The sequence below is a fragment of the Erinaceus europaeus genome, chromosome 3, assembly GCF_950295315.1.
Source record: "Erinaceus europaeus chromosome 3, mEriEur2.1, whole genome shotgun sequence".
Classification (NCBI taxonomy): domain Eukaryota; kingdom Metazoa; phylum Chordata; class Mammalia; order Eulipotyphla; family Erinaceidae; genus Erinaceus; species Erinaceus europaeus.
Window position 1 is genome coordinate 83517618 of NC_080164.1, and position 288358 is coordinate 83805975.

Consider the following 288358-nt stretch of genomic DNA (forward strand, 5'->3'; position numbering starts at 1 on the left):
GAAGCAAATCTATTGGTGGGGGGTGGGGTGGGCAGGCGGTGGTGCACCTGGCTAAGCGCACACATTGCAGTGTTCAAGGACACAAATTCAAGCCCCTGGTTCCCACCTGTAGGGGGAAAGCTTCACAAGTGGTAGAGTAAGGCTGCAGGTCTCTCTGTCTCTATCTTCCCCCTCTCAATTTCTCTCTGTCTCTATACACAAATAAATAAACAAATAAATAATATTTTAAAAGAAGCAACTCTTTTAAAAAGTTATTATTTTTAATTTTTAATAATCTTAATTTTTTACTTAATTAATTTATTTATTTAAGAAAGGAGACATTAACAAAACCATAGAATGAGAGGGGTACAATTCCACACAATTCCCATAACCCGATCTCCACATCCCACCCCCTCCCCTGATAGCCTTCCCATTCTCTATCCCTCTGGGAGTATGGATTCAGGGTCGTTGTGGGTTGCAGAAGGTGGAAGGTCTGGCTTCTGTAATTGCTTCCCCGCTGAACATGGGTGTTGACTGGTTGATCCATACTCCCAGTCTGCCTCTCTCTTTCCCTAGTAGGGTGGGGCTCTGAGGAAGTGGCACTCCAGTACTATACACAAATAAACACTATTTTAAAAGAAGCAACTCTTTTTAAAAAGTTATTATTTTTATTTTTTAATAATCTTTATTTTTTAATTTTTTATATTTATTTCCCCTTTTGTTACCCTTGTTGTTTTTGTTATTATTGTTGTTATTGATGTTGTCATTGTTAGATAGGACAGACAGAAATGCAGAGAGGAGGGGAAGACAGAGAGAGGGAGAGAAAGATAGACACCTGCAGACCTGCTTCACTGCCTATGACTCCCCTGCAGGTGGGGAGCCGGGGGCTCAAGCCGGGATCCTTATACCAGTCCTTGTGCTTCATGCCCCAGTGTGCTTAACCCGCTGTGCTACCACCTCCCTTTAATAATCTTTATTATCTGCCACAGGAGGCCACATGGAAGCCCTAACTGCACTTGGTCTAAAGACTGGATTCCCCTTCTTTGCAGCCTGTGCTGCCTAGAGAAGTTTCTCTAAGTTGCTTTCAAGCCAGTGAGCCCTTTCTTTTCTTTCTATTTTGTTTGTAGATTTTCTTTTTTAATTTTTCTCTTTATTTACTTATTGTATAGAGACAGCCATAAGTTGAGAGGAAGGGGGAGATAAGAGGGAGACAGAGAGACACCTGCAGCACCGTTTCACCACTCTTGAAGCTTTCTCCCTACATGTAGGGACGAGGGGCTTGAACCTGGGTCCTTGTGCATTTTAAGAGGTACACTCAACCAGGTGCACAACCACCTGGCCCCAAGCCCCCTCTTTTCTATTCTGCTGTTTCTGTGATTATATATATATATACATATATATATATTTTTTCCCTTTTGTTGCCATTGATTTTTTTATTGTTGTTGTTATTGGTGTTATTGTTGTTAGATAGAACAGAGAGAAATGCAGAGAGGAGGGGAAGAGGGAGAGGGGAGAGAAAGATAAGACACCAGCAGACCTGCTTTACCACTTGTGAAGTGACCCCCCTGCTCGAACTGGGATTGTTATGCCAGTTCTTGCACTTTACGCCATGTGTGCTTAACCTGCTGCTCTACCGCCCAACTCTTCCCCCATGTCCCTTTTTTAGGACTAAGGACAATGCCATGCAGACACAGTGCTTGGCAACAATGGCACCTTCAGCTCCCCTGAGGGCCTTTTAGAAGCTGACCCATTTTCATTCTCCAGTGAGAAAGAGAAAACTTTATTATTTTTGTTTTATATACACAAGCCATCTTGTATAGCTGAACATGTCCAGAAATTACTGAGAGCAGGGAGTACACTGGAGAACTTGTTGGTCTAATATCTCCCACCCCCACCCCCCCACCCCAGCTAAAATGATGGTTCCCCTGTCACACTATGACCTGTGACAAGGACTGTCTGATCCCAGCCATTAACTCACATGTTGTTCTGGCCAAGGATTTCACTAAGCTAACTCACCTTTCCCCTGGGGAAAAAACAAACAAACAAACAAAAAAAAAAAAAACCCACTTTCTCAGTTGGAAGCTCAGTGGCTAAAGTTTCTTTATATAGAAGGACTGAATGCCCCACTGTAGCCAAAAATGACCCAGCCAAGAGGGTTGGAGATGTTGGAAATGGTTTCCCCCTCTCGAGTTTACAGGCTCATTATCTCTGAGTGCCGGCAGCATCACTGAGACTAGCATTCTCTGGGAGCCTGTGCTTCTGACATTATGACACCCCATTGCCTGTAGGGCCTGAGGAACCTCTAATCTACTGACCACTAGCTTGTAGGCCTATTTTGAATCTGATCCAATGGAAACTGTGTAGATCAGCCTGCTTTATCTGATTCCCAGATGCTGCTTAGGGTGGTGGCACTTCTACTGAAACTGACAGCAGGGAGAGCACTCAGACCTTTTGTCTAGGAGCAGTTCTGGCAATGGTCCAAGAGAATTTCTGTTGGAAGAAGAGGCTGTTTGAGGAAAAGACAAGGAAATAATGATGATAGGAAAGGCTGGACTAGAAGCAAGATTTGAGATTTGAAGACAAGTTTCGAAAGAGCTGAGTTTCTCTAAGGACTGTCATCCATGTTGTGAAGACCGGCTGCCTCGCTGACCTGAGATTGTGTTTTTGTTGATGAAACTGAGAATGTTAGAACCAAGACAGAAGGGTAACAAGCTTTCATGCCTGAAGATCTGAGGTCCCAGGTTCAATAGCCAGTATCAGTATAAGCCTGAGCTGAGCAGGCTGGGAGGGAGAGGGAGAGGGAGAGGGAGAGGGAGAGGGAGAGGGAGAGGGAGAGGGAGAGGGAGAGGGAGAGGGAGAGGGAGAGGGAGAGGGAGAGGGAGAGGGAGAGGGAGAGGGAGAGGGAGAGGGGGAGGGGGAGGGGGAGGGGGAGGGGGAGGGGGAGGGGGAGGGGGAGGGGGAGGGGGAGGGGGAGGGGGAGGGGGAGGGGAAGGGGAAGGGGAAGGGAGGAGAGGGGAGGGGGAGGGGAGGGGAGGGGAGGGGAGGGGAGGGGGAGGGAGGGGGAGAGAGATATGGAGAAAGAGAGAGAAAATAAAATAGGAAAGGAAGAATAAGGAAGGCAGGAGGAAGGGAGGGAGTGACAGTATTAGGATGTATTACAATGGCAGGCAGGGGTATGCAGTCATTTTCATATGAACTTAATTTCATTCCCACAATTTAACTATTTTTTTACTGTTTCTTTTTTAAATTTTTATTTATATAAAGGAAATACTCCAGTTAGAACCCCCGGCTCCCCACCTGCAGGGGAGTCGCTTCACAGGCGGTGAAGCACGTCTGCAGGTGTCTATCTTTCTCTCCCCCTCTCTGTCTTCCCCTCCTCTCTCCTATCTGTCCTATCCAACAATGATGACATCAACAACAATAATAATAACTACAACAACAATAAAAACAAGGGCAGCAAAAAGGAAAATAAATAAATTATTATTTTTTTTAAAAAAATGAAATACTGACAAAACCATAGGATAAGAGGGGTACGACTCCACACAGTTCCTACCACTAGAACTTCATATCCCATCCCCTCCCCTGATAGCTTCCCTATTCTTCTTTTTTCTTTTTTTAAAATTTTATTTATTTATTTGGAGAGAGAAAGAACCAGATATCATTCTGGTACATGTACTGCCGGGATTGAAATCAGGAACTCATGCTTGAGAGTCCAATGCTTTATCCACTGTGTCACCTCCCAGACCACACTTCCCTATTCTTTATCCCTCTGGGAGTATGGACCCAAGGTCCTCATGGGGTGCAGAAGGTGGGAGGTCTGGCTTCTGTAATTGCTTCCTCACTGAACATGGGCATTGGCAGGTTGATCCATACTCCCAGCCTGTCTCTCTCTTTCCCTAGTGGGGCGGTGCTCTGGGGAAGCAGGGCTCCAGGACACATTGGTGGGGTCATCTACCCAGGGGAGTCCAGTTGGCTTCATGGTAGCATCTGGAATGTGATGGCTGAAAGAAAATTTAATATATAAAGCCAAACAAATTGTTGACTAATCATGAACTTAAAGGCTGGAATAGTGCAGATGAAGACTTGGGGGGTCTCTGTTTTGTAGATAGCTAATAGGCCTGTTTTAGTTATATTTCAAAGAGCCCATGACTATACTAGTTTTTTTTTCTGAGCCTGACATCTGATATGCAGATGGATCCAATTTATTGTCTGAGCAGATGATGCCATAGTTGGAAAAATGGCTAGAAAGCTGGATCTGGGAAGAGAGTAGCTTCCAAATATGGGAAAGGTATATTGTTGACTATAAACCCCCCGATCTGATGTGATCTGGGGCCCATATTCAGCTTAGGAGCCTATGTACAAATGAACTATTTTTTAGTAACTTTAGTTTTTAAGCCAGATCACTGCTCAACTCTCAGTCATCCTATTGGGGACTTCAGAGAAAACCTTTTGTGTAACCATTGTGCTGTCTCCCAGATCCTCTTCCTTTCTCTCTTCTCCTTCCCTTCCACCCTTCGCTCACTGCAGGTGGCATTTACAAAGGCAGGGAGCCCAGATGGCCCTGTGAAAGTACCATCTGATGACTATGCAGGGGTGGCAGTCTGGCTGGCCACCTCCTCCACCCTGCTCAGCTCTCTTGCTGGAATCAGATGAAGACTGGACATCTTGGCCAATACCGTATTCCCTTTTTGCAATTGTTCCCCTGCAGTTCTGTATCCATGCTGTCCGTCCTACAGGTGCAGATCTGTGTGCAGTTTATAGTATGTCCCCTACTCTTCGCCTCAAGACCTCAAGCTCTGAGGTTGTCTGTCTCCTGTGCTTGGGTACCAACTTTACACTACCTATCACTTGTAAAAGACATTTGATTTATTATTGTCACTGTGACATGCCCACCACACACACACACACACACACACACACACACACACACACACACTAAAACTTCTCTAGAAATGTTGGCACCCCTCAGTAGATCCCAAGATCCTCTCTCTGATACCTCACTCCAAAACAAAAGTGAATCGTGCAGTTTCTCTTCAGGAGAAGCACTGAGCTCTGTTATCATGAACTTGTCCTCAGATTGGCCCTTTGAAAATCCAAAGTTTGGCCTTTTCCTTGAAAGTCTTCCTTGAATCCTTTGAAGTGCCCCCCTGAAGTGCCAGGTCCTTGTGTCATCTCAGGACTTCTCACAAAACACCTCAAGCAGGTTGTAGAAGCAACCTGTGGAGTGGCCAGCGGTCAGCTGCCCATCTGGAATTCTAGGTTTGCCCTCTACCTGGCCAGGTTGCCTTTCCACATGGCATTGATCACCCTACCTCAGCACCCAGGTTACTGTTCCCATGCTCAGAGCATAGAAAAGGCCTTTGCAATCTCTTACTCAGTGTCAAACATTCATATCCTTTTGGTCTCCTGCCTCCAGACAGAAAAGAAAGCCCAGGTAGATGTTAAGACATGACAAACACCCTTGGCACCAAATCTTACAGATATTTTCTTTATTCCCATCCCCACACCCAGGAAAACAATTACTCAAAGAGCTATTGTCACCATGAAGCAAGTAATCATCAGCACAGCTTTAGTGTTGATCTTCCTTTTCTGAGAAATGCATCAGCTATGGATAGAGCAGCAAACACCAAACAGGTTAATTAGGAAGTGGCTGGAGCACAAAAGGAAATGGATCTTGATGCTGTTGGTCTACAAAGTGGCTTCATGTTGCAGGGAGGCTGGCCTGGAGGCATCAGCATATGTTTGAACTTGGTAGAGAAGCTTCACTTTGAAAGTATTGGCAAAAGGGGCTGGGTGGTGGTGCACCTGGACCCCAGCCCCCATCTGTGGGTTGGGAGGGTGGGAAGAGGCAAGAAGAAGCTTCACAAGTGGTGGAGCAGTGCTGCAGGTCTCTCTCTCTCTCTCTCTCTCTCTCTCTCTCTCTCTCTCCTCTCCCCCACCCTTGTCTCTATCAGAAAAAAGGAAAATAAATGAATAAATAGAGGTATCAATTTAATGCACTGGTCTGTTTTTAGCAGTTTTATCATAGATACATTTAGCTTTTTATGTTTTATTAATGACTTAGTATTGATTTATAAGATTGTGAGATAATAGGGGTGTAGTTCAACACAATTCCCACCACCAGAGTTCTGTGTCCCATTCCCGCCACTGGAAACTTCCTTATTGTTTATCCATCTGGGGATGTGGACAACAATTTTTGGGTGCATAAGGTGAGAGTTCTGACTTCTGTAACTGCTTCTCCACTAGACACAGGTTTTTGGCAGGTTGATCCATAGCCCCAGCCTGTTTCTGTCTTTCCCTAGTGGAGTAGGGCTCTGGAAAGGTGAGGTTCCCAGAAGCATTGGTAAAGTCATCTGCACACGGAAGTCAGGAAGGAATCATAATAGTATCTGGAACTTGGTGGCTAAAATACAGTAAGATGGAAAGCAGGACAAAACATTTAATAAACAGGAACCATAAAGTAGGAATAGAGCACATGAAAGTATGGATCTTAGGGTAGAAAGAGGATGGAAAATTTATTTTAGGAATGTTCATAGGAGCTTATGTCTTAATAATCGTTACTTGAGCTAACATGGGGATGAACCAGAAATATTTTCTAGGAAGATGGTGTCAGAGTTGAGAGTAGAACTACGAAGCAGGATTAGGGCAGAGAGATACTCACAAACTTGAACAAGATATATAAAAGCAATTAACTGTTTACCACAGTGATCTAACCCAGGGCCCATATTTAGCACAGGAGACTGAGTCCCTGTCAGTCTGAGCTCACAGTCGATGGTCACAACTGGGAACAATCTAGGCTGCACTCATTTCAGGACCAGTCTTCCTTAACTGGAAGAGTAGGTTGACCTCCTGTCGGAGAGTGGGAGTAGTCCCTAGCATTGCTAGTTCATAGTGAGAATATGGTCCTGAGGAAGCCCACAAAAAGGCTTATAATGACGTTACCAGTGGGTGTGACCAATGATGGCAGAAAGAACTTGAATACATTTGTATTCAATTATAGAGAGTGTTTCCTGTCATAGCCACTACTGTTGGATGGGATCCACAGGAAGTCCTTCCAGAGATGTGTGTTTGTGACTCAATATGTAAGGGCACTCCCTGAAGACAGAAGTGGTTTCCTTTAACTGGTCTTTGGTGTGCTAGGGAGTCTGTTTTACACCCATAGCTTTGATCCTTTGCTGTCCTACTGGTTGTTAGAAATTGCAAGGTTGGGCTTCTTAGTTACATTGCAGGTCTTCAGCACTCCAAAAGACCTGTGTATAAATGATGGTGTTTCGGGGTGTCTCTCTCCTGCTCCGGCAGGGTGGCCTCCAGGGGAAAGGTAACGGGCTGGTTCTTTCTCACTCACGACAGGGGTGACACGAAGTAAAAGACACCAGGGGACTCTTAGCATGAATCTAGAATCTGAGTCGTTAGAGTCCCAGAATCCTAGAGTCCGTTTATTAGCAAAATTGACATGAGTTAAATAGAAAAGCAATGGAGGTAATTATTGTTGAAATATGACAGAAATTACAGGTTTCTTAACAGTCAGCATGCCCCCAAGGTAGGGGGCTGGTATGACAGGAATTGATGAGATACAAAACAGTTATTTTCCATGACACAAGCAACTTAATTATCCACCAAAGGTATTTGAGAGAAGCATAGGGGTTAAACTCGTAGGGTGAGACAGAGAGAAGATGAATACCAAAAGGCCATATAGTTTGGAATTTCTCTTGTCTGGGGTCTGAGGTGTGTGATGAAGTATGTGATAAGGTGTGTTCTTCTGTGATCAGAAGGTGACTTTGAATAAGTGAATCTGCAGCCATGTGGCCTGTGGTTAATGGAGGGAAGTACTGGGGTATCTGTGGGCCTGAGAGTCAAGAAGGAAAGAACCAAGTCTGAGTTTCCCCCCTTATGCTCACCTCGGTTGAGAGAGACTTACCAAGAGGTTATCTTCTCAGACCTCCATCCAAAGATGGGGGTGGTTCTCCCTAAGCTCTATCAGGCTTACACGATTTCACTAATCTGTTCTAGGATTGACTTGGACAGTCTCCTTCAAGTTCTGGATCTAACTGGGCATGAACTCTTTCTGGGCGTGATTCACATCTACTTGTGTGTTCATTCTGGAGGGGAAGGCAGTGTGCAAGGACCTGGGTCCAAGCCCCCACTCTTCACCTACAGTGGGGATGCTTTGCGAGTAGTGAAGCAGGTCTGCAGGAGTCTATCTTTCTCTCTCACTCTCAGTCTCCCCCTCCCCTCTCAATTTATCTCTGTCCTATCAAGTAAAATGAAAGAGAGAGAGAGAGAGAGAGAGAGAGAGAGAGAGAAATGGCTGTTAGGAACAGTGGATTTGTGGTGCCAGCACTGAGCCCCAGCAATAATCTTGGAGTGAGCAAAAGAAAAAGGAGGGGGGAAGGGGGAGGCGGAAGAAGAGGAGGAGGAGGGGAAAAGGAAGAGGAAGGATAAGGGTAAGGAGAAGGATGAGCAGAGGTAGGAGAAGGAGAAGGAGACAGGTAGGGACAGTGGGCCTCTAATACCTGGATTAGGAATTGGCCCATGGGAGTCAGGCTGTAGCGCAGAGGATTAAGGGCAGGTGGCACAAAGCTCAAGGACTAGCATAAGGAATTGGCCCATGATCTCTCTTTTTTCCATTAATTAAACCAAGACACAAGAGCAAAGTTAAAAGAAGGCTTAATGTGTTCTGTCTTTAGGGGAAAAACTATAAAGCACACAGAAAAGATCTGGATACCAGGAAATAGCTGAAGAATGGAGGCCAATAATGCCACCTTTCAGCTTCAACCATGAGTAACAATCAAGTGCAACTCAAGATTCTCCAAAAGAAGCCATGGCAGGCTGGCCACTCATTCTGCAGTGTTCAAAGGTACGTATAAAGCATGTGGGAGGATGACTTATGTCTATTCACTTGCTGGAATCCAAATGGTAGACTATAAAAGTCAATACTAGAATACCTGATCCTTTAGGTATGTTGAGTTACTAGTGCCAAGTCTCATAGCAGCAGCTGAAGAGAGAGAGAGAGAGAGAGAGAGAGAGAGACTTCTAATTTTCCTAATCAAGTAGAAATCAGTTAATTTGCCCAAGATTCTTTACATATAATCTAATCAGAACTCTCATTAAACTTCAAAACAAACACACACACAAAATCTAGCTTTTGCTAAAGTGAACTATGTTCTTGCCTACAAGAGGAAAATAAAAACATCCCATTACCTAAGCATGTGAACCTTTCCTCCACATGAGGATCATTCAAGTCAGGTGCTATTTTGATTCCATGGCTTACACAGAAGCTGGGTGTGAGTACATTAGCTCCAAAGCAAACAGCAAGGTCCCTTCCAGCTATTTGCCTTGGAAGCAAGGTATGGTGCCGGGTCATGAGAGAAACACTACTTAGGCCTCATCTGACTGTGGCCAGGCAGTTTCCATTCAGACTACACAATGAAACGAAGTCTCTGCCAACCTGGTTCCTTCCACATGCCCCAAGTTCTCATGAAGGTTTCTGACCACACTGCTCTACAGATGGCAGGCCTACCAACAGAGGCCTGGGTCAACCTGTTCTACCCCTCGTTCTGGCAACAACAGGAAATGTTAGAGACAGGAGAGGCAGAGAAGCCCAGGTGTCACACATGACTCAGATTTGGGTACTTTTCCCTGAGAGTCTTTCCTAGGGTTACTTCTCCTTGGTAATGATATATGTAGGCTCTTTGAGGTATGATTTAGGGAAGCTGGGCTGTGAGAAGAAGTGTTTATGTGAACTTGGCAGTGACAGGATAGAAATGGGCATCAGAATAAGATAGGGCAACCCAGAAATGGTGAGAGATACATTAAGCCCACTGTTGATCCAATGTGCTGGAAATAATGAACTTTCCCCATGTATTCTTATACATAGGTTATTATCAATAAATGCTTGAAAATCTGTTCACAAAAACTTTTTTCCTGTCTGTAATTTTTTTTTTTTTTTTGCAAGTAGAGAACCTTTATTTTAAGTTTAAAAGTCTGGATTTTTCTGTTCATAATAGGGAGTCCTTTGGGCTAATATTTTTCTACTAATTTTATTATTTATTTATTTTTTTTAATTTAAGAAAGGAAACATTAACAAAACCATAGGATAGGAGGGGTACAACTCCACACAGTTCCTGCCACTCGATCTCCATATCCCATCTCCTCCCCTGATAGCTTTCCCATTCTCTATCCCTCTGGGAGTATGGACCCAGGGTCATTGTGGCCTATCTGTAAATTTTATTTTAATGATAAAAACAGTGAGAAATTGAGAGGGAAGGAAGAGAGAGAGAGAGAGAACTGTTTCAACACTCATGAAGCTTCCCCCCATGCAGGTAGGGGCAGGAAGGATAGGGCTTGAACCCTGGTCTTTGTGCATGCCAATGTGTTTGCTCTACCAACTATGCCACCCTTGATCCCAAAACTTTTTGTGTTACGTTTTTTTTTATTTTGCAGAATTGGGACCTCATTCATGCTCACTACTTTTTCATTCAGCTAGAGAGACAGAGAGAGACTGAGACCACAGCATTAGAACTTCCATTGGTGCCAAAGCAATTCCCACGTGGTACCAGGGTTCCAACCTGGTCCATACACATGGCAAGACAGGTCCCCATCCCCGGTAAGCTAGCTCTCTAACTTCATAAAACTTTTTCAATGTAATTCCTGCCTGCAGGTGGGGCCTGGGAGCTTGAGCTGAGTTGTTGCACAGGGTAAGGTGCACGCTCCACAGGGTGAGCCATCACATAGCCCCATTCAATATTGTCTTGTGCTTTTGACTTGCCTGTGGCTGCTGTGGAGTGACAGGTGGGAGACTGCCTCTATAAGTTTCACCCAGTGCTGTTAACTGCCTGTCTCCAAGCAGCCTCATCCAGACTCCAGAGCTGCTTGCTTTTGAATTCCCAGGCTGGAGGAGCAGACATGATGCCTGATCCTCCCATGCTGGAATGTGAGCTGCAAAGGGGGTCTGGGGTTTCTAACACTATTTCTGAAGTACTGAGTGCTTTGTCTGGCATATGAATGTCATGTACTAACTATTCTAGCATAACAGAGGAGTCTTGTAGGCACGGAGTACCAGTGGCAAACCCAGTGGCAAAAATAAAGGAAGAGAGAGGGAGAAGGACGAAAATAGAGGGAAAAGAAAAGAGAAGAAAGAAAGAAGGAAAGAAGGAAGGAAGGAAGGAAGGAAGGAAGGAAGGAAGGAAGGAAGGAAGGAAAAGAAAGGAAGGGAGAGAGAGAGAAGAGGTGGGGAGGAATAATCAGATTATGGTATAGTCAGGTATGTACTGACTGAGATTAGGAGTCTTGTTTGGGAAAAATACCCATATATATGTATATCTATATTATTCAACCAATATCTGTGACCTTGGGAGAACTTCTGTAGCTTCTAATGGAGGGAATGGGGACACAGAACTCTGGTGGTGAGAACAGTGTGGAACTATACCCCTGTTATCTTATAACTTTGTAAATCAGTAGTAAGTCATTAATAAAAATAGAGTAAAATAAAATAAAATAGAAGCTATGCTTAAGGGATGACCCAGAGGCTGTTCCTAGCTCTGTTCTAACAGAGTTAAAGCACAGCAGGGTTTTAAAGGATCAGAAACTGAGACAATCTGAGGTCACTTGTGGTGACACTTTTGGGCTGGTCCACAAGTCTGTTTGTCCATGGTTGGTGGCCAAAATCTACAGACAGAGGCTTGCAATGTGGAGTTCCACTGTCTTGATCAGCAGATGATCTCGCTCTCTCTCCCTCCCTCCTTCTCCACCTCCCACCCCACAGTTACTGAATAGTAGAGTCAGACTGTTTTACTCCCACACAGAATTTGTGACATGGCAGCTGAGAAACATGGTAGTGTCTGTTGGACTCAGAACACTTCCCACACCAACAAATCCCTCCAGAACCAAGAGCAGCTGTTATTCTCTGCGGTGATGTCACAGAGTGGGCTTCTGGAAAACTCACTTCACATCTAAAGTTTTGAGTTCTGCTCAAATCCACCTGCCCCTGCCTTCATTTACAGGGTGCATCTCCCCAAGTAGAAGTAGAAAGGGATCAGCAGACATTTAGTCACCATCTTTTTTAAAGAAATCAAAGGAATACAGATTGGAAGAGAAGAAGTCAAACTCTCACTATTTGCAGACTATATGATAGTATACATAGAAAAACCTAAAGAATCCAGTAGAAAACTACTGTAAGTTATTAGGCAATATAGTAAGGTGTCAGGCTACAAAATCAATGTAGAAAAACCAGTGGCATTTCTCTATGCAAACACTAAAACTGAAGAAGAAGACATCCAGAAATCACTCCCATTCACTACTGCAACAAAATCAATAAAATACCTAGGAGTAAAGCTGACCAAAGAAGTGAAAGACTTGTATACTGAAAACTATGAGTCACTACTCAAGGAAATAGAAACTGATACTAAGAAATGGAAAGACATCCCATGCTCATGGATCAGAAGAAAAAATATCATCAAAATGAATATTCTCCCCAGAGCCAATACAAATTTAATGCAATACCCATCAAAGTTCCACCAAGCTTCTTTAAGAAAATAGAACAAAAATTACAATCATTTATCTGGAACCAGAAAACACCTAGAATTACCAAAACCATCTTGAGAAAAGAAACAGAAATGGAGGCATCACACTCTCAGATCTCAAACTATATTATAAAGCCATCATCATCAAAACAGCCTAGTACTGGAACAAAAATAGGCACACAGACCAGTGGAACAGAATTAAAAGCCCAGATCTAAAGCCCCACACCTATGGACATCTAATCTTTGATAAGGAGGCCCAAAATATTAAATGGAAGAAGGAGGCTCTCTGCAATAAATGGTGCTGGGAAAACTGGGTTGTAACATGCAAATGAATGAAATTGAACCACCTTATCTCACCAGAAACAAAAATCAACTCCAAATGGATCAAAGACCTAGATGTCAGACCGGTAACTATCAAATACTTAGAGGAAAACATTGGTGAAACACTTTCCCACCTAAACCTCAAGGACATCTTTGATGAAATAAACCCAATTGCAAGGAAGACTAAAGCAGAAACAAACCTATGGGACTACATCAAATTGAAAAGCTTCTGCACAGCCAAAGAAACTATCACACAAACAAAGAGACCCCTCACAGAATGGGAGAAGATCTTCACATGCCAAACATCAGGCAAGAGACTAATGACCAAAATATACAAAGAATTCAGCAAACTAGCACCAAAAAAGCAAATGACCCCATCCAAAAATGGGCAGAGGCTATGAACAAGACATTCACTTCAGAGGAAATCCAAAAGGCTAACAAACATATGAAAAACTATTCCAGATCACTGATTGTCAGAGAAATGCAAATAAAGACAACATTGAGATACCACCTCACTCCTGTGAGAATGGCATATATCAAAAAGGACAGCAACAACAAATGTTGAAGAGGCTGTGGGGACAGAGGAACCCTTCTGCGCTGCTGGTGGGAATGTAAATTGGTCCAGCCTCTCTGGAGAGCAGTCTGGAGAACTCTTACAAAGCTAGAATAGACCTTCCATATGACCCAGTAATTCCTCTCCTGGGGATATACCCCAAGGATTCCATAATGCCCAACCAAAAAGATATGTGTGCATCTATGTTCGTAGCAGCACAATTCATAATAGCTAAAACCTGGAAGGAACTCAGGTGCCCAACAGCAGATGAGTGGCTGAGAAAGCTGTGGTACATATACACAATGGAATACTATGCAGCTATTAAGAACAATGAGCCCACCTTATCTGACCCATCTTGGACAGAGCTAGAAGGAATTATGTTAAGTCAGCTAAGTCAGAAAGATAAAGATGAGTATGAGATGTCCCCACTCATCAACAGAAGCTGAGAAAGAAGAACAGAAAGGGAAACTAAAAGCAGGATCTGATTAAATCGAGAGCAGGGCACCAATGTAAAAACCCTGTGGTGAAGGGAGGGTGGCCATTGGGCTTCCTGGAGTGGTGGGGGGGTGGGCTGGGGGACAGGGGTGGGGGTGGGGATGGGACACAGTCTTTTGGTGGAATGGTGTTTATGTGCATTCCTATTAAAGTGTAAACATATTAACCACTATTTAATTAATATGAGAGGGGAAAAATTGATCGTATGTCTAGAACTTCTTAAAACACAGACTGAGTCTTTTTAATACATAGGCTGTCTTTGATATGTTGACTCTCTCAAAAGCCTAGACCAGGGAGAACAGAAGCAACTGGTAGCATAGCTATATACAAGATGCTGGGTATTATACCCCAAACCCTAACAAAGGGACTTTCCAAAGTTAACCCAATCACCAAATAATGTGATGATAACAATAACCATCCATTGTCTTCCTGAACCCTAAGACAACAGGAACCTCACATTTCCACTATAGAGCCTATATTTCCCCCATTCCTGGAACCTTAGGGTAGGGCACACTTTCCTGCATGCTGCTCTTAATTCAAATCAAATAATATTGCATCCATGGATCGCAACCTAATCAACACAATGAGTGCCACACCAACATGCTTCACTTCAGACTGTGACCAGAGACTTCAGGTGTGGAATGACAACCCTTCAGCTTCATCACTCCAGTGAGACCTTTCCTTTCATAGTATTCTCTTATTCCATACCAGGTGGTCCACTCCCCAATAAAATCCCCAAAGCTAGATATAGTCCAGGTCCCCTGAGATATAGCATAGGTTCACACGTGCCCATAAACTAGGGAAAGATATATACCTGAAAGCAAAAGTACACAAGAGCATGCAGGGAATACCCCCCAACACTTCATTGGCACTATTCCAGTCTTTAGGTCCATGATTGTTCAACAATTTGTTTGGCTTTGTATGTTAACTCTCTCTTCAGCCACCAGGTTCCAGATGCCAGCAAGATGCTGACCAGACTTTACTGGACAGACGACTCCATCAATGTGTCCTGGAGCTCCGCTTCCCCAGAACCCCACCCTATTAGGGAAAAAGAGAGGCAGACTGGGAGTATGGATCAACCAGCCAAAGCCCATGTTAATCGGGGAAGCAATTACAGAAGCCAGACCTTCCACCCTCTGCAACCCACAACGACCCTGGATCTATACTCCCAGAGAGATAGAGAATAGGAAGGCTATCAGGGGAGAGGATGGGGTATGGAGATCGGGTTATGGGAATTGTGTGGAAATGTACCCCTCTTATTCTATGGGTTTGTTAATGTCTCCTTTCTTAAAAAATAAAGATAAATAAATAAAAATACAAAAAAATTATTCTCTTTTGTTGCCCTTATTGTTTTATTGTTGTAGTTGTTATTGTTGTTCTTGTTGTTGGATAGGACAGAGAGAAATGGAGGAGGGAAGACAGAGGGGGAGAGAAAGATAGAAACCTGCAGACCTGCTTCACCGCCTGTGAATCGACTCTAGTGCAGGTGGGGAGCCAGGGGCTCGAACCAGGATCCTTCCACTGGTCCTTGCGCTTTGTGCCATGTGTGCTTAACCCGCTGCACTACCACCCGACTCTCCCTTCAGTCACCATCTTGGACCCACTTGGTTCCTTCCTCTTCTTTGCTACTTGCACCTTAGGGAAGTTGTCAGTTTTGTCCCCAACATGTTCTCCTGGTCTTGCATTGAAATGACGGTGGGGATGGACACTCTCTCCTGGCTGGTTGAGCCTTCCTCTCTCAGGTGGGCTCTATAATGTCTGCGTTTCTACCAAAGGTTCTCTCCCCCACAAGCCTCCTCTCCCCAGGTCCTCTTCCACCCTCCCCTATACACATGTCACCCCTGGGTCCTCCTTGTCCCTGGCACAAATGGTCAAAGTTGAAAGGAACATGGAGACCAGAACTGAGAGAAAGCTGGAGCCGTTCCCAGTTTGTAGACTATTTCGTTCACTAGCATCTGGCAAGAAGGCATTTGACTTAATAACTAGAGAGATTTGCTGATATTTAGCGGAGAGGGGACCATTTCTCTCTGCCTGATTTTGACCTCAGAAGAACTTAGTTGTCCCCTGATTTATAGGATCACAGGAGACCTCAGATATATATATTCTGGGAGTAAGAAAGAGAGGATTAGATTAATGCCTAATTCATTTAATTCTGGGCAAACAATATTATTGATTTCCAACAGACAGTATTAAGACTGGCAAAGTGTAGGATTAAGGCCCTATTTTTTCACACACAACATTTTTTTTTTTTTTTTTTTTTTTGCTAGAGCACTGTCAGCTCTGATTTATGGTGGTGCAGGGGATTGAATCTGGGACTTTGAAGCCTTAGACATGACAGTCTCTTTGCATAACCATATGCTATCTACCCCCCATCCTCAGGCCCTATTTTTTAAATTTAATGATCAACTATATGACTTCACATCTGGGCTCCAGAGTCCCTAAGTGTGGGACTGAAGAGGAGGACTGAGTGGGCCTGGCTGAGGTCTGGCTGGAGCTCACAGACATTATAAACATCTTGCTCACATTGGCTGCTATTCTTCTCTTTCTCTCTTTTTAAAATATTTTTATTTATTATTGGATAGAGACAGAGAGAAATTGAGAAGGGAAGGGAAGATAGAGAGGGAGAGAGACACAGAAACACCTGTAGCCCTGCTTCAACACACATGAAGCTTTCTCCCTGCAGGTGGGGAGCAGTGGCTTGAACCCAGGCCCTTGTGCACTGTGATATGTGTGCTTAACCAGGTTCACCACCGCCTAGCCCCAGTGCTATTCTTCTCAAACCCAGTACTCTGTCCCTCCTCACCTTCTGTAACTCCCAGAGCCCTCCCAAGTCCTCCATTCAGGGTACAGCCGAGCCTACAACTCCCACCATGACAGTGTCCACCATTACTGTTCACACCTGGCTCTACTTTTGTTTTGCCACCAGGGGGGTTCATGCCCACAGAATTCCATCACTTCCAGTGGACACTTTTTTTTTTTTAATTGCCACCAAGTTTGTCACTGGGTCTTGGTACCTGCATAGTGAATCCACCTTTTCCAACAGCCTTATTATTTTTTTTCTTTTTGATAGAGACAGAGAGAAATTGACAGGGATTGGGGGAAATAAAGAGGGAGAGATATAGAGATAGAGACAGAGAGAGAGAGACTTGCAGTACTACCTCACTGCTCCTTGAAGTTCTTCTTTGCTGGGAGGTAGGGGGCTTGAACTTGACTGACTGAGCATGGTAATATGTGCCCTCTACTACTGACCATCCCATTCCCCACAATGACCTTTTTTCCCCTTCATTTTCCCAGATAGCAGGTGAGAGACACACAGAGGGAAAAGCAGTGAATCAGGTCTGCAGCTAGACCTCTTCCTCTCTCCCTCTCTGTCTCCCTCTCCCCTCTCAATTTTTCTCTGTCCTGTCCAATAAAATGAAAAGGAAAAAGTCATCCTGAGCCCTAAAATCTCAGAGATGACCAAAAAATTTTTTAAAAAAGACAAATACTGACTGAAATTAGGGTGTTTGTTTGTTTATATCATTTAGGAAAAGTTCTCCCTATATGTGTTTCTCACTATGGCACATTTTGTCAACAGATCTAAAATTTGCAATAAATAAATAAATTCAAGTTTCTATAATGTATGTGAGCTAGAAGACGTCTGTGCTTCCCACATTTTCTTGTGAAGTGAAAAAAACAAAACAAAAACAAAACCCCAGAGCACTAGTCAACTCTGGTTTATAATAGTGCCGGGGAACTTGGGACCTCAATCTCAGGCATCAAAGTTCTTGCAAACAAAACAAAACAAAACAAGACAAAAAGCACAAGTAAATAAACTGTCTTTGTGACTTTGTGAGAACGATGATGACAGGAGGATGAGGACACAGGACTATGATGATTAAAGTAGTATGGAACTAGAGCCTGTAATACTATAATCTTGTAAACCACTATTAACCTCAAATTTTAAAAATGGCATGAAAAGAGAGAGAGAGGGAGAGAAAGAGAAAGAGGAATTCTTTTGTCATGACCAATATACTGTCTTCCCTGCTCTGGAATCAAACATATTATTTTATTTTTATTATTTTATTTTTTAGCTTTCCAATTAGTCTTGCTTTCATAATCATTTAACAACATGAGACATGAAGCAGAATGGCAGCACCATGGCACTGGGTACAAATGTCTCAGTTGGTCTGGTTAACTTCACTGTTCTTTTTTAAAAAAAATATTTATTTATTCCCTTTTGTTGCCCTTGTTCTTTTTTTGTTATTGTTGTAGTTATTATTTTTGTCGTAGTTGTTGGATAGGACAGAGAGAAATGGAGAGGAGGGGAAGACAGAGAGGGGGAGAGAAAGATAGACACCTGCAGACCTGCTTCACTGCCTGCGAAGCAACTTCTCTGCAGGTGGGTAGCCGGGACCTCGAACCGGAATCCTTCTGGCCGGTCCTTGCGCTTCGGGCCACCTGCGCTTAACCCACTGCACTACCACCCGATTCCCTCTGTACTTTTTTTTTTTATCTTCATGATGCCCCCATAGAATTTGATCCTGGGGGTGAGGTGGTGATGCACCTGGTAGAACATACACATTATCATGCGCCAAGATCCACATTCAAATCCTTGTTCCTCATCTGCAGCGGGGAGAGAACATCACAAGCAGTGAAACAGTGCTGCAGGTGTCTCTCTCTCTCTCTCTCTCTTTCTCTCTTTCTTTCTATTTCTATGAGAAAATAAAGAAAAAGGGAAAAAAGCCTTTGGGAACTGTGAAGTTTGTTGTGCAGGTACTGAGTGACAGCAATAACCCTGGTGGAAAAAGGAAATAAAGAGAGGGGGAGAGAGAGGAGAGAGAGAAAGAGAGAGAGAGAGAGAGAGAGAGAGAGAGAGAGAGGAAGAAGGAGGAGGAGGAGGAGAAAAAGAAAGAAAGGAAGGAAGGAAGGAAAAAAGAAAAAAGAATGGAAGGAGGGAAGAAGGAAGGTAGGAAGGAAAGAAGGAAGACTTTTGATCTTGCATTGTAGTGGACCCCATTAGCCATCAGTGTCCAGAATTCCAGTCCTTTCTATGAGAAGCTTCCTTCCACTGGCAGTGCTATCCCCTCAGAGTTTCCGTGGTCCCTCGGTTCCCCTCTGGACTCTCTGGAGTGTGATCTAAGGACAGAGCCATCTCGGGACCTGCAGCCTCTCCAGCTGTGAGTGGGGCTGTCAGCTGCTGCAAAAAACTAGTTTCCACTGACAGTCTTCTATTGCAGTTTGGGAAACAAAAGAGCAATTCAGTTCTTGGGAAAACACATCAGACTTTTCCTGCAATAGTCCCCCTGCTTGCAGTCATTGCTTTGTGTTTCCCTCACAGAGAGGAATGCAGAGGGAAATGAATAATTGCTGGCACCCTCCGAATCGTTAGCCTCACAAAAAGTTAAGTGTGTTTCTGCATGAATCAATTAATTCCATCCCTTGCATTTTCAGAAGTAAAACAAATGTTGGCTGTAGCAATGCACTGCTCCACTGGTACAATTAAACAGCCTCTCTGGCTGCCTCACTTGGCAAAGCACTTCATCAATCACTGTAAATGTGGTCTGTAGGAGACCAAGTCATTTATACTTCTAGTACTTGTGTTTGACACTTGGGAAAATGGCCACACACTTTTTTTTAATGTTTATTTATTCCCTTTTGTTGCTCTTGTTGTTTTATTGTTGTAGTTATTATTGTTGTCATCGTTGTTGGATAGGACAGAGAGAAATGGAGAGAGGAGGGGAAGATAGAGAAGGGGAGAGAAAGATAGACACCTGCAGACCTGCTTCACCACCTGTGAAGCGACTCCCCTGCAGGTGGGTAGCCGGGGGCTCAAACCGGGATCCTTACGCCGGTCATTGTGCTTTGTGCCACCTGTGCTTAACTCACTGCACTACAGCCTGACTCCCCCCTTTTTTTTTTTTTGTAAAATGTTTAACTCCTGCTTTGCCTGGGTTACAAATAACAATAACTACAATTTCTTGGTGACCCCACTCTCCAGTGATGGCATGACTCACATGTGCTTGGCAGGGAATCTCCAATAGTGAATGGAATAGACCATATTCACATATTCTCATGGGAGAAGGCCCAAATTCAGCGCCTCTGGTCTCCATCTCTAGGGCAGGGTGGTAGAGCTTCACGAACCATGGAACAGTGCTGCCTATCCTCTCACTCTCTATCTCACCTTCTATCAAAGAGGGGTGGGGGAGAAAGAAATGGCTGCCAAGAACAATGGTGAAGTGGTGCAGGCACTGACAACCCCGAATGACAACCATGGTAGGAAAATAAGTAAAGAAATAGATGGTCTTCAAGAACTATTTTCTGATTCCTCATGTGGTCACGATTACCCAGCAGCACAAGAGTTAATGAGACAGTTTCAGGTGTGGGTTACCCCATAGTTCTAAATGCTTAGGGGTAAATGTGGCAAAAGAGGGAGAGAGAGAGAGAGAGCTATTAACTTGCCTGACTTGCCTCTGCCATTGTCCTTAGGTAATATTTGTGTATTTTCAATAGCCAATAAGTCTTCAAATTATCAGTGTAAGGGAAAATAGCTTCAGTTTAGTCCAAGACTTTCCACTTTGCAGTTAGCCCTAGCCTGCTGGGGCTGTGCCATATAGCAGGCCTGACTTTGTTCCCCCTAGAGCTATACACTAGAAACTCCAAAACCTCATGGAGAGATATTTCAAAAGATTTAATGAGTGGATACATATCTAATTTGCAGGCTGGAAGAATGAATTTACCTCCACCCCTTCTCATTGACCAAGACCTATTCAAAATAATCAAAATCCAAGCAGAGCTGCTTTGGCAGGAATGAGAAAACTAATTCTAAAATCTATCTGAAAATGCAGAGGACCTAGAATAAGCAAAACTACTTTGAGTGAAGCAGGAAGATTAGCATTATTTGTTCTCAATAATTATTACAGAATGACACCAATCACAAGTGTGCATCACTAGCATAAGCAATGATAAAAGGGATAGGGCCTAGAATAGACATCTGCACCTGCAGACAAAGGTGCAGAGATAATTTGTGAAGAAAGCACAGTCATAGTCATTTAGATGCTGATGGCCACAGAACCATATGCAAAAAATATATTTTTTTATTATTAACCTTGTAGCATATAAAAGACTACTCAGAATAAATCATTGCCAGAAGCACATGACAAAAAGACAACAAAGATTCCTTGACTATTCCTTGACAAAGTTTATTAGAGCACAGAACTTTAATTATTTTTATTATTATTATTCTTTGACAAAGACTATTAGAGCACAGAACTTTAATTATTTTTTTAAATTTATTTATAAAATAAAAAATGTCTACAAGACCATAGGCTAAGAGGGGTGCATTCCACACAATTCCCACAACCAGAGTTCTGTATCCCCTACCATCCCTTGAAAGCTTTTGTATTTTTTTTTATCCCTCTGGGAGCATGGACCAAAGATCTTTAGGTCTGGCTTCTGCAACTGCTTCTCTGTTGGACGTGGGTATTGGCAGGTTAATCCATACCCCCAGCCTGTTTCTACCTTTCCTTAGTGGGGTAGGGCTCTGGGGAGGTGGGGTTCCAGGACACAGTGGTGAGGTCATCTGCCCAGGAAGTCAGGTTGGCATCATAGAACTTTAATTCTTTATTTTTATTTTTATTTATAAAAAGGAAACACTGACAAAAACCGTAGGATAAGAGGGGTACAACTCCACACAGTTCCCACCACCAGAACTCTGTATCCCATCCCCTCCCCGGATAGCTTTCCTATTCTTTATCTCTCTGGGAGTACGGACCCAGGGTCATTATGGTGTGCAGAAGGTGGAAGGTCTGACTTCCATAACTGCTTCCCTGCTGAACATGGGTGTTGACAAGTCGATCCATACTCCCAGCCTGTCTCTCTCTTTCCCTAGTGGGGAAGGGCTCTGGGGAAGCAGATCAAATCGATGGGGTTTACAGTCAACAATATGTATACATCTTTACCATATTTGGGGGCTACTCTCTTCCCTGATCCAGCTTTCTGGTTATTTTTCTAGCTATGACATCATCTCCCCAGACAATAAATTGGATCCACATCAGATGTCAGGTTTAAAGGAAAAAAAAAAAAACTAGTATAATCATGGGCCCTTTGGAATATAACTAAAATAGGCTTACTAACTATCTACAAAACAGAGACGCCCAAATCTTCATCTGCAATACTCTAGCCTTTAGGTTCATGATTAGTCAACAATTTGTTTGGCTTTATATGTAAACTCTTCTTTCAGAACTATAATTCTTAATGATCCAGAGATTGTAGCTTCTGTCCCTGGAACCACCCTCCCACCCCCGCCGCCCTCTCCCCTGACTCTCTTTTTCATCTTCTCCCATAACAAATAAATAAATCTTTAAAGAAATGAAGTGACTTCTTATTACAACATTATAAATCACGATCCATAATGAAAACAAGTAATGATATTTGCTCTTTTAATGATAATGTTATAGAATAAAAAGCTAAACCACAAGATGGAAGAAAATGTTTGGCAATCAGAAAAAAGAACAGTGGGAGTCAGGCAGTGGCGCACCAGGTTAAGCACACATAGTATGAAGTACAAGGACCCATGCAACTATCCTGGTTCGAGCCCCTGAGTCCCCCCACCTGCAGGGGGTCACTTCAAAAGTGGTGAATAAGGTCTGCAGATGTCTCTCTATCTCTTTCCCATTCTACCTCCTCTCTCAATTTCTCTGTCCTAACCAATAAAAATATGAAAAATGGCCTTCGGGAGTAGTGGATTCCTACTGTTGGCACTGACCCCCAGCAATAATCCTGGGGGCAAATAAATAAATAAATGGAGAAAGAAAGAAAGAGAAGAAAAGGAGAAAAAGAAAAAAAAGAAGTATAGTAAAGGAGGGGCACTCAGTTAAGTGCACAAGTTTGAGCTCCCATTCCCCACCTGCTGGGGGTTGCTTCACAAGTAGGTCTGCAGGTATCTATCTTTCTCTCACCCTCCCTATCTTCCCCTCCTCTCTCAATTTCTCTCTGTTCTATCAAATAAAAACAAAGTAGAAGTAAAAATGAAAAAAAAAAAAAGATGGAAAAAGTGACCGCCTGGAGTGGTGGATTCATAGTACCAGCATCGAGGCTCAGCGATAACCATGGTGGCAATAAATAAATAAATAAATAAGTAAATAAATAAAGCAACTGATAAGTCAACAATAATAAAACAAATGACCCAGTTTTTTTTTTAATGATCAAAAGATTTGAACAAACATTTTTCCAAAGGAGAATCTTGGATGACGAACAAGCACATGAAAAGATGCTCACATTACTAGTTATTCAGAAAATGCAAATTAAAGCCACTGCACACTATTAGAATGTCTAAAATTTTAAAAGAGACTGGACAGACTGTTTTTGAGGACATGGAACCACTGGAACTCTTATGCCCTGATGGTGGAACACTGCCTTGGAACACGTTGGCCAGATTCTTTTTTTAAAAATATTTTTTATTGTCTTTATTTATTTATTGGATAGGGACAGCCAGAAGTCGAGAGGAAGGGGGAGATAAGGAGGAAGAGAGACAGAGACACCTGCAGCCCTGCTTCACCACTTGCAAACCTTTCCCCCTGCAGGTGGGGACGGGGGGCTCAAACCTGGGTCCTTGTGCATTGTAATATGTTCAGGCTTTGTATGTTAACTCTTTTGTCAACCACCAGGTTCCAGATGCTAGCATAATGCCAAAAAGACTTCCCTGAACAGACAACCCCACCAATGTGTCCTGGAGCTTCGCTTCCCCAGAGCCCTTCCCCACTAGGGAAAGAGAGAGACAGGCTGGGAGTATGGATCGACCTGTCAACACCCATGTTCAGCGGAGAAGCAATTACAGAAGCCAGATTTTCAACCTTCTGCATCCCACAATGACCTTGGGTCCATACTCCCAGAGAGATAAAGAATAGGAAAGCTATCAGTGGAGGAGATGAGATACGGAGTTCTGGTGGTGGGAATTGTGCGAAGCTGTACTCCTCTTATCCTGTGGTTTTGTCAATATTTTCTTTTTATAAGTAAAAAACTTTGAAAAAAGTTAAACACACCCTTCACATATGATCTAGTCTTCTGACTATAAGTGTTTGCTGAAAAGTTGACACATAGTCATAAAATGACTTATACATGTGTGTAGCAACTTTTTTTTCTTTTTAAAAAATTTTTTATTTATAAAAAGGAAACATTGACTAAACCATAGGATAAGAGGGGTACAACTCCTCACAATTCCCACCACCAGAACTCTGTATCCTATCCCCTCCCCTGATAGCTTTGCTATTATTTAACCCTCTGGGAGTATGGACCCAAGGTCATTGTGGGATGCAGAAGGTAGAAGGTCTGGCTTCTATAATTTCTTCCTTGCTGAACATGGGCATTGACAGGTTGATCCATACTCCCAGCCTGTCTCTCTCTTTCCCTAGTGGGGAAGGGCTCTGGGGAAGCGGAGCTCCAGGACACATTGGTGGGGTTGTCTGCACAGGGAAATCTGGTGGCATCATGCTAGCATCTGGAACCTACCCAGAGAATCCCAGGTCACAAGCTGCTGCTTGTTGGAGCTCACGCCAGTTGCTGCTTCCAGTTTGCCATCTTGGCTCCACATCAGCAACTTTTTTTCTAATAGGAAAAAAAAGGGGGGAGCAATTCAAATGTCTGCCAGCAGGATAAATTCTGAGATGGCCCATGTAATGGAGCATTGTTCTGTATTGAAAAAGAATTAACTATACATCCTTGCTACAATATGGATACCTCACTGAATAAATTAGACTAAAACAGGGAGTCTGGCGGTGGTGCACACAGTTAAGCACACATACTACTATGTATAAGGACCTGCACAAGGACCCAGGCTTGAGCCCCTGCTCTTCGCCTATAACAGGGACGTTTCATGAGCAATGAAGCAGGTCTGCAGGTGTCTGTCTTTCACTCCTTTCCTCTCCTCTCTTGATTTCTGTCAGTCTTAATCAATAAATTGGAAAAAATGTCTTCCAGGAGCAGTGGATTTGTAGTGTCAGCACTGAGCCCCAGCAATAACCCTGGAGGCCAAAAAAAAATTATACTAAGAAAAAACAAACTGTATGAACTTAGAAAAACACAAATTCAGTTTTAGTAAGAGGAAGCTGATCAAAGGATATGATGAGTCTGTTCATTATCTTGATTTGGCAATGACTTCTCAAGTGTAAATATATAAATATGTATCAGATTTACATTAAAATGTGTGTAATTTATAGCATACCCAATTAATTACGCCTTTACAAAGTTGTTAGAAAAGCAACACCCAACCTCTGTACCTTAACTTCTTGACCAGAGCCACCCATTTCTCAGAACAAAGTCAAGATCTTCACATGGTGATCCTCTGACTTGCTCCATCTTTGTCTGTGGAACCCTATATGCATCCTATACTCTGTGCAGCAGACAGCCAAACACTGTCAGTATGACTTGCACAAGAAGGAAGAGGTTTTATCACAGTCTGAAGAACAAGGAAGGCAGGAACAAAATCAGTCCTTTCTCCCTGTCCATTTATTCAAGGGAATATTTATACAGGTAGAAGGAGGGTCTAGAAATATCTTGCTTGTCTATTTATTCAAAAAGAAAAGGTGGTATTTGGAATAAGAGGTTGAGGGTTTCAGAAAAACAAAGGAGCTAGGTGTCAGGACAAGAAGGGCAGGTATCTCAAGGACATCAGGTCATACATAGGGCTTCATGCATGGCAGTGTGTTTTTAGTGTATTTCCTCCCAAAGCATAACTTGTAACAGGTCTTAGACTGCTGTCTATTTTGAAGGTTAAAGAGAAGCAGGAAAAGGGTGGTATCTAAGTTTCTTCTTGTTCTCTCCCACAACAACAGTTTTAACATTTTCTTTCTTGCAAGGAACAATTATTGCACAACAGAGTGCAAGAACATTAATACTGCCTGGAACAATTTATCAGTGTCAGGTAGCCTGTCCCTTTAGGACCCTAGTTCATCTACTATCCTATCCCCTGATTACTCAGTTCCTGACACAGTCAGTTCCAGAAACACTTGTATGTTGTTCACACAGGGGCCCAAAGTTCCAAGCATGATTCCACATTAACGACTTATTAGTCAGCTCTTCAATTTGTGGAGAACATTTTTTACCCAAGCACCTTGTGACAAAGTGTTTCCTCTAAGCCTTTGCTGAAATTACATCTTCTCACTAAGACCCATCTGACCTCATTATTTGAAATTACATATCCAGCATAACTGCCATTCCCCACAATTTTCAACCTCTTTTCCTTCTTCAATTTGTACAGTTCTTACCACTCTCTGATAAAATAATTGTTTATTATGTTTATGAACTATTGTCTGTCACACAAAATAGTGTAGAAGCTCCCTGAAAACAGTCATGTTTCATTGTTTGTACCCTCTTAAATATCCTAACACAGCATCTGGCAAATAGTGGGCACTCAGTAAATATTTTTTGAGTGAAGGAATGAATGAGTAAGTGAATGAGTGAGTGAGTGAGTGAATGAATGCATAAGTGAGTGAGTGAGTGAATGAATGAATGAATGAGTCAGTGAGTGAATGAATGAATGAATGAATCAGAAAGTGAATGAATTAAGGACTACTACGGTGATAGCACTGTTCATATAGGTTATTTAGATAACCTATGTAAACATGTTTACAAAGTCTGGCTCAGAAAATATTGACAAGCTACTTCTGTGTCCAGAAAATTCGTAGTTTTGTGTGATTGTGTTTTAAGCCATAGTATTTTCAGTCAGGGGTAATGCCCAAAACGTTCAAATGTTCATTTAATATGGACAATTGCAAACACCTCTTACTATAATCTTGCAAGTCAACTTGAGAACCAAAGACTCTCTTCTAATGACTTTTCCTAGAAGACACCGAGTTTTAAAGAAAACAGCAAGTAATCACACCTAAAGAACGAGTAAACTCATTTCTGCATTTATTGCTCCTTGGGACAATATAGCCAGCCTGAGAAATTGAGTGCAAAAGGTCATCTAGTTGCTTGAATCAAATCTGGTTTGTTGCCACTGAAACATCATTTTCACTCCGACAGGGAAAAGGGCCAATTTCACCAAGCGTCTAAGTAAGAACTCTTTACAGTAATTTGTGGCGCAAGAATGTGCACGCTGCATTTTGCATTTTGCATTTGATGGTCTCAGGTCCAGAATGCCTCCTCATTTCTGCACAAGAATTGTCTACAGCAATTCAATCCCTGTTAGAAATTCAATTTCTCAGGCCCTATCCAAATCTATTGAATCAGAGACTTGAGGGGGTGGGGACACAGAATTTATTATTTAACTCTACACAGTCATGGGATCCCAAAAGCAAATCCACTAACAGCATCACTTGGATAGTCTGAACTGAAATCAATGTCTGAATTAAGAGTGGGAAAATGTTCCTTGTTTTTATAGTTTCATTCATTCTTTCCTTTTTACTAGTCTATTGTTTTTAACCAAGTAACATTTTTTCCAAGATTCATTAGAATGAAGATAATAAAATGCACTCTTCATTGCGAGTAATCAACAAAGTTTCGTCAGACTTGCAATGAATAAATAAATGCATTTTACATGTTAGCATAATGGATTTGCCATCCAGTAATAAAAGGGAAACAGATGAGTTCAGATGCAAAGACAACACGGTGTGGTTTTATTTACATAATGCTGATACACCAATTAACCCAAGCTATGATGTTCACAAAGACATACACAATGGGAGAGCCATAGAGGGTTGAGGGTGGGCTTAGGCTAATGTCAGAATAGCTGTTATCTCTGGGGTGAAGGAGAATGTTTGGATGAGTGGTATGGGACCTTTGGGAACATAAAACTCTCTAGCTTGTTCTGGGTGGCAGTTTTTGGGGTGTTTGCACATATCAGAAAATTCCTCTATTCTACAGAAGACAGTATGTTTAGGGGATCTTATAAATTATGGAAATCTGTGTGTGTATAGCCCTATATATTTCTACATATGTATATGTGTCCCTGCAGATAGGGAATATGTATATATCTATGTCTAAGATATGCAAGTAATTCCAATTTCCTGGCGTATGTCTAGCAGCAGAATTCCTCTACCATCCACACTTACACTCAACTCGATTAGGCACTACAGATCTGTTCCCCACAGAAATTTACATTCGTTTATTACACATTTCCACTAGCAGAGCATGCCCCTCCCCCAGCACTGTCATTCTCTGACTCTCTTATGGATATGAAGCAGAATCAAATTCTGTCTCTAATTTGCATGTTTCTCATTCCCAACTGGAGGACTCTAATCATCCTCTTTTCATAAGACCATATGCATTCATTCCCCTTTTTGTTCATTGCCTATATATATATATATGCAATTTCCATTTTTTTAAAAATTTATTTTTTAATTTATTATATATGGGGAAGAGAGAGAGAGAAGCCAGAGCACCATTCCCATGCATATGGTGCCAGGGATTAAACCAGGAACCTTGGGCATGAAAGTCTGATGCCCTACTAGATAAGAAAATTCCCCAGGTGTTATTCCATCCATATCCTATATATCTTTTATTCTCTTCTCTCAGTTTTTTTTATAAATAAAAAAAATTTAAAAAAAGAGAGAGAAGGTTTCCTGCCCACTGCCTCTTTCCCTCGGTCGCATTCTCACCTGCGTCATCACCATCTCCTATAACGTTTCCTCCTCCATCTGTGTCTCACGGTTTTTTTTTAAATTTTTAATTATATTTATTTATTTATTGGATAGAGACAGTCAGAAATTGAGAGGAGGAGGGGAGATAGACAAGGAGAGAAACAGAGAGACACCTTCAGCCCTCTTTTACCACTCGTGAAGATTTTCCCCCTGCAAGTGGGGACCAGGGGCTTGAACCCAGGTTCTTGCACTGTAATATGTGTGCTCAACCAGGTGCGCCACCACCCGGCCCCCTTCTCTGAGTTTTTAGAAGATTTTTCTGAAAATATTTCCTGGCCTTTAAGTAAAATTCTTAATAAGGACATCTTAGTTTTAATGTCAAAAGCTTTATCTTTCCCTTTTCTCAATGTTCATGTTTTATAGTTTCCTTTTCTTATTACGGATACACTGTGTTCTGGGGACAGTGTCATGTGGCATTGAGACCTGGGTGGGAAAGAGCTAAAGGGACATGAGAATCCAGGTGAATAAGCAGCCTTGAGCAGTGCTGTCCCTTAGAATAGAATGTGACCCAATTGTGTCACCTTAGATTTTCAAATGGACACATTTTAAGGAAGTTGAAATGAGTTTTTAGAATGAGCTTTTGTTTAACCCACTATATTCATTATGCAGGCACCATAAAGTCTTGTTAGTGAGCTACTCCACTTGTTGTGGCAAGTGTTTACAAAGATGCATGTATGTTTCACTCAGGTGTATCTTCCTGCAGACTCACTACCTTTCAGATACTTTATGCTGGTGGTTAGTGCCTATGGAGGCACTGGGTCAAGTCTGCAGGCAGATTTCAAGGCTGCCCTGACTCCTTCAAGAACCACCTCACCCAGTCTGTCCCCCATCTTTCTCTTGTGAAGGTGACTAAGAATTCATGGAGTGGCATCAGATGGTGGTGCATCTGCTTAAGCGCACATATTAGCAAACACAAGGACTGGGGTTTGAGCCCCTGCTTCCTACCTATGGAGGGGGGGGTGCTCTTCATGAGCGATGAAGCAGGTCTGCAGGTGTCTTTCTTTCCCTGTCTCTACCTTCCCTCCCCTCTTAATTTCTCTCTGTCCTATCCTATAAAAATAGAAAGAAAAAAAAATGCAAAAAAGGGCCCAAAATGCCGGTGGATTCATAGTGCCTGCACCAAGCCCCAGTGGTAACCCTGGTGGCAAAAAGAAAGAAAGATAAAAAAGAAAGAAAGAAAGAAAGAAAGAAAGAAAGAAAGAAAGAAAGAAAGAAAGAAAGAAAGAAATCATGGAAATAAAATTATCTAGGGCTGGTACTTGGCTCACCTGGTAAAGTACACACACTGTTATGTACAAAAACTTGGGTTTGAGCCCCAGGCTACCACTTGGGAGCCCCCGCAGAGGAGAAGTAGTGAAGTGAGTGGTGCTGCAGTGTCTCTCCTTCTCTCCTAGTCTCTCACTCTCTGTCTAGTGCAAGAATGGGAGATATGCATCAACAAAAATCACTAGCCTGCGTATATAAATACAGGAGGTTTTTTTTTTTTTTTGTAGCAACACTAAATGCTAATTGTTAAGCTGATGATTGTGTGTAGCCTGAGAATGATGTAACAAATACCCCAGTGATCCTTCGCAGAAAAAAAGATTCCCCCACTCATGATGTAAAGGGGGGGGAACCTCCAAGAATGGTGGAGTCAATGCAGGCACTGAACCTCTTGGCTAAAATCATAATAAGGATGATACCCTCATGGCTAAAATTGTAATAAGGATGATAAAACCAAAGCAACCACCCAAAATAAAGCTGGTTGGAACTGAAGGGCTGGGGCACTACTACCCCACCAAACCACCTGGTAACCTAAACTTATAACCACATGTACTACCCACCTACCCTTGCCCCAGCATCCTGACACATGGAATATGGGGAGTTTGGAGAAATGACTCCAGTCAGTCAAGGGATCCACTAATGCTTTGCGTCTTGCCTTTAAGTGCTGTACAAAGAGTCAGCCACCCATTCTTCCTCCATATTTTTTCTCTCTTTTTGAAATGATTTTCTAGCTGACTTTTAGGAGAGAGCCTTGCCTATCTGAGTTCTGCATTCCCCCCCCCATATGCTGGAGAATTCACATGAATTTGTTAGACAGTGACTCTCATATGCAATCCCCTAAAGATCCCAAGTGAGTGATGGACTAAGGAGTTAGTGCAATGGTTATGCAAAAAAGCGTTTGTGCCTGAGACTTCAGCTCCTAGGTTCCTCAGCACCACCATAAGCCAGGGTGCTTAAGCAGTGCTCTGGTAAAAAAAAAAAATAATAATAATCAATAAAACAAATTTAAAAGCCACCAAGAGAGAGGTTTGCTTTTGCCTGCTAACAGACTGATGTAGCCTTTCATCACCTTGGTGCTCTGTGTGAATGGAAAGTAGCACATGGCTTCACTCTGAATCCCTAGCTTAGCTGGTCCTGCTGGCCTCTGAGTGTTCTCACTCTTGGGTATCAGCTGTGCTATTGCATCTCATGGGGTTCAGCTGTTTGAGAGTGCTGGTGGCCCCAGGGCATACTTTCAGGACTTTCACTGGAGCCTGGTCTGTGGCAGCATGCTTGGGTGCCATTACTGGCCACCATGATCCCAACAGCTGCTGCCAGCTGACTGGCCTCTGAATCCAACTAGAAAGGCTATAGCCCAAAGCTTTTAGGAAAGACTGGGTGAACTCAGTACTCAAGTACTGAGTTCTGTATCCAGTAAACTAACAGATTAACCCCAACCTCAGTTAATTCTGAATGGGGTTCCTTAGTCCATAGATATAGGACCACCTGTGGTCAGATGGCCTCAAGAACTAGAGGGGCAGGCAGGGGTGTGATGTACCTGTATCGAACCCCTTTATAGAGTATTGGTAGATATTGATGGGGAAGGCTATGAAGAAAGATATAGGCAAATGATAGAGAGTTTATACTCTTCAAAGGGAGAAGAGGGTCAAAGACAAAAGTCAAAGCCTCAACCTTCAGGTTAGGGCACATTAAGTTTTGTGGGTTGATATGGGAGGGAAGAAAGGCAGGTAGTGGCTGCAGGTGTCTGTCCATTGCTTGGTTCTTCTTTCAGCACATCCTTAAGTGGTTGTCACATCCCCCATGTCTGGTTCCTTTAGGATGGAGGTAGCAGAGAGGGATTCATGCATACAGCCTTGAAATCTTTGCTGAATGTGACCATCTGTTGTTTGTCTTTTCTCTTTAGGAGAAAACTCCATTTCCCTGGAAGGACTATGCCAGCCCCCCACCCCCATCTTTTACCTCTATCCAAAAAAGGAGTGCTGTCAAGATTGGTAGAGCCAGGCAGGCAGCAAGCCCCAGCAGTAACCTTGGTGATAAAAGGAAGAAAGAGATGAAGAAGAAGAGGGGAAAGAGGAAAGGGAAGAGGAGGAGGAGGAGGAGGAGGAGGAGGAGGAGGAGGAGGAGGAGGAGGAGGAGGAGGAGGAGGAGAGACCCTGAGATTGTGGTGGTAATGGCCTGGGCTCTAGACCTTTGCAAGTTAGTGAAGAAAATATGAGAAACAGTAGAGACCAGGAGGGGGCATAAGAGAGGCATCCAGTGCCTGGCTGGGGTGGAGGGCAGGGAAGGAGGCCCAGGCAGGAAGCTCAGTCTCCATGACCCCGGCAGGTATACCTGGTGAGTCACTCACCCGCTGCCCTTCCAATGACTTAGAGCTCACACAATAGCCCCATTGTGTCACTGCATTTAGTTGCAATCCAGGGTCTAAGCCCAGGGCTCTCTGGGGACAGAGAGAAAGACTATGAGAGCCAGCTTTGTGCAGAGCTGCCCTGCAGGAAGGGAGCTGGGGTCATGGAGAGTGTGGCTGTGGACATTGAGCCAGAGGAGGCTCTCAGCAACTTGCGTGAACCCGTGGCCTGTGGCTAGCTGCGAATGGTTGAGAGGGAAGTTAATCAAGCGCACACGCCAGGCTGTGCATTTTAAATGGGCTTCAGAGGACATTGAACGTCAGAAGGCCCAGAGAGGGCAGTGAGGTCACAAGATACTGCGGCAGCTTCTAACCAAGTGAATAATGAACGTCTTCACCATTTTCCTGTGATCTTCATGTGCAAGGACTTCACTGGGGAGTGTCAACAAAAATGAAGGTTTAGGGGCCAGTCAACTCAAACCCCATCCCCCACCAGCAAGGGGGGACCTTCACAAGTGGAGAAGCAATGCAGCAAGTGTCTTTCCTTCTTTCGATCCTCTCTTTCTATCTCCCTCTCTGTTTCTCTGTCTCTATCATAAACAAAAACAAAAAAAAAAAAAAAAGGAAAGTGAGAGAGAAAGAGGAGAGTTGATGGTGGGGCACCCTGTTAAGTATACACATTACCATAAGCAAGGACTTATGGGATTCAAGCCCTAGCTCCCCACCTGCAGGTGGGGGCACTTCACAAGTAGTGAAGCAGGTCTGCAAGTGTTTATCTTTCTCTCCAGCACCCTTTCTAACCCTTCTCTCTCTCTTAATTTGTCTCTGTTCTATCAAGTATAATAGAAAAAAAAAAAAAGGAAAGATTGGCCACTGGGAGCAGTGGACTTGTGGTGCACAGAGCCCCAGTGATAACTCTGGTGACAATAAAAAAAAAGAGAGAAAGAGAAGAAAGAAAGAGAGAAAGAAAGAAAAAGAAGGGAGAAAGAAGTGCTGCAGTTCTCTCTCTTTCTCTATTCCCCCTCCCCTCTCAATTTCTCTCTGTCTCTATCCAATAATAAATAAATAAATGAAATATTTTTTTAAAAGAAGAAAGAAAAAGATGGGCCCTGGGCACAGTGGATTCATTGTATAATTGCTGAGTCCCAGCAATAACCCTGGTGGCAAAAAATAAGTTTGCTCAGGGCAGCCCCAGATCTTTCGGGTCTAGTAGCTCGGTCTCGCCTCAGTCTCTCCTCGAGAACAGTTTAGATAGAATTGTGAGAAGGTGACGTCTCTCAATAGTTCTTGCTTATGTTACACAACTAGAGGCATGCACTCACTCTAACATACCTGGAAACTGCTAGAAGGAGGCACCAGCTTATCCCTGTGAGACAGGAAGCTAGTGAGACACAGGGGTGGAAGAGGTGGGTGGACAGAGATGGGGGGCTCAAGAGAAAGGAATTAATTCTCCCCTCAGAAGTACCAAGTTACCATGTCTCTTCACCAGTGCCAGAATTCAGTATCAGTAGGTAAAGGAAGGATTTTTTTTAACCCAACACTGTGGGTGGGGGTAGATAGCATAATGGTTATGCAAAGAGACTCTCATGCCTGAGACTCCAAAGTCCCAGGTTCAATCCACCATACCACCATAAGCCAGAGCTGAGCAATGCTCTGGTAAAAAATTTAAAAAATAAGTTAAAAAAAAATTTTAAAAACCCCACTGTGTTAAAGTATTAAAAGTGGAACTTCTGTTTTCAGTTTTTCTTATTAATTGTTATTATTATTGTTATTATTTTACCAGAGCACTTTTCAGCTCTGGCTTTTGGTGGTACAGGGCATTGAACCTGGAACTTTGGAACCTCAGGCATGCATGTGTTCTTTGCATGACCATTATACTATCTACCCCCGTCTGAATTTTTTTGAAAGTATTTTATCATCTTTGATTTTTTTTACTATCTGTATTTATTGCATAGAGACAGCCAGAAATTGAGAAGGTAAGGGGAGATAGAGATGGAGAGAGACAGAGAGACACCTGCAGCCCAGTTTCACCACTCATGAAGCTTTCCCCCTGCATATGGGGACCAGGAACTTGAACCTGGGTCCTTGCACACTGCAGTGTGTGCACTGAACTCACCACCTGCCACCCCCACCTCCACCATCTGAATTTTCTTATTTATTTATTTATTTATTTTGCCACCAGTCTATTTTTTTCTTGCTGGGGCTCAGTGCCTGCATGATTTTTCCACTTGTGGTTGACACTTTTTTTTTTTTTAAAAACTTTTGGACAGAGTGTGAGAAACAGATATAGAAAGACAGAAAAAGGAGAGACACTGATGCCATGTGGTGGCATTGGGGCTCGAACCCAGATCTTTAAGCATGGAAATGTATACAGTGTGCCACCTGCCAGGCCTCTATTGTTATGAGAGCAAGGTCAGCACTCCATTCAGTTCTGGCTTCTAGTGGCTCAGAGGCAGAACCTGGGGCCTCTGGAGACTAGGACATGCCAATCCTTTGCTCTCACAGGTTGAACTACATCCCTGGCTCAAAAGTAGAGTTGGAATTGTACTTCTTAAAAAATATTTTTATTTATTTATTCATGAAGAAGATAGGCTGGAAGAGAGAGAGAGAGAGAGAGAGAGAGAGAGAGAGAGAAAGTACCAGACATCACTCTGGGACAAGTGCTGCTGGGGATTGAACTTGGGACCTCATGCTTGAGTGTCCTGGGCTTTATCCACTGTGCCACCTCATAGACCACTCAACTGTACTTCTTACTAGCCTGGAGGCTTCATAATATGTGAGCAGCAGAGAGCACTGATTTCTCTCAAAATCAGGACCTCGCCCACTTCTTTCTGGAGACATGGGCTGTGTCTCACCCAGCTCCTGATCAGATGTCTCAGCTCTAGGTTGAGACCTTGGAGCCTCATGTGTGTCCACTCTGCTGGTCTTACCACCCCACTAGGACAGTTTTCTCTCTGCTTGAGTATTCTTCTGTGGATCTCATGGAAACTTGCTGTGTGAGGATATGGGCCATGCTTAGACACCTTAGTGTGCTTTTTTCTTGCCCCCATCCTGCATCCTGCATCCTGCATGCTGGTGCCTGCATTCTGCCAAGAGCACAAACTCGCCTCTGCTTCACCTCTTGTTCACAGATAAACCCAATCTGAATCAGTGCCTTAAGGGACCTTCCCTAGGAGTGAGAACTGAAAGCCACGAACCTCTCTCTCTCTCCCTTTCTTCCTCCTTTTTCTTTCTTTTTTTTTTAATGTTGTATGTATGTATGTATTTGATAGAGACAGCCAGAAACTGAGAGGGAAGGGGGTGGCAGAGAAGGAGAGAGACACCTGCAGACCTGCTTTACCACTCTCAAAAAGCTTTGCCCCTGCAGATGGGGACTGAGAGCTTGAACCCAGGTCCTTGTGCATTGTAAGATGCATGCTCTACCAGGTGCGCCACCACCTGGCCCTAGGAGGATTCTATATTAAGGTGTCTTAGACAGCAAAGAGTCACCTGAGGTTATTTCAAAGGTGCAGTTGCCTTTATTAGATAATGCCTAGGTCAGGCAGCTTCTCCCCCAGCAAATGGAAAGGTGTCCTAGAAAGTTTTACAATGACCAGGGATTGATGAGCACTGAGCATTGCAGGTAGAGGGAAGATCATGGAGCATGGACAAAGGCAGCAGGGCACCAAGGACACATCGAGAGCAGGTGTCTGAGAGTGGTAAATTAGGAGTGGAGGCTTGGATCATGGGGCTATCAAGAGGGGGAGAGCTGAGCACGAAGGCACTCAACAAGGGGGAACTGAGGCTGCTGAGTTCTGTGTGCCTAGGGCTCTTATTCTCCATGACTGCATTCCAAACCATCAGAGACAACGGCTCACAGCACCTACAGTCAATCAGTTCTTTTTTTTTTTTTTTTTTTTTGGCTACAAAGGTTAATGCTGGTGCTTGGTGCCTGCACAGCTCCATCATTCTTGGAAACCAACTTTTGTGTTTTGTTTTGTTTTGTTTGATATAAGGTGACTGAGAGGGTGATCAGGAGTAGATAGCGTAATGTTTATGTAAAGAGACTTTCCTGCCTGAGGCTCTGAAGTCCCAGGTTCAATCCTCTGCACCGCCATAAGCCAGACCTGAATAGTGCGCTAGTAAAAATAAATAAATAATCCTTTTTTATTTTTTCATATTTATTTATTTTTCTTTTGTTGCCCTTGTTGGTTTTTATTGTTGTTTTAGTTATTATTGTTGTTGTTATTGATGTTGTTGTTGTTGGATAGGACAAAGAGAAATGGAGAGAGGAGGGGAAGACAGAGAGGGGGCGAGAAAGACATCTGCAGACCTGCTTCACTGCCTGTGAATCAACTCCCCTGCAGGTGGGAAAAATAATCCTTTTTTTAAAGTTTTTTTTTTTTGCCTCCAGGCTTATCGCTGGGGTTCAGTGCCTGCACTACACATTCACTGCTCCTGGAGACCAGTTTTTTTTTATTTCTTTATTGGGGAATTAATGTTTTACATTCAACAGTAAATACAATAGTTTGTACATGCATAACATTCCCCAGTTTCCCATATAACAATACAACCCCCACTAGGTCCTCTATCATCCTTCATGGACCTGTATTCTCCCCACCCACCCACCCCAGGGTCTTTTACTTTGGTGCGATATGCCAATTCCATTTCAGGTTCTACTTGTATTTTCTTTTCTGATCTTGTTTTTCAACTTCTGCCTTTTTTATTTTTTATTTTTTTATTTATTCCCTTTTTAAAAATTTATTTCTTTATTGGGGAATTAATGTTTTACATTCAACAGTAAATACACTAGTTTGTACATGCATAACATTCCCCAGATTCCCATTTAACAATACAACCACCACTATGTCATTTATCATCCTTCATGGACCTGTATTCTCCCCACCCACTCACCCCAGAGTCTTTTACTTGGGTGCAATATGCCAATTCCATTTCAGGTTCTACTTGTGTTTTCTTTTCTGATCTTGTTTTTCAACTTCTGCCTGAGAGTGAGATCATCCCATATTCATCCTTCTGTTTCTGACTTATTTCACTCAACAAGATTTTTTCAAGGTCCATCCAAGATCGGCTGAAAATGATGAAGTCACCATTTTTTACAGCTGAGTAGTATTCCATTGTGTATATATACCACAACTTGCTCAGCCACTCATCTGTTGTTGGGACACCTGGGTTGCTTCCAGGTTTTGGCTATTACAAATTGTGCTGCCAAGAACATAGATCTTTTTGGATGGATGTGTTGAGTTCCTTAGGATATATCCCCAGGAGAGGAATTGCAGGGTCATAGGGTAGGTCCATTTCTAGCCTTCTGAGAGTTCTCCAGACTGTTCTCCACAGAGGTTGGACCAATTTACATTCCCACCAGCAGTGCAGGAGTTTGACTTCTTCTATTCCAATCTGTATCTCTTTAATTCCTTGCTCCTGCCTGATTGCTATGGCAAGAACTTCCAACACTATGTTGAATAGTAATGGTGATAGTGGGCAGCCCTGTCTAGTACCTGATCTGAGTGGAAATGCTTCCAGTTTTTCACCATTGAGTATGATGTTGGCTGTAGGTTTGCTATATATAGACTCCACTATCTTCGGGAATTTTCCATCTATTCCCATTTTTTGTGGTGTTTTGATCATAAAGGGATGTTGTATTTTGTCAAAGGCTTTCTCTGCATCTATTGATATGACCATGTGGTTTTTGGTCTTGCTTGAAAAACCTAAGGAATCCAGCAAGAAGCTTTGGAAATCATCAGGCAATACAGTAAGGTGTCAGGCTACAAAATTAACATTCGAAAGTCAGTGGCATTCCTCTATGCAAACACTAAGTTAGAAGAAATTGAAATCCAGAAATCAATTCCTTTTACTATAGCAACAAAAACAATAAAATTTCTAGGAGTAAACCTAACCAAAGAAGTGAAAGACTTGTAAACTGAAAATTATGAGTCACTACTCAAAGAAATTGAAAAAGACACAAAGAAGTGGAAAGATATTCCATGTTCATGGGTTGGAAGAATTAACATCATCAAAATGAATATAGTACCCAGAGCCATCTACAAATTTAATGCTCTCCCCATCAAGATCCCAAGCACATTTTTTAGGAGAATAGAAAAAATGCTACAAATGTTTATCTGGAACCAGAAAAGACCTAGAATTGCCAAAACAATCTTGAGAAAAAAGAACAGAACTGGAGGCATCACACTCCCAGATCTCAGACTGTATTATAGGGCCATTGTCATCAAAACTGTTTGGTACTGGAACATGAATAGACACACTGACCAGTGGAATAGAATTGAGAGCCCAGAAATGAGGCCCCACACCTATGGGCATCTAATCTTTGGCAAAGGGGCCCAGACTATTACATGGGGAAAGCAGAGTCTCTTCAACAAATGGTGTTGGAAACAATGGGTTGAAACATGTAGAAGAAAGAAACTGAATCACTGTATTTCACCGAATACAAAAGTAAATTCCAAGTGGATCAAGGACTTGGATGTTAGACCACAAACTATCAAATACTTAGAGGAAAATATTGGCAGAACTCTTTTCTGCATAAATTTTAAAGACATTTTCAATGAAACGAATCCAATTACAAAGAAGACTAAGGCAAGTATAAACCTATGGGACTACATCAAATTAAAAAGCTTCTTCACAGCAGAAGAAACCACTACCCAAACCAAGAGATCCCTCACAGAATGGGAGAAGATCTTTACATGTCATACATCAGATAAGAGTTTAATAACCAACATATATAAAGAGCTTGCCAGACTCAACAACAAGACAACAAATAACCCCATCCAAAAATGGGGGGAGGACTTGGACAGAATATTCACCACAGAAGAGATCCAAAAGACTGAGAAACACATGAAAAAATGCTCCAAGTCTCTGATTGTCAGAGAAATGCAAATAAAGACAACAGTGAGATATCACTTCACTCCTGTGAGAATGTCATATATCAGAAAAGGTAACAACAGCAAATGCTGGAGAGGGTGTGGGGTCAAAGGAACCCTCCTGGAGGCCGTTTTTTCCTCTTTTGTTGCCCTTGTTGTTTATCATTGTTGTTGTTATTGCTGTCATTGTTGTTGGATAGGATGAAGAGAAATTGAGAGAGGAGGGGAAGACAGAGGGGGAGAGAAAGACAGACACCTGAAGACCTGCTTTACTGCTTGTGAAACCACCCCCCTGCAGGTGGGGACTGGGGGCTCAAACTGGGATCCTTGTGCAGGTCCTTGTGATTCTCACTATGTGCGCTTAACCTGCTGCGCTACCACCCAGCCTCAATAAATAATCCTTTTAAATAAATACAATACCCAGTTATATATTATACATGAAAGAGAGATATAGCTCACTGGGTAGGTCTCAAGCCTTGCCTTGTGTGTGGTCCAGTTTTGAGCCCCGGCAACACATGGAAGGTGCCATGACACTGTGGTAACCTCTGATGCTGTGGTTAGCCAGTGTCTCTCTCTCTCTCTCTCTCTCTCTCTCTCTCTCTCTCTCTCTCTCTCCATGTCTCTCTCCCTTTCCACATATATCTGAAAAAAAGTGGCCTGGAGCAGTGAAATTATGCATGTATGAGGTCCTAGCTCTAAACTAACTAAATGAGTAAAAGACTGGGGAACTGGTGTAATAGTTACGCAAAAAAAAAACCCAACCAACCAACCAACAAACACTTTCACACCAGAAGAACAAACAAAAAACCCTTTCTTGCCAGAAGAACCAAAGGTCCAATGTTCAATCCCCAGCACCACGAAAATAAAATAAATGAATGATAAAAAATAATAAAGTGAATTTTAAAAAATGAGTTCAGGGGCCTGTGTGGTGGCACACCCAGTTGAGCACACATGTTACAGTAGGCAAGGATCTGGGTTCAAACCCCAGTCCCACCTGCAGGGGGAAAGCTTCACAGGCAGTGAAGCAGTATGACAGGTGTCTTTATTTTTATATGTTTTATTCTTATTAGTGAATTAATATTAATTTACAAGACTGTAAGTGGTAGAATTATAATAGCAGTGTAATTCCACACAGTTCCCACCACCAGAGTTCTGTGTCCCATCCCCTCCACTGGAAATTTCCCTATTGTTTATCCCTCTGGGAGTATGAACGAATCTTTTGATCTTAGCCCAAGTCTGTCTTTCCTTCAAAAATGTGTCTGTTGATTAGAATTTTGCTTTTTTTTTTTCCTTGCATAAATCACTATAAACCCTGTATGACAACTTCTGGTTTGACTTTCTTTAAAATGTCGTGAACACCTATGATGCCTGAGGGGTGATCAGGGTGTCATGATGTTTGTTCATCAGCATGTATGCCTGGAATAAAGAGGTGCTAGGGCGCCTGTGGGCAAGAACAAGCAACTTGCGTCTTGTTGAGTTGATGAGAACAGCTGAAAGCCAGCACTTGCCATGGCCACTTGCTTGCCACTCATGCCCACCATCTGCTGGGCCTCCAAGTCCATAGAGTCAAATAAAACCCCCTTCCTCCTTCACTTCACAGTGAAGCCAAATGAGAACCCACAGTCTGGTGCTAGAGAGAGCCAAGTGTGGTTGCACCAGTTTTGCAAGAAAGGAAATGCTTTATTACAGTCCAGTTCAACAATGACAGACACAGTGCTCAAATCTACCTCTTTGTCTTTTTGTTTCAGAGAATGTTTAAACATTAGAAGGAGAGATTTGAAGCTTAGCTCTTCTGCATTTTTTGAAAAACAAACGAAAAACAAAAACAAACAAACAACGGAGGTGGGTTGGAGACAAATAAGATGAAAAACATGAGATTCTCTGCTTGAACTGAGGTTCATCTGGCTGCCTTTATAGTTCTATCTTTCTTTCCATGTCATCTTAAAACATAACCCAGGGGAGTCAGGTGGTAGTGCAGCGAGTTAAGCACAGGTGGTGCAAAGCACAAGGACCGGAGTAAGGATCCTGGTTCAAGTCCCCGGCTCCCCACCTGCATGGGAGTCGCTTCACAGGCGGTGAAGCAGGTCTGCAGGTGTCTCTCTTTCTCTCCCCCTCTGTCTCCTCCTTCTCTCTCTATTTCTCTCTGTCCTATCCAACAACAATGACATCAATAACAACAATAATAATTACTACAACAATCAAACAACAAGGGCAACAAATGGGAATAAGTAAATAAATATTTAAAAAATGACCCAGGGCAGATGGAAGGTACAGGGAAAGAATGAACTGTGTGTGTGTTGGGGTGGTGGTGGTGGTGTCTTAGTAAGCTTTTGATTATTGTTTCTTCCCACAAAAACCTCTGTAAAATATTTACTGCTTCTTTAGAGCAGTTCCTGTAAAACAGAGTATGAGTTATTGTTTTGTTTTAAAATTTTTTCCTCATTTTGAATAAAAATGAATAAATTGAATAAATAGGACAGAGAGAAATTGAGAGGGGTGGGGGAGATAGGTAGAGAGAAAAGTAGACACCTGCAAACCTGCTTCACTGCTTATGAAGCATCCTCCCTGCAGGTGGGGAGCCCGGTTCGAACTCAGGTGAGCCATTTCCTAGCCCCATGGGTTGTTTATAAATAAGCCAATTTATCCCTGTTATGTACCCCTGTCCTTTCAGGGTCATGGTGTCAATGATGCCCCCCCATTTTTTTACACCTGCAGACCTGCTTCACCACTTGTGAAGCTAAACCCCCCCCCCCCCCCCCGCAGGTGGAGAGCCGTGGGCTCGAACCGGGAGCCTTGCGACCGTCCATGCGCTTTCTGCCACTTGCGCTTAACCCACTGCGCCACCGCCCAGCGCCCATCAATGACATCACTTTCTGTCTCAAAGTCTCCCCTCCTCCGCCTTCTCAGCTTATCTCTGTTACAGGAGTGACTAGAGAACCAGACCATGATGCCAGAGATTCAGGTGGAGGCTGGACACCAAGGTAAGAGTTATGAGCCAAGTAGCAGAGTAGATGTGATGAGAATTGATCAGCTTTCCAAGCATTACTTAAAGTGCCTGGAAAGGTCTGCTTGTTAATTAGATGCCTTAAGCACTTAAAAAAAAAAAAAGAAGAAATAGAATTAATAGCCATAGAAATGCAGCTTAAAATACTTAAAGGAGTTAATTTGATCCCATTTGAAAATGAAACTAGGCTTTAATCAAAGTAATTAAAAGGAATTGCTAAATGCTAGGTCTATAAATAGTCAATGGTTGGTAAGCTGGCTTAAAAAAAAAAAAAAGAACCATGGTTTGATAACTATATTTAGGAGGGAGGGGGGGAAGAACTCAAGTAACTGTCTTTTGGATAATCTTTTCTATATCCAAAAATCATCCCTGAGAAGACAAAAGAACTCCCACTGATAGTCTCACACTCCTTGGGGAGACAGAAGCCATCTGACAGACGCCCTGTCACCATCTGGCTACCCAATCTTGACGCCAACTGCATCTATCATGTCTTCTTCCTTCCTGACTGCAGTGGGGTTGGGTCCCATCAGTCACTGTTGAGATAGAACCAATTGAAGTCAACCCTCCCAGTTGGGTTGGGTTGAATTGCCTGTCTCCACCCTGAAGGATTGGAGCCATTAAAGCCACAGAAAGAAGGGAAGTAAGTAGTGACTATTGAAATCTTCCAGTTGGGACCCAGTCACCTGGAACAGTGTGCGCTTTCCCAGTTAGTTTTCTGGCTAGTTGTGATATACTAAGTGCGAATGGAAGTTAAGACAACTCAGACTTATTAAAAAGAAAAATTTTTTTTAATTAGGAGGTTGGCATATAGGTACAATTTCCTTTTTTTTTTTTTTTTTTTTTTTACCAGAGCACTACTCAGCTCTGGTTTATGGTGGTGCGGGAGATTGAACCTGAGACTTTGGAGCCTCAGGAATGAGAGTCTCTGCATAACCATGATGCTATCTACCCCTTCCCAAGTGCAAGTTCTTATCTCACCATGATAGGTGTCTGCAAAACACTCTCACCCCCAACTTGGGTCCCTTTCCACCTTCATGTAGCAGGACCTCAAAGCCCCAGTCTTTCGTCCACCCACCTCTCCTTACTTTATTTCCCCCAAGACCAAAAGTGGAGAGATGGACAGAATACTTATGCATCATTTCACCAGATTTTTTTTTTTAATTGCCACCAGGGTTATCTCTGGGACTCTGGAGCCCTGCCTCCCTGGTGGTTTTTGATAGTGACAGAGAAACTGAGAGGGAAGGAGAAGGTAGAGAGGGAGATGCCACTTGTGAAACTTCCTCCACTTCAGGTGGAAACCAAGGCCTTGAACTAGTGTCCTTGTGCATGGTAATGTGTGTGTGTGTTCTATCCCCCCTGCTTCCTAAGAACTAATTTTTTTTTTTTTTTTTTACCATTGCTTATTTGTGGTTAATAGTAGTTTACAAGATTGTAAGATTACTCTGTATAGTTCCATACCACACCCGCCACCAAATTCTGTGTCCCCATCTTCCTACCTCCCAAAGATAACCACGAGGTCTTAGAAACGATTTGTTTCTAGTTTTTTTTTCTTTTTTTTTTTTGGCAAGTTCATGCTAATCAAGTCTCTAGATTCCACATATGAGTGAAACCATCAGTAATTGTCTTTCATCTTTCTACTTATTTCAAAGTTTAATCCATTCCTATGATCTGATTTTTAAAAGGAGAGTATCTTAGTGTTCTGGGACATGGCACTGTGGACAAAGCATTTGTCTTTATTTGTCTTCCCCCCCCTCTTTGAGGGTTATTACTGGGGCTCAGTGCTGGCACTAAGAATCTACTGCTCCTGGAGGAATTTTTTTTTTCTTATTTATTTATTTATTTTTTTACTGACTAGGACAGAGAGAAATTGAGAGAAGGAAGAGACAGGGAGAGAGAAAGACAGACACCTGTAGACCCGCTACACTGCTTGATGAAGCATCCCCCTCGCAGGTGGGGAGCCAGGGGCTGGAACTGGGATCCTTGTGTGGGTCCTATGCTTAGTGCTATGTGCACTTAATCAGGTGTGCCACAACACTGAATTCTTAAACATGAGATCCCAAGTATGATCCTGGCAGAGCATATACCAGACTGATATCTGGTTTCCTTACTCTCTCCTTTCTCATGAATAAGTAATTTTAAAATAAATTTTAAGGGGTGGGGGTATAGCATAATGGTTATGCAAAGAGACTTTCATGCCTGAGGCTCTCAAGTCCCAGGTTCAATCCCCCACACCGCCATAAGCCAGAGCTGAGCAGTGCTCTGGTAAAAAATAAATAAATTAATTAATTAATTAAAAAAAAATCCTAGGCAGGAGCCAACAGAACACATGTCACCATGCATAAGGACCTGGGTTCAAGCTCCCAGTCCCCACCTGCAGGTGGGGAAGCTTCACAAGCTACTGAAGCAGTACTCTCTCTCTCTCTCCCTTCTCTTTCAATTTCTATTTCTATCGACAATTTTAAGAAAATTGCTGCCAGAAATGGTGGGTTCGTGCAGGTACTGAGCTCCAGCAATAACTCTGATGACAACAAAAAATAAATTAGGGAGTTGGGTGATAGCACAGTGGGTTAAGTGCAGGTGGCACAAAGCACAAGGACCAGAGTAAGGATCCTGGTTTGAGCCCCCGGCTCCCCATCTGCAGAGGAGTCGATTCACAGGTGGTGAAGCAGGTCTGCAGGTGTCTCTCTTTCTCCCTCCCTCTCTGTCTTCCTCCCTCTCTCCATTTCTGTCTGTCCTAACAATGATGACATCGATAACAATAATAACTACAACAATAAAACAAGGGCAACAAAAGGGAATAAATAAATATAAAATAATTAAAATAAATAAATAAATTTAAAAAGAACCTCGAAGGCATTGAAGACTAGACATTTTTCTAGATATGCTCCAAAGAAAGAACATGCCCCAGCACTACCATAAGCTAGAGCTGAGCAGTGACCTGACCTGGAAAAAGGAAAAAAAAAAAAAAGATAGAAAGAGGAAAAAGAAAGAACATGCTGCATGCAGGTGGGTTTGGTCAGACACCTGGAGAGTGTGGGTGGCAGTAGGTGCTCCTCCCCTCAAAAGTGACAAGTCCAAGAGCAGACTCCAAGCCACTTAGGTAAGAATCTCCAAAGAGGATGCTAAAAGGAAGGATGTGTGCCCCTGCATAGCCCGGCTACAGTCTGTGTAGGTGGAAGCCACTTGGAGGAGCATCTGCTCCTGGCTGTGTAGAGAAGGCTGTTTCCTCAGAGCAGTCTGTGAACACTATCTGCCATCTGCTGAGACGTGATTATCTGGACTGGCTATTGGAGCCCTTCATTCCCATGTTGGTATCTGAAACTGGTTTTTGCAAGAGGGGTGACTGCTGGGGCTTGGTGCCTGCAGGCTACCTTTCCTGGTGGACATTTATTGATTTATTTTTTCTTTGTGATGAGGGCGAATAAGAGATACAGATAGAGATAGGGAGATAAAGCAGAGAAACACCTGCAGCACTGACTCACCACTTGTGAAGCTTCCTCCTACCCCATGCAGGTGGGGACTGGGAACTTGAACCCAGGTCCTCCCGCATGGTAAACAATGCATTCTACTGGGTGAGCTATCTCTTGGCCCTTTCACACATCAAAATCTAATCTCAATGTGATGGTCTCGGGAAGTGAGACTTTGTTTTTTTTTTTTTGGGGGGGGGGAGTGACTAGATTCTGAAGGTGGACTAGCACTAAGAAGAGGAAGAGAGCTAGTTAGTGGGCTATGTTTGTGACATTTAAAGATACAACTATACCTGAACCCAGATATAGATCATCACCAGAACCCCAAGAAACAGCTCCCCCATCTGACTTCCAGCTGGGGAAAATCAATCTCTGGTATTCTTTTTTATTATTATTATCTTTATTTATTTATTAGATAGAGACAGCCAGAAATTGAGAGAGAAGGGGGTGATAGAGACAGAGAGACACCTGCAGCCCTGCTTTACCACTCGTGAAGCTTTCCCCCTGCAAGTGGGGACCAGGGGCTTGAACCTGAGTCCTTGCACACTGTGATGTGAGTGCTTAGCCAGGTGTGCCACCACCTGGCCCCACTCTCTGGTATTCTTAAGCCACCCCATTTGTGTCATTTTGCTCTAGTGAGCTGTGCTAAAACACAAGCTAAAAGTGTTCTAGAGGTTCCTTGCACAACTTCTGTACAAAGCTTGTACAACTTTTGCTTGATACTCAATAGTGACCAAGAAACATTAGGGCTTCAAGGAGAAACAAATCTATTTTCCCTCATCCAGAGGGCATTCTTTTATTTCCTGGCCCACCCCTCCCTCCCTCCCTCTCTTCCTACCAGAGTGCTACTCAGCTCTGATTTATGATGGTGCAGGAGATTGAATTTTTTTTTGCCTCTAGGGAGGCCTGCTGCTCCTAGTGGCTATTTTTTTCATCTTCATTTTTCATTTCATAGGACAGAAATTGAGAGGGGAGGGGAAGATAGAGAGGGAAAGGAAATGATAAGACACTTGCAGACCTGCTTCACCACTTGTAAAGTGATCCCCCTGCAGGTGGCTCGAACCTAGATCCTTGGGCAGGTCCTTGTGCTTTGTATTACATGTGCTTAACCAGGTGCCCCCCACTGCCTGGCCCCCAGAAATGTCTTTCTGAGCTCCAAAGATGGCTTCTAATAAAAGATAGGTCACATATTTAGAATGAAGTGTTTGTTGAAGTCACACTTCTTTTAAGTACTTTAAAACTTAAAAATTCTAAAATATGGGGGGAGGGGGGGTTCTAGAATGCAAGATGGCTTGAGGCCATCTGAGACCTTCAGGAACGGATTACCCTGCCAGTCTCCTGGACCAGGGAACCCAGGCTACTGAAGCCCCTGGCCATGGAGGAACCAATGAGGAAAACAAACATCAAGTAGATTGCTTGACTCACAGTAGGCTAGATGGGCACTGATTTACTGTATACCACGCCATACAAAGTTCACACAGCCTTGTGAGCTATACAAGTCGAGTATGGACAGATGCATCCAGGAAAGCTCTTATGGCTCTTCCACTCCCACGTGGCCGAAGCAATTCCTCTGGCATTTTGGCAGTAGGAAAAGGTGTATAGAAGCAGCTGATAAACCTAGGAGCATATAGAAGCTGGAGACAGAATTGCACTGGCACCAGAAATGCTTTGCTTTGGAAATGTCAAGCTTCTGGGCGAATAGAGTCCTCAAATTATTATTCAAATTTTGGGTGAGAAGGTAAAAAATACTGTTAGCTCCTTGAAAATGTATGGTATTAAGCTTAAGACAGAAGTGGAGGTCTTGGTGGTTGTTATTCAACAGAGCTGTTTATGACCTAGGAGTGGCTTTAATGAATAAGGTGTTAGAGCTGAGAACATGAAGTTCAGAGCTAGATCCCTAACATCTTATGTGCCAGAGTGGTGCTGTGGTTCTCTCTCCTGGATAAATCTGAAAAGAAAGGGAGGAAGGAAAAGAGAAAGGGAGGGAGGGAGGGAAGGAGGGAAGGAAGGTCATGGGGGGAGAGAGAGAGAAGGGAAAAGGAGAGCAGGAAGGAATGGAGGGAGGGAGGAAGAAAAGGCATGTTTAGTATGTGAGTACATTATCATATAACTAGAAAGTGAGTGACACTGAGTGGCCTTGACTTTATATATGCATGGAGGGCATGTAACACGGATAGTCTGGGAAGCACTGGACATGCAGACAGTCATTACATTAGTGCCCTCATGACACAGAATGGGTGGCTCACATTGTAGATCCCTAAGGGAGCTTGCCTTCACCTGTCACTTGGTCAGCCTCCCACCCTCCACTAGTCTACCTGGTGCCTGCTCCTTCATACATAGCCAGCCAGCCTGGTCTACCCCAGGCAGCAGGATTGTCCCATGACACTCAGGGATAAGACTGAAAGGAACTGTTGGATGACAGCCTTGAGCCTCATCACCTAAGACCCCGAAGCCAAAATTTGTTACTTTTTTTTTTGCTTCCTGGGTTATTACTAGGGCTCAGATCCACTGCTCTTGGCAGCTATATATCTTTTTCTATTTTATTGAATAGAACAGAGAAAAACAGAGAAAGATACTTACAGACCTGCTTTGCAGCTTGTGAAGCATCCTCCCTGCAGGTGAGGAGCCAGGGGACTCAAACCTGGACTCATGTGCTTAGTATTATGTGTGCTTAACTGGGTGCACCACTGCCCAGCCTCCTGAAGCCAAAATTTGTATCCACCATGTATCCTTTGCTGCTTCGTGAATTGTGAATGTGTAAATGAATTGCCCTGGCAATCACAACACAGATGGCTCTAGAAGGTCGAAATAAAATGGAGAGCAGTGAAGTCCAACAGAATCAGGATTTGTTATCTCCATTGATAAGGTATAGGACAAGTGCATTTTTGTCCACTGTAACCACAATCTACCTCAAACCTCAGATGTCAAACACTTAAGTTTTTTTTTTTTATTTTTAACCAGAGCACTGCTCAGCTCTGGCTTATACTGAAGTTGGTGACTGAACATGGGACCTCAGAGTCTCCAGCACAAAAGTCTTTTGCAGAACCATTACGCTGTCTCCCTAGTCCCCAACACCAAACTTCTAACTCATGATTATCAAAGGAAGCAGGATGATACAATTAGGTGCCAAAGACAGAGCTCAGTGACCAAACTTATGCTTTGAATGTAGGAGGCCCTGGGTTCAACGCCCAGTTCATTGCTCCACCCCCTGCAATTAACTCGCAGCAAACAGGAATGTTGAACTCATTTTAGTAAATCCTCACCAAATACCGTATTTCCCCTGAAAGAACCTTAGGGTTTGACCCAGAAGCTAGATCAATGGGTTTTCTAGCCCTGCCCTACAATATATGGCAGCCATGTGTCCTTTTGCTTCACCTTCTCCATCTGTAAGATGGGGGACTGTGACTAGGCATGGATGAGAGTACCACATCTTCAGAGGGAGTGTCCATCAGACACTAGCTGTGATTAGCTCACGGGGCAACAAACACTTCCAGCCTCATCTTTAGCTGCTCTGCATACAGTGACTGCTGACTGTTCACCCACTAAGCAAGTCAGAGCTGGGCCTGAGCCTAGTGAGGAAAGCGGGAGGTGACCATGAGAGTGAGGTAGGTGAACACTTTCTTTCTCAAACAAACCATTTCCAAAAAGTAAAGGTGACATTCCGGTTTCTCTCGGAGTTTCACTAAAATTAAGGTTTATTGTTTCAATATACAAAAGTGTGGTGGCAGAGGAAGAAAACACTCAAGTGATAAATCTGGTTAATCCCTCTCTAAAAAAAAAAATGCCCCTCCCCTCACTGCCCTCATGCTCTGGGTGTTCAACAAATGCTGCTAGAATGGCTCACCCCTGATAAAGTCCCCAAAGATAAATGCACTCATAGTCTTGCCATAATATTTTTTTATTACAATATCCAAAAAGTTGAGTATGCAAGTTTAGGAGGTTTCAAGACTCCATCTTCAATTATAGGAATGTGCCATCTCGAGTCTGTAGAGTGAAAACTATGAAGAGGTTCAACTGGGAAGAAGAAAAAAAGAAAAAAGAAAGGAAATGCAATTCTTCATTGACATTCTGTGTGTCTTACTACCGATCATATATTCTTTTTGCAAACCCTGAAACATTTCCCTGTAAAGCAATACTATATTTAGTATTGACAGCTCCCCTTCCCCCAAAAAGATCAACTGTCTTCTTTAATCGTGTTTTTTTTTTTTGTTGTTGTTGTTGGTTTTTAGTGTCAACAAATGGCTACAGATACATAACTTGAAGAATTAAATACACCATTGTGAAATTGAAACAAGCCAAAGGGCAAGAGGAAAAGTACTAGGTGGATGGCACATCTGGGAAGGGGGGCAGGCGGGTAAATTACCCCCCTACCCCCAAAAAAAAACTGTCTTTCCAAGTCACCTCTTTCATGGACTGACTTTCAAGGACATCCTTTCTTTATTGCAAGCACAGCCCCAAAGGCACTGGACAAGTCCTCACTGCTGCCTCAACTGGTGTTGTTCCAGTATTGTTACCAACACAACACACGTGGCTGCTTCCCAAGCAGGTCTGGGGGCCGTGCTAGGGACAAGGACTGCTAGAACTGGATGCCTTTGCAGATGGTGCCAAGACACTTGTAAAGCACACTCTAGTCGGCTTAATGAGAGGCAGCTCCACCCCATACCCAGGTCTCGTTCAACGTGTGATCTGAGCAGACCAAGGCTGTTTCCAACAGAGAACCACCACGTGCACAAACTAGCCCCCTTCCACCTCCCAGTCTCTAAAGTTAGGAAGGAGGAGAGGTGTGAGTGTGCTTGGACGTGGGTGTTGGGGATGCCGGGGATGCCAAAGGGAAGGCGAGTGAAAAACAAACCAAACCAGCTGCAGTGACAGGCCAGACAAAGGAAGCCAAGAAAAGATGGACTGCAGAGCAGAGGCAGCCCCCACAGCAGGCGAGGCTAGTGCTGGCTGACTTGTGTGGCGGCAGGTCCGCTGGGCTATGGGGATGTTGAGTGTGGCACTGAAGGCCCCAGAGGGACTGTCTGTCACTGCAGTGCTCTGACGAGGTAGAGCTTCTCCCCGTGCTCACTGGTGAAGATGGGGGCCTTTTTGTAGTGTTCCACCAGTTCGTCCATGGTGTGAAACCGCCGCTGCCCAATGCAGTAGACATTGTCCACGAGCTGCACCTTGAAGTGCTTGTTCTTCCCTGATGCTTTGAGAGACACGGAGAAGTCACTGGGCTGCGGAGGAGACAAAAGGCAGGTTATGAATGGGCCACCTACACAGGAGAAGGCAGAGACCCTGACACGCACAGGGCAAGAACTGGAAATGTTACCCTCTTGGCACGGTCACTGCAACACTTCTGGCTGTCTGGGGAATTACTGCCTGCTATATTCCGTGTCCAAACCAAAACCACCTCAAGCTTCAAAAGGCAAGATCTCTGGTGTTCACAGTGACCCAGAGGCACCCCTGACTCCCTGAACAGAGAAACAGCCAACTAACTTTTCCTTCCTGCAGCTCTGGTGCTTGATGCATTTCAGTTACTTGTACACTGGAGAGTCATTGTGGAATGTGAGGCACTAGCGTTCACCTGGAGGCTCAAGAGACCTGCATTCTAAGCTACTTTTGATCATCTGGGTGTCAGCTGACCTGTGGAGTAGATAGGAAGCAGCTGCTGGATATTTGATTATCCTCAGATTTCTACCACAATCTCAAGTGAAATCAACAGAGGTTTTCTCAGTCTAAGCTATGTGGAAACATAAAATGGACACTGGAAGCTGGTTCACCCACTTTACCATGCACAAGGACATGGGAATATCATGCAAACAGGGGAAGCTTCTCAGGTGATGAAACAGTGCCCCGTTATGTCTTTCCCTGTCCCTCTCTCTTTCATCCTCTACCTGAAAAAAAGAAAAGAAAATCAGCCAGAAGCAGCAGAATCATACAGGCATGAAGCTTCAGCAGGAAATCATAAATAGCATAAAAATGTTCAGAGCAGTGGAATAACTTTGGTTACATTCCAAAAGTGGTCCAAAATCATCTAGAAGGGGGAATGTGACATAGTAACACATGTACAGCTCTTATTGAGAAATGCTTACTTTCTGTGATGTCATTAGTACTTTTTTATACAAATATATTTTATTTTATTTATTTTTTGCATCCAGGGTTATTGCTGGAGCTTAGTGCCTCCACTGCTCCTAGAGGCCATTATTTTCCATTTTGTTGCCATTGCTGCTGTTTTTGGATAGGACAGAGAGAAATCGAGAGAGGAGGGGAGACAAGAGAGGGAGAGAGGAAGACAGACACCTGCAGACCTGCTTCACCACTTGTGAAGTGACCCCCATACAGGTGGGGAGCCGGGGGCTCAAACTGGAATCCCTAATGGGGGTCCCTGCACTTTGTGCCATGTGCACTTAACCTGCTGCACTACCACCTGACTCCCCCCCAAATATATTTTAATTCTCTCTTTTTTTGTGTCTCCAGGGTTATCACTGGGGCTCAGTGACGGCACTATAAATCCACTACTCCTGGTGGCCATTTTTTTTCCATTTTACTGATTAGGACAGAAAGAAATCAAGATGGGGATAGACACAAGACTTGTTTCACTGCTTGTGAAGTGTCCCCCCTCCAGGTGGGGAGTGGGGGCTCAAACCCGGATCCTAGTGCAGGTACTTGCGCTTCATACTCTGTGTGCTTAACTGGATGTGTCACCACCAAGTCCCTTAACTCTCTTGATTTTTATTAGAATTGGTCTCTTAGTTCACTGACACTGAATAAGGAGTGTTCCCAGGGAAAACAGATTTGACCACTGCAATTGGCAATGATTTACTGAACATGAGTGACATAGCAGGCAGGTGGTAGCATGGACCTGTGCAGGTGTGGGAGTACACAGGCCTGTATGTGGTTCCTGCCCTCAGCAGGTACACAAGGCGATAGGTGTGTTGGTGCAAACCAGGGTGTGGCCTCTGAGAACAATGAGGCTGGCTAGGCTTACTTGACCGTGAGTGTGTAAGGGGAATGAGCAATACTCAAAGGCAGCTTGCAAAGACTCTCTGCTGGGATAGCAAGCTAGCTGGCTCGGCTGCTAAACTTGCTTTGTCATGGACATGACTCAGGCTTGAGTCCGTCTCCCACCACACTGAGGGAAGCTTTGGTGCCGGGTTGTCTTTTTATCTGAAAAAGTCAGTCTGGACTGGTAACGTACAGGTGATGACCCACCCAACCACCTCCAAGAAAAGAAAAAGAAGTAAAAGAAAAGACAAAAGGGAAGTAAAGGAAAGGGAAGGAGGAATCTGCTAGGCAGGTGTTTTCCCTCCACACATCTTGAGCATAGACTGCAAACCCTTCTTGGGGAATTACTTCTACATGCTGCACATGACTGTCAAAGGTCAGGTCACACACACACACATACACTCTCTCTCTCTCTTTCCACCAAGGTCCTCTAAGGAGAAGATACTTGAGCTCATCTTCCAGCCACTAGCTTGTACACAAGCAAGATGTGCCTGCCCAGTGTCAAGCGGAGTCAAACTGAGGATGCCTCCATCTGTCCAGGGCTCCAGTTATCTCTCACTTCATGGTCTTGAAGGCTAGATGGCAACACTGTACCCCTGACTAGCAGAGAATTCAGCCGTAGCCTGGCCCCACCCCTAGTTTCCTCATACCTCTTGCCGTGTGTGTGTGTGTGTGTGTGTGTGTGTGTGTGTGTGTGTGTGTGTGTAGTAACAAGCACATTTCAAAGTATCCCTGGCTAGCAGAGAATCCAGCTATAGCCTGGCCCCACCCCTAGTTTCCTCATACCTCTTGCTGTGTGTGTGTGTGTGTGTGTGTGTGTGTGTGTGTGTGTGTGTGTGAGTGAGAGAGAGAGAGTGTGTGTGTGTGTGTGTGTGTGAGAGAGAGAGAGAGAGAGAGAGAGACAGAGAGAGAGATAAAGTAATAAGCACATTTCAAAGAAATGCCAAGAAGGTCTGTGAGTTTGTTCCAATGCTACTTTAAATGGAGTGACTGTCAGATCACTGACAGTTAAACCTAATTCATGGACCACCTCCTCAGCCCCCTCACTTTTTATTTTTAAGACATATATACTGTTTATATGAGAGAGGGATATTAACAGGGATGCTAAGAGTGGGGATGGGGGGAGAGAAACAGAATGCCACTCTGGCATACATGACCCCAGAATTCAACCTGGGACCTCATGCTTGAGAGTCTAATCCTTGTGGTCCAGGAGGTGGAGCAGTGGCTAAAGCATTAAGACCCTCAAGCATGAGGTCCTGAGTTCTCTCTCCAGTAGTACATGTACCAGAGGGATGTCTGTTTCTTTCTCTCTCCTCCTATCTTTCTCATCAGTCAGTAAATAAAAATCTCGGGCTGGGTGATGGCACACCTGGTTGAGCGCACATTACAAGTGTGCAAGGACCCAGGTTCAAGTCCCTGGTCCCCACCCGTAGGGGGACAGCTTCATGAGTGGTGAAGCAGTGCTGCAGGTGTCTCTCTTCCTCTCTATCCAACCCTTTCCCTTCTATTTCTGGCTGTCTCTATCCAATAAGTAAAGATAATAAAAAAAACTATTAAAAACATCAATAAATAAAATCTTTAAAAAAAGAGAGAATTCCATGCTTTATCCACTGTGCCACTGCCCCCACCCCCTAGCCCTAGGACATACCTATAGTTATGGCTACTGTTGAAGGTACAGAGATACCAAGCCAAGTGAAACAGTGGAAGAGAGAAACTGGTGCCACCATGCATGCGCCATACGGGTCTTTCAAAGACTTTAGTGCTAAAATACTATTTACTTGACCCAGTTTTTAAACATCTCCAATATGACTTTGAATATCTGAGGAGATCAAAACCTTCTCTATCTAGCAGATGCCAGTAATCCCACATGAACTCAATGTACATGTTTACATAAAGGGTAGCTTCTGGTCTAATGAAACTTTTCTGAAAACATCTCTGCATATTATTATGGAGAAGTGATCTATTTTTGACAGAATTTCTTTCTTCAGTTAGAAAGAATTACCCTTCAGTAGTGGGTGGTTACCTTAACTCCCCCTGTAATGCCTGCAGGGCTGAACAAAGGGTGTTTGGAACCCCAATGGCAGCTGTGACAAGCCTGAGGTCATCAAAGGTACAACCCCAGGAGGACAGGGGCAAGCAGGCCCCCCCCAGCTCTGCTCTCCACTGCTTTGGTTGGCAGCTAATTTCTAGGCACACTGAAAATCTACATGTAAAGTCTGGATAACCAAACAGCAAGTTAATGTGATGACCAGTTCTTGAAGTTCCAGTGGGGTGCTAGGGATTAACAAGATGACAATGACCATCCACATGCACCCCTCATGCGCCGACTTGGTCTTTAGGAGGGGGTAAGGGGAGCAAGCACAAAGCACAGGGCCCCTGTGTGATCTATTAATCATGAGGTCAGGTCTGAAGGCTTCCCAGCAGCAGATGGGGCCAGCATGAGGCTTCATGGGAGGGTGTGAGTCCATGAGATGGGTAGGGGGGAGAGAGAATAAGGGGAGGGAAGCTACATGGCATGGTATTATTATTATTATTATTATTATTATTATTATTATTATTATTATTATAATACTTCACAGTTACTGCATTTTTACAAATATACCAAAAGTCTGTGCAAACCCTATGTGGAGCAGCAAATTGTGGCATGGCATGGGCAAGCACCTTTTTTTTTTCCCTCTCCCAACAGCATTCATTTCCTGTCTCGGAGTCACATTTAATCAAAGTTATTTACAGGCATAGGGAGACAGCATTATGGTTCTGCAAAAGACTTTCATGCCTGAGGCTCTGAGGTCCCAAGTTCAATCCTCAGCACCACCATCAGCCAGAGGTGAGCAGTGTTCTGATGAAGTAAATAAAATAAAAATAAGTAAATAAAAGGGTGATCCAGGAGGTGGCACAATGGATAAAGCACTGAACTCTCAAGCATGAAGTCCCGAGTTCAACCCCCAGCAGCACATGTAACAGTGTGATGTCTGGTTCTTTATCTCCTCCTATCATTCTCATAAATAAATAAATAAAATATTAAAAATAAATGAATGAATGAATAAATAAATAAATACAAGGAACACACAAGGGTGACCTGCATCTCATCACAAGGAATATGCTAGAAACACAAATTCCTTGTCTGCCTCATACTCTACCTAGGGTTGAGCCCATTCCCTATCACTTGAAGGAAGCTTTGTTGCTGTGGTCTGTCTCTCCCTTGCCTCTCCTTCTATTTAGTAAAGAAATCTTAATGAGCAAACAAACATAAATGCCAATTTTTATGCCTCAGACCTCATGAATCAGGAACTCTGCAGGAAGAATCCACTAATAGGCTACAATTGGATTCTTGTAAACCTAGAAAGTTGATGGTGGGGCCGGGTGGTGGCACACCTGGTTGAGTGCATGTCACAATGTGCAAGGACCCAGGTTCAAGTCCCCGGTCCCTACCTGCAGGGGGGGTGGGGTGGGGGAAGCTTTGTGAGTGATAAAGCAGTGCTGTCAGTGTCTCTATCTCCCCTTTCCCTTTCCATTTCTGGCTGTTTTTATCCAATAAATAAAGATTAAAAAGAAGTTTAATGGTGAAAATTGGAGAAAAAAAACACACAAACACTCAGGAAGAAATTATAGCTCGTGTATTCTGTTCTTTCCTGGTTAAATACTTTTATTGGGGGGGGCAGGGAGAGGGGTAGGGAGATACTTAGTGAAGTGTATGTCCTGCTGTGCACGGGGCCCAGGTTTGAGCCCTGGCACAAGGGCAGTGCTACAGCACCGGGGAGCTCTGAATTTGAATTATTTAGTAAATAAACAAGGACTGAAACACCATTTTCAGTGGGCCAGTATATACAATAAATCAGACCTCTTAAGATAGTCTTTCCCCTGGGGCACACTTGGTGGAGAGCACAGATGATCATGTGCCCTGGTGTCCCCCACATGTAGGAGTGGAGGGTCTGGGGCGAGAAGCCTCAAGAAGTGAAGCCGTGCTGATGCGGTTCTCCTCTTTCCCTCTCTATCTCAATGTCTCTATCAAAAAGAAAAGAAATGAAAGGAGGGAGGGCCCTCTGGGGGTGGTAGATTTGTTGTGCAGGCACCAACCCCCAGCAATAACCCTGGTGGCAATAAAGACAAACAAACAAAAAACTATTTTCTCTACTGGAAGCAAATGTGTGATGTGACTAAATTCTAGTGCATATGTGTGATGTGACTAAACTTCTATGAACATATAAATACAAGAGAGTAAGTACACTCTTTGAAATCATTAAAGTCTTATACAGCAAAATGGGTTTTCTGCTCCAGACACTAGTGTGAGTGATGACCTGTCACTTTCTGAACCTTCCTTTCAAGGGTGGGAGATGAAATAACTGGGAAAACAAAATGCCAACAACATTGGGGTCAGGTGGTGGTGCACGTGGTCCCCCCCTGCAGGGGGAAAGCTTTGAGAGTGGTGCAGTGGCGTTGCAGGTCTCTGTCTGTCTGTCTCTCTATCCTCTCAATTTCTGGCTGTCATTAGCCAATAAATAAAGACAAAAAAAAATTAAGTCTTCAAAAAAAAAAAGATGTTACAAAATACCAACAACATTTAGGAACTATAGTTGCTGGTTATTCTTAATCTCAAGTGCAACTTTTAAATCATAAGCACAGGAGAAGCTCGGACAACTAAGAAAAAATTTATGTTGAGTACATGGAATGTTGAATCTTCTAAGTGGAATGGGCTATGGATGAGCAGGTGGAGGCATTAAGGTGGAATTGAAATTATACTGTTTTGGGGGCCACATGGTTGCTCAGTCAGTACAGTACACACGTGTACTGTGTGCAAGGACCCAGGTCCAAGGCCATGTTTTCCACCTGCAGGGGGGAAAGCTTCAGGTGAAACAGTGTTGCAGGTGTCTCTCCTTTTTTTTTTTTTTTAAAAAAAGTATTTATTTTTTCTTTTGTTGCCCTTGATTTTTAATTGTTGTTATACTTATTATTGTTGATATTGATGTCGTCTTTGTTAGATAGGACAGAGAAAAATGGGGGGGGAGACAGAGAGGGACAGAGAAAGATAGACACCTGCAGACTTCTTTCACAGCCTGTGAAACGACCTCCCTGCAGGTGCGGAGCCGGGGGGCTTGAGGCAGGATCCTTCCGCCAGTCCTTGCTTTCTGCACCATGTGCGCTTAACCTGCTGCGCTACTGCCCAACTCCCTCTCCTTCTCTCCTTATCACTCTTTCCCTCTCTCTCAAAGGGGAAAAATGATATTATTTAATCTTTAGTTGGTATGGACAAATGACAACTTTAGGTAGGTAAGGACAGCAAGGAAGGAAGACACAGAAGCTAAAAGAACAAACAAGTGAGGTATTCAGAACAAGAAAGAAAGCCAAAAGAAGTGACCTGTTTGTACACTTTTAGGGCCAGTAAAAGAGCTCACTTGGGTACTGCTATGTCATACTTGATTCCAGCCTCCACTACACTGAAGGAAACTTCAGTGCTATGGTCTCTTTCTTTCACTGCTTTCTCTGTCTCTATGTTTAAAAAAAAGTCTTACAGAGACCTCTAAAGTACCCAGTACTTCACCAAAACTGGCTATCACAGAATAATGTGGGTAATGTTTTTCTTGGTTTTTCCTGAAACAGGTATCTCTCTATAAGAGTGGTTTCCTAGGGACAGAGTTGGGTGCTTTTTTTTTTTTTTTTACTTTTCAAAACAGACAAATCCTAAATATTCCCCAACAGTGTCATCGTCAAGCAGAAGTCTAACCTAGTTATACTGAAATCACTTGAGATATTAAGAAAAAAAAATGATGCATTTCCTGAAAATACACACTCACTGAGTCACCGGGCTAATTTCCAGGGCAGGTGTCCTATGATAACCTCAATCAAAAAAAGGACCCAGGTCCAGAGGCTGTGAGAAAGAAGAAGGAAATAAAATGAAGATTCCCTGAGACCTGCAGGAGTGCTGACCCCGTCTAGAAGCACTCCATCCCTTGTACATCATGATGTGTTAGATAATGAACCTAAGACCTCACACTGACCTTGTGGAGGGTTTTGAAAGCCTGACTCTCATCTAAAAATACCCAAAGGAGGGAGGCTTGAGGGGTTGGGGGGAGTGGCGACAATGGAGGAAAAGAGACAGAGAGATATGGGCAAGAGGCAGAGGTGGCAGATTGCAGAGAAGAAATAAGCAATGGCTTTGTTTGGTTCATCCATCTAGACAAATCCTCAGAAACTATACAGATGACAGCAAAGGACAGACAGACTTGGCTGTGGCAAGAGAAACAGCAGCCTTGGCCTGGTCCTGCTCTCAGGAGAGAAGCCACAGCCATCGTGCCTTTGGGTCCTTGCAGCATCCATGTGACATGGGACAAGCACAGTAGCAGCAGAAAGCACCACATGCCGTAGCCTAGGACAAGCACTCTACCTCTCTGTGTCTCTCTATAAAAAGAAAGGGGGGGGAGAATAATTAGATGTGATATTTTGCCAGGAAATGATGAACTCTAGTGGCTGCGTCAGAAAATCTCAAGAGATCAGATTTCAACAGAGGCCAGTGCATTTGGCCAAGTACATCTGAGCCCACCATCGGGTTCAGGAGCTGCTGACACCACAACAGGGTCCAGTTTCCACCACCCCAATGCTCCTTTGCCTTAGAGAGGAACAAGTCACCGCTGCCTCTCTACAGCAGGAAGGCACTACTTTGGCCCTGAGTAAGCATTTACTGTGACCACAAACTTTTTAGAGGATGATACAGTCTGTAGTACCTATTTACCAGCCCTTGTGTTTGGAAAGTTAGACTGAAGTTAGCTAGAATCAACAAAGTACATTCCTTATGGACTGACTGTATTAATGAAACTCAAACTTGGGGCATGGTGTGTGGTGGGGGTGCCTGACTGTGTAGAAGGAGTATTGGCAAAGAGGTCTATAATATTGGTTGGATATTGCCTTTGTTCTTCTTTTTTGCCACTAGGGTTGTTGATGGGGCTTGGTGTTTGCATGGCTTCACCATGTCCAATTTTTTTTTTCTTGTTTCTTTCTCCTTCTTTTTAATAGAGGGTGAGAGGCAGAGGGAGAGGGAGGAGAGATACCTGCAGCACTGCTCTACAGCAGTGAAGCTGCATGAAGCTTCCCCTCTGCAGGTGTGGATCAGGGGTTGAACTCAAGTCTTCATGCATGGTGATGTGTTCGCTTTGAGTGAACCACTGGCCTGCTGGTTGAGTAATTCCCAAAGCACACGTGACAAGGTTCTTGTGAATCTGGCTCAGTTCTTTCAGTGAGGCCACACACACTGAACACAAGCCCCCAGCTGTCTAGAGCTGGACTCAGACCCACTGCCAGTCAGGCTGACTCCTACACAGACCTATTTTTGTAGAGATCTATCTCTTTTTTCTCTTGATCCTGTTCTTAAGGGATTGACTAACCTCTCAGGGATGAAAGTGGTGCTGTGTGCAGCAGAAATGACCTTGGGAGTATGAGATTTGAAAAGGAAAAACCATCCAACCCACAAGAGCCCAGAACCCAGATGTCCAGTTGCCTGAGGCCCTCAGACCTAGAGAGGAAAGAAAGACAGGTCCTAGAGGGGTCACTAGGAAGGTGGGAGCTATGGAGAGAGGAAGGAAAAAAATAATTACTTGGATAGTGCACTACTTTGCTATGTGTGTAAGACCCAGGTCTGAGCTCAGTCCCAAAGCACTGAAGCAAGCTTTAGAGCTATGGTTTCTCTCTCTCTCTCTCTCTCTCTCTCTGAAAAATATTAGCCCAGAGAGATGAAGCTCCAGAGATGACCAAGAGGAAATAAATACATACATTAAAAAAAAAAAAAAAGTAGACAAGCAGCCTGGGAAGTGGCCCAGTGGAAAAGGGTTCAATCCTGACCACTGCATGTGCCAGAATGGTGGTCTGGTTTCTCTCTAATGAAAACAAATCCATATTAAAAAAGTGAAGCAGATGGGGGTCCAGGCAGTGGTATACCTGGTTGAGTGCACATGTTACAATGTGGAAGGTGGATTAGAGGTTCGAGCCCCTGGTCCCCACCTGCAACTGGAAAGCTTTGCAAGTGGTGAAGCAGTGTTGCAGGTGTCTCTCTTTCTCTCTCCCTATCTCCCTCTTCCACCACAATTTCTGGCTGTCTCTATCCAGTAAATAAAGATAATAATAATTAAAAAAAAGTGAAGCAGATGGGTGGTGCACCCAGTTAAGTGCACAAATTACAGTGCACAAGGACCCAGCTCCAAACCCCCAATCCCCACCTGTAGGGGGAAAGCTTCAGTGCAGTGAAGGAGGGCTGCAGGTGTCTGCCTCTCTCCCTATCTCCCCCATCCCTCTTGATTTCTGGCTGTCTATCTAGTAAATAAAGAACATTAAAAAAAAAAGTGAAGCAGATTGGTGGTGCACCTGGTTACATACATTCAGTGCACAAGGACCCAAGGTTCAAAGCCCTGATACTATACCTGAAGGAGGGAAGCTTCAGGAGTAGTGAAGCAAGGCTGCAGGTGTCTGTCTCTCTATCTTCTTCTCCCCTCTCAATTTCTCTGTCTCTATCCAATAAATAAATAAATGGGAAGCAGAGAATCCTGCGGTAGCAGCAGGTTACCTCCAGGTGGCACGAAAAGCAAACACGGGATCCCCGGTTCTGTTCGAGATCCCCGGTTCTATTCGAGCCCCGGCTCCTCACCTGCAGGGGAGTCACTTTACAGGCAGTGAAGCAGGTCTGCAGGTGCTATCTTTCTCTCCCCTCTCTGTCTTCCCCTTCTCTCTCCATTTCTCTCTGTCCTATCTAACAATGATGGCATCAATAACAACAATAATAATAACTACAACAATAAAAAACAGGGGCAACAAGAGGGAAAATAAATAAATAGAAAAATAAATGGGAAGCAGACCTAAGCCCATGCCAGAGTAGCATCCTGGCAGGCCTAGCAGGTGAGTTCCAAGTACCCTGGCTATTCTCAGGGCACCCAGGCCCCGGCTGGCATGCACAAAGCATGCTCGGTCCCCCGGGCACTCACCGAGGACTCGCTGTCCCTGACGAGGAAGTCGCCCTCCACGCCGCGCTGGTTGAGCGCGCACTCGGCCTGGTGGCGCGTCACGCCGCCGTAGTACCACTCTCTGCCCGCGAAGCGGCCGCTGCGCGCCGGGCCTGTGGGGCCGAGCTGCGGGGAGGGCGCGGGCTGTAGCCCCGGCCCGTCGCTCAGCACCACCACGTAGTTCTTGGGCACCAGGCCCACCTGACCCCGGGCATTCTTGCATTTCCACCACTCGGGGTCGTTCTCGGGCTTCTCGATCACCTCCATGGTCTCGCCCTTGTCGAAGTTGAGCTCCTCGTCGGTGACCGAACTGAAGGGGTACAGGGTCTGCACCAGGTGCAGTGCGCGCCCATTGCTCAGGGGGGCGCCCCTGCGGAGGCCCGGGAGGCCGGGGGGCTCGGCAGCCGCCTCGTCCGCCTCCTCCAGCACATAGTTGGACGGGAACCAGCCCACCTGGCCGCCACAGCTGCCGCGCCACCAGCCGTCGCTGCACTTCTCCATGACTGTGACGCGCGCGCCCTTGACCAGCGACAGCTCGTCCTCGCGCTCCGCAGCGTAGGCGAACTTGACCAGCGCGGGGATGCTCAGGTCGTAGATGCGGTCGGCGCCCCCGTTGGCGGGGTACTCGGCGTCTGTGCTGGGCGTAGGGGAGGCGTCCCGGGCGCTGGCCTTCCGCTTGGCCTTGCCGAGACCTGTGGGGACACAGCAGTGGCTCAGCTGCAGCAGGTTCAGCGAGGCGCCACCCTGCCCCCGTCCATGCAGCATGGGGGGGGGGAGACAGCAGGTGTAGCGGGATGCCATCCTGCCTATCCAAGCAACAGGGGGGGAGGGGAGGGTAGTGGGTACCAGCTGCAGCAGGTGCACCAGGGCGCCACCCAGGCCCCATCCATACAGCACAAAAGAGGGCACAGTGGGTACCAGTTGCAGCAGGTGCAGTGGGATGCAACCCTGCCCCCCCATCCACGCAACAGAGGAGGGGACACAGCAGGTGCAGCGGGACACCACCCTGCTCCCTGTCCATGCAAGGTGGGGGTTTGGTATGCAGCAGGGGGCACAGCAGGCACCAGCTACAGCAGACATATCAGGATGCCACCCTGCCTCCATCCAGGCAATACAGGAGGAGGCACAACAGGGGCTCAGTGGGCATTGGCTGCAGCAGGTCACCCACAGGGTTCACCCAGGAGCACAGCACCACCTGCAAAGTGGCTACAAACGAAGCCACTAAGTCTGATCTCTTTCTCTGCAAAAGAATTCTAGAGACAGGAAATTCAGTTTCTCCTCTGACAGCAATGCACTCCATCTCTCTCTCTCTAAGTTAATTGTTCTTATTGCCTCCAGGGTTACTGCTGGGGCTTGGTGCCAGCACTAGAATCTACCACTCGTAGTGGCTATCCATGCCTCTTTCTTTCTTTCTTTCTTTTTCTCTTTCTATTATACTAGACAGGATAGAAAGAAATTGAGGGGGAAGAGGAGATAGAGAGGGAGAGAGAAAGAGAGACACCTGCAGACCTACTTCACTGCTTGGGAAGCCTCCCCCCTGCAGGTGGAGAGCTAAGGACTCACCCCTGGGTCCTCATATATGATAATATATGCACTTAACCAGCTGTACCACTGCCTACCCCACCCTGTGCATTCTTGTAAATGCACACAGATTCAACAAATGAACTAAGTATGACCTTTTGGCATATTTCTCCTATGAAACAGAAACAAAGACAAAGCATCACTCTGGAACATGTGATGTCAGAACTCAGGACCTCATGCCTGAATGCTCTTTATCCACTGCTCCAGCTCCGGGACCCCAGCACACTCCATGTGAGATCTTGGGGTACACACATTCCACCTCCTGCCCTATCCCACACAGCCTCCTTCAGCCAGCTTGCCTCCTCAACCACTCCTGGGACACTCAGTGCCCTCCCAGAGCTGACCACAGCCTGGCATTCTCACTGGACAGAAACTAACTCCTTTCACTTCCTTGTGTTTGCAATTCTTCTTTTGGATTGGAAGTCATTTCCCACAGCAACTTGTGACAAGTGAGCAGGTGCATATCAGCTAGAGCCCGGCTGGCCCCAACTACAGTGAAGGAAGTGTGCATGCTATGGTGTCTTTGTCTGCCTTTCTATCTGAAAAAGACAGCGTGGAATGGTGAAGGCCCAGCGATGATAACCATGAAGTCATTTTAATGGCTCATGATTGAGAACTAGCCTCTCTCAGGGAGGGGTGCTACACCTTGTGTGGGCATCCCAGCCCTGGCTGGCTCTTTGAGTCCATGTTCTGGGATTTCCCTAAACACTTCCCCCTTTAGGCCCATTTCAGAATTCACTGGCCAGTGTGAGCTTTGCAGAGGAGGCATTTCCAACAGCCAAACAGCACAGCAACAAAATATCCTTGTTCCCTCCACTTGCACTCTGTCCCCCAGGTCTAAGGACTGGCACCACATAGGAAACCCAGGCATGGGGCCAGGTGATGCCTCACCTGGTAGAGAGCACATGCTACCACCATGCCAGGGACCAAATCTCTGGGCCCCACCTGTGGCAGGTTCACAAGCCGTGGAGCAGTGCTGCAGATGTCTTTTCCTCTCTCTCTCTCCCTCCCACACACCCACCTCTCTAATCCTCTATCAGAAAGAGAGAGAGAGAGAGAGAAAGGGAGGGAGGGAGGAAGGGAGAAAGGGAGACAGACAGAGGGTGGGGGAATAGCCATTGGAAGTGGCAAAGCAAGAGAGAGAAGTAGCCATTGGAAGTGGCAAAGCATGGTTCAGCCACTGAGCCCTAGCCATAACCCAGGTGGCAGGTCCCATCTCCACCTTTCTGGAGTTCCCAGTGGTCTGCCTCAGTGGGCATAAGCTGAAATGATGTGCTTTTCTCCCACCCAACAGCACAGAGTTGATTTGGTGTTTCTCTTTTCTTTTTTTTTTCTTTTTTTTTTTTTTTTTGCTGTTTCATAAAGCTTGGTTGGAAGACTGTCCTAGGGGAAACTGTCTAGAAGGCAATCACCAGAAACAGCTGCCATAGGTGAGGCTAAGTAACACATTTGTGCAAAGTAGTGGCTTCCCCTACAGTCTGCTCAATCCTGTGTACACTGCAACACCTTTGCACACAGGGAACATAAAGAAGGGGTGGGGGTAGGGAGGTGAACAAGGTGCCTGAAATGTTCAAGTGACCACACTTTAACTTATACACTTATGACCCAATTCTGAGAAGATCTCAGTTCTCTTATCCTTGCAAACAGAAGACTGTGGTGTTTCAGAGCTAGATGCTCTCACGTAAGAGATGGGCGTGGCTGTCCCTTTAAAGGTTAGTCACCATCTGTGTGAGGAGCTTTACCTGCATTTAACAGCAGTGGGAAAATAATACGAGCACCCTCAGGAACTGCATTGCTTCCTCTGTGAGGAGACAAGAGTCATCTGAAGAGGTCAACAGCTGAGCTGGGCTTAAAGGCAAACTAACCCTGTCAGCTCTTGTGCTGATTTCCTGGCGTCAAGCTATTTATTGGCTCGCTCCTCCTGAGTAACAGGTTCACTGATGGTAATCAGCACATTTTTAACTTTCTGGAATAAAATCACATACATTAAAGACTGCATTCTAATAAAAGTTCCAGTGTGTCATACATTATTAATGTGAGTGATTTTAAAGTCAAAATCTTTTATATCCTCCTTTGGAGATAAAGAGGTATTGTAACAGATGACTTTAAAATGTGCTCTGTCCCGGGGGAGATAACATAATGGTTGTATGAAGGGCTTTCACACCTGAGGCTGATGTTCCAGGTTCAATCCCCAGCACCACCAGACACCAGAGCTGAGTAGTGCTCTGGTAAAAATAAAAGTAATTGGCAGTTGGGCGGTAGCGCAGTGGGTTAAGCGCACGTGGTGCGAAGCGCAAGGACCAGCATCAGGATCGTGGTTCCAGTCCCCGGCTCCCCACCTGCAGGGAAATCGCTTCACAGGCAGTAAAGCAGGTCTGCAGGTGTCTATCTTTCTCTCCCCCTCTCTGTCTTCCCCTCCTCTCTCCATTTCTCTCTGTCCTAACAATGATGACATCAATAACAGTAATAATAACTACAACAATAAAACAACAAGGGCAACAAAACGGAAAATAAAATATAAAAAATTAAAATAAAAGTAATTATTAATTAATTTTTTAAATGTACTCTGTCAACTTCCATGTGGAGTCCAAGAGTGCTCAGATAAAACAGCACACAAACATGACCACTGAGAGATAGTTGGAGGCAAAGTGCACCCCAGTTTTAGGATCTCTATGGAAAGGGAAGTTTACTTCTGTTACTGTTAAGATTTGTAACACAGGGAGTCGGGCAGTAGTGCAGCGGGTTAAGCGTTGGTGGCGCAAAGCACAAGGACTGGTGTAAGGATCCTGGTCCGAGTCCCGGCTCCCCACCTGCAGGAGAGTCGCTTCACAGGTGGTGAAGCAGGTCTGCAGGTGTCTGTCTTTCTTTCCCCCTCTGTCTTCCCCTCCTCTCTCCATTTCTCTCTGTCCTATCGAACAACAACGACATCAATAACTACAACAATAAAACAACAAGGACAACAAAAGGGAATAAATAAATATAAAAAAAAGATTTGTAACACAAACCAGACTTAACCATAAGATGCCTCTGTAACTACAATGCCACTCAGACTAAGAACAAAGGCTATTAACCCGTGGCTCTCTTTCCATTCGGGTGAGAGCTTTTTTGGTGAGTATGCGTGTTATAAAGTTGATTAAAAATCGCAAAAGGTTTTAATTATTACTGCATGCTATTGAGGTCTGAATAGATCTCATTCAGGAACATGGGGAATAAAATAACTTCTTTATTAGAAGTCAGTATTAATCAATCTTCCCTCCCTTCCTCTTTCTGCAAGCTGGAAAGATTTATTGCCAAATTGATAAGTATACCCCACAGAACATGGAGAGGCTTATTCCCAAGATGGAAGCAGCCTAGAAATTAGGAGATAGTTTATATACATCTTTTACCATCAGGATTACTGTTAGGCTCAGTGCATACATGACTCTACCACTCTTAGGTGAGAGAGAAAGAGAGAGAGAGAAGGGAGGAATGAGAGATAAAGAGGAAGAGAACCACCTGCAGCATTGCTCTACAGCTTGTGAAGCTTTCCCCCTGCAGTGAGACCCAGAGGTCTGAATCCAAGTCCTCCTGCAAGGTTAGTGTGTGTGCTCTACTGGGTGTACTACTGCCTAGTATTTAGTTTTTAGTATTTTTATTTTCCTTATTTTTTGATGGGGGGGGTGAGAGATATGAAAGCACAGCTCCTTCACTTTATGTGGAGCAGCGGATCAGATCTAGAGCCTCCAAAGTGCAAGGCAGGTGCTCTACCACTGAGCCACCTCCCAACCCTCGAATAAAAGTAATTACTGGCTGTTGACAAGCTTTGTGTCTTATTTTCTATTCAACCAATTTGCATCTAGGTTTCCAGATCAGCTCTGCGCTATGCAGAGAATATTCAAGACCGAGATAAAAAAGACACCTGAGTATTAACAGAGGAGAAAACTCTACTGTACTCAAGAATGTTTGGAAAGCTGACCTGTTCACATGGACTGAGTGGTTCACTCTTGGCGTCTGAGTCTACGTGGCACTGAAAGTGCCTTTCTGTCTGTGGTATCAGCAGAGACCATTCACCCCACCCCTCATGGTCATGGCCAGGACTTGGGCTTTCAACCTGTGACTAAGTGTGAGTCTCTACCCAGAATTGCTACTGTCCTCATGGGGGAACACCACCTTTGTAAGAGAGTCTCTGAAAAAGACAGGTGAGGAGGAATGAGGAAGTGTTGGTATGCTTCTAATTCTGCTTCTAAAAACCCCTTCTGTTTCATTTGGTTTAATCCCCCCTGCTTAACACTATTCTATTTACATAACTAAGCACCAGCATGCCTGCATGACATTGGTTTAATCCCCACTGGTTCATGATGTCTTTTTGCTCCACCTCCTCTCACAGTACACCCTGATTTGCACCAGTCACTTTTCACTCCACCCTCTCTGCGTCACATCCTGTTTCCGCCCTACTTGGCGAGTATATATAGGAATGTGTTTTTAGTTTAGTTTAGTTTTTAGTCTAGTTTTAGCATAGCTTGGTGTAGATTGTGCTGCGTCCTGCATGAATAAAGAGATACTGCGTACAGCTCAGCCATGGGTCCCTGGTCGTCTGTCTCCCATCAGTGAAGCTCAGCCCAGCAAGGAAGGAGGAGGAAGAGGAAGAGGAGGTGGTGGTGGTAGTGGTGCTACCCGGTGTCCTTCCAGGCTGGCCTCCTGGATGGTAGCACTTAGATGGCCAATCAGAAGTGGGGCTAGCACATGAAATTCTCCAGACTCCTGGGCACAGGCCACACCCACCCCTACCTCTCCTTCTTCCTCCCACCCTTCCTGCAACCACAGGGCAGCCAGGTGGAAAGGCTCTTTTAGCATCACTGTGTGTGCAGGATATCAGGAGCACCAGCTCCTCCCCTCCTTTCTCTCTCCCCAGACTGAATCACCTCCAGGATTTATTCTTCCCTGGCATGCTGGCATTTCCTTCCCCTATCACCAAACACCCTGCTGGGTGCTGTGCAAGATTCCCAAGTTCAGGTTAAGTGAGAGAGGCAGGCAGTGGAGGGGAGGACAAAGGAATGTGTCACCATTCCAGTGCCCTCAGGGCTCCTTCTCCAAGTGGGTGGATGTGTCAGGAGATGACACAGAGGAACCAGGGTCATGGGCACAGGGTCTGCTACCACCCCATCCATGTGCCCAGGGCCCAGACCCAGCATTCCACACCCTGCTGTAAGAAAGCCCACTCACGTTAACTCTCTTTTCAGCCACCAGGTTCCAGATGCTAGCATGATGCCCACCAGACTTCCCTGGACAGATGACCCCACCAATGTGTCCTGGAGCCCCCCGATTCCCCAGAGCTCCACCCCACTAGGGAAAGAGAGAGGCAGGTTGGGAGTATGGATCAACCTGCCCAACGCCCATGTACAGCGGGGAAGCAATTACAGAAGCCAGACTTTCCACCTTCTGCATCCCACAATGACCTTGGGTCCATACTCCCAGAGGGATAAATAGGAAAGCTATCAGGGGAGGGGATGGGATACAGAGATCTGGTGGTGGGAATTGTGTGGAGTTGTACCCTTCTTATCCTATGGTTTTGTTAATGTCTCCTTTTTTAAATAAATAAAAAAAGAAAGAAAGAAAAAGAAAGCCCACTCATAGGGCCAGGTGGTAGCTCAGCGGGTTAAGCACACATGGCGCAAAGCACAAGGACCAGCATAAGGATCCCGGTTTGAGCCCCAAGCTCCCCACCTGCAGGAGGTTCGCTTCACAAGCGGTGAAGCAGGTCTGCAGGTGTCTGTCTTTCTCTCCCCCTCTCCATTTCTCTGTCCTATCCAACAACGACAGCAATAGGAACAATAATAATAGTAACAACAATGATAAACAACAAGGGCAACAAAAAGGGAAAAAATAGGCTCCAGGGGCAATGGATTTGTGGCACCGAGCCCCAGTGATAACCCTGGGGCAAAAGAAAAAAAAGAAAGAAAGAAAGCTCACTCACAGGCCTCTACAGGATCTCGCCCTCAATGGCCCCACTCTCTGAAGGGAGTTTGGGTCATCATACTCTGCCACACGAGGAAGACAGATACTGTAATGAGTGCATCCTAGAATGTTCCCAGCTCTGACTACAGAATGCGAACTCAGACCTACAAGGATGCAGAGCTGACACAGGCTCCTGTGCTGAATATGGGCCCCAGATCAAATTGATGGTGTTTACAGTTAACAGTGTTTATATACTTTACCCATATTTGGGAGCTACTCTCTTCCCAGACCCAGCTTTCTAGTTCTATTTCCAACTCTGACACCATCTCCCCAGGCAATACATTTTATCCACCTGTATATTTGCTGTTGGGCTCAGGCAAAAACTGGTAAGTCATGGGCGCCTTTGAATATGCCTAAAATAGACCTATTAGCTTTTTCCAAAATGGAGATCACAAATTTCATCTGCTGTATTCTTACCTTTAGGCTCCTGATTATTAAACAATTTGTTCTGCTTTATATCTTAAGTCTTTTTCAGCCACCAAGTTGCAGATGCTGCTACCATGATGCCAACCTGAATTCCCTGGACAGAGGACCTCACCAGGAACCTCTGTCCTGGAACCTCACCTCTCCAGATCCCTGCCCCTCTAGGGAAAGAGAGAGACAGGCTGGGTGTATGGATCCATCTGCCAATGCCCATGTCCAGCGGAGAAGCAGTTACAGAAGCCAGACCTTTCACCTTCTGCACCCCATAGAGATCTTTGGTCCATGCTTCCAGAGGGATAAAGAATAGGTAAGCTTCCAATGGAGAGGATGGGATATGGAACTCTGGTGGTGGGAAATTGTGTGAAATTGTAATCCTCTTAATCCTACAGTCTTGTCGATCATTATTAAATCAATTAAAAAAAAAAGAAATTCTACTTCTAAGATAGTTTGTTATGATACTTTCTTGTTTAATGTAATATTGTAATAAATGTATTTGAAGAAAGAAAGAAAGAAAGGAAGAGAAAAAGAAAGAAAGAAAGAAAGAAAGGAATAGAGAAAGAAAGAAAAGAAGGCAAAAGAAAGTCCACGCACTTGCCACTAGGCTGGTGGATACACATGACCAGAGATCTAGGGCTGCCCAAAATAGCTTGCACATGGCAAAGCACCATCCAAGTGAGCTATTTTGCTGACCCCTGAAACGATGGCAAAGGAAAGGTTTCTCCAGCAAATGTGAGAGTCAAGTGGTGGCACAGATGCCGATGGAAAGACGTTTAGAAAAATTTCAAATTGTCATTCTGAATTGAACACACAGATTTAGTCCTTCTCGACATACAACGCACCCACTCCATCAGCCAGCAGATGAGGTTTTGAATATGTAAAGGACGCAGGAGGTGGCGAGTATTCGACTTGACAAGCTGAAGCGGCACTGACAGTGACAGCCCACTGGCAAGAGTTCTGCAGGCAGGCACCTGTTTAAGTGAGATGAGAGGGCAGGTGCAAATAGAGGAGAGGTGTATTTTCAAACAGAGAAGCATCTGCTTCGCCCCCATAATGCTGGGGGCAAGTGTCACCGCAGCCCTGATACCTGGTCAAGAGCAGTTATGGCACACAGGCTGCTCCAAGGAGGCAGAGAAATGGTGCAGGCAAGACGAGGGACTATTGAGGAGGGAGACTGAGGAGGCTTAGTTCCTCATAATGAATGGCAGGACATTCACAGGAGAGCAGCTGATCACTAAGGCGTCAGGTGCTAGGGAGGTGCACTCGGTCTGCAGAAGGGATTGCAGTGGACCCAGCATATACCTCCTGTTCTCATGATTGGGGACCCAGACTTCAGCCCCCGGCCTACATGGGGAGAACTCTTTGATGCTTGATGTCTATCCTTCTGTCGCTATCTAAAAGAAGAAAAGAAAAGAAAAGAAAAGAGAAAAGAAGGGAGGAGAGAGGAAGGGAGGGGAGGGGAGGGAGGGAGGAAAGGAGGAAGGGAGGAAAAGAATCTGTCAGGAGTAGTGGAGCTACATAGTTATGAAGCCTGCCACAAGGAGAAAAAAAATAGAATCACTACTAATCCATGCTCCACTTATAAGTACCTACTTGCCAATTTTCCAAGGCAGATGATCAACTGCTGTGCTCTCTGAAAAAGTCATCCAACAAAGTTAAGCTTAAAAAGTTTTAAGCTAGCATAAACCTATGGGACTATATCAAATTAAAAAGCTTCTGCACAGCTAAAGAAACCACTACCCAAACCAAGAGACCCCTCACAGAATGGGAGAAGATCTTTACATGCCATACATCAGACAACAGGCTAATAACCAAAATATATAAAGAGCTTGCAAATCTCAGCAAGACAACAAATAACCCCATCCAAAAATGGGGGGAGGACATGGACAGAATATTCACCACAGAAGAGATCCAAAAGGCTGAGAAACACATGAGAAAATGCTCCAAGTCTTTGATTGTCAGAGAAATGCAAATAAAGACAACAATGAGATACCACTTCACTCCTGTGAGAATGTCATACATCAGAAAAGGTAACAGCAGCAAATGCTGGAGAGGGTGTGGGGTCAAAGGAACCCTCCTGCACTGCTGGTGGGAATGTCAATTGGTCCAACCTCTGTGGAGAACAGTCTGGAGAACTCTCAGAAGGCTAGAAATGGACCTACCCTATGATCCTGCAATTCCTCTCCTGGGGATATATCCTAAGGAACCCAACACATCCATCCAAAAAGATCTGTGTACACATATGTTCTTGGCAGCACAATTTGTAATAGCCAAAGCCTGGAAGCAACCCAGGTGTCCAACAACAGATGAGTGGCTGAGCAAGTTATATATTATATATATTATATATATATAATATATATTATATATATTACTCAGCTATAAAAAATGGTGACTTCACTGTTTTCAGCCGGATCTTGGATGGACCTTGAAAAATGCATGTTAAGTGAAATAAGTCAGAAACAGAAGGATGAGTATGGGATGATCTCACTCTCAGGCAGAAGTTGAAAAGCAAGATCAGAAAAGAAAACACAAGTAGAACCTGAACTGGAATTGGCGTACTGCACCAAAGTAAAAGACTCTGGGGTAGGTGGGTGGGGAGAATACAGATCCAAGGATGACAGAGGACCTAGTGGGGGGGGGGGGTTGTATTGTTATATGGAAAACTGGGAAATGTTATGCATGTACAAACTCTTATATTTACTGTTGAATGTAAAACATTAATTCCCCATAAAGAAATTTTTTAAAAAAGTTTTAAGCTTAAAAGTTAAGTTAGACACTGTAGGCCAGCAGTGTCCAGGAGCCACCAGGGGCAGCCTGAACTTGAGGAGTTTTCAGAGCTGTCCTGCAGGTGGCTTCCTACCTGTGAGGCTCACTGGGCCATCCCAAGCTGTTGAGACTGTGTGAGTCCAGAAGCGCAGGGGGTGTGTGTTTGGGGGGTGGTGGGACCTAAGCCATGAAGCCCCTGCTGTTTGAAGGGGCCAGTCATGGAGTAACTTCTAGGCACATGTTTGACACAAAGAGGCAGATGTATGAAGACAATGCTCACCTGTTAATTACACGGTAGCCTGTGTGGGTCAAGCAGGTGTCCACGCTGCCCTGATAGAGGCCCAGGGAGAGGGGGCACCCCAAGCCTGCCCAGAGGAAAAGTAAAGGGAGCAAAGTAAAGGGAGCAAAGGAACACTCTTGCTTTCTGGAGCCGGTCTGAAGAAGGAAGAGAGCACCAGATGGGGAAGTGCAGTTTGAGACAGAACATGAGAAAGATTTCTTTCAGTTCCAAAGCATTTTGACTTCCTAGTTCTCAGTTCTCAAACTGAAGGATCTTGCTTGATTTGTGTGTGAAGAATGGGTGCTTTCTGGAAAAACAGGAGCAAAGCAGGACAGTGCTTTGTTTTGCTGTCGTTGCTTCATTCCTCAAGGCTTTATTATTACTGTTAATTAATTTATCGGATAGAGACAGCCAGAAACTAAGAGGTAAGGAGGTGATAGAGAGGAAGAGAGAGACAGAGCCCTTGAAGCTTTCCCCCCTGCAGGTGGAGACTGGGGGCTTGAGCCCAGATCCTTGTGCAGTATAACATGTGCTCTCAACCAGGTGTGCCACCACCCAGCCTGCTCCAGGCTGTTTTTTTTTTTTTTTGGGGGGGGGGGGTGAAAGAGAGAGAGAGAGAGAGACCCCCCACAGGCTAGAGCTTCCTCCAATGCACTTGGAGGTCAAACTTGAACCTAACTAGGCAGTGATACTATTCAAGTGAGCTATTTTGTTGATTCAAAAGCAATAATTTAAATATGTTTAAATAAGAAACAATGGAAGAAGATTAACAGTTGTGAGTATGTATGTGTTCACCAAGACTTCATCATTCTGGATGGACTTTGTTGGAGGGGGCTTTGGGGAACACTAAGACGTGGAAGCTTCCTGTAGTACACCGGGGGCCAAGCTTGTATCTGGGTCACAGAAGATAGCTTGCTGGCCCCTACCTGTGTCCTTCTCCTCCCACTGGCTGGATATGAGAGCTAGCACTACCAGCTGCCCCCAAGGATAGAGCACACTGGGACATATATTCCCAAGTGTGCACACCTGCTTCTCTTGAGTTCCTTCCCGGAACCCCCTCATTCTCATGGTCTCCCCGCTCGCTCACCTATCAGCCGTGCTTCTTAGCAATCTGTCTCTTTCTGTCCTCTGGTGCTGCTCTCACTAATCTGTTTTAAACTGGGTCTCCCACCCCGCCCCGCCCCCCCCCACCTCCGGCATATTTCTGGTTCAAAATGAAATGCTTAGAAGTTTCTGATCTCCAGTAAACATGTCCAAATTTATTTTGAGTGGTTGGCATCACAGTTACAGTAGATGTTGCCATGTTATGTGGGCAATACATTTGGCTGGTCTGTCTGATTATAAGGCAACTCACAAGACAGGGTTCTACATTATAACTGGTTATATTTAACTCATGAGATGGGAGAGGTAAACAGAGAGTGTTACATATAGAGGAGTGAGAGACAGGACAGATACCTGTAACACTGCTCTACCACTTATGAAGCTCCCCCCCCCCCCCCCCCGTATGGGTGGTGACTGGGGCCTTGAACCCAGGTCTCTGGACATGGCAACACATGCGTCTACCAAGTGAACCTTCAGGCTGACTCACTTCATGGTCACCAGCCCGTCTCCCACATCTGATTCTCCTTGGTGTCTTCCTCCCCTTCCTCAGCTGACCCAGCCCTAAAAGCTCTTCACACAAAGTACTTCACTGAGTTCTCAAACAGGAGACATGTAATCACTCTTCTGAGTATCTAGAAAATGCTGCAGTGGCTTCAGGAATTCAAAGTCACTGTCAGCATGGGGCAGGGCTGGGCTCAAATGCAGCAAATGGTTTGAGACTCTAGGAAGCCCATCCACACTATGGTGTGAATGCCTTCCCTGGGGGACATGATAGCAGCCCCAGCTATACAATCCAGCTTCAGAATGGGGGGGGGGGGGCACACGCACAGGCAGGGACAGTTCAGATGAGACTACTTTTGTGCCAGTCCCCCCCCCCCCCCAATGGCGTATCTACTACAAGCCTCAGAGTGTCCAGGACACACGTCTACCCACCTCTAAGCTGAACATGGCCTGCTACAGCATGCTGAGCCCCACATAAGCCTCTTGTCATAGTTTACAAAGGTCACATCACAGGGAATGAGGTGGCTGGGGGGGGGGGATTTTCCAAGGGGGGAGGTCAACTTGAACTCAGACAGGGGCTCCACAATCACAGATCAACATCTATTCTCTGTGTCACATCAGTAACAGGCCACCTGCTCTGGCTCAGACCTGCTGAGGACATTTATAATCTTGGCAAAGGGCTGTGCTCCCACGGTGATGAAATGACAATCCCCCCCACCCCCACCACACACACACACTTTCAGAGGCTCTCACCCTCTTTTCAGAGGAAGCAAACTACCCCTGGGAACAGTGCAGCCATGCAGGCACTGAGCCTCAGTGGTAACCCAGATGCCGGGGGTGGTGGGGGGGGGTCAGCTGCTAGGCAGAGGTAGGACTTCAGCTTGAAGTCGCAAGCTGAAGTGACTGTGCAGGAAAATGTCCTTGTTTGTGGAAAGACAGGGTGTCAGCAGCTGGCTTACTTTCAGGTGACTCAGCAAGACACCTTCCTTATTTTTGTGCTGTTCTCATCACTTTTCAGTGCAATGAAACAGATGGACAATCACACTGTGGTTTAGTGACCATCCCAAGCTATAATGCTGCCTGGTAGTGGAGAAGTGTCACATTTGGGACCTTCTGCTCTGCCTGGGGCATCACTGGTGTTATAGAACCTTCAGTCTGGTACCAGACTCTCTTCAGAGAGCAGAGAATATTATCACTGGTCACCTGCTCAGACTAAACCTCAAACATTCTGACTCCTTATCAGAATAACTTCCCCAGTTACTTTCAGAACAGTTTTTTCTCTTCAGAATTTTCTATACTATTTCTAGATTTCCCCCCACAATTTTTCTTTTGTTTTTTAATCTTTATTTATTTTGGGTAGCTACAGAGAGAAATTGAGAAGGGAGGGGGAGATTAAGAGGAAGAGAGACACCTGCAGCATTGTTTCACCACTTGTAAAGCTTTCCCCCCAAAGGTGGGGACTGGGGGGGGGGGGTCTTGAACCTGGATCCTTTTGTACACTGTAATGTGTGTCCTCAAACAGGTGCGTCACCACCCGGCCCCTCCAGAGTTTTCTAGAATTATCCAGAAGGGAAGGGTCTCCACATCACTAGCTTACAAGCAGGGGAACCCTCTGCTCCCTGCTGTCAGCTCAGAATGTCATTAACCAGTTTAACATCTGTTGCTGTTGGTAGCAGACAGGGAGAGTCACACAAAGGTCACCTTTCAGTGAGAAATGGAATAACCACAGCACTAGGTCCATAACTTGGGAAGCTTCTCCCTTGAGGGTAGCTCCCCTGTGGCAACCCAGGGCTCAAATATGGTAATGTGTGTGCGTTTCACCAGCTGAGCCACCCACCAGCCCCATAGAGAGGTCTCTTAATGACCCCAGAATGGAGACACCTGCAGGAGCCCTGTGGGTGTCATTAACAGGAACCACCCCTGACTCGATGGGAAGCAGCAGGAGAAATCCGCACAGGGGCTGCCTCATGGCTTCCAGCTGCCTCTCTGTGCCATCATGAGGTGCTGCTCCTGGGTTATTAATCACTGGGTCTGAGGGCTGGTCGAATCAGGACAAAAAGGAAAGAAGCAACCCTGGGGGCAGGCCAGGCTGCCTCTAGATGCCCAGGGAGGTGGTGAGCACCTGGACCTACATTAACCACTGAAGGGAGTGTCAATCTTTGGGGCTTGGCTAAGAGGTGGAGGACAACTACCCACGGTTTCGATCAGATGTGGAATATAAAGGACTCAAGCAAATTAACTGGGGGAGGAGGGAGACACACACACCAGTAATCAAACTGTTTCTTGAACTTTCCAAGAACCCAGATGGCTATGGTGGGAGAAGAGGTAGGGGAGGGGGGCAAAGCACTTTGATGGGGGAGGTATGGTAACTTACATGCATCATTACATGTGGATATGAAAATACTCCTGAAATCTGATGTTGAGAAAACAATATTAAACCACCAAATCTTTTTTAAAAAAATATTTTTATCTATTTATTATTGGATAAAGACAGAGAGAAATGGAGAGGGGAGTGGAGAGATAGAGAGGGAGAGAAACAGAGACACCTGCAACCTTACTTCACCATTCATGAAACTTTCCCCCTGTAGGTGGGAACCACCTGGATCTACTAATAATTTTTTTTCAAAAAAAAATATATATAGGAGCTTGCATATATTAAGGAGGAGAGGGGGAAGACAAAGGAGAGAAAAAAAAAAGCTACTAGGCACAGTGGAACCATGCAGGCACTAAGCCCCACCAGTAATACTGGTAGCAAAAATGAACAAACAAACAAAACTTCATCTGTAAGCTTTGTAAGTCAAGCTGCAAGGTCCAGGCTAGGCTGCAGCTCAGGAGAACTCACTACCAAGCCGGGAGCTATGCTGGTAGAGCCCCTCAAAACACCAAGAAAGTCCTGCCAGCAGAAACAGCTCTTTTTTTAAAAATTTTTTTAAAAAATTTATTTAGTTTATTTATTCCCTTTTGTTGCCCTTGTTGTTTTATTGTTGTAGTTATTATTGTTGTTGTCATTGTTGGATAGGACAGAGAGAAATGGAGAGAGGAAGGGAAGACAGAGAGGAGGAGAGAAAGATAGACACCTGCAGACCTGCTTCACCGCCTGTGAAGCGGCTCCCCTGCAGGTGGGGAGCCGGGGTTCAAACCGGGATCCTTATGCTGGTCCTTGTGCTTTGCACCACCTGTGCTTAACCTGCTGCGCTACAGCCCGACTCCCCAGAAACAGCTCTTAACAATTGCTCCTTGTCATCTATGGAAAAGTTCCCTTTGACTTATTCATGATCTGAAGTAGAATATGAGCATTGATCCAGTATGTCAACATTTTGCCCATGTGCGTGTAAAAGCACATATTGTTTCCTTCCAGCCTAAATTAGTAAAAGAAAGGCCAATCCTTTCCTCACAGGCCTTTTTTGTCAAAAGCACTGTGTTCTTCAAGTTATTCTAAAATACGTGTCACTGACTGCCAACCTCAGCAAAATAACCAGCGAGTCTCAGGAAGCAGAAGCAACCTCAGCGGAGTTAGCTATCTGTATTGAGAAATCTGGTCACCCAATCCTAGCTAGCATGAAGTGGGCTGGTGAGTCCAGTATTGTTTTATACCAAGAGAAAGGACTAACAGGGAAAACTTTCTATTTACCCATTTATTTATTTACACACACACACACACACACACACACACACACACACACACACACACACACACCACGTACCAAAGCTTTCCTCATTTTCCCAGTGCCCAAGCACTCCCAAGTAGTGCTAGAGCTCCAAACTGGGTCACGTGCACAGAAAGACAGGCCTCTACCCACTCAGCTACCTCTTTGGCCCTGGTCATCAAGGAGGCCCTGTCATGCATTCAGGAATTGGGTGACTTTCCCCACAGCAGTAACTGGTACAAATATAGATGATCCCAATAGGAAGTGCTAGGTCTTTCATTCCTTCTGATATGCTGAAGCAATCAGTCATTTTGGAGACAAGCAGTAGAATACACATGCTGCCATGTGCACAGAATGGAGGTTCAAGCCCTTGATCCCCACTTGTGAGGGGTGGAGGGAGCTTCAGGAGTGGTGAAACAGTGCTGCAGGTTGTCTCTCTTTCTCTCTGTCTCCCCTTTCCTCTCAATTTCTTTCTGTCTCTATAAAAAGAAAAGAAAAAAAAAGCAGCAGCAGTCATTTGGGCTATTTCTAACACCCACAAAAACTCATCTGCTCACACCAGTAACACATCAAGGATAATCACTTATGCGGGAAGCTTGAGCACTTTGTCTTCAATCTGTTTTGGTGATAGAGATGAATAGGAGGCAGTAGAGAGCACAGAGAAAGTGCTCTCCTCTCCTTCTTCCCAAGGATGTTATGTCAAGTCTGGCTGCAGAGAAAGATGATTTCTTGTCACTTCTATATGATCCTACAGGGCTTCCAGTGAGCCTCACAACTGAAAGACAAACAAATAGGTGGGGGAGGCATTTCCACCACCACCCCAAACCTGATGGGAAGACAGATCTCCAAGAGCCTTTAATTTTTCAGAACTATGGTGGTTATCTTTGGGAGACGGGAGGGTGGGGACACAGAAATTTGGTGGTGAGTGTGGTGTGGAAGTAGACATTGTAAGTTTCCAATCTTAAAACCTACTATTAATCAGAAAGAAACAAAAAAGGGGGGGTGGGGGAGGAAGACCCCAAAGCCTTTTAGACTATGATCACTATTATCAACTGCTTCTCATAGATACGAATGTTGAAAGCATGATGATCTCAGGGCCCAGGAGATAGCACAGTGGTTATGCAAGAAAAAGATTATCATGCCTGTGGCTTGGAGGTTCAATCCTTGGCACCACCATAAACCAGAGTTGAGCAGTGCTGTAGTTTAAAAGCAAGCAAACTTTCAGCCACCAAGTTGCAGACACTACCGTGAAGCCAACCTGATGTCCCCAGGCAGACGACCTCACCAATGTGTCCTGTTACCCCACCTCCCCAGAGCCCTACTCCACTAGGAAAAGATAGAGACAGGCTGGGGGGTATGGATCCATCTGCCAAAGCCCATGTCTAGCAGAGAAGCAATTACAGAAGCCAGACCTTCTGTACCCCATAATGATTCTGGGTTCATATTCCCAGAAGGGTAAAAAACAGGGAAACTTCCAATGGAGGGGAGAATATATGAAACTCTGGTGGTGGGAATTATACAACTCTTATACCACAATCTTGTCAATCACTATTAAATCACTAATACAAAAAATCTCAAGTAAAAAAAATTTAAAAAGCAAGCAAGAGAGAAAGAGAGAGAGAGAGAGAGAGATTGTCTCTTGGACCTAGGTCCTGACAGAGGGCTGTCAGTCTGAAGCAGAGAAGCCTACTTCCCCCAGGTCAGTCCTCCAGGGCAGAACAATAGCCATGGGGTGGGGAGTCAGAGAAAAGCCAACCATGCTTCTATTTCTGAAAGAGCTTTCTAGCAATCTGTGCCCTCCCAAAATGGAACTGGCTGACGGGAAAAGTAGACATGTTCCTGCAGAACACGGGGTGGCCATCTGTCGGGTGGGTAGCAGCCCAGTATCTGGCACTCAGCACCCAGCACCCAGCTTGGCTGGGTGGGCTAAGTGAGGTTTCTCTTGCTTTCTGAGAGCTCAGTACAGAAGCATGTGGATTCATCATGGCTGTGAAGCACGAAACTGCTGGTGGGTGGTGTGGATAATGGTTTCAGCTTTGCTTGTGCTCCAAAACACAAAGGGACAAAATGTCAAGTGTGTGTGTATGGGGGGGTGGGGGAGGCTCAGCAGCACCTGCTTTCAAGCATGAGGTCTTGGGTTCGACTGCCAGCCCCACCTCTATGAGCAGGCCTCCACAAAGGGTAGGCCTGTGTTTTGCAATCTCTAACTTGAAGAGAGAAAAATAAAGGATTGGGCTGCAGAGGTGCCTCAGCAAGTGGACAGCAGGAGTGAGACCCTGAGTCCAGTCTCCTGCACCAACATCCCCAAAATGACAAGCTTGGACAGTGTGCTGCTTTTGCCATGTGCACAGCCCATGTTTGAGTCCAGCCTCTGCTGCTCTGAAGGAAGCTCTGGTGCTGTCGTGTTTTCCTTGCTCTCTCAATCTGAAAAAGTCAGCCCAGAGTGGTAAAGCCCTGGAAACAAACCAAAAGAAAAAAGAGAAAAAAAAAAAATGGGAAGAGAGGAAGAGCAGGCAGACGCACATCTGGTTGAGCACACACATTACAGTGTACAAGAAGCTGGGTTCAAGCCCCTGGTCCCCACCTGAAGGGGGGGGAACTTCACAAGAAGTGAAGCAGGGCTACAAGTATCTGTCTCCCTCGCTACCTCCCTCACTCAATTTCTCTGTCTCTATTCTTTATTCATTTATTTTTATTGTCTTTATTTATTGGCTAATAAAGAGACAGTCAGAAATTAAGAGGGAAGGGGGAGACAAAGAGGGAGAGAGACACCTGCACCCCTGCTTCACCACTTGCAAAGCTTTCCCCCTGCAGGTGGGGATGGGGGCTGGAACCTGGGTCCTTGCACAGTGTAACATGTGTGCTCAACCAAATGAGCCACCACCCGGCTCCTGTTTCTGTTCGATAAATAAGTAAAAATTTTATAAAAGAGAGGAAAAGGGGGAAAAGAAAAAAGAAAAAGAGGATTAATTCAAAGGGATTTCTAGAAAGTTCAGAATACTTACTTTGCTTTATTTCAAACTTGGGGGGGCTCGGTGAGTGGGGGGTTTCCTGCCTTTGCTACAATCTTTTATTTTATTGTGCTATCTCCCCCTCGCCTCTCAACTTTTCTGTCTCTATCCAATAATAAATAAATAAACAAACAAATAAATAAACAAATAATCCCAATATCGGTGACTTGGGGAGAACTACTACAGTTTTCAATGGGGACACAGAACTTTGGTGGTGAAAAAGGTATGGAATTATACCCCTGTTACCTATAATTTTGTAAATCAATATTAAACCACTAACAATAAATAAATAAATAAATGTCACAAGACAGAAAAAAAAAAAACAGAAAGAAACATTATTCAAAAGAAAAAACCTGCTTCCTACGAACCAGGACCAACATGCCTCTGTGTTTACAGGTCACCGGATGAGCAGGACACGGCAAGAAAGATGGGAAGGAAGGAGGGACATGAGCAGAGGGGTCTGCATTTTGGCAAGTGGGTAGTCTATTCCAGAGTCCTATAAGAGACACTAACATGGAGAGGGGCCCCAAATACAAATGAGTGCCAACCTCCTTAAGACTCCATACTCTCTTGGAGGTAGGTGGGTGACTCTCCCAGTAGAGTGTACACATTGCCATGCATCTGGATCTGGATTCAAGGATCTGGATTCAAGCCCTGGGACCACCATATGGAAGCACCAGAGGGGTCAAGCTTCATGAGCAGTAAAGAGGTGTGGTGGTGTCTCTCCTATTGCTCTTTCTGCCTGCTCCCTACCTCTGCCTGTCTCTTGCCCTATCTAGAGGAAAGAAAAAAAAGGGGAGGGGGGTTGCTGTGTTGGGAGAGGTGAAGTTATGCAGCCATTGAGCCCCAGCAACAATGATAATGGGACAGGAAGGAAGGAAGGAAGGAAGGGAGGGAGGGAGGGAGGGAGGGAGGAAGGAAGGGAGGGAGGGAGGGAGGGACCAAGTCTCTAGAAAATGACAAACATGATTATTTCTCCATCATCTCAAGCTCTTCACTTACAGAGATCTGAAAATAAGGCAACTAGAGAACTTCAACATGGAAGACAGATGTTTACAAAAAGCAAACCCCACAGATAACAGAGAGGGAATCCTCCCCCCTCACCCCCCCTACCCCCGACATAGAAGGCTTGCTCCCGCCCGGTGGGGCTGCGTGGGATCCCGCTCACCTAGCGTGTCCTTGAGGTTTCGCACCAGGGAGCCCTTCTTGAGGCTGTTCTTTCTCTCCACGTAGTTGGAGGGCACGTAGCCGGTCCTGTTGGCCGCATTCCTCACCCGCCACCAGGTCTTGGAGTCGTCCAGCAGCCAGAGACGCTCGTTCTTCTTGATGTCCAGCTCCTGGTCCTGCTGGGCAGTGTAGTCCCACTTGGCGATCACAATGACTTCCTCTGTCATCTTTCATGGAGTCCTCCTATCGACAGAAACAGTTGGAGATACCCATTAGAGGAGGGGACACTCGGTCCTTTGTGTCAACTCCAGACATGAATGGCACATTGACAGTTTTGCTTACAAGTCCCCGATGGGGTTTCTCCTGGGTCTGGAAAGTCTCAATCTGAAAATGGCCTCTTTTCAACAGGCCTTCATATCCATTTACAAGCTGTAAGACCTCCTAACACAAATCTTAAATTTTGTACAGAATTTTGCCTGCTGTCGATTCAAAAGAGAAAAAAAAAGCTAAACTATAGTCTTCTGGTTAAATGTATTCATTTGATTAAGGAGCACCAGCTCCTCGCAGCTGATATGTTCATATTTGTTTTCTGAGGATATACTGGATATTAAGAACATGTTTTAATGCACAAAACACATTCAGACTGTTGCTACACAGTAAAACTGGAAATAGTCGGGAGTCAAGCAGCAGCGCACGTGGTGTAAAGCGCAAGGACCCGTAAGGATCTCGGTTTGAGCCCCACCTGCAGGGAGAGTTGTTTCACAGGCAATGAAGCAGGTCTGCAGGTGTCTATCTTTCTCTCTCTGTCTTCCCCTCCTCTCTCCACTTCTCTCTTTCCTATCCAACAACAATGACATCAGTAACAATAACAACTACAAAAATAAAACAAGGGCAACAAAAAGGAATAAATTTTTTTAAAAAAAAGGTCTTTAAAAAATGAAAATAGTCTATATCTGTGCATATACTTTCAAAAAATTATTTTTATAGAAACAGAGAAGATGAGGCTGGGTGGTGGCGCACCTGGTTGAGCGCACATGTTACCATGCTCAAGGACCCAGGTTCAAGCCCTCGATCCCCTTTTCCCTACAGGGGGAAAGCTTCACAAGTGGTGAAACGGGTCTGCAGGTATCTTCCTGTTTCTCTTCCTTTCTGTTTTCCTCTTCCCTCTTGATATCTGGCTAGCTCTATGAAATAAATAAAGGTAATAAAAAATTCAACCAAAACGAAAAAGAAAGAAACAGAGATAGCAGAGAGGCAAAAAGAGAGTAAAAGAGATCACAGCATTGACTTCGAGAGGGCTGGGGCCCGAGTGTGGGTCATGCACTTTGGGAAGGAGCGCTCTACCGTGGTGAGCTATTTTTCTGGCCCTGGTCATTGTCTAAATGCAATGTGCTTTCTGACGGGGGGGGGGGGGGGGGTTCCTGAGATGGAAAGGGGGAATCAGCTAAAACACAGGTGAAATCCAAAGACGTTCTAATTACACCAAGAGTAATGCACCAGGGCTTGACCTTGATTTTCACTCAGGTGCCTTGTTAACACAGAGATGCTTGCTGTGGTGTTAGTGTTAAGAGAGATGGAATGAAGGGAAGGCAGGCAGGCTGGCTACTCACTCTACAGCTTTTCTGTATATACACAATTATTTTTGAAACCCACACAGAAATCTGAAGATTGTTACAGCTAAAACTTGGAAGTAGTGAAACTGTGCTTCCATGACAAACAAGTTGGTACATCTGGGCAAAAGAATATTATTACTCAGTGGTAGGGAGCTGGGTGGTGGTGTGCCTGGTTCGGCATATATACATTACCTTGAGCAGGGATCTGGGTTCAAACCCTTGGTTTCCACCTATAAGGAAGAAGCTTCACAGGAAGTGAAGCAGTGTTGCAGGCGTCTCTATTACTCTCCCTCTATATCTCCTCCTTCCCTTTCAATCTGTCTCTACTGAAAGTGAGTATTTTTAAAAAATATTACTTGGCAATAATAGGAAATGAGTTATCAAACACAGAGAGAAAAGTTAAATGCCTTTTTGCAGGTGAAACAATCTAGAAAGATAACACTAATTCCCACAAAGTGTCCTGCTTAAGCAAACTTTAGCCAGGCTTCTTTGAACCCTCTTCCCAACTAGGCCTCAGCTTTTGTACCTCCCTTTACAGGTTTCTGTAAAGGGCACGATTCAGTTTAGCAAGTTATGTTGCTTTACTGTTAATCCTTTACCCTGGGCCAGATGATAGCTGAACACCTCTACCTTCAGAAAGGAAAGGAAAAAAAAAATCATTAAGCTGGTTTAGCCAGAATCCCCTCTTGTGTTCTCTGATGAGCTTCTTCTCTATAAACTTTCTAGTTTCCCTTTTGGTGTTTAGAGTTGAGTCCAATCTTACCCTGACTACAAAACTCCCTTATAGTAAGTAATTCCCCCCTGAAAAAGTCTGTCTTTCAGTGTGTGTCACAGACATTTTTTTTTTTAACAATTCCAACTATATGTCACCCTAGAAGACACAAATAATAGAGAGAGCAAAAATCTTTGTGTGATACTACAATAGCAGATATATTCTTAGATATTTGTCAAGAACTACAAGATATGCAAGGCTAATATTAAGCCTTAACACACAGCTATTTCAAAGTTAAATTTATTAAAACAATCAAGGCTGGTGAAATATCTCACCTGAATAGTGTGCTGCTTTGCCATGGGAACGACCCAGGTTCAAGTCAAGCCCCCACTGCACTGAAGAATGCTTCAGTGCTGCCATCTCTTTCCCCACCCCACCCCCATCTCTGTATCTATCAAAACAGTAATTTACATACTAAACATGTAGAAATAGTATGTCTACTTTGATCATCTATGGAGGCCAAAATAGGCAAAACTGAGTGACCAAATGGAAAAAATGGAAGACGGCTAAAAACTACTTCAGCAACTCTATAGTTCTCAGGTAGACAATGGGGAAGCAACATTTCAGTAGGGAGGGGAAAAAAAAAGTCAATACCTGATATTTCAACTGATGAGGAGTTTCCTCAAAACTAGAAAAGGAGTTTAATGGAAAGACACTGGACTCAGACCCTCTTCCTTCTCTTTGTCTTACAGGAATGAACTCAGGACACAGAGGGGACCTGTGCTCTCTGACTGCATGTAGGCATGAATGCTATTTGAAATAACGTGACAGTAGCTGCGATTAAACACTGGAGAGATTTATAAATAATACATGTTCTCCTCTTCCACATATTAACTTCCAGACTTAGAGACAATAAACCTTCTGAGAGGGAGAAAACGTTTAATAAACCTTATGCATTATGTATACCACGTTCAAGAGGACAGAGTTTATACAACTGCTCACTTCTGCACAGTAGACAATTCTGCTCTCCACTTCCAGAAAATGTCAAGTCCATACCCTGTATCTTCTCTCTGTCCTGACCTTTCTCTCAGGGCAGACTGGAAAATCATAAAGGCAACTTTTTAAAGTTTCTTTCTTTCTTTCTTTCTTTCTTTCTTCTTTTTGATTGAACAGTAATCAACGAGATAAAAGGGGAGGTCAATTCCACACAATTCTCACGACCAGAGTTCCGTGTCCCATCAATAACAAGGGGCCCCTGGTCCCTACCTGCAGGGGTGATGCTTCATGAGTGGTGAAGCAGAGCTTCAGGTGTCTCTCTGTCTCTCTCCCTCTCTATTTCTCTCTGTCTGTATCCAACAATAAATAAATAGTAATAGTAATAACGACAACAAGAGTAAAGATAACGATGGTGGGAATGAGGCTTGGAGACAATATTCCAATAGCAGGTTTGCCTTTGAACTACATAAAATTTTCAAAGCCTTTTTTTGTTTTTTTTTGTAATAAGAGCAGTCCATCACTTAAGACCAATCGAAGCAATGTGCTGATAAAAATATTCTGCCTGACTGGGAGTATGGACCGACCAGTCAACGCCCATGTTCAGCAGGGAAGCAATTACAGAAGCCAGACCTTCTACCTTCTGCAACCCTCAATGACCCTGGGTCCATGCTCCCAGAGGGATAGAGAATGGGAAAGCTATCAGGGGAGGGGGTGGGTTATGGAGATTTGGTGGTGGGAGTTGTGTGGAGTTGTACCCCTCCTACCTTATGGTTTTGTTAATTAATCCTTTCTTAAATGAAAAAAAAAAATTCTGCCTATTTTAACTGCATGGACAACAAGTAGATGAAGAACTAGCTGGGTTAAGGCCATGTTTCAGTTTGACCCCTAGTACTGCATGTGCCAAGGTGATGCTCTGGTTCTTTCATATGTACTACATACATGCAGCCAGTTAAAGAAAGGGGGGCAAGAGAGTGAGAGACCTGGAGATGCTATTCCGTTGCATCTGAGGATGGAGGGAAGCACCACCAGTCAAGAGATGAGGGTAGCCTGTAGGAGTCAGAAATGACAAGACATAGATGCTCCCCTAGAGCTTCTAAAAGCAACAGAGCCCTGATGGCAAATACTTATTTAATTACGTTGCCTCATGAAAGAGACCTGTGCTAGGCTACTGACCTCCAGAAAAATAAGAGGAGAAAGTGAGCTGTTTGAAGACACCAGAATTTTTGACAAGGTGCTGTAGCAACAGCAGCAAAAAAGAAATGGGAGTGTGTGGGGGGGGAGATAGTGTAATGGTTATGCAAAGAGACACTCATGCCTGAGGCTCCAAAAATCTCAGGTTCACTCCTTCAACACTACCATCAGCCAGAGAGGAGCAGTGCTCTAGTAAGAAAGAAAAGACAAAAAGGGAGGGGAGGGGAGGGGAGGGGAGAGGGGAGGGGAGGGGAGGGGAGGGGAGGGGAGGGGAGAGGAGAGGAGAGGAGAGGAGAGGAGAGGAGAGGAGAGGAGAGGAGAGGAGAGGAGAGGAGAGGAGAGGAGAGGAGAGGAGAGGAGAGGAGAGGAGAGGAGAGGAGAGGAGAGGAGAGGAGAAGAGAGACAGGGGGTTGGGTGGTGGCAACCCAGTTAAGTGTTCATGGTACAAATCGCAAGGACCTGAGTTCAAGCCCTGCTCCCCACCTACAGGTCTGCAGGTGTCTCTCTGTCTCTCTCCCTCTCTATTTCCCCCTCCCCTCTTAGTTTCTCTGTCCTATACAATAAAATGAAAAAAAAATCTACCAATAGTGCCAGCACTGAGCCCCTGTGATGACCTCGGAGGCAAAGAAGGGGGGGAGGGAGAAGGGACGAAAGACAGTAAAGGCTGGGGAGACTGAATAATGGTTCTGAAGAAAGACTTTCATGCCTGAGATACCAAGGTCCCAGATTCAACCCCCCAGCACCACTATAAGCCAGAGCTCTGGTTAAGAGAGAGAGAGAGAGGTGGGGAAGGAAGAGGAGAAATAAAGAAAAGAAAGAAGGAATGGAAGGGAAAGAAATATAATGACTAGCTATGCTAAAGTCAGTCCATAGGAGGAATGCCTTCTGGTTTATTCTAATGGTTTCCTCACATGGTGAGAGCATATTTGCACATATTTTCAAGGTAAGCATTTGCACCAAGGAACCAGTCTAAAACAACCTCAACAGCAACTAAAATACCCTGTCAATTCTTGATTAAAGTGTCAAGTTGTGCTGGAGATAAAAAAAAAAATTTAAAAAAAGACTTGCCAGATGCCAACTAATGTGACAGGAGTTGGCAGGAGCCTGTGGTACCCTGTGGGGGGAACAGAAAGGCCAGTTGGTGGCTTTCTGCAAATGGTGGCTCTAATTACAGCTAATACGCTTCAGCTTTAAGTAGGACACAATATGGAACCCAGTAGCTGTTCCAGCTCTCATAAGTTAATTAAGTTGTGAGAAGTGGTATGGTTTTACTACTTACCTGAGACATAAAAAAATAAAAATAAAAATAAAAGTGAAAACAAACAATAGAGCCAAACTCAAAAATCTTTTTATAGAGAGGGAGAGGACTCAGGACCACATGTCATCTGGGTGTCGCTGAGGGAGCCTGGTGACAATATGAGCGGTTCACATTCATGTGAGGGCTAGCAAAATAGCTCCCTTGGACAGTGTGTTGCCTTGGCCTGTGGTCAGTCCAGGTCTCAGCCTGGTCCTCACCCACCACAGTGAAACAAGCTGCAGTCTTAGAAGTCTTTCCCACGCTCTATCTGAGAAAGTCATCCCAGAGATAAGCCTAAAAGAGGACGGATATCAAATGGTCTCGCTTATTAGCGGAACGCAATGCGTTGTGACCCCAATAGGAGTTTGGGACTGTTAGCATACGAATGACATCACCCTGAGGCTGGACAGACAGAGAAAGGAAGGTATAAAGCACGGAACTTTGAGCACGTCGCTCTCTTTGGCTACTGCTGCTTCTCCTGGTCAGATGCATCTCGGCAGAGGTGCGCCAGGTATCTGCCATGGCTACTTCTCCTGGGAACTGAACACGAGTGACTTTGCTAGCTGGTAAACTTTTAGACCCCTCTATAGCCATGAGCAACCTTTACCAGAGCTGATAATTGTTTATCTTATGAGACTAAACTTTTGATGACTATACTCAGATTTTATGGAACTAGCATACTCTTAACCCTTGATGATAGTTGCTTATTTTGCCTTTTACCTGTTTTACCTTAATACACCTTGTGTTGTTTAAACCAGTTCCCAGCTCCTTGCTGTGAGTCTTTTTATGCACAGCAGCCCCCAACCAACCCCTATGTAAGTTAAATTACAACAGCAATGAGACAGGAAAGGGGGAGGGAAAACATGAACGTGACACATAGAGTGGACATGGCGTACTGCTTCAGGCAAAGGACTCTGGGGAGGGTGCAAGGAGGAGAAGAAGAAAACTGTGGGGGCCTGGTACATAAAGAAATTGTCTGCATATGTCAATGACTGCACTGTAAAGCACTAACCTCCTCAAAAGAAAATTTTTAAAAAAGAAGGTACTTAAAAAACATTTATGAGGACTCACATGAATGTTTTCTTCCTACTTTCTTTTTTCGTTTTTTTTTGGGAGGTGTTAAGATTTATTTACTTATGAAAAAGACAGAGGGAGAGAGAGCCACAGCACCCCTCATCCCTCTGGAACATTCACTGCTGGGGATCACCATCAGGACGTCAAGCCTATGATTCCGGTGCTCTACGTACTGTGCTACCTCCCTGGCCATGCTGCCATTTTCTATGTGCCAGCTTGTCAACTGTTAGCAGCAAGCCTATGAAATATAGGTCAACAACAGACTTTTTAATGAATGAACTGGGACTGACGAGACATTCACTAATTTGTTTAAATCCACCAAACTAGGGGGAAAAAAATCTGAGCTGGGATTCAATAACCCTCTAGAACTATTGTTTAACAAACCCCAGACTTTATCAACAATCCTGTTAGAAGGCAGATAGTCTGCTAAATGACAAAAAAAAAAAAAAAAGGGGGGTGTGTACAGCAAGTTAAATGGGGATGACCCCAAACTGGACTTCAATTTAATTTTTTAAAAATATTTTTTATTTAATTATTATGAGGTAGACACAGAGAAGTTGAGAGGGGAGGGATATAGAGAGGATTGAGGGAGAGGGACAGAGAGACACCTGAAGCCCTGCTTCAAAGCTTGTGAAGCTTTCCCTAGCAAGTAGGGCAATTTCATTTTTTAAATATTTTTAAATTTTTTTATCATCTTTATTTTGTGTGATAGAAACAGCCAGAAATCAAGAGAGAATGGGGAGACAGAGAAGGAGAGAGGCAGAGGGACACCTGCAACACTACTTCACCACTTGCAAAGTTTTCCCCCTGCAGGTGGGGACCGGGGACTTTTGAACCCGGGTCCTTGCACACTGTAATGTGTGCACTCAACCAGGTGTGCCACCAACTGGTTCCTATTTTTTTTTAAATATTTTAATATTTATTGGATAGAAACAGGCAGAAATCATGAGGAAAGGGGAGAGAGTAGAGAAACGCATACAGCCCTGCTTCACACTTGCAAAGCTTTCCCCCTGCAAGTGGGGACCCGGGGATCGAACCCGGATGCGCCACCACCTGGCCCCTTCCCTGTTCAGGCGCCAGATGTTGGACTGCATCTGGGGGTAGGGGGGAAGAGACCGGAGCCGAGCGGAAACACAAATCTTTATTCACTCGGGCACCTCAGAGTCGGGTGTGGGCACAGCGGTTCGGGCTACTGGAGCTAGCAAAATGGCCGCCTCCCGCTATGTGCAGCAACCCTTCCCTGAGTCAGGTCGCCAAAGGTAGGAAAAAGGCAAGAGAAAGAGAAAGGCAGAAGCAGGAGGGCTTTTATGGGATAAATTCCGAAAGTGGAAAGTCGGGAAGGGATTGGCTAGAAAAAGGGGGTGGAGAAACCAGGCACTCTGGGAAGCTAGGGTTTCAGCTCTCCGGGAATGGGAATGGGCGATACCCTGAGGGTATCTGCACAATTACCCAACACCTTTTGATAACTGGTCTGTGACAAGTACTGAAGGAGGGAAGGATGTCCAGTGGCCCACCAGGGAGAATGCAGGTGCAGGTGTCACCATGTACAGGAACTCCAGGTTGAGCCCTGGAAACCACATGGGAGTGCCAGGGTGGCATAGCTTCTGCAGTGTCCTTCCAAGTCTGTCACTCTTTCCTTCTTTAACTGACTCAGCTTTAAGAAAAAATTTTTCCCTTTTTCTCCTTCCTTCTGTCTTTCAAACGGAGAGAGAACTTGAAAGAGAAAGGAGAAAGGAGAGAAAAAAGAGAGACAACTGCAACACTGCTTCACTACTTGTTAATGCCTCCCTCCTGCAGGTAGGGACTGAGGGCTTGAACACTGGCCCTCCTGCATGGTAATGTGTGCACTCTACCATGTGTACCACCACCTAGCCCCTGTCTTTCACCCTCTATCTAGAGGAAAGAAAGGAAAAAAAGGGAGTCGGGTTGTAGCGCAGCGGGTTAAGTGCAGGTGGCGCAAAGCACAAGGACCGGCATAAGGATCCCGGTTTGAACCCCGGCTCCCCACCTGCAGGGGAGTCGCTTCACAGGCGGTAAAGCAGGTCTGCAGGTGTCTATCTTTCTCTCCTCCTCTCTGTCTTCCCCTCCTCTCTCCATTTCTCTCTGTCCTATCCAACAACGACAACAACAATAACTACAACAATAAAACAACAAGGGCAACAAAAGGGAATAAAAAAATAAATATTAAAAAAAAAAGGAAAAAAAAAAGGCCACCAGGAATGGTAGAATTGGGCTGTGTGTAGTGAGGGGAAAGACCCCAGAGAGGATGAAGGGGGCACTGTGCAGAGAGGACAGCACAGCTGGTCCAGTCCTGGCTTTTCCTCTGTGCATGCAGCTCTATTTGACGCAGCAGTGTTTGACAAGCATTCAGAAATGAAGAGTGATAGATCATGAGCATGTCATTTGGTCTTACAGTTTTCTTGTTTGTTTTGTCATTAGGCTTCCATCCTAGCCCATCTTTCTTAGAAAGAAACACAAAGACAAAAGGGGGTGGTGGTAGGGGAGAAACCACAGCACCGAAGCTTCTGTCAAGGCTTTAACCTGGGTACTCTGGCTTTGAGACATACAAGTGTTTATAACCAGCACTGAGACTTAAACAACATATTCCCCAGAGGTTGAGGGGGTAGTGCAACAGATAGACTGCATGCATCCGCACCTGCAGGGACCCAGGTTCAAGCCTCTGGTCCCCCCATGCGAGGGGAGGAGGGTTTATGAGCAGTGTTATAGGTGTCTCTGTGTGTCTCTCATTCTCTATTAAAGAGGAAAACAAAGGGGGGGGTGGCCACTAGGAATGATGGAGTCATGTGGACACTGAGCCCCAGCAATACCCCTGGTGGGAAGAAGGAAGGAAGGAAGGAAGGAAGGAAGGAAGGAAGGAAGGAAGGAAGGAAGGAAGGGAGGGAGGGAGGAAGGAAGGGAGGGAGGAAGGAAGGAAGGATGGGAGGAAACTCCCCATTATGCAGTCTCACAGGGTCCAATATAACCCAGCTGTCAAGATCACCTTAGTTCTTCAGAATCCTATGCCGTATAAATCTACAGTAGACAGAATGCTCAGACCCACCTTCTTAAGCCTTCTATTCTGGCTTCTATTTCTCTACTTAATGAGAAAAGAAGTGGGTGGGGGCCCTGTCTGTTGATGCTCCTGCTCCCGAAGCTAGTGTCTGGATAACATCCTTACCTGTGTGCTGGACTAAACACATCCTCCTGCAGAACTCCTGCAGAACTTCCTCCTGCAGAACTCTGCCCCGGAAGCTGTTCTACCACTCCCCCAAGTCAGGAGTACCACTCTCTTTCCTGGGTCATCTTAGTGCTAGCAGGTGCTACTGACACTCAATTTGGCCCCTGGCCACGGCTCAGACCCCTGCTTGTGCTGCCTTCTCCTGCTCAGTCTCCTTTCTGACGGTGGCATGTGCTCCTGACCTACAGACACACAGGCAGTCAAGTCTCTATTCCTGCTCATTTCCGGGATGATTCCATCCACCCTCCCAGCTTTGGAACCATTTCTCTGCCTGTTGATTCCACATGCACAGGTCTCCACTCTGTAGTTCATTATTGTGGTTTTGGGTGGAAAATCTGACCCACCCCACACTCAATCTCTATCTCCACGACCATCCTCTTTCTCTCCCTCAGTCACTTGTAATAATTGGATTTAACTGTATTAAATCAGGATTCTCTAGGGTCTGGGTGGTGGTGTACCTGGTTGAGCGCACACATTACAATGTGCAAGGACCTGGGTTTGAGCCCCTAGGGTTCCCACCTGCAGGGGAAAGCTTTGCGAGTGGTGAAGCAGTGTTGTAGGTCTTTCTTTCTTTCTTTCTTTCTTTCTTTCTTTCTCTCTTTCTATCCCTCTCAATTGCTGTCTCTATCCAAAAATAAAAGATAATTAAAAAAAAAATCAGGATTCCACATATCCATAAACAAGAGGCAATTGTATAACTCAAAGTCAAAGTGTTTAATAATGGTTGAAGTGCCTAAAGAAGGCATCATAAATTCTGTAATTTATTTGATTTAGACCAAATTAGCAGGACAGCCTAGCAGAAAGGCCCAAAGAAGACAGGTCCCTAAAACCTAACACTGGTTGGGCTCAACAAATGACACACAACACCTAAGCAACTGAGAGAAAAATCTAAAGTAATCAGACAGAGAAAGGACTACAAAAGCTGGATAAGGGCAAGAGACTGGCACTTAATAATGGCCTGTTTGGTCAATATCACACCATCTGATTACCTGGGGTCCTAGTTAGGGAATCCTTAGATTTCCATACACATTATGATGGGCCCTAAAGCATCCCTCTCTCCACTACCACTGGTTGCTTCCATAAGGAACAGCATCTTGAGGGCCCTCTCAGGACCTTGGCTCTACCATAAAGCAATGATGGTGGGGATAACCCCACTCGCTGAAGGGAGGCTGGGCATATCCCACCCTGCCACTTGAAAAAAACTGGTCCTGAAGTGAGTGAAGCCTGCAATGTTCCTCAGATGTGACCATGAGCTATAAGCTCAAACCAATAGGGATTTAAGAGGTTACACAGGCTCTGGCACTAAATAAAAATATGCATTTACATATGGGCCCTGGAGCAGGTGGATGGAGGTAAATAGCTAATGTTTGCCACAAAATTCTTTTTTATGAGAATGGGAGCTACTCCCTTCCCTAATCCAACTTTCTAACCCCTTTCTCCACTCTGACACCATTCTCTCAGACTATTGTCTCAGACTATTGTCTCATCTAACCTCATGCTAGCTACCAAACTCAAGCAAAACTACTATTGTTGTATGCCCCTAGGAACATGTCTAAAATGGTTCTCCTAGCTTTCTTCTACCCTAAAATCCCTAAGATCATCTGCTCTGATCCTACTTTCTGGTTCCTGTTCATTAACCTTCTTGTCTTAACTTAGGTCATGCCATCTTCCAAACACTAGGCTGCAGATGCTACCATGACTCCACCCCAACTTCTCTGGGCAGAAAACATCATCAGTGTGTCCTGGACCCTCGCATTTCCATAGCTCTGGTCCACTGGGGAAAAATAGAAACAGGCTGGGGGTATGGATCAACATGTCAACACTCAAGCTCAGCAGAGAAGCTGCTACAGAAGCCAAAACTCCTACCTTTTGCTCCCCATAAACAACCTTGATCCATATCCCCAGTGGGGGAGAAGTGATAGGATGAAGATAAGAGGACTCTGCACTCCAGCTCCATCAGCACCCAGAGAGAGAGAAGGAAAAATAAAGAAGAAGAAAGAGAAAAAAATATTTATCTATTTAATTAAGGAGCAGAAGGGAAGGGAGAGAGAGAGAGAACACCAGAGCATCACACACAATGTCAGGGATCGAACTCAGGAACTCATGCTTGAGAGTCCAATATTTTATCCACTGCAACATCTCTTGGACTGCTGAGATCTGAGTTTTTAATGGTATTGCCACGGTTCTAGGTCCTGATGAAAACACTCAAACCACTCTTTCTAACCTGCTTCACAGCAGTCCTGAGTGCTCAGTTCACGGTCTGATCTTTCAGAGGCCTGGGTTTTGCTTTCAGAAGCAAGGGGAAGGCAGAGGTGTACAACAATCACCTGCACCCTTGCCCCCACTGCAGGTCCCATCTACCTCTCTGCTGGGCCCCCAAGAGAGCAGAAGCCAGCAGCATAGACAGTGAGGAGGTGAGCTGGTACCCATCCTCTGCTGCAGTGGCTGAGGGGGCTCCTGAGTTTGCTGCAGGTGTTGGGGAAGAGGTACCAAAAGGGCTTTATACCATAGCATTGTCTTCCCTGAGTTCCGTGGGTTATTAGCCAGGTTTGTGGTGCCACATTGTCCCTGGACTTCTATTGCTGTAGACCCACCTGTGCCCCTGACGTCACTGTCTTGGGAATGATGGCCCACAACTGTCAGCCTCGTAGTCCCTCCACAACACACACTCACGTGACACTTTCTCTGGTGTCCTCTTTTCCAAACACAAGAAGGCAAGTCTTGGGATCTAACCACTGGGACTGTATCACCAGTATTTATGTTTAACATAAAGTTTCCAGGTTATAAGACGTGGCCATCAAGACCTGTTAGTGACTAGCACACCTGGCTGAGTGCAGAGATTACCAGGAGGACCTGGGTTCTAGCCCCATCCTCACCTGCAGGGGGGAAAGAAACTTCATGAGTCGTATAGCAGGTCTCTCCTTCCTTCCTTCCTTCCTTCCTTCCTTCCTTCCTTCCTTCCTTCCTTCCTTCCTCCTTCCTTCCTCCTTCCTTCCTTCCTTTCTTTCTTTCTTTCTTTCTTTCTTTCTTTCTTTCTTTCTTTCTTCCTCTCTCTCTCCCTCTCCCTCTCCCTCTCCCTCTCTCCATAAGGTTAAAAATAAAAAAAAGAAGCTGCAGGTAACAGTGGAGCCACACAGGTATACAACCCAGAAATAACCCTAGCATAGCACTAATAATGACAAAAAACATATATGATGTGATCATCTTCTCTTCCAAAAGAGGTCTATGCTAGACCCAGGCTGTGTGAAGGAAGCAGGATAGGTTGCTACCCTTCTAATCTTAGTGTGAAAAGTCCCCCATAGCCTTTGTTTTTGTTTTTTAAATATTTTATTTATTTATTAATGAGAAACATAGGAGGAGAGAGAAAGAGCCAGACATCGCTGTGGTACATGTGCTGCCAGGGATTGAACTCAGGATCTCATGATAGAGAGTCCGATGTTTTATCCACTGCACCACCTCCCGGACCACAGCCCCCTTAGCCTTCGTAAGCAACAACAAAACTGACAAAACCTCCAGGTAAACTCCTGAGCCGAAGTCCTTGAACCTCCTAGACCTCTGTAGGAAGTGGGTTTCAAGCATTCCCCTGCAGAAGGCTAGGGTGTTCTGGAACTGAATTTCAGCAGATGTGTGCTTCTCCCCACAATTGCCAGCCTCCAGGACACCAATTCATGAAGTTTACTGTGCCGCCACCCCGCCACCCCGGCCCCCAATCTGCTTGGTGCTGGTCTGGAGTGGGTCTGGCTAGGTTGTGCCTACCCTTGGGTGCCCAAATAGATGTTATTATCAAAGGCTGGAACAAGAAAAAGTGATTGTCAGGAGTCAGGTGGTAATGCAGCGGGTTAAGCGCAGGTGGCGCCAAGCGCAAGGACCAATGTAAAAATCCCGGTTTTTCTGTGGAGAACAGTCTGGAGAACTCTCAGAAGGCTAGAAATGGACCTACCCTCTCCTGGGGATATATCCTAAGGAACCCAACATATCCTACCAAAAAGATCTGTGTATACTTATGTTCTTGGCAGCACAATTTGTAATAGCCAAAACCTGGAAGTAACCCAGGTGTCCAACAACAGATGAGTGGCTGAGCAAGTTGTGGTATATATACACAATGGAATACTACTCAGCTATTAAAAATGGTGACTTGACCGTTTTCAGCCGATCTTGGATGGACCTTGAAAAAATCATGTTGAGTGAAATAAGTCAGAAACAGAAGGATGAGTATGGGATGATCTCACTCTCAGGCAGAAGTTGAAAAACAAGATCAGAAAAGAAAACACAAGTAGAACCTGAACTGGAATTGGCGTATCGCACCAAAGTAAAAGACTCTGGGGTGGGTGGGTGGGTGGGGAGAATACAGGTCCAAGAAGGATTCAGAGGACCTAGTGGGGGTTGTATTGTTATATGGGAAACTGGGGAATGTTATGCATGTACAAACTATTGTACTTACTGTTGAATGTAAAACATTAATTCCCCAATAGAAAGAAAGAAAGAAAGAGAGAAAGAAAGAAATATAGAAAGAAAGAATCCCGGTTTGAGCCCCTGGCTCTCCACCTGCAGGGGAGCTGCTTCACAGGCAGTGAAACAGGTCTGCAGGTGTCTATCTTTCTCTCCCCTCTCTGTCTTCTCCTCCTCTCTCCATTTCTCTCTGTCCTATCCAACAACGATGACATCAACAACAATAATAATAACTACAACAACATAAAGCAACAAGGGCAAGTAAAGGGAAAAGAAAGAAAGGAAGGAAGAAAGGAAGAAAATACAGCCTTAAAAAAAAGTGATTGTCTAATACAAATATTACGAATATTAACCCAGTAAGAGACTAGAGCATCTGTGAATATTTATGTCCAGTATAGGACCACCTAAATACACAATGCAGATCCACAGTGTTTCGAAACAGAACAAAATAAGTAACAATGTGATGCAAACTAGTAATAGTAGGGGGCTTCAATATCCTACTTTCAATTCTGGCTAAATAATCCAGACAGTAAGTCAGAAAGGTAATTTGGATTTAAAACTACACACTAGACCAGGTGGAACTAACCAACAATCACAAAGTATTCCACCCAGCAGTAAGAGAATATACATTTCCTCAAGCCCACGTGGGGCATCCTCCATATGTTAAGCCATGAACAACTCTTTAAAAGGCTGAAATCAAGGACCAGGAGATGGCACAGTGGATGAAGTGTTATAGAGTCTCAGGCATGAGGTCATGAGTTCAATCCCTGCCATTGCATGTACCAGTGTTGTTTTGATTCTCTCTCTCTCATTACTGAATAAACAAACCTTAAATAAACACACACACGCACGCACCCTACCATGCCAATTGAACATCTGGGACAGAAAGAACCCCTACTCCTGCCTCTTTCAGCAGAGGAGTGCAGAGGCTTACCTTTGACACCCAACTATGAGAGATGACTGGCAAACATGCAGAGCTCCTCCCAAGATGAATGTTCCTGCTGATAGCCTTCTGATCACAAAGCAGCAAGAAATCGCCAGATCCTCAAGTCCAACCTGAACCTCAGCGGAGAGCTGTGATCTTGTGAAGCCACTCAGAGGAAAGGGACGCCAGAGATCTGAAAAGAACCAGAATGAACCACGTGAGGGCTGCATGCTTATCTGAGCTAAAGTCACCGTTATAGTGACAACAGAACATCGGCCTGACATCACTGTTCTAAATATGCTCCAAGAACATAGCTTCATAGCAACTGACTTCTCCCCCAATACACTGGTATCCTCAACACCTTATTCCCAAGTCCCTGGTCAGGGGGACTACTCATATACTTTGTGGGGGGAAGGAACCACAGAGGGGATGAGGACAGCCAAATATACTTAAGGAACTGAAGTCCCCAAGTGTCCCACCAGCCAAACTCAGGAGGCTGGCAGTGGAGAAGGGAGCAAGTCTGGGAGTTTCTGTCAGAAGAAGAGATGCAGAAAGCCATAGGCTCTCTCGAAGGACCCTGCTTCTTTTAGAGATCTCCTGCTTTGACTGGGCAGGTCTCTTGGCAATTTATGGAGCTCACTTAATAGCCTAATACAGCCTCCAACAAGACATCTGGAATGACATCCCCAAACTACCAGGAGTTCAGAGAAACATTCCACAGGGGTAAGACACTGACGTCTCCCTCTGGTGTTCTTTTTTTTCCCCCTGTGATCTTATGTCTATGACCCTCTCTTGGGTAACAATTCTGGGTCCTTTCTCAACATTCTCAAGGGAACCCAGCAGTGAAGGACCACCCCAGTAAGTTCACTGTCATGCCCATTTCCAACACACGCACAGAGGGGTTCCATCCTTACAGCTCACATTCAGTAGATATCTATTTGTCTACCCCTGGCATTAGTGCAAGCCAACTGTTAAACACGTCATAGAAAAACTGTCAAGCAGACAGAGAGAGAAGGATAGATATGGGATGATCCCACTCATAGATAGAAGTTAAAAAATAAGAACAGAAGGGAACAGAATAAGCAGAACTTGGACTGGAGCTGGTGTACTGCACCAAAGTAAAAGACTCTGGGTTGGCATGGGAGGAGTGTTCAGGTCCTGGAACACGGTAGCAGAGGCGGACCTAGGTGGGGAGTTAGAGTGTTAAGTGTAAAACTGAGAAATGTTACACATGTACCAACTACTGTATCTTACTGTTGACTGTAAACCATTAATCCCCCCCCAAATAAAACCTGTCAAGCAGAAAAAGATAATACAAGGAGAACTAGAATAATAAAATGTCCAAAGGCAAGTTACATAAATTTTGATCAAAAAACTAATTGCTCTGAACGTATTCTCTATTTACAAGATGTGCATATTTTTTAGACATATCCATGATTTAACAAATTGAAGAGTCGATGACCAATTAGATTTGCGTAAGATGTTCATAGGACAACTGCAATTCTCCCTGCTAAGTATTTATGATAAAAATCAACAGGTTCTCAACAAAACGGAGATGTTTTCTTTCAAAGATTTATAGATTTTAACTTCAAGCACACAAGCCTGGTGCTCTACCATCTCCCTGCTATCAATAAGGAAGATTGGGCAATTGGATTCAAGATTTATGTTTTTTCTTTTTTCCCCCCCTTCCTGTGCAGGACTCTCACGTATGCAGGACTTCACTACCCCAGGTTGGCTTTGTCATTCTTTTTTCATGTCAGATAAAGATAGAAAAAGGGGGAGAGACATCACAGCACCATCTGTGGAGCTCCTATGGGTACAGCACAAAGACTTGACAAGAACACAGGAGACAGGGCTGTCCTGGGGAACCTCTAGCACAAACCTCTGGGCTTCATGCCCAGAAACATCGGTGGGAAAACTTCACTCAAGGGGAATCATACCAGTTCCAGGCCAATCAGCTTAAACAGCCCCATTGGAGGTCAGCCTAGACTTTCTCCTCCCCTAGGGGCTGAGGCTGGGCAGCCCTGACTATGTTATCAATCCACACAAGGGTTCCAAGAGGATGATCTGAACCCCTGTATGTCCCTGCAATAACTGTCTCGAGTCAGGACTCAGGTAGCTCTGAAAGCCCCACGGGTGAGGCGGCTAATCCAAGATGGTGTCTGTCTTGTCAACAAACCTATTTTTTTTCTGCCCACCACCGACTGCTAGCTAAGCTCCTTGTCATGAGACCTAACCACTACCAGATAGTTGTATTTCTCAACTGCACCCTGCTACCCTCCCTCTGACTAAATTTAAGTTTACACTCCTCAACCTCCACTTGGACTGCTTGCATTCAGCTGTTCCTGAGATAAAAACAGCCCAGCACTGTGCAGACCAGGGTTTTCTGCTAATGTCTCCTCCTCATCAAACACCTGCTAGTGTCTCCTCTCAGTGCCTTCTTCCCATCATATATTCTCTGTAGCCTTTAAAAGCCAGGTGAGAATCACAACTTGCAGCCTCTGTTCTTCTAATTATTGGCCCTCTCTACTGGAAGAGTAAAGATGTTACAACTTTTATAATTATTAAAAAAAAATCTTAGATGTTATTAATTTTCTAGATAGAGAAAGTGAAATCAAGAGAGATGGGGCAGATACAGAGGGAGAAAGACACTCGCAGCACTGCTTCACTGATTGTGAAGCTTCCCCTGTGCAGATGGAAACCAGGGACTTGAACCTAGATCCTTGCACATTGTAACATGCTGAGTATGTCACCCACTCTCTTGTTTCAGCTCTTTGTTTCTGTCACCCTATCACCAGGCTAGTTTTCAAAATTTCTACAATTCCCACTCAGAGTTGGACTCTTATTCAAGATAAAGCTCTCCTGAATAGGATCATCAGGTCTGGAAAGCTTTCTCCTTTCTTCCCTACTTCCTCTTTGGAGTCTACCCTCCTTCTCAGTCTAACCTCAGTGATCCTACACTCTTTCAAGAGGTTTCCCAAGGCTCCTTCTCTGGGGACAGTTCCCAGAGGCCTCCAGCATAAATGAACCACCTACATACACATTCAGCAACTCATAGCACCTATTACATCACACTGGTGTGCGTCCCACCTGTCACAATGTAAACTGTTCTTCCTGTCTCAATTCACATGGTGTTGCAAGCCCTACCACTTGAGAATGTGACAGTATTTGGAGACAGAAATCTTCAAAAAAGGTAAGCTAGAGGATAGCAAAATAGCTTACTTGAAAATAGTGTGCTGTTTTGCTGTGTGCATAACAAAGGTTCAAGGCCCGATCCTGCCCTATTGGAGGATGGTTTGGTGCTGTGGTGTCTTGTCTATCTGAAAAAGTTGGCCTAGAGTATGAAGTCCCAGTGATAAAAATAAAATAAATTAAAATGAGGTTGTTGCTAAAGGATTATGACGGGTGTCCTCATAAGAAGAGCGAGAGAATTTTAAAAGAAGAAGGCGGGGAGAGAGGGAAGGGAAGGGAAGGGAAGGGAAGGGAAGGGAAGGGAAGGGAAGGGAAGGGAAGGGAAGGGAAGGGAAGGGAAGGGAAGGGAAGGGGAAGGAGGAGGGGGGAGGAGGGGGAGGAAGACAAGAGGTAGGGAACTAGGCAGTAGTGTGCCAGGTTAAATGGACATAGTACAAAGCACAGTACAGGGACCTGCCAAAGGATCCTGGTTTGAGCCCCCCGGCTTCCCACCTGTAGAGGAGTTGCTTCACAGGCGGTGAAGCAGGTCTGCAGGTGTGTCTGTCTCTCTCCCTCTCTATCCCCCCTCCTCTCTCTTTCTCTCTGTCCTATCCAATAAAAATAGGAAAAAAGATTCATAGTGCAGGCACCAAGCCCCAGAGATAACCCTCGTGGCAAAAAAATAAATCTAAATAAAAAGAAGAAGAGGGAGAGCACAGGAGAACTGACGTGCGAAGAGGAGCAGAGAGGGCTCTCCCTCAAGCCTGGGAGACACACAGGAGAACCACACAAGCTGACAGGACAGCTTGTGACCTTGGGAGTTCCTGCATCCAAAAGTGAGAGACTGAATGCCCATTGTTTGAGCCAGCCTATTAGTGATATTTGAATGTGGCAGCCCTGGTGGATGAATACACCTTTTCCTTTACTGGGGTGGCAACCTGTGAATTGCTTTTGTTGTTGTTGGTGGTGGTGGTTTATTTTTAACTTTAGAACTTTACTGAGTAATGGTTTACAGTATAGCCTTTTATTGTCCCCACCAACCCAAAGGTCTGTGTGCCCATCCCCACCCCCATAAATAACCACTATAGTTCTCCCTCAGTCTTAGATACAGGTTGACATTCTTTTGTTGCCTATGAATGGAATTGCTGGATCATAAGGTATTTCCATTTGTATTTGCTTAAGGCTTCTCCATGTTGTTCTCCACTATGGTTATGCCAATTTGCACTCCCACCAGCAGTATAATAGAGTTCCTCTCTCTGTTACACGTCCTCTCTCGACATCTATCCTTTCCTGTTTTATTGATGGAGCCTATTTTCACAGGTATTGTGATGTGGTATCTCAGTATGGTTTTTATTTGTATTTCTTTCACGATGAGTGAATTGGTGCATTTCTACATCTGTCTGTGGGCCACGTCAATCTCTGAAGAACCATCTATTCATAACTTCTGCCCATTTTTTTATTGGGTTGTTCTTTTTGCTGAGCTGTATGAGTTCTTTATAGATGGTTGGTATTAACGGCCTGTCTGCAGTAGAGGGTGCAAATATCTTTTCCTGTTTGCTAGGTTTCCTTTTTATCCTTATGGAATTTTCTTCTGATGCGTAGAAGCTTTTTTAATTTGATATAGTCCCATCTGTTCATTGTTTATGCTGTTTCCCTTGCCCATAAAGTGGACTCTCCAAACACATCTTTCATGTAAAGGTCCTGAAATGTTTCATCTATGCATTTTTCTATTTTATAGTTTCAGGTCTAATATCCAGATTTTTGATCCACTTTAAGTTTCATTTTTCTGCATATAGCTGTTCAGTTCAGCCATCACCATGCAACCTGGGAATTCCCATCCCACAGTGTTTTTCCATCAATAACAAGAGTGAATGAATGGCAAACTGGGAGGTGGTTCAGTGGATGGTGCAGGACTGTCAAAGTATTTGGCCCTAACTTTGATCCCTAACATCGCCCGTAGCAGAGTGATACTGTTTCTCCCTCAAGCTCCACTTCTCCTCTCTCTTATTAATAAATTCAAGGGCAGAGGAGATAGCACCATGGTTATACAAAAGGTCTATCATGTCTGAGGTTCTGTGTTCCCAGGTTCAATTCCCAGTATCATATAAATAAGAGCTGAGCAGTGAGTGCTATAGTGGTTTATAATAATAATAAAATAATAACAATGATAATAATAATAAAGATTGATATATAAAATAGAATACATACATATATATGGATGAACAGGTTGAAAGGGCCAATAACCAAACCACTGGACAACCCTCAGAGCATCTTCAGTGTGCCTTCTTCCAGGGCACAAAACAACATAGTCTCTATTTTCTCACACAGATTCCTTCTCCAAAACCCAGTGTACATCATGGCCCCCTGCCTGCAAGAACACAGGAAGTCTTGCCCATCCTCCTATGTGCAGGGCCCTGTAGTGGCACTCATGGCATTATAACATCACAATCCTGATTTTTACTTTAACAGAAATGTCCAACATGCACAAACAGAATGGTGACTTCTTCCACGGTACCTAACCTTGAAGCAGAGCAATTATGAATTATAGCTAAGGGGTCCTAGCAGTAGCTCAGCTCAGTAGAGCACACCTGTTACCACAAGTGAGAATTTAGGTTTAAGTCCCTCGTCCCAATGTGTGGGGTGGAAGGGACTTCACAAGAGGTGGAACAGGAGTGCTGCAGGTACCTCTCCTTTCTGTCTCTTTCTTGCCCTCTCTATTTTATTTTTATTTATTTTTTACTATCTTTACTTATGGGATAGAGACAGAAATCAAGAGGGAAGGGGGACATAGGAAGAGAGATAGAAAGACAGCTGCAGCTCTGTTTCACCACTCACAGAGCTTTTGCCCTGCAGGTGGGGACCAGGGACTTGAACCTGGGTCCTTGTGCATGTATTATAACATGTGTGCTCACCAGGTGTGCCACCACCAAGTGTCTGTCTGTCTGCCTGTCTCTCTCTCTCTCTTTTACCAGAGCACTACTCAGCTCTGGCTTATGGTGGTGTGGGGGATTGAATTTAGGACTACAGAACCTCAGGCATGAGAGTCTGTTTACATAACCATTATGCTATCTACCCACTCACTACTCTCTTTCCCTCTTTACCAAAGTGGAGAAAGAAGAGGAGAAGGAACAATGAAGAAAAGGGAGGGAGGAAGGAAGAAAGGAAGGAAATCAATGCCCCATTTTTGTTACATGATTTCAAAGCCAATCCCATATAAAAACTGTGTTTCCTGTCAACATTTTATTGTGTACCACCAATATCAGCCCAACTCCATTATTACACTTAATTATGAATTCTTTAGCATGAACCCACATCTAGTGAGCCATCCAATTGCCCCGACTGTCTCATAAATATCTTTCTTTTTTTAAAAAAAATTTATTTATAAAAAGGAAACACTGACAAAAAACATAGGATAAGAGAGGTACAACTCCACACAATTCCCACCACCAGAATTCTCCCCTGATAGCTTTCCTATTCTTTATCCCTCTGAGAGTATGGATCCAGGGTCATTATGGGGTGCAGAAGGTGGAAGGTCTGGCTTCTATAGCAGATTTACTTGAATGAGGATCTGGAGAGTCTAATATCTAATACTGAGGATCCTGAAAGAATGTCTGCTAAAGATGATTCTGCTGATGCCTCTTAAACTACTTCAGAACCTATCTGGAGAAACTGGGTGAAGTCCACATCCAGGCAGAAGCCTCAGCATTCTTCCTCACCTCACTAACAATGTTTCTGTGGCCTATCCCAGAAAATTCCAGAAACCTGGCAGTTGACATGAGATGAAAGGCTTCCCACAGAACCCAGACTGGAAGAGGCAAGAACCCAATTCGTTAATGGTGTGGTGAAGAGACACAAAGGGGTGCACTGGTAACAGACCGAGAAGAACAATCTCTCCTCGGCCCTTTGTACTGATTCCACATTTAGGTGCGATCCTCTCAGGGACCTGGGGGTCCAGAGCAAGGCATATGCCCTCCCCTTACAACCACCACTTCAGGACCCTCCTGAGAACAACAAAACCCCACTCTGCTTTTCCAACTGTGGGGAAAAGTCTATAAAACTTAAGTCCAAAAGTTTATCACTTAAACATGTTCTGCTTAAACATGTTTAAACTTAAAGCAGAACATGTCATGTTCTGCTTTTGGGGTTTTTAAAATTTTTTCATATTTATTTTCACTTTTGTTGCCCTTGTTTTTTATTGTTGTTGTTATTGATGTCGTCGTTGTTAGGACAGAGAAAAATGGAGAGAAGAGGGGAAGGCAGGAGGAAAGAAAGATAGGCACCTGCAGACCTTCTTCACTGCCTGTGAAGTGACTCCCCTGAAGGTGGGGAGCCAGGGGTTCGAACCAGGATCCTTACACCCAGGTCTTTGCACTTCGCGCCACATGCACTTAACCCACTGCACTACTGCCCGACTGACTCCCTGCTTTTTAATTTTTATGGTTGTCTCAGAGGTCAAGACCCGAATGAAAACACAATGGACAGGGGGCAAGGCAGTGGTGCACCTGGTTCAGCACTCACATTCCAGTGTGCAAGGACCACGGTTCAAGCCCCCTGGTACCCACTTGCAGGGGGAAAGCTTCATGTGTACTCACTGAAGTAAAGCTAAAGGTGTCCTTTCCTCTCTGTCTCCCCCTCCCTTCTCAAATTCTTTCTCTATCCAATAATAAATAATAAATTACAAATAAAAAACAAAAAACACTATGGACAGTATTGAGGGAGTTCCATAGGTAGTAGAGTAGTGTCATGCCCCCCCCCCCACCAAATAAATAACAAATCAAGCCAAGTGGTCACTTGAGCAAGTGACACATGAGCAAGGCCCTCAGCTCAAACCTTGTGTTGCATAAAAATTAAGAAACCCTGGGAGGTAGCATAATGGCAAAGCATCAGATCCTCAGGTGTAAGGTTCAGAGTTCACTCTCTGGTACTACATGTGCCAGAGTGATAGATATCCTGGTCCTCTCAGAAATAAATCATTAAAAAATTAATTAATAAAACAACCAGATCATGGGGTGGGTGAGCACAAGCAGAACTCATTCATAGGGTTGTGACTTCATTCATTCATTCATTCACTAATTCATTCATTCACTCATTCTATGGAAGACAGTTTTTAGGCTTCCAAGCTACCCTACTGAGAATAGCATTTGACATTAAAGTTAGATTATATATAAGTACTAATCCCATGGTAATCAATAATTTCCCACTTTTATTTATCTGCAGATTTTCATACTCCAAAATTAATCAAATTAGAATCCCAAAGTCTTTATTTCCCCAAATACAGCAACTCAGTGCTACTGAAGAGACTCAGCTTAATTTGAGAAAGGAGAGCGCCAAGTCTACTAACCTGCAGCGGACACCCAATGGTTAAGGACAGAAGCATAGAGAAGGATGGTCCCTTTCAGACCTGGGCTCATTAGTTCAGGATAAAGCCACTGCATCCCCACGGTGGGTTTTTGATAAAATGACATTTAACTTGAAATGTGTTTTCCCTTCCTTAAGTATTCCTACAGGATCTAATATAATTGCCAGTGACCCGGAAGTATTTGTTACCCTGGAACTCAGAGTCACAGCTGCCCAAGATTCAATCTCTTGAATCCTTGCACAGCTGTGCTAGGGAAGCTTCCTACATGCTTTTACAAGGAGCCTCAATGGGAGAGTGATGTATCTAGCTGTGGTGTGTCACCCTGCTAGTGACATGGGCTGGCTCAGTGGGTCTGGCTGGCTGAGTGGAGTCCTTTCCCACCCTAGCCACTCCGCACACATTCCTGCCAAGGTTGCATACTTGGTGGCAAAAGATGACCTTGGCCAAACAGAGAGAGGGGCCTTCTTCAGTCTAGAGGACACAAGTCACTGTGCTGCCTACTAGAACATCCCCTACCAGTAGACTCAAGTACAGGTGACAATGCAACCAAGGCCAAATGACACCTCCACTCAGGCCCACGCATCGTGATTTCCCTGCCCAGCTCTATTTATCAGGAGTAGTTCACATACTGAGTAAGTGAGCTATGAGCCAATGAGAGGAACCGAATCAAAAAAGCACTTCTTGATTCTAGTGCTCGGGAGCCCATACACGACTTCCCATGGCAGCTGCCTGGCTAATGCCATCATAAAGCCATTTGGGGACTGTGTCTGGGCGACAATCCAATTAAGTCATTTCTGCCTGAATATCCCCCAAGAGCCTCCTGCTGAGCTTGGAGGGGAAATCATCAGAGAGGCCAGATTAGCTGGGTAAGCACTTTCAAAGCCGAAAGCAGACAAAAGCACGGAGATGTACAAGCCCAGCCTTTGAGCTGGGCACAAAGAAAGGAGACAAACATTTCAATGACCATCTGGCAGAAAGGCAAAAAGGCCAACCCACTTCCTTACCTGGCCAGGCCTTCTCAGATAATCCTTACCCAGGAACGCTCTGATTCCCTTCCTTTACACACATTAGGAGATGAGAAACTGGTTCCTAAATGCAGGTTTGTCCACAAAGGAAACAGAGATAAGAAACTGTTTCTACAGTCACCAATTGATTCAACCCTTAGGCTGTAGCGTTCTGAGGCCAGATGGTGACACACTCTGATGAGCACACATCTTACAATGCATAAGGACCCAAGTTCAAGCTCCCAGTCCCCACATGCAGGGGGAATGCTTTATGAGTGGTGAAGCAGTGCTGCAGGTGTCTCTCTTTCTCTCTTCCTCTCTGTCCCCCCTCCTCTCAATTTCTAGCTGTCTCTATCCAATAAATAAATAAAGATAATAAAAAGTTTTTACTAAGGAACTAAACACAACCATCCAAAAACCTATATTCATATACCTATATATACCTATGTTCATAGCAGCACAATTTGTAATAGCCAAAACCTGGAAGCAACCCAGGTGTCCACCAACAGATGAGTGGCTGAGCAAGTTGTGGTATATATACACAATGGAATACTTACTCAGCTATTAAAAATGGTGATTTCACCATTTTCAGCCCATTGTGGATGGAGCTTGAAGAAATCAAGTGAAATTAAGTGAAATAAGTCAGAAACAGAAAGATGAATATGGGATGATCTCACTCTCAAGCAGAAGTGGGAAAACAAGATCAGAAGAGAAAACACAGGAGTAGGGTAGTAGAGCAGAGGATTAAGCACACGTGGCCCAAAGTGCAAGGATGGCCTAAGGATCCCAGTTCAAGCCCAAGGCTCCCCACCTGCAGGGGAGTTGCTTTCACAAGTAGTGAAGCAGGAGTCTATCTTTCTCTCCCCCTCTGTCTTATGTAACAATGACTACAACAATAATAACTACAACAACAATGAAAAAAAAAAAAGGGCAACAAAAAAGAAAGTAAATAAATTTTTTAAAAAGTCTTAAAGTCTTCTTTTAAAAAAAGGAGAAAACACAAAGTAGAACCTGAACTGGAGTTGGTGTATTGCACCAGAGTAAAAGACTCTGGGGTGTGTGGGTGGAGAGAATCACAGGTCCTGGAAAAGGATGTCAGAGGACCTAGTGGGGATTGTATTGTTATGTGGAAAGCTGAGAAATGTTATGCATGTACAAACTACTGTATTTACTGTCGACTGTAAAACATTAATCCCTTAATAAAGAAAAAAAAGTTTTAAAAAAACTCACAGCAGATACTTAAGCACAATCAAACTGATGAGGCTATTGGGGGGGGGGGAGCAAAAGCTGGTGATGAAAATACAAAATTGTAAACTGGAGATCAATCTGGCAGAACACATCAGAATCGAAACATTCATCCTGGATGAAAACTACGTTCATTTAACAAACTAAAGCTACATAAATTGCACGTATAACCTGAAGTGCTTTTAACCTGCGAAATAAAAGGAATGTTTCTAAGTTGTACGCAGGAAAGATTTGACAAATACATTGAATGGTATGGGGGGGGGGGAATAGAGATTTTTCAGGTAATTTCCCCAAAGTTTGTATTTATATACAAAGAAACTTTTTAAATATTTATTTCCTTTTGTTGCCCTTGTTTTATTGTTGTAGTTATTATTGTTGTTGTTACTGATGTCATCCTTGTTGAATAGGACAGAGAGAAATCGAGAGAGATGGGGAAGACAGAGAGGGGGAAAGAAAGATACCTGCAGACCTGCTACACCATTTGTGAAGTGACTCCCCTACAAGTGGGGAGCCGGGGGCTCGAATTGGGCTCCTTAGGCCAGTCCTTGCGCTATGCGCCACCTGTGCTTAACCTGCTGCGCCACCGCCCAACTCCCAAGAAATTTAACTACTACTTTGATGCCTGCAAGAATATACTCACAGTTTATCCTCATTATGCATATATATTATCAACTTAATTATCAGTGCCTTGGAAAGTTCACAGCTAAGTCATTTATAAAATTATTTTTAACCCAAGCCACATAGATCTTTGGGGGAATGTCATTATCAATATCTGACAACATAAAAATGAAAGCATCTTTTAACCCTTCATGTTATCTCTTCTAAAGCACTTTCCAAACGCTTGGATTACTTATTCTAATTTTTTTTTTTTGCCTCCAGGGTTATTGCTGGGCTCAGAGCCTATACCACAAATCCAATGCTCCTGGAGGCTATTTTTTTCCCTTTTGTTGCTCTGGTTTATCATTGTTGTGGTTATTATTATTATTGTTATTGATGTCATTGTTGTTGCATAGGACAGAAAGAAATGAAGAGAGGAGGGGAAGACAGAGGGGGAGAGAAAGATAGACACCTGCAGACCTGCTTCATCACTTGTGAAGCAACCCCCCTGCAGGTGGGGAGCCAGGGGCTCTAACCAGGATCCTTACGTAGTCCTTGTGCTTTGTGCCACGTGTACTTAATCCACTAAGATGCCGCCTGATCCCCTCCTTTTTTTTTTTTTTTTTAACCACAGCACTGCTCAGCTCTGGCTTATAGTATAGTAATACCAGGGATAAACCCTGGGACCTCTGCTGCAAGCATGAAACTCTGGTAATTGTGCTACTTTCCCACCGTGTTGTTGTTGTTGTTATTTATTTATTTTTTAAGTTCCTTTCCTGGGAAGGGGGGGTAACTTTATTGTAGAAGCTTGTTTGAAATCCAAGTGATGACTACTTAGGGTTCATGTATCAATTTTGTGGCTTTGCTGTTGTTGAAGTATAAAGGAAAAGAGACCTGTCTCTTTAGCCATCTTGACCCTATGGTTATTATTATTATTTTAATTAAATTCAGATATAATTTACATAAAGACCACATAAAGTGGCAATTCAATGGGTTCACTTATTTTTTCAAAAAAAAAAAAAAAAAAAAACCAAAGACACACCCCACAGAGATTTTTGGTCCATGCTCCCAGAGGAATGAAGAATAGGGAAGCTTCTAATGGAGGGGACGGGATATGGCACTGTATGGAATGGTACCCCTCTTATCCCACAATCTTGCTGATTATTATTAAATCACTAATAATAATAAAAAAGAAGTTGAAAAATGAGAAAACACAAAGCAGAACATAGACTGGAGTTGGTTTATTGCACTAAAGCAAAAGAATTGGGGGGGGGTTCAGGTCCTTTAACATTGTGGCAGAGAAGGGCCTAGAGAGGGTTGAATTGTTATGTGGGAAACTGAGAAATGTTATGCATGTACAAACTATTGTATTTAACTGTTGACCATTAATCCCATGATATAGAAAAATAAATAAAAAATAAGTAAAGACAATGTCTCATTGTTTTATAAGAAAAAGTGAGAAAAAGGGAGTTGGGCGGTAGCACAGTGGGTTTAGTGCATGGACCATGGGCGTGAAGCACAAGGACCAGCGTAAGGATCCTGGTTCAACCACCTGGCTCCCCACCTGCAGGGGAGTCGCTTCACAGGTGGTGAAGCAGGTCTGCAGGTGTCTATCTTCCTCTCCCCTCTCTGTCCTATCCAACGATGATGACATCAATAACAACAACAATTAAAAAAGAAAAGAAAAGAAAAAGTGGGGGGGGGACTATAAAATGCCAATGAGGAACACAACATTTAGATGTTTCCAAAACATTCTGGGTAGACATACAAGAAATCATGGACCTAGCCTTCAGTGCAACAAATCTGGGAGTTGGGGACAGGAAAAAGACACCCCCTGATGTATGCTTTCAGTTGCATATGAAAACAAAACACAAATATATGTGTTGCTTTCAAATAAAAAATATATGTATATATAAGAAATATATAAATAATGTAATAAGTAATATATAAGAAAATGAACAAATCTTACAAATTAACCTTAACTCCACTCCCATCCATAGAATATTAAATCTTACAAAGGCTTGCATCCAAAATAGGAGTTAATTTAAACTGATGCTGAAAAAGAGATCCACAAGTGGGGTCCAACCATAAATCAAGGAAAACATAGTTTTAATTTTGTCCTCCTAGAAACTGAGTCGGATACACATGGCCAGTCCAACCATATGGAAGATGATTTAAAACTCTGCACAGTGCTACCAGCTTGCAACAGTTGTGGAACTAAGTCAACAGCCAAATCCAATTGCCCGGAGCTCTTCGGTCCCCACATTTTCACTGATATTCCTCATGGGAAGAACTGTGCCCACCGGCAGGCAAAAGCTGGTAACTGACAACACTCGATAGCACATGTAACTTCTTTCTTTGAAAGTTGCATCCACTTCCTAAGTCTACCAGTGGTGAACTCAGATTAAGTCCCATTTGGACTAGAAAGTGCTGCAAATCCAATGACAAAAACAACAACAACAACAAAGATTTATTTATTTATGAGATAGGGGCAGGAGACAGAACCAGATCATCACTCTGGCACATGCACTCAAACTCAGAACCTCCTGCTGAGAGTCCAATGCACCATCCACTGCACCAAGTCCTGAGTCACAACAAACTGCCTCTCTCTGTGTCTATCTTTCTCTCTCTCTAATCACCGTGGCTTGACAATTCTATATAGAAAGACAGAGACTGAGAGAAAAGAAACCACGATACCAAAGCTTCTCCCCCTCCACCCTTTTTTGGAAGTAAAAGTGGTATGTTAAATCCAATCAACATTTGTGTACTGTGATAGCAGTGTCAAGGAATGGGTAACACCTTATGTGTGCTTTCCCATGTCCCAGTGGGCACAGACTGAGCAGGAAGTTATGTCGAGTTTTTTGTTTTGTTTTGTTTTAATTTTTATTTATTTATTTATTCATTCTCTTTTGTTGCCCTAGTTGTTGTACTTACTATTGTTGCTGTTATTGATGTGGTCATTGTTAGATAGGACAGAGAGAAATGGAGAGAGAAGGGGAAGACAGAGGGAGGGAGAGAAAGACACCTGAGACCTGCTTCACCGCTTGTGAAGCGACTCCCCTGCAGGTAGGGAGCCGGGGGCTTGAACTGGGATCCTTACACCAGTCCTTGTACTTTGCATCACCTGCGCTTAACCTGCTGTGCTACCACCCGACTCCCCCACCCTTTTTTAAACCTAGTTATATAAGCAATGTGGCCCTACAAGTGGCCAGAAATGGTGGTGCTATACAGGCAGTAAGCCCCATCAATAACTCTGATGACAATGAAAAAAAAAATGGGAGTTAGGCGGGTTAAGCGCACATGGCGGAAAGTACACAGACCAGCATCAGGATCACGGTTCTAGCCCTGGCTCCCCACCAGGGGGTTTGCTTCACAGTCTGCAGGTATTTGTCTTTCTCTCCCCCTTTCTGTCTTCCCCTCCTCTCTCTATTTTTCCCTATCATATCCAACGACAATAATAACTACAACGATAATAACAAGGGCAACAAAAGGGAAAAAAATTTTTTTAATTTAAGAAAGGAGGATACTAAGCAGTGGTGCTCAATACTTCTGGCCTACTGTGAACTATTAGACACTCTTTTTCTTTACCAAAGACCAAAGGAGAAGACCTGATGTCATCAAGCTCCTAACATAAGGCCATACAGTGTATCCCTTAAGCACCTTCTATGCCTGGGGCTCAGTTTCCCTCTCCTCAAGTGATCAGTGCACTCAGCACACAGTAGACAGCCCACCCAGTAACCTGAAACTGAGGAGCATGTCACCACAATCACCCATCACATGTGACATGGGCCACCCCTTAGAGCCATACATGGTTGAATGCTCCACTCCTCGTGAGATGAAGCGGAGTTTTTGGAGCACGTGACAAGGAGGTAGAGGAAAGCAGGGAAGTGAGAAATCTCTGTGCGGATACCCAGAATCATTTGGCTGTCACCAGTGACAAAGCTGTAGGAACACCAACACTGTCAAGCTGCCCGCTGGCTACTCTGACTGGTCATCCTTCATAAATGAGGCAAAAGATGTCACCCAGAGCTCTGCCAAAAAATTAAAATCCCAGCTTCGATGGCACAAAGCTATCCAGCTGGTGTTCTGTGGACATTCAGCCGAGAACCATGGTAAAGCAGAATTGGCTTCCCCCGAAGTACCTGGTTAGATCTATGTTCTACACACCAGAGTCAACTGAACAAGGTCTTTCAAGTACTGACTCCTTTCTCTCTCTCAATAATAAGATATCCATGTTCTTATGTGAAGAAGGAAGAGGAGGAGGAAGGAGGGTAGCTAAGGTCTCAAATGCCTAGTTAGAAGTGGTCTGAACTCAAGGGTCGGGCGGTTAAGTGCACATCGCGCAAAGCGCAAGGACGGGTCTAAGAATCCCAGTTCGAGCCCCCAGCTCCCCACCTGCAGGGAAGTCGCTTAACAGGCGGTGAAGCAGGTCTGCAGGTGTCTGTCTTTCTCTCCCCCTCTCTGTCTTCCCCTCCTCTCTCCATTTCTCTCTGTCCTATCCAACAATGAACGACATAAACAATAACAATAATAACCACAACAAGGCTACAACAACAAGGGTGACAAAAGGGGGGGGGGAATGGCCTCCAGGAGTAGTGGATTCATGGTGCAGGCACTGAACTCCAGCAATAACCCTGGAGGCAAAAAAAAAAAAAAAGTGGTCAGAACTCCTCAACTACAGTGTATTGGCATTTGGGGCAAGGTCAACCTTGGTGGAAGGTAGGGGGGACACCCCCATGCAGCCTAGGCTGTTCAACAGCACCCCCTTACTCAAGTTGTGGTGATCAAAAATGTCTCCAGACATCTGCAAGCATTCTGAAATGCCCCCTGGGGGTTGAGGGTGGGGTGAAAACCACTGAACTAGAAAGTCATGCAAATTAAATAGACCAAGTATTTTTTTGTTTAAGAAGGCAAAAAATAAGACAAGAATATGCGTATAGTTTCTACCTATTTTAGAATACTATTAAAACACTTAGATCCCAGTTTGCTATAATTAACCCCCCCCCCTTTGAAAATAAGTGAACAAATAGGCACATTCAATTTAACTCAATGTCATCTTGGGCTAAGTTGCAATATACTTTTATAATGACCAGGTAGCCTCTACACTCTCATTTAGCAGAAGGATATGAATTATCCTATTCTTGTTACAGAATATGAGAAATACTCAAAATGTATAACTGTATATACACAGCTGAAATGGACAGCAAGAGGAGGGAGGTAAATGCAGAATAGTGCTTCTCTGAATATACTCAGTGTAGCCCCGGAGTCATGTAAATTAAACAGTTTTAAGCTAATATTAATCTTTAAGTCGCAAACAGAATGGAAACAAATTAGCCCACTTACATATAAAGCTGTTCATAGATGCAGATAAGAATTACTCCAAAAGACAATGACCATGAAACTCTGACTGGATTTCCTTAGTGAGATGAAGCATGACGATAAAAAAAAATGTGTTCAGCTATTTATGGTTCTCACACCACTGGATAATAACACTGGTAGAATCACTCTGGATACTTATGTGTACGGAATCTATGTAAAACAATACAAGAGAAACCAATGAGTAACTGTGATAATATATGGGGAGGGGAACCCTCTGTATAAGAGGAAACAATGATAGAAATATCCAATTGAGGGGAGTCGGGCTGTAGCGCAGAGGGTTAAGCGCAGGTGGTGCAAAGCACAAGGACCGGCATAAGGATCCCGGTTCGAACCCCGGCTCCCCATCTGCAGGGGAGTCGCTTCACAGGCAGTGAAGCAGGTCTGCAGGTGTCTATCTTTCTCTCCCCCTCTCTGTCTTCCCCTCCTCTCTCCATTTCTCTCTGTCCTATCCAACAACGACGACAACAACAATAATAACTACAACAATAAAACAACAAGGGCAACAAAAGGGAATAAATAAATAAAATAAAATATTTTTTAAAAAAAGAAATATCCAATTGAGAGGAGACGGGCGGTGATGCAGTGGGTTAAGCGGTTAAGTGCAGGTGGCTGAAAGCGCAAGGACCAGCATCAGGATCCTGGTTTGAGCTCCCGGCTCCCCACCTGCAGGGGGTTTGCTTCACAGGCGGTGAAGCAGGTCTGCAGGTATCTATGTTTCACTCCCTCCCTCTCTCTATTTCTCTCTGTCCTATTCAACAACAACAACAGCAATAACAACAACAATGATAAACAACAAGGCCAACAAAAGGGAAAAAATTTTTAAATTAAAAAAAAGAAATATACAATTGAGTAAGTACAATATCTTGTGGTCTAATTTTGAATGAGGAATATCAGTGCAAATTTACAATAGATGCTTAAAACAAAATAAAAACATTGATTTTTGTCTGTTACAAATGCAATCAAAACACAAAGAACAGCTCTGGGGGGAGGGGGGGAGAATGAATACCACTAACCCCCAAAGTACAGTGTCCAATTTCCATTTCCTACTTAGACTTTGGTCTGTAAAGCAATGCAGATCCCAGGCCTGGGGAGCTGCAGGGCCTAAAACAGTGCAGCCCCTGACGCACCAAGAGGATATTTCAGAGCCAGGCATTTATAAGAGGGCTCAGGGGAATCTCAAGCAGCTTGTACGGGCTGCCGCTAGGGCTAAAGATGCCAGCAGTAATGAATGCAAATGCTTCCAAATGAACATAGCCATGAGCCTGTAATTTCTCTAAAAGCAAAGAGACTAGCAAAAGGCCGCCAGTCAATCACTCTTAAGGGATGCTAGAGAACTAAATCATTCGTTCTAACAATGACCCAAAGGGCACGGCTTCATACATCAACACACCTAGGGTTAATTAACAGGTTCATGTTCTTATATAACTAGTACCTATGGAAGAAATGGAAAAATAAGACTGGTACCATGCTGCTAGCCTAATGCATCGAGGATATTGGACAATTACCATCAAGACCATTGGCTCACACCCAAGCATGGACAAAAGCCACATGGTGGCATCGCCAGAAAAGCAAACCAGAAATCATCCCTAAACCTGACCAGTGGTTTACAGGCAACATGGGGGCAGAGAAGCACATTAATTAGGATGTAGTTACAGCCTTGGGAACCAAATGACAACAACAACACACACACACACACACACACACACACACACACACTGTTTCCTCCAAAAAATTAATTCACAATCAAAAAAAATTAATGATAGACTAAGGAAGTCAACAGAATATACAACTGCAATGTATGGGCTGCTTGGATCTGGGGTTATACAGCCAAAGCTTAAGTTAAATTTATGAGACAGATGGGTTGAAATCAGAACCCTGCCTAGTTTCATAATTATTACAAAAATAGTTACTATAACATTTGTGGATGAATTGAATTGAAATTGGGGATTTGCTTCAAAAAAGAAGCCATTATACTATGTGGAGGCAGAGACCAAAGAGAACTGGCCACTGCCCTCTACTGAAGCAAGGCCATGGGTGCCGGTGAGGCTTCATTGTGTGACTGTGCCTCCACGTGAACACAGTCAACGCAGTTACCCTATTCACCAAGAAATCTCATAAAATGAGTCAAGAGCACCAAGAAATGTGACAGTGTGACAGATCTTTAGAAATCACTAGGAACTAAGTGCTGGCATACCCAATAGGGCACACACATTATAGTGGGCCAGGAAAGGCCCAGGTTCAAGCCCCTGGTTTCCACCTGCAGGGGGGAAGCTTCACAAGCAATAAAGCAGTGCTGCAGATACCTCTCCTCTCTTCCTATCTCCCCTTCACGTCAATTTCTTTGCCTCTATGAAAAAGGAGATGAATGTACTTGATTCTAGAGTTTACCATATGCAAAAATTGAATACATCAATGGCTACCCTGGAGGAAGGAAAAGCCAGCCAGCCCACCGATAGAAAGCAAAGATGAAGAAGATGCTGGGAGTGGCGCTCTGATAAGAGGAAACACTGAGATGGGGTCTCCTCACATACACAAACCATCCACTGCTCCTGTTTGAGCCAAATCACATGGTACTGAGACACATGGAGGCAACATTCACGCCAGTTCACTGTTGCCAGCATGGAGAGAAAGAAGTGAAACCTCCTGAGAGGTTAAGTGGGCACAGTGGAAACTAACCACATTCTGATCAGCACAGCAGCTATAGCTGACAGCCCTCCTCCAGGGGACTTCCCCCAGCAAATCACTGGGATTTACATCCCAGAGGAAAGGAGTGGCGCTCTTCTGCTCCAAGCCCTTCATTTAACAAGTAAGAAAATGGGTATTGGAATGGTTCTTCCACATGGTGGTATTATACATTTAACCCGTGTGCTACCACCCGGCCCCCTTTTTCACCCTCTATTTCTCTCTGTTTTGTCAAGTATAATAGAACAAGAAAGAAGGGAAGAAAAGAAAGAAAGAAAGAAAGAAAGAAAGAAAGAAAGAAAGAAAGAAAGAAAGAAAGAGAGAGAGAGAGAAAGAGAAGGAGAGAGAAAAGGAAGGGAAGGGGAAGGGGAAGGAAAGAAAAGAAGGGGGGAGAGATATGGGGCCAGGCTGTGGTGTACCTAGTTAAGTGCACACATTACAGTGCACAAGGGCCAGGGTTCAAGCCCCTGATCCCCACCTGCAGGGGAAAGCTTCATGAGTGGTGAAGCAGGGCTGCGGGTGTCTGTCTCTTTCCCTCTCTACCTCCCCTTCTCCTCTCAACTTCTCTCTGTCTCTATCCAATAATAAAAATATTTTCAAAATTTTTTAAAATATATATATTTAAAAAAACAAAAAGGGGTGAGCAGTAGCGCAGCAGGTTAAGTACACATAGCGTGAAGCACAGGAACCGGCATAAGGATCCCGGTTCGAGCCCCCAGCTCCCCACCTACAGGGGGGTCGCTTCACAGGTGGTGAAGCAGGTGTCTTTCTCTCCTCCTCTCTATCTTCCCCTCTCAATTTCTCTCTGTCCTATCCCCAACAATAGCAATGGCAACAATAACAACAACATGGACAACAAAATGGCCTCCAGGAGCAGTAGATTCACATAGTACAGGCACTGAGTCCAGCAATAACCCTGGAAGCAAAAATAATAATAATAATTTTTTTTTTAAAAAAGAGGAGGGGGAGAAATGGCCACTGGGAGCAGTGGATTCATAGTACCAGCACCAAGCCCCAATTATAACCCTAGCGCCAATAATAACAGCAAAATAAAATATAATATAAAAAGTTCAGGGATGGTTGTGAGATAATACAGTGGCAAAGCACCAGACTTTCACAACTGAGGTCCCAGAGGTTGCAGGTTCATTCCCTGGAGTCATCACGTGCTGGAGCTGAGCAATGTTTTTTTAAAAAAAGTTTTATTTTTTATTTTATTTACTTACTTATTCCCTTTTGTTGCCCTTGTTGTTTTATTGTTATGGTTGTTGTTTATTGATGTCATTGTTGTTGGATAGGACAGAGAGAAATGGAGAGAGGAGGGGAAGACACAGAGGGGGAGAGAGAAAGATAGACACCTGCAGACCTGCTTCACCGCCTGTGAAGCGACAACCCTGCAGGTGGGGATCCTTACGCTGCCGGTCCTTGTTCTTAACACCACCTGCATTTAACCCACTGCGCTACCACCCGGCTTCCACAATGTTTTCTTTTAAGTGCAGGGTAAAGGATGGTGTGGGTTCAGTAATTCATGCCTCCCTGGAGTGTACTTCTGGAGTAGCTCTACCATTTGTCTCCTTTAGCACGCCAGCTAGGAACAAATAAACAAACAGACAGAGTACTTGCCAAGAATTAAGCAGCCTGTGTTCAACCTCCTGCCATCTTTGGAAGACACATTTCGAATGTGGTCAAGCCCTCCTAGATTTATGAAGGCAGGCTCGCTGGATGGGCACACCTCAGGGAAAACGGAAAATGCTTGAGATGACCCTGGGCTTTACCACTGGAGCTCAGCAATGTCGGCTGGGCAGTGCTTGACCTCTCACCCCTCTCTCATGGGTTGTGGCTGGAAAGTCTGCCTGTGCACCCATTCGGCCTTAGAAGTGACCCAGGGAACAATAAGGTTTCCCACCTCCACCACCCCCTTCTTTGCCACACCTTCACCCCCCCCACCACCCCCCCCACCACCCCCGCCTCCAGGCTGACTTTCCCAGATAGAAAGTGGCAGCTAGTCTTGCAGCAAAGATCTCCGGACTAGAGGAAGGCTAGGACTGAGAGGAGGAGGAGGAGGGACTTGGGTTGGTGGTAAGAGTGGGGTGTGACATCTATCACGGAAAGAGAAAAAAATAAATGGTGCCCCTGTGTCAACAATTGTCCAGTAAAACCATTATTTCCACAATAAGATAATAAAAATGAAAAAGTTATTTAAAACAACCAGATAAATAGGGGAAAAGATGATACTGTCTCCTTTGGGACAACATGGATGAAGTAGAGGTGATTATGCTTTGCAAAATAAAAAAGCAGTGAAAGGTTTGAGGAATCTAGAGAACTGAAGCACATGTACTTGCAAAAAAGAAAAAAAAAACAACAAAATGATTAAACAATCTCTAAGACTTTGTGAGAACTATAGTGGTTATTGTCAGGAGGAAAGATGGGAGTTTTCAGAACTTTTGGTGACAGTTGCAGTGTGGAACCTGGAATCTAGTAATCTCGTAAACCACTATTAATCACAAATTTTAAAAAAATGGTTAAAAAGATAGGCAAAGGCGGAAGGAATGACATCACAGTACCAAAACTTCCGCCAGTACAGGAGGTCAGGCTCAAACCTGGATCGCATGCACGGCAAAGCAGGCACATTGCACAAATGAGCAGTCTCGTCAGCTCAAAGTACAGTTTTCTGTCAGCAGTCTTTTTCAGTGGAGTCTCTTCTGACTCTGTTTTTACCTTGGTGAATACTAAAGGAGACTCTCTCAACTACCATCTCATGTGGTCATGAGATGGTCTCCTTTCAGGAGAAGGAAGAGTCTGGCTAGACTCCCTGGCTGGGAGAAAAATGCCTCCTACTGTGTGGTAAACTATTGGATCTAGTCGTAGGTCTCCACCTCTCATGGGCACAAACCTATGGTGACCAACTCTGACTCTTGGAATCGCTACCAAGAAGCCAATGAAAGAAACCAGGACGCATGCTGAACCGTGAGTGAGGTTGCCAGCATCCTGGCCCCAAGAATCTGGCAGCCCGTGTCTCAGGATGACACCCCTTGTGTATATCGGAACAGCTGTGCCAATCCATCAAGCCCAGAGAGCAGGGAGCCAGGCATTCCCCTCTGGAGGGCCAAGCTTTTCTCAACCTTTGTCTGCAATTCTGTTGCCACAGTTTTTACTAGGTTAAATGAGAAGCATGTACAGCTAACTGCCAGACTTACAGACATGCTTGATTTAATGGTAATAGTATTATTATTATCAGCATAAATACAGCACATTTGCATACATGTAAGATTTGTTTATGAAAGAAGATAGAAAAAAACAGAGCATTACTCTGGCACATGTGATGACAGGGATAGAACTCAGGAACTCATGCCTGAAGATTGCAACACTTCATCCACTGTGCCACTTGCAGGGCCACATCACTCATAGAACATAGGTTAAAAGAATAAAAAAGGGGCCGAGGGTAGATAGCCTAATGGTTATGCAAAGAGACTCTCATGCCTGAGGCTCCAAAGTCCCAGGTTCAATCCCCCACATCACCATAAGCCGGAGCTGGGCAGTGCTCTGGTGTTTCTTTCTTTCTCTCCCTCTCTCTCTCTCTCTCTCTCTCTCTCTCTCTCTCTCCATCTCTCTCAAAAATAAAATAGGGAGTTGGGCAGTAGCACAGCAGGTTAAGCGTACATGGCGCAAAGCGTAAAGACTGGCATAAGAATCCCGGTTTGAGCCCCCTGGCTCCCCACCTACAGGGGAGTCGTTGCTTCACGGGCAGTGAAGCAGGTCTGCAGGTGTCTATCTTTCTCTCCCCCTCTCTGTCTTCCCCTTCTCTCTCCATTTCTCTCTGTCCTATCTAACAATGACATCAATAACAACAACAATAATAACTACAACAACAATAAAACGAGGGCAACAAAAGGGAAAATAAATAAAATATACATATAAAAAAGAATTAAAAAAAAAAACCCTCGATGTGACCTATCCCTCGCTCTATGCCCACTGGGACAAGGGAAAGCATGTATAAAGTGTCACCCATCCCTCTGAACTGCCAACACATTCTACAAATGTTGACTAGATCTCACATGCCCCTTTTACTTCTAAAACAGCAGTACCTGAAGACACAGAGTGGTGTGTGTGGTACAGAACCATAGCTTGTAACCTTACAATCTTTTTTCTTCTTTTTTTTTAAAGTTTTTTTTTTGAATATTTTATTTATTAATGAGGAAGATAGGAGAGAGAAAGAGAACCAGACATCACTCTGGTACATGTGCTGCCAGGGATTGAACTCCGAAGGGACCTCATGCTTGAGACTCCAGTGCTTTATCTACTGTGCCACTTTCCAGTCCACCTTTTTTTTTTCCTCTACTGAGGTTTTTTTTTTAAAAAAAAGAATTTATTTATTTACTCATGAGAAAGATAGGAGGAGAGAGACAGAGAAAGAACCAGACATCACTCTGGTACGTGTGCTGCCGGGGTCTGAACTTGGGACTTCATGGTTGAGAATCCAATGCTTTATCCACTGCGCCATCTCCCAGACCATTCTACTGAGGAGATTAATGTTTCCAGTCAGCAGCAAAATACAATAGTTGGTACATGTGTAACATTTCTCAGTTTTCCACATAACACTCTAAACCTCCCACCTAGGTCCTCCTCTGTCATCATGTTCTAGGACCTGTACATTCTCCCCACCCCCACCCCAGAGTCCTTTACTTTAGTGAAACACACCAGCAGTCTTATAACTCACAATAATCACAAATTTTAAAAAAAGTTAAAATAAGAAAAAATACAGGGCCAGGCGGTAGCGCTGCGGGTTAAGCACACATGATGCAAAGCGCAAGGATGGGTGTAAGGATCCCGGTTTAAGCCCACAGCTCCCCACCTGCAGGGGAGTTGATTCACAGGCCGTGAAGCAGGTCTCTTCCCCTCTCCCCCTCTCTGTCTTTCCCATCTCTCTCAATTTCTCTGTCCTATCCAACAACAACAGCAATAATAGTAATCACAACACCAATAAACAACAAGGGCAACAAAAGGGAAAAAATGGCCTCCAGGAGCAGTGGATTCGTAGTGCAGGCACCGAGCCCCAGCAATAACCCTGGGGGCCAAAAAGATGAAATAAATCAATACAAACGCAGTACTACAACTAGTCTGAAAACCTCTTTTGAATAGCTCGCTATGCAAGCAAATCACCCCATCTCCCCTCCTTCCCCAAAGCTTCACTAGAGGATAGAAGTGCCTTTCACTGTATATATTACTGGACTAGGAGTAAGGATGGGCAGGTTGCTACTAAAAATCAAATAGCAAATCTTTCTGCAACAAAACAGACTACATCACTGCCAAACAGCATGCAAAATTGTAGCATGCTAGCAACATACTACAGAAGCCCCACCCTGGCCTGCAGGAGCCAAGCAACTCCAAGGTGACTCTGAAGTGCAATGGTGCTCAGTCTTACACAGGGAAAGAGGGGTTTTGTTCTGTCCTGCAAATTCCAGACATACTCCAACTTCTGACAATTATAAGGCTATCAAAAAGAGGCGGGTTGGAGGAAAACTAACCTTTTTTTGCTGGACAGGAAGGCCCTCAAGACCAGCTCCAAGTGCCCAGAACAGAAAACCCCACCACCTGTCTTACACAAGTGGGGCACCATGTGCTCCACTCCAGAGTCGATTTTAAGGACTCAATTGAGCACACGTTACCATACACAAGGATCAGGGTTCAAGCCTTCAATTTCTACCTGTGGAGCGTTCAGGGTGCGGGTGAAGGGTCTCACAGGTGGTGAAATCATGCTGTCGGTATCTTTTTTAAATACATATTTATTTTCCCTTTTGTTGCCCTTGTTGTTTTATTGTTGTAGTTATTGTTGTTGTTGATGTCACTTGGATAGGACAGAGAGAAATGGAGAGAGATGGGGAAGACAGAGAGGGGGAGAGAATGACACCTATAGAACTGTTTCACCGCCTATGAAGCGATGCCGCTGCAGGTGGGGTGCCTGGGGTTTGAACCAGGATCCTTATGCTAATCCCTGTGCTTTGCATCACCTGCGCTTAACCCACCACGCTACCGTCCGACTCCCCGGTATCTCTTTTTCTTTCTCCCTCTTGATCTTCCCCTTCCATCTCAGTTTCTGTTTCTATCCAGTAAATTAATAAAATAAAATAAATAAAAAGGATAACTATGACTTAAAAAGTCACAATCTTTCACTAAAGAACAAACAAAATCTGTACATGTTTAGGTAGGGCTGTTCCTTGGAATACTGATTGGGTTTCCTCATACCAACGTATTCAGACAATCCTCCAAGGAGCAAGGCAGAAAAAAAATGCCCTATTCTTCATCTGGGATGGCTGCCTCTGTAGTGATTCTGCCCACTGTGGGCAGCACACACTGCTTCAGTAAGCAAACTTTACAGGCAGGGAGCTATGTTCCCGACACATGTGCCTGCTAGATGCTGCTTAGGTTCTGCCCAAACCAGACTGTGGGGGATAGTAGCATCCAGGAAGGAGGGTCCCTCAGCCCCAATCATGGCCATGGAGTAGGCTCCCTGCTGTGTAGAAGGGGGGGTGGTTAGCGGTAGCAGCAGGACTGGGGTACACCTCCTCCCAACCTCTGGGAACTTCCTGGGCCCTTGATTTATTCGTTTTTCTGTTCTCTATGGAACAAAGCAGGATAAAACAGAAAGGCTTGGCTGTGCCTCATTTGTCACCTGTCACCTGTGAACTAATGGTAAGGGGTGCCGGGAGCTGGTGCAGTGGGGGTGACTGGGCATGAAGCAGCCAGGTAGGCTACGGAGGGAAGCAGCCGGTTACTCAGCTTGGTCAAGCTCCAGGTAAACCCAGAAGGCAGGGAATAAGTTTCTCCCTACCCCCATCCCCCTCGTGTTTAAAATAGCATACAAGCCCCTTGTTGGGCCAAGGGACAGACAGTTCAGGACATTCACAAAGCAGCAGCCCTCTGCAAGTGACAAGACAGCCACACCCCACCCGCCACAGGCACACTGACAAAAGAGTCCTGATGGCTCCCCTCAACCTTGTGGGACTGCTTGCAGGTGAGCGGAGACAGCAAGGTATTCAGAATATTTGTGGGAAGACATGGTGTGGCCATGGAGGTGTCACAGAGGCTAGAGAATTTCAACTTTTTTTTTTTAAAGGGTTATGGTCCTGAATTTGATTCCTGGCATTGCATGTGCCAGAGTAATGTTATGGTTCCCTCCTCTCTTCTCTCCCAATAATAAACCTTACGAAGAAAGAAAGAAAGAAAGAAAGAAAGAAAGAAAGAAAGAAAGAAAGAAAGAAAGAAAGAAAGAAAGAAAGAAAGAAAGGAGGGAGGGAGGGAGAGAGGGAGGGAGGGAGGGAGGGAGGGAAGGGAGGGAGGGAGGGAGGGAGGGAAGGAAGGAAGGAAGGAAGGAAGGAAGGAAGGAAGGAAGGAAGGAAGGAAGAGGAGTGGAGATGGAGGGCAAGGAGGAGGAGGAGAATGAGAAGAGAAGGGAAGGGAAGGGAAGGGAAGGGAAGGGAAGGGAAGGGAAGGGAAGGGAAGGGAAGGGAAGGGAAGGGAAGGGAAGGGAAGGGAAGGGAAAGGGGGAACGGGGAAGAGGAAAGTGAAAGAGGAAGGGGTGGGGGAAGAGAAAGGGGGAAGGGGAAGGGCAGGAAGCTGGCAAGACCCAGGGTAGAGGGCTGAGATTGTGGGAACAGAAGTTAGGGTGCCTCAGGGCATAGGGGCAAAAAGGCCCAAGGGTAAGCTGTTGGCAGAGAGAGCTGGACAAAACCCTAGGGACACCAACAGGGATGTAGAGGGACCTTATCTACAATTCTTATATCCCCAGAGAGGATTGCAGCAAAGGGCATGCAGTGTCAACCCCAAAGAGAACAGCTCCCTTGCCTTCAAATCAATACTGACATGAGAGTCCCCAACTTCCCAAAAGCAATGAATGATCAATAAGGGTACCTCCTGGTGGTGGTGGGGTTAAAACTTTGGCTTTTAGAACCACAAACCCCAAAGGGGAACTCTGACCCTCAGCTACCCCAGTCCTCTTTTTTACAGAGGAGGAGACAATGAGTAGTGTGAAAAGAGAAGGGGGAAAATATATAAACATATACACACATGCGTGCACGCGCACACGTAGGACATCAGGGTGAATCGAAGCCATTTCTACAGTACCGAGGTGTGGCATTCCTAGTTCCTAGCAGGTCTTGGAGGGAAGGAAACCCTCCTTCACATGGGTATAATTAGCTGATGATTCTTCCTGGGGGAGAAGCAGTGGGAGACAGACAGCTCCTCTGTCAGCAACAGAAGCTCCAAGCTCATAAGTAAAGCTGGAACCCCCAAGAAGGCAACAGCAAAGTGGAGCAAGACAAAACAATGACAACCAAGAAAGCAAAAAGAAGTCTGAGGGAAAGCCTGACATGTTCGAAAGAAATCAAGTTGAAGTTAAATTTAAAGATGGCATTCTTGGGGGGGAGAGGGGTGCAGCTGGAGGCTCACAGCTTACCCTGAAGGCACACCCTGTTAGGCCAGGGCACCTGGGTACCAGGCCCAGGATACCACATGAGATCGCCTGCAGGGAGGATGTTAAAGGAATGTTGGAGTAGTGTTGCAGTGCCTATCTTTCTCTCCACTCTCTCTTCTCTCTGTGTTTCTCACCCTTTAGTTACATGATTAAAAAAAAAAAAAATCACCAACAGGTATGTAGGTACTGTGTGCCCAGGCAACAAGCCTGGTGACAAACAAAACAAAAAAAAAAAATTTTTTTTTTCTTTTCTTTTCTTAACCAGAGTCACTAATTAGCTCTGGCTTGTGGGGTTGAGGGAACTGGGGAGGGGTGAAGTTTGAATCTGGGATTTCAGAGCCTCAGGCAGGAGAGTCTCTTTGCATAACCAGTATGTTACCAACCCTGGCCCAGATAGTTACAGTCTGACTAATAATAATATTAAGAAATGACATGAGGGCTGGGGTAGACAGCATAATGATTATGCAAAGAGACTGTCATGCCTGAGGCACCAGAGTCCCAGGTTAAATCCCCAGCACCTCCTCCATAAGCCAGAGCTGATCAGTGCCCTGGTGAAAAGGAAGGAAGGAAGGAAGGAAGGAAGGAAGGAAGGAAGGAAAGGGGAGGGAGGGAGGAGGGAAGGGAGGGAGGGAAAGGAGGAAGGAAGAAAGGAGAAAGAGGAAGGGAAGAGGAGAGGAGAGGAGAGGAGGGGAGGGGAGGGGAGGGGAGGGGAGGGGAGGGGAGGGGAGGGGAGGGGAGGGGAGGGGAGGGGAGGGGGAAAAGAAAAGAAGAGAAGAGAAGGGAAGGGAAGGGAAGGGAAGGGAAGGGAAGGGAAGGGAAGGGAAGGGAAGGGAAGGGAAGGGAAGGGAAGGGAAGGGAAGGGAAGGGAAGGGAAGGGAAGGGAAGGGAAGGGAAGGGAAGGGAAGGGAAGGGAAGGGAAGGGAAGGGAAGGGAAGGGAAGGGAAGGGAAGGGAAGGGAAGGGAAGGGAAGGGAAGGGAAGGGAAGGGAAGGGAAGGGAAGGGAAGGGAAGGGAAGAGAAGAGAAGAGAAGAGAAGAGAAGAGAAGAGAAGAGAAGAGAAGGGAAAAGAAAAAAGACCTGAGCGTGTCTGCTCTGACATGCATGCAACCCAGGTTCTAGCCCAGTCTCCAACTCACAGGGGAAAGGTCCAGTAGATGCTGTGGGGTCTCTCTCTGGCTCTATTTTTAAAAAGTTGGCCTAGAACAGTGAAGTCCCAATGACCAGACAATGAAGTGCTACACATCTCTGAACTCTGCTTTATAATATTCAGGGGGTAGTGACAGGGAGGAAGCTGGGAGGGGGGGGGGAGAAAGGAGAGAGGCCCTCAGCTACTGATGCCCAGCAACAGACTCTGCAGGCTCAGGGTAAGGGCTCAGGGCACAATGCACTTTTCCATTCCGAAAAGCAAGACATCCAGACGGAAGCCAGCCAATCTTAACCTGGCGTGCACAGCCCCTCCCCCACAATGCTAATACTGCCTAACACTGCCCCTCACTGAATACTATCTATGAAGATTAAAAATAAAGTCAAGTCAACGTCATATGACAAGGCATTCAAGGTTGACTTAGACCCCAAAACATCCTTTACAAAACGTCTCTTTCACTAGTATCTCACTGGCGTTGCAAGGAGGGGGGGGGGATTGTAGTTTGTTTTCTGATCCAAATAAAAACACTTATTTATGTAGGTAAAATTAAAAGTGTATGTGAAATTATTTATATAAAACAAAAGCATCTTTTTATTAGTGAGAGAGAATTAAATGCATCACTCTGGGAAATGTGATACCAGGGATCAAACTCAGGACCTCACACTTGAAGATCCAACTCCCTACCCACTGTGCCTCCTCCTGGGCCAACAGCCTGTTTTCTTCCTGTGGCTCCTACCACAAGCAAGTGCTAAGCTGAGAGTGACTGTGCCAACAAAGAAGACAGGTTCTAGTGCCAGGGGCTGGCATCCAAGTGGGTGTCTTTCCTAAATGGAAACTTTGGACCTGGCCCTCATAAAATGCAGATGTAGTGGTCATTCCAGGTGGGTGGTAGGTTCTCTCTAGAACCTTGAGAGCTTGTTTGGAGGTTCTAGCAGAAGAGAGCAGCTACTCCTATACCCTCTACCGAAGACCAGTCCGTCTCTTTTCGGGGAAGGCTGTCCTCTTGGACCGAGCACGTAGCTTCGGGAGAGACGCACATGGGGCGGTGAGGGAGGAAGAGGACACCCACCTAGCCAGCCAGATCAGCCGAATCAACCCTGGCAATCAATGGGGTGACACATGTCACAGCCAGATCTCCCTTACATCTGGGTGGTTCTCTCTAGGGACTAAGTAAGTAAGCTGAATGTTTGAGCTGGACCCTGACACAGTGGGAATCAACAGTCTCAACCCCAGTTCTCAAACTCAGGGCCGCAAAGGTCAAGAGCTCCCAAGAGGCTCTGAGAGGCTGTCAGGAAGCAGCCATGATAAGAAAGTGCTGAACCAGAGCTCCCCACGCCCCATTCCTTCTGATGTCACCCTCCCTCCCTCCTACTCCCTCCATAAGCCATCTGCATGGGAATTCTTTTGTCATCATTCTAGGAAGCCTTTTTTCAGATAAAGAGACCACAGCATCAAAACTTCCTTCAATACTGTTGGGGGTGGAGTCAAACCTGAGGCATGGATATGATATGGATGCGGCAAAAGCAGCTCATTACCCAACTGAGCTTCTTCCATCTGCTTTGAGGAAGCCAGGAGCCCATACAGAGAAGGGTAGCCAGCAAGTCCCCAAGACTTCCTGTTGAAGAGCTCCTGGCAGGCCACTGCAGCAACTCAAGTGTGTGAAGGGCGGTGAAGAGCAAGTGGGAAAGGCTTCACACAGTCCTGGGAGGAGGAAATCAAGAAGGTCCTGGGAGCAGTTTACAGATTTAAGTGAGACAGGCCTGACAAAAGAAAGGAGGAACTGATGGCAAGAAAGTCATATATAGCAGAAAGAAAATAAGGTAAAGGGGCCAGGTGGTGGCACACCTGGTTAAGCGCACATGTTACAGTGCAGAAGGACCAGGGTTTGAGCCCCTGGTCCCCACCTGCAGAGGGAAAGCTTTGCAAGTGATGAAACAGGGCTGTAGGTGTCTCTCTGTCTCTTCCTATCACCCCTTCCCTCTTGATTTCTGGCAATCTCTACCCAATAAGTAAGCAAAGATAATAAAAAAGAAAAAAGAAAAAAGAAAAAGAAAAAGAAAAGGAGGTAAAAATAAGAGCAATGTGAAATCAGGGCACACGCTTCTATAGATGTTTAAGAGCAGTCCAGGATACAGCAGAGTGGCCAGAGCACTGGACCTAGGAGCCTGAGACTCCAAGTTTGATCCCTGGCAAGGAACATACCAGAGTGACACTTGGGTGCTCTCTCTCTCTCTCCCTCTCCCTCTCCCTCTCTCTCTCTCTCTCACACACACACACACACACATTATCATTACATAAATCTAAACAATTAAGTTTTTAAAAAAAAAAAAAAAAAGATTCCTAAGCAACAACATCCACATCCAAGACAACACAGCTTTCTGTGACTGAACACCAGAAGTAAGTTCCAAATCTAATCATCTTATGGATCAATGGACTGTTTCTGGAGCATAGCTGTTGGACCCTTTAGAAATGACAGATCGTCTGCAGTCTTCAATTTCTAAAGGTATCATTTACAATGTAGTCATTTGTGATCACACACATACACACAGACCTTATAGCACTTCTCATGGAGAAACACTGTGGGGATGGGGGTGGGGGATAGCAGAGTGGTTATGCAAAAAGACTCAAGAGTCTGAGGCTCTGAGGTTCCAGATTCAATCCCTGGCATGACCATGTGTCAGAACTAAGCAGTACTTATCTCTCCATTTCAGATAATTATTTAAGGTTTGTTTGTTTTTAATGAGAAAAGAAGAGAGAGAAAAAAACAGAACATCACTCTGGCACATGCAAAGCTGGGGATAGAACTTTGGACCTTATGTGTGAGAAGCCAAGTATGTATCCACTGCACCACTTTCTAGGCCCCATTTGTCCTTCTGAACTGCTTTTCTTGGTGACAAGTTCCAAGGACAAGGCCCAGAGAGGCCTGTGGACAGCCGGGTGCAGTCAGCTCTGTCTCATTTACCCCGTTTCCACAGGGCATCAATCCTATAGTGAGAAATCTCTCCTCCACATCTGAGCTATCCTGTAAATCAGCCTTACAATTTCCATGCTGTAGCTAAGTTTCCCTAGCAATGTTAACTCGGTTCTTCCTACAAGTGCTTCCTGGGAAGCAAGAACTGGGGGAGTTTCCAACACAGTGAAAGTCGTCATTAGCCTGAAGAGGGAAGAGAAGAATGTAAAATAAGAACACATCAGTTGTTTTGCAGAAAAGAAGTGCTCTTAAATAGGGCACAGCCAGCTGGGGGAAGAGAGAGGGGTGGGGAGCAGTCTAAGGTTTACCTCAAGTAGCAGAAGAAAGCATACACTTAAGTGGCCCAGTAGGTGGCACAGTGAATAAGGTGCTGGGCCCTCAAGCCTGAGGTTCCAAGTTCAATACACAACATAGCATGTCTCAGAGCAATTCTCTTGATCTTTTTCTCGTTTCCCTCAGCAACAAATCTTTTATTTATTTTATTTTTTAATCTTTGTTTATTGGATAGAGACGTTCAGAAATCAAGAGGAAGGGGGAGACAGAAGGAGAGAGAGAGAGAGAGAGAGACACCTGCAGTGCTGCTTCACCACTCATGAAGCTTTCCCCCTGCAGGTGGGGACCTGGAGTTTGAACTTGGGTCCTTGCGCATTGTAACATGTGTGCTCAACCAGATGTGCCACCACCCAACCCCTAAATCTTCAAATATACTTATCTAGCTATATATTGGGCAGACAATCTCACCAATATGTCCTGAAACCTCACCTCTCCAGAGCCCTGCCCCGCTAGGGAAAGAGAGAGGCAGGCTGGGAGTATGGATGGACCTGCCAACGCTCAATGTTCAGCGGGGAAGCAATTACAGAAGCCAGACCTTCCACCCTCTGTACCCCATAATCATCTTGGGTCCATGCTCCCAGAAGGATAAAGAATAGGAAAGCTAGGGAGTCAGGCAGGTAGCACAGCAGGTTAAGCTCACGTGGGTCAAAGTGCACGGACCAGCAAAAGGATCCTGGTTCGAGCCCTCGGCTCCCCACCTGCAGGGGAGTCGATTCACAGGTTTCTTTCTCTCCCCCTCTGTCTTCCCCTCCTCTCTCCATTTCTCTGTCCTATCCAACAACGAAGACAGACAACAATAATAACTACAACAATAAACAACAAGGGCAACAAAAAGGGAGTAAATAAATAAATATTTTAAAAGAATAGGAAAGCTATCAAGGGAGGGGATGGGACATGGAGTTCTCGTGGTGGGAATTCTATAGAATGGTACCCCTCTTATCTATGGTCTTATCAATATTTCCATTTTATAAATAAAAATTTAAAAATAAATAATGTCTATCCCCCCTCACAATTTCTTTCTTGCCTATCAAATATAATAAAAGGGAGGAAAAAAATAGAAAAAAATTAAAAAGGGCAGGCCAGTGGCACACCCAGTATAGTGTATATGTTATAGTGTACAAAGACCTTGGTTTAAGCCCCCAGACCCCACCTGTGGCAGGGAAGCTTCATAAGCGGTTGAGCAATGCTGTAAGTGTCTCTCTCTCTCTCCCTCTCCATACCCCCCTCCCCTCTTGATTTCTCTCTATATATCCAATAAATAAAAATTAAAAATATGTACTAAAAAAGCATAGAAAAATACATCATGATTTTGTCAGCCCAAAATATTGATATAAGTATACATATTCACACATGTATATACATTTTAAACACACACACACACACACACACACAGAGTCTTGGTTCTCAGCTCCTGGTGCAGAGCTACAAAAGCCCTTCGTGTTTCCTGAGTGATAGACAGGAGTCCCTCTGGTCACCAACCCTTGTGAGGGACAGTCACTAGAAAGGTTAATCCAGGGGTCACAAGGTAAGAACAACCCCCGAAAAAATTCCAGGGAGAAGAGAGTGCTGGAGGCTGGGTTGCAGAGATCCTAAAGCTATAGGACTGGGTGAAGAGACAGCATAATGGCTATGCAAAAAGACTCTCATGCCTGAGGCTCCAGAGTCTGAGGTTCAATCCCTAACACCACCAAATGCCAGAGCTAAGCAGAGCTCTGATAAAAATAAATAAGTGAAAAAATAAAATGTATTAGTTACAGCAGCAAGATTCTGGGAGTTTCTGGGTAGCTAAATGCTCAAATAAGCTGCAGAGCTGGGAAGGTGGCACACCTTAACAGGTACCTGCATCTTGCCCCAACTTTCCTCACCATGCCAAGCCCTCTATATCTCTTTCTTTTTTCATTAAAAGATTTATTTAGTGGTCCGGGAGGTAGTACAGTGGATAAAGCACTTGACTCTCAAGCATGATGTCCTGAGTTCAAGCCCCAACAGCACACGTACCAGAGTGATGTCTGGTTCTTTCTCTCTCTCCTATCTTTCTCATCAATAAATAAATAAAATATAAAAATAAAAAATAAAACAAGGGCAACAAAAGGGAATAAATAAATATTTAAAAAAAAAGATTTAATTATTGTGGTCCAGGATGGCACAGTGGATAAAACACTGGACTCCTAAGCATGAGGTTCTGAGTTCAATCCCTGGCAGCACATGTAATGAGTAATGTCTGGTTCTTTTTCTCTCTCTCTCGCCTATCTTTCTCATTAATAAATAAATAAAAATAGATGTGTGTGTGTGTGTGTGTGTGTGTGTGTGTGTGTGTGTGTGTGTATTTATTTATTGAGAGAGAGAGAAAGAAAGAAAGAATACCAGACCATCACCGATACATGCATTGCAGGGGATCAAATTTGGGATCTCATGCTTAAGGTCAGTGATTTATTTACTGTGCCACCTCCCATACCTCTCTTCCCCATTTCTCTCATCAGTCATTCCTGAGCCTTGGCAACAAACTGCTGATAGCCAAGTGTCTGCCTGATTCTCTGAGTCATCTCTGCAAACTCTTAGGCTTAAGGGCCATGGGAATCCTTTAGTAACCAACTGGTGAAGAGTAAAAGAGGGCCAAGTCTTGCCACTGAGGTCTACAGTGAAGGGATTGTGCAACTATGTCCGGCCCCTATGGACTCTACAGTTATTCTGAGGGGTCAGGGTGAGAGTTAGAGAAGATTCACTTGGTGTTAAAGATTCAGAAATCTGTCCAATTTAACAGCAGCTTGCCGTCACTGACACTATACATTCTTGGCGTGGGAAATCCAGCTATGTTGGGCTCTAGGATAAAACACATACCAGAGTATGTGGAGGCAGGAAGGCAAGGAGGAAAGGGAATCTAAAAGTCAATTATCGTGGTACAGAAGGTGGCACAGTGGATAAAGCACTGAACTCTCAAATATGACTTCCAGACTTCAATCCCTGGAAGCACATGTACCAGAATGATGTCTGGTTCTCTTTCTCCTTTTATTTTTCTCATTAATAAATAAATAAATAAAAATTTTTTAATTACATTTAAAATAATAATTAAAAAATCAAACTAAAACATAAACTCCTGCCAATCTCAGTTCAGGGCGCCAGATGCCAGGCTAGCTTCGCGGGCAGGAGAGAGACGACCAGGGACTCATGGCTGAGTGGGACGCAGTTCAATCTTTATTGATGAGGAATGCAGTGCAAGCTATTTATCTCTAATCACAATCCTGTCCATACAAGCGAACCTAATGTGATGATCAAAACAGAAGGTCTTATAAGCAGAATTTAGAAGCATACCAACAAACTCCTCTAGGCACAATAAGTTAACAAGTCACTGACATATTCCTGATATCAGAAGCTATGATAAACCCCTAGGTACCAAACCCAGAGCCCAACCTAATCACTGTGATAGTAAACAAAAAACTCAGAACACCATTTACACTAAGGTGGCTTTTTGTTTTGTTTTGTTTTGTTGTTGTTGTTAGCTAATATACTGAGTGCACATTTTCCCACACTGATAATTTAAGTACAATCTGTGAATGAAATGAGCAGGCTTTTTGTTCAGTGTAAGTAAAATGTCACATATTTTCTTTCAGAGACTAGAGTTTGTTCCATTCACTTGAGGGATGTCTTCTAACCACTGCATGACTGGGGAGAGTTCCGTAAGACAGCAATGTTCAATTACTTTTGGTGTGGTACAGTGAAGCCACCAATGGCCCAAGGTCTAGGGCCTGTAGGGAGGATACCACCCAGTCTTTGGCCAGACACTCCTCTCCCATGACACGAATCTCTTATCCCATGTGACAGTGCTATGGCCTTGAGTCTCCTCCAACTGCTTTTAATGGGCTTTCACCAAGAGGGGCCAGGAGGTCTCACACCCAGTTGAGCATACACACTATCATGCACAAGGAGCCAGATTCAAGCCTCTGATCCCCACCTACAGGTGTGAAGCTTTTTTTTTTTTTTTTTACCAGAACACTCCTCAGCTCTGGCTGATGATGGTGCATGGGATTGAACCTGGGACTTCAGAGCCTCAAGCAAGGGAGTCTCTGCATAATTTTTATACTTTCTACCTGTGCCCCCTCCTGGTATCTTTCTCTCTTTCTCTTTATCTCCCACTTTTCTCTCAATTTCTCTATCCAATCAAATGAATGAATGGGGGGGTTCCATTAGATTCAATTTTATTTTACTTTTTTAATTTTTAAAATTTTAAATATTTATATATTTATTTATTTTCCCTTTTGTTGCCCTTGTTGGTTTTTATTGTTGTTGTAGTTATTGTTATTTATGTCATTATTAGATAGGACAGAGAGAAATGGAGAGGAGAGGGGAGACAGAGGGGGAGAGAAAGATAAGACACCTGCAGACCTGCTTCACTGCCTGTGAAGCTACTCCCCTGCAGGTGGGGAGCCGGGGGTTCAAACCGGGATCCTTGAGCCAGTCATTGCGATTTGCGCCAACTGTGCTTAACCCGATGCGCTACCGCCCGACTCCCTAGATACAATTTTATTAGGACTTAATTGTGAAGATATTATTTAAAAAAAAAATTTGGCACACCCTAGGTTTGAGGCCAGTCACCATCACATTGGAGGAAGCTTCGGGATTTTCTATCTGAAAAAAATCAGCCTAGGTTGGAGACAAAAAGAAAAGAAAAGGACAGATCAATTTGAGTGTGGATGCAGTTCTCTGTAATGCACTACATAGCATACCTGGATGTCAACATACCTGCAGCCTGTGACAGCCCCTAAGAACATCGGTCATTTCTCTGAGGACCATGACCACCTTGGTCAATGTTGCCCACAATCACAATGGAAACACTAACTTTCAGAAAGGGATTTTCAGTATCTATGGTAGATGAAGGAGGAAGCTATCCCACGGTGGGGGGTATTGAGGGTTGCAGACGCCGATCATGGAAGAGATAAGAAACTGTACCCACAAAGAACCCACTCTCCTCAAACTCTTCCAGAAAATAATAGAAGAGGAAAGAAATACTTCCAAACACCTTTAATGAGACTAATATCATTCTGATCCCCAAAGCAGGAAAGGATTCCACCCAAAAAAGACAACTATAGACTTATATCCCTGATGAACACTGATACAAAGATTCTCAACAAAATCTTGGCAAATAGAATCCAACAAAATATTAAGAGAATAATCTATCATGACTGAGACTCATCCCTGGAAAACAGGGATGGTCCAATATCCCCAAGTTAATCAGTATAATCCACTATCTCAACAAAAAGAAAGATAAAAATCACTGATTTTATCAACTGATGCAGAAAAAACATTTGATAAGATCCAACACCCATTTATGATAAAGGTCTTCAAGAAATTGGGAGTGGGGTATTTCTCTCCTCTCCTCTCCTCTCCTCTCCTCTCCTCTCCTCTCCTCTCCTCTCCTCTCCTCTCCTCTCCTGGGTCAACTAGGAATACCAAAGGAGACCACCTGGGACCGCAACAAGGCAAGACTAGAAGAACTTCAGGAACCCACCAAACCACCAGTGAGTGCAAACACGTGTGGCTCTCAGACAGAGAGGAGCCTAGGGAGAAATTAAGTGGCTGGTAACAGTCCGGCAGTTTACCAGTTGAGGCACCACCTCCAGTTTGTTTTACCAGCAAAAAGACTGCTGAAGGGAGGAGAGGACTCCCCTAAGACTCACCAAATGCATCTGTGAGTCTCCATTACTACTACCCTCAAAGGCTGGAGCAACTGGGGAAGGCCCTATGCTGACATCTGGGAACAGAGAACTGACCAGGAAACTGAGGAAAAGAGCTACACCTCAGTGGCCTACCAGTGGGACTGTATAGTGGGAGCCTTTCCACATTGTTCTCCTGATGAGAACATGGTGAATGAGTGCCTCAAAACCTACAGACTATAAATGGGAATTGTTTAGAAAGTCACAGGGCCCAGCAGAGCTGCCTGGCTTGGCAGAGAAGCTGAATTGAGCCTAGAGCTTTGGATCCTTGGGGTGTGAGAGTCTCTTTGCATAACCATTGTATTATCTCTCTCCAACCCTGCTTTATCTCTTGGTCAGGAGTGAGTGATTAAGCTAAGAAGCCTACTTATAGTTTTAAAGCCCTCAGGCTCCCATAGCTGACAGGGAAGAAAAAGAACAAAAGAGGATTTTAACGGCCTCTGTGCTTCAACTCAGGGATTGAAATAATATTGAAACAACTGTTGATTTCCACAACTGTGAACTCTTTAATTACCTTACTTAGACAGGCAAGACTGATCAGTAATTTCAAAAGTACTGAGAGAGGGACCTCATATAGAATAGTTAAACCAACAAGAAGAAATATTGGAGAAATGAATCAGGAGAAGAGCCCAGCTAAATGCCCCCCAAAGGTTGAATCACAAAATAGTGAGGTCAACATCCAAATGCTTGTTAAGGAAATAGTCACAGGAGTAAGTAAAGAGTTTGAAAGAATTGTCATCAGAAATACAAAAACAACAAATGAAACTCTGGAAGAAAACACTAATTATCTCAAGGTTACTAGCCAGCTGAAAGCTGAAATAGCTGAGCTAAGAACACAACTAGCTAAACAAGCTAAAACAGTACCACAACAGGGTAACAAAATAGATGAACTCCAGAAAATAGTATAAGGAAAAGAGAATAGAATAAATGAGGCTGAAGACAGAATTAGCAAGATCAAGGATGAATTAGAGAAGTAAGAGAAAAAAGAAGAGATCTCAAAAGGAGATTAAGAGATACTGAAAACAACAACAGAGACCTATGGGATGACTTCAAAAGAAATAATATACACATTATTAGTTTACCAGAGGAAAAAAGAGAGGGAGGGGAAGAAAGCATTCTTCAGGACATAATAGCTGATTAACTTCTCTAGTCTAGACAACATCAAAGATATAAAGGTTCAAGAAAGCCCAGAGGGTCCCAAACAGAATTAACCCAGACTTAAAGACACATTCTATTTAGAATGGAAAGGAATAAGGATAAAGAAAGGATCCTAAAGGCTGCAAGAGGAAAACAAAGAGTTACCTACAGAGGAAAACCCATAAGATTAGCAACAGACTTCTCCACACAAACACTACAGACCAGAAGAGAATGGCAAGAGATCTATCGAGTGCTCAATGAAAAAAGCTTTCAACCAAGACTACTGTATAGACTGTCATTCAGACTAGATGGAGGCATAAAAACCTTCTCAGACAAGCAACAGTTTAAAAAAATCAACTATCACCAAGCCTGAAAGAAGTTCTGAAAGGTCTCCTATAAACAGTCAGACCACCATAAATAGGCCATATATCAGAACACTCTAAAAATCTACAATAACAGCATTAAAATATCTTCATCTATGATATCAATAAATGTCAATGGCCTGACTTCACCTAGTAAAAGGCACAGAGTTGGAAGATGGATCAGAAAACACAGCCTGACAATCTGCTGTCTACAGGAAACCCACCTAACTCAACAAGACAAACACAGACTCAAAGTGAAAGAATGGAAAACTATCATACAAGACAATGGCCCACAAATGGGGGTAGGAACAGCTATTCTCATATCTAACATGACAGACTTTAAAATAAATAAAATTTTAAAAGATAGGGATGGGGAGCCAGGCAGTAGTGCAGTGGGTTAAGCACACAAGGCACGAAGTGCAAGGACAGTGGTAAGGATCCCAGTTCAAGCCCCCAGCTCCCCACCTGCTTCACAGACAGTGAAGCAGGTCTGCAGGTGTCTTTCTCTCCCCTGTCTTCCACTCTTCTCTCCATTTCTCTCTGTTCTATCGAACAACAACATCAATAACAATAATAACTACACAACAACTTCAATAACAACAATAATAACTACAACAATTTTAAAAAAAGAGGGAAAATAAATAATAGTGACTTCACCGTTTTCAGCCGATCTTGATGGACCCTGAAAAATTCATGTTAAATGAAATAAGTCAGAAAGAGAAGGATGAATATGGGATGATCTCACTCTCAGGCAGAAGTTGAAAAAACAAGATCAGAAGAGAACACAAGTAGAACCTGAACTGGAGTTGGCGTATTGCACCAAAGTAAAAGACTCTGGGGTGGGTGGAGAGGAGAGTACAGGTCCAAAAAGAATGACAGAAGACCTACTGGGGGTTGTATTGTTATGTGGACTGAGAAATGTTATGCATGTACAAACTATTGTGTTTACCATTGAATGTAAAACATTAATCCCACAATAAAGAAATTTTTTAAAAATTGGGAGTGGAAGGATAATTCTTCAACATAATAAAGGCTATATATGACAAACCCATGGCTAACATCATACTCAATGGAGGAAAACTGAAAGCTTTCTCCTAAAGTCAGGAACTACACAAGGATATCCACTCTCACCATTTCTAGTCAGCATAGTCCTAGAAGTCCTCGCCATCACAATCAGGCAAGAAAAAGAGATCAAAGGAATCCAAATTGGGAAGGATGAAGTTAAGCTCTCAATATATAGATGATATGCTGTTATACTTACAGGACCCCAAAAACTGCCAAAAAAAAAAAAAAACTACTGGAAGTCATCAATAAATACAGTAAAATAGCAGGTTACAAAATAAAAAATAAGGGGCCAGGTGGTGGCGCACCTGGTTGGGCACACATGTTAACAATGCACAAGGACCCAGGTTGCAGTCCCCGGTCCCCATCTGCAGGGGGAAAGCTTAGTGAGTGGTGATACAGTGCTGCAGGTGTCATTGTCTCTCTCCCTCTCTACCCCCCCCCTTGTTCCCTCTCGATTTCTGGTTATCTCTATCAAATAAATAAAGGTAACAAAATAAAATAATAATAATAGAAACTGTACCCCTGTGACCACTAACATATTGTAAATTATTATCCCCCCCCCCAAAGTGAATACAAATGTAAAAATTTGATTCATTTAAAGTATAAATTGAGTTTTACCCACCCTCAGTCCTTGGGTGTCCTCGGAGTGGGAAAGCCAGAGGCCCTGGGTACAGAACCCCCATTCTGGGGAACCACTCAGAACTCACATGGACCTGGGCCTTCATAGTCAGCAGGTCTCTGAACTGTTCCATGTTGGGCGTTATGTGCTGCAGGAAGGTGCTGTGTGAGCAGAGGGTTTGTTCTGCTGCTGTAAGTACCAGGGAGGCCAAACCACCTGACAGGAAGAGGTGGTCTAACAGCAGGAAGAGCCTGGGCCTGGGCCTGGGCCTGGGCCTGGGCCTGGGCCTGGCATCCTGGTTTGAGGTTTTGCCAGGACCAGCTTGTTGTCTCCTCGGATCAGGTTTCTTCAAACTCAAGAGCTGGAACTGAAAGCTTCAGTGATCACCCAGTTCAAATCACTCTGACATATAAAACCTGTGCTTCTAACAAATGTCATGTATATATTCTCCAAGAGCTGTCTATATTTTACTAACAAATGGATAGTCCTCGTTTTCATGTCAAATGATTCTTCTCCATACAGCCAGCAAAACTCTCAAAACAAAAATTCTGGGAGGGAGAGGGAAGTAGAAAACACTCATAAAGAGCATCAGAACACCTGAGAGATAAAATGGTGGATGAACAGCTGAACCCTCAAGTGTCAGGTCCAGTTTGGTCCCTGGCATCACATGTACCAGAGTACTTCTCTGGTCCCGTCCCCACCCCTTCCCATTTAATAAATGAGAAAATAAATCTTTGGGGCCGGGCGGTAGCATACCAGGTTAAGCATACATGGCATGAACGAAGCTCAAGGACCATCATGAGGATCTCAGTTTGAGTCCCTGGCTCCCCACCTGCAGGGGAGTAGCTTCACAAGTAGTGAAGCAGGTCTGCAGGTGTCTAATTTTCTCTCCCCCTCTGTCTTCCTCTCCTCTCTCCATTTCTCTCTATCCTATCCAACAACAACAACAGTAATAACATGAAGGGCAACAAAATGGAAAATATGGCCTCCAGAAGCAGTGGAAATGTTGTGCATGTACAAACCATTGTAATTACTCTCAAATGTAAAACATTAATCCCCCAATAAAAAAACTGAAAAAGAACATTAAAAACATCATGACCAAACCCAATATGAACTATCAAATAAAAAAAAAATCCCTTAATTAAAATTCAGAATATTTTTAAACAGTTTGATTGGTGACACACCAGGTTGACATCACACTTTACTGTGCTCAAGGACCCAGATTCCAGCTCTCGGTGACCACCTGCAGGGGAAGCTTCACAAGTGGAGAGGCAGTGTTGCTGGTGTCTCTCTCTCTCTCCCTATCTTCCCATTCTCTCTGAATTACTATCTGTCTCTATCAAAAATAAGTTAAACCAGGCCACCCTATTATCTGGGGTCTCTAGTCAGGAAATCCTTGGATTCCCACATGGATATGATGGACCTAGACCTCTAATGACTCCCTTACTTCACTATCACTGTTCATCTCCATCAGGAACATCATCATAAACACTCTTGTGGGCCACTCCATTGCCCTCACTATAGAGAAGCAATAGTAGGGACTGCCCCAGTCTCCAAAGGGGGGATGGGTGTCAACCTACTCTGCCACTCAAGAAAAACTGGTCCTGAAATGAGTGCAGCCTAGAATGTTCCTAGCTGTGACCATGGACTGTGAACTCAGACTGACAGGAACTCAGAGGTCACACAGGCTCCTGGGGTAAATATGAATAGATATGGGCCCTAGCTCAGATCAATGGGATTTATATATACTTTCCTCATATTTGGGAGCTACTCTCTACCCTGATCCAGCTTTCCAGTGTCATTCCCAACTCTGACACCATCTCCCCAGACAACACCTTTGGCCCACCTGCATGTTAGCTATCATACTCGGGCCAAAATTAGTAGAGTCGTGGGTCCCTTGAGATATACCTAAAATAGACCTTCTAACTTTTTCCCAAATGGAGATCTCAAATCTCACCTGCTATGTTTGCTTTTAGGTTCCAGATTATTAAACAATTTGTTCTTCTTTATATCTGAATGCCTTTTCAGACACCAAGTTACAGATGCTACCATGACACCAACCTGAATTCCCCGGGCAGAGAACCTCATTATTATATCCTGGAAGCCCATCTCTCCAGAGTCCTGCCCCACTAGAAAAAGACAGAAATAGGCTGGGGGTATGAATTGACCTGTCAATGCTCATGTCCAACAGAGAAGAAATTACAGAATCCAGACCTTCCACCTTCTGCTCCCCATGAAGAATTTTGGTCCATAATCCCTGAGAGACAAAGAACAGGGAGGCTTTCAATGGGGGGGGGGGGGGGGGGAATGTGACACAGAACTCTGGTGATGGGAACTATGCAAAACTGTACCCCTATTGGGAGTCGCTGTAGCGCAGCGGGTTAAGCGCACATGGCGCAAAGCACAAGGACCGGCATAAGGATCCCGGTTCAAGCCCTGGCTCCCCACCTGCAGGGGAGTTGCTTCACAAGCGGTGAAGCAGGTCTGCAGGTGTCTATCTTTCTCTCCCTCTCTCTGTCTTCCCCCTCCTCTCTCCATTTCTCTCTGTCCTATCCAACAACAACGACAACAATAATAACCAACAATAAAACAGCAAGGGCAACAAAAGGGAATAAATAAAATAAATATTTTATAAAAAATTGTACCCCTATTATCTTACAATCATTTTAATCATTATTAAATCACTAATAATTTTTTTTAAGAATTGGGGGTTGGACAGTAGTGCAGCGGGTTAAGCGCACCTGGGGCAAAGCGCAAGGACCAGCATAAGGACCCCGGTTCCAGCCCCAGGCTCCCCACCTGCAGAGGAGTCACTTCACAGGAGGTGAAGCAGGTCTGCAGGTATCTATCTTTCTCTCCCCCTCTCTGTCTTCCCCTCCTCTCTCCATTTCTCTCTGTCCTATCCAACAATGAACAACAACAACAACAATAACCACAACAAGGCTTCAACAACAAGGGCAACAAAAGGGGGAAAAAATGGCCTCCAGGAGCAGTGGATTCATGGTGCAGGCACCAAGCCCCAGCAATAACACGGAGGCAAAAAAAAAAAAAAAAAAAATTAAGAAAATCAAAAAACAAGTTAAAAAGTAAATTTGATAATAATAGTAACAATATGGGAGTCAGGTGGTAGTGCAGTAAGTTAAGCGCAGGTGGTGCTAAGTGCAAGGACTGCATAAGGGTCGCAGTTCAAGTCCCTGGCTCCCTACCTGCAGAGGAGTCGCTTCACAGGCGGTGAAGCAGATCTGCAGGTGTCTCTCTTTCACTCTCTCTGTCTTCCCCTCCTCTCTCCATTTCTCTCTGTCCTATCCAACAACAACATCAATAACAACAACCATAACTAAAACAATTAAACAACAAGGTCAACAAAAGGGAATGAATAAATAAATATTTTTTTTAAAATAGTAACTATAGATGTTTTAAGTTTAAGGATTGAGTTGTGGTAGCAGAACAGTATGAATGCCTATAAAGTCATGGAAATAAATAAATTACAGTCAGCTGCATGATTTCTGGAAGAAAAGCTAAAACAGAGTTGGGCGGTAGTGCAGCAGGTTAAGAGCACATGGTACAAGGACCAGCCTAAGGATCTCAGTTCAAGCCCCCAGCTCCCCACCTGAAGGGGAGTCGCTTTACAGACAGTGAAGCAGGTCTGCAGGTGTCTGTCTTTCTCTCCCCCGCTCTGTCTTCCCCTCCTCTCTCCATCTCTCTCTGTCCTATCCAAACATGGCAACATCAATAACAACAATAATCAAGGGCAACAAAAGGGAAAATAAATAAATATTTTAAAAAGAAAGGCTTTACTGTTGAATGTAAAACATTAATTTCTCAATAAAGCAATAAAAAAAAAAGAAAGAAAGAAAAGCTAAAACTTTTAAACCAGGGTGGAGGACATGGCATAGTGGTTATGCAAAAGGCTTTTAGCCCTGAGGCTCTCAACTCCCAGGTTCAAACCCCCACATCATCATAAGCCAGAGCAGAGCAATGTTCTGCTAAAATTAGGTTAGTTAAAAAAAGAAGTGAGCCATGTCATTATGAGAGAGAAGGATGTAAATAAGCAGTTTCAGGAGCCAGACAGTGGCGCACCTAGTTAAGTGCACATATTACAGTGCGCAAGGGCCCAGGTTCAAGCCCCTGGACCCCACTTACAGGGGGAAAGCTTTTTGAGTGGTGAAGCAGTACTCAAGGTGTCTCTTTGTCCCTCTCCCTCTCTATCTCCCCCTTTCCTCTCAATTTCTGGCTTTCTCTATCCAATAAATAAATAAAGATAATTTTAAAAATTGAAGAAAAAAAAGTTAAACAGTTTCTTTTGATTCCAGAAGAAAGTCCACCAAGTCTCCTCCCTTTGGAGAAAGGCTCTAGAACCTTCGAAAGATTACTGAAGGAGGGGGCCAGGTGGTGACATCCTGGCTAGCACACACAGTACTAAGCATAAGGACCCTCACAAATACCCAGGTTCGAGCTCCCGCTCCCCACCTGCAGGGCGGACATTTCACAAGCAGGTCTGCAGGTGTCTCTTTCTTTCTCCCTCTCTACCCCCCACCTCCATTTCTCTATCCTATCCAATAAAATGGGGAGGGGGAAATGGCCTCTAAAAGCAGTGGATTTGTAGTGCCAACACAGGAGTCCCAGGAATAACCCTGGAGGGGAAAAGAAAAAGAAAAAGAGAGGAGGGGAGGGGAGGGGAGGGGAGGGGAGGGGAGGGGAGGGGAGGGGAGGGGAGAGGAGAGGAGAGGAGAGGAGAGGAGAGGAGAGGAGAGGAGAGGAGAGGAGAGGAGAGGAGAGGAGAGGAGAGGAGAGGAGAGGAGAGGGGAGGAGAAAGAAAATAGAAGACAAGACATTACTGAAGGAAGAGTGGCTGCCTCCCCAAGTCAGCATTTAAGACAACCTCCACTGGACCCACAACCTCACCACAAACCAACGTGGAAACACATCAACAGGGTAGGTGAGAAAGGTCAGCAGAGTAGGCGGTGTCCACAGAAGGTCCCTGCCTGTGCTAACTAACACCACTACACAGGTGTCATCATGGGCACCATCCCACATCCTCCAGCTGGAGAGACCGCACAGACCACTGCCCACCCACTGAAGCCAGGCCCTAAGACTGTTGGCAGCTCAACACACCAGGCCTCAGGCACACATCGTGAGCATGATGGCCTCCTGATGGTTTCTATGTGCCTGTACATGAACAGAATGCAAGGGTCATCCTCACCTGCTTCACTGCCTGTGAAGCAACCCCCCTGCAGGTAGGGAGCTGGGGGCTAGAACTGGGATCCTTATGCTGGTCCTTCACACCCACACCCCACAACACTGTTGTCAAACAAGCCTGGCACCTGGGGACTCACCTCCTCTGGCCCGGACTGACTTCCACAGGGCAAGTTCCACAGCTGTCACTCTACCACTTCCTTCTCCACAGCCACTGGGAGGTGCATCACAGGGATGATGGGTGACCCAGAGAACAAAGGATGAGTAGACTTACACAAAGCAAGCCACAGGAGCTTGGATAAAACCACAAGGGGTGGCCAGCAACTACGTTCTTTGTAGCAATGCCCAGGAACTTCACACTACACAGAGGTGTGGACATGTGAGGGCAAGCGTCAGCAGGATTCAAACAAATACAGAGCAGCAGTTCAAGCTTGATAATACATCAGAGTCATGTGGGCAACTGGCCCAGCAGGAAGAAGGCCAAGCCAGCCCTCCACAAAAGACTGAGTCAGCAGCTCCCAGGTATCTGCAACATGTTCTAGAAACACTGATGGTGGGACCAGGTGGTGGTGCACCTGACTGAGTGCACATTATAATACTCAAGGACCCGGGTTCAAGCCCCTGGTTCCCACCTGAAGGGGGAAAGCTTCACAAGGGGTGAAGCAGTGCTGCAAGTTTCTCTCTCTCTCCCTCTTTACCTCCCCCCTCCTCTCAATTTCTAGCTGTATCTAGCCAATAAATAAATAAAGATAATAAAGAGAATTAGAAACATTGGTGGAAGGATTGATAGCCTCCTTCTACTGGGATAGCACCAGGGGCGGTGTCCCAAACCCTTCTCTGACACACGATAATCTTCCTTCTTGATGTAAGACTACATGAATCTCCAAGCAGATATATGGCAGAATAGATTCTGCCACCACAATCCAGAGCTGAGCAGTGCTCTGATCACACACACACACAAACACACACACACACACCAACTAGGATGAATGTATGCTAGGTATAAGAGGCCTCTCTTTGTTGACTCTGAAATTTTCCTAAACCTAAAACTATTCTAAATTTCAGATTAATGTTAAAATATGTATTACTGGGAGCCAGGCAGTAGTGCAGTGGGTTACGCACACATGGCACAAAGCACAAGGAAAGGTGTAAGGATAACAGTTTGAGCCCCCAGCTCTCCACCTGAGGGGGGGGTCACTTCACAGGCAGTGCAGGTCTGCAGGTGTCTATCTTTCTCTCCCCCCGCCCATCTTGCCCTCCTCTCTCAACAACAGCAATGGCAACAATAACAAGGGCAACAAAATGGGAAAAATGGCCTCCAGGAACAGTGGATTCGTAATGTAGATACTGAGCCCCAGCAATAACCGAGGAGGCAAGAAAAAAAATTAAATTAAAATAAATAAAAATAAAATATATATTACTATATATACTGCATATAAATAGATGCATATATACAAAGTACATGTGGATAAACAAAATGTACAAAATGTACTTTGGTAGGGCAGGGATAGAAAGCATAATGGTGGCAAGTATAAACCTATGGGACTACATCAAATTAAAAAGCTTCTTCACAGCAAAAGAAACCACTACCCAAACCAAGAGACCTCTCACAGAATGGGAGAAGATCTTTACATGCCATACATCAGATAAGAGTTTAATAACCAACATATATAAAGAGCTTGCCAGACTCAACAACAAGACAACAAATAACCCCATCCAAAAATGGGGGGAGGACTTGGACAAAATATTCACCACAGAAGAGATCCAAAAGGCCGAGAAACACATGAAAAAATGCTCCAAGTCTCTGATTGTCAGAGAAATGCAAATCAAGACAACAATGAGATATCACTTCACTCCTGTGAGAATGTCATACATCAGAAAAGGTAACAGCAGCAAATGCTGGAGAGGGTGTGGGGTCAAAGGAACCCTCCCGCACTGCTGGTGGGATTGTAAATTGGTCCAACCTCTGTGGAGAACAGTCTGGAGAACTCTCAGAAGGCTAGAAATGGACCTACCCTATGACCCTGCAATTCCCCTCCTGGGGATATATCCTAAGGAACCCAACACATCCATCCAAAAAGATCTGTATACACATATGTTCTTGGCAGCACAATTTGTAATAGCCAAAACCTGGAAGCAACCCAGGTGTCCAACAACAGATGAGTGGCTGAGCAAGTTGTGGTATATAGACACAATGGAATACTACTCAGCTATAAAAAATGGTGACTTCACCGTTTTCAGCCGATCTTGGATGGACCTTGAAAAAATCATGTTGAGTGAAATAAGTCAGAAACAGAAGGATGAATATGGGATGATCTCACTCTCAGGCCGAAGTTGAAAAACAAGATTAGAAAAGAAAACACAAGTAGAACCTGAACTGGAATTGGCGTATCGCACCAAAGTAAAAGACTCTGGGGTGGGTGGGTGGGTGGGGAGAATACAGGTCCATGAAAGATGATGAATGACATAGTGGGGGTTGTATTGTTAAATGGGAATCTGGGGAATGTTATGCATATACAAACTATTGTATTTACTGTTGAATGTAAAACATTAATTCCCCAATAAAGAAATAAATTATTAAAAAAAAAAAAAAAGAAAGCATAATGGTTATGCAAAGAGACAGTTAAGCCTGAGGCTCCAAAGTCCCAGGTTCAACCTTTGCAACACCATAAGTCAGAGCTGATCAGTACTCTGGTAAAATAATAATAATATAACAATAACAAATAAAATGTTATTTGTAAAAGTTAGTAAAAACACTGATAGATGACCTAGTGGGGGTTGTACTGTTATGTGGAAAACTGAAAAATGTTATACATGTACAAACTACTGTATTTACTGTTGACTGTAAAACATTAATCCCCCAATAACGGGGGAGGGAGGGGGAAGCTACACTCAGAGGACATAGACATACATATTGATTACCTTGACTGAGTAAGGTTACTACATATTTGAAATTTACTTTAACCACTCTGTAGCCCAAGTGGTAACCACTCTGTAGTACAGTGGTTAAGATGTTTGAGGTCCCAAGTTTGATCCCTGGCAATGTATGCGCCAGAGTGATATTCTGGTTCTCTCTCTCTCATAAGTAAATGAATCTTTAAAATAAATTTTCCACTGTTCCTTAAAAGAAGAATATACAATGTGTGCCTGCATATGTAAAATAATAAACTATAGGGCCAGTTGGTGGGGCACCTGGCTGAGGGCATATGTTACAAAGTGCAAGGACCCAGGTTCAAGCCCTTGGTCCCCACCTGCAGGAGGAAAGTTTGACAAGTTGTGAAGGAGGGCTGCAGGTGTCCCTGTCTCTCTCTCCATCTCCTCACTTCACCCTTGATTTCTCTCTGTATCCAATAAATAAATAAATAATTTTAAAAATAATAATAAACTACTACTTGAATTTATAAACTAAGAGAAAAAAAAAAGCTTGCTCTCTTTAATGAGGCCCAGCACAAACTTACTCAAAATACATTAAATCCTTTCCTGCTAAGGCCTCTGAGAGCCTGGAATCGATATCCCAATTAATCTTTAAAAACTGCATCACAAAACCCTATCACAAATGAATTCTCATTATTCTCAAATTAAGCTCATTCTAACACTAAGCATTAATTATCGTGAATCACAAATTACAGTATATCACAAAAACTATTTCACACAAATCCGTGTCATTAAAAAGTTCAGGCAGATGTAAATTGGTTGAGTGAGAACAAATCACTAATTATGATTTCGGTTATTTTCTGTGCTAGCATTAAGTTGTTTTCAGATGCTCAACAGCAAAAACAGAAACACTAGCACTAGAATATTGGTCTGTACTAACTTGCTGTCTAAATGGCACAAGAGCTTGGGCTAGATTGAACAGAAGTAAACCATTCGAAACACTAGTTTAAAAACTATGAAAAGGAAGGTAGGGGTATAGCATAATAAGAGACTTTCATGCCTGAGGCTCTCAAGTCCCAGGTTCAATGCCCCACACCACCATAAGCCAGAGCTGAGCAGTGCTCTGGTTAAAAAAAAAAAAAAAAAAAAAAAAAAAACTATGAGAGGGTCTGGAGAGAAAGCTCACTAACAGGCCACGTGCCTTGTGACCCAGGTGACCCAGGTGGGAGCCCTGTCACATAGGAGAGACTATGTCTCCACAGGAAGCTCCAGGACTATGGTGTCTTTCTCCTTCACTCTCTGTAAGTGAAAATGTAGCCTTAGGGGCTGGGCAGTAGTGTGCCTGGTGAAGCGCACTTATTATAGTACTCAAAGACAAATCCAAATCAAGCTCCCTGTACAGAACCAGCATAAAGAAACTTCACAAGTGGGGCAGGGGAGACAGCATAATGGTTATGCAACAGCATAAAGAAACTTCACAAGTGGGGCAGGGGAGACAGCATAATGGTTATGCAAACAGACTCTCATGTCTGAGGCTCCTAAATCCCAGGTTCAATCCCCACCACCACCACCACCACCACCACCACCACCACAAGCCAGAGCTGAGCAGTGCTCTGGTGTTTCTCTCTGTCTCTGTCTCTGTCTCTCTCTCTCTCTGAATCTCTCTCAAAAAATAAAATAGGGGTCTGGGCGGTAGCACAGTGGGTTAAGTGCACATGGTGCAAAGCGCAAGGACCGGCATAAGGAGGATCCCAGTTCGAGCCCCCAGATCCCCACCTGCAGGGGAAGTCACTTCACAGGCAGTGAAGCAGGTCTGCAGGTGTCTTTCTCTGCCCCTCTCTGTCTTCCCCTCCTCTCTCCATTTCTCTCTGTCCTATGCAACAACAATAATAACGATAAACAACAAAGGCAACAAAAGGGGGGGGAGCCTCCAGGAGCAGTGAATTCATAGTGCAGGCACCAAGCCCCAGCAATAACCATGGAGATAAAAAAATAAAATAAAATAAATATTAAAAAAGAAGATAAAGAAATTTCACAAGTGATAAAATAGTGCTGCAGGTACATCTTTCTCTCTTTTTTTAGTTCTTTTTTTAAAGGTTTAATTTTTTTATCTTTATTTATTTATTGGATAGAGACAGCCAGAAATTGAGAGGGAAGGGAATGATAGGAAGAGAGACAGAGAAAGGCACCTATAGCCCTGCTTCACCACTCGCAAAGCTTTCCCCTTACAGGTGGGGACCAGGGGCTCGAACCCAGGTCCTTGAGTACTGTAACATGTACGCTCAACCAGGTAAGCCACCACCCGGCCCCAGATCTCTCTCTTTCCACCTCTCTACCTCCCCCTTCCTTCTCAACTTCTCTTTTATTTTTAAAGAGACAGAAATTGAGAAGGGAGGGTAGATAGAGAGGGAGAGAGACACCTGCAGCCCTGCTTCACCACTTGTGAAACTTTCCCCCTGCAGATGAGGGCCAGCGGCTTGAATCTGGGTCCCTGAGCATTGTAAAGTGTGCACTTAACCAGCCTGGCCCCCTCTCAACTTCTGTCTCTATCCTAAATAGACAAATAAAAAAATACTTTAAAGCTGCCTGGAGTGGCAAAATTATGTATGTATGAGGTCCTATCTCTGAAGGAAGTAAAAAAAAAAAAAGTACAAGACAGAACGTCTATCAGGGGAATAAGTAGTCAAATATGTAGTCTGGGAGGTGGCACAGTGAATAGAGCATTGGACTCTCAAGCATAAGGTCCTGAGTTCAATCCCCAGCAGCACATGTAACAGAGTGATGTCTGGTTCTTTATCTCTCCTCCTACCTTTGTCATTAAAAAACAAAATCTGTGGAAGGAAGGAAGGAAGGGAAGGGAAGGGAAGGGAAGGGAAGGGAAGGGAAGGGAAGGGAAGGGAAGGGAAGGGAAGGGAAGGGAAGGGAAGGGAAGGGAAGGGAAGGGAAGGGAAGGGAAGGGAAGGGAAGGGAAGGGAAGGGAAGGGAAGGGAAGGGAAGGGAAGGGAAGGGAAGGGAAGGGAAGGGAAGGGAAGGGAAGGGAAGGGAAGGGAAGGGAAGGGAAGGGAAGGGAAGGGAAGGGAAGGGAAGGGAAGGGAAGGGAAGGGAAGGGAAGGGAAGGGAAGGGAAGGGAAGGGAAGGGAAGGGAAGGGAAGGGAAGGGAAGGGAAGGGAAGGGAAGGGAAGGGAAGGGAAGGGAAGGGAAGGGAAGGGAAGGGAAGGGAAGGGAAGGGAAGGGAAGGGAAGGGAAGGGAAGGGAAGGGAAGGGAAGGGAAGGGAAGGGAAGGGAAGGGAAGGGAAGGGAAGGGAAGGGAAGGGAAGGGAAGGGAAGGGAAGGGAAGGGAAGGGAAGGGAAGGGAAGGGAAGGGAAGGGAAGGGAAGGGAAGGGAAGGGAAGGGAAGGGAAGGGAAGGGAAGGGAAGGGAAGGGAAGGGAGGAAGGAAGGAAGGAAGGAAGGAAGGAAGGATGCATGCATCAACATTTACAAGTGTTGTGATGCACTTCAAACTATTCCAAAAATGAACCTGGACTGGATTTAACAACACTCATTAACTACTCAGACAAAGCAGCAATGTGACTAAATACATATTTTCTAGTTCAGTTGCCTGGGGAGCTGCAGGGAGTTGGGGGGTGGGGAGTATTGTGTCTAGTTTACTAGAGCTCTGTTTAGCTGTGGCTAACAGTGGCAAGGACTGAACTTGGGACCTTTGAGCCTCAGGTATTAAGTCTTTTTGCATAACTATTAATGCAATCTCCCTGGTGCCTCCCATTTTTATTTTTTTCTATTTTTCAAAAATATCTATTTATTTATCAATAGCAAACAGGAATCCAGAGCATCACTCTTGCACATGCAATGCCAGGAATCAAACTCAGGACATAATGCTTAAAAATCCAATACTTTAGGGGCCAGGCAGTGGCGCACACATTACTGTGCACAAGGACCCTGGCCCCCACCTGCATAGGGAAAGCTTCAGGAGTAGTGAAGCAGGGCTGCAGGTGTCTCTGTCTCTTTCCCTTTCTACCTCCCCCTTCCCTCTCAATTTCCCTGTCTCTATCCATAATAAATTAATTAATTCATTTTTTTAAATCTGATACTTTATCCGCTGTGTACCCTTCCAGGGTACCAGTCATTATCATTTTTAAGGAAAGAATTTGAGTGTATTTGGTAGAACTATACCCCTATTATAACCTTGTAAATCACTTATTAAAATTGCTAATTGAAAAAGGAAGTATTAGGTCTGCATAATAACTCAGTATGCTTATTTGCCATGTGTACGGCCCAGTTTCAAGCACAATCCCCACCACAATGAAGGGAAGTTTAGTGCTGTGGTGTCTCTGTCTCTCTGTGTATTTCTCTCTCCCTTCTCTGCCTCTCATCCCCAGTCATGCCCTGGTGATGACAAAATTATAGTATTATCCACCTGAAGCTAATAATTCATTAAAATCATCAATATATACTTTTACTGATACTCTGTTCTTCCTTTTCTTTTTTTTTAAAGATTTTATTTATTTATTCATGAAGATAGGAGGAGAGATAGAGAGAGAGCGAGAGAGAGAGAGAGAAAGGAGAACTAGACATCACTCTGGTACAAGTGTTGCCGGGGATTGAACTCAAAACCTCATGCTTGAGAGTCCATTGCTTTATTCACTGTGCCACCTCTTTGAGCCACTTTTTTTTTTTTTTTTTTTGCCACCAGGTTTATCTCTGGGGCTCAGTGCCAGCACTGCAAATCTATCACTTTCCCTTTTCCTTTTTTTTTTTTTTTCTATTTTATTGGATAGGGTAGAGAGAAACTGAGAAAAGAAGGAGATATAGAGAGGGAGAGAAAGAAAGATAAACACCTGCAGACCTGCTTCACTACTCATGAAACATCCCCCCTGCAGGTGAGGAGCAGGGTACTTACCCATGTTAATATGTATGCTTAGCTCGGTTTGCCACTGCCTAGCACCCTCCTTTTTATTCCTAATACATGAAGGCCTTATGTAACAAACATGATGTGGAATATGCAAAATGTATCTTATCTGAAAATTTACAAACCAGACAACCCCCAAAACAAACACTTTAAGGCATCCTGAGCAAACAACAGTATGTATGGCCCTCACACTGGTCCGGGAAGAACCATAACAATTCTAGGGCAAAGAACAAGGTGTGGACCTGAACATGGCCTTGGCAGAGGTCTCCAGCAGGTAGGTGGGCTGGCTCTGCTCTGCTCTGCTGGCCTCCCAATAGCTCCAGGGTGCCCTGTGCTAAGCTAGAGAGTCTCTGAGGGTCTTGAAGTTTAAAGCAGATATTCCTGCTGGGGAATACCAGCTTTAAACTCTACCTGGACTGGGAACCTGGCCCTGGAGCTTCTCTTTGATCACCTATGTAGGGCTTTCAGAGAGGTGACTAACAGACTTTCCAGACTCCTTAATACAATCAGAGCAGGCTGTGAACCTGTACAGTCTCTCTTTCCTGGTAGGCCTGAATCCTGAGGTGGTCCCTTTTGTGTGGCCCACACAGCACACTGGCATGATGTCTCTCACACAGTCCACAGGCAGAAGTATTAACGACCTGATAGCTTAATAAGTGCAAGTCTGGGGCCCAGAAGGTAGGACAGCTGCTACAGCATTGGGAATAAGGTCTCTAGTTCAATCCCTAGTATTGCATGTACTCTGGTTCCTCTCTCTCTCTCTCTCTCTCTCTCTCTCTCTAATAAAGAAATATTGGGGCCAGGTGGTGGCACACCTAGTTAAGTGCACACACTATAGTGCACAAGTGCCCAGGTTCAGCAAGCCCCTGATCCCCACCTGCAGGGGGAAAGTTTCACAAGTGGTGAAGCAGGGCTGTAGGTATCTCTCTCCCTCTCTATCTCCTCCTCCTCTCTCAATTTCTCTCTGCCTCTATCCAATAAAAAAATAAAAATGTTTTTTAAAAGATCTTTAAACAGTAATAATAAAAAATACTAACAGCAAGATTGGACAATAATCTGAGTTGAAAGTCCAATCAGAATAGATAATGCCACTTACCTATATCTAGACTCTTAATTTGCCATCTAAGGCAATTCATTCCACATCCAGCTTTGAAGAGATCTTTGGTTTTTTTTTTTTTTTCTTGTTTTGTTTTTTTTTTAAATAGAGACAGAGGCAGAGAGGCAAACAAGGAGTGAAAGAGACAACAGCACCAAAACATCCTTCAATGTGGTAGGGGCTGGGCTCGAACTTGGTTTGTGTACATAGCAAAGTAGCGTGCTACTCAAGTGAGCTATTTTGTTAGCCCCCAAGAATCAAATGCCCCAAGGCCTACACAAATCCAAATCAGGTCTCTGCGCTGCTCCACAACTCAAGTCTCTCCCAAGGGTCACCATTAAGTTTCTGCGATCTTTCTCCATCCACACCAAAACTAGAGGCAGAAGGAAGGAAGGAAGGAAGGAAGGAAGGAAGGAAGGAAGGAAGGAAGGAAGGAAGGAAGGAAGGAAGGAAGGAAGGGAGGGAGGGAGGCAGGGAGTCATGGAGCCCTGCTTCCCCAGAGCCCTGCCCCACTAGGGAAAGAAAGAGACAGGGAAGGATGGAAGGAAGGAAGGAAGGAAGGAAGGAAGGAAGGAAGGAAGGAAGGAAGGAAGGAAGGATAGGAGGAAGGGAGGAAGGGAGGAAGGGAGTCATGGAGCCCTGCTTCCCCAGAGCACCACCCCACTAGGGAAAGAGAGAGACAGGCTGGGAGTATGGATCAACCTGTCAATGCCCATGTTCAGTGAGGAAGCAATTACAGAAGCCAGACCTCCCACCTTCTGCACCCCATAATGACCCTGGGCCCATACTCCCAGAGGGATAAAGAACAGGAAAGCTGTGGTCCGGGAGGTGGCATAGTGGTAAAGCTTTGGACTCTCAAGCATGAGGTCTCGAGTTCGATCCCTGGCAGCACATGTGCCAGAGTGGTATCTGGTTCTTTCTCTCTCCTCCTATCTTTCTCATAAATAAATAAAATCTTTAAAAAAAAAAAAAAAAAAAGAACAGGAAAGCTATCAGGGGATGGGATGGGATGGGATGCAGAGTTCTGGTGGTGGGAATTGTGTGGAGTTGTATCCCTCTTATCCTATGGTCTTGTTAGTGTTTCCTTTTTATAAATAAAAATTAAAAAAAAAAAAAGGAAAGAAAGGGAGAAAAGAAAGAGGGAGGGAGTCGGGCTGTAGCTCAGTGGGTTAAGCGCAGGTGGCGCAAAGCACAAGGACCGGCATAAGGATCCCGGTTCAAACCCCGGCTCCCCACCTGCAGGGGAGTCGCTTCACAGGCGGTGAAGCAGGTCTGCAGGTGTCTATCTTTCTCTCCTCCTCTCTGTCTTCCCCTCCTCTCTCCATTTCTCTCTGTCCTATCCAACAACAACAACAACAATAATAACTACAACAATAAAACAACAAGGGCAACAAAAGGGAATAAATAAAATAAATATTTTTAAAAAAAAAGAAAAGAAAAGAAAGAGGGAGAAACACAAAGTGCTGATTTTTGTGTTTATCTTAGCAACACAACAGGAAGAGGGAGATAAAAAGCAAAACTGGCAAAAAGGCAGTGCAAACAGAACAGGAAATGATTTCTACAGAAGAGATGTAGATAAAGGCAAAGCAGCTTCCAGTTGACAGGGGTGGGAGTGGGAGGGGGGAATGGGACAGGCCACAACTCAGTATTTTTTTTAGTTTTCAGTTTTCTGACAGGGAGAAACAGGGAGGGAAAGGGAGAGGGAGAGGAGAGAGACAGACACTTGCAGTATGGCTTCACTTCTCCCCCCAACCCACTTCCAGTTGAGACTGGGAACTTTAACCCAGACTTTTGCCTGGTGCACTACCACCTCACCCAAACTGGCCTGTGAGAGCACAGGACTTGTGTGCCTAAGAGGTCTGAAGGTTCTATCCCTGGCACCACCATATATGCCAGAGCTGAGCAGGACTCTGATCTTTCTCCTCCTCCCTCCCTGCTCTCTCATAATAAACAAGTATATTTTTTCCCCCAAACTCTTGAGTTTATCCTACTTTGTCCAGCAAACTACTTAGAAAAAGAACAATAGGGAGCTGGGCGGTAGCACAGCGGGTTAAGTGCGCATGGCACAAAGCGCAAGGGCAGGCTTAAAGATCCCGATTCAAGCCCCCGGCTCCCCACCTGCAGGGAGGCAGCTTCACAGGCGGTGAAGCAGGTCTGCAGGTGTCTTTCTCTCCCCCTCTCTGTCTTCCCCTCCTCTCTCTGTCCTATCCAACAACAACAACAGCTATGACAACAATAACAACTACAATAAGGGCAACAAAATGGGAAAAATGGCCTCTAAGAGCAGTGGATTCGTAGTGTAGGCACCGAGGCCAGCGATAACCCTGGAGGCAGAGAGAGAGAGAGAGAGAGAACAAAGAGAAAAAGAAGGAAAGACAGGGGGAGGGGGGTAGGTCACCTAGCAGGCAGCTCTGCAGCTCACCTAGACACAGGGAGTCAAAGACTAACAGCCAAATTATAGTTTTCCCCTTTCCTTTCCCCTAGAGAAGGTCTAATTTGCGATATTTTTGTCCTCTTTCCCCCTGAAGAGTTTATTTTTGAACTCTATAAAGGAGGAAATCAAACATCTGAAAGCTCACAGATGTGACCCGCTCCAAGATGATCAGGCTGAACCTATCATATCACAGGGTTCTAGAACAACAAACAAATCAAAACACACTTTTTTTTCTCAAGGCCAGTATCAGTCCTGAGGGCCCACTGAGCTAAGGAGACAGATGGCTTTGGTTAGACCACATCCTGATAATCAATCACTATTAAATGCAATGGATACAGGATCCCCTATTATATCTTTGTCAGTGGGGATGCTAATGGAAGCTTTTTTTTTTTAATGTTCATTTATTAATGAGGAAGAGAAGGAGAAAGAACCAGAACATCACTCTGGCACATGTTGTGCTGGGGAATCAAACTAGGGACCTCTTGCTTGAAAGCCCAATACTTTATCCAGTGTGCCACCTCCCAGAACACAGTGAATTTGCTTTTATCACATCTCAGTGCAGCTATATGGTCCCTACCCATCAGCAACTCATATTATATGGTCCAAATGTTGAAAAAAGAAAGAATGAATGAATGAATGAATGAATGAAGGAAGGAAGGAAGGAAGGAAGGAAGGAAGGAAGGAAGGAAGATACCTTAGCAACAGTACATGCCCTATTTTATCACTGGGGATACCACACAAGAAACTCCACTGAAGTCAGTTGTGCCCAATCAAACCCTTGTGTATTTAAATGTGCAGATGAATAAATAGTGTGTAGCTCTCTAGATAAGTGTTCTCATTGTTTGCAAAAGGCAATGAGAAATGGAATCCGAAAGGGCAACGGTGTGAAAAAAGCCATGTGCCATTAACTGAAAGGTTTAAGCAAATTCAGACAGAATTCACAATGTTGCTGGAATGCTGGCATTTGGGACCAGCTTCTTCCTTCTTCCTTCTTCCTTCTTCTTCTTCTTCTTCTTCTTCTTCTTCTTCTTCTTCTTCTTCTTCTTCTTCTTCTCCTTCTCCTTCTCCTTCTCCTTCTCCTTCTCCTTCTCCTTCTCCTTCTCCTTCTCCTTCTTCTCTCTCTCTCTCTCTCTCTCTCTCTCTCTCACCAGAGCACTGCTCAGCTCTGGTTTATGGTAGTATGGGGGACTGAACCAGGGACTTTGGAGCCTCAGGCATGAGTCTCTTTGCATCACCATTATGCTATCTACTACCCCACCCCACCTCTAAGCTGTCCTGAGCACCTTAGGACTTTATGTAGCACCCCTCTGTTCCTGGAGAGTCAGAGTACTCCCCAGTCATGACAATTAGAATCACTTCTGGGTTGGATCCTTGGCAGTGCATGTACCACAATGGTGCTCTGGTCTGTCTCTCCAGTTTCTCATTAATAAATAAGTATCTATTTTATATATACATATATGTAATAAATTGGTGTATATGTATGTACACACACACACACACACACACGTTTTTGTGTCTCCCATGTGAGTGAGCACAGGTTCAAGTTTCCAGTCCCCACCGGCAGGGGAAATCTTCAGGAGTGGGGGAGCAGTGCTGCAGGTGTCTTTCTTTCTTTCTCCCTCCCTCTGAGTCAAAGAGAAGAAGAAAAAGAGGAAGAAGAGTTTGTTATTGTTGTTGCTTCTGAACACTGGGCCAAAGGACAATGTGGACAAAAGTGTCCTCGGTTTAGGAATCTCTGAACACAGCAGTAGAAACTCAAGTCTCTGCCATGTTGCAGAAAGTCCTTTCAAAAGGGTCTTTTTGTCCTTGCAAACTTGACCCACTTTTATTTCTAAACTGAGATCGGACAGCAAATATGAGCCCAACATTGAATGGGAAGTTGTGGGTATGAAGGTGTACTCTGAAGAAAGAAAGGCAGAGAGAATCCACTGTTGTTAAAATTCGGAAGGTTCTGGTCGGGCTGGCTTGCTTCACGGCGGGTAACAGAGACGCGGAGACAACGGCTGGGCAGGGAAGCTGTATTTCTTTATTCAGGAGGAACTATTCATAAACTAAGACAAACTAATCACCAAACAGAACTCTGCTGTCTCTTTGCGGCGGCGCAAGCACTCTTTCTTTTACTCTGGAACTCAGGAACCCTCTCCCTTACTCTCGAACTCAGAAACTCTCGCACCCTCGCACTCTCGAACTCCGGAACTCAGGAACTCTGTCACTGGGGAACTCAGGAACTCTCGGACTCCGGAACCCTCTCCCAGGGTCCCTTGGGGCGGGGCCAAGCAGGCCCACGAAATTAACAGGACTCATCCAATTCTCTTGGAGGGGGAGGGCTAGAACAAGCCAATGTAAAGCATACGACAATTCCCCCTTTTCTTTTTAACTAAATGACTATAGTATCAAGGGTGTGGGGTGAACAGAAACATATATAACCAAAACCAGCATGTTGCCAAGGGAAGGCCTGAGGGGGCCATATCTGAAAAAAAAAAAAAACATTTCTTGCCTCTGGGGGGCTACTTGCCTCGACGGGCATTTGCATGGGGGCGGAGAACGGCCTAGGGTCCCAAAGGCAGCTGGCTGCAACTTACTTACTATGAAACAAAACTTGTTATTAGCATATCTACTGCACGATCTAACATTTCTAATAGAGAAGGAATTTGAGACTTTTACATATCAACAACGTCTTTTAACCTTTTGTTACACCCATTCAAGATGGAGACACACCCTAGGTGTGGGCCGGAGAGGAAACCTCAGGCATGAGAATAATTAGCATAGCCATTGTGCGATCTACCATTTCTAATAGAGAAGGTAGTGTTTTACATATCAACAAGTCTATTTAACCTTTTGTTTAGACCAACTTAGTTGAAATATATTGATTGTTAACTAATTTTTACCTCAGACTTTAAATGTAAGTTAATTTTTATCTTTATGAGAATTACGTTGAAAACCTTTTTCATTTATCTTTGACTACTAAGAATTTAGCCTTAAAGCTACTGTTTACCAAACTTTAAACATACACATAAACATAGTCATTAATACACGAGGAGAGAAACCTTTGTTACGAAGACATGTCATTTTAAACACGAATTTAAATCTATATTGTCTTAGTTGTTGGGGGGGGGGGGGGGTTCACCATCCGGAGGTGGCTTCCCGCGCAGCTCCACTTCTAGGAATTGCAGGTTGCGATCTCTGCACAAATCTCTGCGTACTCCAGCTTGTCTGTCTTCAGACCGGACCGGCGGCTGGAAATCTCGTGTGCCCAGTTTTGGCAGGGAGCCCGGGAGTCCGGGAGGCCCGGGATGGTTCCAGAATTCATAGAAAGAGGGCAGGCAGGCCATCTTTGTAGAAGGCGTGAGCCTAGGTGCCCAGGGGTGGCGGCCATGATAGAACGCCGCGGCCCTGCCCCATGGCCCTGCCATGTCTGCTGCCCTGTTCGCAGTGGCCGAGCAGCGTGGAGGGATCAAGCGTCCAGTGCCCTGCACCACGCGGTGGAGAGCCGGCTCCTGTGGGCTGGCCTCAGGCTCCAGCATGTTGGCATCGGGCTCCAGCATGTTGGCCTCAGGCTCCAGCATGTTGGCATCGGGCTCCAGCATGTTGGCATCGGGCTCTAGCGTGCTGGCATCGGGCTCTTGCATGGTGGCGTAGGCCTCCTGCGGGCTGCGGGGCTGCGGGGTTGCTGGCGCGGTGCGCGGGGTTGTCTGGGCGCAGCCGGCTGGCTGGCTGTTTAACCAGGTGGAAACGGCAGCTCCGTGCCTCGCCTCCCGCCCGCTGGCTCTTCCCGCTGGCTGTTCTGAGTTCGCTCGAGCGAGTGGAAACCACAGAGTGGTCCAGAGATAAATGTTCCAGAAACAGCAAAACAGTCTCGTGAAGAAAGAGCAGAGGCCTTTGGAGATCTCTTCACAAGCAGAAGAGAAGGCCATCGTGCATAGGTAGCCAAATTGTCTTTACTTATCTGAGAGATGCGCAGGTCAGGTCCACGTGGGCGCCATTTGTTGTTAAAATTTCGGAGGCTCTTGCCGGGCCGGCTAGCTTCACGGTGGTGAACAGAGACGCGGAGACAACGGCTGGGCAGGGAAGCTGTATTTCTTTATTCAGGAACAACGATTCACAAACTAAGACAAACTAATCACCAAACAGAACTCTGCTGTCTCTTTGCGGCGGCGCAAGCACTCTTTCTTTTTCTCTCGAACTCAGGAACCCTCTCCCTTACTCTCGAACTCAGAAACTCTCGCACCCTCGCACTCTCGAACTCCGGAACTCAGGAACTCTGTCACTGGGGAACTCAGGAACTCTCGGACTCCGGAACCCTCTCCCAGGGTCCCTTGGGGCGGGGCCAAGCAGGCCCGCGAAATTAACAGGACTCATCCAATTCTCTTGGAGGGGGAGGGCTAGAACAAGCCAATGTAAAGCATACGACAATCCACTTCTCGTGAAAGGCAGACTCAGCTGTCACGAATCTGGGCTGAGTACACCCGGTACAAGGCAAAGCCCAGCTGAAGCAGCCAACACTAGACAACTGGACATAAATCTATGGGCAACCAACAGTGATGAGATTCAAAATGAAAACTACAGTGTCAGCATGGTTTCATTACAGTCCCCATGGCGTTTTATGCACCAAACCACTGAAAGAGGACTTACTAAAGAAACTGTTAGAAGGCAACCAAAGCAACACAGATGACCTAATAGTGAGATTTAATTTCTTTCTTTTTTTTTTCATTAAGATTTATTTATTTATGAAGGAGAGAAAGAGAGAGAACCAAAACACAACTCTGGTGCGTATGACGCTAAGATCAGAACTCAGACCTCCCCCTGAGAGTCCAATATTTCAATTTTGTAAATCAATATTAAATCACTAATAAAAATCAAAAAGAAAATAGAGTTACAGGGTCTCGTGGAGTTTATAAGGGTTACCAAAGTTATAGGATTTGAAATAATAAATTATTTTCTTATTGGTTTGCAAAAAAGAGAGAGAGAAAGTCCAATATTTCACTACGCCACCTCCCAGGCTGCATACGAGAAAAATCTTTTAAGGGGCAAGAGGGTTAAGCACACACATCACAGTGCACAAGGACCAAGGTTCAAGTCCCTGGTCCCCACCTGCAGGGGGAAAGCTTCACAAGGGGATGAAAACAGGGTTGCAGGTGTCTCTCTGTCTCTCTCCCTCTCTGTCTCCAACACTCCCCCCCCAGCAACTTCTCTCAGTCTCTATCCAATAATAAATAAATATATTAGAGAGAGGAAGGGAGGGAGGGAGAGAGAGAGAGAGAGAGAGATCTTCTCATCACAAGCCGGGCAGATGGAGGGAAGGCTCTAGCTGAGGTAGAAAGCAGAGCCCAGATGCATGCAGGTAGTGGAAACAGATGGAAAGCAGATGATGCTAAGATAGACAGTCAGTGTGGAGGTCTGCATTCAGCTAGTCACTTACAAATGCAAAACAGAGTAGAGGAACAAAAGGAGAAGGGGGAAGGTCTGGCTTGTTGTATGTCCTGCCAGAGTCTGCTCCTCCATCTGTCTCTTTAAAACAAAGAGTCTGGTGAAAGCTTCGCTGCTCACCTTGATCAAATTTCCTGAAACTCTCTCTAAAACGACCCCCTGAAGCCCTTTTTTTTTCTTTTATTTTCTTTTTTTTTTAAATCTTTATTTATTTATTGGATAGAGACAGCCAGAAATCAAGTGGGAAGGGGGATACAGAGAGGAAGAAGAGAGGGACCGGGTGGTGGCACACCTGGTTAAGCACACATGTTAACAATGCGAAAGGGCCCAGGTTCGAACTCCCGGTCCCCACCTGCAAGGGGGAAAATCTTTGTGAGTGGTGAGGCAGGGCTGCAGGTGTCTCTCTGTCCCTCTTCCTCTCTATCTTCCCCTTCCCTCTTGATTTCTGGCTGGCTCTACCCAATAAATAAATAGAGTTTTAAAAATTAACAAAAATTAAGAGAGGGAGAGAGACAAAAACACCACTTGCCAAGTTTTCCCCCTGCAGGTGGGTTCAAACCTGGGTCACTGTACATTGCTACAAGTGCACTCAACTAGGTACAGCACCTGGCCCCACCCTTGCTCTTTCTTGATCTCTCAGAACCAGGAGGCACCAGTCCTGCATGCCTGAGGTCATCCCCAGCACCACATGCGCCAGAACTGAGCAGTATTCTACTGATGCTCTTTCTCTTGTGAATATAAGTGAATCTTTAAAAATAAACAAGAGGCCAGGCAGTAGTGCACCTGGTAGACCACAGGTTCCCCATACACAACAACCCAGATTCAAGCGCCTGGTTCTAACTTGCTGGGAGGAAACTTCAGGAGTAGTGGAGCAGTGCTTCAAGTGTTCCTTTCTCTCTCACCCTTCCTCTGTTTCTCTCTCATCTCTATCAGAAAAGAAAAGGGGGAAGGGGCCAGGCAGTGGCGCACCCAGTTAAGCACTCATATACTAGGCACGAAGACCAGCATGAGATTCTGGGTTCGAGCCCCCAGTTCCCCACCTGCGGGGGAGGGGGTCACTTCACAAGTGGCAAAGCAGGTCTGCAGGTGTCTATCCTTCTCTTTCCCTCTATATTTCCCCCTGCTCTCTCAAATTCTCTATCCTATCCAATAAAATGGGAAAAAAGTGGCCTCAAAAAGCAGTGGATTTGTAGTGCCAGCGTTGAGCTCCACGGATAACCCTGGAGGCAAAGAAAGGGGGGTGGCAGGAGGGCACTGGGAACAGTAGAGGTGTTATGCAAGCTCGGAGCCCCAGCAATAACCTGGGGAGAAGATGGGGGAGAATCAAGCAGTTTGCAAGTCTTATGTCAATGTCCACTAGCTGGTTTCCATTGCTCAGGGCAATGAGAGGCAGAGGAACGTAAGGAGAAAGAGAAAGAAAGGGGAGAGGAGCTGTTTACCACCATCGCACCATTTGGGACTACCTCCCCCTGTGGGGTGGGGTGGGGTGGGGTGGGGTGGGGTGGGGTGGGGTGGGGTGGGGTGGGGTGGGGTGGGGTGGGGTGGGGTGGGGTGGGGTGGGGTGGGGTGGGGGAGAGACAGAAAGAGAAAGAGAGAGCTGAAACCCAGGATACAAGCTTTCAAAGACATTGTCTCCAAAGTAAGCATAGCAGGCAAGGAGGAAGGAGACAACTGCTCTTCTCTTCTTCAGCCAGGCTCCTAAGTGATATAATTAAAATGCCTGTTGACTCGCAGACACCCTCAAATACTCCACCAGAATTCCCAAGATATTAAATAGGCCTCTGCACATCCTTTTTCTGGAACAGTCCCCATGGAACATTGATGGGCCTTGTCCTATGAGGCGGCCACGAGGGTAGTTCTGGGCTTTCGCCTTCTAACAGTTTTCATGAGCTGGTACCCTCCTGGCTGCCGGGAGAAGTCTGAAGTCAGGCGAAGTACATCAACCTTTACTTTGTGATATTAGTATCATTGTTGTTTCTACCAGGCTTATCACTGCGTCTCTTGGAAACAGAGTTGGCAGTCAGCTGAGGTAAAGAACAAACACCTCATCACAGACCCCTGCAAGCGTCAACCTGGCTTTGACCTAGCACGTTATGGTTGGGCCCTCTTCAATCGCTATCGAACAGGCCATGGCCGGTGCGACGCTATGTTCCATCGCTGGGGAGCCAGAGACGACCCGAACTGCCCCTGCGGCTACAGACAGTCTATGACCCACATAGTCAACGACTGCCACCTCTCCAGATTCAAAGAAGGTCTCGAAACTTTACATCAGGCTCAATCTAACACTGTTGACTGGCTATGGAAGAAGGGCAAACGCTAGAAGAAGAATCACTGCATCTTGAAGCCTGCACAATAAATATGCTGCTCCTAGCAGGCATTTCCCCTCCCCATCTATTATTTATTTTTATTTATTTATTTATTTATTACTAGGAAGAGACAGAGAGAAACAGAGAGGAGGAGAGAGGAAGACAGAGAGATACCTCCAGCCCTGTTTTCACCACTCATGAAAACAGGTGGGGACCAGGGGCTTGAACCTATATTCTTGTGCACTGTAATGTGTGCACTTAACCAGGTGCTCCACAACCTGCCTCCCCCCACCTCTCTTTTCTTTCTTTCTTTCTTTCTTTCTTTCTTTCTTTCTTTCTATCTTTCTTTCTTTCTTTCTTGGAAACAGAAAGAGAGGGAAGGGGGACACAGAGACAGAGATAGAAGGGAAAAAAGAGATAGAGACAGAGAGAAAGACAGATCCGCAGCACTGTTTCACCACTCATAAAGCTCCCCCCTGCAAGTGGGGACCAAGGCCTTGAACCAGGGTCCTTGTATGTGTGTTGTACCAGGTATGCCACCACCTAGTTCCTATCTAATACTTCTTAAAACCACACTACTTATAAATCTGGTCACAAGTGAAGCATGCCCAAAAGTGAATTCAAGAGACTGCCCAAAAAGTCAGGTAGTCAAGTTACCAGTAAAGCACATATGTTAGCATGCATGAAGACCTGGGTTCAAGGCCCCAATCCACACCTCCACAGCAGAAGCTTCAAGATCAGTGGGAAAATGCCACAAGTGTTTCTGTCTCTGTCAGAATAAAGGAAAAAGGGGGGGGGGATTAAAGAGGCTTTCCAGGCTGTAGCCACCTGAAACCACTGAGCTTCCTAAGGCTTGGGACAAACAGAAGACCCCCAACGAAAGCACCGGGTTCTCGGGTATGGCTCCATCCACTGGATGGAGGGGTAAGTGGGGGAGGAAATGGCTACCTCCAATTTGACAGCCCCCAAGAGCACTTCAGAGAAGGTTTGAGAGGTCAGGCAGTAGCATACCAGGTTAAGCGCACTTGGCACAAAGCACAAGGATTGGCATAAGGATCCCAGCTCCAGCCCCCTGGCTCCCCACCTGCAAGAGAATCACTTCACAAGTAGTGAAGCAGGTCTGCAGGTATTAGTCTTTCTCTCCCACTCTCTGTCTTCCCCTCCTCTCTCAATTTCTCTCTGTCCTACCCAACAATGACAGCAATGATGACAAACAACAATAATAACAACAACGATAAACAACAAGGGCAACAAAAGGGAAAAAACAGCCTCTAGAAACAATGGATTCATAGTGCAGGCACAGAGCCCCAGCAATAACCCTGGAGGTAAAAAAAAAAAAAAAAAAAAAAAAAGAGAGAGAGAGAGAGAGAAAGAGAAGGTTTAGGTAGAGACTGATCTGGGACTTCCACCAAGACTGGCAACCCATGTCAAGGCTTCCAATTGTAACTGTGAAAAAGTTTTTTCAAAACTGCAGCTTGATACCTGGCCTGGTGTCTCTCAGGACCTGCTATGTACAAGTTCAATGCCACACCACAATTCTTCAAAACCTGCACCCCTACTCCTCCCTCGTCATCACTGCAACAGCCAGTAATTCATTACTCATTAAATCTTTCCCAAGTCCAGGGCTTCCTCCTCCACATGTTGGCTGACAGGAAATCCCCCAATGACCCAATACTCAAGCTCCAGCTTCTACCAATGAGGAATCTTACACCATAAGAAACATTTATGGTTCTGAGCATATATTTTATTTTTTAAGATTTGTTAATATGTAGACAGGGGTAGATAGCACAGTGGTTATGCAAAGAGTCTCTCATGCCTGAGGCTCCAAAGTCCCAGGTTCAATCCCCCACACTACCATAAGCCAGAGCTGAGCAGTGCTCTGGTTAAAAAAAAAAAAAAAAGGTGAGGGGGTAGATAGCATAATGGTTATGCAAAGAGACTCTTGTGCCTGGAGCTCCAAAGTCCCAGGTTCAATCCCCCCACCACCACCCCAATAAGCCAGAGCTGCGCAGTGCTCTGGTGTTTCTCGCTGTGTCTTTCTCTCTCTACATCTCTCTCAAAAATAAAATAAATACAAGAAAAGAAAGAGAAAAAAGAAAAGTTAAATTAAAAACTAAAAAAAAAATTGGGGGGCCACCAGTAGCACACTGGGTTAAGCACACATAGTGAGAAGCACAGGTGTCCACACAAGGATCCTGGTTGGAGCCCCTGGCTCTCCACCTGCAGGCAGGCGGTCACTTCACAAACAGTGAATCAGGTCTTCCTCCCTCCTTCCTTCCTTCCTTCTTTTTTTTTTCAGAGCACTCCTCAGCTTTGGCTTATGGTGGTGCAGGGGACTGAACCTAGGACATTAGAACCTCAGGCTTGAGAGTCTTTGCATAACCATTATGCTATCTTCCCCTGCAAATTTTTCTGACATCTGAGACTGCTTTTTTTTTTTTTTTCCTAATGTGATGATCAAAACAGAAGGTCTTATAAGCAGAATTTAGAAGCATACCAACAGTCCCAAACCCGTTCTTGCATAGCTACTGACAGACCAGGACACAGAGCTGTCCCTTTTGCACCTGCTGCTGTTGTGACCTGGACAAATGACCTCACCAATGAGTCCTGGAACCCTACTTTCCCAGAGCCCAACCGCACTAGGGAAAGACAGAAACAGGCTGGGAGTATGGATCCACTTGCCAACACCCATGCCCATCAGAGAAGCAATTACAGAAGCCAGACCTCCCATCTTCTGCACCCCATAAAGATCTCTGTTTCTGGTGGGGTAGATAGCATAATGGTTATGCAAACAGACTCTCATGCCTGAGGCTCCAATGGTCCAGGTTCAATCCCCAGCACTACCATAAGCCAGAGTTGAGTAGTGCTCTGGTGTTTCTGTGTCTTTTTCTCTGCATTTCTCTCAAAAATAAAATTAAATTAAAAAAAAAAAAAGATATTTGGCTCATACTCCCAGAGAGGAACAAAAAAAAGGGAAGTTTCTTCCTCCTTCCACCCAGCAAGTGAGAACTCCTGGGAAGAACAGATAAACTAGAGAAGCAATGACATTTTCCCTACTAAGGGGAAAGAGTAAAGGTATCTGAAGAGAACTAAGCAAAGCAAGGCTGGACCAATCCCAGACCCAGACAGCTAGAACCCAGGAGTGACTCTAAAGGTTCTGGTCTAAACATTTTACCTGTTATTTAGTACTGTAGTTAGGCCACAGCCATTAGGCTGGGTCCCATAAAATGGCTTGTATTAGAGCTCTACCAACTACAGTGACACACCGCACTGAGATAACTTTTTTTTAAATTTATCTATTTATTTTGCCTCCAGGGTTATCACTGGGGCTCAGTGACCACACGAATCCAGCATGAAGCCCAGCCAGTCTATCTTGGCGTTACTCTCGATTGCACCCTGTCATTTCACGAACATCTCATAAAAACTGCAGCAAAGGTGGGCACGAGGAATAACATCATTGCAAGACTGGCCAGCTATGGTTCCCCAGTATGGTTCCGTAGCCCCCATGTCCACTTGGTCGATTCCAAATTATATTCCTCCATGAGGATCATTTCTGGAACCATCCGTTCCACCCCGGTTCCATGGCTGCCAGTTCTTAGCAACATCGCCCCGCCAGATATTCGTCGGGATGCGGCATCATCTAAGTTCATTTCCCACATCTACGCTCGACCGGACCTGCCAATATACGCGGGTATCTTCGCCCACCCTGTCCAACGCTTGACGTCTCGTCATCCAATCTGGTCCCCTACGCCTACACTGAACTTCTCTGTTCCAGACTCTTGGAAACAGAGTTGGCAGTCAGCTGAGGTAAAGAACAAACACCTCATCACAGACCCCTGCAAGCGTCAACCCGGCTTTGACCTAGCACGTTATGACTGGGCCCTCCTCAATCGCTATCGAACAGGCCATGGCCGGTGCGCCACTATGTTCCATCGCTGGGGAGCCAGAGACCACCCGAACTGCCCCTGCGGCTACAGACAGACTATGACCCACATAGTCAACGACTGCCACCTCTCCAGATTCAAAGGAGGTCTTGAAACTTTACATCAGGCTCAACCTGACGCTGTTGACTGGCTACGGAAGAAGGGCAAATGCTAGAAGAAGAAGAAGTGACCACACTATGAAAGAGCTCCACCAACCACAGTGACAAACCTCACTGAGGTTACTTTTTATTTTTATTTTATCTATTTATTTTGCCTCCAGGGTTATCACTGGGGCTCAGTGCCTGCACTATGAATCCACTGCTCCTGGAGGGTGTTTTTCCCCGTTTTTGTTGCCCTTGTTATTGTTAGTATTGTTGTTGATAGGACAGAGAGAAATGGAGAGAAGACAGGAAGATAGAGGGGGAGAGAAAGCTAGACACCTGCGGGCCTGCTTCACTGCTTATGAAGTGACACCCCCCTTCTGGTGGGGAGCTGGGGTCTTGAACCAGGATCCTTGTGCCCATCCTTGCACTTTGTGCCATGTGTGCTTAACCCATTGCGCTACCACCTGGCCCCCAGTTCCTTTATTTTTTTCTTTAAGAGACAAGGAGTGAAAAAGGCCACGGCATGAAGACTTCCTTCCGTGCATTGAGGGCCAGGTTCAGACTTGGGTCACACACATGGCAGAGCAGTGTCCTAGCCAAGTGAGCTATTTCACTGGCTTTTTAGCTTTTATTAGTGGGGGGAAAAAAGAAAAAAGAAAGAGAAAGAAGAAAATGGGAAGCTTCCAATGGAGGAGATGGGACACAGCACTCTGGTGGTTGGAAAAGTATGAAATTACATCCCTATCAGGGGCGGGCGGTAGCGCAACGGGTTAAGCGCAGGTGGCAAGGACCAGAGCAAGGATCCTGGTTTCCAGCCCCTGGCTCCCCACCTGCAGGGGTGTCACTTCACAGGCGGTGAAGCAGGTCTGCAGGTGTCTATCTTTCTCTCCCCCTCTCTGTCTTCCCCTCCTCTACTTCTCTCTGTCCTATCCAACAACGACGGCATCAATAACAGCAACAATAATAACTACAACAATAAAAGAACAAAGGCAACAAAAGGGAATAAATAAATAAAAATAAAAATTTAAAAGAAAGAAATTACATCCCTATCACAATTATATCCCTTATGATCTTGTAAGTCAATATTAAATCACTAATTAAAAAAAAAATCCAAGTGGTCCAGGAAGTGGTGCAATTGATAAAAGTATTGAGCTCTTAAGCATGAGGTCCTAAGTATAATCCCCGGCAGCACATGCACCAGAGTGATGTGTCTGGTTCTTTATCTCCTCCTACATTTCTCATGAATAAATAAATTCTAGTACATATCTTCAATGCTTCTTCATCCACTGAGCCACCTCCCAGATGCCATAACCAGTATTTTATCTGACTGACATTTTGGATATTCCTTAACCATTGACTTATAAAACTATCTCACATGTGAACACTATCTCACAAGAGAAAACTGCAGCATTTAAATTCTGAGCATATTGGAAGTTTCTTTTCTTAAAAATGTTGAGAATAGGGAGTCGGGAGGTAGCGCAGTGGGTTAAGCGCAGGTGGCACAAAGCGCAAGGACCAGCGTAAGGATCTCAGTTCAAGCCCCCGGCTCCCCACCTACAAGGGAGTCACTTCACAGGCTCTCCCCGTTTTCCCCTCCTCTCTCCATTTCTCTCTATCCTATCCTACAACAATGACATCAATAACAATAATAAAGAAACAAAAAGGGCAGGAGTCTGGCGGTAGCGCAGTGGGTTAACCGCACATGGTGCAAAGCGCAAGGATGGGCATAAGGATCCCGGTTCGTGGCATCAGCTCCCCATCTGCAGGGGAGTCGCTTCACAGGCGGTGAAGCAGGTTTGCAGATGTCTATCTTTCTCTACCCCTCTCTGTCTTCCCCTCCTTTCTCCATTTCTCTCTGCCCTATCCAACAATGACGACATCAATAACTACAACAATAAAACGAGGGCAACAAAAGGGAATAAATATTTTTTTAATTTTTTTTAAATATTTAAAATACAGAGGACCGGATAGTAGCTCACCCAGTAGAATCCATATGCTGCCCTACACAACCCCAGTGCCCACAAGCAGCGAAGCTGGTGTCTTTCCTCCCTTTCCTACTCTATTTCTGTCTGTCACCCTCTATCAAAAAGAAAGGGAAAAAAAAAATCTCTGGGAGTGATAGAGTAGTGCAGGCACTAAGTCCTGGCAATAACCCTGGGGGCAGGAAGAAAGGAAGGAGAGAGGAAGACTAAATAACTAATATAGCAGTTCAGGTTGAAATGAGCATGGAGTCTTGAAAAGTAAACTGTAGCAGGGCTAGTGCAGTGGCACATCTAGCTGAGTGTACGTTACAATGCGCAAGGACCCAGGTTCCAGTACCCAGTCCCCACCTGCAAGGGGAAAGCTTTGCAAATGGTGAAACAGTGCTGCAGGTGTCTGTCTCTCTCCCTCTCTATCACCCCCTACCTTCTCAATTTCTGATTGTCTCTATCCAATAAATAAGTATAATTAAAAAAAAAAAAAAAAAGGAAGCTGTAGCCACCCCTCCTGGTGCTTGGCTAGCCATCTTTTTTTTTTTTTTTTTTTTATGCTGTTGAAATATAGCTTCAGGATTATAAATGATTCAGTTGACAGGGAATTTCACAAACACAGACCCACCAGATCAGATTCTTCCATCCTCTGGGAACAAAACCTTCCCAAAGCCCTAGAATTTTTGAGCAGAGGTTCACATCCCAAAGGGAATCTTGAGTCTCTATACCACAACAAACTCAGAGCTAGGCATTTATTCAGTATCTGTTGTGCTTAAGGGAAAAACACAGAATTTGAGAGTCAAGGGCAAAAAAAAAAAAATTGCATTTGAGAGTCAAGGGCAAAACCAGGTCCTCTGGTTGGGAGGCATGTGAGGAAGAAGACCACAAGCCGGCCCTGGGGTGGCTGGGACGTGTGGAGGCATGAAGTGTACTGAGCAAAGGGTCAGGGAGGACACAGAGGTTGCTGAGAATAATGAAAGAGAAAGGCAAGGCAAGAAATTCAGCCTTTCCGTTTCCAAGGAGTGCCCATAAAAATATTCAGGGTGGGGTAAGTAGGCTGAGAACACTCAGAAGCACAAGCAAAAGAACTTTTTTTGCTTCTGTGGCTTCAAGATATGAGATTCTTTTTTTTATTATTATTACATTTTATTTATTTGTTTATGAGAGGGATAGGAGAGAGAACCAGACATCACTCTGGCACATGTGCTGCCAGAGATTGAACTCAAGACCTCATGCTTGAGAGACCAACATTTTTATCCACTGTATCACCTCCTGGACCACACCAAGGTATGAAATTCTTGAGGTAGAATGTACGCTGTTCCGGTGAATAAGACAGATTATGTGTGCACTGACGAACATGCACACTTTTAGATCATATTTTCAGAAATATAAGTACTTGTAGGTAAAGACACAGCATAATGGTTATGCAAAAGACTTTCATGTGGGGCTGGGCAGTAGCACAGTGGGTTAAGCGCACATAGTGCGAAGCGCAAGGACCTGCACAAGGATCCTGGCTCGAGCCCCCCGGGTTGCCACCTGGGCGGGGGGGGGGGGTCGCTTTACAAGTGGTGAAGCCGATCTACAGGTGTCTGCCTTTCTCTCCAGAGGTCTTCCCCTCCTCTCAATTTCTCCCTGTCCTACACAACAACAACAACATCAATAACAATAATAACCACAACAATGATAAAACAACTAGGGCAACAAAAGGAAAAAAACTGCCTCCAGGAGCAGCAGATTTGTAGTGCAGGCACTGAGCCCCAGCAATAGCCCTGGAAGCAAAATAAAAAAAAAAAAAAAGACTTTCATGCATGAGGCTTCCAGGTCCCAGGTTCAACCCCCCTCCACACACACACACACACACACACACACACACACACACACACACTAATTTAAGTCAGAGCTGAGCAGTGCTATCTATGGTCTCTCTACCTTATTAAAATGATATTTTAGTGGCCCGGGAGATGGCACAGTGATAAAGCTTTGGACTCTCAAGCATGAGGTCCTGAGTTCGATCCCTGGCAGCACATGTGCCAGAGTGATGTCTGGTTCTTTCCCACTCCTCCTATCTTTCTCATTAATAAATAAAATCTTTTTAAAAAATAAAAAATGAAATGAAATTTTAAAAGAAGGAGGAGAGAAAGAGAGAGAGAGAGAGAGGAAGGAAGGAAGGAAGGAGTGTAAGTACTTGCAACCTGGGAGGTGGTGCAGTGGATTAAGCACCAGGTCCAAAAGCTTGAAGTCCCAAGTTCTATCACGGGTATTACCTTTGCCAGACTGATGCTCTGGTTCTGTTTTTCTCCTTATCAAATAGATCTTTAAAATAATAATAATAATAATAGAAGTATTTGTACAGCGGGATAAGTTTAAAACCAAGGGCAAAGGGGGGGGGAGTAGTTCTATTGCACTGGGGAGGCAGCTTAATGGTTATGCAAACAACTTTCATGCCTTAGGCTCTAGGCTCCCAGGTTCAATCCCTAGCAGCATCATAAACCAAAGCTAAGCAGTGTTCTGGGAGAGAAACAAAAACAAAACAAAAATAAACAAAAAAAAAAAAAACCTTTGAAACTGGACTACTCAGGGCACACCTGCTTAAGGGCATACATTACAATGTGCAAGAACATCATTTTAAGGCCCTGGTCCCTACCTGCAGGGGAAAAGTTTCTCGAGTGGTAAAGCTGGGAAGCAGGCATCTCTCTGTATCTTTCCTTCTCTATATTCTCCTCCTCAATTTATCTGTCTCTATCCAGTAATAAATAGAAGATTTAAAAAAAAAAATCTTTAAAACCCTTATCTGTAACCCTAGCAGAACCACTGCAGTTTCCAATGGAGGGAATGGAGACACAGAACTCTGGTGGTGGGAACAGTGAAACTGTTCTCCCATTAGCTTCTAATTTTGTAAACCAGTAGTAAAGTATTAATAAAATAATAAATAAATAACTATAAAAAGTAAAAAAATAAGCATGCAACTTTAAACTATCAAATGATAAGTTAGTTGTTACAGTGGTGAAATAAAACCTGCAAATACATTTATAGGCCTTTAACCTTTCTAGTTAGTAATGTGGACACAGATGGCATATGAATCTAGAATTTTATTTCTAGGAATGTATTCTGAAGAACTCATTCATTATCTGAGCCAGTATTTATGTGTAAGAATGTCAATACAGACTAACACATTAGAGAAAAAAAATGAAGTCAATCATTACTTTTCATGAGGTCAGTTTTAAATAATAAATGTTAAAGAAATTATTATAGCAGCATGAAAAAAAAACTTGACTAGTATCGAAGCCTAAAGAAATAAATTATTTTTACATTAGATGCATACTTTCTTTTGGTCATTACTACTCCAGGCTGACTTTTTCAGATAGACAGAGACCAAGCAATGAAAGGTGGAGGGAGGGGAAGATACCAGAGCATGAGCTTCCTCCACTGTGATAGAAGCAGGGCTTGAACCTGGGTTGTGGGCATGACAAAATGCACTATCCAGGTGAGTCAGCTTGCCAGCCCTAGGTGCATATGTAGGCTAGCTGGTGAAAAGGCCATTTTGATTTGAACTCAACATATAACCATAGAGATTCCATTGTTTTCTTAGTTTATTTCTAGGTCCTTTGAAAACATGCCACAAAGGGTTTCTCTCACTCATTTTAGGAAAGAGAAACAATCTGAAAGTGTCACTGAGAAACAGTCATTTCCCAAGCCTATGGGCGAGCTGCAGGGAGTTTCCAGTTCATCTATGAAAGGAGTCTGCTTATTAGTTTTTCCCCAAACAGCATCCGCTATCCTCCCCTACATTTCCAGCAAGCAAGCTCTTTGGTCAATCAGCTTCCTGGTTAATGCCAGGGCACCATGTCCACAAGCCCGGGTTTCCTGCAGTGCACACTGAAAGGCAGTCTAGGCAGTTAAAAGCACATGTGTCCCAGAGAGCCTTGTTGAGCCAGGGCAAATTAAGTCAAGGAGAGTAGCAAGCGAGAAGGACTCCAAGTCATTCCAGGAAAGCTGTGAGTCTTTAGGGTATTTTAAAGGGTTATCCAGCCCCAGCACGCACAAGGCAGGTTTCCGGTGCATTTAATATGGATGAGAGTGCACTTCTCAGAGACTGTACACAAGAGCTGTGGCTAGTTGTTGAGAAAATTCTGATAATCTCCCCGTGTAAAGGACAGGGGTGGAGAATGCTGCAGGGTCAGAGATCGGAGCATCAGAGAACAGTGTAGGGTGTAATAAAGCAAAAACTCAAAGTCTGAAGACTGAGCAGAGCAGTGATAGAACTGCACCATATGCAGACCCCACCCACTTAGCAAGGGCCAGTATTCTCCACAATTGAGCAACCCAGTGAATGTGCCACCCAGTCTCCTTTTGAGTCCTAGGAGTTACACTGTGGATTGAGGCAGCTAAGAAGCCCAGAGCCCAGGTGAAGCCACAAGACATCTGCCTACTTACTTCAGTCAAAACTACACCTAAACAACCTGGAGCAGAGAAGCAGCAAGGCAAGATTTTCCCCTGTGGTCACCGCTTCATAAGTGTTGTTTAACATGTGTTTCCCAGGAAACCCATTGCAAAAGTCTCCAAGAATAAATCCCATCCCCAAGCTAAGTGCATTTCTTTCTCCACACAAGCTTCCACTCACTATGCACACACACACACATACACACAGAGAGAGAGAGAGAGAGAGAGAGAGAGAGCCCTGTTCTCTTTCCACCAAGGGCATACATGCTTGGCTCCTGTTATTAATTTACCGTTTACCTGGGGACCATGGGTAACTGAATTCAGAAGCAATGCTGAGGTCGGGACTGATAAGTAAAAGGCTCCCAGGTTCGTTTCATTCACGCTCACTGTCAGGCTTTGAGAAGCTGCGTGGCTAACAATATCACACACGTGGTATGAAACACACCCTGGATTGCTCTCATTCCTAGCACCATCGCTCATGAAAGGGCCGAGTGGACAGTCGGGGGTCGGAAGGAGGGGGCCTTCCCTACCTGTATTCCCCGGGAAAGGCCACACCCACTGGCGTCCTTTCTTTGGGGAAAGAAGCGCAATCGAGGATTGGGGCTCCTGGGCCCCTGGGCCCATCTTCCGGATGCAAACTTAGGAGAGTCTGCCTTAAACCTGTTGGTAAACACAAAGCCCAAGAAAGGAAGGAAACTGCCAACCTGAATTGTCTCAAGTGAGTGAGGCCGGGCCTCCTACCCCTGCTTTTGTCCCACTTGCGACAAAGGCTAAAGTCAGGTGCCTGGAGATCGGTCACAGCCACCCATACATCCATTAAAGTGGTCTGGCATATCAACCCCCCACGCACACACTCACCCGATGCCAAGCCCTGGGCGCTGTCCCGGCCTGCAAAAGTCACACACACCCAATGCTTCAAAGAGCCACTGGGTGACTCCATCGCCCCCCAAGTGGAACAGAAAGGCAGACACCGGGAGAAACTTTGTTTGGGGCGAGTGCAAACAGTCTGCTTGTCCATCTGGGACAAAGCGCCCTGCGCCCTTGCGGGGACTTGGCGAGGCGGGGTGACAGCAGCTCAGCGCGGGGTCGACGGCACCCCCCGCCCCCCGACACACACACACACACACACACACACTAAGCGCGGGGTCGACGGCACCCCCCGCCCCCCGACACACACACACACACACACACACTAAGCGCGGGGTCGACGGCACCCCCTGCCCCCCGACACACACACACACACGGCGAGTCCTCGGGCCAAGCCGGCCTGCCGCACCGAGCCCCGCCGCCAGGCCCCCTGGCCGCAGGAGGCGCGCGAAGGTGCGGGACCAGGCCGCCGCGGGCCCCAGCAGAACGCGCAGGGAGCCGGCCCCCAGCCCCGCCAGGGCGCGCCCGCAACTCCGCGGCGCAGCCCAAGTTGGCGGCCGCAGCCGCCGAGCTTACCTGCCCGGGCCCCGCCGAGCGAGGCCGAGGAAGGCAGCGCGTCCCGGGAAGGCGGCCACACCGCACCGCGCCCGCGCCGCCGCCGCCGCTCTTTGTCTGCGCGGCCCCCGCCTCCCGCCGCTGCGCCCACCCCGCGGCCCGGGCGCCTGCAGCCCGCCCGCCCGCCGGCCGCCTAGAGCCCGCGCGGCCCCGGCCTGACGATCCCGGCGGCGGCGGCTACACTCCCTCCCTCCCCGCGCAGCGCCGCCCCGCGCGCTCTTCCTCCTCCTCCTCCTCCCGCCGCCGCTCCGCCCCGCTGCCCAGGCTCCACCTAGGGGCCGGCCCAGCCCAGCCCCCCGCGCCCCCGGCGCCCCCTGCGCCCGGAGCCGCCTGGCTGCTGGAGGCCGCATGGGGGCGGGATCTCGGGGACGCCCAGGGCGCGGAGGGCCCGAGGAGGGCTCCCTTTTTCCATCTACCTACCTCCGCGGAGAGAAAGGGGTGGGGGGGAGCCGCAATGGAAAATAAAGGCTGCAACTTTCAGCCTGGAAACTCGTGGAGGGGAGCGGTAGTGGTGGGGGAGCTTCTGAGCTCTTTTTTAAATTTGTGGTTTAAGGCCGCGAAACTCTGGGTGTTGGGAGAACCCCCCCCAAAAAAAATGTAATTCCCTCTCAGACAGAGCAGGCCTGTGGTCCATCACCGAAGTGACTTAAAAAAAGTCACTTCCTCTCTGTAACTGCTTGTGGGGATTTTTATTTACTCGGCTGGTATGTTTACTTTCCCAACCAAACACTTTATTACTTGGCGATTCCCCACGGAAGCACATCCTAAGAGGAGGAAGGGGAAAGGCGGCCTCTGAGCTCTCCCATGCCCCAGTACAGACCCTGAGCCAGGCGCCCCAGAGAGCAGTCACTAGCAAAGGGACTGGCCAGGACACCTGGCCACTTGGGCACCTGGCCACGCAGTGACTTACCTGTAAACAACCTTGAACATTGAAACTCAAGAGGAAAGGAATGTCACACACTTCCTTTGACAAGCACAGGCATCCAGATGTCTCTTCTCAGATCTCCTTGCCATATGGCCTCCCAAAAGGAAATCCTACTATTCAAAATTATTCTGAATTCCTGGCAGAACCTCCTGAATCCATGTTAATGAGATAATTCCTTAGGCCCCCTGATTTCTCCTTGAAAGTAATCCTGATGTACCTGGGTGTTGTTTGCACCCCACACTCCCTTCCTGGGTCCCAAGAACCAGATAACTGGGAAGTCAAAGGTTGAGCTCTGCATGTAGCGCAGATCTATCAAGTGGGATGGTAATGTTTACCAGTCTCTTGTATAAAGTCTTTGGTCTAGGTCAGTAGGTCAGTAAGTACACTTACATTGCACTCACTGGGCAGGGATGAGTTCACAGTTAGGGCCTGGAGTCAACCTTCTCTGTTTTCACCTTTGCAAAGAAGCTCTCTCCATGATTCTGTGTTCTAGTGATTCTTAAATATCTTCCTTTCCACTTGGAATGTCAGCATCCTAATTGGTACATCTAACAAAACTCATAATACACCTTGCATAATGCTTGGCATGCATTGTCTCTTACACATAGCAGTAGGATCCTATTATTATTTTACACATGACAAACCTGAAACATTAAGTGAGAGAATGGAGTCAGATGCACACACTAAGTTTCAGTTTGATGTTGTTAATAGGATCTTCGGAATTGACTTTGAATGAGATGATGCATGAAAAGCAGATCCTGGCCTGCTGGGATTATTCCTTTTTTTTTTTTTCCATCATGTTGTAAAGGAACATAGTTCAATGACCTGTTGTATCTGTTGTATTTAACTCCAAAATTCTCATGTTTAGGAGACCAGGCATTGGTGTACCTAGTAGAGCATACATTTTACCACAGACAAGGACCCAGGTTCAAGCCCCTGGACCCTACCCACAGAGGGAAAGCTTCATGAGTGGTGAAACAATGCGGCATGTCATATATCTCTCTCTCTCTCTCTTCTCTTCTCTCTCTCTCTCTCTCATTTTTACCACAGCACTGTTCAGCTCTGGCTTATGTTAGTGCTGGGGACTGGACCTGGGACATTGGGTATCTCAAGCATGAAAGACTTTTTGTCTAACCATTGTGCTGTCTTCCCAGCCCCCCCTCTCTTTCTCTCTATCTCTCCCTTACATCTCAATTTCTCTCTGTCTCCCTGGGTCCATGCTCCCAGAGGGATAGAGCGTGGGAAAGCTATCGGGGGAGGGGTGGGATATGGAGATTGGGCGGTGGGAATTGTGTGGAGTTGTACCCCTCCTACCCTATGGTTTTGTTAATTAATCCTTTCTTAAATAAAAAAATAAATAAAAAATAAAAATAATAATAATAAAAAAAAGAGATTACTTCTAAGATCAAAAAAAATTTCTTTCTGTCTCTATCAACAACAGCAATTTTTTTTAAGTTCCCATTCTTTCCATTTGGGACTTTGGAAGTGGAACAAAGAAGTAGGAAAATGAGAGACTCAGTATGCCCTTGTTAGAAGGGCCCCAGAGGGGGGTCGGGCGGTGGCGCAGTGGGTTAAGCGCACGTGGTGCATAGCACAGGGACCGGTGTAAGGATCCCGGTTCGAGCCCCCGGCTCCCCACCTGCAGTGGAGTCGCTTCACGGGCGGTGAAGCAGGTATGCAGGTGTCTATCTTTCTCTCCCCCTCTCTCTCTGTCTTCCCCTCCTCTCTCCATTTCTCTCTGTCCTATCCAACAACAAAGCAACGTCAACAATAACGAGGCTGCAACAACTAGGGCAACAAAAAAAAAGGGGGGGGAAATGGCCTCCAGGAGCGGTGGATTCATGGTGCAGGCACCGAGCCCAGCAATAACCCTGGAGGGGAAAAAAAAAAAAAAAAAGAAGGGCCCCAGAGGACTGGGGAGATAGTGTAATGGTTCTGCAAAAGGCTTTCATGCCTGCAACTCTTGATTTGCAGGTTTGATATTATCAGGTTTGATACTTTGCACCACCATAAACCAGAGCTAAGTAGTGCTCTGGTTTCCCTGTATCACTCACTCATTAAAAAAAAAAAAAATGAATAAGGAAGCACACATATTACCAGGCACAAGGACCCCAAAAGGGAGTCACTTCACAAGTGGTGAAGCAGGTCTGCAGGTGTCTTTATTTGTCTCTCCTTATCTCCCCCATCTCCCTCAATCTCTCTCTATCCTATCTAATAACAAGAAAGAATAAAAAATTAAAAAGAAAAAAATGGCCACCAGGAGCAGTGGATTCGTCAATAACCCTAGTGGCAATAACTAAATAAATAAATAAACAAATAAGGGGATTTTCCTGTGAAGCCAGAAGAGGTCCTGTGCCGGGATAGCCTGAGGGTGCTTCTTCCCGAGCTAGTGCTCTCTGGGTTGGAGAGAACTCAACTGGAGCTGATCTAGGCTGCTGCGTGGGAGAGGGATCAGGAATTCGTGCTGCACTAACTTCGCAGGAGATACACTCTGGAACTCTCAGAGCCGGAAAGCAATTTCCAAGTGTCTTTAATCAGAAGAGCAGCTGTTTTTATACTCTCCAAGTAGGGTGGAAACAGGATGTGACATAGAGAGGGTGGAGTGAAAAGTGACTGGTGGAAGATCAGGGTGTGACAAGGAGAGGATCAGGGTGTGACAAGGAGAGGTGGTGGAGCAGGTGAGAATTCTACCACTAAACCACCAATGCCCTGGAGGGAAGGTGGTGCTTTATGTAAATGTAAAAGTGATTTATGTAAATAGACGGCAGTGGTTATGTAAATAGAATACAGTGGTTATGTAAATAGAATGCAGTGTTAAGCAGGGGGGATTTAAACCAAATGAAACAGAAGGGGTTTTTAAAAGCAGAATTAGAAGATACCAACAATTCCCCCTTTCTTTTTAACTAATGGCCATAGTATCAGGATTGCGGGGCACTTTTTGAGGCAGGGAGACTGATGAGAGGCACACCTTTTTGGGGTTCTACTGTCCCTCCTTGCTCAACCTCTCCGTGGAGAGAGAGACTAACAGGATTGACACACCCCTCAAGCTCAAGCCCTTCCAAGCTCAACCACATCCTCACAATTCCCCAACATCTCTCTTACTTTATGGCCATATATAACTGGGTCAATGTCTGTAAAAGGCTTCATCTCTGTCAGGGGAATAGCAGTGTAGGGGTGAACAGAAACCTGTTGGGAAAAAATGATAACATGTAAGTGTCTTCAAAAAGAACTAGCACAAGACAGGGAGGGATAAGTAAGAGTAGCAAGAGACAGAGTGAATCTGATGGGTGGAGTGGGGGCCTGATAAGCTGAGGGGCTAGAGGGGTGATCTGGCATTGCAAAATCCTGAGTCAGCTGGCGGAAAGTTCTATGGACTGCTACAGTCATTCTTCAAGAAGTCCAGCAGTATAAAGGGAGTGTCCAGCAAGTTCTATAGAAGCATCAGTCCAATGTCAACGGCCAGGAAATAAATGCCACACGTCTATCTTGATGGAGGAGGACGGCCACTGGAACTTTTCTTCTCTGTAGAGAGTGACCTAGAACCACCAAAACATGATGGGCGAAACAGAAGCAGGAAGAGCAGACACCGATGGTTGAGAAAAAGGCAGTAGGAAAGTCTTGTCCTTTGGAGTCTGTGAATCAGGTTCTCCAGATCGTGTCAGGTCACATCATGGGTTTCGGGGGATGGCTGTAATTGTGGGTGATGTCAGAGGTCAGGAGTCCAAGATGGATTTCTGGGGATTCTATATGAGCAGATGCTTCTTTATGCAAAGGCTTGTCATAGCTGTAGTCAATTTCTTATGAAAAAACTTTGTAACAAATTAGAAGTTTACTACAATTGATAACTCAATGATTATAATTGGTTTAGGTATCTTTATAATTTCATGTAAAGGTCATCTTATGTGACCTCATGTAGCAGTCTCTATATAGCAAAATTTTCATACCGAATTTAAGTCACATATATTGATTCTTAACTATTTTTACATTGGGTTTTTAAGCAAACTCAGGTTACTAGAGTTAACACATTTTAGTGACATTTTTTTTTTTTTGGTACATTTAAAATGTCAGATTGATGCCAAATTTGTTGTGGATTAATTTCCACAAGACAGTTTACAGGACATTTTTGGGGGCCCTCCAAAAATGTCCTGTATAGAGGATTTGTATTTTAACTTAGGAGATGATGAATTGTCACATTGAATATTTAGAGTTTTACCTTAAACACTCAGTTACTTTAATGAATTGATTTTACCTCTCCTGGTAAGAATGTAGCTTCAAAGTTACACTTTAACTGTTAAATTAATGTTTACCAAACTTGAAACACGCATATTAAACATATAGTTTATAACACACAGGAGGAGAAAAACTTGTAAATAAGACATATCATTTCAAATGTGAATTTAGATCTACTATCATAGTTGAACCATCTTTACTCACACAGTTTAAGACTAAACATTTCATATTTATATCAAGACTTAAAAAAGAAATCAAAAAGAGGAATGAACAATTTTTGGACTGTTTCTGGATGTCTCCAGAAACCATGGCTGCGTCCAGCCATTTTATATAAAGTTAGTTAACTTTCAGAGTACTCTGAGCACAATGGGTGGTACAAAAATTTTGGTCACTCAACTCATTCAATTTTTTTTTTTTCTCACTCACTCACTCACTCACTCACTCACTCACAAAAACACAACTGGCCAGTCATAGCATAAGATATTGGGGGGGAGGGGGAGAGTTCTGTGAATCAGATTTTTTTTGATTCTGCCATGCTGTATTATGGATCCTGGGGTGCATCCTGCAGCCAGTCCTCTTGCAGCCAGTCTTCTTGCAGTGTTTCTTGTTCTTCAGGGATATCAGCGCCATCATGTGGGTATTGCCGGACATGGCGGGCAGGAACCCAAACAGGTTTGGAGTAATTTTGTGGAAAAATGCATGCGAAACCCCTCCCCATAGTCAACAGGGGGTCAGGTCCTTTCCAAATTTTATTATAATGTTGTTTTCACAGGGCTGGCTTCACGGGCGGGTAACAGATGACCAGGGACTCATGGTTGAGCTGTACGCAGTATCTCTTTATTCATGCAGGATGCAGCACAATCTATACCAAGCTAAGCTAAAACTAACACAACTAACTACTACAAACAATCTTGTCCTTATAAATATACTAGCCCAGTAGGGTGGGAACAGGATGCGACGCAGAGAGGGTAGAGAGAAAAGTGACTGGTGAAAATCAGGGTATGACAAGGAGAGGGGGCGGAGCAGGTGAGAATTCTATCACTGAACCACCAATGCCCTGGAGGGAGGGTGGTGCTTGTTAACAGTGGTTATGTAAATAGAATGAAGTGGTTATGTAAATAGAATAGTGTTAAGCAGGGGGGATTTAAACCAAATGAAACAGAAGGGGTTTTTAAAAGCATACCAACAGGCCTGCAGCCCAAAGCCACAAAAAGCAAGACTCTAAGACACCTGCTTCCTTTACTCTGCCCCAGTATAGTCCACTTCCCAATCCCCTTTCCTCTCTTACTAATGATTTAACAAGAATCTAACGAATGGTAAGATTGAAGTGGTATAACTTCAAACCTACACCTGGTGCATGTAAGTCATGTAAATCACCACACCTTCCACCAAAGTTCTGCTCCCCTCCCCTCACATACACACATAATCACCATAGTTCTCATTAAATCCAAGGATGATTTGGTTTGTTACCTTTGTTTTGTTGCAATTTCATTTGCTTTAGTCTTCTATATTCCACACATGAGCAAAACCATCCAATAATTGTAGACAACTTTTATTGCTGCTGAGTAAGACATTATTGCGTTTTAGAACCCACAATTGAGGTGGAGGACTGAGTATATTAGTCACATCAACTATCCCACCCAGGAAAAAGAATGAGTTGTTTGTTTGTTTGTTTTAAATATATGTATGTATGGAGAAAAGGAGAGAAAGAGACCCACAATAGATCACTGCTCAGCTCTGGTTCAATGCTGGAGATTGAACCTGGAACCTCAGAACCTCATGCTATTTGCCCTGCCCAAGAGTGAATTTTTTGTAGCAGGTCTGCAGCTAGAACTCAGAAAGTCAGAAACTGGATTTGGGGTTCAGCTGGGAAGGTCCCAGGGCTTCAGCTCTCCCTGCCTCCTGGACCCTGGGTTCTGGCATTTCATCTTAGAACAAAAACAAGAACTGGTCTCAACTAGTCTTTTTTTAAATTATTTTTATTTCAAGAAGGCAAGTCTAGCAGAGAGGGGTGGGAGTGTGTATGTGAGTCCCTGATGCCATTCTGTTCTTTTGTTTACAAGGTCAGTTGTTAGCTTTTCATTTGCAAAAGGGTTCTTATACTAGAGTTGCTGCCAGTGTCTCACTCAAAGTGGTCACTAACTTGCCTGGTTCTAGACTCTACTCCCAATTCTCTAGTCCTCCTGGAAACTACTTGATATAATTTCTATCAATTATTTTTTACTTCTAATTTTTAATTGATTTTTTTTAATGAAGGCAAGGAGAAAGAGAGAGAGAGACAGAGAGAATCAGACAGACAGCAACAAAGCCTCCATCAATGTGATGGGGACCGTGCTTGAAACTAGTGACACACACACACACACATACACACACACGCACACACGGCAAAGTGAACTATCTAAGCGAGCTATTTGGCCAGCTCTTCCAACCAGTTCTTTCTTGTTCTGCTGAATATAACCAGGTGACATTTTCTCTTCCTCTAACAAAATACCTGAATGTTACAAAACACAGAGTTTTGAAAGGTGCATATAGAGAGTAAGGGAACCCCTCACCACCACCACTACCATAAGCCAGAGTTGAGTAGTGCTCTGTTGAAACCAAAGAGAGAGAGAGAGAGAGAGAGGAGATACTATTAGAGGCCATTCAGAATGCTGAAAACAAAAAAAGTGTGTGGGGGAGGACTCCATGGGGACAGGGAATGCCCCCATGCCTGCTGCCCTCTTGCCTTGGGAGAGCAGAGACTATAAAGGATTCCAATAGTAAGGTGTGGGTGGCACTTGCTGTCTTGCTTTGGCTACAGAAGAAGTCAGCTGATGCACACACTGAAGAGTGTCTGGCAGCCTGCGAGGTGGCACAATGGATAAAGTGTTAGACTCTTCAGCATGAGATTCTGAGTTCAATCCCCAGCATAACACATGCCAGAGTGATACTGTGGTATTCGTTCTTTCTTTCTCCCACCTCTTTATTCTTCATAAATAAATCTTCAAAGAGTGCCTGGAAGAACAGTTAGAAGATTGCATTAGTACTTAGAGAATAACCCAAATTTGGGTGGAGTGAGTAGATGGGAGAACAATCTAGGAGAAGAAAAAAGATACAAAAGGAGTTGATAGTTGATAGATGTGGGGGTAAGGGCAGTCAAACATGAATTATCAATTAAAGGGTTGGCTAGGGTAGCCAAGGAGATGCTAGTACAAATATCAGAATCAAAAGTTTCTGTGAACTGATTTGCATGGGAAAGCCAGCTCTGTTTTATTATTATTCTTTAATGATTATATGTTGTCAATTTAGTAACGAGAGAGGGCTTTAGCTAGTACCAAGTATCCACTGCTGCCCTCAAGGAAACTTTTCTTTTTCCCTAGAAAATTAGCTATTCCTATTAGAAAGACAATGATGGGACCTGGCAGCTGAGGAGATAGGAATTATAAAAATCTGCCTAAGAAGGAACCTGTAGGGCAAAGGGTAGATAGCATAATGTTTATGCAAAGAGACTCTCATGCCTAAAGCTCCAAAGTCCTAGGTTCAAGCCCCACACCATCATAAACCAAAGCTGAATAATGCTCTGGTTAAAAAAAGAAGGAACCTGTAGATTAGCCCCACCTATGAGGCCTGGACCTCTCCAAAACCAGTCCGAGTCAGCCCAATCCCCTCCCCCTTACACACACTCACACACCCACAGCCTATGAGTTGCAGATAAAGTAATGGACTCTCAAATGTGAGGTCGAGTTGGATCCCTGGCATTGCATGTGCTGAGATGATGCTCTAGTTCTTTCTCTCCTCCTCCTCTTCCTCCTCTTCCTCTTCCTCTTAGCCAGAGACTGCCCATCTTCACCTGTGCCAGGTGAGCCAATTACAAAGTAGACTCAATGAGAGTATAACTTGGTCAATCACAACTGATGAGGGGGGTGTGCAACAGTAGGACTAAAAAAAAAAAAAACTATCTTTGAATCTCCTCACAGTTTACTTCTACAGGAACTACCAACTCTGAGTGAAGTGCTTTTTCCTATTTTAGTTAGGAGTGCCAACTCTGAGTGAAGAACTACCAACTCTGACTTAAGTGCTTTTTCCTATTTCAGTTAGATTCTCTTCTAACTCTCACCCACTGTTCTGCTAATAAACCTTTTTCACCAAGCCCTCTGAGATCTATTCTGCAGCTCTGTTCACCAGGAGGCTAGGCACCTGCTTCCTGGGGGATGCTGAAAATGCTAACATTAGTGACCTAAATATTTCACTGGAGTAATGAGCCTTGTTGCTCTTTAATTGTCATCCAACTTGTCATCTGTATAAATACCCAGAGGACAGGGACTGAGTCATTTCCTCTTCGGACTCAGCACCTTCCCCTACTCCTCTGGTATGAGGCAGTTCCTTATAAACCTTTGATGATGGATGGAAATCAACACTTGGATGAATCCACCAAAGGGACTGGACTGTGACCATTATTGAAAGAACCTCTCAAGAGGACTCTGTTATATATTTACTACCAGAATTTCAAAGTAGGGCCAGGAGATAGCTAATTTGGCTAGGCATACACATTACTATGCACGAGGACACGGGTTAAAGTCCCTGATTGCCACAGAGAAGTACCTGCACAGGAGAAATTTCATGAGGGAAGGAAGAAAGAGAATGGAAAAAAGGAAGGAAGGAAGGAAGGAAGGAAGGAAGGAAGGAAGGAAGAAGGAAGAAGTCATCATCCTCAGGAGTGGCAGGAGAGATAGCATAGTGTTTATGTAAAAAGACTTCCATGCCTGGGAGTCGGGCTTCTTCTTCCAGCGTTTGCCCGGAGTCGGGCTGTATGTAGCATAGCAGGTTAAGCACAGGTGGCACAAAGTGCAAGGACCTGCATAAGGATCCTGGTTCAGGCCCTGGCTCCCCACCTGCAGGGGAGTCGCTTCATAAGCGGTGAAGCAGGTCTGCAGGTGTCTATCTTTCTCTCCCCCCTGTCTTCCCCTCCTCTCTCCATTTCTCTCTCTCCTATCCAACAATAATGACAACAATAATAACTACAGCAATAAAACAACAAGGGCAACAAAAGGGAATAAATAAATTATATATATATATATGAGACTTCCATGCCTGAGGCTCCAAGGTCTTAGGTTCAATCCCTGGTATCACTACCGTAAACCAGAGCTGTAGTCTTTCTTATTCTCCTTTCTGTCTCTCCTTTGTCCTCTCTTCCTCCCCTTGGTACCTTTCTCTCATTTAAAGTAAAATAAGATAAAGTAGTTAAAAAAAAAAAAAAAGGAAAAAAAAAACCTCCAGGAATGGTGAAATTGGGCAGGCACAATGCCCCATGCAAGGAAAAAAAAAAAAGCTATGTCCCCTGAAGTGAGATGCTTATATGATGAATACAATCCTGTGTTTAGCTCTGACTTATGACCCAAACTTCAGGAAACAGCTATGCCTTTTTTGCCAAAGTCAAGGGAACATAGATGAAGGAATGCATAATGTCGAGTACAATTAAGAGTAAAGAGAAAATTTGAGGCAAATGAGTATCTTCAAAAACCCTCTCCAATCTTCAGCAAGCACTTGCTGAGGTTATAGTGGTATATATCACATATTTAAAACTTGAAGACCTGAGACCAAGTCATGGCACAGTACTGCAGATTCTCTCCTTCCTGCTGTTTTCTCTTCCTCTCTCTCCTCTCTTGTCTTTCACCCTTTATAATAATAGTAATAATGATAATATTTTAATATAAATTAAATCTATGCTTCTGAAAATAAAAAGATCAAATTTTAAATTGCTTTTGGTATTAGCAACAGGGAAAAATATATTTATTTATGGTCTCTAGGCTGACTTTTTTCAGAATGAGAGAGAGAAAGCTACAACAAAGTTTCTTTAAATGTGTTAGAGGTCAGACTTCTTACACACATGGAGAAGCAACACATCTAGATGAGCTATTTGAGCAGCCCAAGAATGAATTTTAGATGGGGAAAACAGCTTTGAGAGTGCACTGAAAAACTAGAAGGATTTGACTCGTTTCCATTGTTGAAATCTGCCTTTGGCTGAGCATCACCTATGAAACATTTCCATGAGATACAAGGAGACCTCCACTAATTAGAATGCCTGGGGGAGAAGCTGTTCTGCTAAACTAGATTTTCATTTGCATTGAGGATTAACCAGAAGGCTTCCTTACTGGGAATATAAGTTAAGATTTATAAACACACACACACACACACCACACCACACACACACACACACACACACACACACCACACACACACACACACACACACACACACACACACACCACACACACACACACACACACACCAAGCTGATTTCTTATTCTCTTCTCTTTTTTTCTCTTTTTCCTGCCTTCAACCCCCTCCCTTCTCTCTCTCTCTCTCTCTCTCTCTTTTTTTTTTACACTAAGCTCTGGTTTATGGTAGTGCAGGGGATTGAACCTGAGACTTTGGAACCTCAGGCATGATAGTCTATTTGCATAACCATTATGTTATCTACCCCCACTCTCTCTTCTTTCTTATCAGAACTTAGCTCTGGTTTAAGGTAGTATTGGAAACTGGATGTAGGACCTGAGAGCCTCTGGCACAAAAGTAGTTTGTACAACCTTTATACCTGTCCCCAGCTCCCAGGGCAAGCTGATTTCTCACCTCACAAAGCACACTCTAGTAAGTGAAACTAGTCTTCAAATGTTGGAGTCTCTGTAATGCCCAGGAGTCCTCATTCTTTTTTTTACATATATATATATATATATATATATATATATATATATATTTTTTTTTTTTGCCTCCAGGCTGGGGCTTGGTGCCTGCACTCGAATCCACTGCTCTTGGAGGCTATTTTCCCCTTTTTGTTACCCTGGTTGTTTATCATTGTTGTTATTATTGTTGTTGTCATTGTTGTTGGATAGGACAGAGAGAAATCGAGAGAGAAAGGAAGACAGAGGGGGAGAGAAAGATAGACACCTGCAGACCTGCTTTACTACTTGTGAATCGACTGCCCTGCAGGTGGGGAGTCAGGGCTCAAACTGGGATTCTTGAACTGGTCCTTGCAATTTGTGCCATGTGCACTTAACCTGCTGTACTACTGCTGACCCTTGAGACTTCATTCTTAAAGCACAGCTTCATTTTTCTGTACCATGTTTATAGAAGATTGGGTGGAAGTCACACAAAGCCATTAGGTCAAAGTCACTTTCCAGTTGTAATAATATTCAGATGTTCTCTTTTATGCCCAGAGGTTTGAGTCCCGATCCATGCAAAGAAGTCCAGAATCACATGCAATAGCAAGAGCCTTTATTAGCAAGCTTAAGCTTGGGCCGATGACACCCTTCCATGCAAAGGAGAAAGTCTGCAACCCTGATCATTTTTCATCCCGTCTTTTTATAGTTATCACAGAATGGGTACAGGTGGAAATATTTACGCAGAACAAGGAACAGTTGGTTTCAGGTTAACGGCTGTTCTCAATATTCGGGGCTTTTCTCTAACCTCACATTCCCCCCTTGTCTTTTTGTAACTTCTAGGGCCCAGTCTTGGGCCAATCTGTTTCTAACTACTGTCCCGGTATCCAGGTAAGGTTCAATGGGGCGTGAGTAGCAGTAGTAGCAGGAACAAAGATTAGAGTCACCACGAGAGAAAGAGTCTGCAAAGTCATGAGCAGAGCAACCTGAGCTTAAGCGGGTGTTTGGGGACAGACTCGAGTTGCCATCTGGTCTTGAACTCCCTGCCTCTGCTGCATGGACATAGGAGTGGTGAATCCACGGGCTGATACCGTCCACCTTCAGGACCATGGGGGTGGCTAAGATGACGGTATAAGGTTCTTTCCACTGGGGCTCAAGTGTCTCTTTTTGGTGGTATCTCACCAGGACTAAGTCTCTGGGCTGGAAGGGATGAGGGTCTGGAGGGGGTACAGCTTCATATATTGCTCTCAGTCTCGGCCACACACGCTTTGGGGCTCGAGCTGTTGTCTGTAAAGAGACAAGTAGGTCTTGATCATTAATATCAGTGAGCAAGTCTGATCTCAAGGCTGTGATTATGGGAGGGGGATGACCAAACATGATTTCAAATGGGGTCAGCTTTGCGGTATAGGGGGTATTCCTTACTCTATAGAGGGCAAAGGGAAGGAGAGTTACCCAGTCCATGCCGGTCTCCATAGTTAATTTTGTTAAGGTCTCTTTTAGAGTTCTATTCATTCTTTCTACCTGTCCTGAGCTTTGGGGCCTGTAGGCACAATTTAAGTTCAATTTTGCCCCAAGAATACCTACCAAGTTCTGGGTTACCTGAGAAGCAAAGGCTGGACCATTATCTGAGCTTAATTGAAGAGGCATACCAAACCTGGGAAAAATCTCTTTGAGTAGTTTCTTCACCACTGTCTGGGCTGTCTCCCTCTTAGTCAGAAATGCCTCACTCCATCCTGAAAAGGTATCTACAAACACTATCATATATTTATACCCATATTTTCCTGGTTTTACCTCAGTGAAGCCTATCTCCCAGTAGGTTGTCTGGTCTGGTTCCTTTTTCATGCACCCCGGGAGTTCTAGATTGGTTGCTAGCATTTATAAATCTGCAGGCTTTGCATTTTGCAATTATTTCCTCAATCAGTTGGCTCTTGTTGTGGATTCTCAGGCTGGCTTCTTGCAAAAGTTCAGCCATTTTTCTTTGCCCCAGGTGGGTAGTTCTGTGAATATGCTGTAGCCGATGTTTGGCCACAGCTTGGGGTAAGATGAGTTCGCCATCATCTGTTACTCACCAGTTACCACGCTTGTGGGCTAGAGGTAACTTTTTTATCTGGAGCTCATCATATGGTGTATATTTTGGCTCATTAGGCAGAGTGGGCTTTCCAGGGTCCAGCAGACAAAGAGCCAATTCGTCAGTTCTTTTTAATGCGATTTGTCTGGCTGTGGTATCTGCTAGGCAGTTGCCCTGTGCCACAGGATTTTCTCCCTTTTGGTGCCCAGGGCAGTGTATTATGGTTACCTCATCTGGCACCCAGATAGCCTCTAACAGGTCTAATATTTCTTGTTTGTTTTGATAGCTTTACCTTCAGCTGTTAACAGCCCCCTTTCCTGATATATAGCCCCGTGGATATGGACTGTGGCAAAGGCATCACGACTGTCAGTGTAGATGTTAAGTCTTTTCCCTTTTCCCAGGTTGAGGGCTTTTGTGAGGGCAATTAATTCAACTTTTTGGGCCGAAGTTCCAGCGGGCAGGGTGGCTGCCCACACAGCCTCGTGTTCAGTAGTTACCACGTCCCCAGCATACCTTACCCCATCTCTGATGAAGCTGCTCCCATCAGTATACCAGTTCACTTTTGTTCCTCTTAAAGGTTGGTCCTTCATATCTTCCCAGAGGCTAGATGTGTAGCTCAGAATCTTGGAGCAGTCATGTAAGTAAGCGTCTAATTCGGGGTCAGAAGGCAAGGTAGCTGGGTTCAACAATGCTCTGGGCAAGAACTGAATAAGGGGTGGGTTTAGTAATAAGCTTTGATAATGAGTTATCCAGGCACTGCTGATCCACCTGTTAGGAGGTTGTTGGAGTATTCCTTCTACAGCATGAGGAGTAGTCACAGTCATTTTCTGTCTGAGAGTCAACTTCTGAGCATCCTTTGTCACACCGATCTTTAAGAAGCTTCTTTTCTCCCTCCCCGTATGAACCTCTGCTCTTTTCAAACCCTCAGGGAGGATGAGCCTCTTGGCATTTCCATCAAGGGTGTTCTGCAGTAGCTATCAACAATACCTTAGTGAGGTTGCGAGTCTGTCACTCGCTCACTAGCTGCTGTCATTGTCCATAACTGGCATTCTTCAGGGGTTTCTTGGTTGTTAAAGACTTTCTCTGTTACTGCCAGCAGTTCTTGTAAAGACTTATCTGCTAATCTATATTCAGGATATTTTTCTGGATATCAGGGGCAGCCTGGTTTACAAAGGTCATAATTACTGCTGACTTATTCTCTGAAGCTTCTGAATCTAGGGGAGTGAACATTCGATACACCTCCATAATTCTTTCTAAGAATGCAGCTCGGGTTTCTATCTTTTCCTGTTGCACACTACTATCCTTGGCCAAATTGGTGGGTCAGTGTGCCACCACCTGAAGACCACCCATTAGAGTCTGGCGATAGGTGAGTTAAAATCCCAGGTGGGTCTTATCAAAGGGAAACCGGCATCTATCAGGGCTGACTTTAAGGTGCCTGTCTGCCCCAGGCACAAGTTTTCAGGCTAACGAGAGGATCCTTTTTCTTCCGTGGTAAAACGAATCTGTAAAAGCTGCATCCAGTCCTGTTTTACCTCTAGACCCAAATTATGAGCTCTATATTTGAAATGATCCAGGACCATAGTCAGAGAAGTCGAAGTAGCCTGACTCGTGATTTTGGACTTAAGAAAGACAAAACTGATCATGAATACAGAGACAGCACACACAAAGAAAATACAGAGACAACATACTCAAAGAAAACTCCAGTGGCCCAGCTGCCAACACTCTGAACCAACAGATGGGAGGTCGGCCTCTTGCTGTTTCCCCACAGATGGGAGGATGCCTATCTAGCTTCACAGGCGGGAGACAGATGACCAGGGACTCATGGCTGAGCTGGGAAGCAGTATCTCATTTATTAATCAGATACAGCGTCTTTTATGCATCTCTTCACCGGAAGTGACAAGGGAAAGGAAATGACTAGGAGAGGGGGCGGAGCAAAAAAGGAGCGTGAACAGAACATAGAAAGCTTCCATCTAACCAGTGGGGATTAAACCAATACCCTGCAGGCAGGGCAGGACCCAGGTAGAACAGTGATTATGTAAATAGACCACAGCCTCAAGCAATGTAACAGAAGGGGTCTTAGAAGCAGAATTTAGCAGCATACCAACATTTCCCCCTTTCTTTTAAACTAATGGTCATAGTATCAGAAGTGTGGGGTGAGCAGAAACCTATATTGTACAGGCATTTTCAAAAGAACTGGCAGAAGACATGGAGGAACAAGTAAGAGAGCAGCAAGAACAAGTATGATGCCAAAGGGAGGCCTGAGGATGGTGTTTCCTGCCTCAAAGGGCAAGGCCTAGCAGGTGAAAGGGCATTTCTTGCCTCTGGGGGCATCTATTGCCTCAAAGGGTGTTTCCTGCCTCTGTGGGTATCTCTTGCCTCTGATGGTGTTTCATGCCTCAAAGGGCATTTCCTGCCTCTGTGGGCATGACCTACTAAGGAGGGGGGGGTTCCTGACTCTGGGGGCAGGGCCTGCAGGTGGGGGTGTTGCCTATAGAGTCTCAAGGATGCTGGCTTCAAAGTCCATGGACTGCTGCAGTCAGTCTTTGAGAAACCTAGCAGTGTAAAGGGAAGCTGCTGTAAATTTGTGTAAAGTGTCCAAGAGGTATACCAGTAAGTCTGGTAGAAGTGTCAGTCCAAAGTAGATGACCATGGAAGAAATGCCAGGGGATGAAATGCTGCACATCTGCCTTGATGGGGAAGGTCAACCACTGTAATTCTGCTTTTCTGTAAAGAGTAAGCTTTGGAGTCAGTGAATCAGTTTCTTCAGGTCATGCCAGGTCACATCTTTGGTTTCGGGGGGTGCGTTGTAGTCATGCCATCTTGTGGGCAATGTCAGAGAACAGGGGTCCAAATGGATTTCTGGGGATTTCATTTGAGCAGAAGCTTTTTCATGTGAAGACTTGACAGCTGTAATTCACTTACTTGTGAAGCAAAACTTGTAGCAGACTAGAAGTTTACTATAATTGATAACTCCATTATAATTGGAAGTCCTTTCTAGTATGATTTTAAGGTTGTTTAAACTCAACAAAATGTGGAAAGGTAAACAGAAGAACCATGGTTAGAAGCCTCAGGCATGAGAATCATTAACATAACCACTGCGCTATCTACCCCACCCATACTCACACAGTTTTCAGGATTAAATGTTTCACATTAATGCAAAGACGTAATAAAAAATATCAAAAGAGAAAAAAACAATTTTTGGACTGTTTCTGATGTCTCTAGAAATCATGGCTGCATCCAGCATTTTTTTTTTTAAGTCAGTGTCATACAAAAATTCAGTCATTCAAATCACTCTCTTACGAAATGCAACTGAAAGCAGACAGCAAACTTAAGATATTCAGAGAGAACAATGAGGGGGGAATTGAAAGAAAAGTGGTAGGCAGTTTTTGCTTCTTTCACCTTGAACCAGATTATCCAGATCTCACTATGTAGCATCATGAGTCCCTGGAGGGCATTCTAGTCCAAAAAACTCCTCGAAATTCCATTTAGGGTGCTTCTGACGGTTCCTGCTGGATTGCTGCAGGCACCCATTTTTAAAAACATCTTCCCATCAAAGAAAGAATTGAATCAGGAGGGTAGAACTAACCACGTGTCTCCATTCTTGGGGACTGCCAGGGTACTGGAGAATGCTCTTCAAGTTAGAGCAGTCCTTCTCCGCGGGAAACATGGGAGAGGGATTCCAGAAAGTCCCAGGGGAAATCTCCGTGCATCTTCCAAGCTCTATGATCACGGACATAGTTCCCGGTTAGGGAACCAAAGTGTGGCCCAGAGCAAAATGTTCCAGAGACAGAGAAACTGTCTCATGAAGAAAGAGTAGAGGCTTTAGGAAACCTCTTCATAAGTAAAAAGGCAGCCCATGGCGGATGGGTAGCCAAGTTTACTTATCTGGGGGGTGGGCAGGTTAGGTCCCACGTTGGTTGGGCAGCATATGCCAGTCCCTGTTCAGGGTGCCATTTGCCAGGCTGGCTTCATGGGTGGGAGACAGATGACCAGGGACTCATGGCTGAGCTGGGAACACAGTTCAATTTTTATTGACAAGCGGGGATGCAGTTCGATCTAGCTAATCTCATCTAATCTCTCTTCTTTAGAAAGCTCTGTCTTTTATGTCTCCTGAGGCAGAAGTGTCAGGAAGAGGAAATACGTAGGATATGGGGTGGGGAGAAGGAAAATAGCGAGTGAACCAGTGGTAATTAAGCCAATGAATACAATGATTATGTAAATAGACTACAACATCAAGCAATGCAACAGAAGGGGTCTTAGAAGCAGAATTTAGAAGCATACCAATAGGAGGACAGCCTTTCACCACTTCCCCACAGATGGGAGGATGGCCTTTTGCTGTTTCGTGGGCACAATCCACTCTCCCCTTCAAAATTTTCGAGGGGATACAATCCCCTACAGCAGGGCCTGAGACGTCTTCCAGGACCCTGGACCTGGAGCTGCCCAGCATGTCTGCCTTTGACTCCAAGGGGTCTCTTGCTACAGATACCTGAAGTTTGACCGGTCCTGAAGGTTCAGTGAGGCCTTTAGTGAGATAGGGATCCTGGGCGAGTCCCCAAATGTTATGCGCAGAGGTTCGAGTCCTGATCTCATGCAAAGAATACCAGAATCACATGCAATAGCAAGAACCTTTACTAGCAAGCTTAAGCTTGGGCCACTGACACCCTTCCACGCAAGGGGAAAGTCTGTGACCCCGATCATTTTTCATTCCACCTTTTTATAGTTATCACAGAATGGGTACAGGTGGAAATATTTATGCAGAACAAGGAACAATTGGTTTTGGGTTAATGGCTGTTCTCAATATTCAGGGCTTTTCTCTTACCTCACAGTCTCTTCATTTGCTATTTTTTCTCTCCACTAAAATGTAGTGCCAAGTAGATTTCCAGTTAATAAGGGTTCCCAGTCTGACTTTGATGGTAGGTATATTGTATATTGAAACTATTACATGTATAATCTTACAATATTGGAAATTAAACCACTAAAATAATAATATAAAATAAAGCAGGTTTTTTGTTTGTTTGTTTTAACCAGAGCACTGCTCAGCTCCGGCTTATGGTGGTGGTGGTGGTGGTGGTGGTGGGAGATTGAACCTGAGACTTTGGAACCTCAGGCATGAGAGTCTATTTGCATAATCATTATGCTATCTACCCCCACCCGTAAATCAGTTCTTTATAGAGACAGAGAGAATGGCAGAGAGCATGTACCAAATTGGCCTTCAATGCAAACTTGGATTGCACATGTGGCAAAGCAGTGCACTATCCAAGTGAGCAATTGCCAGCCCTAAATCAGTTTCTAAAGTGAGTTCTAGTCAGGTGGTGGTGAGCCCAATCAATCACATATGTTACTTTGCAGAAGGACTTGGGTTTGAAGCCTTACTCCTCATCTGCAGGAGTGGTGAAGGTAGTCTGAAAAAAAAATACCTGCAGTCTCTTTCTCCTTTTCTACCTCTCACCCCCTTTCAATTTCTCTCTGTCTTGCCTAATAATAAACAATAAGTAAATAAATAAATAACAAATAAGGGGGGAGAAAAGAAAATTGTCCTTAAACACAAATACCAAATTACAGTGACTCAGATATATTTGATAAGAAGGATGAAAAAAACAAAAAGATATAAAAAAGACTAAAATGTACTAGAGAGAACGTGACAACACTTAAAAAGATATAGAGGGGTGGGGGTAGATAGCATAATGGTTATGCAAAGAGACTCTCATCCCTGAGGCACCGAAGTCCCAGGTTCAATCCCCCACGCCACCATAAACCAGAGCTGAGCCAGTGCTCTGGTAAAAAAAAAAAAAAAAGATATAGAGGAATATATGGAATAAAAAAAGACTATAATGTACTAAAGAGAAAGTGATATCACTTAAAAAGATATAGAGGAATATATGCATGTAAATGTGTTGTACATAAAAGTATTATACATAAAATTTAGATACAAATATACTATATAAAAGTATATCTATGAAGAATCTTTTTCAGACTGTTCTTGTCCGTTCTTTGCTTGACCATTTCTTTTTCCCCTTTCATACTTTAAAGTTGTCTCGTATTTCTATAACTTGTGTTTCTGGATCTGTTTTATTGTCTGTCACCTCACTGAGAGCTAAATGTTCCTTGTTTCCTTCTCCATGACACTCCTTTCATTGACTCTTGCAAGGCAGGTCTGGTAATGACAGACTCCTTTAATTTTTTTTTTTTTTGCTAAATTCTTTTATATTTATTTATTTTCCCTTTTGTTGCCCTTGTTGTTTTATTGTTGTAGTTATTATTATTGATGTCATTGTTGTTAGATAGGACAGAGAGAAATGGAGAGAGGAGGGGAAGACAGAGAGGAGGAGAGAAAGAGAGATAGCTGCAGACCTGTTTCACCACCTGTGAAGCAACTCCCCTGCAGGTGGGGAGCCAGGGGTTCAAACCGGGATCCTTTTTTTATTTTATTTTATTTTATTTTATTTTATTTTATTTTATTTTATTTTATTTTATTTTATTTTATTTTATTTTATTTTTTTACCAGGGCACTGATCAGCTCTGGTTTATGGTGGTGTATGGGATTGAACCTGGGAATTCGAAGCCTCAGGCATGACAGTCTGTTTGCATAACCATTATGCTATCTACCCCTGCCCAAAACAGTATACTTATGCCAGTCCTTGCGCTTCATGCCATATGCACTTAACCCGCTGCACTACTGACTGACTCCCTCCTTTAGTTTTTGTATCTGGTGCTGTTTTGATTGCTCTGTCATATTTGAATGATAGTCTTGCAGGGTAAAGTCTGTATGGCTAGTAGTTGTTGTCTTTTAAAACCTTGAATATGCCATTCTGCATGATTCCTGCAGAATAATCAAATGCAAGTCTGACTACGTAGCTTTTACTAGTCACTTCCTTGTTTTCCTTGGTATCTTGTATTTATTTATTTATTTCCTTTTTGTTGTCCTTGTTGGCTTGTAATTTTTTTAATCATCTTTATTTTTTGGACAGAGATAGCCAGAAATTGAGAGGGTAGGGGATGATAGAGAAGAAGAGAGACAGCGAGATACCTGCAACTCTGCTTTACCACTTGCAAAACTTTTCCCCTGTAGCTGGGGACTGGGGGCTCAAACCTGTGTCCCAGAGCATTGTAACACATTACACATATGTGCTTAACCAGGTGTGCCACCACTGGACTCCTGTAAGTTTTTTTGTCCTTGACTTCTGATAGCTTCACAGTGATGTATCTTGGTATAGGTCTATTTGGGTTTAGAAATTTGGGAGCTCTCTCTGCTTCCTGAACATCTACATCCTGACCACATACCAGATTTGGATTTTTTTTTCTGTTACTATTTCTTTGAATATGTTTTCTGCTTCCTTCTTTCATTCCTCTCATCTGAGACCCCTATAATTTTTTTTCTTTCCCTTATGGGGTCTTCAATCTCTTAAAGAATTACCTCATTTTTCCCTAAACCTTTCTTCTGCTTCTGCTTTAAGGTCAAAGAGTGTGGCCAGTTTATCTACAATTTCTGATGTTCTCTCCTCTACATGGGTAAATCTGCTTCTTTATTTGCATATGTGAGACTAGAATGTATCCAAAGTGCTATTTATACTTGGTAGCTCTGTTTTCAAGTTTCTCATTTTCCTGTCAAGTGACTCTTCGAAGTCATTCATTTTATTCTTAATTGACTTCTCCAAGTTAAATTGAGAGTTTTCTCTTTCTTTAAATTTCTTGACAATGTATTTCCTAAACTTTGGGTGGAATAATTTATAAGAAACAATCAAAAAAAGAAAAAAAAGTTCCATGCTTGCTATTGAATGAAGGTTTCTCTTAGCTCCTTTCCTTGTATACCTCTCCAAGAGTCAGCTCACAGCTTGACATTCAATGTCCCTTAGTATGAGCAATTGAAAAACTAGGTGGACTCACAACAAGCACATATTCATGTCCTCTTTCCTCCCCCACCCCAATATTCTATTTCTTAGAATAGAATTTTCAAGTGACTAGGTTCAGTTCATATTCAAGGGGTGAATATTACATGGGCCCTGGGGCCTGACCTTTAATACTGTCATCTCAGAGACTGCCTACCACAGGGTGATATGGAGAAACCACACACTAAATGATTTCCACTCTTCTAGTAAATCCAGCTGCCTCTCATAGGAACATAACCTGACTGAGCTGAGAACATTGTGGGTAGATCTATAAGCCTGTTGTCACTCTGCTCCTGAACTGAAAAGAAAATGGCAGCTGCTCTGTGCTTCTCTTGCCAGCCGTTTATAGTCATCCCAGTCCAAACAGAGAGGAGGTGGTGGCAGTGATCAAGTTAATGCTCATCACACAGAGACCCAGTCTTAGAATGTGCTCCCAGAGAAAGGAAGCAAAGACTGGGAATCAACTTCTGCCCACATTCATAAAACATCTTGAGCACTTGACTTTCACAGTCATCCCCAGTCCTGAGCTGTCAGACTGTCACCAGGCCTTGCTGCTTAGAAAGTGACTTTATGGGAGTCAGGTGGTAGTGCAGCGGGTTAAGCACAGGAGGTGCCAAGCGCAAGGACCGGCTTAAGGATCCCGGTTCCAGCCCCGGCTCCCCACCTGCAGGGGAGTCACTTCACAAGTGGTGAAGCACGTCTGCAGATGTCTCTGTCTTCCCCTCCTCTCTCCATTTCTCTCTGTCCTATCCAACAATGACAATGACATCATCAACAACAACAACAATAATAATAACTACAACAATAAAAACCAAGAGCAACAAAAGGGAATAAATAATATTTTTAAAAAAGGAAGTGACTTTTTGTGTTTGTTTTCTGTTATTTAAAAAAATTATTTATTAGTGATTTAAGATTGATTCACAAAATTATTATAAGATAATAGAAGTATAGTTCTTTTTAAAAATTTATTCCCTTTTGTTGCCCTTGTTGTTTTATTGTTGTATTTATGATTGATGTTGTTGTTGTTGGATAGGACAGAGAGAAATGGAGAGAGGAGGGGAAGACAGAGAGGGGGAGAGAAAGATAGACATCTGCAGACCTGCTTCACTACTTGTGAAGCGACTCCCCTGCAGGTGGGGAGCCAGGGTCTCGAACCGGGATCTTTATGCTGGTCCTTGCACTTTGCTCCACCTGCGCTTTACCCGCTGCACTATGGCTCAACTCCCCAGGAGTATAGTTATACATTGTTCCCACCACCAGAGTTCTATGTATCCATACCCATTTAGCAGAAACTGTAACAGTTCTCCCAAGGTCACAAATATGGGTTGAATATCTATATCTATATACCTATATCTAAGTATCTATTAGTTATACTTTCACTTCCTAAATTTAAAAAAAAATATTTTATTATCTTTATTTATTGGGTAGAGACAGCCAGAAATCAAGAGGGAAAAGGGTGACAGAGAGGGAGACAGGTGCTTTCCTTCTCCTCCCTCTCCTTCTTCTTGTTCTTGTTCTTTTTCTTCTTCTTTTCAACTTTATGTGTTTCAATTCCCTATTTTCTTTCACCTCCTCACTTATTCTGCTGAGCATAATCACCTCTTATTCCATTCATTTTTGTGCTGAAGCACATGACATCACTTTTCAGGGCAGAGTAATATACCATAATATATGTGTCCCACAGCTTTTCTACTCAGTTGTTTGCCAGTGAGTGCACAGTTTGCTTCCACTCCTTACCTATTGTGAATAACAGAGCTATGAATACGGAGGTGCACATGTCTCTTCACATGAGTAATTTCACGTCTTTTTGATAGGTGCCTAGGAGTGGTATCGCTGGATCATAGGTATTTCCTCTTTCTTTTTTTTTTTAAACTTGATTTTTTAAGATATTTATTTATTTACTTATTTATTCCCTTTTGTTGCCTTGTTGTTTTATTTTTGTAGTTATTATTGCTGTTGCTATTCATGTTGTTGTTGGATAGGACAGAAAGAAATGGAGAGAGGACAGAGGATAGATAGCATAATGTTTTTTAAAAATATTTTATTTGTTTATTCATGAGAAAGATAGAAGGAGAGAGAAAGAACCAGACATCACTCTGGTACATGTGCTGCCAGGGATTGAACTCAAGACCTCATGCTTGAGAGCCCAATGCTTTATCCACTGTGCCACCTCCTGGACCACCATATTTCCTCTTTCATTCACACAGGATCCAGACCACTGGCATTCTCTGCCAGTTGCTGGAGAAGAAATATCCAGCCTGAGTGTTTGAACTGGGCACCTGGGATTCCAACAAGATCTGCACAACCTGCCCCTCCCTCCCCCAGCCCTATGCCTGAGTATGTATGTATTACATTAGTCACACCACAAATGCAATACTCCAGCAAAAGGAAGAGAAAGTGATTGTGACTGAGAACACACACCTGCCCCAAATTTTCAGTCATTCACATCATTTCCAATTATCTGACATAGTTTTTAGCCCAAGTGACAGATGTCAAACATCAAGAAATTTGTCAGAGTTCACAAGAAGGCAATAAAGTGAATCCATAATGTGGGTCTCCCTCTGCTATACCAGTCCAATCCTCACACCAGACACCTCAGAGTTCATTCACACTTCCTCTGATATATCCTGCTGCCCACACACCCTCCAGATCTGGTCTTTCTAAGCTGCCCCCTGACTCTAGCTGTCACAGATGTTTAAAGAAACTAGGATTCAGGACTTGTTTTTCACCCTGTGCCCAACAACAGATTCACTGATTACTTTCCTTTTTTTAGAAAGACAGAGAGAGAGGGAGTCGGGCAGTAGCGCAGTGGGTTAAGCGCAGGTGGAGCGAAGTGCAAGGATTGGCGTAAGGGTCTCGGTTCGAGCCCCAGAATCCCCACTTGGAGGGAGTCACTTCACGGGCGGTGAAGCAGATCTGCAGGTGTCTATCTTTCTCCCCCCTCTCTTTCTTCCCCTATTCTCTCCATTTCTTTCTGTCCTAACAACGACGACATCAATAACAACAACAATAATAACTATAACAACAGTGAAAAACAAGAGCAACAAAAGGGAAAAATAAAGAAATATATATAAAAAAGAAAATATTTGAAAAAAAGAAGAGAGAGAGAGACAGACCACAGAATCCAAGTTTTCTTCACTGCAGTGGGGATACACTTCAAACTTGGGTAGAGCACACTACTCAAGTGAGCTATTTCACCAGTCCACCAATGACCTCGTAAGCCTACTTCCACACTTAGAAGTGAACTGTATTCCAAACATGCTGGCTCAGATGTAGTTTCCTTTGCAGGAACTGTACTGTTATCATTTTGAGTTTATGTGCTGAGTCATTTCAGTGCAGTGAGAAGCAAGTTTCTAAAGAAAAGCGGTAAGTCAATCGAAACAATACTTTCATTATAAGACACCATTAGTCTTGCTGCAAGCAAACTAAATGCTGGCAGGCATGTGAGTTTTTTTTTTACACTACTTTTCTTTCTTTTCTTTTTTTGTTTTTTTGATATTTATTTATTTATTTATTTATTTTAATCTTCCTTTCTTTCTTTCTTTTGTTATTTATTTTTTTGCCTCCAGGGTTATTGCCAAGGCTCGGTGCCTGCACCACGAATCCACTGCTCCTGGAGGCCATTTTTTCCCTTTGGTACCCTGGTTGTTTTACCATTGTTGTGGTTATTATTATCATCATTATTGATGTCTTTGTTGTTGGATAGGACAGAGAGAAATGGAGAGAGGAGGGGAAGACAGAGAGGGAGGGAGAAAGATAGACACCTGCAGACCTGCTTCACTGCCTGTGAAGCAGCTCCCCTGCAGGTGGAGAGCCGGGGGCTCCAACCGGATTCCTCCCGCCAGTCCTTGTGCTTTGTGCCACATGCACTTAATCCACTGCGCTACTGCCCGACCTCCTTATTTATTTATTTTAAGCTTTTTTTTTTTTCCTTCTTTCTTTGCCTCCAGGGTTATTGCTGGGGCTTGGTGCCTGCACTACGATTCCACTGCTCCTGTGGCTATTTTTTCGAATTTTTTTTTTTTTGGATAGGGCAGAGAGAAGTTGAGAGGGGGAAGGGAAGATAAAGAGGGGGAGAGAAAGACACCTGCAGACCTGCTTCACTACTTGTGAAGTGACCCCCCTGCAGGTAGGGAGCCAGGGGCTTGAACCAGGATCATCAAGCCGGTCCTTGAGCTTTGTACTATGTGTGCTTAACCCAGTGCACTACCACTTGCCCCCTTTATTTATTTATTTATTTGTTTACCTTTTATTTGATGCCAGGATTATCTCCAATGCCTACACCACTCTAATATCCCATTTTTGCATACATACATACACACACAGGATATATATATATATATATATATATATATATATATATATACATATATATACATATTGTTGGACTTTCACTTTACAACAAGAACAGTAAGTAAAAAGAGGTTTGGGGTGACTTAGTAAGAAGGAGGTTGGGGGGCGGAGCTCAATGACAGGCTTGTTCTGAGTCTAACCCAGGAGCAGAAGAAAATCCCACCTAGATTTGAGGACTTGGAGATGAAAGAGTTCCCAAGGAAGAGTCACAAGAGGTGCCAAGATCCTCCATCTGAAGCCAGTTGAACAGATTTCCATGATTCCAGATTCTCCTTTGAGCCTAGAGTTATGTGGAAGCCTCCAGACTAAACTACGTGGTGGAGGAGGATGGACAGATACCACAACAGATGACAGGTTTGAGTAGGCAGAGTGAAACTGGTGCAGGACTCCATGGCAGCCTACCTTGACCAGGAGGATGGGCATCCCCAGTGTGCCAGCTGAGAGGTGCCCTACCCTTCATCTGTTCCCAGGTGCTGATGCTACATTGGCAGATCAACATCAGGAAAAGCAGGAGGGAACATTATCTTCCTTCCTTCATTCCTTCCTTTCTTCCTTTCTTCCTTCCTTCCTTCCTTCCTTCCTTCTTTCCTTCCTTCCTCCCTTCCTCCCTTCCTCCCTTCCTCCCTCCCTTCCTTCCTTCCTTCTTTCTTTCCTTCCTTTCTCTAGGGTTATCACTGGAGTTTGGAGCCAGCACTATGAATCCATTGCTCCTGGAGGCCATTTTTTCCATATTTATTTATTTATTTATTTATTTATTTATTTATTTATTTATTCATTCATTCCCTTTTGTTGCCCTTGTTTTATTGTTGTAGTTATTATTGTTGTCATCGTCTTTGGATAGGACAGAGAGAAATGGAGAGAGATGGGGAAGACAGAGGGGGGAGAGAAAGACACCTGCAGACCTGCTTCACTGCCTGTGAAAGCAACTCCCCTGCAGGTGGGGAGCCGGGGGCTCGAACCGGGATCCTTACACCAGTCCTTGGCTTTGTGCCATGTGCACTTAACTCACTGTGCTACCACCAGACTCCCCGTTTTTTCCATTTTTATTGGATAGGACAGAGGAAGTGAGAGACGAAGGGGAGATAGAGAGGAAGAGAGACACTTGCAGACCTGCTTCACCACCTGTGAAGCGACCTCTCTGCAGGTGGGGAGCTGGGGGCTCGAATCTGGATTTTTGTGTGGGTGCTCTCTCGGTACCTATGTGTGCTTAACTTGGTGTGCCATCGCCCAGCCCCCTATTTTCCAACATTTCCATTAGCTAGAAGTGATAGACTGAATGATGAACCCAGTGACTCTTACTTTATATGGAAAAGAGTATTTGCAAGCATGATTAAGGATCTTGAGATGGAGAGATTGTCATGAATTATTAGCATGGACCTTAAATGCAGTCATGTATATCCTGCCAACGGGGAGAGAGGTGGAGTGAGCTTTCACCACAGATAGCAGAGAAGGCTATGTAAGGGGAGAGCCAGACAGTGAGCTATGTGTTGCTTTGAAAAAGGAGGGGTGGGGGGGGAAGCTGGTGGTGGCATACCCGGTTGAGTGCACATTACAATGTACAAGGACTGGGGTTCAAGTCCCACCTACAGGGGGAAAGCTTCACAACTGATGAAACAGTGCTGCAGGTGTCTTTCTCTTTATCTCCCTCTTTATCTCCCAGTTTCTCTCTATCTCTATCCAAAATAAGTAAAAATAAAGGGAAGGGACTGGGGGGGGGGCAAGGAACCTAGGCAGTCATTCTAGAAATGGGAAAAGGCAAAGACACATCTCTCCTTGAATCACCAAAGACAACGTACTTTTTCAGTCCCCACAGTACTGTCAGAAAGTACATCACTGTTGCTAAAAGTTACTAAATTCCTGCATATGCTTGTAGTAACATTTTACTGGGGAAGCCAGTATATGTGTCTTTTGGTTCATCTTTTTTTGTCTTTATTCTTTTTTTTAAAAAATTTCTTTATTGGGCAATGAATGTTTTTCATTTGACAGTAAATACAATAGTTTGTACATGCATAACATTTCTCAGTTTTCCATATACCAATACAATCCCCACTAGGTCCTCGTCATCCTTCTTGGACCTGTATTTGGTTCATCTTAACTGTAAGTTTTCGGTAATTACAGTGGGTCTGAAGATAGAATGGCCCTAAGACAACAGTTTTAAGTCTTTCTAGGTGCTCTCCATGGTGGACTTTCAGTTTCCCCAAGGGCTGGTTGCCAGAGGCTCCCTTTCTTGGACTTTTCTGCCTTTCATATTGTAGAAGTCTGCTCTTAAAATTAGATGTCTTGTAACCTTACACAGCATTTTTTAAAAGTTAAAAAACAAAACAAAACAAAGTAATATCATGGTGAAAACTAGCCACATCATTCCACAACCCAGTCATGATGATCTTTTTGTTATATTTCTCCCAAGCTTATGGTGAATGCTTATTTCACTTTCATACTTGTTTGTGCTGTGTGTTGTGTTGTTCCTACAATTGTCCAGAGCTCTGCTCAATAATATTTTCTCTGCATTGCACCTTCATTTTTCTTGCCCTTGTTTGTTTGTTTGTTTATTATTGTTGTAGTTATTATTGTTGTTGTAATTGATGTCGTTGTTAGGACAGAGAGAAATGGAGAGAGGAGGGGAAGACAGAGAGGGGGATAGAAGGAGAGACATTTGCAGACCTGCTTCACTGCCTGTGAAGCGACTCCCCTGCAGATGGGAATCCGGGGGCTCGAACCAGAATCCTTAGTCTGGTCCTTGCACTTTGCGCCATCTGCACTTAACCGGCTGCATTACCGCCTGACTCCCTACACCTTCATTTTTATGGTCACTCTTGACTGCACCACTAAGTGAATATACAGAACTCAACTGTTGGATTAGCTTCTGGTCATTTTATTTATTTATTTTTCTTCTTTTTTAATATGTTATTTATTTTTTGGATAGAGATAGAGAGAAATCAAGAGGGAGGGGGAAGATAGAGAGGTAGAGAGACAGAGAGACACCTGCAGCCATGCTTCACCACTCGTGAAGCTATCCCCCTACAGGTAGGGTCCAGGGGCTTGAATCCAGGTCCATGTGCACATATGGGCTCTCAACCAGGTGCACGTCCTAGTTCCTGATATTTTAATATAAATTCTTCATTAATGGCCTTCTGATATGTATGTAGAGAGTTTGGTAATCAGCAGGGTCTTTCCATTCTGGGCTAAATTTTCCAGATAGAGAGAGAAACAAAAACAGAGATGGAGAGACAGAGGGAAGGACAGAAAGACACCACAGTGCTGATATTTCCCCAAGTATGGGGGGACTGGGCTCAAACCTGGCAAAGCAAGCATCCTCACAGATGCTTTCTGGCATGTGTATTTTTATTTTTTACTTTTAACATATTTTTATTAGTGATTTAATAGAGTTACAAGATTGTAAGATAATAGGGGTATAATCTTACATCACTCTACCACCAACATTTTGTGTCACCTCCCCCACCCCCACCCCAGTAATAATCACCATAGTTCTCCTAAAGTCATAGTTATGGGTTGACTATATATATATTTTTTTTCTTTTTTTTCAAATTCATGTGTTTCAGTTCTCTACATTCCACTTATGAGTAAAATCACCTCATAGTTGTCCTTCCTTTTTCCTCTTCCTTTTCAGATAAGAGCAGAAGTGTCTGACCTTCTCAGATGTTCTCAAGAATCTCTTCCCTCTCAATGAAGGTGCAAAACAAAGGTTCCTTATCACAAAAGTTCCAGATCTCAGTGGAACAGGGGTTCAGAGCCCTGTGGTCATCTACCCTAACATTTCCTTCTCTGGGAATATGAACCAAAATTCTTTTTGGATGCAGAAGGAAGGAATTCTGGCTTCTGTAATTGCTTCTCAGCTGAACATGGATGTTGGCAGGTGGATCCATACTTCCAGCCTGTTTCTATCGTTCCCTAGTGGGGTAGGGCTCTGGGGAAGTGAGGTTCTGGGACACATTGGTGAGGTCGTCTGCCCAAGGAGATCAGGCTGGGATCATGATAGCATCTGCATCTTGGTGGCTGAAAGGCAGTAAGATATAAAGAAGGAGAAAAATGTTTAATAAACAGAGAGACTATGGGGTAGGAATAGAACCAATGAGAGTAAGGACCCTGGGGTGGAAAAAGGCTAAGATATCTAATTTGAGTATGTTCCTAGGGGTCCAGGACTTCAGTAACCTTTGCTTGAGCTTGATAGCTAAACATGAAGGTGGAATTGTATGGGAGGATGATGTCAGAATACAGAATAGAACTTGAAAGCTGGGTTAGTGCAGAGAGAGACTCCCAAGTTTGAAAAGATATATAAATACAGTCAGTTGTTTACTATGCCAATATGACCTGGGGTCAGTCTGAGCTCATAGTCCATGGTCACAGCTGGGAACATTCCAGGCTGCACTCATTTCAGGACCAGTCTTCCTTGAGTGGCAGAGTAGGTTGACCCAGCCTCTCTTCAGAGAGTGGAGCAGATTCTATCATTACTAGTTCATAGTCAGGGCAAGGTCCTGGAAAGGCCCACAAAAGGGATGATGAGGACATTTCTGATGAACTGTTTAGCGATTCTTCCCCCTCTCTTTCCTTTACTATCTGCCTTTCAGCCACTGGCAAGACACACACACACACACACACACACACACACACACACACACACACACACACACATATATATACAGTCAAATTATACAGTCAAATGTTTTCAGATCTATAGATGTCTCTAGGGACTTTCACACATTGCCCCATGTTCTGCCCACTGGCCCTTCCCTGAGTCCACAAATCTAGAGTGACCTGTTTCCCAGAATAAAGGTTGGGACCCTGACTGGTTCTTTACAAGATTCACTTGTGATAAACAGTTGTGTGCATGTGCAGCAGATTATTGTGACCTCAGCAGCATATAGAACAAATGCCCACTAACTATGAACGGTGTAGCCACTGATCCCTGATATCAAATCAGAGATGTGTTTCCACAGAAAGACAGATCTTCAGAAATACTGAGTGGGGGAGTCAGGTGGTAGTGCAGCAGGTTAAGCGCACATGGAGCAAAGCACAAGGACCGGCTTAAGAATCCCAGTTCAAGCCCCCGGCTCCTCACGTGCAGGGGAGTAGCTTCACAGGTGGTGAAGCAGGTCTGCAGGTGTCTATCTTTCTCTCCTCCTTTCTGTCTTCCCCTCCTCTCTCCATTTTTCTCTCTGTCCTATCTAACAGCAACAACAACAACGATAATAACTACAACAATAAAAAACAACAAGGGCAACAAAAGGGAAAATAAATTAATTAATTAAAAATAAAAAAGAAATATTGAGTGGAAGATCTTTGGTGGGAAAGCAAACAATGGTTATAAATACACAATAGATTCCATCTTGGAAGTGATTCAAATTGGAGGTTCCAGTGAAAACAAATTTTTTTCTTTTTTAAAAAGGATTTATTTATTTATATTGGATAAAGACAGAAAGAAACTGAGATTTGAGGATGAGGGAGGGAGAAAGAGAAAAGTAGACACCTGCAGCACTGCTTCATTGCTCGTGAAGCTTCTTTCTTGCAAGGAGGGACCATGGACTTGAACAATGGGCTTTGTTTGTTTTGTCTCTTCTCTTCTCTTCTCTTCTCTTCTCTTCTCTTCTCTTCTCTTCTCTTCTCTTCTTTTTTTTCTCTCTCTCTCTCTTTCAGTTTTGTTTTTTCTATTTTATTTTATTTTTAAAATTATCTTTATTTATTAGCTAGAGACAGCCAGAAATCGAGAGGGAAGGGGATGATAGAGAGGTAGAGAGACACCTACAGCCCTTCTTCACCTCTCACGAAGCTTTCCAAACCCTGCAGGTGGGGACCAGGGGCTTGAACCCAGGTCCTTGTGCACTATAATGTGTGCGCTTAACCAGGTGTACCACCACCTGGCCCCTTTTTCTATTTTAATTTTACTTTGCAGGACAGAAAGAAATCGAGAGGGAAGGGGAGATAGAGAGGAAGAGAGAAAGATAGACAATTGCAGACTTGCTTTACTGTTCATGAAGTGTCCTCCCTGCAGGTGGGATGGGGGCTCAAACCTGGATCCATGTGCAGGGTGTGTTTAACCAGGTGTGTCACCGCCCAGCCCCTAAACTTGAACACTGTAACAGTGCCCTCAACCCAGTACACCACAGCCTAGCCCCAAAGTTAATTCTTTCTGTTGTCAACCCTGAAATTTTGACAACTGATATACCAAGGGTGGGGGTAGATAGCATAATGGTTATGCAAAGAGACTCTCCAACCTGAGGCTCCAAAGTCCTAGGTTCAATCCTCCACACCACCATAAACCAGAGCTGAGCAGTGCTCTGATGAGAGAAAGAAAGAGAAAAAAAAAAGAGCAAAAAAGAGAAAGCTGACTCACCACTTTTACTTTATAAAGGGGGACATCTGTATTAAAAGAAAAAAAAAACTGTGTTCTACTATTCATTACTTATTGTTACTGTTGAACTCTCAGGATAGGAAATAAATGCACTTAGAAATTATTCCAGACAGCAATTAAACAACCTGGGTAACTAGTAGCTCATTCAAACTCTGTCTACCCCCTCTACGCTCCTTTGATCACATATTAGCCTTTGTAATTGCCTTTGTTTTCCTTCTTTCCTTGAGCTTGTGTCAGACACTCTTAACAGTGAGAGAGAAATCTCCAGAGTTGATGACCCATGAGTAAAAGAGTTGCCTGGATACTGGCAAACTTCAGGAGTAAAAACTTAAGTCTGTATGACAAGTTGCTTCCAGAAGTCTTATAACTCTGATGTTCCATGTAGAGGAAACAGTTAAGGACATGCTGCTGGCTGTTTGCAGTATAGTGGCAACTATCACAACTCTAGGTCAATAATGATTTATAAACTGAAAAAAAAAAAAAAAAGAATATTGAAGCAAGGTGGGAGAGTGGGACCCAGCAGCTTGGTCTTGCGTGTTCAGTGTTAAGTCGAAGGTAATAAAGAGGTTTAGAAATCTGAGCTAAAAGTAGGCAAGCCTCTCTAGTTGAGAGCAAACAGCCTGAAAATAGCTTTGGCATGGCTCCCTCCTCCCCCTGCAATCTGGACAGAGGGGAGGTAGAGCAGCTGAAATCTCAGGGAGTCAGATTGCTGCTGCCATTGCAATCGTTGGCATTCCTGCACAACTCTGAATGCTCTGCTAGCTTGGGGCCCGGAAGACTGCAGAAGACTGAGCCTTGTTTAATATCTAGGGAAAAAAAAAAAAAGGCTTCAGGAAGCAGCACAGTGGTTAGAGCTTTGAAATAACGAAGGAGAAAGAGTGGTCCGGAAGGTAGTACAGTGAATAAAGCATTAAACTCTCAAGCATGAGGTCTTGAGTTCAATCCCTGGCAGCACATGTACCAGAGAGATGTCTGGTTCGCTCTCTCTCCTTTCTTTCTTATCAATCAATAAATAAAATCTTAAAAAATAAAAAATATATATTTAAAAAGATAAAAATATATTAAAAAGAGAGAAGAGAAAAGGAGAGAAAAGAAAAGAAAAGAAAAGAAAAGAAAAGAAAAGAAAAGAAAAGAAAAGAAAAGAAAAGGGACCAGTGGTGGCTAACCTGGTTAAGCGCATATACTACAGTGAGCAAGGATCTGGGTTCAAGCCCCATGTTACCTCCTGCGGGAGGGAAGCTTCACAAGTGCTGAAGTACAGCTGTAGGTGTCTCTCTTTCCTCTCTATCTCTCCATACCCTCTCAATTTCTCAATCTAATTAATTAATTAATTAATTAAAGAAGGAAGGAAGAGTCTCCAAGTTCAGTCTTCTGCATTGCAGATGCTGAAGTGATGCTCTGGTTCTCTCTCTCCCTCTTGTGTTAATGAGTAAGTAAATCTTTAAAAAATAAATAGGGGCCAGGTGGTGGCACACCTGGTTAAGCACACATATTACAGTGTGCAAGGACCCAGGTTCAAACCCCTGGTCCTCACCTGCAGGGGGAAGGCTTCACAAGTGGTGAAGCAGGGCTGCAGGTGTTTCTCCGTTTCTCTCCTTCTCTACCTCCCCCTCCCCTCTCAATTTCTCTCTGTCTCTATCCAGTAATAAATAAATAAAATAAAAATAGAAGATTTAAAAAGTAAATAAACCCAGTAGCGCAGTGGGTTAAGCGCATATGGCACAAAGCACAAGGGCTGGAGTAAGAATCCCGGTTTGAGCCCCCTGCTCCCCACCTGCAGGGGGTCGCTTGGCAAGCAGTGAAGCAGGTCTGCAGGTGTCTATCTTTCTCTCTCCCTTCTGTCTTCCCCTCCTCTCTCCATTTCTCTCTGTCCTATCCAACAACAACAACAACAGCTATGACAATAATAACAATAAGAACTATAACAAGGGAAATAAAATGGGAAAAATAGCCTTATGGAGCAGTAGATTCACCTCAGCAATAACCCTGTAGGCATATATGTATATTTAGTGAAACAAAAAACAAACAAAAACTGTGTTCAGTATGAGCCTGAAATCACATATGTTTTGTGTTATAATGCCAATCAATGAAGAAAAACAGACCTTTCATGGTTAGTCTTCTAGTTCCCCCTCCTTGGGTATCTCTCTTTTTTTTAAAAAAAAATTATATTTATTTATTTTCCCTGTTGTTGCAACTGACAGGTAACAAGCTGGCCTAGGTGACCACCCTGAAGTTGCTGGAAACAGGTGAGGCCTGGAATTGGGCACTACAGTGAACCAGGTCCTGTTAGCTGCTGCTACTAGAAACATGTGAAGACAGCACCACGTGGAAATCTGGGTGCCCACCAACTAGCCAGCTCCTCACATGCTCAGCTTGCACCAGTACAGAGGAGATTCCACCATGGAACACCTCCTGCATGTCACCTCCAATTTGAGGAAAGAATGCTTTAACCTTCAAAAGTCATAATACTTTAGTCTACCTGCATGTTAGCTGTCGGGCACAGGCAAAATTTACTAAAATCATGGGCCCTTTGAAACATACCTAAAATAGACTTCCTAGCTTCTTTCCACACAAAGACCCCTAGTTTCATTTGCTCTGTTCCTACCTTTGGGTTCCTGTTTATTGAACAATTTGCTTTATATCTTACTGCCTTTCAGCCACCAAGTTCCAGTTGCTACCATGACACCATCCTGACTTCCCTGGGCATATAATCTCACCAATGTGTCCTGGAACTTCCAAGCCCTACCTCACTAGGCAAAGATATAAACAGACTTGGGGTATGGATCCACCTGCCAATGTCCATGTCCAGTGGAGAAGCAATTACAAAAGTCAGACCTTCTACCTTCTGTACCCCATAAAGAATTCTGTTCCACACTCCCAAAGAAGGATAAAGAATAGGGAAGCTTCCAATGGAACTCTGGTGGTGGGAACTGTGTGGAATTGTACCCCTGCTATCTTACAATCTTGTTGATCATTGTTGAACCATTATAAATACATACATACATACATACATACATACATACATACATACATACATAAGAAAGGAAGTGAAAGTAAGGGCCTAGGTGGTGGCGCACCTGGTTGAGCGCATGTTTCTTGTCTAAGGAGTCATTCAGTAAGCAGGGGTGGGGGGTGGGGTTGGGAGTGGGGGGAATCACGGAAGTCAAATTGGCAGGTGTATAGCCATCACAGCACTCAGAGCCCTGTCAGCGCAGGGAAGGGTGGCCGTGTATCAAAGGGTTTCTGGGTGCTAATGATGTAAGCGGTTCCTGCTGAGTCAGGGCTGTTGAGGATCTGAATGGCTTGTGATCCCAGCACAGTTATTTTCACCCTTCCTGTGTGAAGCTGCAGGCACATGATGCTGACTGGAGCCTGGGGTTCCTGGAAGCTGGATTTGCAGCAGAACAATCATTGTCTTCCAGCTTCCTCTCCTTTCCCCAAGGAAAACCCCAACATCTGGGGAATGATTTTAGAAAACTCTTGCTGTCCAGTTTCCTCTCTGATGCTTGCTTGTCTTGGGTAGCCGCTTCTCTGTCAGCCAGCCAGGTGACTCCTTCATGGGAGTAGTGTCTGGAGGTCAAAGCCGGTGACTTGGGCTCAGGGGAAACAGCATCATGATTCTGTAGAAAACTTGTATGACTGAGGCTCTGGGGTCTCAGATTTAGTCCCCAGCAATTCTATGGGTCAAAACTGAGCAGTGCTCTGCTAAAAAACAAACAAACACCCCTAAACAAAAAATAAATAATATAAATATAATAAAGACATAGAGTCAGTTACTTTGTTCTGGAAGTTGTTGGAGTTAAGTGTGTTTCTTTTTATTTATTTATTTTTTTACATATTTTTTTATCTTATTGGGCAGAAAAAGCCAGATATCGAGAGGGATAGGGGAGATAGAAATGGAGAGAGACAGAAAGACTACAGCCCTGCTTCATAAGGCTTTCTCTCTGTAGGTGGGGAACAGGGGCTCAAACCAGGGTCCTAGTACATTTTAACATGTGTGCTTAACCAGGTGTGCCACCCCCTGGCTCCTTAAGTGTGTTTCTGTAAGGATAACTGTGTGGTCTCTGAGGCTCAGAAAGAGAGAAAGGGATAGACACTACAGCACTCGGACCTCCTCCAGTGTAGTGGGGGGCCTGACTTGAGCTTGGCTTGCATACATGGCAAAGCAGGAATCTTCCCAGCTGAGGTTTGTTGTTGTGGGTTTACCTCTGATGATATTGCAAATTGTCTTTGAATCTTATTCATTCACTTGAGCTCTTCCATCTCACTCAAGAAACTGAATTGCACAGTTCTGGTGGTGGTGTGTGTGTGTGTGTGTGTGTGTGTGTGTGTGTGTGTGTGTGTGTGTGTGTGACTTTCTGTGCATTAGCCCCTCTGCTCTGGTTCTCTCTGCTCCTCCTTTTATCCACTCTCTTTTATAATTACGTAAGTAAACATTACAAGAACAACAACAATGTGGGTTGGTTGGGCCAGCAAGAAAGGGTTCTGCTTTGTCATACATGTAGCCCAGGTTCAAGTAATGGGTCCCCACAGAAGAGGTCTCACTCAGTGCTGTGGTGACTTTCCCTTTCTCTCTCTCTCTTTGTATTTATTTATTACCTTTTGTTGCCTTTGTTTTATTGTTGTAGTTATTGGTGGTGTTGTTATTGATGTCATTGTTGTTGGATAGGGCAGAGAGAAATGGAGAGAGGAGGGGAAGACAGAGAGGGGGATAGAAAGAGAGACACCTGCAGACTTGCTTCACCGCCTGTGAAGCAACTCCCCTGCACCTGGGGAGCCGGGGCTCAAACCGGGATCCTTACAACGGTCCTTGCACTTCGCACCAGTACACTTAACCCGCTGCACTACCATCTGACTCCCTCTCTCTCTCTCTTTTTTTCCCCTCCAGGGTTATTACTGGGGCTCAGTGCCTGCACCACAAATCCACTGCTCCTGGAGGCCATTTTTCCCTCTTTTGTTGCCCTTGTTGTTTTATCATTGTTGTGGTTATTATTATTGTTGTTATTGATGTCGTTGTTATTGGATAGGAGAGAGGAGGGGAAGACAGAGAAGGGGAGAGAAAGATAGACACTTGCAGACCTGCTTCACCACTTGTGAGGCGACCCACCCCCTGCAGGTGGAGCCAGGGGCTCAACAGGGCTCTTCAGGTGATCCTTGTGCTTTGTGCCAAGTGTGCTTAACCCATTGTGCTACTGTCTGACCCCATCCTCTCTCTCTCTCTCTCTCTTTTTTTTTTTTTTTTTTACCAGAGCATTACTCAGCTCTGGCTTATGATGGTGCAGGGGACTGAACCTCAGACTACGGGGCCTCAGGCATGAGAGAATATGCTATCTATCTTTGCATATGCTATCTATCCCCTTCCTCCCCAGATAATTCTCTGCTATGATAATTTCACAAGGAAAACCAGAGCAAGTATTCCAGCTACTCTCCTCTCTCCCATCCCCTCCCCTCCTCTCCTTTCTTTTCCTCTCCTCTCCCCCCTCCTCCCCTAGCTCATATAAAATGAATAAGATAAATCTTTAAAGAAAGCTATTTATTTATTTTTTAAGGGAGGAAGTTGTAACACATGCTACAATACCAGGAAACCTCAAGGACTCTATACTAAGTGAAATGAACTACACCAAAGAAGTGCTTCCACTTAGACAAGTTTGCTAAAGCAGTCAGACTCAGAGATACCAAGATGGAGGGAGCTAGGGGTTGAGACCAGTATTTAATGTATAAAAAGTTCAGTTTCAGAAGATTAACGAGTTCCAGAGGTGGATGGAGGTGTTAGTATGTGAATATACTTAAATCTTTTTAAATTAATTAATTAAATTTTCCCCTTTGTTTCCCTTGTTTTTTTATTGTTGTAGTAGTTATTGTTGTTGTTATTGATGTCGTCATTGTTAGACAGGACAGAGAGAAATGGAGAGAGGAGGGGAAGAGAGAGAGGGGGAGAAAGATAGACACCTGCTGGGCTAGTGTGAGGGTGTTTCTTCCCAGGCATGTGCTCTCTGGGTTGGAGAGAACTTGACCAGAGCCAACCTGGGCTGCTGTTTATTCAGCCACGTAGGAGAGAGACCAGGAACTCGTGGTGGAGCAGGAATACAATGCCTATATATTTATCTTTAACTGGAAATGGCAAGCAGGAAAAGGAAATGGCTAGGAGAGGGGGTGGAGAAAAGAGCACGAAGGTAGAAAGCTTCCATAGCAGCTGTTGCGAAGGTTCTAACCAGTGGGATTAACCAATACCCTGCAGGCAGGGCCGGTCTCAGACAAAACAATGATTATGTAAATAGACCACAGCATCAGCGATGGAGCAGAGTAGAGGGGCTGCCTGACAGACACCTGCAGACCTGCTTTTACCACCTGTGAAAGCAACTTCACTATAGGTGGGGAGCTGGGGCTCAAACAGGGATCCTTATGGCTGGTCCTTGCACTTTGCGCCACATGCTCTTAACCTATTGCACTACTGACTGACTCCAAAATACACTTAAATCTATACCTCAGCAGAAGGAAATCACTTCAATGGGGGATGGCTATTGCTCTGACAAAAACAAGAGACTTGTCATCTAAGAGTATCAGGTAAAAAGCCCTGAATTTTCTCCGGTGTCACAGAAACAGAAGGTAGCTATTATAAAGGGACTGTGAATTAAATCATTTATTTTCCCTCACGCTGCTCAGGTAATGTGTTCCTTATTTTCACCAGCAGATTCTCTTCCATATAATTGGATCCATGGGGAATCTTCGAATGTTCTGTAAAATTACTTTCACCAACAAATTCATTTTGCAAAAGCAATAGGAAAAGGGTCTTCTTCCAATTTTCCCCTGATCTCCCTTGGGCAGAATAAGAGGCTGGGGAGAGGTAGCAAGAACTCAGTTCACATATACCTTACACACACACACACACACACACACACACACACACACACACTTACTTCCCAGCCTCCTTATTCTTTTGACACAGCCTTTCCTTTTCTTATAGACACCCTTTTAAACCTATACAAATATAAACACAAATGAAAGCACTTGAAAATGCTAGAATCTACAACTTGTTACACGATGGCAGTAAGCTCTTACATAATCACAGAAGCATGACGTTGTACAAGAAGGGAATGAGTAACTATCTGCCAGGAGTTAGATGCATTTTTTTTTCTCATTTATCTCTCACCATGTTTCTGCATTATTGCAACCTTTATTTTATATCAAATTAAATTAAGGCTCAGAGAGTTTTTTTTAATTCTTTTTTTTTAAAAGAATTTCTTTATTTATTTATGAGAAAGATAGGAGGAGAGAGGGAAAGAACCGGACATCACTCTGGTACATGTGCTGCCGGGGATTGAACTCAGGACCTCATATTTGAGAGTCCGATGCTTTATCCACTGCACCACCTCCCAGACCACAAGAGGTTTTTATTTATTTTATTTTATTTTAAAATATAATAGTATCTCATAACTAGCAAGTGGAAAATGGGGAAAACTATTCCTTACCTTGTTCAACTATATATTTCTGAGATAGTGGAAAGGCTAGAAGGCTAAAAGCACTGTGGATAGTTTAGCATTTATTTTAAAATATAATAAAGCAACTAGGAAAAGTGAAAAAGAATTAATTGTATGATGTGGCTCTTTCTTTTCTTTTTTAAAAAAATATTTATTTATTTATTTGTTCCCTTTTGTTGCCTTTGTTGTTTTATTGCTGTAATTATTTATTTATTTATTTATTTTTATTTATTTCTTTATTGGGGAATTATATTATATAATTATATTATATTATATTTCCCATATAACAATACAACCCCCACTAGGTCCTCTATCATCCTTCATGGACCTGTATTCTCCCCACCCACCCACCCCAGAGTCTTTTACTTTGGTGCGATATGACCGTAATTATTATTGTTATTGATGTCATCGTTGTTGGATAGGACAGAGAGAAATGGAGAGAGGAAGGGAAGACAGAGAGGGGAGAGAAAGACAGACACCTGAGGATCTGCTTCACCGCTTTTGAAGCGATTCCCCTGCAGGTGGGGAACCAGGGGCTCGAACAGGGAGCCTTATGATGGTCCTTGCGCTTTGTGCCTTGTGTGCTTAACCCACTGTGCTACTGCCTGACTCCATTATTCCTTCCTTCCCTCCTTCCTTCCTTCTTTCCTTCCTTCATTCTTTCCTTCCTTCCTTCCTTCCTTCCTTCCTTCCTCCCTCCCTCCCTCCTTCCCTTCTTTCCTTCCTTCCTTCCTTCCTTTTTTTCTTTTTACCAGAGCACTGCTCAGCTCTGGCTTATGGTGGTGTGGGTGTGGGGGATTGAACCTGGGACTTTAGAGTCTCAGGCATGAAAATCTCTTTGCATAACCATTATGCTATCTAGGATGATGTTGGTGGTACAGTGGTAAGCACAACTGCCTTCCAATATGCTATCTACCCCCACTCTAGTGTGGTTCTTTCCATAGGAATGAAATAACAAAAGGGAACAAAGATATGGTCAGATTACTCATGAAGATGGAATGGTGCAAAGTTAAAAATAGAAACAAATAGTAAGATAGCAGGAAGGATAGTATGGGAAAATGTGCAAAAGCCAGGAAAATTCTGCATAATTATGAGCTAAAAGATATGCAAAATATTGTAATCTGGGAGGTGGCACAGTGGACGAAGTATTGGACTCTCAAACACGAGGTCCCCAGTTCAATCTCTGGTAGCACTGTACCAGAGTGATGTCTGGTTCTTTCTTTCTCCTCCTATCTTTCTCTTGAATAAATAAATAAAATCTTTAAAATATAAGTCAAGCATGATGTTTAGTGTTATGTCCTTAGAAAACTCAATACAGGGGCGGAGGGTAGATAGCATAATGGTTATGCAAACAGACTCTCATGCCTGAGGCTCCAAAGTCCCAGGTTCAATCCCCCTGCATCACCATAAGCCAGAGCTGAACAGTGCTCTGCTAAAAAAAAAAAGAAAGAAAGAAAGAAAGAAAAAAAAAGAAAAAGAAAACTCAACAGGACCTAATTGTGTAAAGAGGTCCACATAGAGGAAGGGAAACTGACAGATTCTTGCATTACATGTGTCCCAGATAGAAACAGTGACTCGGAAAGCGTATAAAAATTCATTTTCTTAGCAAGTAGTCTAAGTCCAAAGACTTGTCTTCATTTGACTTGCTCTCTTGACTTATTCCATGTAGACATTTTATTTATTCCACATGAGTGAAGCCATTCCATATTTTCCTTTTCTATAAGTCCCTTTTGTACTTCTTGTAGGGTGGGTTTAATGGTAGGGAATTTCTTTAACTGTTGCTTGTCTGCAAAGCTCTTCATCACTCTCTCAACTTAGTGATAATTCGCTGAAGCTTAGGTAGCCAGACAATTCTTGGATAGTCTTTATCCATTCAAACCTTTATATATATCATGTAGTCCTTTCTTCCTTTTTATCTGAGAGAAAGAAAGGTAGGGTGTCGGGGAGAGAGAGAAAGCAGCTCTAGATGAACCTTCACTGCATTGTGTGGGGTCAGGCTCCAACCTGGGTCATGCACATGGAAAGTGAATTATTCTACTGACCCACGCTAGTTCTTTCTGTCCTCTATAGTTTCTGGGGAGGGGTAAGCCAATAATATTATTCAGTTCCCGTTACAGGTGACTCTTTTATCTTGCTGCTTTTTGAGATTCTCCATCTTTTACTTCTGCCATTTTATTTATAAGTCTTCGAGTTTCCTGGGTTTAATTTTCCATGTCCTTCCTCAATTTGGGGGGGAAAATCTCAGATTTTAATTTCTCTAAATGAGAATTCTGTCCATTTCTCTTTTCTCCCTCATGTATCCCAATGATGTGAATATTGTTCCTCTTGAGCATTGTTTGTTTTTTAGTTATTTTTGCTGTTGTCTCTTTTTATGCAGTCCTCTACATTATCTTTAAGTTCTCTGAGTCAACCTTTGGCTTCTGCCTTTTCTGCTACTGAGTCCCTCTACTATATTGTTTTGTCCAAATTAGATATAATATTTAGCTCTGTGCTCCTGTTTGATCTTTACTCATACTTTCTCTGATTTTTAAAAATATTTTATTTATTCCCTTTTGTTGCCCTTGTTGTTTTATTGTTGTAGTTATTATTGTTGTTGATGTCATCATTGTTGGATAGGACAGAGAGAAACGGAGAGAGGAGGGTAAGACAGAGAGGAGGGAGAGAAAGATAGACACCTGCAGACCTGCTCACCGCCTATGAAGTGACTCCCCTGTAGGTGAGGAGCTGGGGGCTCAAACTGGAATCCTTATGCCGGTCCCTGCACTTCGCACCATGTGTGCTTAACCCACTGCACGAGAACTTCTATTAATCTTTTCACTTCACTGAACATTATTTTAAGTTTTTTTAAAAATTTATTATTGGATAGAGACAGAGAATTTGAAAGGGGAGGGGGAGATAGATAGATAGATAGATAAGGACTTGCATCCCTACTTCATCACTCCTGAAGCTTTCCCCCTTGCAAGTGGGGACCAGGGGCTTGAACCTGGGTCCTTGCATACTATAATGTGAACACTTAACCAGGTTTGCCATCACCTGGTTCCTCAGTGAGCATCTTATTTTAAATATTTTATTTACTTATTCCCTTTTGTTGCTTTATTGTTGTAGTTGTTATTGATGTCGCTGTTATTGGATAGGGCAGAGAGAAATGGAGAGAGGAGGGGAAGACAGAGGGGGAGAGAAAGATAGACACCTGCAGACCTGATTCACCACTTGTGAAGTGACTCCCCTGCAGGTGGGGAGCTGGGGGCTTGAACCAGGATTCTTGCGCTGGTCCTTGTGCTTTGCACCACCTGTGCTTAACCCGCTTGCACTACTGCCCAACTTCCAAAACCACTGCTTTGAAGTCTCTTCAGAAATGTATATAGCTCTGTTGTATTCCCCCCACCCCCCAGATTTTTGTTGTTATCCAACAGTGTTGGTAGTTTTTTGTCTTCTTGTTCTGTTTTAGTGCTATATGAGAGTCTGTAATGGTGGGTCATTTTTGAGTGGGTCTGGTGTTAAACAGGTTCAAGACTGTGTGTACCACATTTGAGCAGACTTGGATGACTGAAGTGATTCAGGATCTCAGGTGTCCAGCAGCTAGTAGGCCTCCACAGGCATGGGTTCAGGTCCTAGACCACACATTTGTGTGGTTGTCACGAAGTAGAGCAGGGCAGGCTGAGGACTGGCAAAGAAGCTGGTAGGCTGTCTTTCTTTGCTCCTTTAAAGATCTGATAAAAGTTGAGACCTGAAACAGGCTTTGTTTCAGGAGGACCATTATAGACAACCCATTAAGAGACAGGAAGACCTGATGGTCTGAATTCTTCCATTCTGCTAGCCAGGAAACCACTTTGCATTTTCCAGATTTCTCCCCAACCTGTGTTAACCTGAGATAAAGAAATTGGGAGTATAATTTAAGCATTGCCATGACCTCCATTGTGCATTTGAATGATACCTGTTGTTAATGTTTCGGGGGGCTCCAGCAGGCCGGGCTAGCTTTGTGGTGGTGAACAGAGACTCGGGGACACACGGCTGGGCTGGGAAACTGTGTATTTTATTCACGAGCGGGCAAACATGTGCTCTCCTGTCTTTCTCCTCTGGTGGCAGAGAGAGACCCTTAAACTAACCACCACACAGAACTCTCCTGCCTCCTTCTCCTCCCACTGCGGTGCCAAGAACTCTGGAACTCTGTAGGGGTTACCTTGGGGCAGGGACAAGCAGGCTGCGAAACTAGCAAGGGCCAAACCAATTTTTCTGGCGGGGGGAGATCTAGACCAAACCAATGTAAAGCATACAACAGATACCAACATATTTTCCCTTTTTGTAAAAGGTGGTGTGACTCTGCCTTCCTATGACACTAAATAACTAGCTCTCATAAACAGAAGATCACAATTAGAGGTGCCAGGAGTTCAACACAGTCTGTTGCCTACTACTAAAGTAGGTCTTTGAACTTTGCAGATGTCTTCCACCCCTATAGCTCCTTAAGCAGTAGAGTTTCTTCCTTGATGAGGGTATCTCTATCTCCTTATCTTCTGAATATGGTCTCTTTGTTCCTTACAATGGAATCCTCTTCACCTGAGATTTAAGCTTACTTTTGTGTGTATTATCTTTACTTATTGGATAGAGATGGCCAGAAATTGAGAGGGTAAGGAGTGATAGAAAGAGGGACACCTGCAGCACTGCTTCATCACTTGAAAAGCTTTCCCTTTACAGATAGAGAGCAGGGTCTTGAACCCACGTCCTTGCGCACTGTAACATATATGCTCAACCAGGTGCACTGCCACCCAGCCCCTGTACGAGTTGATCTGTATTGTTGCAATATCTTTGATGTGATTAAGGAAGGCAGTAAATACAGTTTCTCCACATTCAGCCATCTTGGACAAAACTCCCACTGATATATATATTTCATAGCATCAGTATTATTTTACTACTCACAAAGAAAGATTTTTTTTTTCTGGATGGGGGTAGGTAGCATAAAGTTTATGCCAAGAGAATTTCATGCCTGAGGCTCCAAAATCCCAGGTTGAATCCCCCATACCACCATAAGGCAAAGCTGAGCAGTTCTCTGGTAAAAAAAAAAAAAAAAAGAAAGAAAGATATTTTTTTCCCGTACTCAATCGTGTCCATGTCCACTTTCACTATGTCTGTACTAAGTGTACCAGAGCAGAACCCACTTAGCTTACTTCTCTCCTCTTAGAGTTTATGTCCCCATGGTTGGGGCAGACAAAAACAAAACAAACAACGACAACAACAGTTAGTGAGATAATTCCTTCCTGACAAAAAGAAGCTATGATGCAAAAGAGTCAGAGTGATGACCCTGGAGGTGGTGTAGTGGGTAAAATGTTGGACCCTCTGAGCATGAGGTCCTGAGTTCGATTCCCAGCACTGTATGTTCTAGATTCATGAACTGGTGTCCCCACACCCTGCCATAGACAGATAAATTAATCTTTAAAATGTTAATAGCTATAACTTTTTACCAAGTCCACTGAGTGTTCTCAGTAGTATGTAGAATAGCAATTATTGACACCATTGTAACGATCATGAAATTAAACTCCATTGGCCACTTGCTCACGGTACCCAGATAATTATTAACTGAATTCAGAATGCAATTTAGGTCTCTGGCTCTTAGACATGATGTATATTTTCTCTGGTTTATTCAACAAGGGGGGTTAAAAAAAAAAGAAAGAAAGAAGAAAAAGAGACATTCTTTTTCAAGTTCTCGAACTTTCCCTCTACCAGAAGCTAGGTCTGTGTGGATGAAATTAAACAGTTTATTTTAGACATCAGCATGACCTAAGTTAGAAAAAGGAAGATCTAAATTCGTTGCCAAGTGATGGCCTGGGCACTGTGGTCTCCAGCATCGCATGCATCACGCTTCTTAGAATAGGCACTGGCTTCTGTCTTCAGGGGACAATTCCTCTGTGTCAAATCCCAGCAAATACATTCTAGAACTTGCAGTATTTTAATGTCTCTGAGTACTTTAGAGCCAGTGGGAAACCTTCAAAAAAGAAAATTGTGTGCACTGAAACAAAAGATTACTCTACCTTCTCCCGCATAGTAAGAAAGTTGAGATATGAGCAATTGAACCTAAAATATGGTTTTGGTGTGTGGGTAACATGAAGCTATATGCTCCATTTTCTATCCTTATCAATGCAATGTGGATTGCAAAGCAGTATAATGTAATGAACTTTTCTGTCACGGTAAGTAGCCAGAGATATTGTCACTGAAGTAATTGAGTATTTCAGGAAAGGCTCCCAGAAGAACAGACAGAGGTTATCACTGCGTCTTACTATTTCAAAGTCCATGTCTTCTAGGTCTCTGGCTATGCTATAGTGATATATGATAAAGGCTTCTCATGCTAGTCTAAAATTGACCCCTAATAAATTGGAAATGCCTCTCAGGGTGCAAGAAGCCTAGTGAGATGAGGTGTGAGAGAAGATAAGAAGCGGCACAGCCAAAATTGATCGGGTTGAGACTCCACAGCAGTAGTGGGATACATGTGCAGCTCTTAGGGAGGACGCATAGTGGCGCAGGGATGTCATAGTCCACAGATTCTCAGGTGTGCGCCGTTTATTTGATTTATGACACCAGGTTTATCACTGGGGCTCTGTGCCTGCAAGACTCCACTGTTTCTAGTGACCACTTTTACAGTAGAGGATGAAAGACAGAGCTAGAGAGAGAGAGTTAGAGGGGTTGTGTGGTGGTGCACCTGGTTGAGTGCACATGTTACAATGCACAAGGACCTAAGTTCGAGCCCCCAGTCCCCACCTGCAGGGAGAAAGCTTCACAAGTGGTGAAGCAGGTCTGTAGATGTCTCTCTCTCTCTCTCTCTCTCTCTGTCTCCCCCTTCCCATCTCAACTTCTGACTATATCTAATAAATAAATAAAGATAATTTAAAAAAATAAAAAGAGAGAGAGTTAGAGAGAAGCAAAGACACCTATAGCACTGCTTCACCATTTATGAAGCTACCTCCTTGCAGGTAGGGACTGAAGGCTTGAACTCAGGACTTATCACATGATAATATGTGCATTCATTCTACTGGGACAAGGGGGTCATCACCCTGCCTCTCAAGCATGCATCTTTTATTATTATTTTTTTAAAAAGATTTATTTATTTATATTTATTGAGAGGAAGTGAAAGAGAACAAAAGCATCACTCTGGCACATGTAATGCTGGGAATTCACGTCAGAGGAGATCCAAAAGGCTAACAAACATATGAAAAACTGCTCTAGGTCACTGATTGTCAGAGAAATGCAAATTAAGACAACACTAAGATACCACCTCACTCCTGTAAGAATGGCATACATCAAAAAGGACAGCAGTAACAAATGCTGGAGAGGATGTGGGGACAGAGGAACCCTTTTACATTGCTGGTGGGAATGTAAATTGGTACAGCCTCTGTGGAGAGCAGTCTGGAAAACTCTCAGAAGGCTAGACATGGACCTTCCATATGATCCAGTAATTCCTCTCCTGGGGTTATACCCCAAGGACTCCATAACACCCAACCAAAAAGAGGTGTGTACTCCTATGTTCATAGCAGCACAATTCATAATAGCTAAAACCTGGAAGCAACCCAGGTGCCCAACAACAGATGAGTGGCTGAGAAAGCTGTGGTATATATACACAATGGAATACTATGCAGCTATCAAGAACAATGAACCCACCTTCTCTGACCCATCTTGGACAGAGCTAGAAGGAATTATGTTAAGTGAGCTAAGTCAGAAAGATAAAGATGAGTATGGGATGATCCCACTCATCAACAGAAGTTGAGTAAGAAGATCTGAAAGGGAAACTAAAAGCAGGACCTGACCAAATTGTAAGTAGGGCACCAAAGTAAAAACCCTGTGGTGAGGGATAGACATGCAGCTTCCTGGGCCAGTGGGGGGTGGGAGTGGGCGGGAGGGATGGGTCACAGTCTTTTGGTGGTGGGAATGGTGTTTATGTACACTCCTAGCAAAATGTAGACATATAAATCAGTAGTTAATTAATATGAGAGGGGGAAAATCAATTGTATGTCTCAAAGTTTTTCAAAACACAAACTGAATCTTTTTAATATATAGGCTGTGTATTTGATATGCAGACTCTCTCAAAAGCCTAGACCAAGTAGATCAGAAGCATCCAATAGCACAGCTATATACAAGATACTGGGTACTGTACAGCAAACCATAACAAAAGGACTTTTCAAAGTTAACCCAATTACCAAATAATGTGATGATAGCATTAACTATCGATTGTCTTTTTGAACCCTAAGACAGCAGGAACCTCACTTCTCCACTATAGAGCCCCTACTTCCCCCAGTCCTGGAACCCTTGGATAGGGCCCACTTTCCCGTATGCCTCTTCCAATCCATATCAAATAATATTGCATCCACCAATCACAACCTAACCAATGCAACGATTGGCACCTCAACATGCTTCACTTCATACTGTGTCCAGAGACTTCACATGTGGAATGACAACCCTTCAGCTTCATTACTCGGGTGAGACCTTTCCTTTCATATTATACTCTAATTTCATCTCAGGTGGTTCACTTTCTAACAAAGTCCCAAAACCTAGATATACACCAGTTTCTGTGAGAGAGAGCTTATGTTCACACGTATCCATAAACTACCGCAAAATATATACCTGAAAGCAGAAGTACACTAGAGTTTGCAGTGAGTACCCCCCTAACACTTCCTCTCCACCATTCCAAGCTTTGGGTCCATGATTGCTCAACAATTTGTTTGACTTCATATGTTAACTCTCTTTTCAGTCACCAGGTTCCAGATGCCATCAGGATGCTAGCCAGGCTTCCCTGGATTGAAGACCCCACCAATGTGTCCTGGAGCTCAGCTTCCCCAGAGACACACCCTACTAGGGAAAGAGAGAGGCATACTGGGAGCATGGACCGACCAGTCAATGCCCATGTTCAGCGGGGAAGCAATTGCAGAAGCCAGACCTTCTACCTTCTGCAACCGGCAACAACCCTGGGTCCATGCTCCCAGAGGGATAGAGAATTGGAAAGCTATCGGGGGAGGGGGTGGGATATGGAGATTGGGTGGTGGGAATTGTGTGGAGTTGTAACCCTCCTACCCTATGGTTTTGTTAATTAATCCTTTCTTAAATAAAAAAAAAATTAAAAATAAATAAATAAGGTGAATACTAAAGGAAAAAAAAAAAAAAGAGTCCAATGCATCATAACACTTTGCCAGCTCCCAGCCATAAGTGCCTTATTCTATATAATAATAGGGATGGGGTATGCAGTGAAGTCAAAGACCTCCCATCATCACCCACCTATCTCAGTGCATTTCTTTTTTACACTGCCACAAGGGTTGTCACTGGGGTCCCTACACATCAAACCCACCTCTCTTAGCTGCCATTTTTCCTTTTTTCTTTATTTGATAAGATAGAGAGAAATGGAGAAAGAAGGAACTAGATATAGATAGAAAGATAGATAGATAGATAGATAGATAGATAGATAGATAGATAGACAGAGTTCTGTAGCACTTGCTTCTTTGCTTGTGAAGCTTCCTCCCTGGAGGTGGGGGGTGGTTACTTGAACCCTGGTCTTTGGGAATAGCAATGTGTGCAACCAACCCAGTGCACCACTGCTTGGCTCACCTCAATTTATCACAGACTTTTTCTTTCTTAATGTTTCATTTCCCAGCCACTGATTTCCTGCATTGGAAGGAATGTGTGATGTATTTATTTGTTGCCAGTGGGTTTATCACAAGGATAATCTGAGCTTGCATGATTCTCTATTTTTTTGACAGAGGATTTTTTTTCTTTTTTTCTCCTTAAATAGAGGGTAAGAGAAAGAGAGAGTGATAGAGAAGTGAAAGAAAAGTAGAGAAACTGCTTGTGAATTTCCTCCATGCAAACACTTTCATGGGCTCTGTAAAATGTACATTCTACTGGCTGAGTTCTTTCCTGGTTCCTGAAGTCTAAGATTTATGTTCAAATATGCCAACCATAGAGAATACTACAGAAGAAAGAGCCTACCATTCACAGCCATTGCTAAAATATTTGCAGAGTGAGAACTGAGCACACAAGATTTCAGCACAAGCTTAAGGACACATAATATGTTTGGGCACATGGTCTGGGAGGTGGCGCAGTGATAAGGCTTTGGACTCTCAAGCATGAGGTCTCGAGTTCGATCCCCAGCAGCACATGTGCCAGAGTGATGTCTGGTTCTTTCTCTCTCCTCCTACCTTTCTCATAAATAAATTAAAAAAAAAAGTTTGGCAGAAGAGTGGCCCAGAAGGAGGGGCAAGGGATTAAAACTTGGACTCTCAGGCATCAGGTCCTGAATTCAGTCCCCGGCGTTACATGTCAGGATGATGTTCTGGTTCTCTTTATCTCCTTTTCTTCCTATTATCTTTCATAAATAACTAAATAAATACTAAAATAAGTAAGAATGTTTGGGCAGGAGAGAATGAAAGTGAACAGAGACTGGTCATAGACCTGAGAAAGGGTTATTTTCCACGTCATGTGTGAGGAAGCGGCCATATCATGTCATCTTCGAGAAGAAGAGACCATTAGTCTGTAAAAAGTGTATTTTGTGTATTAGCATTAGAGTCTGATAACCAAACAGACCATGTCTTTAAAGGAAACACTGGGGAGTTGGGCTGTAGTGCAGCGGGTTAAGCACACGTGGCTGGAAACACAAGGACTGACATCAGGATCCCGGTTCGATCCCCTGGCTCCCCACCTGCAGGGGAGTCACTTCACAGGCAGTAAAGCAGGTCTGCAGGTGTCTATCTTTCTCTCTCCCTGTCTTCCTCACCTCTTTCCATTTCTCTCTGTCCTATCTAACAATGACGACATCAATAACAACAATAAAAACTATATCAATAAAAAAACAGCAAAGGCAACAAAAAGGGAAAATAAATAAATAAAATATTTAAAAAATTTTTAAAAAATATATTAAAGGAAACACCAGATTGCTTTGAACAATGTGTATTTCTACTGATTGTGACTTATAACAATGAGATCTCAGATGGCGTATCTCACTGAAACACTTTTTTGCAGCAACATGATGATGGTGGCATCAATTTTACAGTTTTTCATAGCAATGCAGAGCTCCACAATGAGGCAGATGTAAGGGGAGTAGGTTTAGTATTGGAGCTGAGGGGGGGCGGGTGGTGGTGCATAGAGTTAAGCACACATGGTGCGAAGTGCAAGGATCAGAGTAAGGATCCTGGTTTGAGCCCCTGGCTCCCTACCTGAGTGGGGGGGGTCACTTCACAAGTGGTGAAGTATGTCTACAGGTGTCTATCTTTCTCTTTCCTCTCTACTTCCCCTCCTCTCTGGATTTCTTTCTGTCCTATCCAACACCAACAATAGCAATACAAACAATAATAATAATAATAACAACAACAAGGACAACACAAAAATGGGGAAAATAGCCTATATACTGAGCCCTGGAGACACACACAAAAAAAAAAGAGAATTGGATCTGAGTTACTGCTGGCCTTGTTTTAGTTTGTGAACATGAGAGTAGAGCACTGTGATGCAAGAAACCCCAGTTCCAGGGCTGCCCATTCCTGGTTCCCTTGAGGATTGGGAGTCTGGACATGGTGATGGTGAGGGCCTTTCCAAACACATGCCTGGGGCTTCTCATGTGGCCAGTGTGTGACAAGGCCATTTGACTTTGACAACCACCATGATGGCCCAGAAGGAGAATGGCTGCAAGGGAGGAATGAAGAATTAACTGAAATCTGAGACACAGCTGGAAAGAAGGTGGGGCAGATCTTGGTGGCAAATCCCCTGAGAGATGGACGAGGAGAAGGGGAATGATGGGGCTTATTCCACAAAGAAGAAACAGATAGGGAGCCAGGAGGTGGCACACCTGGTTGAGAGCCCATAGAGCTAAACAAGGACCTGTGCAAGGATCCCAGTTCGAGCCCATGGCTGCCCACCTGCAGGGGTGGGGGAAGCTTCACAAGCAGAGAAGCAGGTCTATAGGTATTTACTTTTTTTTTTTTTTTTTTTTTACCAGAGCACTGATAAACTCTGATTTATGGAGGTGAGAGTATTGAACCTGGGACTACTGGAGCCTCAGGCATGAGAGTCTTTTTTGCATAACCATTATGCTATGTACCCTGCCCTCTCTCCTTCTCTGTCTCCCCTTCCTCTCTCAATTTCTCTCGATCCTATCCAATAAAGAGATAAATAAATAAATATATAAATGCCAGGAGCAGTGGATTTATAGTACCCAGCACTGAGCCTCAGAGATAACACTAGAGGCAAATAAATAAATAAGGGAGTCGGGCAGTGGCACAGTGGGTTAAGCACACGTGACGCAAAGTGCAAAGACCGGAGTAAGGATCCCGGTTTGAGCCCCCGGCTCCCCACCTGCAAGGGGAGTCGCTTCACAGGCGGTGAAGCAGGTCTGCAGGTGTCTATATTTCTCTCCCCCTCTCTGTCTTCCCCTCCGCTCTCCATTTCTCTCTGTCCTATCCAACAACAATGACATCAATAACCACAACAAGGTTAAACAACAAGGGCAAAAAAAGGGAAAATAAATTGAAAAAAAAAAGAGTGAAAAATATATATCCCTAAAAATAAATAAATAAATATATATATATATATAAATGAAAGAGAAGAAGTAAGTGTGAGACCCAGTGATAAGCTGTGGGTGTGATGCTTCAGACACTAGCTCTCAGTTCTGGCTACAACAGAATCACCTGGACACTTTATTATTTTTTAAAATCTTTTAATTTAAGACTTAAAATTTAAGAGAGAGAGAGAGAAATCAGAGTACCGCTCTGGCACATACAATGCTGGGGATTGAACCCAGGCACCTATGCTTTCCAGTCTAGTGCTCTAGCATCTACTGTACCGTGATTAACTTCAGCTTTCCTGGGCCACCAGTAGAACACTTTTTTTTTTTTTTGAGACTCCACATGATACTTTTTAATGATCTTGAGAAAATTATAAATCTCATTAGTTACAGCAGAACTGAGAAGCCAGGGAAAGGCCGGGCAGACTCACAGGCTGATGACAGTGTCACTGTGATTTAGTGACTGTGTAGCACCATCATGAGTAGCAAAGTTGTTTCCTTCTGAGCATTGTTCTTTCATCTCAGTCCTCATGTAGCATTTTGAGTTATCAACAAGAATTAGTTCAAGCATGCAGTAACTAGGCAAACCATAGGTAAAATAATGTACATATTTGTGATTGGCATATATAAAGGTGTAGAAACCACTTTTCTCTCTCTTTTTAAGCTTCTAGTCTTTGTTTATTCTTCCTGGTGCTATTTTAAAATACTTTATCTTTTGGATAGAGACAGAAGCAAAGAGGGAAGAGGAAGATAAATAGATGATAGATAGATGATAGATAGATAGATAGATAGATAGATAGATAGATAGATAGATAGATACAGACTGACCTGTGGCCCTGCTTCACCAGGCAGTGAAACTTTTTTCCTGTAAGTGGAGACCAGGGACTTGAGCCCACATCCTTGGCATTGTAACACGTGTACTCTACCCGGTGCACCACTCCCCTCCCCCAACCAGTAGAACACTTTAACCAGGCCATACCCAGCCAGAAGAAGATTGCACACATCCACTGCCTGATCCTTCCCCACCCAGGCAAACTAAAGCAGGATCTATGAGGGGTGGTGGGGAAAGTCAAGGCAGAGAACATTATATGATTTATAAGACATTTTATAAATCCATTGTGGGCCAGAGAGAGGGAGGCTCACCTGCTAGAGGCACGCATTGCCATGCATTGAATCCAGTTCCAATTCCTGGGCCACCACATGGGAGCACCTGCAGGGGGCCAGTCATGGGGTGGTGCTATGGTTTCTCCTTCTGTGCAGGTGCTTTCATGTGATTGCCAGGGGGTCACCTGGGGCCCTTGGGCATAACAACATGAGCACTGTACTAGATGAGCCGCTTCCTTACCCTTCCCTTCATTTCTCTCTCTTTTCCTTCTTTTTCTTCTCTTCCTCCTCCTCCTGCTCCTTCTTCTTCCCCTGATTAAATCTCTGTCTCTCATTGTCTCACATCCTTGATCTAGAGGAAAGGGGGAAAAATGGCTGTCAGGAGTGGTGGAGCCCTATGGGTACTGAACCCCAGAGATAACCCTGATGGTTAAAAAATAAAAGGGAATTATGGTGTGGAGAGTTGAAGATGTCTGTTTTCTGTAGGGAAGACAGGAGAGTCTCTCTGGAGTCCAGGCTATGTGCTAGGGAGGCCAGAGGAGTAAATGATGGACAGGAAGCTTCAATGTTGTGGCCTGAGCCACTTTCCTTACCTCTCAGTCTCCATCTAAAAAAATAAATAAATAAACAAAAATAATAAAATAAAATGCGGGCTCTTGGAACACAGGGTGTCACTTCAACTTAAAGATGTGAAATTAGGGAGTCGGGCTGTAGCGCAGCAGGTTAAGCGCACGTGGCGCTAAGCACAAGGACCGGCATAAGGATCCCGGTTCGAACCCCGGCTCCCCATCTGCAGGGGAGTCGCTTCACAGGCGGTGAAGCAGGTCTGCAGGTGTCTATCTTTCTCTCCCCCTCTCTGTCTTCCCCTCCTCTCTCCATTTCTCTCTGTCCTATCCAACAACGACAACAACAATAATAACTACAACAATAAAAAAAACAACAAAGGGAATAAATAAATAAAATAAATATTAAAAAAAAAAAAGATGTGAAATTAGGTTTAGGGATGGCTCACCTGGTTGGGTGCACACTATTCCATGAGGTGGGACCTGGGTTCAGGTCCCCAGCACCGTATGTGAGCATCCTGTGCAAGGTGAAGTGTCATGAGCAATGGAGCAGGGCTGCAGTCCCTCTTTATCTCTGTCCCTTCCTTCCTCTCTCTCACTCTCTAGTTCTCTGTTTTTGATTTATATTTTATTTATTTTAATGAGAGATACAGAGAGAAGGGAGAGAGATCACAGCACTGCTCAGCTCTGGTTTATGGCGGTGTTGGGGATTGAACCTAGAACATTGGAGCCTCAGGCATGAAAGTCTCTTTACATAACCATTGTGCTGTCTCCCCAGCCCTAGCTCTGTTTTTATCTGAGACTAAAAGGATACAAAAAAACAAAAAACAATACAATAATAAATAATGTGTCCACTGAAAGTGGTTGAACTGCCGCATGGTGAAACCCCAGTAAAGAAAGAGAGAGAGAGAGAGAGAGAGAGAGAGATATGAAGGGAAGGGTGAGGGAGTGGCTCATCTAGTATAGTGTTCATGTTGTTATGCCCAAGGGCCCCAGGTGGCCCCCTGGGAATCACATGGAAGCACCTGCACAAAAGAGGCTCCATGAGTGCTAGAGCAGTGCTTCCGTTTCTCCCCTTTCCTCTTTCTTTCTTTCTTTCTTTCTTTTTCTTTCTTTCTTTCTTTCTTTCTTTCTTTCTTTCTTTCTTTCTTTCTTTCTTTCTTTCTTTCTTTCTTCCTTCCTTCCTTCCTTCCTTCCTTCCTTCCTTCCTTCCTTTCTTCTTTCTTTCTCTTCCTTTCTTTCTCCATTTCTATCTCTCTCTCTTTTTTTTTTTTTTTTGCCTCCAGGGTTATTGCTGGGGCTCAGTGCCTGCACCACAAATCCACTGCTCCTAGAGGCCATTTTCCCCCTTTTGTTGCCCTGGTTGTTTTATCATTGTTGTAGTTATTATTATCGCTGTTATTGATATTGTTCTTGTTGGATAGGACAGAGAGAAATGGAGAGAGGAGGGGAAGACAGAGAGGAGGAGAGAAAGATAACACCTGCAGACCTGCTTCACTGCCTGTGAAATGACTCCCCTACAGGTGGGGAGCAGAAGCTGGAACCGGGATCCTTACTCCTGTCCTTGCACTTTGCGCAATGTGAGCTTAACTTGCTGCGCTACCACCTGACTCCCCTCTCTTTCTTTTTTTAAAAAAAATTTATTTATTTATTTCATTTTGTTGCCATTGTTTTATTGTTGTAGTTATTATTATTGTTGTTATTGATGTCATCACTGTTGGATAGGACAGAGAGAAATGGAGAGAGGAGGGGAAGACAGAGAAGTGGAGAGAAAGAGAGATAAATGCAGACCTGCTTCACCGCCTGTGAAGTGACTCCTCTGCAGGTGGGGAACCGGGGGCTGAAACTGGGATCCTTATGCTGGTCCTTGTGCTTTGCACTGCCTGCGCTTAACTCACTGCACTACTGCCCGACTCCCTCTTTCTTTGTCTCTTATTCCCTCCCTAAAAGGAAAGAAAGAATGTTTCCTCTGGAAACAGTGGATTTGTGCAGGGACCAAGACCACCCTGGTGCAAAAACATTATTATTAGTGACCCTTTTGGTCAATATCATACCACCTCATCACCTGGGGCACTAGTCAGGGAATCCTTGGATTCCCACACAAGTGACAGGCCTAGACCTCTAATGGATCCCTCTCTGCACCACCACTGGTCACTTCTATCAGGAATGTTATCATAAGCCCTCTTGTGGACCCTCTTAGGGCCTTGCCCTCACCACAGAGCAGCTATGGTAGGGACTGCACCAGTCTCCAAAGGGAGGATGACGTATCCTGCCCTGCCGGTTGAGGAAGATTGGTCCTGAAGTGAGTATAGCCTTCAATGTTACCAGCTGTGACCATGAGCTGTGAGCTCAGACCAATAGGGGCTTAGAGGTTACACAGGCTCTGGTGATAAATATAAATATAAATATAAATAAATATAAACATAAATAGAAATATAAATATGGGTCCTGGATCAGGTGGATGGAGGTAAATAGTTAATTCTATTCACAGAATTTTTTCAAGAATGAGAAGTACTCTCTGCCCTAATCCAGCTCTCTAGTCCTTTTCTCCACTCTGACATCATTTTCTCAGGTAATTGTTTTATCCAACTTCAAGCTAGCTATCAAACTCATGCAAAAACCACCATAGACATGGGCCCCTAGAAACATGCCTAAAATGGATTTCTGAGCTTTCTTCCACCCTAAGAGCAATAATCTCATCTGCCCTGTTCCTATTCTTTGGTTTCTGTTTATTAACCATTTTGTCTCACTTAATGTCCTGCCACCCTCCAGACACCAAGTTGCAGACACGCCCATGATTCCACCCTGACTTCTCTGGGCAGATGACCTCACCAATGAGTCCTGAAACCTCACCTCTCCAGAGCCCCACCCCACTAGGGAAAGACAGAAACAGGCTGCGGGTATGGTTCAACCTGCCAATGCTCAATTCCAGAGGAAAAGCAATTACAGAAGTCACTCCCCCAAAAAACTTTGATGCATACTCTTAGCAGGGGAGAAGTGATGGGGGAAGAGGATAAGAGGGCTCTGAACTCCAGTTCTATCTGAGGATAGAACTCCAGTTCTATCCTTCTTTATCATTTTATTTTTTTAATGATTTAAAACATTTTTTTTGACTTTTTGTTTTTAACCAGAACACTACTCAGCTCTGACTGGTGGTGGCACAGGGGGTTGAACCTGGGACTTTGGAGCCTCAGGCATGAGAGTCTCTTTGCATAACTGCTATGCTATCTACCCCTGCACATAAATCACCTTCTTCTTTTTGCCCCTAGGGTTATCACTGGGGCTGTGTGCCTGCACTATGAATCCACTGCTCCTGGAAGCTATTTTTTCCCTTTTTGTTGACCTTGTTTATTGTTGTTGTTATTATTATTGTTGTTGATGCCGTTGTTGTATAAGACAGAGAGAAATAGAGAGGGGGGAAGACAGAAGAATTATCCATTCTTGAAAGAAAGACACCTCAGACTTGCTTCATAGCTTGTGAAGTGGCCCCCCTGCAGGTGAGGAGTCTGGGGACTTGTACTGGGATCCTTATGGCAGTCTTTGCGCTTTGCGCCATGTGTGCTAAACCCGCTGTGCTACCACCCAGCCTCCATGAATCACCTTCTTAAAGACACAATCTTGGGAGTCAGGCAGTAGCACAGTGGGTTAAGCGCAGGTGGCACAAAGCGCAAGGATCGGCGTAAGGATCCCAGTTCCAGCTCCAGCTCCCCACCTGCAGGGGAGTCACTTCACAGGCGGTGAAGCAGGTCTGCAGGTGTCTGTCTTTCTCTCCCCCTCTCTGTCTTCCCCTCCGCTCTCCATTTCTCTCTGTACTATCCAACAACGATGACATCAGTAACAACAATAAAATAACAAAGCCAACAAAAGGGAAAAAATAAATATTAAAAAAAAGACACAATCTCCAAACACAGCTTGAGACAGTGGGAACTGACTTCAGCTTAAAATGGAGCTTCAGTATTGATTTGGGGAGGCTACTGTTCATGTCAGCTCAGAATGTCACCCAACCTCAGCCTCCCTTTACAGGAGCATCTTCCAAAGGAACAGTCATATGGGGGCCAGGTGGTGGCACATCTGGTTGAGCACACAGGTTACCAAGAAGAAAGTCATAAACAGGTCCCCAAAGCCCCCTGGATGGATACTTGTAAGGACAGGAAGTTCAAATAACAAGGTAGCCTGTTATTTCACTTGGCTGCTTCAGTGCCATAGTTTTTTTTTTTTTTCTTTTTACACTGGTTGAAGTCAAATGAACATTCTTTGGCATTCTTGGTCCAGGAAGAACAAGAGAGAAAGCACCTGCTCTCTTTAGCTCCTATTAGCTTTTTTTTTTTCCCTCTTTTTTTTAGTTGGTTGGGTTTATTGATGTGTTTGTTTGGGTTTGGTCTTATGCTACCATGGTTTTAGCTGGAACTCAATACGTGCATGACTCCACCACTCCTGGTGACTTTTTATTTTAATTTTTAAGAAGGAGAGAGAGAGAGAGAGAGAGACCTACAACTCTGCTCCAGTGCTTATGAAGCTTCCCCTCTGCAGGTGAGGACTGGAGAATGGGTCCCAGGTCTTGGCTCATGCTAACATGAGCACTCCATTGAGTGCACCCCTTCCCAGCCCCTTCCTGTTAGCTTTTCCTTAGCAGGCAGACTCAGGTGCCTTGATCTAGACATCAGCTTAGGGTACTTAATTCAGAGACTTTCACCCTGACTAGGAACTGTTGGCAGTTCTGAGAAGGCATTTCCCCAAGTCACAGCAGAGAGCCAAGGCACTGTATCCAGATGCTCTTCTCACCCCCTGGATTTTCCCAAGGAGACAGAGGAAGAGAGCCTGCAGCTAGGAGTGCCCCCTCTCTGCCACATGGCCACTGAGGAATTATCCATTCCTGAGTCCCACACAGGAATTCACCACTTCCACATGCCTATGTGTTCACCAGCATTTCCATAGTTCTTTAATGCTGACACAGGGTGAACCAAACCCATATATTTAGTTTGGGAACAGAGGGGCCTTTGTTCCCCCAGAAGAGACTATTTGTAGCCAGGAAAGATTGTCCTGGGGGACTTTGAGAGGCGTGACTATGGAGTAGCAGCAGCTGCATTTCATGCTGCTCAGTCAACTAGGAAAAGCAACAAAAAAAATCACCTGAAAACTCAACAGAATATGACCAGGATTTCTTCAGAAATTCACCAAGCCTCAGATGAGTATATACACGTGTGGCTCATGGACAGAAAAGGTGTTTGGAAGAGATTCCTGGGACTACAAACTAGTACACAGGAATGGCTGGAAGACTGGCAGCAGAACTGCACCATTCTGGATCCAAGTTTAAGCAGAAAAGAACTGTTAAAAAGAAAAAGTAAGAGCCTTCGGCTCCCCACCTGCAGGGGTGTCACTTCACAGGCAGTGAAGCAGGTCTGCAGGTGTTTATCGTTCTCTTCCACTCTCTGTCTTCCCCTCCTCTCTCCATTTCTCTCTGTCCTATCTAACAACTATGACATCAATGACTACAACAACAATAACTACAACAAAAACAACAATAAAAAAGGGCAACAAAAGGGGAAATAAATAAATTAATTAAAAACAAGAAAAAGTTGCCTAAAAACTAACCAATTTACAACTGTGACTTCTTGAGTTTTCAATGTTGTTGCCCCACAAAGGCTAGAACAGCAGCAAGGAGACGTTGTATTGACATCAGTGATACTAACCCAGCCTGGTGACTCAGGATAAAATCTTCCCTCCTGAGTACAGGTCCTGGAAAAGGATGACAAAAGACTTAGTGGGGGTTGTATTGTTATGTGGAAAACTGAGAAATGTTATGCATTTAGTTATGCTATGCATTTAGTCATGTTATGCAATTAGTTATGTTACGCATTTAGTTGATGTTATGCAATAGTATAAACTATTGTATTTACTGTCGAATGTAAAACACTAATCCCCCAATAAAATTTTAAAAAATCTTTCCTCCCTCATCAAGATATATAAACAGGGAAATCAAACACCTCAGCCACAGCACCTCCTGTTGGCACAACAACAAAATACATACTAAATGCAGAAACAGACAGCAATGACTGAAAGCCTAGCAACCAGACAGACACAGAACTAAAAAAAGAACAAAACAGAGATAGAATACAGAAAACTCATTATGAAATCACCTCGGGAGTGGGGCGGTAGTGCAGTGGGTTAAGTGCATGTGGCGCGAAGTGCAAGGACCAGCTTAAGGATCCTGCCACCTACAGAGGAGTTGCTTCACAGGCGGTGAAGTAGGTCTGCAGGTGTCTATCTTTCTCTCCTACTCTCTGTCTTCCCCTTCTCTCTCCATTTCTCTCTGTCCTATCTAACAACAATGACATCAATAACAACAACAATAATAACTACAACAACAATGAAAAGTAAGGGTAACAAAAGGGAAAATAAATAAATAAATATAAAATATCACCTCAAGAAAATACAGTTAATGTTCAATAACTTAGTGATAATATTACAAAAGAATTGCCAAGTGCAGAGAAAAAAAGAAAGCAAAACTTCAACAGAACTGCAGGGCCCAAAGGACACTTTGAATGTAGTTCAGGTTGAGGTAAGAGGCCTCAGAAATAGACTTAATCAGTTGAGGAGAGAATTCCTCAACATAATAAAGACCATTTACAACCAACCCACAGCTAACATCACTCTCAATGGGGAAAAGCTGCAAGCTTTCCCCCTAAAATCGGGAATCAGACAAGGATGTCCACTGTTTCCACTGTTATTCAACATACTTAGAGAGGTTCTTGCCAAGGCAATCAGGCAAGAAAGAGATACCAAAGGCATATGGATTAGAAGAGAAGAAATCAATTTATCATTCATTGCTGATAACATGACATTATACCTAAAGAACTCTAAAGATTCCACCAAAAAAAAAACTACTGGAAATAATTAATAAATAAATTAATAAATTCAATAGTGTAGCAGGATACAAAAATCAATGCAAATAAACGTGGCATTTCTGTATACAAACAAGGAGTCAGAGAAAAAGGAAATAAAAAAGACTCAATACAATTGATCTCCCAATGATAAAATACCTTGGAGTGAATCTCACAAAGGGAGTGAAGGATCTTTATAACAAAAACTATAAGACAATGCTAAAGGAACTAGAGAAGGACACACAGAAATGGAACACTATTCATTGTTCCTTGATTGAAAGAATAAGCAGCATTAAAATGGTCATATTACTAAAGCAATCTACAATTTGAATGCAATCCCTATCAAAATCCCAATGGCATTTTTCAAGTAAGTTGAACAACTTGTCCAAAAATTTGTGTGGAGCCACAAAGGTTGTGAATTGCCAAAGCACTTCTGAGGAAAAAAAAAAAAAGGAAAAATATGGAGGTATCATGCTCCCCAACTTCAGTTTATACTACAAAGCAATACTAATCAAAATAGCATGATAATTAAATAAAAATGGACACTTGGGTCAATAGAGCAGATTCAAAATCCCAGAAGTGAGTCCACATATATACAACCATCTAATATATGGCAAAGGGGCCAAAACCATTCAATAGGATAAAGAAAGTCTTTTCAACAGATGGTGCTGGTAAAAATTGGACAACCACATGTATAAAAGTGAAACTAGATCAATATTAACACCACACACCAATGTCAAATCAAAATGGTTTAAAGATCTAGATATTAGACCAGAAACTAAAATTTATAGAAGAAATTATTATTGGAACTTTGCAGGACCTTCATATCAAAGATGTATGTGGAGACTCAGCCCCATAGGCATGGGAAATGAAAACAAGTGTAAATAAATGGGATTACCTGAAATTTAAAAGCTTCTACACATCAAAAGCAAACTACACAAGGATAATCAGGCAATCCAGTAAATAGGAGAAGATATTTGCACATTGCATATCAGACAAATGATTGATATCAAACATCTATACAGATCTACAAAAGAAGCCAAAAAAGGACCCAATAATAAAGCTGACCAAAGAACTTTTGGAGCATTGAAGGCTCAGCAGAAGAAGAAGGAAGAGGAGGAGGAGAAGAGGAGGAGGTAGAGGAGGAGAAGCAAAAGGTGAAGGAGGAGACGAAAAGAGAAAATTTACAGCAGCTTAGACATGTTGAAGACCTGATTTTAACCACAGTATTTCTGATCAATAACATCCAGTGGTTCACCACTGCCTACCAAATGAGGGCAAAATGGCTAGAATTGCCCCAGTGCTTGGGATATTTTCTTTTCCATCTTCCATTCCACCATTTTATGGTTGTTCCCTGTAATAGAATCACCTCAGCTTCCCAGGAATAAAAAAGAAACTAGAGGATGAGGGGCCAGATAGTGGTGTACCCGGTAGAGTTCATACCTTACCATGTGCAAGGATCCAAGTTCAAGTCCCTGGTCCCCACCTATAGTGGGGAAGCTTCTCTTCTCTTCTCTTCTCTTCTTTTTCTTTTCTCTTCCCTTCCCTACTCTTCCCCCCCCCCCCCCGCTCTTGCCCTCTGTCAGAAAAAAACAAAACAAAACTTCAGCAAGAGCAGTGAAGCCATGCAGGCTCTGAGCTCTGGGCACCCAGCTCTAAGCTGGGTCTCCAATTTGGCAAAGTAGTGCACTGCTCAAATGAGCTATTTTGTCACCCTGACCCCATTCCAAGCACTTGTATTATAAAGGATGGAGAATAGGATGGGCTACTTACTAAAAACAAGCAAGCTAGAAAAGAGAGGGGAATCAGAGTTAGCAGGAGAGCAGGAAGTACTGGAAACAACCATCCAGGACCATGCCAACATAGCTAGAGCTAATTGGCTGCAAGTGAGGTATCTTGTTTCTAGAAAAAGAGATCTTTCCACTTCAGTGAGCCATGGACAGCTAGGGAGGGAGTTCCCCTTGAGGCAGCAGCAAATGTCATGGCTCCTCATGAGATGTGGGGGCAGTTCCTGAGTTTAGGTTCCTGAGAGAGGCTACTCATTCCATGCTCCCCATCTTTTTGTTCACTCCTCACCACCCTCAGTGGGAGATCAGTTTGGGGAAGAGCTCTAACTGGACACTGGAAGAGCTCTGTGAGAGGTCTAGGCAGTGGCACAGTTGATAAAGCACTGGGCTCTGAAGCATGAGGCCCTGAGTTCAAGCTCTGGTACTGCATGCACCACAGTGATATCTAGTTCTTCTCTCTTCATTTCTCTCATTAATAGAGAAATAAAATTTAAAAAAAGAAAAGAAGAACTCTGTGAAAGTCCCACTGGCCACACTCAACAAGATGTAAGGTGTGTTAGAGCTGTCTGGTAAGACTGTATGAAAGAAAAACAATGGGCAGGGGTGGGCTAAGGTGGGAGGGCTTGGTCTTTGATCTGTAGAAGGCTCACTTGGCCAGCAAATATAAGCACTGGTGGCAGGGCACAACTTCCTTTCAATATTGCTCTTCTGTAGATGGATTTTAGATTGACTCTGCATTTTGGCCAGTGGGTGGATCTGTGATTGGGCTGGGAGCTGTATAGACAGCTTCAGGGGCCAGATTGTGGTCCACTCAGTAGGGTGCATAATTACCATGTATGAGGTCCTGGCTCATACCTGCAGCAGGGGAGGGGGCATTTAATGAGCAATGGAACAGTGCTACAGTTGTCTCTCTGTCACTCTCTCTTTAAAAAAATAATAACAATAAAACTATATAATAATAATAATAATAATAATAATAAATAGTTGCTGAAAGCTATGGAGCCATGCAAGCACTGAGCCCCAGAGGCAACTTTTAGTGGCATAAATAAACACACACATAAATAAATTAAATATCTTTTTTTATAAAATGGAAGTATTGACAAGATAGGATAAAGGTACATCTCCACACAATGCCCACCCCCAGAGTGCGATATCCAATCTCCTCCCTTGATAGCTTTCCTATTCTTTTTTTTTTTTTTGCCTCCAGGGTTATTGCTGAGGCAAAAAAAAGGAACTATTTGTTATTATTATTTATTATATTTGGGAAGAGAGTAGCTCCCACATATGGGAAATTATATAAATACTGTTGACTGTAATCCCCACGGGTTTGATCTGGGGCCCATATTCAGCACAGGAACCTATGTAACCTCTGCATCCCTGTAGTTCTGAGCTCACATTCTGTGGTCACGGCTAGGAACAATCCAGGCTGCACTAATTTCGGGACCCATCTTCCATGGGTAGTAGGTAGAGTAAGTGGTCCAACCTCCCTTTGGAGAATGGAACACTCCCTACTATAATTGACCCACTTTTTTTTTTTTTACCAGTACTCTATTCAGCTCTGGATTATGGTAGTGGGGGGGGGATTGAATCTGGGGCTTTGGAGCCTTAGGTAAGAAAATCTGTTTGCATAACCATTATGCTATCTACCCTCCACCCTTAAATATCTTTTAAAATGAGGAAGATTAGCTTTGCCTCACCGCATCTCAGGTCCCCCATCCAAGAAGATGACCCAGATGAAAGGAGCTTGTCATTTTTTTTCCTAGCCCAAAGGTATTGCAATTTTATATCTCCTCATTTGTGAAGCACCAAGTCTTGTCTCAGAACTAGTTGCCCAGAAAAAAATTAAGAGCATTATTAACATGCAAAGAAATCTTTCCTTTCATTAAAAAAAAAAAAAAAGGAAGAAGAGGAAGAGAAGAGAGAGGAAAAGAAAGAAACCAAGGTATAGATGATTGGTTTTCATATGCAGCTACTTTCAATTTCAAACCATTTCTTCCCAACCAAACTTAATGTGCAGATTTCCACCTCATTTTATATAGAAAGTGGTTTCTAAGTGGGTGGTATCTGAGGCCAGATAAGTTGGAAGGATTATTGTCTAAACTGATAGAAAAGTCCCAGCTTCTGATTTGTGCTGATAGGATCTGAAACTTTGAAGGTCAAAATTTACCCAGATTGCTCAAAAAACTGAACATCGTCTTTAAAAGTTAAAAAAGCAAACTATTGTCTTGGAAGGTGGCACAGTGTTGTGCTTGCAGGCATGAAGTCCTGAGTCTATCACTGTTATCACATATGCTAGTGATGATCTGATTCTCTCTCCCTCCTCCTCACACTGATAAATAAATATTATTTTTGTCACCAGCATTATCACTAGGGCTCAGTGCCTACAAAACTCTACCACTCCCAGTGACTGCCTTTTCTTGTTAGAAGGTGTACACACACACAGAGGGAGGGAGAGAGAGCGAGAGCGAGAGAGAGAGAGAGAGAGAGACCTAATCCACTGCTCCTGAAGTTTCCCCCTTGCAGGTGGAGACTAGGAGCTTGAACCTAAATTTTTTTTGGTGGGCTTGTTAATTTTTAAAAAATTTATTTATTTAAAAAAGGAGACATTAACAAAACTGTAGGATAGGAGGAGTACAACTCCACACAATCCCCACCACTAGATCTCTATATCCCATCCCCTCCCCTGATAGCTTTCCCATTCTCTATCCCTCTGGGAGTATGGACCCAAGGTCATTCATTGTGGGGTGTAGAAGGTGGGAGGTCTGGCTTCTGTAATTGCTTCCCCACTGACCATAGGAGTTGAATGGTTGGTCCATACTCCCAGTCTGCCTCTCTCTTTCCCTAGTAGGGTGAGTCTCTGGGGAAGCGGAGCTCCAGGACACTTTGGTGGGGTCGTCTGTCCAGGGAAGCCTGGCCAGCATCCTGATGGCATCTGGAACCTGGTGGCTGAAAAGAGAGTTAACATACAAAGCCAAACAAATTGTTGAACAATTATGGACCTAAAGGCTGGAATAGTGGAGATGAAGTGTTGGGGGGTACTCACTGCAGACTATTGTGTACTTTTGCTTTCAGGTATATATTTTGCCCTAGTTTATGGATACGTGTGAACATATGCTCTGCCTCAGGGGACCTGGTCTATATCTAGGTATTGCGGCTTTGTTAGGAAGTGAATCACCTGGAATGGAATTAGAGAATCCTATGAAAGGAAAGATCTCACCCGAGTAATGAAGCTGAAGGGTTGTCTTTTCACACCTGAAGTCTCTGGACACAGTCTGAAGTGAAGCATGCTGGGGTGGCACTTGTTGTGTTGATTAGGTTGTGATCAGTGGATGCAATATTATTTGATATGAATTGAGAGCAGCATGCAGGAAAGTGCGCCCCACCCTAAGGTTCCAGGACGGGGAAATATAGGCTCTATAGTGGAAATGTGAGAACCTAAATTTTTAAGCATAGTAATGTGTATGCTATCAGGTATGCTACTGCCCAGCCACCAAAATAAATCTTTTAAACAACAACAACAACAGATAAGACTGTCCCAAAGATACAAACTATTGTACCTCATTTTCCCTGGGGATCTTTCTAGAGGTTTATTTTGACTAACCACAACTATCTTTCCCAGGATCTGATATGTGGATTTTCACCACTTATATACTCTGTTGTCTAGGATTACCATTTCAAGGCAAGAGGAGTGACTTAAGATGATCCAGAGAACACAAGACACACCTATCAATAGAATTTCAGTTTCTAAATAGATTGAGTTGGGAAAAATCAGAAATTATTCTAAAATGACTGTGAAAATACTAAGCAGTTTCTTATATTTTTTTGGTCATCTCTGGTGATTCACTGTTCTGGACTGACTTTTTCAGATAGAGACAGAAAAGCAACGAGAGATGATAGATGATAGATGATAGATAGATAGATAGATAGATAGAGAGATAGATAGATAGGTAGATAGGCAGATAATAACACTAAAGCTTCCTTCAATGTGGTCTCAAAGTTGGGTCATGCCCATGGCAAAGCAGTGCACTATTCAGGTGAGCTATTTTTCCAGTCCATTAAGCAGATTCTTAAGAAGTGAAAAGTCAGAGAATTTAAAATAAGAATAAAAATAGATCTCCCCACATCAGGTTAAAAAATGTTCAGTAGTTTGCACTGAGTCCATAAATGTAGCAAACAAGCAGAAAGACCTAAAAAGTGGGTCAGGCTGTAGCACACGGCTTAAGGATCCTGGTTCAAGCCTCTGGCTCCCCACCTGCAAGGGGGTCGCTTCACAAGTGGTGAAGCAGGTCTGCAGGTGTCTATCTTTCTCTCATCCTCTCTGTCTTCTCCTTTTTCCTTTTCTCTCTGTCATATCTGGCAACAACATCAATAATAACAACAGCAATAATAACTACAACAATGATAAAAACATCAAGGGCAACAAAAAGGAAAATAAATAAATAAATATTAAAAAAGGGAAGACCTTAAAAAAAACACCATAAAGTACCTAATCAAATAGTTTCTACTCTTTTGAAGCAACCCCCCTGCAGGTGGGGAACTGGAGACTTGAACCAGGATCCTTGAGTCAGTCCTTGCGCTTTGCGCCATGTGCGCTTAACCTGCTGCGCTACCATTCAGCCTCCAAATAGTTTCTACTGAGAGCTAGATACCCTCCTCACCTACTTTTTTTTTTCATTTTAAAAAGAGTTTTATTTATTCCTCACCTACTTTCTATTGCATGTCCCTCAATCACTCCAAAGCTAACCTTGTCAGACAAAGTAAGGACTACAAAAGGTGAATAAGGGCAAGAGACTGGCATACATTAATGATGATTCTTTTGTCACTACCAGGTCACCCCATCACCTGGGGTCCTGGGATTCCCACACACAGACATAATGGATCAAGATCTCTAACAGATCCCTCTCACCACTGTCACGGGTCATCTCCATCAGGAACAACACAATGGACCCCTCTGTGGGCCACTATAGGACATGATCTTCAATGTGGATCAACAACAGTGAGGAGTGTTTCATTCTCCAAAGGGAGGCTGGTGGGTCCTGAAATTGGCGCAACCTGGAATGTTCCTAGCAGTGACCACAGAATGTGAGCTCAGACCTACAGGGATGCAGAGGTTACATAGGCCCCTGTGCTGAATATGGGCCCCAGACCAACTAGATGGGGTTTACGATCAACTAGATGGGGTTTACGGTCAACAATATTTATATAATTTTCCCATATTTGGGAGCTACTTTCTTCCCTGATCCAACTTTCTGGTCCTCTTTCCAACTATGACACCACCCCCCAGACAATAACCTGGATCCACCTGCATACTAGATGTTAGGCTCAGGCAAAAACTAGTAGGGTCATGGGCCCCTTGGAATATACCTAAAATAGACCTACTAGCTTTTTCCAAAATAGAGACCCCAAATCTTCATCTGCAATATTCTTGCCTATAGGTTCATGATTATTCAACAATTTGTTCTGCTTTATATCTTAACTCTTTTTCAGCCACCAGGTTCCAGATTATAGCATGATGCTAACCAGACTCCCCAGGGTGGACGACCCCACCAATGTGTCCGGGAGTCCTACTTCCCCAGATCTCTGCCCCACTAGAAAAAGAGAGAGACAGGCTGGGAATGTAGATCGACATGCCAATGCCCATATTCAGTGGCGAAACAATTACAGAAGCCAGACCTTCTACCTTCTGCAACCCATAAGGACTCTGGGTCCATGCTCCCAGAGGGTAAAAATAGGAAAGATGTCAGGGGAGGGACTGGGATATGGAGCTTGTACAAAGTTCTGGTGGTGGGAATTGTGTGGAATTGTACTTCTCTTATCCTATGGTCTTGATCATGTTTCCATTTTATAAATAATAATAATAAATATTCCTTAACATGTTGATCTTCCCTAGTTCTGTCTCTTCTCCTGGCCACATGAAGACAGACACTCCTCAGAAAACGATTGTATGAGTCTTTCATGAATCTGGTAAGGAAATCTAAAGGTTAATGGAGACTAACAAGGCAGACTTTCTGGGACACTCAACACAGTGTGATGTTGAACAATGCTAATTGAAGAGCAAGGGCTTCCCAGATCACTCTCAGTTCATTAACTCAAGTGATCAGCTAAGAGACCAAGGTTCTGTCACGTCATTAAAAGATGTCCTGATGATATTGCCTTTTAAGTAATTCAGTAAATAATTATGGAATGGTTGCAGTTCATTCCTCTTCACTTGAAGCAGGCCTGTGACATTTTTAGAGAGATGACTTGTATAAAATTCAGTTACTAGAAGCCATACAGTTGAACAACAAAGAAACTCAATAAAAAGGAAGTAGAAGTTCCAAGTAGATTGTTCTCTAAAAAGGATATACAGATAACCCACAGACATATAAAAAAATGCTCCACCTCACTTATCACTAAAGAAATGTAAATTAAAACCACAATATGATACTACCTCATGCCCAAGAGAATGGCCTACATCAACAAAACAGGAAATGACAGGTTTTGGAGAGGATGTGGAGAAAAGGGGACTCTTCAACATAGTTGCTGAGCACACAAACTGGTGTAGCCCTTTGGAAAATAGCATGAATGATACTTAAACAATAAAAGTGGAAATATCTTCTAATCCAGCAATACTACTCTTACACTATATCCAAACAACATGAAAACACTAATTCAAATGCTCCCCTATGTTCATAGTTGCTCTATTCAGAACAGCCAGAGAGTTAAAGCAATATAAATGCCCACTGACAGATGACTGGATGAAGGAGTTATGAGACCTGTCTTCCATGGAGTACTACTCTGCAATTAAGAAAGATGATATTGGATGTCTTGTGACACAAGGTATAGGGTTGGAGGTGATTATACTTAGTGGAGTTACAAAGGAAGTAACTAAGGACAATGGCTAGATGGTTTTACTCACATGTGGAATATAGAGAATTGAAACAGTGGTTCGGGAAATGACACAGTGGATGAAGTTTTAAACTCTCAAGCTATGAGTTCCCGAGTTCGATCCCCAGCAGCACATGTACTAGAGTGATCAGAGTGATGTCTTGTTCTTTCTTTCTCTCCTCTTATCCCTCTCATTAATAAATAAATAAAATATTTTTAAAAAGAGAGAATTGAAACACATAAGCTTGGGGGGGGGGGAAAGGAGTGGCCTAACTGCCTCTAAGACTTTGTGAGTAGGATGGAAGTTTTCTGGGGTGGTGGGGGCATCACTGAAATTTGGTGACGAGTGGTGTGTGGAACACAAAATCTTGTGAACTGTTCCTAACCTACTAATAAAAATAAAGGTTAATTAACGAAAGAAAAATAACTTAAAATAAACCCCAATAATGGAACTGTCTCTTTTCAGTTTATTTTAGCCAAACCAATGCTTAATTTTAGTTTTTGATGGCCCTGGGGATTGAACCTAGAATCTTTGGTGCCTCAGGAGTCTTTTTGCATAACCATTATGCTATTTCCACAGACCCCCAAACCTCTGATAGATTTTGTGGAAACTGTTATGGTTACTAGTAAAAAAAAGGTAGGAAAACTTTGTTGGTGGTTGTGGTGAGTTACACACACACACACACACACACACACACACACGCACACACGTTTCTAAAAACCAGTGTGAAATCTCTTAAAACATAAGTTTTGTTATAATTTTTCTACAGTCTCCAAAATGTGCCTATCTACCTGCAAAATCTGAAAGGACACATAAAATGCACTTCAGAAAGTCCTGCATGTATTTAGATTCATTCTTCCTGATCAGCAGAGTGGATATTATTAGTTTCACTTTCAGTCGCTCTCACTGAGACTGTGTTTATCTTGCTCCTCAAGTACAGAAGGAACTACATGCAGTAGTAAGACACCAAGCCTCCAGGGTCTCATTCAGGTCTTAACACATGTGCTTGTTTTTGTGGGAGAAGCTCTGAGTCTGCCAACATGATTGTACCTTGGAGCCAGCTGTTTCTCCTGGATTGCATAGGGACTTCATCTGGCAGGTCCCAGAAGGGAAGAAGTGATAAGAAAGGTTGTCCCTAGGGGCTCTGGTCTCAGCAGCCAGCAGTGCAAACTCTACATTGAGCACAGCACCAAGCCCTGACTTTCCTGATGAAGCAGGGTGGGCTCCTCCCTAGCCCACAGCTGACCTTTGATCACATACAGAGGTCAGGGTCACAGATGTGGCACTCTCTTCAGTGTCCTCCTGTCCCCTAGTTTTCTCCTCTAGTTCCTCAAAAACAACCTGAGAAGCTCTGATTTCATGGAGACCTGTAGCACACTGATTCTAACACCTCTTCAGTGACCCATTCTGTCACATCCTCAGCTCCAACTTGAAAGCTTTTAGCCTGTTTGCTTCTTCTTGCTCATTCTTCCTTTGCATCCATGTGAATCATCTCATTCAGGTTGATACTTAAATGTTACTTTGGACATCTCCCCTTCATCTCACTCTGATGAGAAAGGAAGGTGTCTCAAGGGGGAATTCAGGGTCATTTTCTCTTTGACATTCACAATGACTCTCACTGTAGTATATACAAATGATAACAAATCATCATTCTGATCGAAGACCAGTAACATGCTTTTTTTTTCTTTCCCCTCCAGGGTTATCACTGGGGCTTGGTGCCTGAACAACAAATCCACTGCTCCTGGCAGCCATTCTCCCACTCCCCATTGGATAGAACAGAGGGAAATTGAGAGCAGAGGGGACTATAGAGAGGAAGAAAGACAGATACCTGCAGATCTGCTTCACCACTTCTGAAGCAACCCCCTCAGCAGGTAGGGAGTGGAGACTTGCACTGGGATCTTTGCTCAGGTCCTTGCACTTTGTATTATGCGTGCCTAACTTGGTACACTACTACCTGGCCCCATAACATGCTTTATTTCAATTATATATCAATAAAAAAAATTAGGAGACTGGAGATGGTTCACCCAGTACAGCACCATGCATGAGAACTTGGGTTTGAGCCCTGAGCCCCACACGAGTGCCACTAATAAGAGAAGCTTCATGAGCAGTGGAGCTATGCTGTAGTGTCTTTCCTTCTTCTTGTTTCACCTTCCATTTCGACCTCTCACTCCCTATCTGGGAAAAAGAAAATGAAGCAGTCTGCTAGACACAGTGGAAACAAAGAGACCTGAATCCCAGAGAATCCTGGCGGTGGGGGAGAATTGACTAGTCAATCATTAAAATGTCCCCACATCCTTATTAAGCTTTATTTTTGTCACTTCAAAGTAAAAAAAGTTTTTTTCTCATTATCCTGTGGAAATATTCTTCAAGTGATTTGATAATCATGATCATGTCTATGGGATTTTGGCAAAATAATGAACTTGCAAATTATTTGCAATTTTTCATGCACATTGAACTCAATAAGTTTGATACAATGATACATTTCTGTAGACTGTTTTTAGATAGAAACAGAAAGTCAGATAAAGAGACAGTGAAAGAGGGACTACCTGGTTGAGTGCACATGCTACAAAGCACAAGGATCCAGGTTCAGGTCCCTGGCCCCCCACTTATAGGACGTAAGCTTCACAAGTGGTGAAGCAGGGTTGCAGGTGTCTCTCTGTCTCTCTCCCTTTCTATCTCTCCACTTCCCTCTCAATTTCTCTCTTTCTCTACATAAACATATAAAATATATTATTTATTTATTTATTTGCCTTCAGGGTTATTGCTGGGGCTCGGTACCTGCACCACGAACCCACTACTCCTGGAGGCCACTTTTTCCCCTTTGTTGCCTTTGTTGTTCATTGTCTTGCTTTATATCTTAATGCTTTTTCAGCCACCAAGTTGCAGTTGCTACTACGATTGCATCCTCACTTCACTGGGCAGATGACCTTACCAATGTGCTCTAGAACCTCACCTCTCCAGAGCCCTATCCACTAGGGAAAGATAGAAACAGGCTGGAGGTGTGGATGAACCTGCCAATGCCCATGTCCAGCATCGAAGCAATTACAGAAGCCAGAATTCCTACCTTCTGCAACTCAAAAACAATTTTGGGCTATCTCCAAGAGGGGGAGAACTGTTAGGAGAAGATGACCAGAGGATTCTGAATAACTTCATCAGGACACAGAGAGAGAAGATGAAAAAAAGGAAGGACATTTGACAATAGTAAGAGGTGTAGGTGTGACTTAGAAAAAAGAGAGGGAGTGCTGGTCGGTAGCACAGCAGGTTAAGTGCACATGGCACAAAGCTCAGGGACAGGCTTTCTCTTTCTCTTCTCTGCCCGTGAAGCGACTCCCCTGCAGGTGGGGAGCTAGGGACTCAAACCGGGATCATTATGCCAGTCCTTGCACCAGTCTGGAAAAGATTTAAAAGTAGAAGAATTAACTCTTCCTTGAAGGTTTTGCAGAATTCATTTATAAAACCATCTGGTCCAGGCCTTTTATTGTTGGGAAGGCTCTTGATAACTGTTTCGAATTATTTGGCTGTGATTGGCCTGTTCATATTTTCTAGTTCCTCTTTGTTTAATTTTGGAAGTTTGTAGGTATCTAGGAACTCATTCATTTCTTCCAGGCTCTCTAACTTGGTAGCACATAATTATTCATAGAAGCTTCTCATGATATGTCAGATTTCTGTGGTGTCTATTGTGATATCTTCTCTTTTATTTACAATCCTATCTATTTGAGTCTTCTCTCCCCCTCCTTTTTTTTTTTGAGTCTGGCTAAGGGTTTGTTAATTTTGTTTACTCTTCTGAAGAACCAACATTTAGCTTTGTTTATCTTTTGTACGGTCCTCTTATTTTCAGTATTATTATCTCTGTCCTAATTTTAGTTATTTCAATTCTTTTGGTTGTTTTAGGGTTACTTTGTTCCTCTTCTTCTAAGTCTTTAAGGTGTGCAGTTCTTCTTTTTCTTCTAGCATTTGCCCTTCTTCCGGAGCCAGTCAACAGCGTCAGGTTGAGCCTGATGTAAAGTTTTGAGACCTCCTTTGAATCTGGAGAGGTGGCAGTCGTTGACTATGTGGGTCATAGTCTGTCTGTAGCCGCAGGGGAAGTTCAGGTCGTCTCTGGCTCCCCAGCGATGGAACATAGCAGCGCACCGGCCATGGCCTGTTCGATAGCGATTGAGGAGGGCCCAGTCATAACGTGCTAGGTCAAAGCCGGGTTGACGCTTGCAGGGGTCTGTGATGAGGTGTTTGTTCTTTACCTTAGCTGACTGCCAACTCTGTTTCCAAGAGACTGGAACAGAGAAGTTCAGTGTAGGCGTAGGGGACCAGATTGGGTGACGAGACGTCAAGCGTTGGACAGGGTGGGCGAAGATATCCGCGTATATTGGCAGGTCCGGTCGAGCGTAGACGTGGGAGCAGTAAGGTTGCTTAATTGAACTTTTTCTTGTTTCCTGATGTGTGTTTGTATGGCTATGAACTTCCCTCTCAGTACTGCCTTAGCTGTCTTCCAAATATTTTGATAGCTTGCATCTTCATTTTCATTGGATACCCCTTGTCTCTCGAGTGTGTGATGAAAAATCTGAAGAAAGCATTATGGTTCTGCCTTTGGATGTGACTTTCTTCCTTTCCCTGACAGCCTGTAATATTATTTCCCTTGTCCCTGTTTTGGATAGTTTTACAATAGTGGTGTGCGTCATGGTGTGTGTCATTATGGATTTAACAATTTAAATGTGCATTCACCTTCTTGGATTACTATATTTTGAAGATTGCTCAGGTATGGAAAATTCTGTTAACATTTCTTTGAATATGTTCTCTACTCTTCTCTGCCTGTCTTCTTCCTCAGGGATCCCAAGAACTCTGATGTTCTTCTTTATGTTGGAGTCTACTATTTTATTGAGAAGTGCTTCAATTTTTCCTAAATCTTTCCAAGAATTTTAAATTCACAGTGTGTGGTGGATGTGCACTCTACTGTTGATATTCTCTCCTCCACCTGAGTAAGTCTGCTTCCAAGGCCTCTTGCCTCAATCTAAACTGCATTCAAAATGTCCTTTAGCCTCTGCAGCCCTGTTTGGAGTCTTTTTTTCCCACTGTACTTTGTAATTCTTTGGCAAAATGATCACTTAGTTCTTCAATATTAACTTTAGTAAGTGATTTCATAATGAATTTTCTTTTTAGCTTTTTATTTTATTTTTATTATTGGATAGAGACAGAGAAATTGAGAATTGAGGGGGAGATAGATAGATAGAGAGACAGAGAGACAACTGCAGCCCTAGCTTTACCATACGTAAAGCTTTCCCCCTGCAGGTGGGGACTGGGGGCTTGAACCCAGGTCTTTGCACACTGTAATGTGTGTGTTTAACAAGGTGTGCCACCGCCTGGCCCCCATAATAAGTTTTCTGAACTCTATCTCCAACAAATTTTCTAGATCTATTTCTGTCTGGTCATTTGGGGTTTTTGTCATTGCTATCTGTGTATTTCTCAGTTTCCTCATTTAGTGTGAATTCATACCCACACATGGTATAAGTTACCACACTCTCCACCAAAATTTCATGTGAAGATGAAAAAAATACTGAATTAACATAAAAGAAGACAGAAAAGGAGAAACAGATCAAACCCCAAATAAAAGAATTTGAATATAAGTAGCATGATGATAAACTTAATTCCCATAGCTATTTATTCCATATAACTTATCACACTCAATTCATTTGAAATAAACTCTCTACCAAACCCCCCCCCCCAAACTCTCTAGCTTATCAAGCTGATAAAAAGCAGGCTACAACTCTGTTATTGACTAGACACACAATCCAATTAAAAGGCTGAGATTATCAGCTAATGATAAAGCAAGATGCAAATCTGGTCTCTATCAGCAGTTCCCTAAAGACGGAAAGTAAACAGAGGAAGTAAAGACTAAAAGTAAAAGGAAAGTAGCAACACCAATGCAAAGCCAAGGAACAAGCATAGGAATCTCTGTGCCTATAGCATAGCCAACAAAATTAATGACTGTACCATCCTAAATATGCCTCATCTCATCAGAATAGCAGACAAAATCCACCTTAATGCAGGAATTGCATAAGGACTACATTTCATGACTACAGGAGCATTTAATGAATACAGTAATGTCAAAAATGGACCCTTGAACAAAATTGTGTCTGTTGACATTAGGACTAGACAAGCACCTGGGGTTCCTATGACTGCAAGAAGTGCTTTAATGATTTACAATACCCGGGAGTTGTGCAGCATATATAGGCTATAGCAAGGTTGTGGGTAGAAAGAAGTAGAGGGCAGGGGTCTGAGGTCTGAGGTCTTCTTATTTTTCATGCCCAAGGTGATGTTATCATAGCCAGCAGCTGTTCCTGGTTTAACCTTCTTCAAAGCGTCTTCCAGTTCAGACAGTGTAAAGGGAGAGAGTTTTGGAGATGGACAGGATAACCGGAAATGGGATGACCACTCGTGGGAAATTTCTCTTTTCCAGACTGGGTCGGTCTTAGCACGGCCAACTTGAGTTAGGTGACTGGCCACTGAGTTTGGAGATACGGGAGGATGGGAGACGGGAGGGGGTTGGCTACCGGTACCCAGTCTGTGAAGAAGCTTCCAGGCCTTCCTACTTGAGTGGGTGAAATTCAGACTTCCCATGAGTTGTTGCCAGCGGGCTTGGCGTGCTGCATCCAGGGAGGCAATGAGATGGTCAGCCACATCTGGGTCACCCGACTCATCATACTGCTTTAGTAGTTGCTCGCATTCAGCATCAAGACAAGGCGTATAGTTAGCACGTCTCCCACGAGGAATGGCTTGGGAAGCTGCTTTGAAGATGGCTTGGCGGAAGCGCCTGTAGGAATCTCATTCTTAACCTGGGTCCCGCGGCAAAGAAGTGGCTTGCTTCATTCCTGTCCCACATCTTGGAATCTGAGTCTATGCCCAAAGTTTGGCGTCGTGCGAAGGTAATAGCGGTTTTGAAACCAAAGAAAGACCCAACACTGGCCGCCAGCTATAGACCAATTTCTCTCCTCTCCATGTGTTACAAACTCCTTGAGAAGCTGCTTCTGTCACGTATTTCTCATCTTACAGAGAAATTCCTATCACCCGCCCAAGCTGGTTTCTGCCCAGGAAGATCTACCTGCAAACAAGCCCTGGCCCTCTCAACTTACACTGAAAATGGATTCCAGAAGAATTTAAAGACGGGTGCTGTCTTTGTTGATCTCACAGCAGCCTATGACACGGTCTGGCACTGTGGTCTCCTAGTCAAGATCTCAAGATGCCTGCCTCCATGGGTGGCCAACACTATATCGTTTCTTCTCCAAAACAGAAGATTCCGGGTGCATCTGGGTGACAAGTCTAGCAGATGGAGACTTGTCTCAAGTGGCCTCCCCCAGGGCTCTGTTCTGGCTCCTACGCTATTTAATATTTACATCAATGACCTCCCAGAAACTTCTTCAAGGAAGTTCATCTACACCGATGACATCTGCTGTGCAACTCAGGCATCCAAGTTCGACATCCTCGAGGAAACACTCACGAAAGACATGTCTCTGATATCTGATTACTGTAAAAAATGGCGACTAATCCCTAGCACTGCAAAAACGGTATCATCTGTTTTCCATCTATACCATGCCTCAGCCTCGCGTGAGCTTAATGTGCAGCTTGGCGATACGAGAATCCGGCATGAAGCCCAGCCAGTCTATCTTGGCGTTACTCTCGATCGCACTCTGTCATTTCACGAACATCTCATAAAAACTTCAGCAAAGGTGGGCGTGAGGAATAACATCATTGCAAGACTGGCCAGCTCCTCATGGGGCGCGAGCGCTTCCACACTACGATCATCATCTCTGGCATTATGCTATTCCACTGCAGAATACTGTGCCCCAGTATGGTTCCGCAGCCCCCATGTCCACTTGGTCGATTCCAAATTATATTCCTCCATGAGGATAATTTCTGGAACCATCCGTTCCACCCCGGTTCCATGGCTGCCAGTTCTTAGCAACATCGTCCCACCAGATATTCGTCAGGATGCGGCATCATCTAAGTTCATTTCCCACGTCTACGCTCGACCAGACCTGCCAATATACGCGGATATCTTCGCCCACCCTGTCCAACGCTTGATGTCTCATCACCCAATTTGGTCCCCTATGCCTACACTGAACTTCTCTGTTCCAGTCTCTTGGAAACAGAGTTGGCAGTCAGCTGAGGTAAAGAACAAACACCTCATCACAGATCCCTGCAAGCGTCAACCCGGCTTTGACCTAGCACGTTATGACTGGGCCCTCCTCAATCGCTATCGAACAGGCCATGGCCGGTGCGCTGCTATGTTCCATCGCTGGGGGGCCAGAGACGACCCGAACTTCCCCTGCGGCTACAGACAGACTATGACCCACATAGTCAATGACTGCCACCTCTCCAGATTCAAAGGAGGTCTCGAAACTTTACATCAGGCTCAACCTGATGCTGTTGACTGGCTACGGAAGAAGCGCAAATGCTAGAAGAAGAAGAATGCCCAAGGTGAGGGTTTTGGGATTTCGTGCGCTCTTTATTGGTGCAGTTAAATTATAAAAATGGCCATTTAGAGGAATTTAAAGCAAGAGTGGGAGCAAGAAGGTTGTGTTATTGTGGTATACCTGGTGAAGGGCACATAGTACTATGTCCAAGAACCTGGGTTCAAGCCCACAGTCCCTACCTACTAGATGAAGATACTTGCATTACATCATGAGTGGTGGAGCAGTGCTGCAGTGTGCTCCCTCTGTCTTCCTCATTTCTATCTCTATAACTTTCCCCCCCTAAAAACTGAAAAAAAAAGTTTTAAAAGATTATTGATCAGATGCAACTGATCAGTAATTTAAATCAGCCAGACTTGGGAGTTGAGCGGTAGCACAGCGAGTTAAGCGCATGTAACGCAAAGTGCAAGGACCAGTGTAAGGGTCCCGGTTCGAGCCCCCAGATCCCCACCTGCAGGGGTGGCCCTCCACAGGCAGTGAAGCAGGTCTGCAGGTGTCTATCTTTCTCTCCCTCTCTCTGTCTTTCCCTCCTCTCTACATTTCTCTCTGTCCTGTACAATAACAACAACAATAATAACTACAACAACAATGAAAAACAAGAGCAACACAAAGGGAAAGTAAAAAAATATAACTCAGCCAGATTCTGTAAAAGAAAAGGATCTTGGGGCCAGAGAGTTAGCATAGTGGCTATTCAGAACGTCTTCCATCCCTGAGAAGCCAGTATTCCAAGGTCAGTCATTAGAACCACTGTAAGCCAGGGATGAGTAGTGCTCTTGTATGATGATAATAATAACAATAGTAATAACCAGAAGAAAAAAGGAATTTGCCACCCATTCTGTCCCTTCCTTTAGTCTAATAGTATGATTGGCTATATGTTTGAATTAACCCTCTTTGAAGTGAATGCCTTTTTGATATAGTGCTTTGGCCTTGAGCTAGATGTAGATAATTGCATTATAAAAAGAAAAATCAGCTCTGTGGGGTTACAATACAAGGAAAGAAACAAACAGAAAGTGTACCTCCCTCTTAAAAAACAAACAAACAAATAAAACCCCAACTATCCATAATAAAAACAACCAAGCAAGACACAGATGTGAATTTCACATATTTGAGCAATAATGTCAACTGGCCTGACTTAAATTGACAACAGCTTCAGAACAATTTTCTTTTAAACTTACGCAACATGGTCTCAATCTCAGGCAATATGCTAAAACAAGGCTTAGAAACTTGCAGAAGGAGGGGCCGGGTGGTGGTGCACCTGGTTGAGTGCACGTTACAGTGCGTAAGGACCCAGGTTTGAGCCTGGGGTCCCCACCTGCAGGGGGAAAGCTTCACAAGTGGTGAGGCAGGTGTCTCTCTGTCTCTTTCCCTCTCTATCATTCCCTTCCCTCTCAATTTCTGGCTGTTTCTAGCCAATAAATAAATAAAGATAATTTAAAAAATTTAAAAAAGAAACTTGCAGAAGATAATTGCTTCCTCTAGTCACAATAAAATTAAATCTAAAAGCCGAAGATATGAATGCGAGTTCAGACCAAATTACAGATGCTACCATGATGCCAACCTGACTTCGATGGCCAGACAACCTCACCATTATGTCCTGAAACCTCACCTCCTCAAAACTCTACCCCACTAGGGAAAGATAAAAATAGGCTGGGGTTATGGATCCACCTGCCAACACCCATGTCTAGTGGAGAGCCTTCTTATCTTTATTCTGTCACTTCTCCCCTGCTGCGAGTATGGACCAAGGCTATGTTTGAGGAGCAGAAGGTAGGAGTTCTGACTTCTATAATTGCTTCTCTGCTGAGCATGGGCATGGACAAGTCGATCCATACCCCCAGCCTGTTTCTATCTCTCCCTAGTGAACCAGAGCTCTGGAGATGCAAGGGTACAGGGCACATTGGTGAGTTCATCTTTGGCAGGCATTTCTTAGTGCTAATCATTAAGAAAAACAAAATGACAAGACTAGCTTTTATAAAAATCAGACCCAATATTTATTTCACCTCTAGATTTATTGCTGGGGCTATTTTTTCTTTTCTTTTCTTTCCATTTTATTTATAAAATATTTATTCCTTTTTGTTGCCCTTGTTGTTTTATTGTTGTAGTTATTATTGTGGTTGTTATTGATGTCGTCGTTGTTGGATAGGACAGAGAGAAATGGAGAGAGGAGGGGAAGACAGAGAGGAGGAGCGAAAGAGAGACACCTGCAGACCTGCCTCACCACCTGTGAATCGACTCCTCTGCAGGTGGGGAGCCAGGGGCTCAAACCAGGATCCTTAAGGCAGTCCTTGTGATTTCTGTCATGAGCACTTAACCTTCTGTGCTACTGCCCAACTCCCTCTTTCCATTTTATTGGATAGAACAGAGAGAATTAATGTGGGAAAAACACAGCATAATGTTTTTCACAAACATACAAACAAAACATAGTGCTGTTGACCTAAGCTGGCTCTGTTCTCAACGATTGAAAAACCCAGAACAATAGGTTCATGACGTTCTGCAAACAGATGTCCTTCTCTGAAGACAAACCCCAAAGAGAATGAACTTTACTGGCCATCTGGAGGCAAGCCACAGATGCCTACCTGTTCTGGGAAACGTCCTTAAAAGCAGAGACAATAAGGTTGATCATAAGCATAAGTTACTTATAAGGTTTAACTAAAAACATATTGTTATAATTAAAGGTCACTTCATGCTTCTTTGTCACAATCTTGCTCTATATAAGCTGGAGCAAAATCCAACAAAGTGCCTTCAGTTCTAGAGACTGTTGGTCCTTCACTGACGTTTCATGTCCATTCCTTGTGTTTCCTCCCCTCATCAGGCCAAGGAACAGAGAACAACCCAACAGAGAGGGGGAGGTGGAGTTAGGGAAAAAAAGGGACACTTGCAGACTTCAAGGTTTCAGAGCTTATGAAGTGTTGCCCCTCCCCCACTACCTCCGCAGCAGGTGGGGATCAGGGGCTCAAACCCAGGTCCTTGCACATGGTGATGTGTGTGTTTAACTAGGTATGCTACCACCTGGCCCTGACCCAATCTTTATATAAGATTCATCTGCCTTATTCATGACCTCAGGCTTGAGGGGTCCGAACTTTATCCACTACACCACCTCTCCGTCGGCCTATTTTCATTTTTGATACTCTGATTTTGCCTTTCTCCCAAGACCTTCACCCTCTTCATACTGTCCTAAAGCTCTGGACCCTCCCCTGTCCCCAGCCTGAGTCTACAAAGACTGTCTCCAACAACACCTCCATATTTCCAAGCTTCAACTACCTCTGCTATTTCTGGCCTGTGCTCCCCATTTATAATATTTGCTAAATCAAATTCCCAAGTGGAATGAAGTGACTGAATTATGTGAGTGATATGAATCTCATCTCCCCAGTGCTGTTAAGTAGTAAAATGTGGATGCACCTTTCTCACAGTGTTTTGCATCCCAGCCCTCACGAATACCATTCACTTACAGAGCTAACCAGCTTAGCTTGCGGTGTCCACTGAATGAAACCCTGTTAATATACGAAAGGGTGCAAAACCGTGCTTTCTTCTACTGGATCTTGTACAACCTACCTATCCCTGGAATATTCTACCTCTACCTAGTTGTTCTCTCTCTCTCTCTTTTTAAAAAAATATTTATTTATTTATTTATTTATTTATTTATTTATTAATGGGAAAAAAAGGAGGAGAGAGAAAGAACCAAACATCACTCTGGCGCATGTGCTGCTGGGGATTGAACTCAGGACCTCATGCTTGAGAGTCCAAAGCCTTATCACCGCGCCATCTCCCGGACCACTAGTTGTCCTCTTTTACTGCCTATCTGAGAGACACAGCTGAATAATATTAAAGAAATAATGAATTCACCTTCTTCACTTCATCTCAGATGGAGCTTAAAGGAATCATGTGAAGTGAGATCAGCCAGAAAGAGAAGGCTGAACATAGGATGACCTCACTCATGAGCAGGACTTGAGAAACAAGATAGAAAGGGGAAAACACAGAGGAAAACTTGGGACTGATTTGACGTATTGCACCAGAGCAAAGGACTCTGGGGAAGGAGGACAAAGTATGGGAAGAGGAAGGTTTTTCAGGTCCTGGTACACAACGATGAGCCTAATTTGGTGATGAAAGTGTTTTGCAGACACCTATCTTGGTGCAATGAGAAATTGTTCCCACGTGCCAATAACTATTGTGAATGATTAAACCCCCAATAAAATTTAAGAAATCCAAATTCTATATAAAACAGAAAAAAAATTATACTGAAAATTTAAAAGTTCCTTGAAAGTCCTGATTTCAAGAGAGCAGTTGATAGCATGCAGGCAGTTCTGTGGGTCCTGCTTGCCTCTGGCCCTGCAGTCTTGGATTTGGGCTTCAAGCTTCAGTCACAGGGCTCTGCTGTGACTTTGCTGGGAAAGTCCCATCGTGGGTGTCAGGCACAGCACCAGGCCACCCTGTGGAATCTCCCCACCCCAGGCAGTCACCACCCACTGTGTGTGTGAAAAGTGTCCCTTTCTTGGATCCTTCTAGTTCCACATCTCACACTCTTGGCTTCTGGTTCTAGAACACCTACAAGTCCCCCTAAGTCACAGCCAGCTCTTTCAATTCCATTTCTGAAAATGCCAGCCAAATGGTGGTACAGTGAAGAAAGCAATGACCCTATAAGCATCAGGTCCTAAGTTTGATCCCCACCCTCCCTTGTTTCAGAATGGTGGTCTGGTTCTTTCTTCCCAAGCCTTACTAAGATATAAAAATCTTTTTTTAAATATTTATTTATTTATTCATTCCCTTTTGTTGCCCTTGTTGTTTTATTGTTGTAGTCATTATTATTATTGATGTCATCATTGTTGTTGGATAGGACAGAGAGAAATGGAGAAAGGAGGGGAAGACAGAGAGGGGGGAGAGAAAGATAGACACTTGCAGATCAACTTCACCACCTGTGAAGCGACTCCCCTGCAGGTGGGGAGCTGGGGCTTCAAACTGGGATCCTTACACAGATCCTTCCGCTTTGCGCCACATGCAATTAACCCGCTGTGCTACTGCCCCACTCCCATAAAAATCTTTTAAAAACACATCACCCATGGTCCTTGCCTGCAGGGGAGATGTTTCATAAGAGGTGAAGCAGTGCTCTAAGTCTCTCTTTCTCTCTCTCTCTTCCTCTCTTTATCTTCCCCTTCCCTCTCAACTTCTCACTGTTTCTATTCAATAATAAATATTTGAAAAATCTGCTGTGTAAGTCACTATCTCCCTGGCCCCTATGTGCATATTTATTCTTTTTAAATATATTGTATTTGTTTTAGTCTAAGAAGAAAGAGGGGGTACAGAGAGACCAGAGCACTGTTCAGCTCTGGTTTAAGGTGGTGCTGAGGATTGAAACTGGGAACTTTTGTGAGTCTTTTTGCAGAACCATTATGTTGTCTCCCCTCCCCAGCCTCAATTGTTTGTAATTCTTAAAAGTGCTATTCATTCGTTTTGTGGCAATATTTTTCTGTAATTATATATTTTTTTCTACCCAAGAGTTTTAATTACAATTTATGGTAAATTGTTTTTAAATAAAAAGAAACAGACTATTCTTGTCATTATGGCGTTTTACTAGCTTAAGATTCATCTAAAGTAGACCTGAGAAACTGTTCTCGAAAATGCATTATTATAGATCACAAGGATTTATCTTATCAGAATGCATTCTACAGTGACTTCTTTATTGAATTAAAATATATCATTCCTTTTCTAAGTGTCCTTCAAGGGAAATGTAGAAAGAAATTTATGAAGACAACTAACCTAGGCATTTTTATGATATATAAATATATATATAAATATATACATATACAAATTAATTATATGCTAATTCAAAAACATATTCAGTGGCTTCTTTTAAAAAGAAATAAAAACATACACTAAAGGTTTTCAGACAATAAATGGGTTATGCTATGGAGAACACTTATTTTTATCAGATAATCTAATTAAAATGCAATATAATTTTAGAACAAAGGCTAAGTTTTTTTTTTAATGATAGAAGTTAGACTAAGACACTACTACTACCACCACCACCACCACACAGACACACAGACACACACACACACACACACACACACACACAGGACCAAGCTAGTGGGCAATGGAAAGTTTTATGTCAGAATTCCCACAACCACAACAAAAGCAAAGAGTCTTCTGTCTTTGATCATGTAATCATAAAGACTTTCTCTAAATATTTAGATTTACACAAAAGGATAAATCCAATTTGCAGCCTCTGGTCAGGTCAGCAACTTTTTATTTTTGACATTTCCAGAGTTTTCCAGCTCTGGGCTGACTTTTAAGATCTAGATGAGAGAAAAAGAAGAAAAGAAACCCACAGGTGGGTCGGGCAGTAGCGCAACTGGTTAAGTGCATGTGGCTCAGAGCACAAGGACCAGCGTAAGCATCCAGGTTCAAGCCCCTGGCTCCCCACCTGCAGGGGAGTCCCCTCACAGGTGGTGAAGCAGGTCTGCAGGTGTCTATCTTTCTCTCCCCCTCTCTGTCTTCCCCTCCTCTCTCCATTTCTGTCTGCCCTATCCAACAATGACGACATCAACAACAACAACAATAATAACTACAACAATAAAACAAGAAGGGCAATAAAAGGGAAAATAAATAATAAAAAAAAGAAAAAGAAAAAAAGAAAAGAAACCACAGGACCTAAGCTTTCCTAAGCTTTTTTTTGATTGAGGGGATAAGGGGGTGGGTAGACAGACCTGAACTTAAGTCACAAGCTTGGCAAAGCAGCTCTCTATCTAAGTAAACTATTTTATTGGCCCATGTCAGTGATTTTCTCCTGAGCCAGCTGGACATGCATAAAATGCATGAAAATGGGGGCCAGGTGGTGGCACACCTGGTTAAGCGCACACATTACAATGCACAAGGACCCAGGTTCAAGCCCCTGGTCCCCACCTATGGGGGAAAGTTTCATGAGTGGTGAAGCAGGACAGAAGGTATCTCTCTGACTCTCTCCCTCTCTATATCCCCCTTCCTCTCGATTTCTCTCTGTCTCTATCCAAAATAAAAGAATAAAAATTAAAATTAAAAAAAAAGAAAACTGAAATTGGGATGAGGCAGTGGTGCACCCTATTGAGCACACACGTCAATATGAGCAAGGACCTGGGGTTCAAGTCTCCAGTCCCCACCTACAGAGGAAGCTTCACAAGCAGTGAAGCGAGGCTGCAGGTATCTTATCTATCTATCTATCTATCTATCTATCTATCTATCTCTCCTTGCTTCTCGATTTCTCTTTGATATGTCAAATCAAATAAAAGGAAAAAAAAATAACTGAAATCTATATGGGTCTTTCTCAAGGCACTCCCCCAACAAGCAGACTAGTTTCAAGAGTCAAGAATAAGTTTGACCTCTGTAGGCATTCCATTTGGAAAGCAATAGGAAACTACAAATTATCATTAAAAGAGGAAGAAAAAAGTAAACCATCATAAACAAGATGCCCTCTCGCCATCACACAGCTTGCTATAAATGTAAGGGCAGATCATCATGCAATTTAACAGCGGAGGTTTGTTTTCAATAACATTAGACTTTTGCATAACCAGTTCACTGTGACAGTTTGACTTTGCAAAGATGGAATCAGACATTTTATCACTGCTGGGTAGGGGCAGATGGGGGAAGCAAATTCAGGATATCTTTGCCATTTTTCTTTTTAAAAGTCAGCTCATTTTCCTTCTCTGCAGATTATCTTCCAGAGGTCATCTTGTCAGGATTTGGTTTCATTTATCGGCAGAACCACACCTGCTTCTAACAACGGGTTGCCCCAGCAGCGAATTCAGTGTGATGCCTTATCTCTCCAGGCCCCAGGCCAGTGCAACTTTCTGGCGGACCAAAGTCTCCAGTTCCAGCAAGGAAGCTGCTCTCAATTACAGGACTCTGTTTCCCTGGTGGCTGTGACACTAGGGAAAGAATTTAGCCATGGAGGGTCAGCAAAATAGCTCACCTGGGAGGCACCTACTTTACCATCCATACCACTCAGTTTTTTAAAAATTTTTATTTCTTTATTGGGGGATTAATGTTTTACACTTGACAGTTAACACAATAGTTTGTACAAGCATAAGATTTCCCAGTTTTCCACATAACAATACAACCCCCCCACTAAAGTCCTCTGCCATCATATTCCAGGACCTGAACCCTCCCCCACTCAGTTTTGAACCCAGCCCCCGATGCACTGGAGGAAACTTCAGTGCTGTGGTGTCTTTCTCTCTCTTCTTTCTTTCGTTATTTTTTTAAAGATTTTATTTATTAATGGGAAATATAGGAGGAGAAAGAGAGAAAAACAGACATGACTCGGTACATGTGCTGCCAGGGACTGAACTTGGGACCTCATGCTTGAGAGGTTAATAACTTACCCACCCCACCACCTCCTGGACCACTCTCTCTTTCTTCTTTCTTTCTTTGTTTCTTTCTTTCTTTCTTTCTATCTTTATTTATTTATTGGATAGAGACAGCTAGAAATTGAGAGAAAGGGGGTGGTAGAGATAGAGAAGCCAGAGAGACACCTGCAGCACTGCTTCACCACTCGCACAGCTTTCCCCCTGCAGGTGGGGACCAGGGGCTTGAACCCTGGTCCTTGTACTTTGTAACATGTGTGCTCAACCAGTGTTCCATCACTGGCTCCCTTTCTCTCACTTTCTATTTGAAAAAGTCTGCCTGGATTGGTTAGGCCCCAGCAATGACAAAAAAGGAATGACAACAATACTAATAGCAATAACTTAGCCAGTGTGTGTGTGTGTGTGTGTGTGTATGTGCATATATATATATATATATATAACTATGATACACATTTACAAATACCACCCACACATAAACATACCCTACATAAATTCTCCAGAACACAGACAACCCTGTGAGCTACATAATACACATTATACTCACATGCCATATAAACTACATAGCACACATATAATGACATAAACTATATAACACACTTACCTAAACTATGCATCACACTCATACACACACTGCATAAACAAGGGAACACATGCAGACACTATTTAAAAACAACTAAGACCTATTTGTAGAATGGGTTTCCTAAGTGCTAAATCACACTAGTCAGCCAGGAATTGCTTCCGGAATGTAATTTAGACTCCCCCTCCCACCCCATACCCACTGGTTTTTTAATTAAAGTGATATTTACAGATAGCTCAGAGTAAATATGAGATGTGAGACTGGTGCCTTATTGAATGGGTCAGAAAGCTTGCTACAGGATTTCAGAGCTACTATGTGCAGCTCTAAAAAGTTCAAACCTGAGGGTAGGGATAGAGAGCATAAAGGTTATGCAAAAAGACTCTCATGCCTGAGGATCTAAAGTCCCAGGTTCAGTGCCAGAGATGAGCAGTGCTCTGGTAGAGAGAGAGAGAGAGAGAGAGAGAGAGAGAAAGACAGAAAGAGAAAAGAAAAGAAAAGAAAAGAAAAGAAAAGAAAAGAAAAGAAAAGAAAAAATGTCTCTGTCCCAAACTGTGGCAACTCACATCCTCATGTGTGTATGTGTGGGGGCGGGGGGGCAGGGGGATAGTCTTTTTTGAGAAATGGAATGGTTACTTGAGCATGGGCTCAACAACTCTTCCATCATCCTGGACCTGCACAGGGCCACTCAGGAGGGGATAGAACCTCACTTGCTTTTGTTTCTAACTACAGGCCCACATTCAAGTAAAGCAGAAATAGTGACCCAGAAGGTAAATTTTACAGCCTATGTTATACTAACAGTGGAAAGGAAAAGAAAAAAAAAAAGTGACCCCAGAGGTGGCAAAGTGAACAAAGCGTTGGACTCTCATGCATGAGGGCCAAAATTTGATTTCCCCAAGTTACATGTGCCAGAATGATGCTCTAATTTCCCCCTTCTCTTCACTGTCTTTCATGAATACTTAAATACTTAAAAAACCCATTTAAAAAAAAAAACCTGGAAAATAATTTTCCAGAACAACCTGAGAGAAAACCCAAGTGCCTCCAAATACCAGAGAAAACAGCTCTCGAAACAAATCTGGAGAAAGGCAAACCACCTAAGAAGCTGTCTCCTTAAACCACAAGGGAGAAGCAGACAGACAGCACGAGAAAATACAGGTTAGGTATGGTGGGGGTGGAAATTCTAGCTCTGGACTCAAGCAGAGCACAGTTGTTTACAGAGAGATGCCCGAGCTCATGGCCAGGGGTTCAGCTGGTGACTCACTGTTTACTGGTAGTGAGGAACAGACACTCAGCATTTTCTGTATTTTCTATGACAAACCTCAGCAGCACCCCACAGACAGAGCCCAGGCAGCCACTATGCACAAAGCAGGAGCAAACACTACCACAATCTCCTGCCATCAAAAAAAAAAACAAACCCTTTCAATAACAAGGCATCAATTTCCAGCCCATGGAGCCAGTACTTCCTGTGTGACATTGAACGAGTCCCCAGACCTCTTGGAGATGTAAAATCAAACTCAGAATGGTCTTCTCCACTTCGGGGAGTGAGTTACATCAGGGCACGGGGAAGTCCACAGTATATGTCAATATTTGACAGAAAAGATTTCATGGTTTGAGTCCAGCCCTTACTCTATTGGAGGAAGCTTCAGTGCTGTGGTGTCTGTCCCTGTCTCCTTCTCTCTGGAAAAGTCAATCTAGAGCAGTGGAGCCTCAGTGATGAAAGGGAAAAAAAAGGGGGGGGGGAATCAATGAAGAAATGCTGAATAGGTTTTATTTCCTATTCATCTGAGCTTGTGACAGACTGGTCTTGCATATACATAAATGCAGGAGTTTGGTGTCCCAGAAGGAAATGGAGGCGTGAGATGGCAGAGCATCAGGGCTGGTCATGAATGGTCAAGAATGGGATCAAGATGTTTTTTGGTCCACCTGCATGTTAGCTATAAAGCTCAAACAAAAATTACTAAAGTCATGGGCTCCTAGGAACATACCTAAAATATACTTCCTAGTTTCTTTCCACCCTAAGAATCCTATATTCATTTGTTCTATTCCTACTTTCTGGTTCCTTTTTTTGTTAAACATTTTGTACTGATTTATATCTTACTGCTGTTTAGCCACCAAGTTACAGATACTACTGTGATTCCAGTCTGACTTCCCTGCGTAGACAACTTTAACAATGTGTCCTGGAAACTCACCTCCCCAGAGCCCTGCCCCTCTAGGGAAAGATAGAAACAGGCTTGGGGTATGGATCTACCTGCCAATGTCTATATCCAGTGGAGAAGCAATTACAGAAGCCAAGTTTCCCACCTTCTGCATCCCCCAAAATTTTGATCCATACTTCCAGTAGGGGAGAAGTAATGACTAAAGGGTCCTGAACCCAGTTCCATCAGGACCTGGAGAGAGTAGAGGAAAAAAGAAGGACATTCAGAAGAAGTAACAGGTATAAGTATGACTTAGGAAGATAAGGCAGGGCCATAGAAAAAAAAATGGGTAATATATATACATATAGATAGATAGTTACAGAAATAGGGAGTCTGGTGGTAGTGCAGTGGATTAAGCACACATGGTGCAAAGCGCAAGGACCAGAGTAAGGATCCAGGTTTGAGCTCCCGGCTCCCCACCTGCAGAGGAGTCGCTTCACAGGTGGTGAAGCAGGTCTGCAGGTGTCTTTCTCTCTCCCTCTCTGTCTTCCCCTCCTATCTTCATTTCTCTCTGTCCCATCCAACAACGATGACATCAATAACAACAACAATAATAACTACAACAACAATAAAAAAAAAACAAGGGCAACAAAAGTGAAAATAAATATAAAATTTTTTTTTAAAAAAAGAAAAGAAATAATAGTCAGCTCCTATCTGTGACCCTGGGAGAACTGCAGTTTCTAATGGAGGGAGTGGGGACACAGAACTCTGGTGGTGGGAAGGGTATGGAATTGTACCCCTGTTACTCATAATTTTGTAAATAAGTATTAAATCTATAATAATTAGTAGTCTGAGAGGTGACGCAGTAGAGAAAACATTGGACTCTCAAGTTCAATATAAGTTCAAATAGAGATCCTGAGTTCAATCACCAGCAGCACATAGAACAGAGTGGTGCCAGGTTCTTTCTCTCTCTCCTCCTTTCTCATTAATTAATATGTAATATCTTTAAAAATAATAATAATAGAGGGGGAAAATTAAAAAAAAAAAGAGGAGAAAAACTCCTTGTGAGTGAAGTATAAAATAAGAACCTCACCAAGGCCTGTGCCTCTCTAGCTCTGTCACTATCTCTATCTCTGTCTCTCCCTTTCTCTTCCTTCCTCCCTCCCTCTCTTCTTTCTTTTTCTACTTTCCTTCCTTCCTATATTCCTCCCTCCCTTTCTTTCTTCCACCCTTTCTTTTTTCTTTCTTTCCTTCCTTATTAAAGATTTTTTAAAATATTTATTTATTCCCTTTTGTTGCCCTTGTTTTTTTATTGTTGTAGTTATTATTGTTGTTGTTATTGATGCCATTGTTGTTGGAGGACAGAGAGAAATGGAGAGAGGAGGGGAAGACAGAGAGGAGGAGAGAAAGATAGACACCTGCAGACCTGCTTCACCAATTGTGTAGGTGAGGAGCCAGGGGCTTGAACCAGGATCCTTACTAGGGTCCTTGTGCTTTGCACCACATGCACTTAACCCACTGTGCTGCCACCCAACTCCCTCTTTCTTTCTTTCTTTCTTTCTTTCTTTCTTTCTTTCTTTCTTTCTTTCTTCCTTCCTTCCTTCCTTCCTTCCTTCCCTCCTTTCTTTCTTTCTTTCTCTCTTCCTTTCTTCCTTTCTCCCTGTCTTTCTTTCTTTTTCTTTTTCTCTCTCTTTTCTTCTTTCTTATATATTGCCACATAATAGGTATTCCATAAAGGAGCTGTCTTCTCCATCCACTGCTGTGATGCCTCCACTCTCCTTGAGTTGGTCAGGATACCAGTTTGCTACTGTCTGGGTTTTGTCTTCATTGTCTGAGAATAGGCTGATTCATACCCTATTATTTACTCATTTATCAACTGTTATTTGTCAGGCAGGTGCTAAGGAATAGAAATCCAAAGATGAATGAGAATGGTCCAGCCTCACCTAGATTTCCAGGAATTGACCATTAGAGAAAGAACTAGACCAGTTAACCTTCTTCTTCTCCCACCTCACCCCCATCCCTTAAAGGGAGTAGCTGGGGACCATCTGCAGATACTCCCATATTCCAGAGTCCACACTGGGCAAGGCTGGCATGATGATATTTCCTTTTGTTTTTAATTTTTACACCAGAGCACTGCTCACCTCTTGGCTTATGGTGGTGCTGAGGTTAAGTTTAGACCTTTGGTGCTTTAGGCATGAAAGTCTCTTTGCATAACCAGTATGTTGTCTCCCCAGCCCTATCCCATAACTTCTTTATTCAATCATCACCAGTGGGTGTTTAATTTGCTTCCGTTCCTTGTTGATTGTGAACAGTGCAGCTTTGAACACAGGGGTGCACATGTCTCTTTGCATTAGTGTTTTCATGTCCTTTGGATCTATGCCCAGGACTGGGATTGTTGGGTCATGAGATATTTCCATGTTGATTGATCTAAGGCCTAAGATGCTTATTTTTTAAAATTTTTAAATATTTACTTATTTTTTCATTTTGTTGCCCTTTTTATTGTTGTTGTAGTTATTATTGTTGTTATTGGTGTCATTGTTGGATAGGACAGAGAAATGGAGAGAGGAGGGGAAGACAGAGAGGGGGAGAGAAAGATAGACACCTGCAGACCTGCTTCACTGCTTATTAAGCGACTCCCCTGCAGGTGGGGAGCCTGGGCTCAACCAGGATCCTTACTCTGGTCCTTGCACTTCATGCCACGTGCACTTAACTCGCTTCGCTACCACCCGACTCCTGATGCTGATTTTTAAAGACAGGGAAACCCGAAAGTTTGCCCTCTGGTTACCAGGCAGTCTCTGTAAGCACTGTTTTCCCAGCAGCAGAGTTTCTGGTCTGGGAGCAGTGTTCTACCTCTGAGCAGCAGGAAGATATGAAGGCCTTTGAAGGATTTGTTGGAGGAGGTGACTGGTTATGCAAACCTTCCAGGCAGACCAGCTGCTTCCAAAACAGATGCCCCTGATTGCAGCAGTGCTCCCAGGGCTGTGAGTACAGTGACGCTGGAAGCAAGGGGAACCATGTTCCAGGATGCTGTCTGACTCCCTGGGGTCCCTGCCGATGGGAGGCAGGGACTGTCCTGAGAGCCACTTTTGCTGGAGGTCCTCTGGGCAGCACAGCCACATTCCTCAAGCCTGTGTATACAGTGACAGCTCGGAGTGAGCAGATGATCTCAGTATGGAGATGCCAGAATGCTGAGAAGGAAACTGTCCCTATGGCTCTTGTCCCTACTCCCCTGGGCAGGCACAAGTGAGACAGGCAACACTTGTAATCAGAAGTGACCTTGCACCCAGGCAGGTATGAGCAGGCAGGTCTGGTGTTTCTCCTCTTATGCTCACATTTCACATACCCATCAGAGTCTTTTACTTGCTCACAAGAGCCATTTCAAATATGACCTTCAAGACCTCCCACTGGCTTGTCCTGGATGTCATTTTAATCCTTATTTATTTATTTATTTATTTATTTATTTATTTTTAGTTTTTAAAAATTGTCCATGATAGGGTTAAATGATAACCAGGGTTATCATTGGGGCTTGATGCCTGTGTGATGAATCCACCAATCCTACTTGCCATTATTATTTTTTTCTTTAAAAACAATTATTGGATAAGGGTGGAATGGTGGTACACTTGGCTAAGGGCATATAGTGCTAACTGCAAGGACCTGGGTTTGAGCCCCCAGCTCCTCATCTGCTGGGGGTGGAGGGTGATGCTTCACAAACAGTGAATCAGTTCTGCAGACCTCTCTCTCTCTTTATCTCTCTCCCTCCCTCTCTATTTCTCCTTACCCTCTAATTTCTGTCTATCCTATCAAATAAAATGAAAGAAAAAGGAGGGGGGATGGCCACCAGGAGCAGTGGATTCATAGTGCTGGCATAACCCTGTATGCAAATATATATACATTGGATAGAGACAAAAAGAAATTGAGAAGGAAGGGGGAAGTAGAGGGAGAGGAAGAGAGGGAGAGGTACCTGCAGCAGGGCTTAGCCACTCATGAAACTTCCCCCATACAGGTAGAGACCAGGGCTTTGAACCAGTCTTTGCCCATGGTAATATGTTGCTCAACTAGATGAGCCACCAATTCTCATTCATTCATTCATTCATTTTCAATGAATAATTAATTTTTTTATGAGTAAGAGGAGGAGAGAACCAGGGCATGTAATTCGTCTAACTCAAACCTGTGCTTGAGAATCTAGTGCTTTACTCACCCTGTCACCTCCTAGGCTCAGGCAGCTTATTCACATTTTAGAAAGAAGGAAACTGGGGAGGGGGGGAGGGTTCGAGCGGTGGCGCAGTGGGTTAAGCGCATGTGGCGCAAAGCACAAGGACCGGCGTGGGGATTCCGGTTCAAGCCCCCGGCTCCCCACCTGCAGGGGAGTTGCTTCACAGGCTGTGAAGCAGGTCTGCAGGTGTCTATCTTTCTCTCCCTCCCTCTGTCTTCCCCTCCTCTCTCCATTTCTCTCTGTCCTATCCAACAACGAACAACATCAACAATGGCAATGGTAGTGGCCACAACGAGGCTACAACAACAAGGGCAACAAAAAAGGGGGGAAAATGGCCTCCAGGAGCGGTGGAATCATGGTGCAGGCACCGAGACCAGCAATAACCCTGGAGGAAAAAAAAAAAGAAGAAGGAAACTGGGGTTGGGGACGTGAGTGATTCCAAGTTTCTCAACTGGAAAGGGGCAGATCCAGTTTTGTGAGCCATTCAGTTCCTGCTGAAGCTGAGTTGAGTGCAGACAGAAACCAGGAAGCTGCTGCATAGAGACGTGTGTTCAAAACCGAGCAAAGCAGAGCAAAATGGAAGCACCTCTGAGCTTCATCCACTCTGGTATGTTTCTATTAATGTTGTTGATTCATTTTTTGCTTTTATTTTTATTATACCAAGTATCTAAAAAATCTTTTTTTTTTTTCCCTCTTCCCTCTGTTAGGAGGGCTAGTGGTTTCAGGTTTTCAGGTACATTTGCTGACACATAGGTTCAGCCTCTCAGCTCCCCATGATAAGTATCTACTCTATGGGTTTTTTGTTTTTTTTTTTTGTTTTGCCTCCAGGGTTATCTCTGGGGCTTGATGCCACCACTATGAATCCACTGCTCCTGGAAGCTATTTTTCCCATTTTGTTACCCTTGTTGTGGACCTCACTGTGGTTGTTATTGTTATTGTTGTTATAGCTGTTGCTGTTGGATAGGACAGAGAGAAATGGAGAGAGGATGGGAAGACAGAGAGGAGGAGAGAAAGATAGACACCTGCAGACCTGCTTCATCACTTGTGAAGCAAGCCTCCTGCTGGGGAACCAGGATCCTCATCTGGTCCTTGAGCTTTGCACCATGTGCACTTAACCTGCTGCAGTACCGCCCATCCCACTTTTTAAATTTCTTTATTGGGAGATTAATGGTTTACAGTCAACAGTAAAATACAATAGTTTGTACATGTGTAACATTTCTCAGCTTTCCACAGAACAATTCAACCCCCATTAGGTCCTCCTCTGCTATCATGTTCCAGCATTTGAACCTACTCCCTACCCCCAACCCCAGAATCTTTTACTTTGATGCAGTACATCAACTCCAGTCCAAGTTCTGCTTTGTGTTTTTCTTTCTGTTCTTGTTGCTCTAGTGTTTTGTTGGTGTTTCTCTAAAAAGGGGGATTACCCATGTCTCCCCTGTGGGCATTATTTTGTTTGCATTCTGTAGCCACTGAGTGCCAGGTGCCGTTTGGCAGTAAGGTTCTTGACACCAAAGTCAATGAATTTTTTTATCGGGGTGCAGCTGCCTCAACCCACAGACTTCACATCAGCCTTCTCTCTAGTTTCTCAGGATGCAACTCACCTAGACAATAAAGCAGAGGGAGCAGGCAGGAGCTCTTTGAATAAGTGGGGCCTGCCTTTCATTGTGCTCAAACTAGGACAGCTTTCTGTTACAAAGGAAAGTGTAACAGGACACATATTTTGGCTAACCAAACCCCTGTCCTCCATCTCCCGGGAAAGTCACCATCCCAGGCTGGGGAGGCAGGCTCCCTATGGCAAGAGCAGTTCATTTGCAAGAGAGAAGAAACCTCACTGCAGAGCACTGTGATCAGCACACTCTGGAAATTTCCCTTTTTTTCGGGGGTGGAAGAAATGTCAGTCTCCAAAGTCATTAATTTCCTCTCCGAGCTGTCAGGCCTGTGGATGGGAGACGACAATGGAGCTCTCTCTCCCTGGAATCAGGGCCTTTTTGAAACCGCAAATTTGATTGTCACCGAATAAGCTGCCACTGTGTCATCTGAGGATAAGTACAAACAAGCGCATTCAAACACAGAGAAAAGTGCTTTTCGCAAGAAGCTCAAGGCATGAAAGTATGCCTTACGTAGCCACCCAGTTCAGAACTGTGTGAGCAATCAAGCTAGAGTATAAACCACACTGCCATTTTAAAAAAGAAATTGGTTGGGGCCTAGTGGTGGCACAGTAGGTAGAGTGCACATGTCATATGCAAGGATCTTGGTTCAAGTTCTGAACACAGCCATGCTGTGGGAGTCTGCCCTTCTCTCTGTCTCTATTTTTTCTACATCTCTCACACTTATCAAAACAGAGAGAAGTGGAAAAGAAAAAAGGAGAGGAGAAAGGAGAAGAGAGAGAGAGAGAAAAGAGGCTGATGGGAGATGGAGGTTATATAGTCACTGAGTTTCAGTGATAACCCTGGTGTCAAAAAATAAAAATAAAGGGAGGCCAGGTGGTGGCGTACCCAGTTAAGCACACATACTACAATGCGCAAGGACCCCAGTTCAAGCCTCTGGTCCCCACCTGCAAGGAGGAAGCTTCACGAGTGGTGAAGCAGGGATGCAGGTATCTTTCTGTCCCTCTCTATCTCCTCCTCCCTTCTCAATCTCTTTCTATCCAGTAATAAATAAGTAAATAAATTAAAAATAAATAAAAATAAAAAATGAAATAGAGGTAGGCTGTGGTGAGAACAGTAGAACACACTTTTTTTTTTTAGAACACACTTATCACCATGTTTGAAGACCTCAGTTAAAGTCCCTGGTCCCCCCTCTGCTGGAGGGAAGCTTCATGAGTGGTGGAGCAGTACTGCAGGTGTCTGTCTCCCTTTCTCTCAGTCTCTTTCTCTCCCTCTCTATCTTTCACCCTTCAACAGAAAATAAAACAAACAAAAAACCTAAGGGGCCAAGCTCTAGTGATAACCCTTACAGTTATAAACAAACAAATAAGCAAACAAACTGTTTTCAAATCTAAGTTCTTTGTTTTAAAAAAATCTATCTTATATGGGCAGTAACATCCAAGGGAACAAATATTTCTCATTTAAACACCCAGAGTTGCCTATTACTCCTTTCAAGAACTTCCTGCCAGCTCTCACCTCTTTATGGGCACTGCATCATCTGCCCTGAATGTCAGCTGAGCTCTGTTCACATGAAGCTCTGCCATCACTTCACGGAGAAGGTGGTGGGACACCACTGCTCCGAGTTTAGCAACAGAGTATGGCAATGTCCACATGAAAGGCCACTGACAGAAATCTCCTATTGACTCTCTCTGTTCACATTCTAGACAGTCGAATTAATAGACAAGTTCCATTGTGTATGTGGGCACCTCTGACCACAGTGGTCCTGGTCCTCAGAGAAATGACCAGTGTTCTCAGGATCCAATACAAGAATTGCAGATACCTTGAAATTGAGGCCACTCTCACCACTTCTTTGAAGCTATAGTTATTGAATCTGCTACTCTTGTGTGCTATGCAGTGTATTATGCAGAACTACTTCCATACTCTAATTTATGTTTTTTTTAATTTTTCTTACTAGAGCTTCACCACTCCAGGCTGACCTTTTTAGCTAGAAAGAGACAGCAGACAGAGAAGACATCACAGTCTTGAATGGCCAAGATTTTATATGTATGTGTGTGTGTGTGTATATATGTATGTATTTAAAAGGAAACAATCTCTCTGAAAAGTCACTGCAGAAACTTGTACTATGTGATTATCTTTTTAAATAATTTTTTATTAGTGATTTAATAATGATTAACGAGATTATAAGATAGTAGGGGTACAGTTCCCATCACCAGAGGTCCATGTCTTATGCCCTCCATTGGTACCTTCCCTATTCTTTATCCCTCTGGGAGTATGGACCAAAATTATTATTTTTTTCCAATACAAGTCATCGTATCTAGTCTTTTAAAAATATTTATTTATTTATTATCTTTTATTGCCCTTGTTGTTTTATTGTTGTAGTTATTGATGTTGTCATTGTTGGATAGGACAGAAAGAAATGGAGAGAGGAAGGGAAGACAGAGGGGGAAAGAAAGATAGACACCTGAAGACCTGCTTCACCACTTGTGAAGCGACTCAGGTGGGAATTCTGGCTTCTGTAATTGCTTCTCCACTGGACATGGGTGTTGGCAGATGTATCCATACCCTCAGCCTGTTTCTACCTTTCCCTAGTGGGGTAGAGCTCTGGAGAGGTGAGGATCCAGGACACACTGGTGAGGCTGTCTGCCCAGGGAGGTTAGGATGGAATCATAGTAACATCCGCAGCTTGATGGCTGAGAGGTGGTAAGATATAAAGCAAGACAAATTGTTTAATAAACAGGAGCCCAAAGATACACTATTCAGTTCTTACTAAAATGCACTAATACAAATTATATTCATGTGACTGACTACAGTCCACAGAAGGACTTGCATTGATTGAACTCCAGTGAAATGCCTCCCTCAACACCAGCTCTTGACCTTCTAGTCTCCTATCTGCCTTATGCCCAACAGACCTCTCTTCTTTAGATACTTATACATCTGTTGACATCACTCTTATAGAATCTCCCTTCCTTCCAATGCCATGACAAATGCCTCAGTGTCAGGGGCTGGTCACATCCCACCCAGTGTTCATATTTCATGGTCGAGTTGTCAGGATTGGAGAGTCTTCAGGGCCCTGACAGTAACTGTATATTCTCAGGGCAGCCCACACCCATATCAGCACTTACCTTGGAAATGAAGAATGAAGACACTTCCATTTCCAGTACGAAGAAAGCAATCAAGCCCCATGGTCAGAGAAGGTTGTCATCACACAACTGTTCTCATTCTGTAAGTGAGGAGATTGTTTCAGGTGACGAGGGAGGGTCTCTTCTAATCCTGAAATTTTTGTCACTCAACATGTGTGTTTCTGAGTTGGCCACACAGCCCAGCCTACTGGGACACAGAGTTTGCATGCCTGAAAAGTTCCATGCATCACTTTTCATCAGAACTGAGCAATGCTCTGGTGCCTGCCTCTTCACTGCCCTCTTCTCTTATAAGAAAACAAACAAGGGAGGGTGGTGGTGCAGCGGGTTAAGTGCACATGGTGGAAAGCGCAGGGACTGGCATCAGGACTCCGGTTCAAGCTCCCAGCTCTCTACCTGCAGGGGGGTTGCTTCACAGTGAAGCCAGTCTGCAGGTATCTGTCTTTCCCTCCCCCTCTCTGTCTTCCCCTCTTCTCTCGGTCACTCTCTCTCTGTCTTATCCAATAACAATGACAATAATAACAACAACAACAATGATAAACAACAAGGGCAACAAAAGGGAAAAATTTTAAAAATAAATAACAAAACAAAACAGAAACAAAGAAAAAAACATGCTGTGGGGGTCAGGCAGTAGCACAGCGGGTTAAGTGCACATGGCGCGAAGCACAAAGACTAGCTCAAGGATCCTGGTTCTAGCCCCTGGCTCCCCACCTGAAGGGGGGTGGCTTCACAAGCAGTGAAACAGGTCTGCCGGTGTCTGTCTTTCTCTACCTCTCTCTTGATTTCTCTCTGCCCTACCCAACAACAACATAAATAACAATGATAATAATAACCACAACAATGGTAAAACAACCAGGGCAACAAAAGGGAAAAAAATAGCCTCCAGGAGCAGTGGACTCATGGTGCAGGCACTGACCCCCAGCAATAACCCTGGGGGCAAACACACACACACACACACACACACACACACACACACACACACGCTGTCATTCTCTTGGGAGAAATAATGATTTAGAAGACTGTTGTTGCCATAGGAATAAATATACCTCTTTAAAGACAGAAGTATCCTACATTTGGGTTTGTGTTTGTTGAATAATTTGCTTTATATTTTACTGTCTTTCAGCCACCAAGTTCCTGATGCTACGTGACACCATCCTGACTTCCTTGGGCAGATGATTTCACCAATGTGTCCTGGAACCTCACCTCTCCAGAGCTCTGTCCCACTAGGGAAAGATAGAAACAGGTTGGGGGTATGGATCCACTTGCCAATGTCCATGTCCAGCAGAGAGGCAATTACATAAGCCAGACCTTCTACCTTCCACACCCCATAAAGAATTTTGGTACATACTCTCAGAGAGGAATAAAGAATAGGAAAGCTTCCAATGAAAGGGATGGGACATGGAACTCTGGTGGTGGGAACTGTATGGAATTATACCCCAGTAATCTTACAATCTTGTTAATCATTATTAAATCACTAATAAAATTATTTAAAATAAAAAATAAAGATAGAACCAAGTAAGTGTGCCTCCCTTCTTGTGAGATAATATGGTTTTGCAGAATCAAAGCATCCTCAAAATTGTAGTCCTGAGACCCCCACTATCCTCACCCTGCCCCTGAGGGAGGATGTAGTGCTCCTTCCCTTCTCTCCCAAGTCAGAAGACCTATTTCTGTGAAATGGAAGTCTCCCTCCATTTAAATTCCTGTCTAAGGCTCTCAGTCAACTGAATGTCCACTGAAGGCAGTCATTTGGCTGAGCTTGAATCCCCCATGACAGCCTGTGCAGAGCTGGACTCTGGCTACCACAAGCCTCTCCCTTCCCCAGAGCTCCTGCCAGCCTGACATCTGCTCATCCTTGGACGGGCTTTCCCACTACCCAGCACTCGGGGTCCTGTGCTGAGGCAGGGCTAGCTGGTCAGAGCTGGCTGTGGTACTGCAGGTGGGCTGACTCCCAGCCAGTGTATAGAACAATGGGGTATTGTCACTTTCTAAGGGGCACTTCACTTTTATTAATAACACTCAAAATTGCACTAGCTTTTTTTGGCAGCCATGACCCATTTTTTGATCCAAATATGCATATGGTTTCTTAACACCCCACACCACCCTCAGAGAAAAAGCCAGGTGTTTCTCTAGTTTTTTTTTCTCCACAGGCATAATCTTACCCAATTTGATAGATTTAAAAAAAAATCTGTCTATCTATCTACCTATCTATCTATATTCTATTTTAATTAAAGAGATAGACAGATAGATAGATAGATAGATAGATAGATAGATAGATAGATGATAGATAGATAGATAGATAGATAGATAAGCACTTCTCAGTTTTGGCTTATGGTGGTATGGGGGGGGGAATGAAACTGGGGCCCAAATTTAATTCTAAAAAATGTTGTCACCAATGTTATTGCTGAGGCTCATTGTCTGCACTATACATTTATTGATCCCTGGGGGCTGGGTGGTAACGCGCATGGTTGAGCGTACTTATTACGGTGCACAAGGACCCAGGTTCAAGCCCCTAGTCTTCACCTGCAGGGGGAAAGCTTTGCGAGTGGTGAAGCAGTGCTGCAGGTGTCTCTCTCTCTCTCTCTATCTCCCTTCCTCCTCTCAATTTCTGGCTGTCTCCATCCAATAAATAAAGATAATAAAAAATTTTAAAAATTTATTCATCCCTGTGGTTATTTTTTCTTTACCCATTTCTTTTTCTTTCATTCCTTCTTCTCCCCTTTTCTCTCCTCTCTTTACCTTTAAGTTCCCATTTTTTAAAGACAGAGGGAAATTAGGAGGAAAGGGGGAGATCAACAGGGAAAGAGAGAGACACCTACAGCCCTACTCCATCACTCACGAAATACTCCTCCTGCAAGTGTGGATCAGGGCTTGAATTTGCTTCCTTGCATGGTAAACATGTGTGCTCAAGTAAGTGTGTCACCACCCAAACCCTTCACTCTGATTTTTTTAAAAAAATTAAGTCAAGCTTTCTAATATCTACATATTATTTGATTGTCAAGGATTACAGTTTTTATAGTGGAGTGTTTTGTAAAGGGACTTTGTACTTCTGAATATTATGTTGTTTAAATAATGACTTCTTTTTGATGCCACTGTGAAACTCCCAGTGGCCATTTTTTTCTTTCCTCTAGATAAAGGGTGAGAGACAGTGAAAAGACAGAGAAAAAGAAGGATAGACATCACAGAATCACTCCACCACTTAGGAAGCTTCCCTGTTACTTCTTTGAACTTGTTTGAATATCAGTATCAAAAATAGTCCCATCCTGAAATGAACATCTCCTTTTTGTGAGGTGAGTTGTTGGTTTTATCTTCTTTATTTATGTATCTTATTTTGCCTCCAGGGTTATCCTAGCACTATGAATCCACTGATCCCTGATCCCAGCAGCCATTTTGGCTGGTCTTTCTTTCTTTCTTTCTTTCTTTCTTTTCTTTCTTTCTTCCTTCCTTTTCTTCCTTCCTTCCTTCCTTCCTTCCTTCCTTTCTTTCCTCCTTCCTTTCTTTTTTTTTTAAAAAAATATTTATTTTATTTATTTATTCCCTTTTGTTGCCCTTGTTGTAGCTTCGTTGTGGTTATTATTATTGCCCTTGTTGACGCAATTCGTTGTTGGATAGGACAGAGAGAAATGGAGAGAGGAGGGGAAGACAGAGAGGAGGAGAGAAAGATAGACACCTGCAGACCTGCTTCACCGCCTGTGAAGCGACTCCCCTGCAGGTGGGGAGCCGGGGTTCGAACCGGGATCCTTATGCCGGTCCTTGTGCTTTGCGCCACCTGCGCTTAACCCCCTGCGCTACAGCCCGACTCCCTCTTCCTTCCTTTCTTTCTATTTTATTAGATAGGACAGAAAGAAATTGATAGGGGGAAGGAGAGATAGAGAGGGAGAGAAAGACCTATCTTCCCCTGTAGACCTGCTTCACCTCTTTTGAAGCGTCTCCCCTGCAGGTGCTCAAACTGTGTAATAATGTGTGTGCTCAACCAGGTGACCACTGCCCAGCCCCCTTGTCTCCCTTCTTTAGAAATAGATGTTATATGTGTTTGTGGACCCTTACCAAGTGTTTCTTCAGATTTGGATTCTCTGGGCTTATCTTCATTAAGCGTCATATTTTTCATCTGTTCAAGACAATCATACTTGCAGTTCTCTTGAAAACACTTACTTTCAAAAAGATAATAATAATATAATATAATCTGTAACCAAATGGTCCTTGATAGCTATTTTTGCCACATTTTCAATGCTTACAAACAACTTATGTTCTGCACAAAACAAACCTGAACCGTGGTCCTCCAGAAATGTGATCAAGTCCTACGTGGGAACTGCTCTCTGCAAAACTGCTCCACTATCCAGACCCACTATGGGACAGCTGTTGCCATCTTCTCTCACGTAATAAAAGGACACATTTAAAAAAATTATTAGTGATTTAATAATGATTAACAAGATTGTAAGATAACAGGGGTACAATTCCATACAGTTTCCACCACCAGAGTTCCATGTCTCATTCCCTCCATTGGAAGCTTCCCTATTCTTTTCTTTTTTTTTGCCTCCACAGTTATGGTTGGGGCTCAGTGCCTGCACTACGAACCTACTGCTCCTGAAGGCTATTTTCTTCCCTTTGTTATTCATCATTGTTGTTGTTATTATTATTGTTATTACTATTGTTGCTGTTGGGTAGGACAGAGAGAAATGGAGAGAGGAGGGAAAGACAGAGAAGCGGAGAGAAAGACACCAACAGACCCACTTCACCAATTGTGAAGCCACCCCCCTGAAGGTGGGGAGCCGGGTGCTTGAACTAGGATCCTTAAGACGGTCCTTGTGCTTAGCACCATGTGTGCTTACCCGCTGTGCTACCACCTGCCCCCCTACTTCCTTATTCTTTATCCTTCTCTGGGAGTATGAACCAAAATTCTTTATGGGGTACAGAAGGTGGAAGATCTGGTTTCCCCACTGGACATAGGAATTGGCAGCTTGATCCATACGCCCAGCCTGCTTCCGTCTTTCCCTAATGGGGCAGAAGTCTGGGGAGGGGAGGTTCCAGGACATACTGGTGAGGTTATCTTCCCAGGGAAGTCAGAGTGGTATCATGATAGCTTCTGCAACTTGGTGGCTAAAAGGTGGTTAGATATAAAGCAGGACAAATTGTTTAATAATCAGGAAACCAAGGGCGAGAATAGAGCAGATGAAACTAAGGGTCTCTGTGTAGAAAGAAGCTAGGAAGTCAGTCCTAGGTATGTTCCAAGGAGCTCATGACTTTAGTAATTTTTGCCTGAGTCTGATAGCTAACATGCAGGTGGGCTAAGAGTATCATCTGGGAAGATGTGGTCAGAGTTAAGAAAAGGACTAGAAAGTTAGATGAAGACTTCTGCTTCTACGATGTATTTTCTATGTGGATAAATGGGAGCTTTGATGCTTTGCCACCATGAATTAATGATTAATGTATATTCTCTTCTCTCTTTTCCCATTCTCTAACATAGAGATTATCCCCATGTATCAGACTGCTGTGTTTGTGAAAAACTAGGATAATCTGAACATAGGAACCTGAGTCATTAAGTGGAATGAGGGCTGCTTAGGTTGGAAGCAAAATTAACTAGGAGAGTCTCAGATGAAACTTTGAACTTCCTGAGTTTGTAGCATTTTCAGTTGATTTTTACTTGTCGGTAAACCTGTTATGTGGGGAGACTGTTGAGATTTCAGCAGGAACAAACCATCTCAGTTTGGATTTCGTTTTGAGCAGCATGCTGAGAGCTTCCATTCCCAGCTGCTAGCTGAAGCCACTGGGCATACAGAAGTGGCAGAAACCCAGGGGAAGGGCTCATAACCCAGAAATTCTGTCCAGGAGAATCTGATGGAATTTGTGATTACAACACCAGGGTTGGCAAAATAGCTCACCTGGATAGTGTACCTGCTTTGTCCTGTGTGAGACCCAGGCTTGAGCCCAATCCTCGTTGCACTGAAGAAAGTTTCAATTATTGTGGTTTCTTTTCCTTTTTTTAAAAATCTTTTATTTATTTTCCTTTTTTGTTGCCTTTGTTGTTTTTATCATTGTTGTGGTTATTATTAGTGTTGTTGTTGTTGCCAGATAGGACAGAGAGAAATGGAGAGAAGAGGGGAAGACAGAGAGGGGGAGAGAAAGACAGACACCTACAGACTTGCTTCATCACCTGTGAAGCGACTCCCCTGCCAGGGGCATGAGCAGGGATCCTTACTTGGGTCCTTGTACTTTGCGCCATGCCATGTGCACTTAACCCGCTGTGCTACCGCCCAACTCCCTGTGGTTTCTTTTTCCTTTCTCTTGATCTCCCTGTCTCTAGAAATCAAAATCACAATGCCAGTGAAATCGAAGGTAGCAACAAACTCCCCAGTAACTGACTTCAAGCTGAGTCATTCACTATGCACCAGTCATAGGCACATCAGTTGATAGGATGGAAAAATAATCGGAAAAAATGAGCTTGGCAGAATCATGTGATCATCAGCTTTGATGCCTCCCATACCCACCCACTCCCACCCACCTCCCAGTCAATGCTCTTCCCAGCTTACAGACAAGCCTTTTTTTATGACACTGGCATTATATACTGCGAGGGCTGGATTTTAGATGAGAAATTATCACCCAGTTCTTCCTGAAATGTGAGTGTGTGCTGGCATGTTGCTTCTTGTTAACATCGTAAACACTTTTTTACTATCTTTATTTATTTATTGGATAAGACAGAAATTGAGAGAGGAAGGAGGGGGGAGAGAAAGAGAGAAACCTGCAGACCTGCTTCATCTCTTGTGAAGCATCCCCCCCTACAAGTGTAGACCGAAAGCTCAAACCTGGGCCCTTGCACATTGTAACATGGGCCCTCAACCAGGTGTGCCACCACCCAGCCCCTTCTTGATAACATCTTTATAAAAATAAATTAATATATATAGGTGGACATAAGCATATATTTTGATTGTTTTCAGGACTTCACTGCTCTGGGCCAATGTTTTCAAATATAAGGAGAGGGAGAGAGAGAAAGAGAGAGAGAGAGAGAAGAGGGAAGATAGGGAAAGACAGCAAAGTTTCCTCTAGCATGGTGGGGGGCAGGCTAGAACCTGGGTCAAGCTCGTGGCAAAATAGGCCCACCGTACAGGCGAACAATCACTCTGGCCCCTAAACACGTTTCTTATTAGCCTCTGCCCACTGCATAAAATTAGAATAATAAATATAAGAAAGTCATGATTAAAGACAAAGGAACACTCCCTTCCAGCTTCTATAAAACAAACATCATCCTGATACTAAAAGCAGACAAGGACACAACAAAAAAAGAAAACTACAGACCAATATATCGGGACTCCATCTGCAAGGGAAGCTTCACGAGTGGTGAAGCAGGGCTGCAGTTGTCTCTCTGTCTCTCTCCCTCTCTATTTCCCCTTCCCCACTCGATTTCTCTCTGTCTCTATCCAATAATAAATAAATAAAAATTAAAATATACTAACAATTGATAATTATTTATTTATTTATTCTGAGAAGAGAGAGAGAGGAGGTGAAAGAGAGAAGCAGAACACCACTGGCACAGGCTTAGGAATTCAGTGCTCAGTCCTCTGTGCTACCACCCAGGCTGCACCAATTGCCTTTAAAAAAAAACTCTGACTCCTCTCCTCTCCCGGATCAACTAGGAATACCAAAGGAGTCCACCTGGGACCGAAACGAGACAGGACTGGAACGACTACAGGAACCCACCAGGTCACTGGTGAGTGCAAACACGTGTGGCTGGTGACAGAGAGGAGCCTAGGGAGAGACTAAGTGGCTAGTAACAGACCGGCAGTTTGTCAGTTGAGACACCACCTCCAGTCTGTTCCACCAACAAGGGGACAGCTGAGGGGAGGAGAGGACTCCCCAGAGACTCACTAAGTGAAACTCTGGGTCTCCATTGCTACTGCCCTCTGGATCCTACTGCCGAGTCTGGATCTACGGCAGGGAGAGACACCAGGGGACAGAGATCTAGCCAGGAAACTCAGGAGAAGACCTATACCTCAGTGGCATAGCAGTGGGGCTGTGAAAGTCTCTTTGCATGACCACTGGAGTATCTCTGCCACACCCTTCTTTATCTCTTGATCAGGAGACAGTGATTAAGCTAAGAAGCCTACTTGTAGGTTAAAAGCCCGCAGGCTCCCACAGCCTACAGGGAAGAAAAAGAAAAAGAGGCTTTTAAACCACTGAGCTACAACTCAGGGATTAAAATACTATTGAAACAATTGTTAACTTCCACCACTGTGAACTCTTTAATTACCTTACTTAGACACAAGTCTAAGTAAGGTAATTAAAGGCAATAGTGATCAGTAATTTGAAAAGTACTGAGAGAGGGAACTCAAAACATAATATATAAAATGGTTAAACCAACAAGAAAAAATAATGGAGAAACAAACCAGGACAAGAGTCCAGCTAAAAGCCCCCCAAAGGGTGAAGCACAAAATAACAAGTTCAACATCCAAACACTAGCTAAGGAAATAATTACAGGATTGAGTAAAGAGTTTGAAAGAATTGTAATCAGAAATGCAGGAACAACAAATGAGACTCTGGAAGAAAACACTAATCATCTCAAGGTTATTAGACAGCTGAAAGCTGAAATAGCTGAGCTAAGAGCACAACTAGCTGAACAAGCTAAAACAGTATCAGAACAGGGTCACAAAATAGATGAACTCCAAAAAACAGTAGAGGGCAGAGAGAATACAATCAATGAAGCTGAAGACAGAATTAGCAAGATCGAGGATGAATTAGAGACAACTAAAAAAGAAGAGATCTCAAAAAGAGATTAATAGATGCTGAAAACAACAACTGAGTCCTATAGGATGACTTCAAAAGAAACAATAAACGCATTATTGGCTTACCAGAGGAAGAAAGAGGGGGAGAGGGAGAAAGCATTCTTCAGGACATAATAGCTGAGAACTTCTCTAGTCTAGACAAAATCAAAGTCATAAAGATTCAAGAAGCCCAGAGCGTCCCAAACAGAAGACTTAAAGACACCAAGACACATCATACTTAGAATGGAAAGGAATAAGGATAAAGAAAGGATTCTGAAGGCTGCAAGAGAAAAACAAAGAGTCACCTACAGAGGAAAACCCATAAGATTAGCAGCAGACTTCTCCACACAAACACTACAGACCAGAAGAAAATGGCAAGATATCTATCAAGTGCTCAATGAGAAAGGCTTTCAACCAAGACTATTGTACCCTGCCAGACTGTCATTCAGACTAGATGGAGGCATAAAAACCTCAGACAAGCAACAGTTGAAAGAATCAACTATCACCAAGCCTGCCCTGAAAGAAGTTCTGAAAGGTCTCCTATAAACAGTCAGACCACCATAAATATGCCATCTATCAGAACACTCTAAAACTCTACAAGAATGGTGTTAAAATATCTTCAATCTTTGATATCAATAAATGTCAATGGCCTGAATTCACCTATTAAAAGGCACAGAGGAGGAATATGGATTAGAAAACACAACCCAACAATATGCTGTCTACAGGAAACCCACCTAAATCAACAAGACAAACACAGACTTAAAGTGAAAGGATGGAAAACTATCATACAAGCCAATGGCCCACAAAAAAGGGCAGGGACAGCGATTCTCATATCTGACACAATAGACTTTAAAATAGATAAGATTAAAAAAGATAGGAATGGAGACTTCTTAATGCTCAGAGGATCAGTCAATCAAGAGGACTTAACAATTATTAACATCTATGCACCCAATGAGAAGCCATCTAAATACATCAAACATCTAATGAATGAGCTATAGCAATATATTAACAGCAACACAGTCATAGTAGGGGACTTCAACACCCCACTCTCTCAACTTGAGAGATCATCCAGGCAGAAAATCAATAAAGACATAAGGGAGCTAAATGAAGAGATAGATAAACTAGAACTATTGGACATTTTCAGAGTTATTCATCCCAAGAAACTGGAATACACATTTTACTCAAATCCACATAGGTCATTCTCAAGGATAGACCATATGTTAGGCCACAAAGACAGCATCAGCCAATTCAAGAGAACTGAAATCATCCCAAGCATCTTCTCAGATCACCGTGGAATTAAACTAACACTTAACAATCAACAAAAGATTAGTAATAGTCCCAAAATGTGGAAGCTCAACAGTACACTTCTTAACAACTTCTGGGTCAAAGAGGAAATAAAGGAAGAAATCAAAATGTTTTGAGACTTCAATGAAAATGAAGACACAGCTATCAATAAATTTGGGACACAGCTAAGGCAGTACTGAGAGGGAAGTTCATAGCTATACAAGCACACATTAGGATACAAGAAAAAGCACAAATAAACAGCCTGATTGCACATCTTAAAGACCTAGAAGAAGAAGAACAAAGGAACCCTAAAGCAACCAGAAGGACAGAAATCACTAAAGTTAGGGCAGAAATAAATAACATTGAGATTAAGAAAACCATACAAAAGATCAATGAAAGTAAATGTTGGTTCTTCGAAAGAGTGAACAAAATTGACAAACTGTTGTTAGAGTTCGGGGCACCAGTAGGCCGGGCTAGCTTTGCGATGGTAGACAGAGACTCGAGGACACACGGCTGAGCAGAGAAGCTGTATTTCTCTAATCAGGAGCAACGATTCAAAAACTAGTCTAATCTAATTACCACACCATCACCACACCATGTCGTCCTCCATCTTTCTCCTCCGGCTGGGTAGGGTACCTAGGGTAGGGGGCGGGGAGAAGGGAGAAGCCCAAAACTAGCAGGGGCTAAACCAAATCTCCCAGCAGGGGAGAGTGAGACCAAACCAATGTAACAGAAAAGACCATGTAAATAGACCACAATGTCAAGCAATGTAACAGAAGCAGAACTAGATCCCAGAAGCAGAACTAGAAGCATACCAACAACAAAACTTTAGCCAGACTCACAAAACAAAAAAGGGAGAAGATCCAAATGAATCGGATAGTAAATGAAAGAGGAGCTATCACAACAGACACCACAGAAATTCAACATATCATGCGAGGCTTCTATGAACAATTATATGCCACCAAGCTAGAGAACCTGGAAGAAATGGATGATTTCCTAGATAGCTATCAACTTCCAAAACTAAGTTAAGAGGAAGTGGGTAATATGAACAGGCCCATCACAGCTAATGAAATTGAAACAGTTATAAAAAATCTTCCCAAAAATAAAAGTCCTGGACCAGATGGTTTTACAAATGAATTCTACAAAACCTTCAAAGAGGAACTAATACGTCTATTTTTAAAGTCTTCCAGAAGATTGAAGACACTGGAGTACTCCCTGCCAAGTTCTATGAAGCCAACATCACTCTGATACCAAAAGCAGATAGGGACACAACCAAAAAAGAAAACTACAGACCAATATCTCTGATGAACATAGATGCTAAAATATTGAACAAAATTCTAGCCAACCAGATACAGCAGTATATTCAAAAGATTGTTCATCATGACCAAATAGGGTTTATCCCAGGCATGCAAGGTTGGTTTAATATACGTAAATCAATCAATGTGGTCCACCACATCAACAAAAAAGCAAGACGAAAAACCACATGGTCATATCAATTGATGCAGAGAAAGCCGTTGACAAAATACAACATCCCTTTATGATCAAAACACTACAAAAAATGGGAATAGATGGAAAATTCCTGAAGATAGTGGAGTCTACATATAGCAAACCTACAGCCAACATCATACTCAATGGTGAAAAACTGGAAGCATTTCCTCTCAGATCAGGTACTAGACAGGGCTGCCCACTATTACCATTCTTATTCAACATAGTGTTGGAAGTTCTTGCCATAGCAATCAGGCAGGAGCAAGGAATTAAAGGAATACAGATTGAAAGAGAAGAAGTCAAACTCTCCCTATTTGCAGGTGACATGATAGTATACACAGAAAAATCGAAGGAATCCAGCAAGTTGCTTTTGGAAATCATCAGGCAATACAGTAAGGTGTCAGGCTACAAAATTAACATTCAAAAGTCAGTGGCATTCCTCTACGCAAACACTAAGTTAGAAGAACATGAAATCCAGCAATCAATTCCTTTTACTATAGCAACAAAAACAATAAAATATCTAGGAATAAACCTAACCAAAGTGAAAGACTTGTATACTGAAAATTATGAGTCACTACTCAAAGAAATTGAAAAAGACACAAAGAAGTGGAAAGATATTCCATGTTCATGGGTTGGAAGAATTAACATCATCAAAATGAATATACTACCCAGAGCCATATACAAATTCAATGCTATCCCCATCAAGAACCCAAGCACATTTTTTAGGAGAATGGAACAAATGCTACAAATGTTTATCTAGAACCAGAAAAGACCTAGAATTGCCAAAACAATCTTGAGAAAAAAGAACAGAACTGGAGGCATCACACTCCCAGATCTCAAATTGTATTATAGGGCCATTGTCATCAAAACTGCTTGGTACTGGAACATGAATAGACACACTGACCAGTGGAATAGAATTGAGAGCCCAGAAGTGAGTCCCCACACCTATGGACATCTAATCTTTGACAAAGGTGCCCAGACTATTAAATGGGGAAAGCAGAGTCTCTTCAACGAATGGTGTTGGAAACAATGCGTTGAAACATGCAGAAGAATGAAATTGAACCACTGTATTTCACCAAATACAAAAGTAAATTCCAAGTGGATCAAGGACAAGAATGGGAGAAGATCTTCACATGCCATACATCAGACAAGAGTTTAATAACCAGCATATATAAAGAGTTTTCCAAACTCAACAAGACAACAAATAACCCCATCCAAAAGTGGGGGAAGGACGTGGACAGAATATTCACCACAGAAGAGATTCAAAAGGGCGAGAAACACACAAAAAAGTGCTCCAAGTCTCTGATTGTCAGAGAAATGCAAATAAATACAACAATGAGATACCACTTCACTCCTGTGAGAATGTCATACATCAGAAAAGGTAACAGCAGCAATTGCTGTGGAGGGTGTGGGGTCAAAGGAACTCTACTCACTGATGGTGGGAATGTCAGTTGGTCCAACCTCTGTGGAGAACAGTCTGGAGAACTCTCAGAAGGCTAGAAATGGACCTACCCTATGATCCTGCAATTCCTCTCCTGGGGACATATACTAAGGAACCCAACATATCCATCCAAAAAGATCTGTGTACACATATGTTCTTGGCAGCACAATTTGTAATAGCCAAAACCTGGAAGCAACCCAGGTGTCCAACAACAGATGATTGTTGGACAATACACAATATTGTTGGACAATATATACACAATGGAATACTACTCAGCTATAAAAAATGGTGACTTCACCGTTTCCAGCCAATCTTGGATGGACCTTGAAACATTCATGTTAAGTGAAATAAGTCAGAAACAGAAGGATGAATATGGGATAATCTCACTCTCAAGCAGAAGTTGAAAAACAAGATCAGAAAAAAAAAAAGAAAAACACAAATAGAACATGAAATGGAATTGGCATATAGCACCAAAGTAAAAGACTCTGGGGTGGGTGTGGGTGGGTGGAGAGCATATAGGTCCAAGAAGGATGACAGAGGACCTAGTGGGGGTTGTATTGTTATATGGGAAACTGGGGAATGTTATGCATGTACAAACTATTGTATTTACTGTTGAATGTAAAACATTAATTCCCCAATAAAGAAATAAAATTAAAAAAACCTCTGAACCGTGCTTGTTTGTAATATATATATATGATTGTGGGCTATGTGTTCAGGCTAGTGATTTCTACCCCCCCCCAAAGTATTCAACTTCCTTTTTGTTCAAGTATCTCCCACTTTCCGTGCACCCAAATGTTTTGTTTTAGAAATGTTCAAGCAAATCACAGAGATATTAAAACAAAGACAAACTTCTTAACTCTTATTTTAGAAGTTTCTTTTACTATTACTTATTTATTTATTTGATAGGGATAGAGAGAAATTGAGAGGGAAGGAAGGGGTAAAAAGAGGGTGAGATAGTTAAAGAGAGATATCTGCAGCTTTGCTTCACCACTTGTGAAGCTTTCCCCCTGCAGGTGGGGATGGGGCAGGGTATAAACCTGGGCTCTTGCACATGATAACATGTACACTCTGCCAGGTGAGCCACCGCCTGGCCCTGTAAGATCTCTTAACTTTGAAGGTCTATTTTTTAAAAGGATACAAACAAGTCTGGGAATAAACTCAACCTGCTTTCAGAAACCCTTTTGTTCAACTGGCAAAGCCAGATCTCAGAAATAGGACTCAGGGGCCTTCAGTCCCTGGCACCATCCAATGTCCTTGACCAGCACAGAAAAAGAGGGTGCTGATATTCCCAGCAGGTCAGCTGAGTGGAAGTGGGCTTCACAGCTTCAAGATGTTTGACTTTTGAAGAGGACTTGGACTTTGGTGTGTATTTCTTCTTTAATTCTCCAATTCACCCCTAAGCTTCAGGAAGGTGATTAATTCCTACTCCTTTCATTTTTCTCATCAGCTCTCAGATGCTATCCTCTAGTAAAACTGCTTGCCGTTTCTGACAGCTGTTAGGTAAGTCTTGTAATGAGATTCGGCAGACTCGGGAAGGCTTGCTGCATGAATAAGTCAGCCAATGAATAAATGGATGAGCTGCTGGATATGTTCATCATAGACATCACCATGGCCAGGACGCAGAGACTGAAGCTCTGGCTCTAACAAGGGGAAAATGATCTTTCTTGAAGGTGAGCATCCTTCTCAGAGGCTACCTGATAGCCTATGGCTCCACAACAAGGAGATAAATTTCAGGAAAGACATATAAGGGGGCCAGCAGTGGTGCACCCAATTAGTACTATATTCGAGAACCCATGCAAGGATCTGGGTTCGAGCCCCACCTACAGCAGATTGTTTCACAAGCAGTGAAAGAGATCTGTAGGTGTCTTTCTCTCCCCCTCTCTGTTTCTCCCCCTTTCAATTTCTTTATGACTTACCCGGTAAAATTGAAAAAACTGGCCTCCGGGAACAGTGGATTTGTAGTGCCTGCCCGAAGCCTCAGCAATAACCCAGAGGCTAAAAGAAAAACAAACAAACAAAAGAACAACAAGAAGAAAAGACATGTAAAACAATGACCACTGAGCCAGATGGTAGTGAGCCATGGAGCACACACATTACCATCCTTGAGGACCTGTGTTCAAGCCTCTGGTCCCCAACTGCAGGAGGGAAGCTTCAGATGGGTAAGAGCAGTGCCGCATCTCTTTCTGTCTCTCTCTCTCTTTCTCTCTCTGTCTCACCTTTTTTCAATATTTATTTATTTATTTTCCCTTTTGTTGTCCTTGCTGTATTTTATTGTCATTATTGTTATTGATGTCATCGTTGTTGGATAGGACAGAGAGAAATGGAAAGAGGAGGGGAAGACAGAGAGGGGGAGACAAAGAGAGACACCTGCTTCACCATTTGTGAAGTGACTCCCTGCAGGTGGGGAGCCAGGGGCTCGAACTGGGATCCCTACACCGGTCCTTGCGCTTTGCTGCCAGTGAGCTTAACCCATTGTGCTACTGCCCAATCCCCTCTGTCTCA

At 43.9% G+C, this 288358-nt stretch overlaps 1 protein-coding gene across 6 annotated transcripts; it reads right to left on the bottom strand.

Moving 5' to 3' along the window:
* Positions 1–49314: 49314 nt before the first annotated feature.
* NCK2 (NCK adaptor protein 2) lies at positions 49315–174934 on the bottom strand. 6 transcript variants are annotated; one of them, XM_060187615.1, is made up of 7 exons: positions 174735–174934; positions 97381–97564; positions 81878–82119; positions 68693–68771; positions 61391–62100; positions 58220–58293; positions 50528–50656 (listed from the first exon to the last, which is right to left on the bottom strand). In XM_060187615.1, exons 3-6 carry the CDS (start codon positions 82101–82103, stop codon positions 58268–58270), a joined length of 1041 nt encoding a protein of 346 aa, XP_060043598.1. In that variant the 5' UTR covers positions 82104–82119; positions 97381–97564; positions 174735–174934; the 3' UTR covers positions 50528–50656; positions 58220–58267. The 6 variants fall into 6 exon arrangements, with proteins under 6 accessions (XP_060043595.1, XP_060043596.1, XP_060043599.1 ...); XM_060187614.1 differs by lacking the exon at positions 68693–68771 and adding an exon at positions 72450–72534; XM_060187616.1 differs by lacking the exons at positions 58220–58293; positions 68693–68771 and adding an exon at positions 72450–72534 and having other exon boundaries at positions 50521–50656; positions 174735–174932.
* Positions 174935–288358: the final 113424 nt, after the last annotated feature.

Bases quoted from the DNA above. Each gene is read 5' to 3' on its own strand.
- NCK2 (XM_060187613.1), bottom strand. From the start codon at position 82,103: ATGACAGAGGAAGTCATTGTGATCGCCAAGTGGGACTACACTGCCCAG. The intron at 62,101-81,877 runs GTGAGCGGGATC...GTGTCCCCACAG, and splicing joins AAACCTCAAGGACACGCTAG to GTCTCGGCAAGGCCAAGCGG. The intron at 50,657-61,390 runs GTGAGTGCCCGG...TCTCCTCCGCAG, and splicing joins TCAGGGACAGCGAGTCCTCG to CCCAGTGACTTCTCCGTGTC.